This window comes from Electrona antarctica (genome assembly GCF_951216825.1).
Source record: "Electrona antarctica genome assembly, chromosome: 18".
NCBI lineage: Eukaryota > Metazoa > Chordata > Actinopteri > Myctophiformes > Myctophidae > Electrona > Electrona antarctica.
This window is the reverse complement of record NC_136799.1, coordinates 35,307,456-35,552,755: the sequence shown is the minus strand read 5'-3', so window position 1 is coordinate 35,552,755 and position 245,300 is coordinate 35,307,456. Positions and strand designations below refer to the sequence as shown.

The 245,300-nt window shown below is 43.3% G+C and overlaps 12 protein-coding genes and 2 long non-coding RNA genes across 23 annotated transcripts in view; 5 read left to right on the top strand and 9 right to left on the bottom strand.

Annotated features, from left to right (window-relative positions):
- Positions 1-7,632, bottom strand: part of LOC306941983 (fibroblast growth factor receptor-like 1) — a 34,088-nt gene extending 26,456 nt beyond the window's left edge. Inside the window, exons 1-2 of the mRNA XM_079527634.1 lie at positions 7,340-7,632; positions 6,826-6,921 (exon numbers count right to left, since the gene is read on the bottom strand). Coding sequence (XP_079383760.1) covers positions 6,826-6,910 — 85 coding nt within the window. The 5' untranslated portion in view covers positions 6,911-6,921; positions 7,340-7,632. The remainder of the gene's footprint in view (positions 1-6,825; positions 6,922-7,339) is intronic.
- A 1,637-nt stretch (positions 7,633-9,269) lies between these two features.
- Positions 9,270-42,647, bottom strand: zfyve28 (zinc finger, FYVE domain containing 28). Of its 4 annotated transcripts, XR_013792338.1 has the most exons (15): positions 42,167-42,647; positions 26,744-26,884; positions 21,078-21,215; positions 20,671-20,873; positions 20,459-20,548; positions 17,195-17,284; positions 16,986-17,087; positions 15,199-16,800; positions 14,835-14,930; positions 13,139-13,302; positions 12,920-13,036; positions 12,689-12,793; positions 12,115-12,218; positions 10,300-11,656; positions 9,270-10,230 (listed from the first exon to the last, which is right to left on the bottom strand). XR_013792338.1 is itself a non-coding variant. In XM_079528961.1 (14 exons), exons 1-14 carry the CDS (start codon positions 42,200-42,202, stop codon positions 11,525-11,527), a joined length of 3,120 nt encoding a protein of 1,039 aa, XP_079385087.1. In that variant the 5' UTR covers positions 42,203-42,647; the 3' UTR covers positions 9,270-11,524. The 4 variants fall into 4 exon arrangements, 3 of the variants coding, with proteins under 3 accessions (XP_079385087.1, XP_079385088.1, XP_079385089.1); XM_079528961.1 differs by having other exon boundaries at positions 9,270-11,656; XM_079528962.1 differs by having other exon boundaries at positions 9,270-11,656; positions 12,689-12,790.
- Positions 42,648-56,374: 13,727 nt separating this feature from the next.
- On the top strand, positions 56,375-62,013 carry cfap99 (cilia and flagella associated protein 99; the record flags this gene model as incomplete). Its single annotated transcript, XM_079528230.1, has 15 exons — positions 56,375-56,488; positions 56,637-56,781; positions 56,904-56,998; positions 57,129-57,241; positions 57,371-57,554; positions 57,761-57,841; positions 57,957-58,025; positions 58,606-58,692; positions 59,102-59,190; positions 59,368-59,572; positions 59,666-59,807; positions 59,912-60,063; positions 61,029-61,234; positions 61,512-61,704; positions 61,857-62,013. The coding sequence occupies 15 exons, from the start codon at positions 56,375-56,377 to the stop codon at positions 61,959-61,961; spliced, it is 1,980 nt and encodes a 659-aa protein (XP_079384356.1). The 3' UTR covers positions 61,962-62,013.
- Positions 62,014-65,263: 3,250 nt separating this feature from the next.
- LOC306941870 (dual E2 ubiquitin-conjugating enzyme/E3 ubiquitin-protein ligase BIRC6-like) lies at positions 65,264-79,510 on the bottom strand (the record flags this gene model as incomplete). The annotated part of the gene is made up of 1 exon (XM_079527507.1): positions 65,264-79,510. One exon carries the CDS (start codon positions 79,508-79,510, stop codon positions 65,264-65,266), a length of 14,247 nt encoding a protein of 4,748 aa, XP_079383633.1.
- A 4,430-nt stretch (positions 79,511-83,940) lies between these two features.
- Positions 83,941-93,668, top strand: LOC306941727 (uncharacterized protein). Of its 2 annotated transcripts, none has more exons than XM_079527363.1 (9): positions 83,941-84,186; positions 86,158-86,322; positions 87,776-87,914; positions 88,264-88,352; positions 89,031-89,094; positions 90,803-90,891; positions 91,067-91,179; positions 91,306-91,462; positions 92,785-93,668. In XM_079527363.1, the coding sequence occupies exons 1-9, from the start codon at positions 84,141-84,143 to the stop codon at positions 92,937-92,939; spliced, it is 1,017 nt and encodes a 338-aa protein (XP_079383489.1). In that variant the 5' UTR covers positions 83,941-84,140; the 3' UTR covers positions 92,940-93,668. The 2 variants fall into 2 exon arrangements, with proteins under 2 accessions (XP_079383489.1, XP_079383488.1); XM_079527362.1 differs by having other exon boundaries at positions 92,782-93,668.
- A 6,460-nt stretch (positions 93,669-100,128) lies between these two features.
- LOC306942725 lies at positions 100,129-101,090 on the bottom strand. The gene is made up of 2 exons (XR_013792325.1): positions 100,349-101,090; positions 100,129-100,308 (listed from the first exon to the last, which is right to left on the bottom strand). It is a non-coding gene; the product is annotated as an uncharacterized lncRNA (long non-coding RNA).
- A 12-nt stretch (positions 101,091-101,102) lies between these two features.
- reep1 (receptor accessory protein 1) lies at positions 101,103-108,707 on the bottom strand. 4 transcript variants are annotated; one of them, XM_079528754.1, is made up of 8 exons: positions 108,620-108,707; positions 107,076-107,148; positions 106,812-106,888; positions 106,560-106,680; positions 105,897-106,010; positions 105,389-105,545; positions 104,024-104,313; positions 101,103-102,300 (listed from the first exon to the last, which is right to left on the bottom strand). In XM_079528754.1, the coding sequence occupies exons 1-8, from the start codon at positions 108,649-108,651 to the stop codon at positions 102,229-102,231; spliced, it is 936 nt and encodes a 311-aa protein (XP_079384880.1). In that variant the 5' UTR covers positions 108,652-108,707; the 3' UTR covers positions 101,103-102,228. The 4 variants fall into 4 exon arrangements, with proteins under 4 accessions (XP_079384880.1, XP_079384881.1, XP_079384883.1 ...); XM_079528755.1 differs by having other exon boundaries at positions 104,093-104,313; XM_079528757.1 differs by lacking the exon at positions 104,024-104,313.
- Positions 108,708-109,942: 1,235 nt separating this feature from the next.
- On the bottom strand, positions 109,943-116,364 carry chmp3 (charged multivesicular body protein 3). The gene is made up of 6 exons (XM_079527637.1): positions 116,173-116,364; positions 115,619-115,679; positions 114,872-115,051; positions 114,184-114,305; positions 111,508-111,622; positions 109,943-111,074 (listed from the first exon to the last, which is right to left on the bottom strand). The coding sequence occupies exons 1-6, from the start codon at positions 116,215-116,217 to the stop codon at positions 110,938-110,940; spliced, it is 660 nt and encodes a 219-aa protein (XP_079383763.1). The 5' UTR covers positions 116,218-116,364; the 3' UTR covers positions 109,943-110,937.
- Positions 116,365-118,575: 2,211 nt separating this feature from the next.
- Positions 118,576-134,113, top strand: hspa4l (heat shock protein 4 like). The gene is made up of 19 exons (XM_079528304.1): positions 118,576-118,856; positions 120,437-120,494; positions 120,628-120,768; positions 122,134-122,256; positions 122,465-122,564; positions 122,884-123,017; positions 123,190-123,434; positions 123,573-123,649; positions 124,853-125,004; positions 125,714-125,820; positions 125,963-126,096; positions 126,402-126,598; positions 127,454-127,528; positions 128,662-128,805; positions 129,265-129,390; positions 129,697-129,804; positions 130,879-130,998; positions 132,806-132,967; positions 133,057-134,113. Exons 1-19 carry the CDS (start codon positions 118,750-118,752, stop codon positions 133,231-133,233), a joined length of 2,487 nt encoding a protein of 828 aa, XP_079384430.1. The 5' UTR covers positions 118,576-118,749; the 3' UTR covers positions 133,234-134,113.
- On the bottom strand, positions 130,858-132,598 carry LOC306942428. The gene is made up of 3 exons (XR_013792290.1): positions 132,524-132,598; positions 132,203-132,275; positions 130,858-130,985 (listed from the first exon to the last, which is right to left on the bottom strand). It is a non-coding gene; the product is annotated as an uncharacterized lncRNA (long non-coding RNA).
- A 790-nt stretch (positions 134,114-134,903) lies between the features above and the next one.
- Positions 134,904-144,009, top strand: plk4 (polo-like kinase 4). Its single transcript, XM_079527266.1, has 15 exons — positions 134,904-135,117; positions 136,106-136,201; positions 136,646-136,741; positions 138,002-138,116; positions 138,603-139,572; positions 139,665-139,756; positions 140,006-140,331; positions 140,681-140,785; positions 140,879-140,981; positions 141,326-141,475; positions 141,831-142,059; positions 142,143-142,245; positions 142,348-142,485; positions 142,582-142,688; positions 143,622-144,009. The coding sequence occupies exons 1-15, from the start codon at positions 135,088-135,090 to the stop codon at positions 143,734-143,736; spliced, it is 2,775 nt and encodes a 924-aa protein (XP_079383392.1). The 5' UTR covers positions 134,904-135,087; the 3' UTR covers positions 143,737-144,009.
- A 2,531-nt stretch (positions 144,010-146,540) lies between these two features.
- Positions 146,541-198,764, bottom strand: LOC306942493 (inositol-tetrakisphosphate 1-kinase-like). Of its 2 annotated transcripts, XM_079528416.1 has the most exons (12): positions 198,459-198,763; positions 197,641-197,833; positions 191,671-191,695; positions 180,197-180,322; positions 168,559-168,676; positions 156,817-156,915; positions 155,989-156,029; positions 155,328-155,493; positions 153,394-153,432; positions 152,625-152,692; positions 151,572-151,734; positions 146,541-149,643 (listed from the first exon to the last, which is right to left on the bottom strand). In XM_079528416.1, the coding sequence occupies exons 2-12, from the start codon at positions 197,733-197,735 to the stop codon at positions 149,318-149,320; spliced, it is 1,266 nt and encodes a 421-aa protein (XP_079384542.1). In that variant the 5' UTR covers positions 197,736-197,833; positions 198,459-198,763; the 3' UTR covers positions 146,541-149,317. The 2 variants fall into 2 exon arrangements, with proteins under 2 accessions (XP_079384542.1, XP_079384543.1); XM_079528417.1 differs by lacking the exon at positions 153,394-153,432 and having other exon boundaries at positions 198,459-198,764.
- Positions 198,765-200,087: 1,323 nt separating this feature from the next.
- On the top strand, positions 200,088-208,381 carry LOC306942714 (putative E3 ubiquitin-protein ligase UBR7). 2 transcript variants are annotated; one of them, XR_013792324.1, is made up of 12 exons: positions 200,088-200,451; positions 200,653-200,786; positions 201,676-201,736; positions 201,832-201,927; positions 203,247-203,300; positions 203,443-203,548; positions 203,647-203,798; positions 204,312-204,494; positions 205,031-205,187; positions 205,363-205,424; positions 206,311-206,819; positions 207,047-208,381. XR_013792324.1 is itself a non-coding variant. In XM_079528734.1 (11 exons), the coding sequence occupies exons 1-11, from the start codon at positions 200,323-200,325 to the stop codon at positions 206,392-206,394; spliced, it is 1,218 nt and encodes a 405-aa protein (XP_079384860.1). In that variant the 5' UTR covers positions 200,088-200,322; the 3' UTR covers positions 206,395-206,892. The 2 variants fall into 2 exon arrangements, 1 of the variants encoding a protein (XP_079384860.1); XM_079528734.1 differs by lacking the exon at positions 207,047-208,381 and having other exon boundaries at positions 206,311-206,892.
- A 77-nt stretch (positions 208,382-208,458) lies between these two features.
- btbd7 (BTB (POZ) domain containing 7) lies at positions 208,459-240,972 on the bottom strand. Its single transcript, XM_079528733.1, is given in 12 exon segments — positions 208,459-211,429; positions 211,606-211,824; positions 211,826-212,011; positions 212,221-212,399; positions 213,472-213,661; positions 213,928-214,071; positions 214,506-214,666; positions 215,108-215,183; positions 216,134-216,342; positions 229,703-230,827; positions 233,269-233,487; positions 240,422-240,972. Coding segments are annotated over 11 exon segments (3,348 nt in total). The 5' UTR covers positions 233,351-233,487; positions 240,422-240,972; the 3' UTR covers positions 208,459-210,652.
- Between the last annotated feature and the right edge of the window lie 4,328 nt (positions 240,973-245,300).

The following is a 245,300-nucleotide window of genomic DNA, read 5'->3' as shown; positions in this document are numbered from 1 at the left end:
TGCATGGTGCTGAGACACCCGGTGGGAACTGCAGTGCACCTTAAATAAACACTGCCTTGCTTTGAATGTATTTGCCATGGCTTTCTCTGTACTGTAAAAGTGTTGTCTTTGCAGCTATCCTTGATGTAAGAGACATGCAGCAAGAAGAACCAATCTGGATGGAAAGCAATGTGGGAGAGAAAAGAATGAGGGAACGAGCAGAGAGAGAGAGAGAGAGGGGAGCTGAGAGGGTGGGAGCCATGATATCTGCCCTGTCTGCAGACCCCATGTCCACGCATAAATCCACATGTTAAAATGTACAGGATAACAGGCCTGGCTTCTCCTGTTGAGGGGGTTAGAGAGGGGAACCATGAGATTCTCATCATTTCACTCACTAAGTGACTGAGTGAACAGCTGCAGAACACAAAGCGACAGGGGGAATGGTGGTGGGGGGGAGGGGGCTTCACTCCTTGAAAGAAAAAAAGAGAGAGAAAAAAAACTACTACTAGGGGTGGGAGCAGAGAGAAGAAGGAGGCTGAGAAAGAAGGGTTGTGCAAGACAAACACTTCCCACTGTGGAACTGAAATGTTATTGTAAGGTCACTTGTAAGGTTCCAACAGGGCGGCCCCCTTACCCCCACCTATATACAGGCTCTTTTCCAATGGCTAAAGACCCTTCTCTCTGGCCAAGGGTGTAACACAGCAGCCCCTGGCCTTGGCAGCGTCAGACATCACATCAGCAACAACTTGGAAGACCATGGAGTATCTAAAGATTTTTTTTTAGAAATAGACGGGAACCAAATGTTTGAAAACACAGTCAGTTCAGAAAGAATAGGTTGTTCTTTCCTATGCTTGGTCAATTGTGCAAACCGAACAGAGAGGTCAATTATCATTTGAATGGTGACAGGCTGACAGCTCCGTGGCACTTTGTAAGGAGTTCCATGGGTTTTGTGAAGGTTAACGGGGGCAAAAGGAATTCTATTTAACTGAACCTGACTCCATTCTGCCAACAGGAAGAGTGTGTGTGGTCTGTGAAACCACATCCACAGCCAACTGGCCAAACAAACTAACGAGCATTGTATACAGCGAGACCTTCATATTATTCACTCAGTTTTTCCAAAAAATGCTATCGCATCAGAGCATTAACATACAGCTGAAAATACCACGAGACAGACCACGTCCCCGTCCCCCCCCTTGAAATCCCATATGAATGCTAATTGAAGTGTCCATTAAAAGTCAGTCAATGAGGGAGGGTTACTCACAGGGATTATATGACCCTGCTAAAGTAAACACCCGCTGACCTTCATTATGGCTGCTTATCACAGCTCCCCTCCTCTGTGCAACCCTTTCCTTTCTTTCCCCTCCGAGGAGTGAGGTTTGACACATTCCTCTCTCAAAACGTTTCCTCTAACTTTCACAGATTTGGCGAGGTCACTAGGGTGCTGCAGGGAGGTGAGAGATGGGGACCAGTGTGTACCGTTGGCAGTCTGCGGTGGCAACGCCACCACAGACTGCCACAACAATGTACGGTCTCCATCAGGATAACAGAAACTGGGAATATTATTTCCACCTGGCTATAATGGAGATTTAGTTGGGAGAGAATAGCTGCTGGTATACCTCGGAGGTTTTCAAATTGCCTTCTGCTCCTTGGCTTTTCATAGAGCAATTTCACCATGCTTAATAGCGCGCGCGCACGCACGCACGCACGCACACACGCACACACGCACACACGCACACACGCACACACACACACACACACACACACACACACACACACACACGCACACACGCACACACGCACACACACACACACACACACACAATGCGTGCCACAAGCTCATTCCCTCTTAACTTCTTCTCACGCACTTCTAAATGGCATGCCGTCAGTCCCTCGTCCACAGTGTACTCTAATAGACGGCAAATAAGCCCCGTCTACGGGGATGAGGAGTGTTTAAAATTAATTACTGCTGCCATGTCCAACCTGGGGGACCACAGCACATAATAATCCGTCCATTGTTCTCTGCAAATGGACCCAGACTCAGTAAATAGGGGGGGTTATGGAGAGCATGGAAAGGCTGGGTGGGGGTAAAGGTCAGATTATGCCTTGCTTTAACGACAGCACATTAACTTAATTCACTTCCCTCGACTTTACACTGGTAATAAACGAGAGGAAATGCAAAGAGAGGCACGGATAAGAGAGGTTGGTACATGTGTAAGGGGGGGACGGCAGGCAGAACTTGTAGTTTGTCTGGTCATAAATTGGTTTGGGACACTAGCTAGCTACACAAAGCTGCACTCTGAGGTGCTGTATCAAGCAGCCACACAGTAAAGAGTGGAGTTTGTATATCTACAGTAAAATGAATGCACCGCAAGTCGTATATTTGTGTTGTCATTAGTAAAAACCAAATTCAAACATGAAACTGGTTTTCTTATACAACTAAATTCAGCTAAAATATTTAACCACAATAAGCCTTATTTCATACATTGACGTACAAAGATATCACGTGGTGACTTTTCTTTTTCTTAAGGTAAACATGAAGGAATGTTTTGCTAATGGAAATAAAGAAAATAAAGCTTTTTTACTAAATAGGGACGCCAGGTATTGGCAGTAAGTATGAAAGTATTTCAACCCTGGGATGAGTGTTGATTAGAGAGTGTAAAAATAGACACAATATTAATGTGTACCTGTCTTTTTTCTAAGCCTATGCCTCTGTCTTTCTCTCCTCATCTGTCCACTCTCCCCCATCTTCTCTAGATGGACCCATGTGCCAAAACACTACCGTGTTTTACCTTCTTACTGTTCAGACCCTATTTAAAAAATAAGAGGACTTTGGGGTATTTGGTTACTGAGAAACTAGCCTCATTACGTTTAAAGGAAATGGAAAATTGTGTGGGAGCCAAATGGCCTTGTGATTTTAAAGGCCCTTGGCATACAATTTATCTCATAGTACCTTCTTGTTATGGAGCCATGATGTAACTCTGCTATAAAATGTATATTTTCCAAAAGGTTTGCAGAGCAGTTTTGTATGCTCTAAATTTCTCCAGATGGCTCTAAAAGGTGTAGATGAGTACACATGTGCCTAGTGTTAAAACCGTAAAATTGAACTGACTCGTGTTAGTGACAACACAGCGGCTGCGTACGTTAGTCACAGACTAAGCTTTCCTTCCCCCAAATTATTCAGTACTGCTGCAACTGGTAAATGTATGTCTGTTTTGAAGAAAAAAATCTCAATTTGGTTTCAATGACAAAGGATTCAAGAGATTGTATTCATCACATGCTCATACATGTGTAGTGTACAAGTATTGTGATAAAAAAATAATAATACAATGACGTGAGTGAATGTGGTCAATTGTATGTCGTCGTACACACATAGCCCTGGTCAAGAGACACCTTGGGTCTTTCTCGTCTGGCCTGAGTGCAGCTCTGCAAAGCACACAGCAGGTCCATATATCCTGCCCGCTGCATTCCACAGCTAGTGTACCACAGCGCTCCCCGGGTCTGTCACCACATTAGAAGGTCTGCTGGGACACATCACTACGCACCCCCCCAGCTGCTGGTAGCTTGTGGGGTAACAGATGGGGGAGGAAGGGGGCTGGCTTGGAGGAGGCATGGGGTTTCAGCGAGGGTTCTACGTAACAATAGTTATGTCCTGAACAGTGCCGTCGCAACGTATACGCACAATACGCACTGCGCGTAGGGCAACACACCGAGGGGGGGGGGCAACAAAATGTGCCAAAAAGTGCCAAGCCGACCCTCAGTCCCTCATAATGACATTTTTCTCCACAGCTCCGCTGCGTAATAACGAGCGGCCGTGTGTGCTCCTCGCAAACGGCGAAAGTAGCCGATCTGCATGAGGAAACACAGTGCTCTTGTCGGGAGGGGTGCAGCACAAATATCCCACGAGTAGGGCAACCAATGGTCAGCGACGTCCCTGGTCCTGAAACTCAAGTTCTGTGAAAGGTGTGTGAACATGCGCATGTGTGTGTGTGTGTGTGTGTGTGTGCGTGTGCGTGCGTGGGTAGACTTGGATCTGGGTGGACTCAGATCTGATCTGACGAGCAACAGCAGCAGGCTTGAAAACATTAATTCACTCTAACTTATCGTCAACAGAAGAACTTTTGTTGAACTTATTTGATAAATGCTGTAAAATAACACTTACAATGCGTTTTCTACTGTTTCACACATAAGCCAGAAGGGCCACATCATCTTGTATAATTTAATTTGCATTTGTCTAAGATGTCATCATACACTGTTAAATTTTATGGGGACAGTTTTACTGCTGTCTCAACCTCTGCTTCTCCAGGAAAGCACATGTCTCTCATCAGAAACACTGACTGGATTTCAAAAGAATATCAATGCAGAGCTGATACAATTGCATCATAAACACAGACCCCGCTGTATCATCACTTCCTGCCAAAATATTGGCAATATAATACAGACCGACTAATCTAGACATCACTCAAAACCATCTCACACGGGCTGTCGGCCAACTATGTATCTGTCTGTGTTTCAGCTGTTTATCTCAAATCGCTTCCAGAGAGGAAATATGAAAAACATACTGTATACTGCTTCTTTTTTTTGTGCTGCAACCAAGTCAGTGAAGATCCCCACAGATAAATCATCCAGCCGATGAGGCGTGCTCCTTTTTCTCAACACAGATGGACTCCCTGCTTGGTTTTCTCCTCTCCCTGACATCTGTTAATCAGTAAACATACATAATTGCCTGTCTAATCTTATTTAGCCTTCACGTCTTGTTTACTTTTGGTTTATCCGCACTGTGAAGGCTCGGTGACCGTGCTGTGAATGAGCCATTGTGTGCGTCTGCAAGCCCATAGATCTAATCTCCCCCTTTCTAAACCACCGCCGGTCCCCTACCTGCCCCGTTACCAAATGCCCTGATAACAGCATGCAGGTATTGTGCCCATTGGGATGCCTCTTGACTTTGCTGCCATGCTGAGCAAAAATATATAGAAAGAAGTGAGACTGCAGAGCATGTTTTGTTTCCACTGGGAAATTCTCTCTGAATTACAAATTTCTCCCATTAAGCATGCAATTTGTTTTTGAACATATTGCCATGGCTTTTTGCTTATGTCACCGGATTGCCTGAAACATGTTCAAAAGTTAAGAATGGTGGATGACTTGACTTCACACAAAACATCCTGATGATGATAACGAATGATCTGACAGGTCAACTAGCACCACGTGAGTTATCACTGTAATACCAAGTATTTGCTGGCAACAGACATTGCACTGTGACTGGCCAGTGGTCACAACGAGGTCTACACACGCACGCACGCAGGCGCGCGTACACACACACACACACACACACACACACACACACACACACACACACACACACACACACACACACACAGTCTTTTCGTGAGAGACCGTCCCTTAGCCAATCCCAGGAGAGCTGAACTGTAATTCTGTGACTGGTGTTCCTTCACCCTGGGAAGATGGATGTGTTTGTTTGACTTAGCACTAATGAATACACGCACGCACGCACGCACACACACACACACACACACACACACACACACACACACACACACACACACACACACACACACACACACACACACACACACACACACACACACACACACACACACACACACACACACACACACACACACACACACACACACACACACACTGGGAGTATGCATTGGCTTGCCCTCTCTCAGTCTTTCCCCATTGTTGATTTTGGGCTCTATTTATTTATTTCAAGTTGCCTTCTCTTGCTTCTCAGTGTGAAGAAGTTGGATCCAGCTGAGACTTTCTTCAGGTACACAACAAATCACAGCCCTTCAACTACATTTATACTAAAAGTATTATAGGGTTTGGTATAGAGCGTCGCAGTCCCGACAAGCGGCCCGGAAGAGAATTTCCCATTCATTTTCCCCATAGACGTTTCAGAAAGTATTTATTTAAAGACATTTGAGCCTCAGACAAAGCCAACTCGGATGGTGACAACTCATGACAATAAACAATTTATTTTGGGCCGAACAAATAATTAGAGAGAAGAAAAAAAGGGGAGGGTACAAAACACCTTTCTTTCTAATTATTTGATGCGATACGTATCCCAATACTATGCACATCACTAAAAAATGCCACAAGATTAAGCAAAACACTTTTCCCCCCACAAATATTGCCTTTGAGAATGGCAGCGGCTAGCTTTAGTTTCCACTTTTCATGTCCTCTCCGATCACTTCATTCTCCCTCTTGTAGAGGGCTATACTGTACCAAGATGTAGGGTAGGGCTCAGTAACACAAATGCACCACTCAAACCCTTTGTTAATTTGAGTGCCCCAGGTTTCTATACCACGCTCCCTCCTTTTTCCCTCTACACCAAATATCTTGGTCTACTAACTCCCTCACTGTATATGTTTCTTTTCCCTTTTTACCTCCTTTATGATGAATTCCTGTTCTGTCCTTTGTCTATATAGAAGTGTCTATTTGTACGTCTCTAAATGTTTTTGATGAATTGAACATTGTGGACCCTATTGGAAACAAGTGTAATGCTTAATTGGGTCGTCCACTCACAGTTAACAGCCTTTGTATTGAGTTTGTGCTTGAAATGTACTGTAATTCTGCAAACTGTTAATACATTTCTCAATCAATCAATCAAGCTTGTAGATCAGCTATTTTTTAATTTTGCCAAATGTTAGCTCCAGAATAGTGATGCTAGGGTTGTTAATAAAAACAAACAAACAAAACTATCAAACGCAATCAAATACTAATAGTACAGTAGTACAGATACGACAGGGCATAACCAATATGCATAGCAATCACAGCAAAAAATAAAATAAAGAAATAAAATCTCACAAAAATGTATCTCACCTCTTGCACAGTTAGTGAGTAAAACAGCTTCAAAGATGAGCAGCACAATCTTCAGGACTCCCATCCTGATCAAAGGCAACTTCATGTTCTCCAAATCTGAAACACACATGGTCCAATCAACACCCTGTAAATGTAGCTACATAGCAGCAGCATTTTAAAAGTATTATGTGCTCTCATATGATTACATTGTTCATACTAACTTGCATTACATTAATTTACATTAGCCAAGTCATACAATAGCATAAGAAAACTTAAGTGGAAAATGTAGGCTATTACTGAAAGTGGTAGCCTATTTATTCCGTTTGTATCACAGGACAATACTCTATTTTAGTGTACATTAGCTGAATCACTGAAAAACTAAACAGTTAATCTCGTTTATTCAACAAAATGCCAATAGGCTTTACTTGCTGTAAACGACAGTACTCCTAGCCTGTTCTGTGTAGTCACGCAAAGAACTGCAATAGATTTAAATTGCAAGGGGTTTAAAAACAACAACAACATTGTAATACCATACCTGAATATTTAATAATGCAGCTATCACCATATCAACCTCTGCACAGAAATGTGTTTGTGTGAAATCCGCAGAGTGTCCATGAATCAACTGACAGTGGCCGAGACTTCTTCGACCGCGGTGAGGCTGGAATAATAGTAGACGCGCACTGTCTCTCGGTCAAAGAAATAACGGAATTCGGGAGAAATGTCAAACTATCTCCATCTGAAAATATAAAGGAAAACACGCACACATAAAGAGTGCCCGCTAAATCCGTTCCTTAATTGGAATAGAAGTCAGGATCTCAGCAGCAGTCCACTGTGAGTCAACTTCATCCAGTGACTTTTACAGTAACGCACTGCAGAGCGACTTGTCCATCCCAACCCTCAACTTTTGACCAATCAGCTGCCAGACTGGACACATATATCATCATCACGTTAACTCCTTCTCTCTCGCTAAATCCCTCTATGCCCCTGGTTCTCAAAGTGGGGTCCGGGGACCCACAGGGAGTCTGCCTCACCTAAACCGGGAGGGAAACCGGGGGGGAAGGGGGGAAAACAGATCAGGTTTATTAATTACTATTATTAATTTCTTTAAAATCTTCTGTCATCCCTGGCACAAAATATTTTCAAATATAATTTAACCGGAGCGATAGCCCCCCCCCCCCCCCCATAATTAATTTCAGTGGAAGTTGCTCAGTGGCGTGGAGAGAACCCATCGGCAAGTAAAGGAGAAACAGCGCCCGTTAGTCAACGGTCTCGAGAGACTACCTCAGTCACTGGTAAACTATGCGCCCGTGTTTGAATAAATCAGTTTGATTACTATTATTAGCCTACTAGTATGATTTGTTACTCAGCAGACAATAAACCGCATGCAGTTTGTAAGTGCTGCCACCCAGTGGGAAGTGGTACAATCATCCAAATCAGCCACAAGTCAACAGCTGCGTGGGTGGGTCGTGGGTGAGACATGACATATCCATTCCTACCTCTGTCTTGTCTGTAGGTATTTAGATTTCCTCTTCTTGCTCTATTTATGTATTCTAATCTCAGGAGAGTAATTTGCCTGATGGCTTCAGTGCAGCAGAGACATCCACGCTGATCCCTCGCCGACGCCAAATGTCCACCAACAGGGATAATAATGAGCTAATGTATTTCATTGTGTCATTTATTTTCAGCTATTTTTCATCGGTATTTCACATGATGCGGCGACCAGGTCCAGCCAAACGTTACGTTACGTAGGCTTGGAGTCATGTGCATGTGGCCTGCCCTGGAGGATGGTTTGTTGTTGAAGTCCAGTGACTGCTAACCTCACGTCACCCGACTTTAATTTAAAGTGACTGCAGTCGGATACCGGGCGCCCTCTCCTGGCCGGCATGGGCTAACGATTTGAATACAAAGTCAGAGTGGGCAGAGCCTTAGATATGAGAGTGGGCAACTAAGGTCAAAAGACAATTAAGGGCCAGTCTTCACGAGATGACAGCCGTGGAGCTCGTAAAAAAAAGATAAGAAAAAAAAGCCGTGGAGGATGTGATCATAAATGGTTAATGTTGTGCCAAGGTACCCAGTCAGTATGTGTTCCTCCTTCAGCATAATGCATATATGGGTCTATATTATAGGCCTGTCAAATTCTGTACGCTGTCAGGAAGTGGTCCCCTATTGTGTACTGTAAAATGTGTGTGTGTGCTATATGTACGACACTAAACTTTGCAATGAACCTACAGTATAAAGTCAGACAAACAGGTGCAGATACAGCAAATGTTCAATAATGAACTATTAAACTTGTACAATAACTTCAGTGCTCCAGTCTCTTAACCTCTTGAACCCTGAACACACACACACACACACACACACAAGTGATGCTGTGTTGCCGCCGTGCTCAGTTTGAAAGGGCCATTATATTATTACTATCTGCCGTCAGCTGAATCTCTACTATCCTATTTATAAATAAAGTAAAATGTTAAAACTAATAACATACATAATATGAAAAAGATGAGATGTTCTAGCATCACAGCCACAATCAACATTTTTGAAACAGGAAAAAGTTATTTAATATACATAGCATTTAAAACTAGATAACATCATTTCTGTTTTTCAAATATGTTACAGCTCTTGTTATTGAAATGTAATTGCTTTTTTGCTTTACAAAATAAGACCAAGCTCTATAATAGGATATCTTGCCCTTTAATTTCTGCATGATTCCTCTTTTCTTTTTTCCTTCTTTTTTTTGGTACAAAAAAGTAGTTATAGCTTTTATACATGATTTATTTAAATTTAGTTTATTTTAATAAAAGAAAAGATATTTTTTTAACTGTTTATATTATTTTGATGAAAATAAAACTGTTGTAATAGTAGTGGCATGAACTAGACAGTATAATGCCTGAGATTTAGCTTTACATCAGAGTATAATGGACATACTGTAAACCATAACATACATGGCTGGAGTAGAGGTGGAAGATATTTTATAAAATGTTCCTTACCTTGGAAGCAGAGTCAACAATGTAAGATAGTTAGGTGCAAATTAATTGACAGTACAAGTACTGACACTCTGTTCCAGGCTGACAGTACCACTATGACATCTGCACAGGTTTTTGCCTAAGAAACAATAGCTGGCCTTTAGTAATTGTAACTACTATATAAATAGCACGTTTGCCTCTACTAAAATGTGTGGGACTGTTGTAATTAGTAGTTGCTGTATTGCACAATCAGGACAGGGAAATAGGAGAAAAACAGAATTGGCCTGTACCTGAGAAGGCCTCGTTCAAAGCATAGTGCAGGGGTTCTCAACCCGTGGGTCGCGACCCCTCGGGGGGTCGCCAAATTATTTTAGGGGGTCCCCAAATTATTTTCCAAAAAAAAAAAAGATTTATTTTTTAAAAAAAATTCCCCACGATTTTTCAAAAATAGCAGACCTACAAGCTCGTAGCGCGCCCGAGTGGCGCGCTATGAGCTTGTAGATCTGCTATTTTTAAATAGCTAAATTATAACAATGCTTAAAACACCAAAAGGGGTTCCCGCCCAAAATGGTTTAAGGTTATTGTAGCAGTCCATTTATATTGGGGGTCGGGAGGGGGCGGGGCAGGGGTCCCGAGACATTGCCAAAGCATTTCCGGGGGTCCCCGGACAAAAACGTTGAGAACCCCTGGCATAGTGCTGCAGTGCACACATGTGATGCTGATGTCTGTGCAGTGTGGAAAACAAACTCTCCACTAGGTGGCCTCCAAGACCTGCTGACAGTGAGAAGTAATGGAATCACTTTCACCCAGGTGTGTGCAGTGGAGTCACTAGAGAGAGAACTATAAAACATGCCATGGTGCAACAATGGGCACAGCCCATATAATCATTAAAAGGCTATTTTGACAATCTTCTTAGAATCAAGACATCAAATTATACAGTATTACACATTCATTGCCATTAAAAGAGTAAACAAATCATTGCAATATGAAAGCTATATGGGATGTTTTTCCTTTTTTTTGTAATCATTTTTGCTTTGCTGAGACTGATGCAAATTACTTTCCACTTCCCATACATATGGCAACCACAAATATGCAATGACAGAGTGTAGTTATTATAGACAAAATTATCCTTATTTACATGGCTATCGTGACTTACATTCTTTTGAGTAATCAGAGTCCCATGGGAACTCTGGCACAAATGTGGGAAGCCCGCTATCACATAAGAAAACATGTCACAAGGCCTTTTGTATACGCAGAAAGTAAAACAAAACAAATGATCCATCGATGGCCTGCTCTCCCTACTTTGCAGCAGTCATCTGTCGCAGTTTGCAGCACAATGTGTCAGTTCAACATCTTTCATTGCCTGCTACTTCCTTTTATGTACTTCTTCTGTAGGCAGGCAGGCATTTGTGAAACATTTGTGTGTGTGTGTGTGTGCGCGTGCGTGCGTGTGCTTATAGGTTCCCTTTTAAGCAGCAGCATCTCTGAATCAAAAGAAAAGGGCCCAGTTGTAATCTGTGTGCCTGCACATCATGATTTCTTTTGTCTTCCATCCATTACAGCCTTTGTTTTCCGAAGCCTGGCTCAGCAGGGGAAATAAGGACGACCATTAAGGCGTACCCGAGCAGTAGAAGTAGTATTAGTAGGGTTGGGGAGGGCGGGAAAGGTGCTTTGTACACCGCCTTGGATCGATCCGATCCTATGCCTATGAGCTCGCAGAGGCGTATTGTGTGCTTTTCGGTATTCATATCTGGGGGTCAGATGCCAGACTTGTCACTGTAGAACGGCGTGACGTGAAACATGTAGCAATGTGTGCACACCCTGACCGGCTTCACTTGGCCATAGCGGGGGAGGGGAGCCGAATGGGAGGAGCAGCGGGAGCAGAAGATCTGAAATGACACAGTGACAAGCACAGAGTTGATACCATGATACCATGTCATAATGTGTCATCTGTTTCACAATCTATAATACACCAATGTGGCCTTTTATCAACCTTCTACTGTCAATAGAGGAGCAATACAATGTATATTTGTCTTACAGTTGGAGGCCATCGATATTGTCCTTTTCTTTTTGCTGAGGTTTGCGTGATCTGCGCAAAACCCCTTTTGGTGTTTTAAACATTATGTTATAATTTAGCTATTGAAAAATAGCAGATCTACAAGCTCATAGCGCGCCACCGAGTGGCGCGCTACGAGCTTGTAGGTCTGCTATTTTTGAAAAATCGTGAAAATATTTATTTCAGAAAACTGGAGGATTTATGGGTCAAATGATAAGGGACAATATCGGTGGCACCCAACTGTAGGTTGAAATCAGTCATGAGGGTGGTGGAGGAGAGCATGCCGTGTACCTTTCCACAGCTCCTACAGTGGTGCTTCCTGCGGAGGACTGTGAAAGGGGCCTTGCAGGTGATACAGGAGCTACAGGCTTCGTCTGGGACCCAGTCTGGAGGATCTGGGGTCAACAAAGACAACAACAACAGTGAACGTTCCAACCCATATGAACTTCCATCTGTTTGGATACCCCCCACCCACCCAAGCCTGGTTTGTTGGTCAACTGTTAGCTAGCTAGCTATAATGTTCAGTTATTATGGTGATAGGAAACACATCCAAACACTGGAACTGTTGTGGGCTTCAATCTCCAGAGTCCAGAGTCCTACCATGATATGCTAAAGTGGTTGATGATAGCTAATGTGCAAAGCTTATGCCAACTACAGGATAATATTAACCAACCAAAATGTCCAAGGGTTGTTGGCATGTCTCCTATCAACATGAGAGCATTCAAATAAAACTGTCTAGTTAATAGTAGCCAGGTGTCACTGTCTGTCTGGTGGTAAATTGAAGGGAAAGAGTACAGTTCTGACATTTCAACCTATCCCCTGTTTTCTATGTGTGCAGGTGAGTGCAAACAGTAGATTTGCTGACCTTCGAACTGACCCTCCCGGGCCTTGGCTGCCAGCTCAGAGGAGGAAATGGTCTCCTGACACAGAGCACAGTCCTCCAGCACGGCACTGCGCAGGCTAGGAGCTGCTGGATGCCAGTGAAGAAGATAACGTTATATGAGGCCAATGTTAGTCCTCCCCGTAGCCAACAGTCAAACCATTCATAAGAGATGTACTGTATAAGTCACAACAAGGTGACAAATCTGTCCCCCACCTTTCTTCTGCTTGTCATTGTCCCCCTCCTCACACTTGGTTGCCATGACTTCAAACAGCGTCTTGAGGATGCTGCGCAGGTCACTAGCATAGTTGGTCTGCAGCTGGTCGGCCACACCTGTTTGTGACGGGTAGACACAGTGGACATGAGATTCAGAGACAGAAAGAGAGACAACGTGAGCAGGGAAAGGGCGGGCAACTTTTCCTTCTTGTTCTTTACCTGATATACAAACGAAGAGGCGATGGATGAGGTCACTGCTGCTGTGGAAGCGTGAGCGGATCTTGTTCCTAGCGGCCATCTTAGCAGCCTGCAGGGCCAATTGGATTTCTTGATGGTCTAGGTCTTCTGACATTTCTGAGCTGGTGGTTAGACTGCTAACAGGGCTGGAGGGAGGGATGGAGGCCAGGGCCAGAATTAATGAATGTCATGGTGCCATTTGTAAAAGCAAATGATATTTCAAACCACGTAACAGATTTCAATCTCCACGTAAAATATGCCTTAAGAATCACCAAGCAGACACGGAATATGGAATGAAATGAAATGCAGACTCTTGAGACAACATTGCTGCAAAAATATTTCCAATACTCTTCAGAACACAGTTCATTCAGTAGGAATGCCCAGGGCCTAGGCCTATATCACTCCCTAACTTTCAGTTCAGTTATGTAGTAAATTGAGTGGAAAATTTAAGGGAGGAATTGAGACATGAAATTGTCTGCTGTCCTGTACTGTATGTCACACAATCCTCCAGGCCTTTTCCACAGTGTATGACCAGTGGGATGTGCTAACCCGCTAGCATACAGGCCTTTTCCACAGTGTATGACCAGTGGGATGTGCTAACCCGCTAGCATACAGGCCTTTTCCACAGTGTATGACCAGTGGGATGTGCTAACCCGCTAGCATACAGGCCTTTTCCACAGTGTATGACCAGTGGGATGTGCTAACCCGCTAGCATAAAAAAAGCATTCAGCAACAACACAAGTCATAACATTAACAGGACTAATCCAAACACTTCTATTGCCACACGATGCAGCATTGGATGATCATGAAGGATACTTTTGTCAAACAAAGGTTAGAGCACATACTTTCTGCACGTGGCAAACTGTCAAGTTGCTATCCTTCAATACACCTGCTGGCGCACTAGTACACCAATATTAATGTAACTATCCATGTATGTATGCATGGAATCTGTGTGTGTGTGTGTGTGTGTGTGTGTGTTTCAGTCTGACATCAGACGTCATACTTGAATGTGGCTGCTGACTGACAGAGTTCCATGTTAGGACAGGGATGACTCATGGTGACCTCACCATGAGACAGGAGTAAACATACGGTAGTTATGTATGTAATAGCTCTGTAACTTGCAGTGTGTGTCGCTGAGAATCCGAGGGAGTGATTTACATCCACAAATCTCTATCTTTCTGGCTGTGTCCCTTTTATGCCCATATATGAAGATCTCTATGACTGTCTGTCCCTTTTATGCCCGGTATCACTCGGCTTTGCCTCTGTGTTTAATCATCCTGTCAGGCGTTAACAGCTACCGGCATGGCATATATTATCCCTCGCATAATTGCCCTCTATAACTAAAATAAAAAATGCCTTTTCTTCTTTTAAGGGGGACAATGCAAGTAGCTGATGATGCCATTTGTCCATGTGTGGTCCAGCCCTATGGAATGTATGGAATGCATGCATTTGCTAATAAAAAACAACTTAATACTTCCTAAGGTTAATTAGAGCATCAAAACAATATTTTAAATACGTTTTTAATGCATTCCATACATTCCATAGGGCTATTGCAGGTGTTTTTAATTTAATTTTAGTTATAGTTATAGAGGGCATTTATAATGTATTAAGCCAGGCATATAATGCCTATGTAAAGCAATAACATTCATATTCAACATTTCCATGAGTGAGTGGTTACCTGGGAGTGTAAGCACTGCTTGAAAGACTACATGTGGTGACAGACACACTCTCACAGTCACTACTTGACACAGAGCTGAGTGGCGAGTTCCCAAAACTAGAATAAACAAAAAATAAATACAAACTTTAAATAATAATTCAAGCAAAGCAAATATGCAATGGTGAAATAAAAACATGGATTATGGTATGCAAAGTGTTCAAATGAAAAACAAATGCATAAATTATGAAATAAGGTGGGACAAAAACGGAAAACTGATATTTGTATGCAAGACTGTTAGGTAAAAGAGTGCTTTGTGGAAACAGGACGTTCATGACCCATCATCCAAACACAAAAGGAGAGGGGACCCTCTGAAATGACAGCCCACCTTGAGATCTTTCTGACATCTTCCTTGGCGTGCCGTTCTGAATCTATATTTCCTAGCCTGTCTCTTTCCCTGTCCTTGTCCCAGCCTCCACTTGCCGGCTGCCTCCCTGCAGTTCTTAGGAGGTGGTGCTGGTGGCAGGGAGAGGGTCCCTCCTCTCCGCTGGGGCTTCTGTCCACCACAGCCTGCTGTGGCCCCCCAGGCCCCGGGGCCAACCCCAGGCACTTCTCACAGAGCTCTGCCCCCACCTCCTCGTCCAGCAGGGGCTCTGAGGAGCTGCGGGAAGAGCTGGCTTTCATTTGGGAGGAGTCTCCTTTACTGAGAATTTCCTGACTTGGGGGAGGCAGGCGGCAAGCGGATGACTGAATAACAGCACTGGGGGGTGGGACCATACAGTGTTTATCCAATCCCAGGGCAAAGCCCAGCCCCAGCCCCAGCCCGGTTCTCTCAGTGGTGATGCTATCATCATGGCTGTCCTCGCAACTGCCACAGCACACACAGGAGTTGAGCAGGCAGTGAGTGGCTACCAAGGGACCGCATGGCTCAGTCTCCGAGGAAGTGGGCCTTGGCAGCAGCAGCTTGTCCACAGCCAGCTCCGTCAGGCTAGGGGAGCGCGGGTTGAAGATGACTGTAGCAGACAGCTTCATCCCACCCATACGGTGGGCTATGACTTCCGCAGTCTCGGAGGCAGAGCCCTCCAACCCCACCTCCCAGCCATTTGTGTAAGGAAGGGGCTCTGAGCCAGGAGCAGATGTACAAGGGGGGCGTTTGGAGCCAGGGCACTGTGGGTTCAGGCCACGCGGCTGTGGGCACGGGCCGTCTGACCGGGTCTCAGACGGCCAGGCGTTTCTGGACGGGTGAGGCAGGGGGCCTAGCCTGCGCTGCCCAGGCTCGGAAGCTTTGGAGGGAGATGTCCGATAACTGTTGGCCTCTCTTGAGTTCCTGCTTGCATTGTCTCCTGCTGCATCTAAGTCCTCCATGAAGAAGACCCGATCCTCCTCCTCTACGTAGAGTCCAGTCCTGCCCCGGCACCGCAGGAGCCTGCAGGGAGAGGCCTCTGTGCTGGAAGCCCTGCTGGAGCCTCCCGTCTCCCCTCTACGGGGGAGGTGGCCCGGAGAGTGGCCCTGGCTGGGTGGCGACAGCAGGGAGGACATCTCGTCCCCCACACGGTACACCATCCTGTTCAGCTGCTCCAGTTCCTCCTCATCGTACTGCATGGAGCAGGCAAGCTCTGCCTCCTCTGCCTCCTCACACAAAAGGCCCTGTTCCGGCTCCTCCTCCCCGCTCTCCGTCTCAACCTCCTCCCACTCCGTTCCAGCCTCTCCCGACTCCGACTCCTCCTGGCTGGGAGGAACGAACAGAGGCAGGTTATCCTGAGCCTCCTGGTTCTCCGCCTTGGGAGTGCTATTGGTGGGGCTGCAGGATGAGGGGCGTTTGGCAGCCGGTGTTGGTTCCGGGGCCGGCGCCGGTGCTGGTGTGGTGTTTGAGGCAGGTTCCTGGGCTGGTGTGGTGTTTGAGGCAGGTTCATAGTCCCCATCCTGAGAGATACAGAGGCTCCTCTCTAGTGTTGACAACTCATCTTCTGTCAGCGTATGCAGCAGGTCTCTGGAACAACAAAACCAAACACCAGTTCATCAATATAAATGTATAACATTTTGGTCTAAGAGCATTTCAGATTTTTGTTCCCTTTTGCCACAGAATAGTTCTGACACAAGTATGGTATTTAAAAGAACATGTGTAAGAGTAGATTAAACACGTTTTGGCCTCAGTTGTTTACTTGGGTATAGTACCTGATTTTCTTTAGTAAAGTGCGGAATGGCCGGAAGAGCTCAGATATGTCCTCTGATTTTCGATCGAGATTGAGCGGACCTTCCGAAAACACAACCAAACCACTGAAGTGAGAGGAGAAAGATGTTTAAAATTCTGTGAGTGTAAGACAAGGGCGGGAAGGAGAGGAAGAGATGTACATGGAATAATGGAAGGGAGGGGCAACACTTACCCCACAATGGCTAGTCTGGGAATTGTAAACATCAGTGCGGGTTCATAGTCATCGATCATGTCTTGTGTGAGATAGCCCAGCTTCAGAGCTCTGAGACAAAAAGTAAAGAAGAAAAAAATACAAGCAATGAAAAATCATTTCCTCTTAATATTAACTCTAGTAGTTGTTGTAGAACATCCACTCCAACATCTCATCACCAGCACTCAGTTAGCCTTAAGTATATTTTACGTATACACGGATATTACAGAATGAATGGGTCTCTATGGAGAACCATTTACACAACTATGTACATGTGTTGGATTTGTGTGTGCCTCCCGTGACGTCATGAGGCAGCCAAATCTATGGACTTTTTATGTCTGCCTTATTCATGCACCCATGTGATGTCATGATTCATGTGGCTGCCAAGTCTGTGGACTTTTTACGTTTCCTTTAAAGGAGCATTCAGTGATTTGGGAAAAGACCCCAGTCCGCCCTGGTAACAAGATGTGAACATGCACATGCTCTACAGTGGGGGGGGGGGGGGGGGGGGGGGGGACACGAAACAGGCCAACAGCACATGCAACAAGGCCCGCCCCCACTCGATCATGATTGGAGGAAGGCCCCTCTCATACTGATTGGATGAAGGCTGGGCCCAGTAGCCAAAAACAAAAGCTAAGGTTTTTTGGGGACAGGGAGGACTCCTTATATGGTCAGCACACTCTATAGTAGGGAGGATTAAAAAAAGAAAAGAAAAAGGCCTTCTAAATACTGAGTTTAAGATTTATATAGCAGCATCCATTTTTTGTAATTTTTGGATACTGTAATGTACGTACTGTACAGAATCCCAATAAAAAAAGGTCCAGAAGGGTAGGGTTACAAAAAGGGGTTCCCGCCTAAAATGGGTTAAGTGAAATCACTGAATATACCTTTAAGTATTCCCCCCTGTGACATCATGTTTGTGCATGCCCCCAAAAGGACCCCTCACTTCACACAAGTGTGATTTCATTATCATATAATTGCAAAGTGATAATACGACTGACACCTACTGCAGTACTTTTATAATTCATTTTCAATAACAGGCGAGCATTCAGGTAGGGAGGCGCGGGCAATCTGACAGACTTAGTGACAATCCCGTGAAATTGTTGCATTGCTGCTCATCTCATGCACATGATCCAAGCGAGAACGCAGGCACCCAGTGTGAAAAGCCCTTTATACAATTATAAATCCTGCAGTATTCAGTTTGAAGTTGACGTTTGATAGAGTTGAGATCCCATAGCTTGTAGGAACAGGCCATGGGATTGGTTGTGCCATGGTTTGGCTCGTTGGAAGGTTGTAGGGGAAACAATAGACTGATCGCTAAGCCCCACCCCACAATAGCTATTGTCCAATGCCAGCTTAGCAACCGTTGCTAACTTCCATCATGTTAGATAACTCTCCCATTCATACCATCAATAGTAATCTACCACACATATACAATAATTATAATATTATCAAGAATAGGAATACCATAATAATACTATGGTGAAACATTGCTGCTGTGGAATCTGCACTAGTGACTACTGTTGTGATTTAGCTGCATAAGCATATTGATAACCATGACATGTTGATTGTCTATAACTGTATCAGAGCCAGGGACTGACTGTACGTACAATATGATATGAGATGCAAGCGTGTTCCTGCTCATTCTGTTCTGATCATGGTTTCCATAATCTACTAGGGACGTCATAGATCTACTGTCCTACTGTATATATTCCTCTGTGTGTGTAATAAACTTCAGAATGCATGGTAACATATCACTGTTATGTTAGCATGTGTTTTCACAATGGATCTTCACCCACCATCCAAAGGGATTATATGAGACTTCTAGATGACTTAGAGATGGTCGCCCTTAAATATCATTACAACTACTACTACCCAGAGCAGTTGGAGGGGGCATTTTTAAAACCAATTGGGGTGATGGTTATGGGTGTGCGCTGAGATTTTGGTGTGTGTGTGTGTGTGTTAAGCCTGCTTAAAATCAGGCTTAAATAAAAATGTAGTCCAGTCAACCTCCGTTGGCATGCGCAGTACTGCTTCCGTAAGATTGCATTGGGAAAACCAGGCAAACAAATCGTACTGGCTGACAAACAACCGCTTTGTAAGCGGTTGTTTGATGCCTCAGTTAAAATGTTAGGGGCCTATGTTAAGTTTATCAACTGTATCTACCTATCGATACCTTTACTTTTTGAAATAAATACTGCGAAAGGGTTTTAATCCACTACTTGTCGACGGGCTAGACTCCAGTTGAACTGGGTGACCATAGCAACCGTGCTCATTTTTTGCGCACAGACAGACAGACAGACTAACAAAGCCAGTTGTAGGAGTGGTTTACACCATTCAAAAAGTGTTAAATAGTTCAATATTCTGATAGTACTCATTGCCATATGCTATACTATACGTTATGTATATGATATACTATATAAATAGTGATTTATATAGTATAGCAACTTATACAGCATAGTATAGTGAATAAAATTACAAATCGTATAAAAGAAACAAATGTTATACTCCTCACTGATATTGATGAGTTGATATGGTTACTTTGGCATGATCGATGCATCCTGATTCTGAATCACTCATTATATTCATTAGCATGTTTAGAAATACGTCTGCAGTTTAAGCCGTTAATATTTGTTATATTAAATGTGTATTTGTGAGTCAGTTAGAGTTCAACACAACAGAATCGCAGAGCAACGTCCCGCTCATTAAAGTGAGGTTGGGACTGATATTTGTTTTGTTGAAATAATAATGCACATTTTTCCGGTGCATACTACAGGCTTTTGTGAGTGTATTTAAGAAGACATTTTGCAACTCTGGCTCCAAAAATCATTATGTGGAAAATCTTTGATGTTCCAATGAAAGTGAATGAGCAAGTTGTCAAAATCAAGCCAGCGATCAGTCTCAGTTAGCTGATCTACAAGCTCTCAATGCATGACGATGTGACGCATTGTGAGCTTGTAGATTAGCTATTTTCAGTATTTCTCAAATACTTTGCCAATAATGATATGCCTAAAATAGGGAAGCCATGTTAAAAGTGGTTTTCCACTCAGGCATGAAGGAAGCATGAGTTCAAGTCCGTTGCTCTCCCCATGTCCCCCATATATGGGGACTAGGCTGGCGGAGGGTGTGCAGAGCCCAGGATCACATTAGATAATTGACACAGGGGTGAAAAATGGGTTACAAAATCGTGGGATAAAAATGATACGATAAGTGTCTACCTCCCAAAGAGGCTATGGGTGAACTCACCTTTCCACAGTCTCACAGAAGAGCACAATCACTTCTTGCTGGACATAGTATTCTTTGGGAGACTTCACAGGCACCATGGCTGACACATAGCTGGCAGAGGAGGACAGAAGAAAGGATAGAGGGAGGGATGGACGCAGAATGTTACAGTGTATATCAACACCAAATGAAACAAACAATGATAATGGAGATTGATGCTAAGGAGCCTCTCGTACCTGAGCTCAAACTCAGCAAAAAGGCTGTCGAAATGGCACAGCGCGTCCTTCATGCGGTCTGTGTAGAAGTTGAGGTCTCGGAGGGCCTGGTCCCTGGTGATGGTGCGTACCTCCTCCAGGCTACGTGTTAGGTCCTTAGCCAGAGGTCTCATGGCCATGCTCTCTATCTCCCTGTTCATGATGATAGACCCAGCGGCCAAGCACTACACACAAACAAAACAATACGTGGTTTCGTTTGACAAAGTGATTCATTTTGGCAGGGTCATTGACTTGAGACAAAATAATGAGACAGAGTATGCAAGTATGTGCATGTGTGCAATGTACAGTACATGTAAGCGATTGGGCATGATAGGTAGAACTTGTGCAAGGTTGTTTTTCCACAGGCTGATACTGGGGGAATTCAGTACCTCGGCTCCAAACCACAACTGCCCTGCCAGGTTGTCATGACGAATCTCCTCTGGGAACTTTACGCAGAAGTCTCTGTTAGCGCGGTTGCCAGGGATACATTCATCCATGATCTGATTGATAATATTCAGCACATTGTCCTGCAGACATGAGAGAGAGAGACACACACACACACAGACTGACAGTGAACAAAATTGAAAAAACTAGCTGAACAGGGATGAGCTGGGGACACACAAGGCTGATCCTGAAAAAACAAGATTCTCAGCCTTCACTCTGGCCCCACTGTTCTAGGTTCACCTTTTTACTCTCAGTTAAGCGGTGGAATAGATTGCGAATGGACTGAAAACAATGAAAGAAAAGCACAAGCTTGAAAGACTCGCAATACTTTTCTCAGTCAAAGTCGACCTTATTAAATAACAGAAGCTACAAAGACATACCTTCATTGTATGATCTTATCACACAAACTGGTCATTTGCTGGTACAACAGTCATCAAACCAATAGAACAACTTTTCAAGAGAGCCATTAAAGTATTTGATTAAAAAAAATAACTCATACTATCATTGCACCATTTTGGAAAAATATAATCTTTTGAACTTTGACCATTTTATAAATGTCAAAAGTGCCTGTTTTGTCTATAAATGTATAAATGATTTGGCTCCTCCTCCTCTCAAGGAGTTTATACACAGGTAAAATGACAGCGGTTATGATACCAGGTCTGCATCTAGGGGTGACTGTGAGGTCTATGGCAGAAAGTCTACCTTCAGTCAAAATGTTCTTTCCATCAAAGGTTGTCAATACTGGAATGAGCTCCCTGCCACACTGAGGGAGATCCCCACTTTCACAGCTTTTAAAGGACAATTATTGAAACAGTGGTTAAAAACAACCAGCCTTGTGATCACGTATGACTCTCAGTCCACAATAGAGTAGGCCTACCCTAGTAATAGTTTTTATTATTCTTCTCAATTTGTTATTTTCTCTTTTTACTGTGTTTGAAATGTACTATGGATTTGTATGCTATCTTCTCATGTCTTGTTATGTCAATACCGTTTACTGTTTAGTGTTAAATGTCTGGGGAGTGGGGACTACGGATGGAAATTAGCATCGCTGCTAAATTCGAAAAGTGTATTTACGCTATATTTTGATGTAATGTTCATTAATATGCTCTGTCCCGTCCAAATAAACAAATAAAGTAAAGTAAAGTATTGTAAAGCCCATAATTCCAGGGGTGCAAAAATAGTGTGGCACACAGTGAGAGCTAATCAAGAGCTTGCGTGCCGCTGGCGTGTACAACGGCCATAACAATGACTCAGTGAGCCTTTCAGTCAGCCGTGGCTGCACTGCACGCTGTAATCTCAACAGGCACAGCAATGCGTCTTTCTTTGCTCGTCCAGAGGAGCGAGATTAAAAAGGCTTTGAGAGGGAAAGCTTAACCACAGAGTCCGTTATGGCTGCTGTGTGCCGTGCGCGTATTCCGCCCGGTGAGTAGTACCCCAGGACCACCATCTCGGCAACGCCTCGACTCTCTGTTGCCGATGCATAAATCAGCCTTTGCTTGGAGGTGGCTATAGTTACACTCTACAGATATGTTATCCTGGAATAATGACACCGTCTGGCATGGCACCTGCTCCATCCACTAAAAGCAAACTTGGGGTTTATGATCCTTTACTACTGTATCCTTTACGGTATCTTCTTTCAGTCAATACATTTTCCATCGCTAACATGCATACACATAGTACAGTATATACTGTGTCCATAAACAAGTGGATATGTACTGTATACAGTTGGGTGCCACCGATATTGTCCCTTATCATTTGACCCATTTAGGCCTGACCTCAATTTTAAAAAATCCTTCTAAATCCTCCAGTTTTCTATTTCTATTTTCACGATTTTTCAAAAATAGCAGACCTACAAGCTCGTAGCGCGCCACTCGGTGGCGCGCTATGAGCTTGTAGATCTGCTATTTTTCAATAGCTAAATTATAACATAATGTTTAAAACACCAAAAGGGGTTCCCGCCCAAAATGGGTTAACTGTCCTTTTGCGCAGATCACGCAAACCTCAGCAAAAAGAAAAGGACAATATCGATGGCCTCCAACTGTACTGTATATGTGCACACAATGTGTGCACATATACAGCAGGCCATACTGTGGAAGCAGCCATGCCAACATAATGTGAACAGCTTGCCAGTGCAACCCACAGAGCTCCGTGAATAGGAGCTGATAGCACCAGTGGCAGGTTCAAGTGGACAGCTTTGGCGTGAGAGCACTTGTGTTCTATTCTTGGGGACCTTGGGGGTTATGGGGCATCACTGAAGCATGCAGGTAGCATGCTGCTCACATTGTGTTCCAAGACCTCAGGATGCAGGCCGCTGAAAGAGACTCAAGACTGAAAAAAATCAGCTCAGAGTTTACAAGCGCATTGGTTCGCCGATTGTTTGCCACTAAAGTCCTCCAGCGCTAGTCGCTTGAGTGCCGGCCGGATGCACAGAGCTTTTATTTTGGAGCACTTTCACTTTCCGTTCCCCAAAAATCAGGAAGCAAAATCACCCAGTGCTAAATCAGTCTAATGACCTTTATTTCTCTTCAGAAGCGTTAATATTGTAAACGCGAGGCAGCAAAGAATGAGCCTAGAACGTCTGCGTGCTGTTCAAACACAGCAGATGCAGCGTATATTCAGAGAAAAAAGGGTTTAAAGATCGCGTTACTACAGGAAGTGGGCGGCGGGGAAATTCAGAAAGGAAATCCGAAGCAAGCGTTTCCTAGCAACCGGCCGGGCTGCTATTAGAAAATGGATATTAGCAAAACCATTCTGAATCAATATAAACGCCTTAAAGGTATATTCAGTGATTTGACTTAATTCAAATATCACTTATTTTTTCTTTTTTTCTGGATAAACCTCCCTACTATAGAGTGTGCTGACCATATAAGGAGTTCCTCCCTGTCCCCAGTGAGCCCCTGGGGTCAAAAAACCCTAGTTTCAGTTTTGGTGGCGGGTGGCAAAACCTTCATCCAATCAGGATGAGAGGGGCCTTCCTCCAATCATGATCGAGTGGGGGCGGGCCTTGGTGCACATGCTGTTGGCCTGTTGCACTTCCCCCCACTGTAGAGCGTGCATGTGCACATTTTGTTACCGGGGCGGACTGGGTGGTTTTCCAAATCACCCAAATCACTGAATGCTCCTTTAAGACGTATATACACGTCTTAGGCACCGGTGGTTTTATTTGCTAAGACGTAGAAGAATGTATTGTCTGGAGTTTACATAAATCCTACCAGGCCAGGAAAGAAAATCACACCTGTGTGAAGTGAGGGGCGCTAATATATTAAAGTCTAACTCATGTTGCTATGATTAGGTGATGTAATGGTGATGTAAAACAAACGGTGTCAAAACAAACTCTCAAATTCTCTTTATTGTTAATGGCATTTAATGTTTGTGTTAGGGACAAGATGACGTAAATTTTCCCTTCATTGTCAATGGCGTTTTTAACAAACATTAAACCTGTATATAGGAGGGACTAAAAAATATATGCTGTGGGAACAGGAGATGGTGCAACCCACCACCTCCGCACTGTTAATTTTCTGGACCAAGAGGGTGAGATACGGACGGAGCCTGAGCTGGATTGTTGATTCACAAATTGCTGGAAAAACCTTCGCAGTCAGCGAAAAAAGCCCAGAGTTTGCAGAGCACGACATAACGGCAAAACTAACATGCAGCACTTCGCGGTATGGTCATTTGGGGTGATAATGAAGTGAACAAAGGAAAGTAAGCAGAGAGAAAGGGTTGTTTGGGGAGAGAGAAAGGGAGCACAACATTGACAGAGTAGAAGAGACAAGGGATGCTTAGGGAGGAAGAGGAGAGAGAGAGAACTAGAAAACAGTAAGGGTCCAAGTGATGACCTTTTTAATTGACTTGTGTGAACCTCCCTGCCCGCCCCCCTCCACGACCACCCACAGTGTGAGCATCATTCACTCACCATCCCCCATGCTCATCCACATATCACGTAAATTCTAATTGTGAATAGGAATTTAATCAATCTTTGTGTAGGACAAAAATAGCCGATTTGCTTGTCCACATATGACGTAAATTCTCCATTCATTGTCAATGGGAATTTAATTTTTGTGTAAGACGAGAATCTACACTATAGCTGAATTTATATCGGTTTGGCTCTAAACACAAGAGCTCCAAATAACAACAGGGAGGCAAAAAGGTCACCAATAGCTGCTGAATATAGGAGGGGCTAGAGGTTTTCTATCTCAGACAACAAACAATTAATATTGACTGAGGTTTACAAGCACCGGGTATTTTTCATTTCTGAAATATCCAGTTACCTGTATATAGTCACTGTACGTGTACAGTAGTCCTGTACTACAGTTACTTGGAACGATTTGCTTGTAACCTACATAACACACTGGCCGAGTTATCAACGCAAGACAAGTGTTGTTCACTACAGCTTCCAAACAAAGCCCCTCTTATCTCACTTATCAGGGAAACTGCTTGATGAAACAGCTTGGCCAATCAATGTTTAGTAATAGTAAGGCAGTTGCCATGTCACTCCACCCCGCACATATATCAATGTTTAGTAATAGTAAGGCAGTTGCCATGTCACTCATATATCTAAATACTTGCTGCTAAGCTTCCAGGTCAAATCAAGGTTTAATGAGGTGGTTACAGGCATGACTTCAAAACAACAACCATATGAACTCTTCACCCAATTTCATAAATTCAAAGCCAGTGGATAATCACAACTCAACTGCTCCAGTTATAGGAACTATTACTTGGCACAAATAACTAGTTCTGTATTTAATAAGGGTTAAGAGGCATAAACTCACCAATCCAATAATAAAATAGAACATTAGAAGAATGGGTTAGAACTGCATTGACGTCACTTACAAATGTCAACAAGTATAAAACATGTGATGGTTTGAATACGGTTTTTAAATTTAGCTCCAAATAAAACACATTTTCTTACCTTAATCTGAGATTATTATATCCAATAATGAGTGGTAGAGGCGAGAAAAACATACAGAGAGGACCGCAGCTCATAGCATGCGCGCTGGGTCTCTTGCCTTGTTACAGAACTGGGACAAAACAGATCTACACGTCTTTGGTCATTATGAAAGACAGATCTGTAGATTCTTTTTTTAAAACATTGAGCGATCTAAATAAGCTATTTAGCCTAATACTAGGTTATTTCACGTGTACCCCTCGTTATTGGATATAACATCTGATTACGGTAAGAATACAGTAAATCTGGAATTCTCTTGAAGTTAACGACTAGCCTCCTGAAGAGCCACACAAAAACAAAACAAATCACACACGTGTGAAGTGAGGGGCGCTCTTATCACCGTAAATCATCATGACGTAAAATAGACACTATGCCTATTTGCTCATTCATTGTCAATGGGAATGTAATGTTTGACAAAAATAGACACTAAGCCGATTAGCTCAGACACTATACGTAAAATTCTCCATTCATTGTCTCAATGGGAATTTAATGTTTGTGTAAGACGAAAATAGCCGATTTGCTCAGACACATACAGTATGATGTAAAATTCTCCATTCATTGTCAATGGGAATTTAATGTTTGTGTAAGACGAAAATCTACACCAATAGCTGAATATTGCAAAAAAAAAAAAAAAAGGCACATGTGACGTTGGGAGTGTAAACGGACCTGACACGAGCGGAACTGGTTGACCAGCAGGGTGCATCTCTGAGGGTCCTTCCTGCCGTCCAAACTGTCCAGCTCGGTGGCCACCTGGTTCAGCTCTTCATCAGCGTAGTAGAACTGGGCCAAGAGCTGAGGGTCCGTCCTCTGCACAGAGAGAGAGGCAGAGATGTGGAGGAAGAGGTCAGGTCATGGAAAACAGTGCACACAAAACGCACGGGGAGCATAAATCTATACACTACATACATGTTTAATGGGAGTGTTATTCTTCCTTCAACGGAGTATGAAGGAAAGGCGCGGCAGGGGAAGTTTAACCCATTGGTTATTAAACCCCGAGCTGCAGTAAGAACGGAGTTCTCCGTCCTATCAATTAGTAACGCTCGTCGCCCAGGACGGAGATAAAATAAAGAACAGAGATGTATTGATATCAAAACCGATCCACAGGCTGGGAGCGTCTGTTGCATTTGATGTTATTTCCGGTTGGGACATTATCGAAAATGCCCCCCCCCCCCCCCCCCCCATCTCGAAAATCTTAAAACGTGAATAACTCTTGATCTAAATCATTCCGTCCAATTCTAAGCAAATATAATGCGGTCCCGTTAGAATTAATCATACCTCCCGTTGTTGTCAATCGCCTCTGGAGTGTTTTGGCTACATCAAGCTACTTCAGCTATATCCGGGATAGCGCCTGGGTGCGTCGCTAAATGTGCTCCGTTGCTGTAAATCGCTGGGCGCTCTGATTTAATGGTCCTTAAAGGACCACTTCACCACTTTTCAACCTATCTTCATATAATAGGTCCTCACTAATAATCATGAAAAAAATGGCGCAATTCTTTTCTACTCGGTCTGTGTCTCATAGGAGGGCTGTGGGCAGTTCAGAAACCGTCTTCCAGTGACATCATCGATGGGGAATACAAGCTAATAGAAACTGCAGTCTTTCTAGTCCTGAAAAGTTCCAATGCGAAAATGGAAGCCATCGTTCTCACGATAATGAAAATCTAAACATTTTTGCAAAAAAATCTTGTTTAAAAAAGAATCTGCCTAATGATGATGTCACTGGAAGACGGTTTCTAAACTGCCCACAGCCCTCCTATGAGACACAGACTGAGTAGAAAAAAATCGTGCCATTTTATCATGATTATTAGTGAGGACCTATTATATGAAGATAGGTTGAAAAGTGGTGAAGTGGTCCTTTAATACCCCCGGGCGTTTAACGTGTTAAAGGGGTTGTTTTTTGTTATTATTATTATGGGGAAGTATATGTTATTTCCTGTTTGAGTAATATCACTTGATCAAGCATTTTCTAACATTCCAGACTACATACAATAAGTAATGAAAAATAATAAAGTATGCTGCCTGCCTGATATCAGTCAAAATAGAGAGATTGTATCAGGCGCTGTATCGGTATCGGCCGATAGCTTGGGGTGGGGGGGATTGGCGATTCTGACGAGGAGTTGACAGATGGTTAATATCGTGTGAAAGCTCCCTGGAACAGCAGGTGTAATAATTAGAGAGGCTGGCCCTGGTAAAGGATTTGTGTCATATCACACAATTCATTATCTGGCCCCGTCCGGAGCCTGGGCAGAGGCGTTTGTGCTGGACAACCGGCGATCCGACAGACTGGACACCGGGCACTGCACTCCCTGTGGTGGTGTGGTACGTGTGTGTCAAATTTGAAGTCGGTGGAGCGAACGGTTTCAGAGTTAGTGGATTACAGACGTACGTACATACAGAGATACACTTGGTGCACGCACGCACACACGCACGCACGCACACACGCGCACGCGCACACACACACACACACACACACACACACACACACACACACGATGATGGAAATGTTAAGGGTTTTCATAAAAGGCGACCACATGCTGACGTGTCTCATCATCACACAGCGGGCAGGTACCACAGGAGCTCAGCCTCACCAAGGACAGTGTGATGACGCACACTGACACAGACCACGGCGCTAAACAATGTTATTTGCCGTGTGTCTTCTGGAACTGCTTGGTGGACTCAAACTGAACAGAGATACTGAACAAACCACGTCTCAGTAGAAGACCTTTTCCCTGAAGTTAGCTAGCCTCGGTGCCAGCCTTACACATCTGTAAGTTAGCTAGCCTCTGTGCCAGCCTTACACATCTGTAAGTTAGCTAGCCTCGGTGCCAGCCTTACACATCTGCGAGGAGAAAAGCCTGGTCACAACTTAACTTTTTTTCCCGACCAATCACAACACTTTTTTCTGACAGTAACAAAAATGCACATCTCTGCAACGCCCCATCACTCACACACACACACACACACACACACACACACACACACACACACACACACACACACACACACACACACACACACACACACACACACACACACACACACACACACACACACACACACACACACACACACACACACACACACACACACACACACACACACACACACACACACACAAATAAGGTGCATTTTGCATCCCAAAACGCAGTTTATAGTTAAGGGACGCAATAAAACAACGACCTTTGTATCCACGGGATGCACTACTGTACTGTTTTTTATTTTATTCTAGTTTATTTTGCGAGCTTTAGTTATAATAATCATTCTTTTTCTGTATTCTACATGAATATAACCACATTATAACCATATAAAATGAAATGGGAGTTAAATGCTGCAATTTGTAAAAATATGACTCCTAACGTCGTTGAAGTGGGACTCATAAAATGTCCCTGGGACTCATCTAAAAGACCATCCCTGCATCCCGTGACTCATTACATTGAAAACCTTATTTACCCCACCCACCCATCCTAATCAGAGCAGGTTTCGTATCCAAGCCGTATCCTTAACGTTATTTATAAAGGCTACATATGGACACCACATTGACAACAAAGTGGTTGAATGATGAAACAAACACTCATTAATGCGTGCAAACACACTGAGTTGCTGATTTTAAGTGTTGGATTCCAAAATATGTTTATTGTTTACATTGAACAATTCTAGGCCTCCTTGTTTCGTGGAATTAAAATTTTTTAAGAGGCGCTGAAGGTCCATGTACAGTGTACACCTTTCATCTTTGAAACAGGTACACCGTAAAATCCAAGTTACGGTGGGTCCATTCCATTTGTACAGTCTTTGAGGTTACACCAACACTGAGGATTACACAGAGGTGGTGTCCCTGGGAGTTTACGGTCTTAATGTTATCATACGTCCCACAAGGCAAACGTCAATGTCTGCTCAAACACACTCAGATGGAGAGGGCGTGTGCACACCTCATAATTTACCTGTTTTCACACACATTTGTGGTAAGTATACACGTAGGGACACACACACACACACACACACACACACACACACACACACACACACACACACACACACACACACACACACACACACACACACACACACACACACACACACACACACACACACACACACACACACACACACACACACACACACACACACACACACACACACACACACAAGCTAGGTCATTCCGTTATGACCCTGTTTAACTCAAATCCACTGAGCTTCTGTCTTTTACAGTCATACAAATGACAAAAACTGGTTTGTCTTTCTTCTTTTTTTGATAGTTTTGCTAGTTTGGAGAGAGAGAGCGAGAGCGAGAGCGAGAGAGAGAGAGAGGCAAATTAATGCAGGGGGGCCGAGGCCCCAGAGCACAAGAGTGAGAGATGTCAAACCTGTGTGCTGCTATAACTATGCGTCACGTTCTTCGTGTAAAAGATCAATCGATTATGGCATTTTGGATAAACAACACTATAATGTTTGAAATACATTTGGAGGAGGGTAAGACCGAGGAGGCCCCGCCCCCAAACAGCATCGCTAAGAAACATGAACACAAATGCAACGGCGGTAGTAGCATTAGCTACTGTACAGTACGCAAAGATACTGTGAGTGTTTCACACTGATCTCAATTGTTGTTCCTCAACAAGGTCACATACACGTTCCCTCCATCTCTATATATAAATCACCTGTGAAGGATGGGAATACAAAATGCTGCGCCCAGCTGCTTTGGTAATGAGACAAAAAGGACAAGAAAAAACAAAAACAAAGAGGAGATTTGCCGACTACAATATGGAGAACTAGCACAAACTTTAATTTGGGGATTCTGTATAGGTCTATGACAGCATCAATGGTAGTCCTCTGTGAAGACCTCTGTTGGTGAACGGGAATTAAGTGAAGCCCAAAGTTTTTGTTGAGGTATACTTGAACCAATAACAAGGAGCTAAATATAGCCAGAATTATCTGTTGATATTCTTTGGTCCATGTAATGTAACACCACACCCACCAGTAATTTTAGTGTATGTAGTCTCACAAGGTATAAAATAAAAGTTAGATATCAATTAGTACAATAAGACAAATATAATAATATGGCAAATAAATATTTTAGGCAATGTAATCAATCATATAAAAAATAATAAAGTATAGTAATATATATATAAAGCAATGCACTTAAAATATAACTAGGCTAACATTACTCTCACATCAGATTTTAAAACAAGCTATGTACTATGTAATGTAGATGACTCAACAAATACGAGTACACCTCTTTAAGAAATCCTGTCTCAAATCTACTCTTTACAAGAGAATTTGTCTTCACTTTTATCGACAGGTTTTCCATGCACCAATAGACCACCAACTAATTCAGGTCTAATTCAATCAGTAAGATCATTCAATTTAACAATACACAATTATGTGCGAGACGCGAGTGGATACAAGTTTATAACTACGGTCAATATGAATTATGTGAAGGGGCAGAATAAAGGGCCCCTCAAGGACAACAGAGGACTCCACTGTTACTCATAAGGGTGCCGTCAATTCCTTAGCAAAGAGATAGTTACAATGAAAACGTTATGGTTCGTTCTTCAACTAGACTAGAAGATCAATTGTTTCTCTCGCCTTTAAAACAGAACCTGCCAAAACCTATATGACAGTTTATCTCTCTACTGTGACACATCATATTAAATTCAAATTGATTGTTTTATCAGATTGTGCCTTCTGTACATTCCAGTTCTTATCACTTACGTCGACTGTGAGTCTGTGACATCATGTCTTCGGCAAAAAGGAAACTGAGGTGGTCTGGTGGCTCACAGCATGTGTGACACACACACACACACACACACACACACACACACACACACACACACACACACACACACACACACACACACTACAAAAGCTATAAAAGTAAACTGTCCAGACCTAGCGCCTATAAGATACTTCTTCATTTAACTCTGAAAGTACTAAAATGGAACCGTACTGTGCAGTGTGTGGTGGCATTCCTTGTTAGGTTTCTGCAGAATATAGGCCAGCTCCAATGGGAGAAAGAAAGGGGAGTCATTGATATTGCTGCCGCCCTATGGCCTCCCTTTGATGCATTCCACACACACTGGAGGGAACATTCCAGCAGCATTGCATCACGGGTACAATGTAAAGTGTTCATTTCACCCCGACACTGTGTAGAAATGTTACCAAATTGACCCTCATGTACACACTCTGAGTTACACATGGATACATTCACACTCAGGATTTTACCGTGTAAGAAGTCAATTGTAATTTGTACTTGTAGGCAATGTTCTGCATATGGCAACGCAACGGTGGTCAACGTATTGTTTGACGTTGAAGTTAGCGGTCAGAACTTTAAACAGTGGTTTATCAAGTCAAGAACCGAGGTCCCATATGGCACACCTTCAAAGCAAACAGATCCCTGAGTGTTTCAGAAGGCAAACGCCTATCCCCTCCTCCTCCCCATGTGGAAACCTCTCTAAACCCTCGCCTCACGACAGGAACACGGTCGCTCTTGCTGAAGGTTTCGTGCCATTTCTGACACGAGTATGAGATCCTATCTCTCAGTACAATCCCAAAGTGTTACTGTATTTTTAGAAAGGTCTCCTGTGGATAGGTGGTGAAAATTAGCACGTGCTAACACACAGTGTAAACAATGCATCTACAAATTGTACAACTGTGCAACGAGCAATGGGCAGCAGTGGCCTATGGGTTAGAGGAGCGCCCTTGTTGCCGAAAGGTTGCCGGTTCGATTCCCCGGACGGCCGGGCAGGAAAAATCTGGGTCGGGAAGTGATTGGTCATCACTCACCCAAAACCGCTGAAGTGCCTTCGAGCAAGGCACTGAAACCCCAACTGCTCCAGTGGAGCTGCTTAGTGGCCAACAGTATAAGACAGGTTGTACTGGTCAGCTCCCAGGTTTTAGTGTGTCCGTCTGTGCGATGGACCTTCTGCCGTTCCGTGTCAATGTGCTGGTCTTCAACAACTGTTTAGTCATGAGATTGGGATGATCGATTGAGCACAAGTATTATTATATTCATGTTGTTGCTTTATGATATTTGTTACACTTCATTTTTAATATTGTGCTTTTCATGTAAAGCTAGCTTTGTCGTATGTTGTAACTTTGTACTGCTGCTACCATGGAGTGGAAAGGGCTCCGCCGCTCCCCTGTAAAAGAGATCTTGTATCTGAATTGGATACAAGATAATGATAAATAATGGTTTAAATACAAAATATTGTTACTACTAGTGTACTAAATTCGTCTCAACTTAACAATGATCTCGCTGCATCTGGAAATGTATAATCTCAAGTGAGACAGCAAAAAGATATTAAAAAGAAATCCAATAATCAATCAAGTCTTTATTCCTGACTGCACACAGTAGTAAGAGGGCCCTTTAAGATGTTTTCACTTTTTTATCACACCACTATATTTGTTTGAGGACAGTTAAGAGCGCAAACTGCAAACAATAACATCTGGGATGGATTTGACTCCCAAACTCGCAATTTACGTCATCATGACCTGAGGAACAACCACCACCCTGCAAAATGATTCAGCACATTCAGTGCCAGTCCCCTGTGGCCCGGCACTGACGCGTAACCACTACTGCTGTCAGTTGTCGCTGAAGTCCTCTCTTTGAGCTTACTCAAAAATGTTAACCACTGTGGTTGGAGACCTGTCATTTCGGACCATTACGCTCTCATAACCTCACCTTCAGTGAGAAGTGCTCTTAAACCCCCCCTCAGTCACAATCATTGACTATGACAATGACTTGGCGAAACAGCACTGACAATTTCCTTCAGAATAAATGAATGCCAATGCGGTGACTCTGATTCAGGCATGCGGAATGCGGTTGTCATTGAAAAAGTGTTGGGATCATCTTGCCTGTGTGTGTTATCACCTTACTCATCCTCATTGTCTTGGGAAAGCATTCTCCTTGAGCTGGTCCAGGAGCTTGTATTGATACTGGTATTAATGTTGGGCTTCAATCCAATTCAGACAATGAAGGGAGGGGGGGGGGCAACTGGCTAATGCCACATGAACATCCATAGTGTTGATGCCGACACATTGAGCCCACTTAGGGGACTTTATGAGAAACCTTGCCTCTGCCCTCTTTAGTCTATTCCAGACTCATTTCACTGCTTTCTGGCTGCCTGCCAACAATAGCTCTCCCAGAAGCACAGGCGCGCACGCGTGCGTGCGTGCGTGTGTGTGTGTGTGTGTGTGTGTGTGTGTGTGTGTGTGTGTGTGTGTGACTGTGCACGCGTCACTGTCTGCAGGAGTTCACTCTGCTTCAGCCAGTCAGTTGCTGGCAAAATGAGTAGAGGTATTATATACTTCAGGACCTTATTTCTTATTCAAGAATCAGCAGAAACGCCCTTTCAAGCACAAACCAAAGGTTTGGACTGCAAACACAGAAACTTCTACCATAGTAGTACTAGATTAGTCATAAACACCTCCTTGAACAATCATATCAAGTTTAGGCCTGATGGAGGGGAAAGGAACTGGTCGGAAATTCGGAATACCGTGTTCCTTCCACGCGCTACGTCCGGCCGGGGAAACTCCCCCCTGTCAGGTGAAAAGAAGCTGCTTGGACTCCTCATGCATAGAAGGAAGCATGAGGTCAGTCCAATGCCCCCCCAGGTTGGCAGAGGAAGTGTAGCGCCCAGGATTACATTAGATAATTGACACTGGGTGAAAAAATGAGTTACAAAATCGTGGGATAAAAACAAAAAAATATGTTTAGCCCCCCTACACACACACACACGCGCGCGTTGCTGTTGGGAGGAAACCACCCAAATCTACTTTTGAGGTTTTTGATTTTGTTTAAATAAATCAGTGCTATTGAACACTCTTTACGTCTGTGTGTTGGCATATTGGTCGGATTGACTGTGCGGCATAGGTATAAGGGCTGAGTAGTGGCCCGAACTCTAGATATTGAACCTCCATTACATATACGGCAGAATCCCTCTATATGTACAGTATTACTCTGAAGACATTTCAGTCGTGCTGAGTCATTCCTTAAATATTTGGCCTACATCTGGAACTTCTTTCACTAGTATTGCATTGTAAGACATTTGGCCTGTGGTGGCTGACTACAGAGTTCTTGTCAGTAGCCTTTCAAGCACGTAACTCCAATCCTCTTAAACTCATCTCAGTCACATTTTAGCAAGCCCAGAGTTTTCAATGGACCTACTGCATAATGCAAGCACTTTATTGAACTTATCACAGAGTCCCGTGAAGAATGTTTCCGCTGATATGGTTTATTCTTTAGAGGTGGGTGGTTGAATCTGCTCGGTTCCATTTAACTCAACTGCAGACCCCATTCTAGAGGGCATAATAATACCAAAGAATTATATTACTCTCGGGGCGCCCGCAAGCCAAGTGGTCCAGGCGCATGCCACATATACTGTAGGACTGACAGCGCGCCGCCCATTTGGAATGATAGTGTAATAATCTGTGTGCGTTTGTCTCGACTCTAGAGGACTGCTATAATGTTTTTTGATCTGTGTGATGAACTGTGCATGTGCCTGGCACATGGTGCAGCAGGCCTGGACAAGGCAATGTGGAGGATGCTAAGAGGATTCGGGGTCTCTGGTCCCCTGATACTACTGCACCATTTGAGGCCAGGCCATCTCGCTCCTTTTTAGCACCCGTGACCAACAGGACATTATTATGCAAGAAATAAATCCTGTTATACAATCTAGAGTTGGCTGCTAGTTCAGTAGTGACCCCAGATGCGATGCAAATTTTGAATTCGACAAAAAAACACAGTTACAAGAACAGAGAAGACACACTAAAATGACTAAATGATCCCTTTTGCACTTTAACAATAACACTGCCTACTGAAAAACAGAAAAGTTTTAAAAAAAGAGTCAAAAACAAGAAACCTGGCACAAATCTGTTTGTTTTTAGTCAGCAAAATGCGAATGAAACAAATAGGCATAATTATGCAAAGTAATGATCTCTCCCTGCGGTTATGCACTACAACCCCTCTTTACTGTTGCGGAGCACGACTCATGGCTCACAGTTAGCCTGTGTACTCTGTCCACATACAGGTCATTGTTATGGAGAGCAACTGAGGGCAGCCGCTACACAGGCTGTCCCAAATCAGACATAATGACAGTCATGAGCCAGGAGACTGCAAATGTGTGTACGTACGCAAACAGGTCAACAGACACAAAACTGTCTTTATCTACACCAGCTGCAGTGCAGAGCAGATTGTGGTGCTTTCTGCCATGGTTCAACTTCCCACCAAAGAGTAATTCCTCAGGCCTGGGCCGGCCTAACGGTCCAGGCACCTAGGCTGGTAATCCAGCATGTTGCAGGTTCGAGTCCCGATCCCGACGACCTTTGCTGCGTGTCTTCTCTCCCCGTTTCCTGTCAACCTACTGTAAATCTATCAATAAAAGGTAAAGCTCCCAAAAATATCTTTAAAAAAAAAAAGAGTAATTCCTCCGATTTACAGCATTTTATGTTTTTCAAGTTCCTTGAAGATATTGATGATACATGAAGCCCACATCCACAACTCAACTGTTTTTACAGAGCTATATGGAGATGTCTGTATCTGTCTGTCCGTGTCCCTTGACTCCCTTTTATGCCCATATAAGGGGATATCGGTCAGATCTGTTCTGGACCAGATCTATCATCTCCATATGATCCTATAGCAGTATATATGGGCAATTGGGCATATCGGTCAGATAGGTAGTTGTCCAGAATGGCTGATCTGACCAACTTCACGCCAAGCACCGCATACCACGGATCTTCTTTTGATTCTCGAGATACAGACGTGACACTCACACGCAAGCAGAGCTTTGCATTATTTATAGAACGATATCTATTAAGACCAGGTAGAGACAACATTTGTGATCATAATCTGTGTCTGTTTATTGGCCAGTAATGTTGTATATGAATTTGACTTGGTGCACTGCTCTTACAAGCTATATCACAATATTACGAACACCAAAATCCCAGATGATGACTAGTCTCATATAACAACATCAATATTATTTGGATAATAGGCCTATTGCCCAGCTCTGGAGTATCACTATCTATAGTATCACTATTATCTGTCACCCAATTAAGCTAAATCTGCTTGCTAAATTACTCCAATGTGTCACAATTTGGCAAAGCTACCTTAAAGGGGCATTCCACTCATTTTCAACATTTTACTATGTCATTAATATACCATAGAGCTGTTGTGTGGAAATAATAAAAAAGTCCCCCCATGCTGTGTTTCCTAGAACTAGAGGTCTGAAAAAAAATCATTAACATGGTGAAACACATCTTGATGATGTCATCAAGATGTGTTTCACCATGTTAATGTTTTATTATTTCAGCTCTATGGTATATTAATGACATAGTAAAATGTTGAAAATGAGTGGAATGCCCCTTTAAGGAGCCAACCAATGTGCTGTGTCCCTCTCACTGTGAATCTAGTCAGAAGAAACAAAAGAACTCAAACCACTGTGTGAAAGCTGCTACCGAGAAATGTCCTTTCATTTTAGCTCCTGCCAGCTGTAACCAGGGCCAAGAACATATCCCAAATACAGGCCTACTGTTCTCCTAGGCTAGTACTCCTTTCCTCCTTTTCTTTCCGACGGCGAATTATTCCGACGGCGCGTTGGTCAGACGCATTAACTGTGTGCTACGAGTATGACACCTACACTTAAGACAATGGATATCTAGCCGAGGCAGAGTGAAAATTATTTAACAAAAAAGGGTGTTATACACAGGAAAAGTGTGTGTCAATGTAACTCAGAGTGTGAAAAATAAAATTGATCAATAATTCTTTACACATAGTTAAATGGACACTGAGGAATTTACTGGGTAATATGTTTGCCTGGTGAAGAGGATAAGGGGAAACAGAAGGGAAATTAGTAGCATTAACCCAAAAATGTATAAAAAGCAAAAATAGCACATCAATCGCTATTTTCGCTAAAATAGGGCTACGTGGTTTACAGTAACAGTGCCTAATTTTACTGGGGACCCCCTGGAACCTCCTGAAGGACCACAGAGTAAAGAGTACAGATGGTGTTGCTGTGCTGAAGGTTTCATACAGCCTCTTCCAAATGCAATCAAGACCTGTATGATCAAAACACATGTACCTTGACTGCATGCCTTCCAGACGACCAATATTGAAAGGAGCAATAAGTAAAGTATTGTGATCATGGAGGTCACCAATTATTATCAATAAAGATACAACACATGGTAAATCAATACAACCGTCTTCCACAGCTACTCCGCTTGAATCATGGTCTCCCCAACACCTGGGGGGAGCTTCCCAATCCTGCAATGAATTTAAAAACGCCTTCAATTGCCTGGCCTGTCTAGATCTGCACCAGGGGTCAGCTCTCTAAATCCAAGCAGCTGACACCAAATCAATTACCGCACGGCTGTTGGGTAAGCAGAATGGAGACATCCATAAAGAGCTCCTGAAACCAGGCTACATATGCAGGCACGTTGGCCGGCGCTCAGCAGTTTGGCGTTCCACCCGTTTCCCCTCCGCTCTATGCCAACTGTGCAGAAACCACTCTGAGAAGACAAGTCCCTAATTACTTTGGCTGTTCTCTCGCTTCTTCCACTTGCATTTGAGCAATAATCACAAACAAACCAGGCCTGGGCTTGGTGATCAGTGACAAGTGGACAGCATAGCAAAAATGAGAGGTGAGAAGTACAGTATGCATTTTAAAAGACAACAACGAACATCAACATACCCACATGGTAAATCCTTATTAATACTGTTATCCAACGACCTGCACTTAGCAGAGTTGGATTAACATTGGGATTTTGCTGTGTGCACCTAAAACTGTGTGCTATGAGTATGACACCTACACTTAAGACAATGGATATCTAGCCGAGGCAGAGTGAAAATTATTTAACAAAAAAGGGTGTTATACACAGTAAAAGTGTGTGTCAATGTAACTCAGAGTGTGAAAAATAAAATGTATCAATACTTCTTTACACATAGTTAAATGGACACTGAGGAATTTACTGGGTAATATGTTTGCCTGGTGAAGAGGATAAGGGGAAACAGAAGGGAAATTAGTAGCATCAACAGACGGAGGTGAGTGCCCCAGCCTGGTGCTGGTTGTGGGCCTGTCACACTGACAGATGAGGTGGTCTGGCGCTGAAGGTCAGTCCCTGAATGCCTGATAGAGTAATGCCAAGAAAGGAGCAAAGGCTACAGAGGAAATGTAAAGGTTTAGCCTCCTGACATATCTCTCTATCACTCACTCTGCAAGTCTTCCTCTGATAAATTAAAGGTGAAGAGATAGTGGCCATTTTGGTGGCTTGGAAACCTGAGCCAGGTCTCATCTTTGTCCATGTCTAGCAGACTTGTGTGCATTTCTGAACACACTGTGTGCACCCATTGTTTTAGCTTCTTCCATCAAAGGCTTCAAAACAACTGCAAAAGGGGCAGATCATTCATAGCCTACCATAGCTTGGTTCAAACTTAAATTAAAACATATGGGTTCCCCCAAACAGCTGTTCGGGAGGGATAAGTCTAGTACTCAGATGAAAGAAACCAGCTTAACCAGTTTAAAGTGCCTGCAAGGAATCTTAAAACTCTGAACTTACAGAGGTGTGTACAAAATGTGGGTCAGACAACCATTGCCCTACACTACAGTATGTCTTGAGTTGAGTCCCTCCAATAAACAAGGTAGCTCTAACAATTTTTTTCCAGGAGGAGATTTCATAGTTACTGGAGTCAGACAGAAGAGACAGGTACATTATGTCCCTCCATGTTGCACTGAATTCTTCAGAGCACTGGGAAGGGATTGTGTTGCAGTCGGAGAGAAAAATCCTCCTCAGTGACTTATCTAGGGAGTTAAAGAGAAGCTCTGGAAATATCAATAGCCTTGCTCCAGTCAAGGGGAACATGCTGATTCAACACTTTTCTATCTCTAGGAGAACATAGTTCAATAATAAACGACTTAGTTGATGCAAAATGACAGTGCTATGCAGTGTTGAACAATAAATGTCACAATACTGTACGATTGGCCACATGTTGGCCACCTGAGCAAAAACATAACCTACAATACCACTAGAATATAAAATTATAGTGGTATAGTAATTGATGATTTAAAACCCAAAGGCTTAAATTTAATAGTGTTCATTCTTACCAAGGTAGTGATTTGGCAGAAAAAATACTGACGTAATAGCTCAACACTTGAAAGGCAGTGGTCTTCCATTGAATATGACAACACTCTTGTGGGTCACAAGAGTTACCTTAGCACTTAGTGTTTAACCCTAACAATGGACAACAAAAATGCTGTAACAGCAAACATAGTTAAACAGTGAAAAGCATGATGACGCAAGAGTGTTTGTATCATGTGGTAAATGGCAAGGCCATTGTCTATATTCATGGGGGTTTCATTTTATCCGTCATTGACATCACTGCTGTGAGTCAAACCTCAAGTTACTGTCATCCACAAGCTGTCCACAACTGACTGCAAGTGACTTCTAATCATTTACATGTTACAGCTGCATTATATGAATAGGGGATAAATGTGAACACAGCTTTCATATACACTTGGGAAATAAATATTTTTGGAAGATATAGCCACCCTGTTCTTGCTTTGATATAATAGAGATATCATAAATTGATATGTGGAAAAAGAACTGACAGCCTTTTGTTATTAGGGGACAGCACAAAAATGTCTGTCTGAAAGAAAAGTTATATTTTTCCAAAACAAAACACTGCCTGTGGTGATGCAGATTGTAGGGAGCTTTGTAGATATTGGGATGTTTTAAAGTAGACTACAATAATAATTAAGTAATAACATTGTTAGAAAGGTATACATCCAGACCGTGGCATATTTGTAAGCCAACCTGGAGGCAGATCCTGTTCTCAATCATTCTTACCACCTCACCATTAAAAACTGTATAAATAACTTTATTCTACTGTTCTTTACAGTTATATATACACCGGTAGCCAATACGGAAATGATAATATTAATAATGGATTGCATCTTTATAGCACTTTTCTATGCACTACATGCTTACTCAAAGCGCTTTACAATGGTCCATTCATTCATACATTGAGAGGTGAAGCGGCGAACAGTCAATGCCAGCGTCCTCACTTCCCACATTCACACACCAATGGTGGCAACCACAAGCAAGGTAGGGTTCAGTGTCTTGCCCAAGGACACTTCGACATGTGGACAGGAGGAGCCTCGATTCGAACCGCCGACCCACGGATCATTGGACGACCTGCTCTACCTCCTGAACCACAGCTATTGATGATGGCAATACCACCAATAGCTCTCTATCCAAAATCTGTCTGGCGGAATGACTATGTTGAAAATAATAAACCATATGCCCACAGTTCTTTCTTTTAAAACTAGGTTTACCTAAGGAAGCACCTTCACACTGACTCATAAAAAAACAAATAAAAACGCTTGTGTCAAGAACATGGGAAATTGATCATTTAACGAACAAAGAGAACAAGCCCTAATTAAGTATTCTGTATTGTCAGGCATGTTTCGATAAAGAATCAGAGCACATCCACATTACAACTTGTAAACACCATAAAACATGCTGGCTAATACCTCTGACCTTTGTGTGCAGTGCAGTCACATTCATAAGCTTTGTCATGATGAATTAGTTTGCTCTATATTTTCCATTCATAAATTATCATTGCCTTTTTAATATATTTTAAATTATCATTATTGTCTATCATTTACATAATGTAAGTCAAGCCATTCCATGAAGAAGACTGGTTGCGGCTACTTATTGCCATAACTTAAACACCATTTGCAAATGATGATGATAGTCTCCCCTCTAGATTTAACAGACAGCAAATTAGTTAATCCTGCCAAATCACTGCATTGTTGCCATAAATAAAAAATAAATAAAAATTAGTTATTTTCTGAACAGCATCAGCAATCTTAGCCAGCATTAGCAAATGACCATCCATACACATTTGCTATGGTAGTGCATAATGTGGTAGTGTATGTCTTGTCTGCAAGCTACAATGATCACAGCAAATTATATCGACTCGACTGGTTTGCTAGCTGTCTCTCAAAAGATTGTTTTTAATACATCAACTGTGCATTAAAAATGACTGAGGCCGGCGCTGACTTGGAACTATGAAACAGCAGCATTCAGCATACGGTAACTTACCTTGGGCTTGTACAGCCACTTTCGAAAGCGATTCATCGTTACCTCGCCACCTTCCTTTGTCACAGCAACCCCTCCTCTTCTACCTGTACTGTGTTTAGCAGCAATACACTGCTAAGCTAACTAGCGTTGCTGCTGTTGGTGGATACTAAAAACGTTGTCCAAAAACGGTATCACTGGTATAAAAAAAAACAATAATTAAATAATAATAATAATAAAAATGTTTATAACGTTTTATTTCCATCTTCACTGAATCCGAGGATATCTGACTGCTTGTCTGTCTCCCCCAGCCAGCCCGGGCACTTTCTTTCCAAGTCCCCCTCACTGACGATGTGGCACACGCCGAGCACGGACGCTTCTCTCTGGGCTGGCAGTGGCTCTGCTGCTCCGCTCTGAGTCAGTCTGCTATTCTGCTCTACAGTCTCGGCTCGCTCGCTCGCTCCGCTCCGTTCTGCTCGGCTCTGCTCTGCTCTCTAGGCTAGGATATCTGTCTCTGATGACCGTCACGTTGACAACATTCACCTCCCACTTTTACAGAAACACCACGTCACTACACGCTACGTCATAATAATGTTGTTGTGGCGAGCAACCACCAACAAAGGATTTCTTTTTTTAAACTGTAGTTTGTAATTTTCAACATATAGTAGAGATGAAATAAGGTCCAAAAACAAAAAAGTAGGTCACAAAAGCTGGCAATTATACCGTAGGTCCGTAGAGATAGTCCAGATAAAGAAGACGTGTATAGGTGGCAGGCCTATAATACAATAATAAAAAAATAAAAAATACCAAAGGGACAGTATTGGAGTCTGGCCTGCTACACTTTTGAAAAAGGCTAGTGTGTGTGCGTGCGTGTGTGTGCAAGTGTGTGTGTGCGTGCGTGTGTGCGTGCATGTGTACGTAGGCCTATACATATACACTGTATAAATCTATAGGCCTATTTGTGGTTTTGAAATCTAGTATTCCCTTTTTGTACATACATTTCTTAATTTTTTATCGTTTTCTTATGACACATGCTTAAGAAATGCAAACTTACATTTTCTCATGCCAATAAGGCAAGGCATGCATTTTTGCATGTAATAATTATAATGGTTATACTTATACCATTCATAATAATAATTATATTCCTCTACTATACTCTCATGTCTAGGTTTGTGATAGGCCCAGTAGGCTACATCCTCCCCAGTGGAGATGATCTCCCCAGAGTCCCCACCAGCTATAAATTATTTCACCCGTCCCAACCTATAGGCATCATTCAGCTGTTTTTAAATTCAACAAAAGGACCCAGCGGTGCAGAAAGTTCTGCTGCAAAGATGGCACCAGTAGAAAATGGCTGACATACAATGAAGAACGCCATGCATTGTTTTTCTTTGTTTGTATGGCCTTTGCAAAGTCCACTGACAGCAGTATATTTATTAGTGAAATGACACATTTGAGGCATGTGCAGCAGCATGCAGAGGAGCATGGGCAGAGCATGGCAGATGATGGCACATAGGAATTGTACAGAAGCGTATTTCTTACAGGTTCCAAAGCCAATATAAAATGTACTGGGTGGCAGGCAGCCTGCTCACAGAGAGCAGGTACAAAAGAGATGCCAGGTTCTGGAGCGTAGGCCTATAGTGATGGATGTAGTTATATGGCAAGAGGTGGCATATAGCTACAAGCAGACAGAGAATAAGGCAGCATAATACTCTTGAAGACAGCTGTATAGATTATGGAAACTTCATAGAGCTCATTCTTCTTCTCCTGGGAAAATATGATGATATCCTGAATGGGCATCAGGCCTATTTCAGCGGTCAAACTAGAAAAAGTGCCCTTCTGGGCACAGGTCTCCACCAGGAGGATAGGAGTGTGATGTTTGGCAAAATGTGATATAAACATGTTTGTTTGTTTTTTGCAACAATTTTCTTCATTTTGTTGAGGAAATGCAGAGCCAGATCACTCATAGCATCTCTGAGGATAGAATTCTGGATGAGCAGGACATGTGCAGCATTTTGTACAAAACGGGCCACTCCTGAAGACTTTGGAAGGCAATCTTAGCCAATCAGTGTAGAATCTGAAAAATCAAACAGACTCGTCTTGATCACATGACTACAGAGATCATGTATACCGATTTGCATGAGATTTGGATGAAATCTGTGACTAATATAAACAATGTGTTTTGCAGAAATCGGCCTCATGGTGGCGCTATAACCGGCAGATGTGGAGGGATGCAGGGAAAATGTTTTTCCATGGCCTCTAGGGAGTGCGCATAGAAAGTTGTACACAGATCGATGCAGTTATAGGTAAAAACAGGAATTGCCCTGTTATAGCGCCACCATGAGGCTGGTTTGGAAAATAAATTGTGTCATGTCGTCCTCAGCCTAGTGGAAATGTGCGTGTATAATTTCACGGAAATTTGCACACTGTGTTTGTGATTTGTGGCATTTTGTTCGAAACGGACAGCTGCAGTCATTACTCTCGTGGGGGGGAGTCGATGGCCTGATTGACATCACTCTTACCAGCCTGAATTTGGCTTGTGGCGCGATGGAACCCCCTTTGTTCCAAACCAGGTTGTGAAGCCTGGTTGACCCGACCGGCGTCCCTCAGGGCTCTATTCTGGGCCCGCTCCTTTTTTATTATAGGATTCTTTTATGCTGTATGTGTACATGAGTGACACAGTAAACACAGCATGGGCTTCAGCAGGGTGGATGTTGTCACAACAGTCACATCACGTGGTGGATCTAGAATTGTGCCCCCAAGGGCAGGTGGCTGACATCGGCCCATTAAGGAAAAGGTAAATCTAATCAGGAATCTATCCATTCACAGTGCAGCGTGTCACCGCTGGAGGGGTGGGGGCAATGCCATTAAAGCTGCTCCCCTGACCCAAGCAACAGAACAAATGGTTGGATATATGACTCTAAGGTTACTTACCCATAAACAGCTTGATATTCTTTCCTGGACACCGACCGGACACATAAACAGCTTGATATTCCTTCCTGGACACTGACCGGACACAGCGGGGTGCTGAGTTGGTGTGAGTGCTGCTGACTGACGCCTGTCATGTTTCGCTGCATGTGGTGGTGAAAAGTTTTTACATGATATACGTGTCATCGTGTTATTCTTTTATTTATTAGACAGGTGGTGTTGGGGGTGGGTGGCGGAGTGGAGGCAAGAGCCTATCTCATGTTTGTGTACTGTGAGGCGGCTTGACAATACAGCCCCCATCAAGGCCCGCCAAAACACATTTTAGTCGACTAAATCACATGTAGATTTAGTCGACTTATTTAGTAGATTTCATCTTATGATATATTTAGTCGACTAAAACTAGACTAAACACTAAAACATTCCAGGTAAAATGTGAGTGAAACTAAATGAAAACGTTTCAAGAGACTATGACTAAAACTAAAATATAAATTTGCTGCCAAAAACAACACTGCTACAGCATCACACAAAAATCATCAAAAGCGCATGTAGATCTGCTACTTTTGATACTTTAGAATTTGAGCTCTAACATGTTCAACTGTTGAGGTACAGTATATACAGTAAGGGGCAGCTGGTTTGAGCAGAGGATGGATTTGGATTTGAGCGGCAATACCTCCTGTCAAACAGTAGCAGTCCTACCCGACAGGATCTACAGTAAATGATTCAATAGAAGAGCAGGTAGACCAACTATATATAACCACCACTCTAGTATTAGTTATAGTCATAGATCGTACCATACCCATTGGTCAAAATCATGTTTTTTCACCCACACATACAAAAAAAAGTATTGTGAATTGCATGCAGCTTTAAATATCAAGACATTTGAAATTTACAATTTAACCATAATAATAATGACATGCCAAAAATAGGAATGCCAGATTGAAAGAGGTTAAAGTGTCAGTTCTCCATCTGGCCACACAGCTGTATTGTGATAGCTGCTGTTGCATTTAAATATGTAAGTGTGTTAACAATAGAAACTGTGCAAATTATACCAATCATTTTAGTGATTCAAGACGGATTGGAAATTCCACTCTGTTATTCCATTAAAACATACTGTGTGTGTGTGTGTGTGTGTGTGTGTGTGTGCGTGCGTGCGTGCGTGCGTGCGTGCGTGCGTGCGTGCGTGCGTGCGTGCGTGCGTGCGTGCGCGAGTAAGCTATAGTGTGCGTGTGTGTGTGTGTGCGTGTGTTTGCGTGCGTGCACACATGTGTGTGCTTGCATGCATGTGCGTGCATGAGGCCAGAGTCATGACTGAGAACACACATCGGGGTGGGAATGTAATCGGCCTCCATCTCTGTCCAAATGAGCAGTTAGAGCGGACAGCTAAAGTGGTTTTGAAGGTTCACTTTGGAGGCCGAGTGCGATTCAGGTTTGGGGTTAATTGGCCATGATATATGGCGTTCTTTGTTAAAATAGGCTCCTCTCTATGATTTCGGAGGCAAATTACAGCAAACGAGTTATGAAGATCAGTTTTGAAGAGAATTCCTATTGGTATAGAAAATCACTTGGCCTCTAGGGAGTGTGCATGCAACGTTTCACGCAGATCGGTGCAGTTTTAGGTAAAAAATGTGAGATTAGCTGTTCACAGACGGACACACGGACGGACACACGGACGGACGGACGGACGGACGGACGGACACACGGACGGACGGACGGAGTGCAAAACATACTCTCTCCCCATGCCTTCGGCCTGGTGGAGACAATTACATAATGAGTAATGACAGAGAATGAGTATGTCAGAATAGTAAAGAGATGTCATTACAGTGAGTCAGGCTAGGTCAGAGACATTCAGACCTGAGTTGACTCGCTCTGGGCTTTATCTCAGTCCCATGTCTGGGCTGGGCCTAATCTTTAGCATGTGACGGGAGAGCAAAGCCATGTTTGAATTTGAAATTACTTAAAATGCTAAATGTCAAAGTGAAATTTATCTTATCCAGCGACAACCAAATATTCAAAGTCTTGGGTCTGAGAGGCCAAACCTCATCAAATGGTGGTCCGTGGCTCAAATACTGAATAAATAGTGGACCATGAAATGAAAATGGTTGAAAACCTGTAGAAAATATAATCTTGGAGTGACCTTATAGCCAAATTGGTTAGGGGCAGGGCACCTAGGCGCTTACCACATGTGCATAAAATACCTTCTTCAACATGCCCAGGTTCAACACTCTGGGCTGGCCGTACTATTTGTTCCGTCACTGCCCTGCTCTCTGTCCTCTTTTCCTGTTTCTATCTCACCGTCGCTATCAAAATACAGTGGGCATCGGTGGGACGGCACTAAAGTGGTTCTCCTCCTACCTCACCGACCAAACTCCCAAACTCTTCTCCCTTCTGGCTCCAAAACTATGGAATGCACTTCCCATTACAAATCAGAACTGCAGCCTCACTCCCAATCTTGGGACTGGGACTCCGCCGTAGTCTGAAAACCCACCTTTTCAGACTCCATCATGGCCCGTAGCACTTGCCCTAGCCGCTTAGATAAGCACTTTATGTAGACTTATAGCATGTTACATAGACAGCACTAGAATTGCATTTTATGTAGTCATAGCACTTTATAGTATATATGTATACTTTTTATGTATGTGATGTATTGCCATGCTTTTTGTTCTTGCTTAATGTAAATCGCTCTGGATTAAGAGCGTGCCTAAATTGTAATTGTACAGCAAAGAAAATAATGTTTAAAACAATAAGTGCATAATTTTGTGAGTGACGGTAAACACTGAGATGAAAAAGGTCCAACCAACCAGACATCATCAGTTATTGGCCTGGCTGAAGAATTGGACTATACAGACAGGCAAACACACCAACGCACGCACGGTTCTTCAGAGGGAATGCTGATGGAATTTTTCACACACCATAGAGGCAGAAAAGAGCAGCAAACTAGAAAAAGTGCCCTTCTGGGCACAGGTCTCCACCAGGAGGATAGGAGTGTGTGTGTGTGATGTTTGGCAAAATGTTTAGGAGCAATATAAACATGTGAGTGTGTGACGCGGCTTGGCCTGTTGTAGCACCACCATGAGGCTGATTTGAAAACTGTCAAGTGGCATTTCTTCCAAAGCCTAGTGGGAATATGCATGCACAGTTTCACCACAATCGGACGCTGCGTTGAGTAGTTGTGGTGATTTGTACAAAACGGGTACAAAGCGGGCTACTCCTGAAAAGTTTAGAAGCCAATCGTAGCCAATGAGGGTGGATTATGAGAAATCAAACAAACCCGTCTTGATCACATGACTATGAAGAGCATGTGTACCGATTTGCGTGAGATTTGGATAAAATCTGAAGGGGTAATATTAGAAAATGTGTTTTACATAGGTCGGCCTCCTGGTGGCGCTATAAAGAGTAGATGTGAAAAATTCCAGGCAAAGGTTTTTCCTTGGCCTCTAGGGAGTTGGCATACAAAGTTATCCATAGATACGTGCAGTTAGAGGTAAAAACACTTTTCGGCCAGTTATAGCGCCACCATGAGGCTGAGTTGAAAATGTTTATGTGGCATTTCTTCCTCGGCCTAGTGGGAATGTGCGTGCACAATTTCACGGAAATCACACAATGTGTTCATGATTTGCAGCATTTTGTTTGAAACTGAGCACTCCTGCGAACTTTGGAAGCCAATCTTAGCCAATCAGGATGGAGTCTGAGAAATCTGAAAGACCCGTTTCGTTGAATGGCTCTAGAGAGAATGTGTACCAATTTGCGTGATGTTTGGACAAAATCTGTAGGTGTACTGTCCAAAAACTTGTTTTGCACAAAGCGGCCTCCTGGTGGCGCTATAACAGGCCGTTCTGGAAATTTTGGGGCAGAGGTTCATCGTTGGCATCCAGGGAGTGTGTGTGCAAAATTTGGCATCGACCGGGTTAACGGTGCCGGAGATTAGCTGTTCACAGACGGAAGGACGGACGGACACACACACGGACACACACACACACACACACGGACACACGGACGGACGGACGGAGTGCAAAACATACTCTCTCCCCATGCCTTCGGCCTGGTGGAGACAATAAGGCCACACTGCCATAGAAAAGGAGAAGACAGAAAAAAGACCAAAAAAAAGTCTGGTGAGATGGCTCCTAGTGAATCAACGGTAACGGTGGAACACTTCTATTGGGAGCAGAAACGTTTAGCTGGACAGTGCGAGACAGAAAACGTCATCACTGCGACTGGATGAGTGCAGTACATGTCCAGCCCAGGGCAGTGCCAGTGGAGGATGGATCTGGTGAAGAAGAGGATGAAGTTGAAATAATGAACAAAAGCTGCACTTTCTGCAAAGATTGTCCACTGCTGCTACCAGAACCTCAGGTGGTTCAGCTTGCTAATAGATAACATACCATGTAATTTAATTGTCCTTGCATACAAGTTTCTGCTCATGCTGTCCATCAGACAGGTATGTTGTGAACATGCATTTTCAACACTGAAATTCATAAAAGGACATCCTCATGACCCTGGGCAATGCCCTGCCTGGACACAGACACTGTGGTTGCAGAGAAGAGTGCACGTAGAAGTATAATAACCAGTAAGACGCCCTGAGGGCGAGAAGCGACCTCGCCTGGGCACATGGCAGACTGCTGGGCGAGTGCTGGCGCTTTGGCATGGGGAGTCAGATCAACATATGGAATGAATTCTGTACTGGCCATATATGGAGCGTGTCTTGACTGTACAGGGTTTGATGAGGTCAGATCAACATATGGAATGTCAGAACAGGAAGGACGGGTGGGGAAGGATCAACATATGGAATGTCAGAACAGGTCAGCTTCATATATGGAGATCTAAACATACTCCAGGTTTAGGTGATAAGTTATCACCTTTTTAGGTGATACCTTATAACCTAAGAATTAGTCAAGGTCATATCGTGGTATGTGTTATGTTCATTTATTTGATGTGGACATCACAATCACATTGCTCATTGCACAATTTGTATATGCATTGCTTACAGTGTGTTACAGTGGGTGGTGTCCTTAAGCACTGACCCCACCTCCCTCTGGTTCAGATGCGAAACCCCGTTTATGGAGTTGGTACAACGTAGGTTCAGGAGGAAGGCCATGCCTACAAGCTAAGATCGGTGACCTCCCCTGCCACCATGCCATGCTAATTCTATTCCTAGCCTCAGGTATCTAGCTACCTCCTTCCCCACAGCTACAATCAACTCCACCACTTACCTGCCATGACTACCGATGCCAGCTCCACCCTCGCCACTCACCGAGGCCCTGCTGCCATGGCAACTGTCTGGCGCTCTGCCCTATCACCACCCTCGCTCCATTAAAGGGAAGAGTATATATGCCAGCCTGTTCCACTTGTCACTCGTGCACTGTATCTCGTACAACTCGTACCATACAAGCACAACTAACGACTCGCTCGTGCAAAGCAATTCGTTACTCACAATGGATAGTCTCGACCTCCATCCCCCCGACTCCGACGATGATTTCCAGGACCTTCCCGAGACGCCGGCGCCGCCCGTCCAGAGGTTCCTGCCTGTCGGCGTCCTGCTTCGGTCCGCCCCCAGCTTCCTCAGGGCATCGGAGGCAACCCGGCTGGAACCAAGCCCCCCCCGGTACTCGTCTTCTCGCCGCCGCGTCTTCCCCCCTCTCCCTCCGCCTCACCAACGCCGGTCTCACATCGATCCCCCACCTCCACCCCCTCCTCGTCTCGAGTCCCTGACAGCGTCCGCCGCTTCGGCTCCACCTTCCTCCGCCGCGCCAACCAGGCCGACCATCCGCCCATATAATGAGTGGACCATCGCCGGGCTCAGAAGGGCTCTCCTCGAGCGGAACGAGCCTCATTGTAGGAAGGCCAACAAAGGCCAGCTTTTTACTTTGCTAATCCAGTGCTCCACTCCAGCACGACCAGCAACAACAACAGCGGCGCGTCCCGATGACGTCATCCCGGGTCCTTCCACCAGACGACGCGTCACCAGGAGAGAGGTCCCTGCGCTGCCCGTCCATTACTCTCTAGGTGAGCAAACCATCCGCAATAATAATAATAATGATGATACTCACAATACTGCCTATCACATCATCACCGGTCAACACCTCCCACCTGTACCTCCAGGCCGGTCTATCCAAAGCCGCCTCGGACCTCCAGCCACCCAGTTCAGACTACCTTTACCTCCCCCCCAGCATACCTCTCACCCCCCCGTGCCTGCTCCCCCCTCTTTCCCCTCTTTCAACCCCCCCCCCCCCCCTCCCAAGCCTTCCTCGGAAGGCTTACATCCCCGTCTTTGCAGGCTGCACTGTCATCCAACCCCCCTGCACACTTCTCTCACCCCCCCCCCCCAGCTCTCTCCTTCTCCCCCTCAGTCCCCCAGGCCGCTAGCCAGCCCCACGCTCCCAGGGCCACCGACCCGAGCTGGCTAGCACCTCCCCCACCTCTGGGTGCCCAGCTGCCCCAGAGCACCCTTCCCCCCTCCCTCCCCCTCCCTCCCCCCCCCTCCCCCATGTCTCTCCCCCCCCCCTTTTCTCTCTCCTCCGCAGCCGCTGCCGTGATGCCTTCAAACGCACTCGCCCTCAACCCACTGACGTAGAGCTCTACTGCCGGCTCTTCGCCGGCAGTAGAGCTCTCGCCTGCACCATCTGCGGTTGCCCCTCCCACCCCACCACCGAGTGCGTCCTCTCAGCCACCAAACCACCACCCAGACCCGCCTCATCCGCCCCAGCTCACACGCACACGCCGCACTCCCAACCATCCCCCGCAAAAAAGCAAAAAACCAACCGCCCCACCGGCCCGACCACCTTCCCCTCTTCCTCCCAAGCCCTGGACAAACGGGGCCGCAAGATTATGTTTATCGGCTCCCGCATGCTCTGCAATAATTTTAATGATATGGGTTGCAGCATGAACAATTGCAAATTGCTCCACGTTTGCTCCTATTGCGGCGGAGCACACAATCGGCCCAGCTGCCCCCACAACCCCCCCAAAATAGCCAATGCTGGTTCCTCCCCATCACCAACCACATCCCCCACCTAGTCCACCTCCCGGATGATTCCTCGCCATCAGCCCCCCCCCCCCCCCCCCCGCTCGCAGCCTAACACGCCTCAAGGCTACCTCCTCAGCGCTCGGCATCCCCCTCGCCAATTAAAAAACCATGGGGCCTCTGACAAAAATAGAATTCCTGGGCACCAATCTAGACTCAGCCACCTTCCAAGCCTCACTACCCCAGAGAAACTAGACCGCACTTCACTCCTCACCTCCAACTTCCTCGAAATCCCGTCTTGAATTGTACCCCGTTATAGTCGCGGCCTCTTTTTGGGGTCACGATTGGACCAGCCGCCCAGTCCTCATCCACTCAGACAACCAAGCCACTGTCCAAATAATCAATAAAGGTCACTCCACCTCACTACCCCCCCATGGCTCTCCTCAGACGCCTCACACGGATTTCGGTCACCCATAACTTCATAATTCAAGCAGCTAGCCACTGCCATTCATCACGGGTCATGCTTCCATCCACCATCCGAGTCTACATAGCAGGCGCTCTTCCCGCGCCTCTCCTCTCGATCCTCCGTTTACTACAGATACCGGAACCTCAGCCACCAGACGCAGGTTCCTCTACCATCTCCGCCAGATCCCGACCAAGGCCGGATACTCAGCATCCGACTTCCCCGGCCACTCATTCCGGATCGGCGCCGCCTCCACGGCCTCCAGACAAGGTATCACTGACCACACCGCCCAACTCCTAGGGCGCTGGTCATCTCAAGCGTACCACGCTTACTTCCGAACGAGCGTTCAGGACCTCAGAGCCGCTCACGGATCTCCGGTCCAGTAAATGCTCCACGATCGATTCTCGATCTCATCTATCCTTTTGGGGTCTCGGATTGGGGGCGTGTCCTCGTACGATCAGGACGCCCGCTACTCAGACCCCATGCCAAACACCCAGGGTATCCTACCCCCCCTGGAACCCGGCCTTCGTCCACCACCTCCCCCCCCCACAGAGCTTCGCAACGAGCTGGCTCTTCCTTCACCTCCCCCAGGGGCTTAGTCTTCACTATCATCCCTCCCCCTCACCCCCTCCCCCCTCCTGTAACGCCAAATCATCCATGTCTTCCTCACCCCTCGAACCTCCCCCCCCCCCCCCTTTTCACCCGTCACCCAGCCCCTCGGAAACTACCCTTCATCCTCACTCCCCCCCTCCTTCCCCTATTCCCAACCCCTCATCCTCCTCCCTTCCCCCCTCATCCCCACGGACAGTCCAAGGCCATCCTACGCATATCAATATGCACGCATATCTACATGCACCTCATTTCTATCATTCCTTTTCATGTTCCTCCTCTCTTCTAAATAAACGCTAAACTATGTCAAACGATGTTCGATTGAATGTGTGGTCTGTACTAGTGAAATGGAGTTGGTACAACGTAGGTTCAGGAGGAAGGCCATGCCTACAAGCTAAGATCGGTGACCTCCCCTGCCACCATGCCATGCTAATTCTATTCCTAGCCTCAGGTATCTAGCTACCTCCTTCCCCACAGCTACAATCAACTCCACCACTTACCTGCCATGACTACCGATGCCAGCTCCACCCTCGCCACTCACCGAGGCCCTGCTGCCATGGCAACTGTCTGGCGCTCTGCCCTATCACCACCCTCGCTCCATTAAAGGGAAGAGTATATATGCCAGCCTGTTCCACTTGTCACTCGTGCACCGTATCTCGTACCCCTCCCTCCCTCCCTCTTCTTTACTAACTCTCGTTCTCCAGTTTCAGGTTCCAGACGGGGGTCTCGGATTGGGGGCGTGTCCTCGTACGATCAGGACGCCCGCTACTCAGACCCCATGCCAAACACCCAGGGTATCCTACCCCCCCTGGAACCCGGCCTTCGTCCACCACCTCCCCCCCCCACAGAGCTTCGCAACGAGCTGGCTCTTCCTTCACCTCCCCCAGGGGCTTAGTCTTCACTATCATCCCTCCCCCTCACCCCCTCCCCCCTCCTGTAACGCCAAATCATCCATGTCTTCCTCACCCCTCGAACCTCCCCCCCCCCCCTTTTCACCCGTCACCCAGCCCCTCGGAAACTACCCTTCATCCTCACTCCCCCCCTCCTTCCCCTATTCCCAACCCCTCATCCTCCTCCCTTCCCCCCTCATCCCCACGGACAGTCCAAGGCCATCCTACGCATATCAATATGCACGCATATCTACATGCACCTCATTTCTATCATTCCTTTTCATGTTCCTCCTCTCTTCTAAATAAACGCTAAACTATGTCAAACGATGTTCGATTGAATGTGTGGTCTGTACTAGTGAACTAACCCATAGAAAACTACATTGCGGTGATAAGATATCACCTCAAACTGGAATATGAATGCGCCTTAAGGGTTTGAGGTTTGAGGTCAGAGTCAGATGTAGAGTTGCTGGCTGGCTCCATATATGCAGATTTAGGTGATGATCCAGTCTTCTCCATGTATGGTTATCCAAGGTTAGATGAGGTCAGTGTCGTGATCTTCATATATGGAGATGGCCATGGTGGCGTGACGTGTCACGAGGTGTGATGTCATGAGGAGTGACCATATATGGAGGCGTGATGTCACGAGGCGTGACCATATATGAAGGCGTAATGTGACAAGGTTTTCATAGAAAATGCGACCTACAGTTGCAAATCGCAATAATCATAATGATTATTGTTATCATTAACACATGCTCTCCTACTTGTTTGTAATCTTATGAAGCAGGCAGTCAAGGCCATGCAGCATTTTGGATTCAGTGATGAGTATCTGTATTTAAAATGAACTATATCAAGTTGAATATTTGCAAAACAGTTTAGTAGTAGGCAGCAGCCTGACTGTCACCATGTAAAACAGAACCTTAAAGTATACTGCACTCTTGTGGCCAGAGCTACAGAAACAATTCAAATGGCTCCTAGCCTCCTACAACAATCCATACACTCTTGGATAGATTGACACATTTTATTATAGACAGAAGATAATGCAATGCGATAATTTGACTCAATTGTTTCTCTCTCTCTCTCTCTCTCTCTGGAGATGTTCCCCCTCCCTCCTCCTCCTGTTTATGAAGCCTAGTGACTTTAGTATTAAAGGGATATTTCACTTTCAAAAAAGCTTTTGGTCACTTTATCGTCTAGTCTTATGCGAACACCCCAGACAGTTTTTAAGTTGCTCGATTCAGTATGTAGATACCGCCCGGTAGGCCTATTTGATATTAATTTTAGATGCCCCGCCGCCTTCCTATACAAACCCATTATAACTTCAAACTCCATTTTAACCATGATTGATTCATCAAAAACTATATATATATATATAGATAGATAGATAGATAGATAGATAGATAGATAGTGGCAGCGGTGGCCGAACGGATAGCGGCGCGGTCTAGATACCGGAAGGTTCCCAGTTCGAACCAGCCGTCCGACACGTTAAAATTACCACCGCTGAAATGCCCTTGAACAAGGCATCAACCACTACGATGAAATGTGTTCTATGAGCAGGGCCTGGCTGGAAACAAGTTCTTGAGCTTAGCCCAGATACCCTGGGTAAATATAGATTTCATTTCATTTCATTTCATAGATAGATATATATATATAAGAAAACAGTAAATGACTCACGTATTAGAAGGACAGTATCATTCACCAAAAAAAGATGGGTGTTTTTGATGAATCACTCATGCATGGTTACAATGGAGTTTGAAGTTACAATGGACGGGGCAGCTAAAATGAATATCAAATATGAAAATACTGAATCAAGCAACTTAAAAACTGTCTGTGGTGTTCACTAAGACTGAGTAGGCCTAGATGATAAAATTACGTTGTTTTGTTAAGTTGTTTTGAAAGTGAAATGTCCCTCTTAAGTCCAGAACCTTCTGCCTTCTGCTGTAGAGACAATCTTGCTTTCTTTTCCTCTTTCCTGCCAAGAGTCATGGATATCATGAATATATGTGTTCATTCAGATATCTTTAGATGCATGGTCACGTGTGTGTGTGCGCGCGCGTGCGTGTGTGCGTGTGTGTGATGGGGGGTGCATTTCTGTTTACGCGCGTCCGTTACTTAGTAACAGCTCTGACACTGTACATGGCAACAGTCCGAGACAGACATTCAATCAAGTAGCTGTAGCTTGTGTTAGCGATTTTTTGCCAAGACAAGGAGTTGTTATCTCGAAGGAAATCTCCACTGTCTCCACGTGAGTGAGTTTTATTACTTATTATTAACGTATTATCTCGGTTTTTATACGTTATTGTTCTTATTTGATTTTGTAATGTTTTCATTCCTAATGTTTATTGTTGTTAACAACAATAAACATTAGGCCTACAGGTTTTTTGCTGGGCAAAATGGCATCAAATCATGGATCCCTCGTCAGGGAAGCTACTTTGCTGCTTGATAAATTCAGCGTTGGCAAGCAGTGTTTGGATGACTTCTTAGAAGATGCCTCACAGGCCATGAAGGTAGACAAAAATAATAATACCACAAGAACGTGTGTGTGTGTGTGTGTGCGTGCGTGCGCTTGCATGCGTATGGGCGGGGCTTGTGATTGGACACTGAGTGACTGACTGACTAAACCTTTAGAAATGTTGATGTGGTCTTTTATCCTAGAACGTGGAAGCTGAGGATAAGAGGTTCATACTTTACATTGTCTGTGGCTGTGTTGAGTACAAGAAGTTGCTGGATATAGTAATCAATGTCTTCTATGCTGAACATGGGAGGTGCATATTCAGAGCTGATCGTCACCAGTTTGTCAGTAAGTGAAATTTTGCTAGCAATATAATTTGTGATCACACAAATTCTATTTTGTAATTTCTTATGGTTTTCACCCTGAACAACACTGATATCTGCTTGTTTGTGTTGCTACTTGTTCTTCAGTTATCTGTTACCTTGCCATGTTCATGCAAGATGAACTTGGATTTCCACATTTTAGTAACATTATCAAATCTCTGGACATCAAGAAGATGCACACCGTGAGAAACTGAATTTATTCTGTTTTTACTGTTGCATTGCAAAGAAGCCAAAACTGCATGCCATTATGGTATACACTATCCATATCATGATGCATGATCTGCTACTCTGCCACTCTGACTTTGTTTCCAGTTCCTGACTTTCTTCTTCAATGTCACACACCTAACCACATGGATACGAGGAGAGTGGAGTCAGATCTATGATACTGCCTATGTGGAGAGAAACTGGATTGCACCTTTGCTGAGGTAGGTGGTAGACCTACAATGACATTTGAAAAAGGTCTGGGACTCTGGGTAGCGGTGGGTAGAGTAGTATACCACAGAATGGGATGATGTAAATTGAAGCACACGTCAATCATTGTTGTTGTCCATTAGATGGCGCCCTGGGATAGACGTTCTCTTAGATCAACTTGCTGCCAAGATGTCTCGTGGTGGGGCGCAGGTCAAAAAAGATCCCACCAAGAAGACAACAGAGCCGCAGGAGTTCTCTCTCACTAAACCTAAACCTCGCTCTCTCCTTGCACCCGAGGCCATTCCATCACAGGAAAAACACAAACCAGTCAGTTTTGTTTACATTCAAATCATATAGTGTAAAGTCTCACTGGTGATTTTACTGTGTATCTTTCAGATTTTAATTTCTGTTGTCAATAGTTTATAGTTTCACTATAATAGCATACATTCCGAATAAATCAGACTGTTGTTACATTAATTGTATTATATTGTATTGTATTGTGGTACGTGTCATAATGCTTTGTGTTTCTTTAGGTGCCAAATAGCACTTACAGGCTTCCAAAGGAGATAAAAGCTGTAGAGGAGATCAAACAAATAAACCGTCAAAAGGCTGAGGTAGCTATCACTTTTTCTTAACACCATCATTATGACTTTCTCTCAACATTTGACAGAAGTGATTAATTAAAGTGTCATATAAAGAGTTATACATTTCTGCTGTTTTCTTCCCAAGCAAATGCTCTATGAGGTAAATATCAAACAGTTTAAATGCGCCAATCCACAGAAGTCAGAACACACTAAGGTAGGAACTATTCAGATGCTCAATGTAATTACGGTAAATGTTATGAAGCTACTGAAGCTATGAAGCTATGAATAGCTATGTAGTAGCTATGAGTAGCTATGAAGCTATACTACATTTTGGATGTTTTTCATTGCAGCAGATGAAATAAATGTATGAAACAATAAATTCCAATCCAATTATTGTATGTAAGCACACGGCACACATATGGTTCTTAGATTTATTTGATCAAGTGTTTTGTATTTTTCTATATGTACAGGATGATGTATTGTTTGAATCCATATCATATACATTACAAATATTAAATAGAAATATATTCCTGCAACATATAGTATCCAATCCTTTTTTTAAGATGATGTATAGCCCTATAAACATCAGATGTCCATTAGGCTACATTAAGTTTAATGGAAGAATTATTACTGAATAACATTAAGTTTGGTGAACATTATAATTCAATAGTTAGTAAATCATAATACAAACCTGAATATTTATTTGTTTTCTATTACTTTGTAAACAAATGCTGGGAGGTTGTATATATCGCAGTATACTGCATATAGCAATACCTTCCTTTCGTGTGTTGCAGAATGTGATTTCCCAAATTAGGGAAGATTTAGATTCCAAGCTGAAGTTCAATTCAACTCATTCCTCTGGAGCTCCAGCCACTCACAAGGTAGAGGTACATATAATAATTACATTTACTTTCAATATTTCTGTCAATAGGTTGTTTAGACACTAAACAACATATTGTTTTGTTGAGATTGTGAATTCAAATCAGTCCGATGACTCTGATTAGTCCAGGGCTGAGAGTGAGTTTGTACAAATATTGGTAATGTAAATACCAATCATTTATTTATTTCACAGACACCTTAACCTTTAAATTCAATACATTATTTCAGCAGACTTATATCATTGTTTTATTTGATGGCCTTCATGCTGTCCTAGCATTTGGCCTTGCCCCTTAAAAAGTGGCCTTGCCCCTTAAAAAGTGGCCTTGCCCCTTAAAAAGATCAAATTCCAGGCCTGATCACTATTAAATATTATCACCAAATTCTTTTTTCATGTTTCTCTGGATCCTTCAGACAAACACATGGCAGGTGAAGCTTAACAACACAACTATCCTGAGAGAAGGAGCGCTTTATAACCGCAAGGTGGAGGTGGAGCTTCAAAGGTGCAGTAACATCCATGTATCACTCTTTGCGGTCTTTTCACTGGCAGTAACCAATCAGTTCTATACACCAAATTCCGTCAACCAAAAATAAACAATCCATAAGAGTTAACAACGCATTGCAACGTGATGTGTTGTGTGTTTGTAGATCTGAAATGTATTCGTTGTGTGTATTAAAAGAATGGAGCGTCTGGTGGAGGGGGAAGGTGAGCCCTCCTCTTTCTTACGGTGGCAGAAGGAGATGTGTGACAGGGACCTCCAGGAGTCGTTTGCCCAGGTTGAGCGCAGGCGCCTGGAGGGACTCATCAGTCATGAGGAGGCAGCTATGGCCCGAACACGCATTATGGAGCACAACCAAAAGAACGTGCAGCTTAAAAAGGAAGAGGTTTGTCCATGTAAAGTATGATAAGTGATTAATGATGGATTACCACATTGGCACACCTAAATCTCAGCGATCCTTGGGTTTGTTGTCTTGTAGACTGCTCAGTTGATGCAAAGATATGCTCAGAAGCGGTTGCAAGAAGAAAAGGAAATGAGAGACTTGGTGCAAAAAGTGACAGAAGGACACAAGAATTCAAAGGCAGCCAAAGTGAAGTTGCAGGAGTTCAAGCAACGCATAGGTACCTCACCTCACCACACGCAGGACATGATTCATTTGGGTTTGAATTTGTTTATAGCACCCTGATTTGTATTGTATTCTCCTGAACATTTGTCATGGTCACAGTTAAAGAAGTCTCAGAACAAATTCAAGACCTCCTACGCCAGGCCCTGGAGGAAGCGCAGGCAGAGCTAAGCAGAAAGTTTGAGATCATCCATGAGATCCATGCAATGGAATCTGTTCCGTTCATCAGACACAAGTTTCTGGATGACACAGAGGTGAGTGGAGGAAAATAGTATATATCTGCAGTCATAGCTAGAGATGAAGTACTTCTGTGTCACATGGATATGTTAACTACTCTTAAGCCCAAATCACTGTGGTGTCACAATAACAACAACATTAACTTCCGGGTAGACAACTAGCAATGGATAATTGCGGAGAGTTTATAATTATAATGATAATTATAATTAAACATACAGTATGTAATACCAGTAAGACGCCATGAGGTCACGTGCACGCATCCGCCATATATGAAGATCTCTGTATCTGTCAGTCCTTGTCTATTTTATTTTGAAAGCTTGCCTATCGTGACAGGGTTTAACACATGCGCAGTATGACCGTCAGTCCGCTACGCGTCCGCCATACATGTGCAGTGGGCCACCCTCTACTGGGAAAATCTAGAGGCAAAATCTCAGTTTTAATCAAAGTTTAAAGGAACATATTCAAGTTCAAAGCATGAAAGGTAGCCTGTCTGTGTAGGTGCACTCACGTGGCCACACATGTACAGACAAATGCACGTGCATACCAGCCAGGCTGCATTTGGTTCCCATTATGAGCCATTCAATGGAGTGGTGTGAGTGACTACCTGGCTAGTTTCCATAATTATACATACAATTTGTTACCCATTTGTTACACACAGACAGAGCAGTTTGCCTACTGATGCAGTGCTGCTAGCGACAATATGTCCAAAGCAGAGTCAGGACTTATTATTATACTAAAACATTTAAAAATAATTCACGTGTGTGCTTGTTCCTACTGCAACGATTGAACGACTACACTGAACATAGGCGTTGTAGTAGTAAAAGTAAAGGTAAATGTAATGGAGTCTATATAATTTGTTGTATGACAGAGAAAATACCTGATCTACAAGCTCAAAACATGTCTCCAGCAACACAGGAGCTTGTAGATCGGCTATTGTTTTGTTTACCATACCCATATGAGCTTGTTGCTCCCCGTGTCGTAGACAGCAGGCCATGACTTGTTAGGAGAAATGTCCCTGGCTGAGCTGAAAGAGCGGCTGGCAATCCTTAAGGAAGCAGAACGACATGAGCAGCAGAAGAGACACGAGTGGATTCTGGAGGAGAAACACAACAAGGAGCTGCTTCTGTTGGACCAGCTGGATGCCATTGACCTACACAGGAAAGCATTGAGCCATGCTGCAGCACACAGGTCAGTCTCAGAGAAACATCAAGTGAAATAGACCGTCCACTGCATCCAGAGGTTTGCAGTCTTGTAAACGCACACACACACACACACACACACACACACACACACACACACACACACACACACACACACACACACACACACACACACACACACACACACACACACACACACACACACACACACACACACACACACACACACACACACACACGTGACCATGCATCTAAAGATATCTGAACACATATATTCATGACATCAATGACTCTTGTCTTGGCAGGAAAGAGGAAAAGAAAGAAAGATTGTCTCTGCAGCAGAAGGCAGTGGCTGGGGATGAGAGAGTGCAGGCCCTGCAGAAGAAGTTGACTGAGAAACAGCAAGAACGTCAGAGACAAAGGGAGAATGAGAGGAACAAGGTCAAATCCTCTGAGCAGGCAAATGCACATGCTGTCAAAAATTCACAACACAAAAATGTGAGCATCAAAGCACTTTTAAATGTACTGAAAACTGTGTTGTTTTGACTGTAACATATTTAACATATTTAACATATGTTTTACTCATATTTTACATCATTGTCAGTGCTAAACAAATCATCACTTATTATACTTTTCTGTGATGATGCCAGAAAACCCTGGAGAAGCAGTGCTGGGAAGACTTGGAGCAAAGGTTGGAGCATCAAGTCCAGAAAGAATCACCCAACCGACAGACATACTGTAGACTAAAGCAATAAGCCACAAGAGGGGTGAGGTTACCGGGTATTTTATAATGGCTGAGAGGCGTGGTGAGACTGTCTTCAACCCTCTCAGACATTATAAAATACACAGTACCCTCGGACCTCGCGTGGCTTATTCCTTTTTTTTTTTTACAAACATATAGCAATAATAACATCATAAAACTGTTCCTAATTCACAAAACTAGTTACACTTTCCGCGGCCGCCCACCAGAGCGAGCCACACTTCCTTGTTTACCCCATTGATGCCTGAGGCCGAATCTGGGAACGCCTTCTAGGGCCTGACCTAAGGTTTCTGAAAACCTTCAAATTTTGATTAATTCTTTATTAAATAGTTATGTTATGACCTGGAGTGCCCTGAAAGGCGCCTTATAAATAAAATGTATTATTATTATTATTATTATGTTGCTACATGTATAGCAATAGCTGATGAGACACAGAGAGCGCGCCGGCATCAAGGGTAGAACAACGTATAGGTTGCACCAGGCATCAATGGGTTACTCAGCCATGCAGTCCAGCCAGCCGGTAATAGGAGGCGCATGCTGTCTAAACAAGGCCACCCAGAGCCACCCATTCACAGTCATATGAGCGTGGGTGGTGCTTAGACGCCCGCTACTGCTGGCCAAAAACATAGAGATCTCCAAACTCACCCGTTTGTTTCCATAGCCGCTTGTCACTTTTTTAAAATTGCTTGGCTCCTATATACAGCTTTTGGTCCTGAACTCGTGTCACATTTGGCATTGACAATGAAAGGAGAATTGTGATATGTGTCTGAACAAATCAGCTTTTTGTGGCTACACAAACATTAAATGCCATTGACAATGAAAGGAGAATTTACGTCATTGTGGACGAGCAAATCGGCTTTTCTAAACAGTGCAACTGTTTTAATTCAGCTCAGGGCTTATATATATATCACATAAATTCAGTTGTCATCTTACATGATCATGGTGAAAAGATGAGTTTTGTTAAACATTGTATCATGGTTAAAATATAATAACATATGTTGACAAATTAATTCATGAAGAAGTATATTCATTTTTTATTGGATGATGTACGACAACAAGAGTGCCCCTCACTTAAATGGTAAATGGTGCATTTATATAGCGCCTTTATCCAAGGCGCTTTACATAGATGCATTACATTCACCCATTCACACACACATTCATACACCGATGTCGACGGAAATCATGCAAGGCACCAACCACCACATCAGGAGCAATTAGGGGTTCAGTGTCTTGCTTAAGGACACTTCGACACTAACTCTGGGGGAGCCCGGGTTCAAACTGGCAACCATCCAGCCACTCTACCCCTGAGCCACCGCCTCACTTCACACGGGTGTAATTTTATTTTAGCTCTGAATTGTTTGCATCCCGTTTTAGCCCCTACATTACATTTAGAGTAGACAACTCTCAACTTACCGCAAGCGACCTGTGCCCCATGATAGGATGGTCGGGACACCACCTATCCAAAATCTGCCTAGCCAGGGGCACCTACCTGCAGTTACCCAGCCAGGAACTTCCTGTTGGGAATGATTTGGGAATGGACACTGAAAACTGTATTTAAATGAACTATTAAAAAATAATTTTAACGATGATGAGCTTCCTGGAAGAGTGCAAGAATGAACACTGCTTTCACCAGGAGTGCAGTAGCCCTCCTGTTGATTTTATTTTCCTTTTGCTATTAGGCGTAGAGGAGTGGGTAAAGACCATCTCGGCTAGCTATTCAACTGAATGGCTGTTTGTGTCTTGTTTTGTTTTATCTCTTAGTTTGTGTAAGGGACTAAGATGATTTTCTGTACCGCAAAAAACTAAAACTAAAGTCTGGCTGTCACAAAACAGTCATATCTAGGGACCTCAAAACCTACTCTAGCGAGGCCTTTAACCTTGAACTGGAGAATCTGGATTGGTCCAATGAGCTCGGGAGCACACTAGTCGAAGAAGCATGGCTTGGCTTCAAAACCAAATTTACATCAGTAATAAACAACATGGCTCCTTTGAGAACCATCAGGGTCAAAACCCGCTCGGAGACATGGATGAATTCGGACATACTGCCTGCAATGAAAGCCAGAGACAAAAAATGCTCTGAACTTCTTAAATGCAAGTCCAAGCCAGCCAAACGCTTTGACAGTGATCTCCAAACCCAACTGGGCATCCTAAAAACGCAACGAAACAAGCTAAGAAACATTGTAACTACCATGACCAAATCCGCAAAAAGTAACTTTATCAATGATAAAGCAGAGGAAAACAAAAAATCCTCTGGAGCTCTGGAAGCTACTAAAAAAACAACTAGGCTGCGGTCAGAAACTAAAAACCAGGTTTACAAACATAAACATCAAATCAAACGACATCCTCATCACTGACAAGCTTAATGTAGCTAACTACTTAAACATCTTTACAAACATTGCAACAACGCTGGTTAACAAACTGCCCTCCCACCTTCTACCTTCTACAAAAACCTGATTTTAAACTGGCAATGGTAACAACTGAGGAGGTACTTAAGAAACTGAGTGCCCTTCAACCCCACAAGGCCACTGGCCATGACAATATTCCCTCCAAATTTCTCAGAGACTCAGCCATTTCTATAGCTCCAATCATCACCCACATAATAAACCTCTCCATTACACAGGGACAGGTCCCAGAAAATTTAAAACTGGCCTGCACAAGAAAGGGAGCAAATTAGACCACGGCAACTACCGCCCTATTTCTATTCTAAACTCCACCTCAAAAGTAGAAAAAATAGCCTATGAACAGGTTGAAAAGTATCTTGCCACAAAAAAATGTATGTTCTTGTCTGTCTGGGCTGTGGCTAATCTGGTGAATCATTATGCGTCACATTTCTTGTGCACTGAAAATCTCTCATATTTTTCATTTCACAAATGTGTGAATGCTTTTTTCTTTTTGTAAAATCATAATTTCAGATCCACTAAACACTGTTCAGTCTTGCTTATAGTATAGTGAGCCGTGTGAGATTCATATTTGGACATCAATATGATATGGCAGAGAATTGTGCTCCACTGAACATCTTTCTAGTTGTACTTATCCTTTTACAAATTTGATATAATATGGGGTTTACCATACTGTTATTATATATACATTGAACCATTTTTAATAGTGTTATTTATGGTTTTCTTTTAGACCTTTTCTTTTTTTTAAGATTTTTTGGGGGCTTTTTTGCCTTTATTGATAGATCACAGTAGGTTGACAGGAAATGGGGAGAGAAAGGGAGTGACACGCAGCAAAGGTCGTCGGGCTCGCTGTCAAGGGTGCCCGGACCGCTACCCTAGCCTTCCGGGCCAGCTTTATCTAATCTAAATCTATTTCTATTGGTGACACATTTTGCTGGCTGGGGCTTGAGGGGGGGTTGTCAACCGAAATAGAGTGTCCGATACAAAGTTTTTGTTCAGGGCTACCAAATACCTGTGGCTGGCACTGGCTCACCTCTGAAAACTCCTCATCATTAGGCTCCAGACCCTCAGGGCAGCGCAGCTTAAGAAGTTCTTCTCGTAGTTGGGCTGTGTGCTTCTTAAGTGCGGCAGCATGGTGAGACACAGTGTAGCCAAAGGTCTTGTCACTACTGTACTGCTGGATGTCTGCAATCCACTCCTTGCACTGTGCCATGATCTCTGCCCGTTTCAGGTAAAAGTGCTTGTGTATCACCTCTTTGAAACATGGGGAGGGATTAAGAATCTGCTCCAGCATGGCCCATTTGACAGTGGCCTGCCAAATGTTGGCGTCATACTGGCGGCACTGCATGGTGCCGCTGGGGGTACCACGTGTGGCTTCAAAACCTGGTTCATTGAAGAAAGGCTCAGGCACCAAGATCAGAGACTGCAAAGACACCAGTACCTGTAGAAGGCTTGAGGTCTGTGGGTTCCATTGCTCTTCTGGTCTCCCGGACCAAGTGTTGAGGATACTTAAACATACTTTTCCGCTTTCATAAAGATTAGGGTTGAAGCGCACGCTTTGGCGTCCTGTTGTCTCCAAGTTGAACTGTGGAGGGGAGTTGGGATAATCCTGGGGAAAGAACACATCAAACTCAAAGCAGCCGTTGGCGTATGGAGAGTCAGCTGGGCCTGTGATGAGAACCTTCATGATGTCCAACCTTTCATCGTCACATCGGATAAACACACTGGAGGAGGAGGAGAGAGGCAGAGAGGTGGAGAGGGTGACGGCCTCCTGTGCCAGGCGACGGGCACGAGCAGCACTGTTGGCATCACTGGTATTCTTCACCACAGACTTGTATTGGTAGTTGACGTGGAATACCAACTTCTCATCGTCGTCTTCCGATACCATATCAACCATGTTGAACTGGAGCTCCTTCATGGCAGAAACATATTTCTCGGCCAGGGAGCGTAGTTTCAACGGGGTTTTGGGTCGGATCGACACCTTTTCCTGGTTGGCCTGCCGTAGACTGGTGGTGGCAGCGCAAACTATCTCAGCTGTTCTCTGGATGTCTGACACCAGCAGTGTCAAGCCCTCGGGCTCTGCATCTAAAATATCCGTCTTCACCACACCTTTGCTCTTGTCTTTCTTTGACCTAAGGCAGTTGGTGTACATGTCTATGCAGGTCTTCATCTTGGCCAACAGCATGCTTATGGAAGTCTGTCCCTCTGAACACTCCTGTTCTTCCTCCTGCACAGGATCACTGGACAAGGGAAGCAGTAGAGGCACAAGAGCCGAGCAGGTACAGATGGCCCGCAGCAGCTCCAGCAACATCTGATACAGGGGCACGTGGCGAGCCATGTCCATCACAGAGTCATTGCGTAGGTAGGACAACATGACAGGAATGAGGCAGGACTGGTTGAGCACCTCCTGCAGCATCGAAGGCCAGGCCATGCTGCTGTGTGTCCTGTTTTCCCCTATAGGGACATCGCCACCATGGCTACCTGCAAAGTCTGCTGGGTTGAGGTAACTGGCCAGCACCTGAAATAGGCAGATGACATGCTCCTCTTCCAGACGCTGTTTGGTCAGAGACTGCTCTTGGTCCCAAACAGACTCTGTGGACCCAGAATTGAAGCCTGTTCCCTTGGCCCAGTACAGCTTTTGCTCCTCGGTGGTGCCTACCCCATAACCATTGGACACCTGCTCAGAGATGTTGGCTCTTGCATTTGGGACGTTAGGGGTGTGATGGCTGAGGGCCGAGAGGCAAGATACGATGAAATTGATGGCACCGATCTCAAGGGCCTTGTGACGCAGCAGTACACCATCATCTGTGGTAAGGGGAGTGCTTCTTAACAGTTCCTGCAGCACATGGAATGGCAGCGTGGGCAGCACACTGGCTGATGGAGACTTAAAGATGTGATTCCCCTCTCCATCATCTGTGATGCCCAGGACCAGACGCAGCAGGCACTGAGCATGCTTCCTCTCCTTGAGCAATAGTACCTTAGCATAGCCGGGTAGCCGTAGAAAGAGGCCGAAGGCGGCTAGTGAGTGCGAGAATACTGCACTCCCCTGCGGTATGGTATCGGGGTGGACCATGGGAAGCCTCTCTGCAATGAGGGACAGGCCACCCATGCTGGCGAACACCTGCAGTGGTGACTCAATTGGACTGGTAGTCTCCAGCAGGGACTTGTCGATGGCTGTGTCTGGGCAGTCGATCAGTGTCATGGGTTTGTTCTCGGGGCAACTGCTCGGCATGTCACAGTTCTCCACTTTCTCTGTGCATATCTTCAAGGAGTCTGTCTTAGAGAGGCCAGGGTTGGAGATGACCTTGGAGCCCAATTTGACTGTCATGTCAATGGATCGGTAACCCAGTGGCAGCTTGCGGTTGTACAAGAGGGTCAGCAGCTGGGCCAAGGTCATGTCCACTGGGAGAGGATGATCTGGAAGGAGTTTGTGGTAGAGGTGGAAGACGGGCACGCTTATGGTTCTGGCAGTTGGGACAATACCAGACAAAGTGGTCATCTGAGAAACAGACTGCTTCTTCATGACTTGTCCCATCGTAGATGGTGGGCTAGTAAGTGTGGATAGGACATGCTTAGACTGGGACTGTAAACCTGAAGCCACAACACCATTGGAGCCATCTTGGAAACTACTGTGGGCTTTCATGTTTGTTTCTTTTTTACCCTTTTCCCCCATGCTTATCTTCTTTGGTTCTTTCAGTTCATTAATCAGTTTGGCTGTAATGCTTGGGGTGTCTGATACCTGGTCTAGGACCTCTACCAATGTGGTGGAGATGGGCAGATGGAGGGTGCGGTACTTGTGGCCTGCTGCATACATAGGGTGCTGAATCACATGGTTGGTGCAGTTTATGCGTCCTTTGTACAGTGGACAGGGAGACTGGACAAAAACGGTGACTTTCTCGTCCTTCAACATGAGCTGCAAGAAAAGCTTGCGGCTGAAGCCCGAGATGTTGCCAGAAACGGGCACATTCCCTCCCTGGGGCAAAGGTTGGAAGATCTCACACAGCAGCTGTGCCATAAGCCGCTGGTTGTTGGGGTGGCAAGAGATGCACTGCATGAAGAATTCCACAGTGGCGTTCTCCAGAGTGGTCCTCTGCTGAGTGGTGAGTTTGCCAGCCTGGCCTGATGACACCAATGAGTAGCAGGACGCCAGATGTTGAGGCTGGGGTGGTAGCGAGCATGTGGCTCCACCCACACTCATTGCCCGAGTGCAGCTCATACCTTCTCTGGCTGAATTAGTATCCGTGCTGGCACTGGAGTGGCACAGCAGGAAGAGCAAGGCTGTCCACAGTGGGCTTACTTCCGGTCCCCCTAACCAATCTCTCATGGTGTGATTGTTCCCCACTTCTGTCAGGAAGCAAAGCACTGGGATGGCCAGCTCTACAGACAGAAGGGACATGGCCGAGGAAGAGTGGTGATGGTGTTGCTGTTGTTCAACCTGGGAGGTGGCAACTGCGGGCAGACGCAAGTCGGCACTGGCTAGGAGGCCACAGCAGAGCTGGTACAAGCTCTGAACCAGCAGTGAGGGGAAGCCAGAGTCTAATAGCTGCTTAATGGCTCCCGGGGACTGAGAGGTAGCTGCTAGCATCGCCAGTTGTGACTCGGACAAATTAACTGCCGGCCTTGCGTGCTTCGAGTCATCTGCGAGTCCTGCAGAGGCGGCTGCATTGGTGTTGGCATAGTGCTGCTTCTTGCCATCATTTCTCATGGAGAGGTGGTGCTGTTTGGCCTGGCAATGGCTGGTACTGGGTGCCACAATGCCCATCCAAGACATAAGCAGTGAGAAATAATTTGGGTTGATGTGGCACATGGAACACAGGAGGCTATCTAAAGCCTTTTTCATCACCTTGTTGCAGGGCAGTGACATGGACCAATTGTACAGCAGCTCAAAGAGCTCACTATTCAGCAGCACAGGGAGGTCATAGTTGACAGGCAGCTCGTAGCTGTGCCACAAGATGGCCGCAACACAGTGGAGGTGGGAGGGTGATGGCATGAGGAGGCCATACTCCTTTAAAGAGGGAGAGGCTGAACAAGGGCCTGTGTAGCCAATGGGACCACTCCATTTGCGGGCCGCCACCCGTGATGAGTCATGGACCCACTGTAGAAGTGCCTGAAGCCTGACTTTTGTGCCAGTGTCCTGGGTAGTACCAAGCTGGTAAAGAATGTCTATGGTGGTATCTGAGGAGAGACCATCGAGCCGTCCAAACATTAAGGGACTGTTCAGATTAGTAGGGTCAGTCCCGGAAGCAGAACAGTTCCTGAGAAGGATGTCAATAAGCTTGAGCCCAATGGGGGTGGACTGCAGGCCTATCGCAACCATCACCACCTCAATTTTGGATGAGTGCATGCCACAGTAGGGCGACATCAGCAGGGCGGCACAGGTCTGCAGCAAGTTGGTGGTGGGCGCTGCAGCACTAGCCATCATGGCCTTCATGTCACTGACATGAGTCAGACAGTGGTGAAGCAGGTGCAGCCAGCCAATACTGGATTTGGAGACCTGGTCCTCAGAAGGCAGGAAGGGATTGACAGAGGCGGAGGACGTTCTCCCAAACGCAGTCAGTCCCAGGAGTTTGATCTGGGACAGGCCCAGGGTGCTGGTATCACGGGGCCGATGGAGCCTCAGACACACGGCTGAAGCCACCTCTGCCTTCATTAACTGGATCTTGATGTAGGTTAGGCCACTGGTTATAACTGCCGTTGAGAGGGGCAGCATATTAACCCCATCTGCACTAATCTCCACAGAGACAGAGGAAGGGCAGGTGACTAGAGGTTGGATGTGGACCTCCTTCAGCAATATGGCGGCAGGAAGGTGGATGGTGAAGTCAAACCATGTTTCTTCAGGCTGGAAGGTGTAGTACCATGGAGCTGAGTACTGGTAACCACGTTGAAGGAGAGGAGGTGTAGCCTGGAGCAGGACCTCTGCTGGCTGGGCTGTAGAGCTGCTGCAGGTAATGGTGCCTAACGGAGAAAAGTTGTGGAGTCCCTCCGAGTTGTCAGGCTCTGACAGGATCCTGCCTATGGCTTTAAGGCTGTTGTCTGTTGCCTTTCCTGGAGCATAATCCAGGAACTTCATGATGGTGGACACCATGCTGCATGATGTGTTGACAATGGCCCGTGTGCTCGTCACCATGTTTTTACAAATCAACTGGACACCACCCATGTCATGGAAGGTCTTGAGAGCTTCGCTGGTATCTAACACTTGGAGAATTAACCACAGCAGAGGTTCAGACAACAGACAGGTAGACAGAGAACCCTGTCTTCCCATGTAGCCACAGGCCATGTATGTGAGGATGGGCTGCAATGTGACCTGGACTGAGGTGGCCTTCTTGCTGAGGGTGGTGAGGATGGTAAAGAGGCCATCGCCCACAGAGACATCTAGACCACCATGGAAGTTCTCATGTTTGGTCAGCTGGAGACAACTGGCTCCAATGATCATGGCCATGGTACTGCTGCTACACTGGCCGAGAGCTGAAAGCATCTGACTCATTACCTGCTGATTGGCAAGGACCAAGTCAGCCACACCTGCCAGAGGTCCCTGATTGGTAGTGGACCCTCCAGCTACACCTTCTTTGCTGCTGTCAGCTGGACTGTTGACAGCCGGTGGCAACCGCCCGCTTAACTCCCTGTCCCCGGACAGGGGCAGCTGCACCAGCATGGTGACCAGCTTGAGTAGGTTAAACATCAGCTGGTCACGTGTGTTCTCACTGCAGACAGTCTTGGCTTTGCATGGCTCAAAGTTGTTGGTGACAAGGCCTTCAAAGCAGGAGCGGGCGTCTACCGAGCTCTCCAAGCTGCTGAGTGACACCACCTTATCCGAGCACAAAATGTAGTGGTGCACCAAGAAGATGATGGACTCGATAACGGAGGAGATAGTGCTGACTGACACCACCTCGAAGTTCTGCTCCAAGGTGAGCTCCAGCAGCTTGACCTGGGCATCCAGAGGACCCTGGCCTGACTGAAATGGACCCCTCTCATTGTAATCCTGTACAATGCACATCCTGTGTAGGAGCTTCAGCAGGAACTCGCTAAACATCTGCGGGCAGGTGGATGACAGGTTCACCTGTAGGCGGGTGAGGAATTCCTGCATAGCCCGGGTGGCTGTGGGTCCCACCTGGGAGCTGTGTTGGCTCTTTCCATGGGGGTTGCTACCGGAGAGGAAGCTCACTAGGACATGGACCAGTGTGGGGTCGGACACCATCTGTTGAGCTGTGCTTTCAGGACTGTTGCTGGTGGAAAGTGTTGAAAACTGACCACAGGCTGGCATGTTTGTCATGAGGGTGAGTGAGTGCAGAACCAGACACCAGGTCTTCAGGGAAGTGTTGGGATAACAAGCCAGCACGGCAAGGAAGCTGCTGATGGATGCTTGGTTGAGTGGGATGGCGGGCACTCGGCTGGCATTGAACAAGATGTCAGAACCACTCTCTTCATTACCATTGCAGGGGTTGAGGTGAAGGTTCAGCCACAGCTGCAGCAGGGACTCAAACTGCACATGGTGAACTTGAAGCATGGAGAACAGCTTGTTGAAGCAAGAACTCAGAATGGGGATAGAAGAGTCCTGCACCATTATCAGGCTGCTGCCAGGAGAAGCTCCCTTTTGCAGCCCGCTCTGCAGGGAGTCATCTGTCCCATTGGAGGGCTGGGCCACTATGAGTGAGGTTGAACTGAGGGCTTTTAGGATGGAATCAGCCTGCAAATTAGCGATCATTTTGAGTGTCAACTCTGCTTGCTGTTCCAGCCCCACTTCCAGGCGGGAATCCAATGCTTGTGACACAGAGACGAAGGGAACTTGTGTATCAGACTTGGTGCTATCAACCTTTCCTATGACCTTTCCTGGGGGGTATCCCCCGTATCCTGCATACATGTGAGATGGGTGAATAAACTGACTATAGGCTCCGCCCAAGCTGTTAAATGGGTGATAGGCTACGGGATAGCTGGGATAAGTATCATAATCATCATCATCATCATCATCGATGACCTGGTTTTGCGTGAGCAAAGATGATAGAGGTGGAGCATCTGTGATGATATCGGGTGCAGAGGCCTCTTCGATGTGTTCCACCAGGGGAATGGGCGCAGGCTGGGTTAGTGAGTTATCTGAGTCATCTTTGTCATCCGTCTCCATCAGAGTCCCGGACCCTGACGAGGAAGGTTCCCCTATCCCTTCACCTACTGCCCCTTCGTCCATCACATCCAGGGAGCCTGTTGACAACAGCTCACCTGCCAGGATGTCCTGCAGCATGCAGGTGAGTGAGTGTTGGGCCCAGTCTCCTCCCCAGGAGATGTCCACCCGGTTGAAGTCTGTCCCCACCAGGAGGAGCAACAGGCGCTCCAGCTGTTCCTCCGACACCACTTCACACAGGTGGATGGTGGGCTGGGTGGAGTTGGCTATCCTAGCTAGGACCTTGCAGACGAATAGCAGCAGGTCGGTGTGGCATGTGAAGTCCATCGAAAGCAGGAAGAGTGCCAGCTTCTGCACAATGGAAATGCAGTGCTCACGGGCCAGTGTGAAGGGCAGAGGCTCCTGTTTTGGGGCCTCCTTGTCCATCGTGGCCTCCATATGCAGTGTGAAGCGGGGACATTCGGCCATATGCCGCAGACGAATCAGATCTTTAAAGTGCTTCAATGTGGCCTGTTCGAGGTTGGCCTGCTGCTCCACTGGGAATTTATAGGAAGAACCTTTGTTACTCTGGCTCTCAATCTGCTCTGAAGTTTTCTGTTTTGATTCCAGGGTACTGTCCAGGCTACTGTTGCCATTGGTTGATGTGTTGAAGTTAGACTGCAGGCCGTTGTTGATTAAACTCCACTGGTTACCTGTGTAGGTTACTGTTAGGCTACTGTTGCCATTGGTTGATGTGCTGGAGTTCTTAGACTCCAGACTGTTGTTAATGAAACTCCACTGTTTGCCTGTGATGGTCCTGTTTCTGTCCTTCTTTCCAATGGGCTTTTTAGCACCTGCAGTCTCATCATCCACACTGGCCACATAGTCCAACAGTTTGGACACTAGCATCACCACCCAGCTGATCATGGGAATGTCCAGCACACTTTCGGTCCTCTGCTGGGTGGCAGTCAGAGGCTGCTGTAAAGGAAAGAGCAGGCTGTCCAAGAGGCTGAGCTGGCCCTCTAACACACTGCTGTTGCTGAGGGATTTTTGTCCAATGCAGATCAGGAGCCTAAACACCCTGTCTTGGGGAAAGAGGCTCTGCTGTTCAGAGTTGTACAGCTCCTGCAGAATATTGGAGAGGAACTGGCCCCACCAGCGATTTCCACCACACAGCTGCACCAGCAGCAGGCCCGCAGGCAGGCGGATTTGGGGTGTACCACTGATGCATAGGTGCTTGAAGAGCTCCTCGCAGGCCTGAGCATGGAAGGTGCTCTGGAGTACCGAGGGTACCAAGTGGCCATTGTTGGTGTGCATCAGGCTGAGCATCGTGTCCAGCAGGTAGCGGATGATGGTCCTCAACTGTTCGGTGGAAGAATTATGGATCAGCTCCTCCTGTGCCTCTGTGGTGGTCATGGCCCCGGAGCCAGGAAGCGTTTTGCGTCTGGCACCCAGTGACACACGAACCCTCTGGATGGCATGGTGGGCCAGGTTAAGTTGCAGCTTCAACTGGATGCAATCCTGGTAGGCAGAGAAGACACGCTGGTCCTCTTCCATGACCTTAGCCGTTTTGCGCAGGAAATACTGGGCATTGTTGGCACTGTTAAGGGGTGGCACGTTGATATTCTGAAGCAGCGTTTCCAGCCGGTGACACGCTAAGTTATACCTGCACTGGATGTCCTCCTGTTGTTTCCCCATCATGGCCAGGTTTTGGTCCGCATCTGGCTGGCTGGCCACCTCACTCTCTCCTACAAGTGGGTCATGCATCAACTTCAGCTCACTCTCCCATGGAAAGATGTAGGTGTGGCCATAGTAGAAGCCCAACGGGATCTTGACCTGGGCATTAGTTCTGCCAAATTGTGCCTGGGCATTAGTGCTGGCATACTGTCCAATGACAGTAATCTTCATGAATCTGCAGACCGGCGGTGGCAGGAGGTCATGCAGAATGAGGGAGTGGGTGCTGATGTCAGTAGCTACCACCAGTCTGCGAATGTCCACTTCCTCACCTAGCGTCCATATGTCTATAGACAGAGATGCCAGGTCCCCACAGGTGGGGATCAAAGCATCAGTCAACAGCACAGGACGTCCAAAGTCCAGTGTCACAAACCGGCAGAACTGGGATGACAGGTGATCACGCTGGCGTGTGCGTTCAATGATGATGGACTGTTGTGGAGGCTGAAGGAAGTGTGAAGCTCCCAGACCACTCTGTATGGGGTCCGGTTTGGCTTTCTTTTTCTTAGGTGCAACCATATTGAGGCCTGGTGGTTGGTACTCAGGACCGAGGCTGTCCTCAATAAGGTCTAAGGCCTCATCTGGGGGGATGTAGGAGGGCATAGCCGGGAAGCCTTGTGGTGCAGAAGCGATCATGGCAGAGATCATGGCAGAGTGGTTGACATATGTTGGAGGCCAAGAAGGGGTGGTCTTGACCTCCAACTTAGCCTTCTGCTGCTGCTCCAGTTTATGCAGCTGCTGTTGATTCTCCTGCAGCACCTGGAGTTGCTGCTCGGCAGACTCCATGTTATTGGACAGCGACTGAAGCGCTACCTGGGAAGCTGAACTCAGTGCCATCGAAGCCTCACCCACCGTACCCGCAGATATACCGTCCTCTGTGGGTATTACGCCAAATGTGCTCACTGTGGATATGCTGGCATCATCATCATGCTCCACTCGTGTACCATTACTAGCAGAGATACACGTGAAGTGAAGAGGCTCTGCCTCCAGAAGGCCTGTCAAGGCTGTGAAGCTACCCTCAGCTGCTGCACAGCTGCTCACCTTTCTGTTCCCTGAGATGATGTCAGAGAGGTCGATATTATCAGACTGGACTCCAATGTTGCTGTTAAAGACATTCTTACAGGAGGAGCCACTGACCTCCAGGTCAAAAAGCACTGGGTCAAAGGGAGAACTATACAGATCATATCTGGTCTGCAACAACGCCTCTAGTGGAGTGAGGCGGTCCTGCAGCTGGTGGGACACGGCGGTAAGCAGGGAGGCACAGGCTGTGCTGCAGCCTGCCAGGTCCTCCTCCTTAATGTAGTTCAGCAGCACAAAATACCAGAATACTGATCCACCTGTTGCTGCCGCAGGTAAGTAAGGCATATTGTCAAGTAGAGCTTTCAGTAGTCCCATACTGAAACCCTGTTGACTCTGGTCCCCTTGTCCATTGCTAATGCAAAGGGCAAGAAAGCGGGCACATTTGTGAGCTATACTCCGACCGGCCTCAAAGAAGCACACCCGCACAATGTCAGACAGCCTTCTCTGAGTTTTGGCCAGAAAGCCCTCCTTTCCTTCTCTCAGACTGCCAGCCAGCCAGCACAGAATGTCAAGGATGAGGCTCTGGGCATGCTCTGTGCTTGGGCCCTCCTCTGCCTGCTTACACAGCGCATTCATAAGCTTCTCATGGAAGTCTGGGAACTGCAACAGGGCACAGCGCTGGACTCCTTCTTTGGATATGGATGTCTTCTTGAATGACCTGACTGTGATCGACACCTCTTGCAGTACGTCACAGCCATGCAAATTGTCGTTTTTCAGCGTCAGGGTTTCAGCCTTAGATGTTGAGACCTTCTCCATGGAGCCCTGTTCCTTCTGCAGCAGGTTGGAGAGTGAGTGGGACTTGGCGCTGGGCGGGGACATTACAGGCTGCAGAGTCTCCTCCTCCATGCCTTTGTTGCTCACCTCCTTGATATGGACCAGGAAGGACCGATACTTTCCCCCTGCCATTCCTTTAATGAGCTTGGGGCTGGTGAGGCTGAGCATGCCTGCACGTCCAGAGAGATCAAGGCCGCTGGCAAGCCATACTGGACCACACAGGATGTCCTCCTTATGGTCCTCCAAGAATGGGCAGAATCCGGAACCTGTCGTGTTCGTGTCGTCCATGTCTTCTGTGATGTCATGCAGAAAAGATTGTCTGTTCTCCCCATTGGAAGAGAGGGACAGTGGTAATGATATATGTTTATCCATTGCCGTGGTGCTCTGGACTTTAAGCCTGCAGGCTTTATTCTTCAGCAAGGTGACCTGAATATTAGAAATAATGTTGGTGACATTGGCGTTCATAACAAACTTGAAATCCACATGACCCACCATGCAGGCCTTGGGTAGAATCAACTCAAACACGTGCTCATCCCAGCTTGAGCTATCACTCTGGAGCCTCCAGGTGCAGGTGTGCCGATGGTGAAGGTGCTGTGGGCGGGGCATCTGTTTCTGCTGCACCTCCACCCAGCAGGTGGGTACAACGGAAGAGAAGCAGGGTGTCAGTGTCTCGAAGCGTGTCAGCTCCACCAGTGACATCAGGCTCTCCATGCTCAGTTCTTGGTCCACCAGGAGTTCCACTCCAGCTGGAGAGGGCATGGGTCCATCAATGAACATGTCACCATCATCTAGATCATCACACATACCTCCAATTTGAAAGAAATTAAGTTCTCCGCCTTTTGTGCATGCACAAAGGCGGTCGGTCCCAGAACAATAGGTGACGGAGACAAAGGGGTCCGCCTCTTCTGCTGACCCCTCCCTCTTGGGTGCCTCCACCTTAGCCAGGACCAGGAAAGTGGACAGGTCCAGGATCAAAATGTTCCCTGCTTGTGTGGTCATAACTACTTGTCCAAGGCCTGCCACCTCCATTTGCTTGCTCTCGTCTTTGGTGGAATTGGACATGCCAGTGGCTCTAGTTGTGGCTGCAGTCACTGTTCCAGGCCCACCCAATATTGCAGGGCCAATGCCAGTCCCGAAGGTGGTGCTGTATTTGGGGCTGGGTAGAACCTCTGTGGACTTCTCGCTTCCATCTAGCACATCTGGAGGGAGCACTATGAGAGAGGTGATAGCATCATTTGAGTCCTGGATGTGCTTCACCTTCACAGGCTCCTCATCCAAGGTGAGGATATGCTTCGAGTAGTTGAGCTTGTAGAGAACCAGGTAGCCCCCTCCGCTTCCACCACTCGGGGGCCTCTGTTGTTGCTGTTGGTTAGCTTGGGGGGAGATTAAAAGCATCTGGTGAGGGGTGCCACCCAGGTCGTGGTGGAGTTGGTGGGCCTCCACCCCACTGGCCATAAAGTGGATGGAGTCACTTTTAGGCTGGCTGCACAAGTGGCTGAGATTATTGAGAGCCTCTACTTGATTGATGCTGCTGAGGGACTCAATGCTGCATGGCTGTAGGCCCACCAGAAGATGAACTCCATCCCAACAGGGAGTGATTGAGTCCACATACAGATTCTCTTCTTCAATCTGTTTGGGCAGCTTCAGGCATTGTACCAAGGTTGGGCAGGGAGGGGCAGAGGGGGTGCCTGGGAGAGGAAGAGGGGGAGCCATGAGGCCGCCCTGACCCAGTGCAGCCCAATGGCTGTCCATATCGCCATATTCATATTCCCCAAGATTATCAGTTGCATTTGCCAGTTGGTTGTCCGGTTGTTTGGTCTTGATACTGTAGAGCAGCAGCACAGGCAAAGTCCTGCGCATGACCGGTTGGATGGAAGGGCTCAGAGGTAGGGACCGAGCTAAGCTGGGGGAGCCCAGGATGTCTGAAGCTGGGGCAGGAGGCGGTGTTCCTGCCAGTAAGGAGGTTGCTGAGCGGTAGCTGAGCAGCCCTCCAGCCAGCAGGCATGGGGAGGGAATGTTTTGTTTCTCAGAAACCTTATCTTTGATTGTATCTTCCAGCACACTGGCCACTGCCTCCCATTGGAGATTCTCAGGCTTCTGCAGCACACTCAGTGCAGTCACTCCCAGGCTTACCTCCATGGTCTGCTGGGAAGAAGGCTGGTCTGTGATTGCCTCTGACATGGGTCTACTGTCCGGGTACTCCAACTGGTCATCACTGCCTGATTCTAGTTTGGGGAGATCAGACTGGCTCTGCTTGTTGCCACACATCTGCCTCAGGATGGCCGGGTCATACTGGTTGATCTCAAACTTGCAGTGCACCTTCATGACCTTGGACACGTCCCAGATGCAGATGTTGCCCTTCTTGGTGGCGGCTGCCAGGAGGTTGGGGCAGCTGCCGAAGCCATAGCACACGATCTTGTCAGAGCCATCAGGGCTGCTGGGGAACTGGGATGGGCTGGTGGCCATTGTCACTGACAGTGGCACATTTTGCGTATGCTCACCCTTCACAAATGGACAGTTAGGGGAATGACGCCCATGTTCAGACAATGGCTCATCAGTGGGCTCCCACTGGACTAGACACACATTGCATGTGAAACACATCGTTCTGTCATCACCTGGGTAGGAAGACACCTGGTAGAATCCTGCTTGGGCAATGGCATCAGGGTGAGCCCACCTATAGCTTGCATGAGGCCATGACGTGAATGTCTCCCTCCTGTTAGCCTCGCTGTGCATCAATGACTGATCTGCAATATAATTATATGCTGTGCCAACCCCCAGCTCTGGTCTAGCACTGGGCAAGAGGTAGGAGAGCCTGTCCATAATGGACGAGGCCACAGACAAGGCAGCTACATTCTGATTGGTCTTCAGCTCAGTGACAATGGCACCAATGACAGGCTTCAGCATGTTGTGAGGCAGATGGAAGGTCAGCACCACCCACTTGGCTACTTTATGATTGGCTGCTGTCTCGTGCAAAATATTCTTCAGACCTTCTTCGAGTTGGGTGATGAAGAGGTCGTATCCCTGGGTTTTGGACACATCAATCTTCTGACAAGCCACCAACATCTGCTGGGCCGCTGTGATGGGTAGCTCCAGCTGGACCATGTCCTCAGGCTTGGTCACAGGAGCCTGTAGGGCAGTTTCCAGCAACAGGATGCCATTTAGGTCCTTTCTGCACCCGACTGCATAGTCATCCACAAAAAGCACCTTGTCCACTGCAGGCAAGTACTGACACTTGACACGCCCCCCGGTTTTAGCATTTAAAGCTGATGAAGTCTGGAGAATGGCCCCCGACGTGCCGTCAATTACTTTAATGCTGCCACGGCTGGTAACGGCTAGGATAGCATTAAGGGCTGGGTGATAAGAGAGGCTTTGTAGACCCTCCTCATCGCAACACAGGTAACCATCTCTCAGTACGGTCCAGTCTGAGGAGGTGGATGAGCTGGAGCCCAACAAGGTCTTGGCTTCCATTCGTTTTCTACCTCCTTCCCTTCCCTTCCCTTCCCTTGTCCTAGGGATCCCAGTTAACACAGGAAGTAATATTGATCAATCCTAAAGGCTACCTTGATCAGTCTTCTGACACTGCTTCTCTGCCCCGTCACCACAGCTCTTCACTCTTCAGGTTACAAATAATTAATCAAAGATTCCAGGTTTCGGCATTGGACTAGTAACAAACTAGTAAATGTCTTCTTGGTTCTTTAATCTATCTATATATGTCTTTCTTTGACAAATACAAATCATATGCTCATCTTCAAACTTTATATATGCTGATTAGGCTGGTTGGCCTGACATCACACACAACACAGCCAGCATGCCTAACAACACCAATTTACACAGGCACTGTTGCAGTTCGTCCAATGCTAAGAGCCTGTTTTATTTTCCATTTAAATAATAAAAGCAGTTTGTAAGATGTGTTTTGTATGTTCAGCAGCTGACCATGCAGACCTTACATCCTGTAACTAATTACCCTGCATTGTGGAGCAAGTGATTTACTGTATAGTGGCTGCATATGGAGCCAAAGTTTGATCAAACATATGGCGGGAGCAAACTGTCATGAATTAAGGTTGAAAGATAAATGCTGTCTAAATTATTATTTTACAATTCAGGTGAAGTACCTCTTTAATCTTTATGATTAAGACACATTTTATTTAGACAGCCACATAGGACTAAACTGACTAATACTATACATCATAAGTTTAGTCAATATGTGGCTGTCTGCCTAAATAAACCTGTGTGCCGACTGAAATGCCAAAGTGAGAAATCGAACGAATGTAACCCCTCCCCTAACCTCTCGTCACCAGGCTTTCCACTCAGAGCCATAGAGTAAGACAGAGTTACGACATTGAGGGGGCAGAAAACAGTCTGGTCACGTGGTTCATGTACTCACGCAAGCCCATAGCATTCCGCAAACTTCCGGTTGTCCCCATTCAATACTTGTAATACTTACAATAGAAGTCTATGTAGAAGAGCCTGGCCCCATGAAGTTGTAACTCTGTTTTACTCTATGGCTCTGCCTCGGAGGAAAGCCTGGTCTCACTGCATCCAGACAGTGGAGTCACGAAGATGCCAAAAGCCGCTCGTGGAGCGGATTATATCGTTATGTCATGTTGTAGTATTGTTTTGTAGTCATCAGGCAGGAACCATCATCTGGAACTTCCTTTCCCTCAAACCGGAAGAATAACAATAAAAGCTCTTGTAGCCTGCAGCTTTTATTGAGAAAAATCAGTTTGAGGTTCCAGATTGATGGTTCCTGCCTGATGACTACAAAACAATACTACAGCATGACGTAGCGATATCATCCGCTCCAGACCGGATCATATACCCGAAAAGGAATGCTGCCCAGGCTATCCCTCCTCCGACATCAATAGCTGGGCTTTGATTGATTGATTGATTTTGATTGAAGTAAGTACATTTTATTTATAAAGCACCTTTCGAAACAAAGTTACAAGGTGCTGAACAATTGACACAGTATAAACAATAGAAGCAAGTTAAAAACAAGGAACATATCACACAGTTGTGACAATATAATACACTAGTGCAATGAGCAGAACAAAAACATAGGGCTATAAAATGAATCAGGTTACAGGTAAGTGGTACATGGGAGAAATATTTACGGAATAAATGAGTCTTTAGGAGTCTATTAAAACCGTCAACTGACTCAGACTTTTTCAACGCCAGGGCAAGGCATTCCATAGGGTAGGGGCTACCGCCACGAATGCCCGGTCACCCTTTGTTTTAAGCTTGGTCCCGGGTATTTCTAAAAGACCTTTGTTGGAGGACCTGAGAGGTCTAACATTGGTCTTAGGAGGCAGTAGGTCAACGGTATACAGGGACAGCCCATGTAGAGCTTTATAAGTAATTAAAAGTATTTTAAAATCAATTCTGGCTTTAATAGGAAGCCAGTGTAGTGTGGCTAATACTGGAGTTATATGTGCCCTGCGGTTTGTGTTGGTGAGGATTCTGGCTGCGGAGTTTAATTTGAACTAGTTGAAGTCGGGATAGTGATGAACGGCTCAGAGTGGTGTAGAGTGCATTGCAATAGTCCGGATGGGAGTATATGAAAGCGTGCATGATTCATTAACAGATTTCTTTTACTTACTACAGACACCATTATGCATAGCGGGGTTGCATTTCCTTTGTTTTCATCATAGGTGTCTTTCACGCCTCTGAGTGTGACTACTAGTCTTTGTTTGATGATCTCTGAATGGGACCAGAAGGAAAACAACTTGCATAAACACAACAGTTTTTACAAAATCTCATTGCTTATACATCTTTCTTTGAGAGTTACATTAGACAATTCAAAATCTGATCTTTTCTCCCCGATTCCGATCTTTTGAAAATCATGTGATCGGAGCCGATTTCCGATCACCCAATCCGATCGGGACAAACCTACTTATGGTAACCATTAACTAACTACTATTGTTTTAGAAATGCACTGTAATTTAACAGAATTAAAAAAAATCTCTATTTTCTCAATATTGACAATGAAAGGAGAACTTTCATTTAGTTAAAGAGAATACAATTTCGTTCATTATAAATTCACAGGGTTGCCACCCGTCCCTTAAAATACAGAATCATCCCTTATTGGAGAATTAAATGATGCGTCCCTTATTGAACCAATAAGGAACACAGTTTGTTCCTTATTTTCCTAAATAGCCTCTACACGTCAACACTGAATTTAACAATAATGAACAAAACAAAACACAGGAAATATTAAAGTCAGCACAATTGTTCTAGCAGGAGGCACACAGTACCTAAAGTAGCCTAAACCAGTGGTTCCCAAAGTGGGGTCCGGGGACCCCCAGGGGTCTTTGAGGGAGTTCCAGGGGGTCCCCAGCTAAATGATAGTTTGGAACCAAATGGACCCTTATGGGTCTGTAACTCTGAGAGTGTACAAATGGAACCAAATGGACCCTCAGAGTTAAATTAATATTGATTTTACAATATGAATTGGGGGCCCAGAGATAGAAATGCCATTAAATGGGGGTCCGTAGACTAATGCATGTCAAACTGGTACTTGAAATTAAATGGGTTGAGAATCACTGTGTAAAAATCCTCTCTTATGGGGGTTGCTGGCATATATTTTCTAATGGGGGTCCGCGGGCTCCTAGTATAGAGTCCTGTAGCCATTCCAGCCAGGTGGGTTCGGGGAGTGAGGCCAAGTAGTAGCCTGACCAGTTTGTTTTGGGAAGTCTGGAATCTTGTTTTAAGGGCCTTTGAGGTGCTGTGGTACCGTCCAGGAGGTGCATGCATAGTCGAGGAAACCTTGTACGAGGGCTCCTGTTAGGGTCTTCAAGGTGTTTTTGTTGACCAGTGAGGAGATCCTGTATAGGAATCTTGTTCTTTGGTTGACTTTTTTGATTACGTTGGTGGCCATTTTATCACCGGAAAGATTTGACTCCATGATGGAACCTAGGTAGGTAATTTCATCTTTTCGTGTTCTTCATGTTCAGTTCATTTTCAGTTCTTCATGACCCAAACATCCAGTAAGGGCGAAATCCATTTGACATTTGACAAACATCTCCTGAGATCGATTCGGTATGGGACCTTATATTATTTATCATCTTATTTATCCGTGTTTTTACAAGATGTCATGTTAGTAGTATTTCTAATACCTGCCCAATAGCCCACATCTTGGCTGCTGATGTGGGGATAGGTTAGCCTGCTATTTCAGTAGACTATTATAGTTGATTGTTTAATAATGTTGAGTTTTAAAGTCTAATATAAATATAAATCAATATAATTAAATATTGTGCCCATTTAAAGAACCACTCGGATTCACAATCAGAACTCTTTATGTTGTTATGCTCATTTGGAAAACAAAATTCTACTTCAAACGTTGTGGATAGCGTTAACAATAAGTTGAAGGGAAACTTCAACGTATTGCTTCAACTTATTGCTTCAACCTATTGCTTCAACCTATTGCTTCAACTTATTGCTTCAACCTATTGCTTTCAACCTATTGCTTCAACCTATTGCTTCAACGTATTGCTTCAACCTATTGCTTCAACTTATTGCTTCAACCTATTGCTTCAACTTATTGCTTCAACCTATTGCCGGCCTTGCACACGCCTGCGCCGCAAGGCCGTGGCAGGCGTAAAGAGTGTCCCTTATTTCAAGATCTCAAAGGTGGCAACCCTAAATTCACTCAACTTTCTGTGGGTTTTATGAATGTTTAACCAATGAAAATAATTAACAAGAGCTTGTGAGTGACTAACAAATTAACAATAACACAGATTATTTATCCATTCCCCTGAAAAGTAACGTTTAATAGGACATACAAGGTTTCACCCGGCAGCGAGGCAGTTAATGTCAGAGTTAAATATATTTGTCAACCAACTTTGACTGACGACTATAAGGAACACCAGTGCCCCCTACTGGCTGTGCTGTGTAGTCAAATGAATTCTGCTCTCAGTCAGTGCTCTAAGTAAAATCACATGATGTGTATTTTTGTCATATGACATTGATGAGAAGAAGACTGGACAAGAAGCAAGCAATGATTCACACTGGACGGCTTCTGTGAATGAAGGGCAACTTGACCACTTGTCAGGGATGAAATTCTTTACACAAGTTTGGTGATAGCACTTATAACAGCTGGAGCATGGAGTGTTGGGGATTTTTGCCTGCGATAGCCGCTTGTTTGCTAGGTAGGTCTCATTTAACCACATTGACTCTCGCGTCCCTGTTTTAGACATGTAGCTCCTATAGGTGATTAAAACATATTTGATTTAATGGCACAAACAAAATCTTATTTTCGTCGTGCTGTACTATAACGGTATAAAATATAAACCTTCGGATTGTTATTGTATGAATTTAAGTTGGATTAAAGTTAACACTAATGCAGATCAGTTGTCAAGAAGTTGTCAGAAAGGATGTCAAATTGTAGTTGCGAAATCGTGCTGTTTTCTCCCACAATATTGAGTTTGTATATTTGATTGTATGTTTTGTCAGTCATGTAGGCTACAGTAGTCTGTTTTGGAGAAGTCAAGTGACAACTTGACAAGCTTAATTTACAATATGAGTGTGTGGGATGGTTTGGGATCTCCATTTGGTTCCATAAAATCAAGTTCTTCTGACAGTTTAACCATTGTCTAAATCGTTTTGAGGGAGAAAAGTTGCAGCTCACCGCATTTGGAGACAGAACCAGGGAAATCATATGACTTGTTGCATTTCTTGAAGAGGGTGTCTCTTATTCGGCAAAGCAGTTAAGCTCAGGGCTAATGTGATTACTATTACAATATGGTCTTTGTTTTCCTTATGTGTCTGCAAATTATTTCTCCAGATCACACTTTAATAAATAAAGAAATTCATAGATCAAATACGAGATGGGTGATTCAATATGTCATATGTGGGTCTGCAATCATGAGATGTAGCGGAACGAGGAAGTTTTCTCGCCCTTTATAATTTAGTTTTTGTGCTTATAGATTCTGGCTAGCAATAAGGAACTGCAGAACAGAGAACATCCACCTCTGGCTAGGAAAAGATCATATAAATGTAATCTGAGCAAAAAGTCATCTGCCATCTAATCTCTAGGGGAGAGTGGGGTCAAATGAGACGCTTTTCACTATGTTGTCCTTGGCAAGGTGAACAATAATAATAATAATCAGATGCCTGAAGAAGGTCTATGACCGAAAGCTTGCTATGTAGATTTTTTTTAAAGCCTACTGGCAGATGAGCAGTGGCCTTTTAACTGTTTTGTCCTTAAGCAAGGTGAAATGAAATGAGACAGAAGTCAAATGAGATCAACACTTATTTGAGGATGTTCTCTGTCAATTGAAATCATGAGTAGGCTATGCTATCTAATATGGAGGAAAACAAACTATTCCTGTAGATCAACATGCCCCAGGTTAGAGAAGAAGACGTTGATAATCCAAGTCAAGGATCTGAGTGACAATAATACATTTCAAGTATTTTTTTAATTCTTTTTTATTTTACACAAATAATTTACTCAAGTAATTTATCAAACAAATTAATAACACATTTCCCTTTCCCAAATAGTCTTATTTATTTTTTTATCTTGGAGGTAACTTATGAAACCATGTGTTTCATAATTTAGTCATAAGTTCATAAGTGTGTGTGTCAATAAAATGTAACTTTTGTCCAATCTATAACTAAGGTAGAGTATGTTAATACCATATACAGTACAATTGGGGCGGTTGTAATTGGTCTCACTGCACTTCTCCCCTACTACTTGCTTGCGGCTGATTTAAAAAAATATATAATTGTTTGACTTAAAACGTATTTATATACATATTTCGAATTTTATTGTTATCGATATATATTGCTCTGGACAATAATATTTATATTTGACCCATTTTTATTACATCTGTATCAGTAAATTATGCAGCCGATTTTAACCACTTTCAACCTGACGTCCCTATTTTGAAAAGTTTAAAATAATGAACTGTTGAGGACGTTCTAAGAACAAGAATCTCAATGCCTGCACTGTTGCTGTGGCTGCATTGGAACTTCATGTGACATTAAGTAACTTGGACCCTACATGTGACATTAAGTAACTTGGACCCTACATATGACAAGGCTTTCCTTGTATTTCACTTCTCCTCCCTTCCCCATGTAGTGCCAAGTTAGTGTTGAAAAACCATGTTATTCTCTTTCAGGTATAGTAGTAAGCCAGACCACACTCGCTCCTGCTGTGACAGACACCACAGTCGGTGAGTTTGTGACCGCAACTCCCATGATCCTCAGCACCACGGCCCCGGGCTGCTCCGCACTCAACACGTCCACCTGTGAGCCCTGTGCCCCTGGATCCTACTATGACAACGGTGAGTCTAGACAAACCCATGTTGTTAATGCTTAACACCATTAAACCTAGTGGCTCGTGGCTCTATTTTGGGCATCCATCCATCTTCAACCGCTTATCTGTAGTCTGGTCGCGGGGGCAACAGCTCCACCAGAGTGCTCCAGACTTCCGTCTCCAGACAAGGTTAATTAAATAAGGTTAGGAAGCGAAGACCGTACGGTGGACTCCATGTTGCTCCCTGGAAGGAAATGCGCAATGGGCTATATGCAGCCAACACGGAACCATTGCGCATGTTTCTTTCCTTCCAGGGAGCAATATGGAGTCCACCATACGGTCTTCGCTTCCTAACCTTATTTAATTAACCTTGCTCCAGAGCAACATTAGTGACTTCCTCCTGGGGGATCCCGAGACGTTCCAAGGTCAGTGAGTCGATGTGTTTCCTCCAACTGCGCCTTGGTCTGCCCCAGGGTCTCCTCCCAGTGGGACGTGCCTCGAGGACCTCCCTAGGGAGACGCCCGAGAGGCATCCTAACCAGATGCCCAAACCACCTAGGGCCCGTGGCCCTATTTTGGGCATGTTATTATAGGCAAACATATTCAATAATCATCTTGTTCACAGTGAGCATGTAGATCAGCTTGTAAGATGTCTATTTACAGTGACACCACATGACATCGTCCCATCATATGATGAAGTATAAAATAGGGCTTAATAGGGCTATTTAAAACGTTTGCCTCAAGTCTATTAGGCCCCTTACTTTTGCCCCTCTACACCAAAATTAATGTCTTCACCAAAATTAGTTAATCTACAAGCTCATAACACATCGATGTGCTGTGATCGGCTATTTTCACTCCTTTTTGTAAGTCACTACTGTACAATGAAATACAAGGTTAATTAATTAGACTAAAAAAGTAGTAGATTATGAAAAATGTATTAGAACTTAAAAAGAAAAACCTTGCTTCTCAACTATTCAGTTATAAGTCAGTTATTGGTTCTATCAGTTTAAATATATGTTTGTTAATAGCCCAGCATCAGGACTAAAGTGCCATTGTGTGACAGTATAATTCACTTTAGAGCTCCTTGCAGCGGAACTATGTTTCACAAAACAAACTCCTGCTTGTTCTGATCTAGCGATCGATGCGTCGTGAGCTTGTAGATTAACTAATTTTGGTGAAGACATTTGGTATAGAGGGGCAAAAGTAAGGGGCCTAATAGACTCCTGGGGGTCTCCAGTCAACAAAGTATATAGGGTTTAAATGGTTAACGATTGTGTGTTGGCAGCAATGTAATGCAGTTGTTGTCTATTTTTGACCCAAAGAATGCTTTGACCCCATCATTGGAACGGAAAGTAGCCACAGTTGTTGCCTAATATATGGTGTTGGCCTACTATCTAGCTGATCATTTTGTTATCAGCTACTCCAGTCAAACAAACAAGCAAAACCCAAACCACCAAACATGTTCCTCTGGTCCTCCCTCAGACACGTTGCTGTGCTCCTGTTGTCCTGACCCTGGGTTATGTCTATTTCCTGGAGCCTGTCTTGCATGTTCCAGAGGCTTCTATCAGTCTCTGTCTGGACAGCAACAATGCCTGCCCTGCAACAATGGCTTCTACACAGAGTAAGCACCCTTATATCCATCAACCTCCCCTGCACTGAAAAATCTATTCATTTAAATTCAATTCCAAATTCCAATGAACACTCAGTAATTTGCTGTGTGCCCTCAACCTGGCGGCTGGCGCCCCTATTTTGAGCATGGCAGTATAGGCAGATTTACAAACTCACACAACGTACATGTGTTGTGAGCTTGTAGATCTTTGACAATAATGTGTTGCTAATCTGCTATTTTAACTATTTGTGGTATGTAATATGTATAATGGCTTAAGTTGTTAAACATGTGCAGAACATCAAAGATTTCCTTTTGCCCCCTAATGATGACTTGCGGTCTATTTTTCCATGATTACACTTAGTGTCACTGGAAGCCCACTGTGTAAGTCCTGTCCTCCTGGGTCCTTCAGCAATAACACTGGTGCAGACACCTGCATGAGTTGTTCTCCTGGTACGTGTATTCAGCAGTACAGTGGCAAAAACAGTTATCATAGATATTTATTCAATATCTGTAGATGTTTGTTTATATCCGTACTCATAGGCTATGGCAAGAACACTGCATGACATGTAGGCCTACACACACACACACACTGTACTCTTTGTAAAGGTTATCAATCCTTTGAAATGTTGCCTTTAAGTTACAAATACCTTCATGTTGCCTTTTTAACCTCTGATGGCTAGCTGGTGAAATCAATTATTGACTCAATTAGTCATATTTATGGTCAATGAAAAATATGATAATTATTGAATAATTACTGTGATTAGTGATTGATTATGATAATTGAAGTTGCAGTCAGTAGTCACCTTAAGTCATGTTTCATACTTTTGTTCAAAATAACAAAAGCCACCATATAAATTATTATTAATATAAAATATAGCCCGACCAATATCATCTTGGCCATTATTTAGATTTTTACCACATCTGTATCTTCAATTTATGCAGCTGATCTGTCCTGATTTTTAACCCCTTTCAACCTGGTGACCCTACTTTGGGCACGTCATTACTATACATTATAGGTATTGTTTAAGCAATACAGTAAACATGTTTATCAGTTCTCTCTTAGATCGTTTCTGTAGCCTACTTTTTTCCAGGCTAAGTGCTGAATTAAACTGCCTATATTATTTTCAGGTTCCTTCTCCTCTCAACAGAATTCCACATCGTGTCGTCCGTGTCCACAGGGAACATTTTGCAAGTAAGTTGCCCTGAAATGCCACCCTGTGTGGTGTGCTGTGTTGTATGTACTGGGATCCAGAAATCAGTGTGGGAACTTTGATAACCATCTTTGTCTTTTCCCAGTCCCTTGTCTAAAGGTAATTTAACATCAGACAACATCACATGGTTCCATCTCATGGCTCTCTCTCTCTCTCCCCCTCTCACGCACGCACGCACGCACGCACGCACGCACGCACGCACGCACGCACACACGCACGCACGCATGCACGCACAGGGTTACACATATCTTGAGCCAATTGCATGGTCACTGCTTTGATTAATGCCTGAGGCCGAATCTGGGAACGCCTTCTAGGGCCTGACCTAAGGTTTCTAAAAACCTTCAAATTCTGATTAATTCTTTATTAAATAGTTATGTTGCTACATGTATAGCAATAGCTGATTAGACACAGAGAGCGCGCCGGCATCAAAGGTAGAACAACGTATAGGTTGCACCAGGCATCAATAGGTTAAGTCAAAGCATTTAACTGGTTAAACGGTGTCCATACTGAATGGGCCTCATTCATGAAACAAATGTATTTCCTCCTGAAGGTCTTTACACACTGCGATGAATAAATGATTTGAAAGTGAGTCTGCAAATATTTTTGCATGAATAGCATCAAACCCTTCATATATCTAATTCATATAGGTTCATGACTATTCATGAACCTACATCACATTCCGTGCTCAGCCAATCAAATCATCACAAAAGTCATTCCGGCCAATCACTTTTGACAATCACTTTTTATCTTCAATATGTACTTTACTTTGCTCAGCCAATGAAATCATCGCTATGGGGTGATCAGCCAATCACAAGCCAATGTTTGTGTTCACACAAACCAAGAAAGCTGGGCATAGGAGGGGCTAACGCACCTCAAACATTTATTTGCCGGATTGGCGGTGTGACAACGACATAGGTGTGAGCATTGCGTAGTGGCCTGAACCTCTAGTAATAATAGATCGCCATGGGCATAGAAATACAATAGTCATAGTCATAGTCTAGTCTTTCCATCTGATGAACATGAAGCCTGTATAACATGTCCTTTTCCAATGCGGTACAGTGGATAGAATAGTTAGGATGGTTAAATCAATCAGGATCAATGAAGTAGCCTGCTACGTATTCTCCCTCGACTCTCTCTTTTTTGTTTTACCTCAGAAACTGTGCATTGTTTACATAACAATATCTACAGTATTATATTCTATGCTTTACTTTAGTGATCTATTCCCCCAAAAAAATATTTAATTTACACTGAGCAATACTACTACTTAATACTCATCACACAAGGGTGTCACTTGCCAAAAAGAAAATGTCGCATCACGTTGTTAGCTTGTAGATCAGTTTTTCTTTTTTGTAAGTGAGTAAAGCGACACTGTTGCACACTACAATTCACTCTGCATTCTATTTATGGTGTTCAATTATGAAAATGATTCACTCCAATTTATGAACGAATGGCATTCATGAATTTCATCATTTGATACTGCATTAACGCAATATTTCTTTTATCATTACAAATTATGGTTAGTTTTTCTATCTTCACTTTGAGACTACAACAAAACCAACCAACAGCCTCTGATTTGATTTTAATCAGAAAATATTCTTCTGTCAATTGATACGAGTTGTGGCAGCTATGAAATTAGCAGTAGAACTATTTATTTCCACTCATAATACAAAGTGTCTCTCTTGTTAACAGTTCCACGAGTTGTGCCCAGTGTCCGACATGTCCTGTGGGTACAGAGTCTCTACAGGTTGCTGCTAAAGAGTGCACACCTTGTAGGCCAGGTAACTGACACGTTCACCTAAAGATAAACAAATGTATGAAGGTAGGCTTTCAATTTAAGGCATTATGTGATTTTATAATTATGCAGTATCTTACACTTTACTACTATACTTTAAGGGTAGGTCCACACTAATGGAATAGCAGTGGCACTTGATACTCTAATTTGGTTTTGTACAGGCATGCACAAGGCTCCCCACCAGAATATGTGTCAAATCTGCAACAGTGGCTTCTTCCAGGTCCGCTGGGGCCAGGAAAACTGTGACGTCTGCCCTGAGAATCACTACTGCCCTGTGAGTGCTATTTCCTCTAGTGAACATGTCTCATAATGGATCACAATGTTGTCTTGTCGTTAATAAACCCATGTGTCTTAATGTTATTTCCTGTACAAGTTGTTTGATGGATTCTATGCTCATTAGAGTCCAGATGTGAATCCCATCCAGTGCCCCAATGATGCCTTCTGTCCACAAGGCAGCACAGCGCCAGGGTATTGCATGGAGACCTTCTTCCGCAAATCAGGGGAGACTTGTGAATTAGCCCCTGTCACAATTGCTCTTCTGGTCATTGGTGGAGGCGGTAAGTATTTAGGGCTGGAATAATTGTACAAATTGTACTTCAATTAAGTAAATCTTAGAATAGAATAGTAATCTGTTACAATAATATAGGTTTTGAAGGATTGGATATTCCAGTACTTGGTGTAAAATTCAAGTCACAATTCCTTTTATTTATTATTTACTTCCCATCCTGTGGGGGGATTTTGTTTCAGCTTCATTCAGATGATGGCTGCTCAGATGGTCATGATGAGCATCTGGGGGCGATGTTAAGCATCTTGCTCAGGGACACTTCAACATGTATACTGGGTGGGCCAGGGGGCAAACCGGTGAGCTGATTATCAGACTCTACCCACTAAGCTATGGCCTGCACACTTAACTATAATGTTCCTGTATTTCAGAATGTAAAGCCCTCACACTAATCACATTAATGTAATTAATATAGTAGGCTATCACGAGCTTTCATTAAAGGGCTTGCTGTTTGAAGTATGCTTGTTTGGGTTCCCATCTAAAAGATGGCTAGCTTGAAATTGCAAATATCCCCATCCATGTACTTTGAATTATTTTCTTTAGAGCAGTTATTACAGCTCGTGTTAGATGTGTAGAAATGGGTCAAATCTCCCTTAAGATGAAGTTATGTTAAGCCTGCTTTTGCTAATGTTTAATGTCACACATTAGATGTGGTTGTAGTTATCACCCTTTTGGCCATCCAAACACAATAACCACTTCTGTTCACTGCAAGTGTTTCTTAGTGGTACTAGTTTATTATACTCAGAGTGGCCATAGCTGAATGGGTACTATGAGGCCGCCTGGGAAACAGAAGGTCCTTGGTTTGCCCCTTGGAAGGGTAAATGCATAGGACAGTGATTGTGACAGACAAAATACCCAAAGGAGTGGTGGGGACTATTATTATGAAATATCTAAAGATTTTGAGACACATACTGTGCAAAATGTGAAACATCTAATCAAATTAGAATTGTGTAAGACTGTGTTGTCAGTGTCTAGTGATGCCTATACTGTCAATGTTATTCTTTAAAAGAAATCACACCTGTGTGAAGTGAGGGCTAATCATTGTACATCATGATGTAAATTCTCCATTCATTGTCGATGGGAATTTAATCTTTGTAGGACAAAAATAGCCGATTTGCTTGTCCACATATGACGTAAATTCATTGTCAATCGGAATTTAATGTTTGTGTAAGATGAAAATCTACTCTAATAGCTGAATATAGGAGGGGCTAGCGCCCCTCAAAACAACAATGTGATGTGTATTTCAATTGAAGGTCAGATATTTTTGTCAAACAACACCATCATGTATGACTTATTCTTTTCTCTCTTTTCCAGTAGCCATACTATTTGCCATTCTTTTTGGGCTGCGTCGAAAGAGAGATACTGACAGAGAACTTTCTATGGTGCGAGCTCCACTATTACGCAAAGAGCGACCCCAAGGTCGATACTATGGAATACCCTGTGATGCAGAACCTGTTTATGCTGGCTGGTGAAGATAGCTAAAAACTGTTCAAAGATTTTTTTTTTATTGGACCTACGCACATACGTGCCTACGCACGTACGTGCTATCATTTGATCGAGAATAAGAGATGTTTATACTTGTGCCTCAATTGTGGACAGGACTGTTAAGACAATGTTTTAGTAAATGTTTCTTAAGTACCGTATGTTGACAAACCACTAGGCATTTTATGAGCTATATTTGAAAATATTAGTTGCATGTTCCTGTGGTTTTGTTGTTGACTGACACTGTTTAAGCTGTTCCGTCTTGAAAAAGAAAAGAAAAAAAGAAGGAAAAAAAGAAAGAGAAAGAAAGACATTCCACCCACAAACTGGGTTAATGGATTAAGCGAGATACTGGATTCTTGAAGTCAATGTGATCCTGGTGGTATCTTATGAAAAGCACTTTGTACTAATGTATGTCATTGATTTACTTTGCACTCATATCTTGGCAGATTGGTCAGTGCTTTTGTTATGCTTATAGAGTAGTTCCTTTGGTCAAAGTCTTAAATTGTGGTCTGTGCCTCATGCGTAACTTATACTCCGTTGAACGACAAAGTATAAATCAGGCCTTAGGCTTTTTTATGCATTTGATTATGGTACTACTTGTTTTCTATCTATAGTCTAATTGATACTTTTGTCCAATGTGTTTGATCTATGTTATTTAAAAATATGGTATTTGTATGTTTTAAAGAAAGAACAAATAAAAAAAAGATCAACCTGGACCAATCATTAATTTAATCCTGTTTCTTTGCTAATTTCATTAATATATTTCCATTAGTGTGGAGTGGACCTCAGCATATATTTGTCTAATTACAGTACCTGGCTTCAGAACATCCCACTCCACTGACACATGCCTCCTCTATTTGAGCGACCGCTGCACCCGTTTCGATCAAACACGAGGTGGATGCTGGTAAATACTGCAGCATGGTCACGCTGGACCTCCAAAAGGCTTTTGACACCATAAACCACTCCATACTGATTAATAAGCTAAAAGCAATTGGTTTTGATAGCACATCAGTGAGCTGGATGCAATCCTACCTGGAGGGGAGAAAACAGATGGTGGACCATGGAGGTGAACGGAACACTGCAACTTGTTCCTGTTCACGGATGACTCTCCATTGCTGGTCTCAGACAAGGGGTGGCAGTGGCTCAGGGGTAGAGTGACCGGATAGGAACCGTTCCCAGTTCGAACATGGGCTCCCCCAGAGTTTGTGTCGAAGTGTCCTTGAGCAAGACTCTGAACCCCTAATTGCTCCTGATGTGCAGGTTGGTGCCTTGCATGGTTTCCTCTGGCATCGGTGTGTGAATGTGTGTGTGTAAATGCACAATCTCTGTGAAGCGCCTATAAAGACCATTTACAGGAACAAACAGCAGGTTGAAAAGGCCCTCCGCTCTGAACTCGTTAGAATCTGCAACTGGTTTGCTGATAAGAAACTATCCTTACACCAGGGAAAAACTGAATCCATTCTCTTTGGATCAAATAGTAATCTCAGTATTATCACACGAAAAGATGAAATTACCTACCTATGTTCCATCCTGGAGGAAAATCTTTTCAGTGATAAAATGGCCACCAACGTAATCAAAAAAGTCAACCAAAGAACAAGATTCCTGTACAGCAGGGGTGCCCAGACATTTATGACGTGAGATCTACTTTCAAAATGACCAGCTCAACAAGATCTACCCACTGAAAAAATAAGTGTACCATTGCTGAAAATAGTTTAAATATATAATGTACCTGGGGGGGCTTTGGAATAGGGAGGGGAGAAATTATGACAGGCAGTTTCTGCTGTCAAAATATGTCCCCCTCGTATTTAACTTAAACGCCCAATGCATTCTCAATGGCAATAGCACAAACTTTGCCATGCTACTAGTCCTACATACTTACACCTAGAAACCCCATTCAAACCTATTTAGGTTCATCTTACGGTGGACATGTTTGCCTGAAAAGAAATCTTTGAAATGTTTCATAGTTTTAGAAATATATAGTGCAAGGACACTTCGACACCAACTCTGGGGGAGCCCGGGTTCGAACTGGCAACCTTGCAGTTACCATCCAGCCACTCTACCCCCTGAGCCACCGCCGCCCTGTTTTGGTTTGGTTTTACTATAGTTTATGACAGAATGGAGAGAGAAAGCTAAATTAATTGACAAAGTACATTTGGAATTTGTCACCCATCCTACACACCCTATGTACAGGATATCCTCACTGGTCAACAAAAACACCTTGAAGACCCTAACAGGAGCCCTTGACCCTTGTACAAGGTTTCTTCAACTATGCAGCACCTCAAAGGCCCTTAAAACAAGGACATCCCAAAACAAACTGGTCAGGCTACTACTTGGCCTCACTCCCCGAACCCACCTCACCTCTGCCCATTTTGATAGGCTGGAATGACTGGCTAAGGGTTGACGACAGAGTACAACATCTTGCAATGGGTCTGGTCTACAAGATTCGCTACACCACCAAGATACCCATGTATGTACCTGTCTAAATACTTCCTTAATGTTGAACAAAGTCCACACTCACAACACCAGAGGGAGTTCAACAAACCACGTGCAACCCAGAGATTCAAAACACGTACAACAAGGGATTCAATTAATTTCGCTCCTATACCACTAAAATGTAGAACGCCCTACCAACAGCCATTAAGATATGTGAATCCCTTAATTGACTCCTTCAAAACCACTCTCAAAGAGCACCTTAGGACGGCTGCAAATCAAATCTGGCCCCCGTTAATGAAGTCTGAGTTCCCCCCACCCCTTTCTCCCCTACATGTTTTTCCCTTTTCTGATTAATTGGAAATGGTGGACCCTGTTGTAAACAAGTGTAATGCTTAATCATTCATGGTGCCATCCACAGTAACAGTTTTTGTATTGACTTGTGCTTCCGTTTGAAATGTACCCATTCTACATACTGTGAAATAAAAAATTCAATCAATTAAAAATCAAACCTTCAGGTGGTGCTAGCATTTGCCTTCAGAGGTCCAGATGGGAAATGTCGCCCCTTGTGGTGCGAAGTTGGCCAGAAGTCCAGGACGTCACACATAACAAGATAACTAAAAACAAATACAGAAAATTATATAACATTTCTCATCACATCTGTGGGGAAATATTTTTACTCTTTGCTATTGGGGATGAAACTGCAGCTTGTTGTCAACAGGTTTATTGCATTTAAAGATAAATTAGCTTACCTTGTTTTGAAGTAATTGTATCTGTGTACTAGTACTACGAAATGCATTTACAATGCAGGCGGTGGTAATTGGTTCATCTCCATACCATAACATCCATGCTCCACACTGGCCACCAGTGGCAAATTCTGGCAATAAGCGAACGCGTATTGTTTGTCCTTTGAGTCCGTAGCTTAAGGAAACAACATGGCGGCCACCTTGACGAGGAAAGCTCCTGGTGTGTATGATTTCTAATTCTAAACGTTTTCATTCTTCAGAAGTTATGGCTATGACCACGAAAACGTGTTGTTACAAGATGTATTTTATCGATGTACAAATCAATATTAATATCGATGTTGATCTTGATCTAAGGGTATCATGGCATTGGCAGGTTGTGGTGAAAATAACCAGATTCAAAACGGTGTCAGTGTGTTGTGTGTTTTCAACGATACTAAACGTTAAAGCCGTTAATGTAATGTCTACTGCTTATTACAATGTTATCTTGACAAGGAAAGAAGAAATTACCCTTCAGCCTACCTGCCTGGGTTGTATTTTAGTCAGAGAGCGGGCTAGCTCTGGTCCTATCTGGTCCTATGTTTCAGGACCTATAGCCCTGAAACATGTCATGAGCGTCATGTGAACCATGGCTAGCTCTGGTCCGTCCTCTAACTGCCTTCATTGAGGTATGAAGTTGCAACTCTAGATTCATCCCATTATGAAAAAAATCTATTGTTGCAAATTGCGGCTAGGCTCAGGGTAGAGGACGGAGTACAGCAACTTGCAATGCGTCTGGTCTTCAGACTTCAAGGGATCAGTGCCCAATGTACCTGTCAAACCACTCATAGAAAAGTCCTCGAAGCTTGATGCCTGAAATGACCCCACATATAGTTTTATTGCCATGATGATTTGTTGTATATTATTGTATGTCTTTAAATGATTGATTAATTGAATACACTGGACCACACTGGAAACAAGCCTGTAGGACGTTTTGTATTATCCTTTTAGCATTATTGTATAATTCTACCGCTGTACTATTTTGCAAACCGTTAATTAATCAATCAATCAAAAATGTCATGTTGGACAGGTTTGCTGAGGCAGCTCATTGTCGGTGCTGTCGGCGCCAGAGCACCAAAGCTCTGCCTGTTCTCTACAGTCATTCGACCTCCAACTCTGCAGAGATCTACTCCTGTCTGGGCTTCCATGTCTGTTAAACTGTGCCAGCCACCCCAACACAGTCTCTTGCAACGGTAAATACCAACGACGGAGGCGCGCCGTCACGTTTGGCACAGCAACTCGCTTGGTGGTGCCTCTAGGCCAGGGGTGCCCACACATTTATGACGTGAGATCTACTTTCAAAATGACCAGCTCAACAAGATCTACCAACTGAAAAAATAAGTGTACCATTGCTGAAAATAGTTTAAATATATATATATAATGTACCTGGGGGGGCTTTGGAATAGGGAAATTATGACAGCAGTTTCTGCTGTCAAAATATGTCCCCCGTATTTAACTTAAACGCCCAATGCATTCTCAATGGCAATAGCACAAACTTTGGCATGCTACTAGTCCTACATACTTACACCTAGAAACCCCATTCAAACCTATTTAGGTTTAGACATGTTTGCCTGAAAAGAAATCTTTTAAATGTTTCATAGTTTTAGAAATATAGTGCTTTCAAATTTGATAAATTTATAATGGGGCTCAATGGCAGCTCTATGGCATGTCAAAAAATTACTTTCACCTAGAAACTCTATTCACACATTTTATAATTCAGCTTACTGTGGAGACACATGCTGGAACTTTTTACTTTGAAATGATTTGTAGTTTCTGAGTTATTTAACTTAAACGCCCAATGCATTCTCAATGGCAATAGCACAAACTTTGGCATGCTACTAGTCCTACATACTTACACCTATAGAAACCCCATTCAAACCTATTTAGGTTCATCTTACGGTGGACATGTTTGCCTGAAATGGAATCTTTGAAATGTTTCATAGTTTTAGAAATATATAGTGCAAGGACACTTCGACACCAACTCTGGGGGAGCCCGGGTTCGAACTGGCAACCTTGCAGTTACCATCCAGCCACTCTACCCCCTGAGCCACCGCCGCCCTGTTTTGGTTTGGTTTTACTATAGTTTATGACAGAATGGAGAGAGAAAGCTAAATTCATTGACAAAGTACATTTGGAATTTGTCACCCATCCTACACACCCTATAGTATAGGGTGCACAGCCTTTGTGATCTACTGGTAGATCGCGATCTACCTTTTGGGCACCCCTGCTCTAGGCTCTAGGATCTTTTTCATTTCTTGATTTGTGACTTTATCTGATCCAGCACATATAGGTACATAGATGTGCGTGTTCTTTTTGGCTGCTTGTTCAGCCTCCCCTACCACAGAATTGTTAAATGAGGAAGATTAATTATTTTCCTTTCTATTTTGTTGCAGTGTCTCACCACTTATTCCTGGCCTGGTTCAGCAGCCAATCAGAAGCTTGACATATTACAGTGTGAAGAAGGCGAAGAAGAAATCTGTGGAATCTGTAAAGGACAGGTTCCTGAGGTTGCATTGTGGTCTCTGGGTCAGACGCAAGGTACTGAATCCTTTTTGTAATTGTTGCAGTATGTATGTACTGCACAATAAAATCCTGTGTTCAGTTAACTCAGTCTGGTCCGTTTGAACACTGTCAGACATAAATGAAAACTGAGGAGTTTACTGTGTAGACATTTCTAAAGAATACACCACCAGTGGCACTGTGGCAGTCCTAGGCAACAGAACATACTGTAGCTCGCCTATAGAGCGTCGCAGTCCCGCCCCCTACCATGGACCAGGAAATGAAACCCAATGCATTTTTCCCATAGACATTTCATAAAGTATTTATTTAAAGACGGTTACGCCACGGACAAAGCCAACTCGAGTCGTGACAACTCATGACAACACAAACAATATTTTGGACCAAACAAATAATTACAAAGAAGAAAAACAACAAAAAAGTGTTGTAACCTGCCGTTTTTTTCTTCTTTCTAATTATTTGTTCGGCCCAAAAAATTGTGTTTGTTGTCATGATTTGTCACGACTCGAGTTGGCTTTGTCCGCGGCGTAAACGTCTTGAAATAAATACTTTCTGAAATGTCTATGAGGAAAATGAACGGAGAATCATTTCCTGGTCCATGGTAGAGGGCGGGACTGCGACGCTATAGTATTGCAGCCTAATAATTTGACTGTATTATTGCCAGGACAATCACTGGATGACACTGTAATGATACTGATCTTCCTGAAAAATTCTTCTGTGTGAAACATGGCACCCTAGTGGTGATAATGGATGAACTTATATTTGACTGATATTTCCTGTGCATAGGCTGGATACAAAAAGAAATTGTGGAGAAAGCCACCTCCTCGAAGGAGTCGCCTGAGGCAACATGTGTTTTGTAACAAACAACAGAGCAAGCTTTTGGATAAAATGACGACCAGCTTCTGGAAGAGGAGGAACTGGTACCTTGATGATCCATACTTTAAGTACCATAATAGGGTCAACCTCAACTTGTAGATTGTCAATGTGTAGTAGGCCTATTGTGTATTTGTTTGAACATGTAATTAAATAAATAACATTATTTTATATTTCTCATTACACGATGCCATGTTCAGAGCAATATTCAACAACTCTCTTCCTGGTTGACACTTTTGGAATTAATTCACTATTGGCTCATTGAAATCACAGGTTGCCTCACATGATGCTTTGATATGTCTCCAATGGTAAATATTTAAAAAAGAACAAATATTTAAACGCATACACAGTGAGAGTTTGCCTCTATATTTAATGGCTTAATATCAATTCACCAACAAACACGTTTGACTGAGTGTAAAGATCATTTGAAAGCCATAAACTCATGTCATCACATCCTTCTGTCTTATCCACAATCAAGTTAGAAGATTTAAGTATTTTGAGATTCTGGCCTGCCAGAACTTGGGAAAGGGTTATTTCTTCATCATAAAGAAAGTGGCTCATCTTTTGTTATAACATAAGACATGTTCCTTATAGATATATTTAACCAACTGAAAGTAATATTTCCTGTCTTCCAATAAAGCACTATGATGAAAAAAACCTTTTCCAGCAAGGCATCTGATGAGGCCATGAAGAGCTTCACACAAATTCACTTAAGAGAAACATTTTCATACAAATAAACATCATGCAGTGATGACTCTTATTAATCGATACACAAGTATACAAATCTACATGGCCTCAACATGTTCAATGTATACATATTCTCAGTCTTACTTGTTAGTTGTACTAGGAGTTTTCTTAATAGAAGGAAATCACATTTCCAACACAACACTGAAGACACTAATGCAACATTTCAAACCATTACCACAGGTCAGCATTTTCCTGCTTCATGTTTTCACTGTTTACCCATTCATGTAATATTTTGTGTGCATATCAAGTATCTACAACGTCTGCGTGAATGACGTGTAAACAGAACAAGTGTACCTGAGAAGCTTTTGTTTCAAACTTCACTATAAATGATAGTGACTATTTTGCTGTTCCAACTATCTAATTCAACTATCATTTACAGACACAGTGATAACGTGAAAATTGCCACGATTCAGGCCCAGTGAATAACTGAATACAGTGAATAACTGAATACAGTGCTGAATAAACACGATTCAGGCCCAGTGAATAACTGAATACAGTGCTGAATAAACACGATTCAGGCCCAGTGAATAACTGAATACAGTGCTGAATAAACATTTCACAGACAAGTGCATCTCCTCTTGCAATTTCTTTAAAAATAAATCTTTCAATATATTTACTGCCCTGTGTGTAGAATTATAAACCTGCAGACAACTTACTCTTATTTAGAAGAGTAGGGGGAAAGCAACCATGTTAAATAAAACATGCTACATCTTAGGTCCAGGCAATGATTGAAGTCAGGAAATTGCTATTCCGTTGTTAAATTATTGCACTGGACCTTTAAAATTATCCAAAGTGATCTTCTGAATAAGATCAAAGTAATTAGAATCTGAATCTGAATCTGAAAAGAGTTTGTTCCATATGGATTGTCAAAACAGTTTGCTCCACTTTATATTATATCTCCATTTACATTATTATTCTTTATCTGTGATGAATTACTTACTTGCTAGTTGCTACACATAATTATTTCCTTATTATACAGAAAATGGACAAAATGATCTGAAGTTAGATCATCGCTAATTACATTGAACTCGGGATGTGTGATGCTTAATTGTGTGTGTGTGTGTGTGTGTGTGTGTGTGTGTGTGTGTGTGTGTGTGTGCGTGCGTGCGTGCGTGTTACAGTCCCTTTCTTGGTACTGAGGGCAGTAAATGTCATTCTAAACATAGTGCAAAAAGTTTTAGAAAAGAACATAGTTAGTCATACATATGGCCACCAAATGGATATATTTTGTTAAGGTCTCTTGAGGTTTTTATGCAGAGATAAGGAACAGAATATTGTATACTGTATATAGAATATTGTCACTGCTGTCTGACTTTTGTCCTCTTCAGAATATGCTCTTCCTGTAATGAATTGATAAACATATTTTTGAATACCTTGTAGTATTAACAGAGTGGGTTCCATTAGTTCGGGGCTCTCTACAAGCCATGAGAGTAGGGGTTACACAGTCATACCTTGGCTTGTAACACAACAGTGACCATGTCACTGTCAATGCCAGTCACACATTCAGTAACTACATTCTGCTTGACAAAACACCAGTAGGCTAATCAGTAGGGAGACATACATGCAAGTGTCTCCCTAAATATGATGTAAAAAAAAACAAATCAGGAAAATGACAACCACACAAACTGTACATATTGTAAATACAAAACATATTCAAGTAACCCGCAAATTAAATTGAAAAGTCGGCCAGTGTGGAACCCACTCACTGTTGTGTTCTGCCTTGATATCACTAACAGGCTTGTTTTGTTTTTTTAAATCATGTGCCTCAAGTTAAATACTACATATAGAAGGGTCATAATAAGTCACTTTGGTATTACCTTTTCTAAAACAAGGCTGCTTTATACATGTAGCTTTTGGCCATACAGTATTTCTTCCATCTTCTTTTCCTCAGAGCGAAGGCAGCTAAAGATGTCTTGAGGACGCAGTTTCACATGGCTTCATTGTTTGAGCAAAGGGCACTCCTGGATCTTGTGATAGGCCTTAAGACTCTAGGAGGAGGCTAGATAAAAAACAAAATATTATATAATGAAAGAAAGAAAGACAGAAAGAAAGAAAGAAAGAAAGAAAGAAAGAAAGAAAGAAAAAAAGATTTTATTAAGCTAGCGAATAGTCATCACTCATTTGGAAAGGAATCGTTCACTAGTCAGATGATGCTGGTTAATTTATTTTGATGGAGTGCATATTAACATGCCACAAAGTAAGACACTTGATTTTGAAATATAGTCTACCTTTGCTTTCTCCATTCATTATCAATGGGAATTTAATGTTTGTGTAGGACGAAGAACTCAAAAAATCAGACCTGTCTGAACTGTGCGTGTGGTCAACCAACGCTATTGTCGTACTTATTTAGACATACCGGTATATGGGGATTGAGGACGGACATAGTTGGTAGTTGGGAGAGGCTAGCACTACTCAGAAAATAGCTGCAAGCAGCGAAGAGATGGGGTCCAGCCATAAAAGTAATAAAGCAACAAAGAAAAAAGCTATACGCAATGCCTGTCTTCTAATTAGCAGTGAAATACTACTTGATACTCGATACAATGATAACTACAACGATGACTAAATTAGGACTAACAAGTAATGTTATTATGTCATACTCTTCCAAATTAACATTTGGAGACTGGAGATGACTTTTTTGTTATCCCCACAAATCCCCACAAATCAACCATACATTTGCAGTCGATTTTGGATCCAATCAGGTTCTGTGTTCCGGGCCTAGTGTCGTTCACTGACTGGAGACTGGAGATGACGTCAGTGTTTTTGTTACGCTGGTTGGCTGAAGGGGTTGTCTGTCAATGCTGTATAAGTACTCCCACAACCAACCATGCATTAACAGGTTCCAGACTCCACACAAATGAATGGAAATGCGATTTCAAGGGGGAGTGGTTAACCAGGCTACGAAATTCCTTGACTCACTATTTTAACGTCGTAAAGAGTGTATCGAGCAAATCATATAATTGACTCATTGGGAGACCTAAAGGTCAGAGGTCATTTGGGGAATGGCTGTGAGCTTCAGTTCTTGACCCTCTACCATATTTCCGAATTTAGTGGAAAACAACATAGAACTGTGAAAACTGGCGGAACCCGTACAGGTTTGACCCCTAAAAACAACAAGACAAGGAGACTAATAATTATAATATAATATAATAAAGACTAATAAGACTAATACAGACGGGAACTAATAACGCGCAGATTCATGTGGATCCTGACTTCAGGTGGCCAGTCTTTGATGTACTGTAGGTACTGTGACGTCAGTCGTCTCCATATTTGGGCAAGGTTTCAGCCAGATCCAACTGCCATTTGTATTCACGGGTTCACATGTGACCTTATTACTCACTATCAAACATGGAAGTCACTGCAAACATAAAATTTAAATCCAAACCAAAAACACATTCATTTGCACTGATCTATCATTCCACTAAAACCAATGCAGGGTTTAGCATAAAGGCAAGATTTAGCCACAAGGCAGAGATCCTGGGTGCAGTGATAGTGTTGACAATATTCCCAACGCAGCCAATTTGCTCTTACAGTACATCACATGGGTATGACCCCATGTAAGTATGACGCAAGAGCAAAGTGTGTGTGAATAATGGTCAATTGGTCTGTCATGATTCAGTTAGATGCACAACAGTACACATTAGTGAATCAGTGTGTTAATAACCGCTCTCCAGTGGGTCATTAGAACCAAACAGCAGCTGAGCGGCCATATTTACAGGCAGTACCTCAGGAGCCTTCCTCTTAATCAGCATGAGCTGTGGTGAGTTTGATGCTGTCTGCAGCCCTTTTCTCACCTCCTCAGCCTGCTCTGAAGTTGGAGGAGTGGGTGGTGGTGTGGAGGGTGGAGATGGTGTGGAGGGTGGAGAGGACTGGGGTGTCAGAGAGGGTAAAAGGGATGTGCCTGTGCGGATGTCATTCTGGGGCTTGGAAGGCACAAAAGGCTGAGATAGCAGCTCCTTGTTGTCACAACCGCCCAAGCCCAACATCTCATATTCAGTCATGTCAAAATCCTGTCCTGCACCGTGAAAAGGAACGGTGGGGAAGAATAAGTAACAGAGGCTTGCACACAGAAATACAGTCTTTGTCCAACAAGCAGCAACCAAATATTTGACTGTAATTGCTGGAGTACTGCATCTCATTACGTCTGTGGAGGTTTGTATCATAAGGCCCTGATCATTGTTCAGAGAGGTGACTCAGAAGGAACGTAATTGAGTCGATAAAAAAAGGCTTGTGCTCGTGGCATAAACAACCCTAACCCTGTGCCCTTTGTCAGTCGGCTACAGTGTGCAGTACAGTATGTCCACCGAACTGGATTTCCATTATCTACAAGGCACAAAACTAAAAGCAGAAGACATTTGACAATATTTGGCTCTAATAAGCCTATGCTGGTGTCCAAAAATCTAAATATCAGTTACCGGTATGTTGACAACATACTCACCACTTAAATATAAATATTCACTAAATCAGCATTATCCCTCATTAAATAAACAGTTCATTATACCTCCTGCAAATATAGCATAAGCTGTTTTGGCAACAATTATTATTATTGGTACAATATTGTTTTTCTTCAATAAATTAGGTTTACCAGATTAAAACGTAGGATAATGTTTGGAACATGCCTATTATCCAAAGACAGATGTGAAATGACAACTGTGGAAACAATGAGAGCACTTTCAAAGTATGGATAGCATTGCAGACCTGCAGTTTCCAAACAGGAAAGCACATTTAGGGTGAGGGGCACTTCAGGAAAGTGGAGGTACTGAACAATATCTGTAGGATTGGACAAGCTTAAACAGGAAGGCAGAAAAACAGAGTAATATGTGTTCCGCAAAGGAAACAGGCACTGTGTGTCTGCAGTGCAGAGACATTATTTAATGCCCAAGCAAGCAGTTATATTATGCTGGGCATACACCCAAGTTGTTATGGTGTTGTATTTTAATTAACATGCACTATGCCAAATCATTAAAGTAACTTTACTTCTTGATTCCAACTAAATGGAACATAAATAAAATCTGCCTAAATAAAAAAGTATACTTGCACGCTCAACATGAACCCCCAAGTGGATACTTTTTCACTATTCATTGTCTCACCATTGCTGTAGCCCTCTGATTTGCTGCGCATCATGGTTTTGGTCCTGTGCTGTGGTGACTGAGTGTTGACAGAGCCTGGGTTGGGAGGGTCAGACTGGTAGGAAGACAAGTCCTGCATGCTGAAACTTCTCAGTTTGTCTGACAGGACTCCCTGGCCCTGGAGTGGGATTTTAGCAGGCAAAGATATATACTTTACAATACATATTTAATGAAATGTGTAATTATGCTGACATCACAAGGTGCTTTGCTGACACGCAAGCTGTAGAATCTACAGCTAGCTCTACTGACTGACCATTTACGCAGTCATTTGGTTTATGTAATTTACTTTGATCTTGCACTTTGCAAATCGCTCTAAATAATTGTTTGCTAAATGCCAAATTGTAATAACTTAAATTGAAAATTTACAGGAGCAACAAGCCATCTTTAGCGTGTGAAACCCAGAAAAACATCACTTCATTCCAACGTACACCCAGGTCAGTACAAATAAAATATTCACAGTCAGCAGTACCTTTGTTGCGGCCAGGACAGCAGCTGTGGCTGCCACATTGAGCCCTTTCTTCCCAAATTGCACCAGGGTGTCATAGCTTTTGTCCTTCGCTTGTAGGAGATATTCATCAATGTCCTGGCACAAGTAAAACAAAACATAAATTTTCATGTTGCGTCTCTTAACGGAGCCCCAGAAAAGACATCCTCTTTGTGGATTAATTTCCTTTGTTTGTAAACATTGTTTTCACAAGAAAAGTTGACAGACTGACTGAGGACCGAGGTGTATCACAGGTGAATCATTTTAATGTGTTTGTAATCCCTCTTCCAGTCTCAAGGGGCACACTGATATTTAACAAAGAAAAGAAACACCCCCTGAGATCACATCCTGAGTTATCCTGTCTGTTGGGCTCCTAAACCCTGAACTTTCTCTGACGTGTTTCCTGACACAAAAATAAAGTAAAAGGAAAAAAAAGAAACAGGGAATGACATTTCCTATCCTTTCCTCAGCAATTTGTAACGCATCAAGTAAACTGTGAGAGTAAAATTTGTATGAGAAATTAACTTGGATCGAACTTAAGTGATACAAGCATGCATACAAGCTAATCTATGGCCTAACATATAACTCCTTGTCCCTTCAACTAACATCACAGAAGGAAAGGAAAAACAGGATAGACAAAGATTTCACCTTCTCTTTAGAGGAAAGTGTGGGATGAACAAACTTCCTGTATAGCACGCTGGAGCCTTTTGTGTAAGGGGACAGTAACCACACCACAAAGGCTATCTTCAGCTCATAGTAGAAAGGAACCCTGTAATGAACATACACAATCACATTAATTCTAATGAAATTTCCAAATAGCAGCAATAAAGTTATTTTAGATATATAGATTAAAAACAAATCACCCTTTAATAATCAAATAGTTATGTGAAGCACACTTACCAACATAGAAATAGATCTGAAAATGTTTCTACAGTAGTATATAGGGCAAATATAATCCAGTACATCATCCATTTTACCTGAAAATGAACAGTGATGACAGGTAAGAATAACAACAGTAATAAGCCCCATGACTGTGTGTGTGTGTGTGTGTGTGTGTGTGTGTGTGTGTGTGTGTGTGTGTGTGTGTGTGTGTGTGTGTGTGTCATATAGATATACAGATATAGTATATACAATAGATAGCCTACTTAACCGTAGCCTACTTACATATTCTTTCACATCTTTTGTCTTGACAGCTTTGTATGATGAGTATGCAGGATATAATGTGCCGAACACAAGTCTAGAATACAGGAAAATAAGATGTACAGTTGAAAAAGAAATTGTGAATTTGAAAGGTCAAAGAACACAGAAGGAACCATATACTGTATCTCAGTAGGCCTATTAGTAAACAGGGCATCCTCGACAAAAATAGTCCATCAGACCTATGCGTAAAGGTCCAACTTTTACAATATTGAGGACAGGTTGGCTATAATTTACACTAACTTAATAGTAATTTGCTGCCAAACTGTTAGTTTTAACAAAGTAATAAAGTATACCCACACCGAAATAATGCTAAAATGTTTGTATTTCTTAATTTATTTTATTTTATAGGAAACAGCGGTAGATAGACACCACACCTGTGCTGCTGACTACAGTGTCTCCAACAGACAGGACCCTCTACAAGTGCAACAGCTGTGAGTGCGACCTGCTCGAATTACTGACCTACATAACATAACTACACCGTGTTGGCCAAGCCTGCAGATAACTTCCATTATAGAGTTTACATGTGCAGCAAGGTCGCTCAAAATAAGTAAACAGGCCCTAAAATCAACTAGCAATAATAGGATTCAGCTCAACGATACTGAATAACCCAAATATAGCCTAGCCCTAGAGATCGCCATGCCCGCATGCCAGCAGCCTTGCCCAAGGCAAGGCTGCTGCCATGAACTCCAAGACAGCCACTATGTAACAGAATATTATCTAATTCAATTTGATTGACATTCTATTTCGAGGTTTGTGTAGCTATTAGTCTTTTCCGCACTGTCATGGTGTCAATAATGGTTATAGATTGTCGGTCAAACTGGTCAATTCAACGGCGACTGTAAATTCTTGATAAAGTATGTGATCACTTTATGTCTGAATAATACTGTATGTATATGAGTCACGGTTGCATTGTAACTGGAGTAGCTACACGTACGACTGACCCATCTCTTTGTGTTCCCAAATACATATGCACCAAGTACCAACACAAAATAGCTCCACTCACTGCTGTTTCAAAAGCTTCTAATTCGGTCACTTCGCCATTGGAGATTCACCGTTTATGACTGCATGTGCAGACTGTTGTTTCTAATGCTGCTCTGTCTGGCTAGGCCAGGTTGTATTATAAATAATGTAGATGATAATATGGCCAGCCACGTCACCTCTTTGTCTAGAATTGAAAATACATGGAAAACATAGAATATCAAACCACTAACCGTGCGAAGAAATTTAATGAGGCATAGGCCCAGCTAAATGCCGTATACCGTTCAATAATAATGTTGTTACATTCCGATCCTAAAAGGCTCGCAGCGTCTCAAAAGCCGGAGTCACGGTTTATTATGCTTAGAATAAACCCTAAATTGCTTTGCCAATCCAGCAATGGCCCATGCACCTGGCTAATAACGGTTTAAAATCGCGCGATGTCCGCTAAACGCTATTTCTATTTGTTTCAATAAACCTTATCATTGGGAATATGAAGTGAGATAAAAAAATAAAAATAAAACATAACTTACACCACAACTCGAGAGATAATCCACGAGACCATTGCGCTGGGAAGGCGACAGAACGCGCTGTCTGCGGGGAGGAGTCTGTCTTTTGCCAGTTGACAGGCGCATCAGAGCGGTGTCCAGAGCTGGCGCACGCATGCAAGAACGTGATTCGGGTAAACATAGTGCTCACTGCTCCGAACTCTATAGATGGCATTGTTGCGCGCGCTTGTGTGTGTGTGTGCGCGCGCGCGATATTAGGGGGGGGGGGGGGGGGGAGTGTATACAGCTTTATACTATACAAGACTATTTTTTAATAGTAGGCCTATAGTATAAACCAGTAAGACGCCATGAGGGCGAGAAGCGCGCACGTATCCGCCAGGGAGACGGCAGACTGCCAGAAAGCTGGCGCTTTGGCATGGGGGGTCAGAATAGATCAACATATGGAATGAATTCTGTACTGGCCATATATGGAGCGTGTCTTGAGTGTACACGGTACAGGGTTTGATGAGGTCAGATCAACATATGGAATATCAGAACAGGTCAGCACCATATATGGAGATCTAAGGGTTTGAGTCAGATGTAGTTACTGGCCAGCTCCATATATGCAGATCTAGGTGATGATCCAGTCTTCTCCATGTATGGCTATCCAGGGTTAGTGAGGTCATTGCGTGATCTTCATACTACTGTATATGGTATATGGAGCACGTCACGAGGCGTAAGGACTGACAACCATATATGGAGGCGCGTGATGTCACATGGCCTAATGGACTGACAACAAATATATATGGAGGCATGAGCTGACTGACGGACAGGTTTTGCAGGTTTTCATAGTAATCGGTGACCTCCGGTCGCAAAAAAAGAAATATAAAGCCACATAGCTCAGAGTGACAGTGGGGTGGGCCAAAATAGACTACCAGTGAGAAAAGGCCTGTAAGATTCAGTAATCAGTCACATATTGCTCTTAGCAAAGCTGCAGCTCCTTTGTCAGTAGACCTAGCTTTTAACCCCAACCCTACATCCAGTAGGCCAGCCAGATAACAGAGTGGCGATTCGGTTACAGTCAGGTTACAATACAACAAAAGCTACCAAGGGCGGGTTGCTGCTGGTACTAGACCAATCCTTTTGTCTACTTTGATATTTAGGAGGAAGTAAATTTGGAGGTTGTTGGAACTCCACAAAATCACTTCAAGACTGAATTCACAGCCTCAAGCTGATACTATTGCATATTAACTACGATAATAGGTCTACCTGTTAGGCTATAGGCTACATCTGTCATAGCTACTGACTGATCACTTCAGAATGCATTTTAAGTACTTTCACTATGCAGCCAACAGCAACATGAGACAGTTTTCTATTGGTAAACCGATACCTTTGTTCTTAAAAGTTTATTTTCACATTTCTCCCACCCACATATAAAAGTATACACACAATGAACAATTCTACAATACACTGGTTATGTATTAACCATTTTGTTTCCCCAGAATTTCTCTGAAATGTAGGCAAAGAAAATCATTGTGATGATGAGTCAATGTTTAACAGGCTGATCATCATTAAGAGCGGTATGCGTGCATTGTTCTAACAAATGTACTTGTATACACAAAGGACAACATATAATAGATACATTTTGACTGTACAGGAAGAAAAAAAAAAAATCAATCAATACCAATGCAGAAAATTCTGCTCTTCTAGTGTTTCAACAAGTTCATTGTTGGATGAGAATATAAGAACAGATTGTACGTTTGGGTGAGGTTCTAGAATATGATCAATAATTATTATATTATTACCGGCTTTGGGTAAAGACTGCTAAATGGTGGTTCACAATTTAGGTTCACACTACAATATGTTTGAGCACTATAGGCACAAGCAGGCTTTTGATACTTACATAAGATACAACTGTCTTGTATTAGATCCTTTATCTATATTATGGTGGGTGTATACACCACGCTTTGGATAATGTCTTGGCTTTTGTACGGTCACCCGGCACCTATATACAAAAATCTATAATCATTCCGAGATGGCCAAACATTCTAGGGAAAAAAAAACTTTTTTAATGCAAAACTGTCCTATAGTGCAAATTGCAAACCCTTGATTACATGGACAAAATAATAATAAAGATAACATAGCAGAGAGGATGCTAGGGAAACCCAACACCAAAGTTGTCTCTGTCCATTAGCCTACTGGTTGATTAAAATGGCATTGACAGCTAGGATTATGAGAGAAGGATGGGATTCATCTTAAAAGTTCTCTTTTAGCACTTGGAGACAGCTTTCATAATCTACTGTGATGACACAGGCCGATCATCCCCTTATAATCCTAGATTGACAGGAAAGAGGCAGGCAAGTTTAGCTCCTCAGAGCTGCCAATCTGGACTGCATCTCTTCAATGTCCTCTTCTGACTCATCAGAGGCTGCAGCAGCCCCTTGAGGCTCCATTTCAGGCAGGGCATCTGTGACTTTGCTGGGTGCTTTGCCTAGGGCACCTAACAATGAAAGCAGATAGAGATGTTTAGAGAAATACATTGAGGAATAACAAGTTAATTCACAGTTGCAGGCCATTATCCCACTACCGGAATCAGAGAGGCAACGTCGCTGTGTGTGTCAGCTCATCACAGGCTGACCAGCACTCCACCTGCCTCCAAATGTGCAACGGACTCTTCATCACTTCTCCGTCTATGATCTTATTATCCCACCCTCAATGTCTTCACATATTGTACAGTTGATATAAAATGCATTATTCAGGCACATTTCAACCACCTCTTTTGACCATTAGGCCCACTCTATGCAACGTCATCAAACAGCGATGCGCGCACACGCACACACACACACACACACACACACACACACACACACACACGGAGTTCAGCTTTAACACATTTTAACACATCCTTGTGATACATTTAATAATCAGTTTACCTGCTGTGATTTCAAAGAGGATCTTGTCAACCTCTGCCTCCGCCTCCTCTTCCATGTCCTCACCATCTTCCATGCTCTCAAATGTGTCCTCCATCATTTCCTCAATGATGCCAGCCTAGGAGATGAATAGGTACAGCACAAATAACCACACAGCGTACTGTGATGATAATAATAAACTTTATTCATATAGCACCTTTCATGACATGTGCTTTCCATAAAAGAGAAAACAAATATAAATACATAAATATAAATAAATACACAGAAATAGCAAGCAAAAACACAGAGTAACATTAAAACAATTAGCAAAGAACATAAAATGGTAACAAATCAGGCAGAGCAGTGATGAATAAGAACACAGATCTGGGCACAGGTCTCCACCAGGAGGATAGGAGTGTGTGTGATGTTTGGCAAAATGTTTAGGAGTGATATAAACATGTTTGTTAGTTTTTTGCAACAATTTTCTTCATTTTGTTGAGGAAATGCAGAGCCAGATCACTCATAGCATCTCTGAGGATAGAATTCTGGATGAGCAGGACATGTGCAGCATTTTGTACAAAACGGGCCACTCCTGAAAACTTTGGAAGGCAATCTTAGCCAATCAGTGTAGAATCTGAGAAATCAAACAGACTCGTCTTGATCACATGACTACAGAGAACATGTATACCGATTTGCATGAGATTTGCATGAAATCTGTGCGACTAATATAAACAATGTGTTTTGCAGAAATCGGCCTCATGGTGGCGCTATAATCGGCAGATGTGGAGGGATGCAGGGAAAATGTTTTTCCATGGCCTCTAGGGAGTGCGCATACAAAGTTGTACACAGATCGATGCAGTTATAGGTCAAAACAGGAATTGCCCTGTTATAGCACCACCATGAGGCTGGTTTGGAGAAAAAAAATGTGTCATGTCGTCCTCAGCCTAGTGGAAATGTGCGTGTATAATTTCACAGAAATTGCACACTGTGTTTGTGATTTGTGGCATTTTGTTCGAAACGGACCAATCATGTGAGCTTTGGAAGCGAATCTTAGCCAATCAGGAAGGAAGATGGGAAATGGTGCAGATCCGTGTTGATTACATTACATTACATTACATCACATGACTATGGAGATAGTGTATACTGAATTGTGTGATGTATGGATAAAATGTGTACGAGTAATCTACAGAAATATGTTTTGCCTAAATCGGCCTCATGGTGGCGCTATAACAGGCCGTTGAGGAATATTTGGGGCAGAGGTTCGTCGTTGGAATCCAGGGAGTGTGTGTGCAAAGTTAGGCATGGATCGGGCCAACGGTGCCGGAGATTAGCTGGTAACAGACGGACGGAAGGAAGGAAGGACAGACGCACACACACACACGGACGGAGTGCAAAACATACTCTCTCCCCATGCCTTCGGCCTGGTGGAGACAAAAACTAAAAGCAAGAGTGAAGAGGTGGGTCTTGAGCTGTGCTTTAAAGATGTCTAAAGAGGGTGCCTGTCTTCTGTAGTGGGAGTTTATATTTTTAGATGCCATTTTTAGGTACTTCTAGCAGGCCAGCAGTGGAGGACCAGCGGTTAGGGACATATCTAGGCAAGCAGTTATGAAGGTAAGAAGGCGCAAGACCATTGAGGGCTTTATAAACAAGTAAAATAATTTAAAAATCAAAAAACACAGAGAGCCAATGTAGTGAGGCTAAAACTGGAGTAATATCATATATTAGTTTTAGTTAAAACTCTAGCTACCGCATTTTGAACAAGTTGAAGTCTGTCAGTTGTTTTCTTTGGTAGGCCAGAAACAAAAGTGCATTGCCGTAATCAATCAACATTTTTGCATTGTCTAATGACAGTTAGATAGGCTCTAATCCATGCAATGTTTCTAAAATGAAAAAGAGCAGTCTTGGTAGCCTAGCCGGATTAATGTGTATTGAAATTCAATTCAGAATCAATAATAAGCCCCAGGTTCCTTACTGTGGAGTTGCTTTCTACAGTCAGGTTACAGAGTATATTTATTATTGATTCTTTCTGCTGTACAATTTAAAGCCAGTTTGTTTGCGATATAGAAGATATCTCAACAATATTTGATCTTACATTATGGCAAGATAACAATAGAGCATATGCTCATGCATAAAGTGAGTGCATTTTAATACAATTAGATAGTACTTTTCTGTTTGGATGTATGGACCGTCAAGGCCAGAAAGTATTTTTTTGCGACTCAGTTTTTAGGCGTTTCCGCATAACTTTCGGGTATGATGTCGTCACCAGGGCTCCAGACTAACTTTTTCACAGGTAGCACTGGTGCCACCTACCTTTTCAGTTGGTAGTGCCACCACAAATTAGGTAGCACTTTTTCTTTACTCTGCGTCCTATAATATAATATTGGCACTTTGGGTACCAGTGTGTGCAGCCACCTTCTTGTCTCTGGAAGACCACTATTTATTTTATTCTGCCATGGGCCGGCACCACTAGGACCTTGGTGTACATAGTAGTCTTGTGCACAAGGTAACTATACAACCCAAACCTCTACAACAGTTTACTTGTGCTTTAATTTATATTCCACCACGCGAGGTGTCTCTTGCCAAAGAAGAACAGATTTACTCTACACAAGGCATTGATAGCTTGTATATCTGTTCTTCTTGGCAAGGGACACACCATCATAATACCAGTACATAGTATAAATTATAGGCTATATTGCTGACCTTCATCATCTCCTTTGAGAGGTCCCTCATCGTGGCTTGGATCTCTGGGATTTTAACTAGGCTCTGCATGGCTTTCATCACCTCTGTGCTCTGCTGAATTGCCCCAGCTACACGCAGCACAGCTGGAAACACACAAACAGAATTCACTTTTCCAACACCAACAATACACAATATTAAGTTACAAACTGACAACCCGATAGTAGCCTGAGAGGCATACAGTTTTTGGCTCAGTCAGGACCAGATGGTAACTTACGTCATGTTGTAGTCACTGGTTTGTAGTCATCAGGCCGAACAACTGAACCAGTATTACCCAAAATTCCATGTGATCAAGGGCATCATAATTTTAGGGCCTACCCAATAAAAGCCTTGAAGCTTGTAGTTTGTTTGATAGGCCTATATATTTTATTACAACTCGTAGCGACTGGTGACACTAAAAACAAACATGGGGGGACCAAAACTGAACTACCTAACCGAAATAGATTTTACCATCCGGTCTAGACCACATCTAGACCGGATCACACAGGCGATTTAAGAACACAGACCATGTTTTCCTCCAAGGTGGAAAGTCTGGTGACACGAGGTTAACCCAATAGTAGAACAACCAGGCCTTTAACACAAAAAACTACCAGAATAATTAACCCTGAGTGGGAATATAGCAATTCTAGCAGGAATATATTTCATTACTTACAAAGCTGGTTCTTCATGCTGAGGAGTACGGAGTTCATGTGGGCTTTAGAAGCATAGAGCTTGCTGATAGCTCGCCTTGACTGGATCAGCTCCTTAGCTAGAATCACACACACATCCCTCTGTCCCTTCTTAGCTGCATCTTTGATGGATCTCTTGACTTTCTCCTCCTCTCTCTGAATGTCTGAAAAACATTAGATAATATATTGTTGAGTTGTGTCTTTATTATTATTAAATAATTACCTTAAACTACACAATATATTGAAATACATTCATATTTAAAGTGCTGTACGTGTTTTGTTAAAATAAGGTAAGCTTTATATTCCAATAGCAACCATTGTTATTGAGTCTATTTCAGTGGCAGGGGAGTGAGGGGACTCTACAGATCTTTAGTAAAATACAGGTATAACAATTCAAATAAAAATGTCATGCAATCAGGATTGGAACGAGAACTAATAGATGACACTGGATAAACAAGTGAAATGGGAAGTGATTCATAAAAACAAATGAGCAGACAAAATTGGAACTGGAACACAAGCTGCTAAATTAAGTTTTGGGTGTTCTCTCTCCTGATGGGATGAGTACACCAGATAATACTAGAGACCTGTTACTGAACAAACATGTCAGAATCAAACACTATTAGAATGAGCTTTAACTTTATATCAATAAACGTTTTGTTTACAAAACAATATAATTTACAGCACCTTCAATTGATTAAATAATCTGTAAACGACAAATATTGAGATCTCACCTCGAATCTGTCTGTCAATCATTCTCATCTCCTTCCTAATTTTGCCAGACCATTCATTGATCTGAAATGGGACATTTATCGTCTTTATCAACATTGTTTGGGTTGGTAGAGTCATAGAGATAGGTGAAATACTAAAACTTAACCTTAAAATATGTGTAAAATAAGACCATGTAAATGTTTATAGGCTTCTTGGATAAACCACTGCTCAAAAGTGGTTTGTTTACATCCGAGCTAACAGCTGACTCGTGTAAGCAGCCATGCTAGCTAGCTAGCTAGCTGTATACAAAAGCACATTATGGCGTTTTAAACATGTTGGTGACAGTGTAGAAGAGATTCAAAGATTTAACGAAGACAAATATTTGCTGGAGAAAAAACAAACGTTAATAATAATATTTTTAAGTTATTTAATATTATTGTTGTTGTCGTGCTAGCAAGTGCAACAGCTTGGAGAAATCAGACTATGCTAACAGTTACTAGCGACTCCCATGTGTGTTGCGTATCTAACTACAGCTATCTTATTAGCTTAATACTACACAAAATATTTCTCTACTCACCAGATCTTTTGGTGGCTTTTCGTGTGTTCTCCCGAATAGTCCCATTGTAACTTAAGACGTTTAGCTAAACTACTAGTAGCCAGCTACAGCTAGCAAGCTCGATCACCTCACCTGGCACTTCCTGACCACCACTTCCTGTTCTTCTGTTTAGGATCCGGCCCGGTTGGAAACTTGGAATATGATCAAACACACAGTGGAGGAACGCCCCACCAACAGCCATAAAGGAGTGTGAATCCCTACTCTAACCCTAATCACAACAGTGGGTAGCCTACATACAATTAAGGTATAACTAGTTTTAATGTTAAAAAAAAAGTGTGTGTGTGTGTGTGTGTGTGTGTGTGTGTGTGTGTGTGTGTGTGTGTGTGTGTGTGTGTGCGTGCGCGTGTGCGTGTGGTGTATATAAGGGCCACTGTCATTTGAAATCCCTGGCTGATTTGTGATCCCAGTTCATTTTGCCAGCCATTTGGCCTGGGCCTGAGGAGGGTAGTTAGCACCAGTGGAAAGGTCATGGCCATGGGGTTTCTCATATGCAGTGGTGGAAGTACATTTACTTAAGTACTAGGCCTGCTTAAGTACAATTTTGAGGTATTTATACTTTACTTTTCAGTAGGCTACTTTTACAAACTACTCCACTACTCAGATCCAAATATTGTACTTTTACTCCACTACATTTATTTGAAAACTTTAGTTACTAGTTACTTTGAAGATTTTGATTATTATTGCAAAAAACATACTGTGTATATTAACAACTCAGCCCTATATACAATTCGGCCATTTGAAAACAATGCGCCGCAGACCTGCTATTTTCAAAACATTTTTAGGCATTTGAAAATTTTAAATGCGATATTCTGCATAATGAGTACTTTTACTTTGGTACTTTAAGTACATTTTGATTCCAATACTTTTGTACCTCTACTCAAGTAGCCTACATTTTGAATTCGATTTTTACTTGTAACTGAGTATTTCTATATTGCAGTATTGATAATTTTACTTAAGCAAGGCATTTGAATACTTTTTCCACCACTGCTCATTATGGTTAGGCTTCATCCTTGTTCCGTTTCATCCATTGCAGTATGACTGAAGCAAGTTTCATGGCCCATTACATTTGGATGGAATGTGGACATTTTGTCTACAGGAAAGGTCATGGGTTTACAAACAGGTAAATTAAGTAGGGTGCAACTTGTAATCTGTTAGATTTTAAGATATGGTCGTGTAACCTGTGTTAAATTGGATCCAAAGTTGCTTTTACAATGAGCTTTACATTCACCCATTCACATCTGTGCTCGGGACAAGAAAAAGTAGTAGTATATGGCATTGGCAGGCAATCCTATGCCAATTGACCTTTGGACACAACAGCTATCTGGGTGCACCTAGCCCTGGTCCAGTGCTTATAGCGAGAGAGACTCGCTATAAGCACTGTGACTGGACCAGGGCTATAGGGTGCACCATGCACATGCACTGGTTTTCCAAAAATCTATTAAAAAAAGTTCCCTATAGACAGTTTAATACAGGTCTGCTGATGATGACATTACATAGACATGGGATGGACAGTATTTATTTTTTGTTAACGTACTACATTCACAACATAGGCATGCATGCATATAAGAATGGGCAATTTGTCTGATGTTTTCAGTGTTCATAAGATATTTGTTAACTCTTAATTTGTATAATAGCCTACTTTTGCTGCTGCATGACTGAAAGCATCAAACATGAATTTGAGTCCATTACAGTCTCTAATGTTTGAATTACTTACTCGACAATGTCACACTATTTCACTTTTTATGTATGATTGAGTCGTGACACTTTTGAGTCCTTGCCTCTATTGGTCCTGCACGCTGCACCTGTCCCTGACGGCGACACAGGTCCCTTATCGCAATATGATTGGCTACTTGGTTGTCAGGCAACCAGTGACGCAGCAACTACGCTACAGTTACCGTTACCGTTGAGTAGACTGTAGTCACTACATAGAGAATAGAGATGAAAATCGACGGCTTCTCAAAAGATCAAACGAGAAAAGAAACCCATCTTGTTTAAACGACAGGCTTACTGTCGTCGTCATCATCATTTGTAACTAATACGGATGAAGAATGACAGAATGTAGTTCCCAAAGAAAATAATATGCATTTGAAGTTTTGTTGCTGTTGCCTCCCTGACAACCATCTAGCCAATCACACAGCGTAGCCGTCCCTCCGGATATGGGATCTATCTAGCACCGTCCCCATCATCATGATGCCTTCTGCTTCTGCCGTCTGCCTATGCTTCTGCCAGGGGATTCTAGATTCTTCTCTTACGGACTGGTCGTCGCACCAATCAAACAAGGATTTGGGTGCCACATAGCCAATCACAGACGAACGAGGGCGGGTTCACGAAGCATCCTTTAACCATTGCGCATGTTTGTTAGGGCTGCCGGGTCCTGAATCCTCTGGACCTCATCATCGCGTAGTACTGGAGATTAGATTGAATGGGTTTAAAGCGTATCGTCTTACATAACATAGAGTATTGCAGTTAGCACACAGTGAGGTAGCAGTAGTAAAGCACAGTATCATCATCATATTGTTTGGTTCCTGAGGTGGCAGTATGTCCGTGGTAGGCATTGATGTGGGTTTCCAGAACTGTTACATCGCTGTGGCTCGGAGCGGTGGCATTGAAACCGTTGCCAATGAATACAGTGACAGATGCACACCGTAAGTAGAATAATATACTGATTATTACACAATGATGTTGTTGTCATTGACATCCTTTGGCCGTGACTTTGTTACGCGATGTTTGCGACTGGAAGGAACCGCACTCACTGTGACCTGATGTCACGGCATCAGCATTGTAAGGATAATAATAGATGCTGTGTGTGCAGGATGGATTAATTATAGATGTATTAAACGCCACACACACACACCAGACGTGTGCATTCTTTTTTAAACAATAAACGTAGCCCATTAAAAATATATGGTCCCTGGGGTGGAGATCCACACAGTCACTTCAGTTTTATAGAGTTACAGAAATGAATAAATGTAACACTGAGAATGTAACTGTGTACAAGACAAGCAAAAGTAACCAGAGGCATGTACATACAGGCAACTCATGGCAGAAGATGAGAGAGTGATAATAAGACAATAAAATAACATGCCTTCAGAAATGACTTTTCTTTGTTGACGACATTTGCAATTTTGCATACGACTGACAAGGTTAAACATTATTGTAGGCTGCTACCATGACACGCACTATCGCAGTGATGCAGGGCAGGCCCCTAGCACGTGCGCGTGCCGCTGGAGCGCATGTTTTGTGCTGCGCAGTGAGCGTTGAAGTTAGCTTTGACTGTGACAGTCAGTCAGACACATAAAAAATACATTATTTATTTTTAAGGGATGGATCGTCATGGATTATTGGATATAATGTCGGTCAAAGAAAACAAATATTTTTACATGGTGACAGTGCACTGCAGTGGGGCTTGTAATGGATCCATACAAGATAGTTCATTCTCTTGTAATGATCTATTATTAATATACATTATCTAAGCACCTCTCAGCCATAGAACCAGCCTTTAAACCAGGGAAAGGCTACTGTTTATGTATATTGGACTGTTATATTTCTGATTATTTATGTGTCACACAGACAGAATCAAATAAATCTATGACAGTCTTCCATGGCTATACTGTTTATCTTGTTCGTACAATTACTGTTTGATTGTTAAATCTTATATGCTTGTGTTGGCTATTCTTGCACAAAAACACCATCTAAGTGTAAAAATGTAGCTTTTAGTGGTTTAAAACACCTGCAAAGACAATGGTGAACATTGCTGCATGCTTACTGACGTGGAGTTAAGGAAAGGGGATGCAGGGGCTGCAGGAACCTGGAGGCAGCAGGAGTTTTCATTCCCAAATTGGATGGATATGTTTTGGAGGGGAGGTGTGGAACTATAGAGCTGGTGCTGCCAATTGATTAAATGGATCCTCAACACAAGTTCTAGAAAGATTCCCATTTGCCACTGTCAGCATTGCAAAACAATGTTATCAGTGGTGTGCAAAGGATGCGTACAATGAGTGATGAGAAGTGAAGTTGCAAGTGAGGTTTACTTTTGAAGGTGAACTGCTCTGTCACATATACTGACCTAGTTTATAGTCAGACTCCCTTGTGAAATTAGCTAAATATTGGGCAGTCTCACAGCCCACATAGTTTTTGCCTGGCACACCATCTGTTTCCAGAGAGTTCAACTATATCGCAGCTGATATCAGCAGCACTAATACAATATTCCTTTTTTCCTCTGAAGGGCTTGTGTGTCTTTGGCCTCCAAAAACCGTATAATTGGAAATGCAGCTAAGGGTCAGGTAAGACAGCTACAACTATCCATATAATTTATGTAATGAAGGTAACATTCCACACAGAGATCAATGCTGCTGTTGTAAATCAATGTTTAAAAGATGAGATGAGATGATACAGTTGTTCTGGTTGTTGTTCCAGATTATAACAAACTTCAAAAACACAGTTCATGGCTTCAAAAAGTTCCACGCCAGAGCATTCGATGACCCTTATGTCCAGGCAGAAAAACCAAAACTCCCATACAGTTTGCATAAACTGGCCAATGGCACTACTGGAATTAAGGTAAACGCACTGCACAGTTTTCCAGTGCATACATTCTTGTTTATCTTCCACTGCTGTCACTGTTGTTAGCGTGTATCCGTATTGTGATTTATTTTATTGACTTTTTAGGACTTTCATTTAATACTGGAAGTCAATGGTGGTGGATATGGCTTAAATGTTGCCCAAATATGGAGATGACTGATGTCATAGTACTGACATCGTAGATGACGGATAGTCATAGACTGGCCAGATCAGCGTGATCCAGTATGAGAGTGACGACACTAGTGTTCACTCCCATTGGAAGAATGGAATATGGAAGTGCTCATTCTATCTCAATGACATAGTTCCAATGTTTGGAACTATGCACATTGAGATTGAACGAGCGGTGAGATCAAAGCGTGTCGCGACTCTCTTCTACGGCTCTGGGCCAAATGGCATAAGAGATCCACATGGAAGTCAGTTCGTTATTAGGCCCGTCTTGTTTTAACTAGATCAGCTCACCAGCTCAGATCAGTGATCAGAGTAAGTAGGCCTGTCTAGACTCAGCCATAGTTCTCACCACCAAGACTTACGTCATGATGCAGAAACAGCACTGCATGTTCCTGCTGTACATGATGTCATCAAATTGTCAGTCATCTTCATATTGACAACACATCGCAGAGCAGTGACGCGGCGTGTAGACCAGTGCATGCTGCTTACCACAGACAGACATAATTTAGACTTTATTATGGTAGATACTATATAGATTCAAATTCATAGGCAGTGTTTTTGTTTTGTTTTTGTGACTTAAATAAAGGTACAGTAGGGCAACAGATATGGGACAACTTCATATATTGTCTATACTTCGACATATCTAGACAATAATATCAGTTTCTTTTTTATATAATTAAATTATATATGGAATGGAATTGAACAATCGTGACATCACGAGTGAAGGACGTGTTTAGTTGTATATACTGTATTAGAATATTGGCCTATAAATGTACATTTTACATGTCTAGCATTCAAAACTAGCTTTTGTGATGCATCTGCCTGGTACCAATTTCAACTGTTAAATATGAGATTACATTTATATACCGGTAGATTCTATAATAACAAGTTTATATATACTGTCTGTAAGTGTCCCTTAGTTAGTTATAGGGAGCTTGGATGTGTTTACCAGGGTGGATCTTCTTCCACTCCTAACTTCACAGCCTTGAGTATGGGAAATGGATTTAGCTGATATAACATGTTAACATTATTTATGAAAATGACAAATTATAACATCGGTATTGTTTTTCCACATTATTTGAATTTCCAGTGTTTCAAATTATTTGTTTTAGCATTAGTATTTCTACTTCAATGACTAATTGCACTTGAGAAACTTAATCTATTCCTCATTTGCAGGTGCGGTATTTGGATGAGGACAAAGTGTTCACTGTTGAGCAGATAACAGGAATGCTGTTGACCAAGTTAAAAGAGACAGCAGAGAGTGGACTGAAGAAACCAGTGGTGGACTGCGTCATATCTGTGAGTGACACATACATTTCCAAATACAAAGAACCCTATATCATTTATTGTACAGGGAATATGGAAAATAGCAGACATGTGGCATAGAACGAGCTATTAGATTTGCAATTTTGAAAGTTTTTGAAAGAAAAAACACCATCATTTGATTTGTAACCTAAGTAAGTACGGTGTTCAGTGACTGGTATAATATGTTTGGTATATTTTTCAGGTCCCAAGTTTTTACACAGATGCTGAAAGACGATCTGTGTTGGATGCATCACAGATTGCTGGGCTGAACTGTTTACGTCTGATTAACGACACTACTGCAGGTCAGTAACTTTATTTAGAACAAAATGCTTATAGTGACATTTCTGAAATGGCTGCATAGCAGCAGTTTAGAAGGATTATCACCTGCTGTTTGCTAGCTTCAGTAGAAATCTGTCAGTTCATGCAAAGTTGAAGTATTGTCGGGTATTATAACATGCCATTCAAGAGATACAGTACATACTGTTGGTGATTGTTGTACTGCAAGTTGAAACACTAACACACAAAGTAACACTCTGCATTGCTATATAATTAGCATTTGAGGATGATAATTAATTTGTTCCTAGATTCCAATCAGTTTGTGATTTTTATTTGGATTGACAGTGGCTTTGGCATATGGGATCTACAAACAGGACCTCCCTACTCCAGAGGAGAAACCAAGAAACGTGGTTTTTGTGGACATAGGACATTCATCATACCAGGTCTCTGTAACTGCCTTCAACAAAGGCAAACTTAAGGTTGGTACTAGTTATTTCAAATGCACACATTTCCTGACAATAGCATAAGCACAAGCTCCAAGAGATTGTATGTGTTGTGAGCCTGTAGATTGTACATTTTTGGTTAGAAACACCATCATACGACTAAGTATAAATCATGTTTAAAAATCCCAATTGTAATCTGTACCCTCAGGTCCTTGCCACAGCGTTTGACCCATACCTGGGTGGCCGTAATTTTGACGAGGCGCTAGTGGATTACTTCTGTGAGGACTTTAAGGGGCGGTACAAGCTCAACGTGAAGGAGAACCCTAGGGCCATCCTGCGTCTGCACCAGGAGTGTGAAAAGTTGAAGAAGCTAATGAGCGCAAACTCTTCTGACCTGCCTCTGAACATAGAGTGCTTTATGAATGACATTGATGTTTCTGGCAGAATGAATAGGTAAAACAAAAATCCCACCTTAATTTTATTTTGCATCTTAAGCATGGGTAATCTAACATACAGTACATACAGAATATATTATATTTATATTATATTTATATTATATTTTTCTCTTCTTTGTTTTGTTTGTCATTTCAGGACCCAGTTTGAAGACATGTGTGCTCAATATCTATTGAGGGTAGAGTTGCCATTGAAAGCTGTCCTTGAACAGTCAAGTACGTCACAGTGTTTGGTTTATGTTAATCACAACGGGCACTCAAGTGGTGCAGGGGTATAGTTCCTGCCCACCACCTGTAAATTAGATGTTGGAAATGGAATCCTCCGTAGTGCATTCCGCCTGGCTGGGTATTCCAACACAATTGGTTGCGCTTGTAGGAGGGCGGTTGGTCGGTCAGCACGTTCTTCGTCACTGACTGCACTACAGTCTCCTACAGGTTGGTCAAGGGCGTGAAGAACTGTAAGGAATAGGGTGTTACTCCACACTCTCTATGTCCTCGCAGTCATAGACATAAAAAGGTAGACGCCTCTTCCGGCTCTGGGGTGCGTGTCAAAATTGAAGGCACAATTTTCCTGAGATTCCTTGCGAAGCAGAGTGAAAGCTTGTCAAGCTTCCGCGTGCGTAACATAAGTCCCGGAAAAGATGCGCTGTTATTGGCCAGTAGTCAGTTGAGTGACAGCGAGAGACATGGTGGAGTCGCATGAGTGGCGTCACTTGAGTTAGGGTTCGGCATCGTGCCTTCAGTGCTTCCCTATGGCACTTCCGCTTGACCTCCTGCCTTCAATGGAGACACGTCGCTCCAATGAACTGCAGCGGCCAATGAGGCATCTATATTTTTTAATATCTATGCTTGCAGTGACTGTGATTGTGGCAGATGTGAAAGGAAGCAGCAGGTGATTTCATGAGTATCAGAGTATCATGTGGTTTCAGTTTTTTGATTGAATACTTTATTAGTGAGAAATGTAAACAGCACAAGGTACAGCCAGATATTTAGGTTAAAGGACAACACAAAAAAAGTCATGGGGACTTGTTTCCATTGTGGTCCTATGTATTCAATTCATCCACATAACGTAACAATAATACATATCAATTATCAACAAATACAAAACACTAAATGTAAGCAGTGAATGAATCACCTCCTTTCTATGGGGAAATTGTGTTTTCAGGCCTGTTTTGAAAGAAGCCAGTGATCCACATTTTATAGTACCATCCCTAAGGCCAAGTCCGAACTCCGAAGACCAACCAGTAGGGGTCAGGAGTGACAATATTACACAAGTGTGTGTGGAAATCAGAAATGTAATAGCAAACTAAATTGGGAGAAAGGGGGGGAAATTGCCTAAACAAATAATAATAGTAATAATGATTATATAGCCAACATTAACAATACAACAGCGAGTTTTTTTGTTATGTTTTATAACAGAGCTTAGCCGGGATGAGGTCTATGCAGTCGAGGTGGTGGGTGGAGCCACCAGGATCCCAGCCATCAAAGAGAGGATCTCCAAGTTCTTTGGCAAGGACGTCAGCACCACCCTCAATGCTGACGAGGCTGTCGCAAGGGGATGTGCACTTCAGGTACTGTACGCTTGGTACTGTATGACATGCAGACTATTAAATCTGAAATCTATCGTTGTGTTGTAAGGAGGACATGTGAAAATCTGACAACACTTCTCCAATGTGTTATTTGGGTTGAGAGCTGCACTCTCGAGGTGCTGCGAAATCTCAGCCAGCCTCATGTTGAAATAAGCTAAGGCTGGCAGATTTTGCAACGCCTTTGAGAGAGAGCAAGAGAGACATGCAGTAACACATTGGAAAGTGTTATGTCACATTTTTTGCCGACGGACGCCGAATTTCTATTTCACTTCACTGCCTTATTCAGTGTGAAAATGCACCCATTGCAGCTGTTTTCTGAGATGGACATTGCCGAAGAGAGTGATTATTATTTGGTGTAATACTGAATTCAGAGCAACATAGCAACTCAAGAACAACATTGATTATTTACGTCATTGCATTCAAAGGACACCCATTGGCCCGTTTAGAATTCCAACTGAAAAACTCCAACTGGGCGACAGCAACACCAGACCCTGAGATCTCAACATAGATTTTTGGGTCCTCATCACAATAGAATGACATAATTCAGGTTGAAATCAGTGACTTCTTACATTTGTGTGTGTCTATGTTGATATGGTGTGTGTGTGTGTGTGTGTGTGTGTGTGTGTGTGTGTGTGTGTGTGTGTGTGTGTGTGTGTGTGTGTGTGTGTGTGTGTGCATGCAATGTTTGTAGTGTGCAATTTTGTCTCCTGCATTTAAAGTGCGTGAATTCTCCATTACGGATGCGGTTCCGTTTCCCATCACTCTGCGCTGGAAATCACCCACAGAGGATGGAGTCGGGTATGGACGTCTTTCTATCCCTTGATCAAACCATATATCCACAACAATAGTGACTGAAGCACGACATTGCACAAACTTAAAGATACCTGTCCTTTGTGTCTCCACAAGCTGTTGATTCCATTTTGTTGCGTCCCTGTCACAGAGAGTGTGAGGTGTTCAGCAAGAACCATGCAGCTCCCTTTTCCAAAGTTATCACCTTCCACAAGAAGGAAACCTTTGACCTTGAGGCCTTCTACAGCAACCCTCAAGAGCTTCCATACCCAGACCAAAGGATAGGTAAATTAACTGCTGCTACAGCACTTCTGTATAATTCACTTAGACTTTGTTCAGCTCTGCTTCCACAGGGTTTATATATAGCCTCTTGGGGTGCATGTATAATGTGTCTGGCTCCATGTAAAAGCTATACTTTCTGCAGTATCAGATCCCATTTTTGTGTGACTCTCGTGGGACTTTTAGTCTGAAACACCTCAGTGCTTGTCAAAGTGAGATAACTACATAAAGTGTGGATTCACATTTAACAGCGCTTTGATTTATCTTTTCAATAAACCACTCTCTCGCACTTCCTTCCCTCTTTCTCCCAGGCTGCTTCTCTGTTCAGAATGTTGTCCCCCAGCCAGATGGAGACAGTTCAAAAGTGAAAGTTAAAGTGCGTGTTAATGTGCACGGCATCTTCAGTGTATCTAGCGCTGCACTGATTGAGAAGCAAAAAGGTGACGGAGAGGATGTTCAGATGGACATGGAGCCCATGGTGCAGAATGACGGCAGGCCAGAGGACCAGGTCAGCACACCTCTCAACACTTTTCAAAAGAGCTCTAGTGGACAGTGGAGACACAACCACTCTTTCTTACCCTGTACGCTTCATACCCTGTCTGCTCTTCAAACACACCCCCATCCCCTGGCTTATGCATTTTTAATCCATAAGCACCACATCACGTTATCAGTTGGAATCGCAATTCCAATTTCAACTAGAAACATGTTCTGCTTGGAGCACTAGTCTCTGCCAGGTAGCTTATTGTGGACCAGCAAAGTTTGGATTGTGTGTTTTACAAAGAAATTGACTCACGGTGGCACTATAACAGGATGATGTAAAAGATGTAGGTTCTTCCTTGACTTACTGGGATGGGTCCAACCGATTTTGTGCAAAATGGACCCCTCCGCATTAATTCATGAAAAATCAGACAGATCCGTCTTGATCACAATCACATGCTATAGAGATAATGTGTACCGAATACCGATCTGCATGATGTTTGGACAAAAGCTATAAGAGTAATATATATTTTTTAAATGCAAAGATCGGCCTCCTGGTGGTGCGATGTGAAAGACTTGGGACAGAGGTTCTGCTCTGGCCTCCAGGGAGTGAGCGTGCAAAGTTTCAATCTTTCGGTGGCGGGGATTAGCTGCTCAGACAGACGGACACACACATGGACGGACGGACAGAGGCGAAAACATAGTCTCAGCCATGCCTTTGGTCCAATTGTGTATTTCTTCGTCATTTACGCTTATCCATGTTAACAAGAATAATTTGCATCTTAAATAGGTGGTTTGAAATATTACTAAGATTAGTGAGAAGATAAATCAGTTACAATATGTGTGTACTGGGATAAAGTCACTATGGACTTGTATCATATTTCAGAATAAAATGCAGGTGGACCCGGAGGGTCAAAGCCAGCTGGACCAGCAGAATGAAGATGCCAGTTCCAGCAGTAAGGTCAGTTGGTGCAGAATTACATGCACAGTAACATTCTGTTTTAACTCGGAGTTAAATTAACACTCAGGACTTTGCTGTATTAACGGTAAATTAACTGGGAACAGAGAGAGGGAGTGCAAGGAGAAAATATAGGAAAGAAATAAGTTAAAAGACAATGTACATTGTACATTTATACATACAAATGTAAGGGTGCAGTCACATTGAATTTCAATTCTGCCTATGCGGGTGGACTCGGACAATGCTTTTCAATGAGAATGGATACGTTTTTGTTTTTGCGAAATCCTTGAATAGCAACAAACTGCTCCATTCCCATTGAAAAGCATTGGCAGAATCCGCCCGCAGAATTAAAGTTCGGTGTGACGGCACCCTAACACGTATGTACATGAGGTTAGACATAAGGTGCAGGTTAAAAAACATAGCAACAGGTGAGGTACATGAGGTATAGCACGGGAATGGTATAGAAGTCTTATAAAGCCCAAACCACAGCAATGATTCGCCATGCAACTCCTTGCAACCAAACGGTTGTGAGTAGTTGCACGTACAGTACAGTAGTTGCACGTACAGTACAGTAGTTGCGCTCAACCACAGTGATGGCCCGCCATGCATCCAACACGCTTTGAACTGAGCAGATTAGACTTTCCGTTCCAGAGATAATGGCCAAAACATCTTGAAAACTGACACTTTCGCTGATTTTCGATTGAGTTTTGGCCATTATCGCATATTATTTCTTTATTAACACGGGCTAGGAAGGTTGGACGGTGACAAACTAGATACCCGAGTAAAGTTCACTTTGAGCTGCATCCAACCCTACCCTGCTTAGGGCCCCCATATGGACAGGGCTGGGCCTGACTGTGCAACCATTATCCCCAATGGCATTTGCAAGGAGTTGCAATGGTGTGTCGTGCTCTTAACAAAAAAGTTTGTTGCGACTAGTTGCATTGGTGCGGTTAAATAACCAGGTAAGACACATTAAGAACAGATTCTTATTTACAAATGGGGCTTGCCAAAAGGTGTGGCCTTTTGAGGGAGAGGGGGGGGAATTAGGGGCTAAAAGAAAATAATCAGGTTAAAATAAAACAAAAGCACCATAGAATTTAGTATAGGGGGTGAATTGTTTCTGTTTACCAATACAGGAAGGGGCACCAGGAGAGAAGCAGGATGCGACGGCAGGGGGAAGTAAGCCCAAAGTCAAGGTGAAGAGCATCGATCTGCCCATCTTAGCCAACACCATCAGACAACTGGACAGGGGTGTCCTTAATGACTTTATAGAGTATGAGGTGAGTCCCTCTGGTGGTCCAAAGAAATGCAGAGTCATGCCGTTATTGGAATGCCTATCGCTAGGTGACCTGAAAAAAGATGGCTTTATTCAGCTATGCATGTAAAGTCCAACCTGTGTCCGTTTGAATTTTTTACATTATTCACTTTTCAACGCTATACAAAATAATACTGCTCATCTCTACGAGTGGGAATGATGGTAGAGCAGAGGTTAGATTCTGGATGAATGTCAGAAAATGAATCTCTTATTACGGTATGTCAGATGAATACTATACCATACGTTCAGTTACTCAGTGCTACAGTAAAGTACCTCCAAGTGAAGTAAGAACACTAATGTACCAAATAATAAAGTTCACAGAAGAATGTTTTGGATTCAAGTGTTTGAGGACTACATCATCTGGTCAAAATATAATTTGGCTAGTAGTTGATTGATGAAATGTGTGCCGTGTTTGTGTTTTCAGGGTCAGATGATTGTTCAGGACAAACTGGAGAAAGAGCGGAATGATGCTAAAAATGCTGTGGAGGAGTACGTATATGACCTACGGGACAAACTCTGTGGCATCTATGAAAAGTACATCACAGAGGAGGTAATAACATTATTTTTTATTTCATACAAATTCCTCTGTACAGACAGTACTAACAATAAAATAATGATTTCAGATTTACATTTGGGTTTGTATTTACATGCGGTGGTTGGGATTTACGTGTGGCGCAGGGGTAAAGTTCCTGTGAGCGGACATCCCAGTTATACAATATCCTTGTTTTCAACATTCACAACAACCAAATTGTCCCGGTTTTTACCACGATTAAAATAAGGCTAATAATAGTAATACAACGAACAAACACAATTCAGTAAAACTGTTAAAAATCTGTTATTTGGACCTCATTAATAGGACAGTAGCCGACTGACGCTGATGCTGGAGGACACAGAGAACTGGTTGTATGAAGAGGGAGAAGATCAACCCAAACAGGTCTACGTGGAAAAACTGGAAGCACTCAAGGTTGGTCTTTGCTTACTATACTGTAGAACAGGGGTTCTCAACGTTTTTGGCCGGGGACCCCCGAAAATGCTTTGGCAACGTCTCGGGACCCCCGCCCCGCCCCCTCCCGACCCCCAATATAAATTGACTGCTACAATAACCTTAAACCATTTTGGGCGGGAACCCCTTTTGGTGTTTTAAGCATTGTTATAATTTAGCTATTTAAAAATAGCAGATCTACAAGCTCATAGCGCGCCACCGAGTGGCGCGCTACGAGCTTGTAGGTCTGCTATTTTTGAAAAATCGTGATTTTTTTTTCTTTTTTTAAAAAATCTTTTTTTTTTTTTTTTTTTGAAAATAATTTGGGGACCCCCTAAAATAATTTGGCGACCCCCTGAGGGGTCGCGACCCACGGGTTGAGAACCCCTGCTGTAGAAGAATTTCTATGTCAGTTGTCCGAAACTACTGGATTTGCACAAACACTTCTTTACTATCAACACTGGCTTAGTGTTAAGCGGTTCTGTTTCAAAAGCTTATTTTATGGTCTCAAATGACACATTGCACTAGACTAGACCATGAGGTCCAGAACAGGGATTAAGAGACAGATTATAAAATGTAATGGATCAAGAGCATGTCCTAATCTTCTGAATAGCATTCTGATTATTAGTCGAGTGGTGATTGGTGAACTATTGAAACGAGGCCGTCTAACGCCAGGGCTCCACCGGACGCGTTGCGTCTCCGTCAATTTTAATGCACGCGTTAATGTCACGCAACGCGGGCAGTGGAGCCACCCTTCATTGATTAAAAAGGGAACATTCCCTGACGGTGACGGAGACGCGACGCTGACGCGCCCGGTGGAGCCCCGGTGTAACTGTACAGCATGTCTCTATTTGCAATGACTCAATTGTATCACACAGGCACATGAATATATTATTATGTCTTTAACTCAATATCTGATAATGGTTCAATTTGGTGTTTAAAAGGTCAGGTTCGGTGATGACGAGCCATGTAGCTCAACTGTGTGCACCTTTATTCCCCGGTTGCCATTCTTCTCTATATTGAATATCCTTCAGTAAAACTTCTATCATTTTGCAGAGGTTTGGTCAGCCCATTCAGGACCGACACAGGGAGCAGGAGGACAGGCCGAGGGCTTTTGAAGAACTCGGCAAGAAACTGCAACTTTTTATGAAGGCTGTGGAATCCTATAAACAGAAGGTGAACATAGAATATATTGGTGCATATGTATTGATTGATTTTTCACAGGATGCAGAATGGGTACATTTCAAACGAAAGCACAAGTCATAGCTGTACTTTGTTCCCGTTTCATTTCATCTAACTTGATTTTATACTATCTTAGCTTGTAGATCCGCCTTTTTCACTATTTTTGAATTTTTGGAGGGAAACTTTTAATGGGGATGAAAGTGGTTCACACTTACACTAGACCTGAGGCTGATTCTAAAAACGGCTTCTATAAGTTTTCTGAAAATGTTAAAATGTTCATTAAAAAAACTAATATGACACAGATGCTGTCCAGCCTTGAAACAGCTCTAAAAAGGTGAAAACTGTGTTGTACAGCTTCACTGTCAACGACACCAAGGCTGCAATGGGACCACACAAATTATGGTCATTTTTGATGCCGAGTGCACAAACTTGTTTTCTTTTTGGTGGTTTATCTCCTGTGGCCTGTAAACACTGGAAATGTTTCAGGTCACACAATTTACACCTTTAGCAGGGCTACAGTATATTATTATGAAATGACTATGCCACCCTCACAAATAGGAGTGAGGGATCCTACAAACACCTTAACACATTAACCATAGCATTAACCATATACTGTATATGCTGGACAAGGTTAAGGTTTCCCAATTTGGTACGGGTGAATGAACAGCACCAGAGGCTGATGTAACAAAGTGTCAAGTTTATTCAACATGTAGAAAAATATATTCAAGTTAAAATACAGAAGAGGGGTTATTATAGCTGGGAAATCATGATTCTAAAAGTGGGACTGAGCCCAAGGGCAGGTGATATAGGCTGAAGGCTTCAGGGCCTACTGGGTCCTCCAAAGTAAACATACACCGCAAAAAATCAAAGAAATATAAATACGCAAAACCAAACGCAAGTAAAAGTAAATTAAACTAATCACAGCAAACAAAATCCAAACCATGCAATATTAAATAATGGCACAGCCGCCCGCCCAGTATACACCCATGTCCTCTACAACATGGCCTAACAAACGATCTGGTAAAACACAGTCTCAAATACAACATGGCATGGTGGGAAAAACAGTGAAAGGTTGTAGGTTAGGTAGATTAGTTGTCCTCCTACAATAGAGCACATAATACATCAAGTGGATCCCCCTCAATACAAATTCATTACATTATACAAAATATAGCAAAACGACTAAAATACCAAAACATACCCAGTCAATATACTCAAGGCTCGACTGAATACCACACCATGTGGTTAACCCAGGAGGAAAGGACCTGGAGGCTCTGGAAATACAGAGGATAAATTTGGCTTACAATGTTGACTAACATTGTCCCCACTGCCCATGTCAAAATTCCTCATAAAACGCATTCCCCTACCCTTTACCGACTCCGACAGTGTCCCAGCTCTCCCTCATAAAACATCACACCTACCTTACTCTGTAAATGTAATATAAAATGCCTAATTAAAATATATCCATCCCCATATAATCAAAATGAATATAAGCATCAACATTTGTTTCAGGTTTTCTTACCAAGTACTAGGCTGTGTACATACAGTACACCTTATGCCTCCAGGTCCCCACTCCTCAACTAACACTCAAATCAGGCTTCTGGCCAAACATGAGGCCTGAGGCCTCAAACCTTTTATGCACTACCCTTAAAGGGGCAGTGCTACACACCTTTATTGTTTGTATCCTTGAAATGAAATGTGATAGATGTAAAACCATAAATGGGAAGTGTATGTGATGTATTGATGTATTATTAAGGGAATTAGGTCCATGTTAGAGAATTGATCTTTCTTAACTCCCTCCTAGGATGAGCGATACTTGCATCTGAATGCAGAGGAGATGAGCACTGCGGAGAAGTGTATAAATGACTGCATGAATTGGATGAACAGCATGATGAATGCTCAGAATAAACTGACCATCGCTCAGGATCCCATCGTCAAAGTGGCAGAGATCATCTCCAAGATACAAGTATGTGATTGGAATGACAATTTAACATGCAGCTTGTTCTTTCTTTCATTGAGAAAAATGTAATCAGCTGTACACTTTATGCTTACCAGGAGCTGGACGAGGTATGCAATCCTGTGATCAACAGGCCAAAGCCCAAAATAGAGGAGGTGCCTGAAGAAAACGATAAAACCAGCGGGGATCATAACGGCCCGACGGCCCGGCAAGGAGCTGAGGGGAAGGGAGATGCTAAGACGAAGCCTGCTTCAGGAGAGATGGAAGTGGACTGAATTCTGCTTTGTCTGACAACCAAACTCTGCCACCATCACTCCATCGCTGAACATTTAAGCCTTATCTATACTCTATAGTATGAGGGTGTCGCTTGCCAACAAGAATGTGACATGTCGCTAGCTTGTAGATCTGTTCTTTTAGGCAAGCAACACCCTTGCACGATGGAGTATAAATTAAGCTTTAGACTGTAGAAATGTGAATACCTGGGACCATTAATCCATGTTTACCAGCCAGTCAGCAGGGTGTTATGCGAATTTGTTTTCAGTTTCCCCCTGTTGGCCTTTTCCTTTTGAATTTTATTTTATTTCTATTCCACTTACCGTCGTGTGTGAAAATAGTGTGAATCCCTAGGTTTGACTTATCCAATAAATGGCAGAATGATCATGCAATAGACCAAACACTTGTTCTGAAGTAAAACTGATTTCTCTTTAACATACATACTGTAGGTAAGCTTTTGTGTTTGCATCTCCGAAACCTAAGTGTCCATTCTCCGCTGTGAATTCTATCACTTGGCCTTCTAAAGCGACATAACAACAAAGTGCTGTCTACTCTAAGCAATCGCTATGGCTGATTGATTTTGATTGGCTGATTATTAGTATGTATGCATTAATGCATATTATATATATTTGTATTTAATGACTTTGGAATGGTGTCCATGTCTAGAAACTGTAAATACTATTTTAGTAATTTAAAGCAGCTGTAGTTATACTGTAGTATGTATATTTAGAGAACACATTCCTAGTGTTAAAATGGAAATGGCAACGCTTCATACACCAAATCTCAAATAATCATACAGGCTGCTTATTTCCTTCCTGTTTTCGTGCATCTTCCGTAAAGTCATATGGGATTTAAAGATGGCAAATAATAAATACATTTGTCCGTAAGACAAATTTTAAAGTCTGAAATGGTTTGATGTTCTGCTGCTAAAACATGAAATTAAAGACTCGCCCACAAATAAATAGAAAATTTGAAAAAAGCAAATGAATAATATGAAATGGTTAAAAAATGAATTCAAACGTTTCTAGAAGTTTCTAGGGAAATATATATATATGGATATATAAATTATTGGGATAATGTTAAATTGATCGTTATGTAGGCCTAGATCAGCATAAGTTGAAGTTTCAGGATGGAGATCATTTTTCTTCCGTATGTACTGTATGGGTTGGTGTTTAAAACATTGGGAAATTTGGAGGTAATACAAGAATTAAAGGTGCTGTAAGTGTACAGTCATACTGATCTAAACAGTTCTCTCTCTCGCTCTCTCTCTCTCTCTCTCTCTAGCTGTAATTGGAAAGCATAATAATGGAAAGTATGAATATTGTATAAAGTGGACCATGTATTAAAATAAGTAAGGGGCATCATGTGGTTTCAGATTATAGCTTCATTGTTTGGTACATACTGTGTATACCCAAGGGCACGTTCGGAAATAGCGCACTGTGCAATGCAAACTAATAACGACGAGTGCGCTCCCGGTGCGCATTTCCGAACGCACCTCTAGCCTAGGCCTAGATTAGAATATTATGATGGGTAGATCTTTAGTTTACATTCCAGGTCAGTGAGTGGCGGTAGTGCACAGACAGTGCACTCGCATGCTGTTTGTCCAAAAGAAGACTTTCTACATGGGTGGGCGTGGCACATCACATTTGTTGTGATATGACGTAGGCTGTGACGTTGGCAATATTGTAACGGGCGGATATTTTCAAAATGGAAGTAGTTCCAAAGTTTTGGAGGGGAATAAAAGAATATGATTTATTGATTATTTGAGGGTTTCTACAACGAAGATCTATGCACACGCGGTTGGATGATATACATTTACAGAAGCGGACCCGTTGGTTCGACCAACATCGGACAAGATGAGCGTTTCAATCGGCGAAAAAATCGAGGTGGGTGTTAAACGCTAATGCTAATCAGTTAGCATGCGCATAGCAGCCATTATACTACAACTAACAACTACAACAGGGCTAAATTTTTTTTACAAAAACAAAAAATGGTTAAACGTTTTAGGGGCTTTTCATTTTTTGTTATTTTCCTTTTCTATGATGTATTATTAATTATCATCCACCAATTGAAATCTTGAAATCCTAATTTATGATGCATTTGTTACCCCCCCAGAGTGTAGAAATGGAACCAAATGCACTCGTAAGGGTCTGCATTGGCAGATTGCTGACACAATGGCTTATTTAAACTTTAGCTACGCAGTAAGGTAAACCATAGAGTTAGTAAACCCATAGTGTTAGTAATTATTGAATCGCCCTGCGAGGATTGTTTTGCCTGGCTGCAAGCCCCCCAGGGCTGAGGGCTGCATTCGCCCAGACAGACCCGCCCTCTGGAGACTGGCTGCATGCATCACTTCTAGCTGCTTAGAAACGGTCTGTCTGTTGTCCTCATCAGCGGGAATGGAACCGGGATAATTAGAGGTTTGTGGTTGGCCAGATGACAGCGTCAGGTGGAGATGGCTTGTTTGGCAGTTAACGTTATTGTGGGAGTTATTTTTTATAGTCCCTTATGTGTAAGGGTTCGAGCCCACCTCTGTTGAAACGTTAACTTTAGAAGGTGTCTGGTCCTGCCACCACCAACATGTCGCAGACAGTAGGGACTTTGATTGATGAAGTTATTCACTATTTCCTTCATAATAACCTCGGGACTAAAAACACAGTTAGTAATGATGGGGACAACATTCTATCTCATGCAGATGCTCTGAGGATTGAGGTATAGTTCTTTACAGTCCTCTGCTTATTTGCAATGGATCAAAGGAAGCAATGCTGAAATGTAGAAGTTGTCTGTTTCCCATAATCACAATTATTTGTCTATATAAATTTGGTATTTTGGACTTCATAAATGTTAATGTTTTTTTTTCTTTTATTCTCTTAGGATTTTAAGGTCCTCAACTTGCTTGGTAAGGGATCCTTTGCTTGTGTTTACCGGGCAAAATCAGTGAACACTGGTTTGGAAGTTGCAATCAAAACGGTAAGAATACCTTATACAAATTTTATCGTCAATGTATTAATTTCATGGCTTGTATACGTGGTGAAATTCTTGTACTAACCTAAAGCAGAGACTTGATGCTTGCCTTAATATCTACAAAGATTAATTAAGATTAATTTCTGAAATTTTAGTAAGTCTGTAATTTGTTCAATTGCTATAACCATCAAGAGCTGGAGTGCAACTGGTGCTCAGAATGTTGTTGGCATTATTAGATAGACCACAGCTCCCTCCCATGGGGGTCTTGTGGGACTGATTCCCCAAAGATTAGACTACTTGAGAAATTCACATTGTCTTTGTGGGTAAGGGTAACAGACTGACTATCAACCACAGAGCTAAATCAGACACCATGTGATGTCACACAGTACACCATTACCTGTACATAGAGGCAGGTCAGGTGTATAATTACCTCTTTTGTACTTATTGCAGATTGACAAAAAAGCTATGCAGAAATCTGGCATGGTCCAGCGTGTGACTAACGAAGTGGAAATACAGTGTCGATTGAAACACCCATCAATACTGGAGGTAAAGTTGTTTGGACATCATTAATAATGAATTAATAATAATGAACTCCGTTTATTTTATTCATTCAGTCTGTTGTTGACGTTCTGTGCCTTTACCATTAAGATTCGGACATAAATGGCTTCTTTTCTTCCCTTTGTTATTTATTTGCCTGTGAAATGTAGGGATCGACATTATAATGCAACATTATAATTATTTAGCTGGATTATTTAACAGGATTTCTTATAAACTGAGTTATAAATAAAACATGCCAAACAGTTCCTCAATTTTTTTTTTCCCTGTAAAAATAATAATGAATATAAATAAGAAACTAATCAAGCTGGTCTCTTCAATTAATCAGCACCAGCAGGTTGTAAAGCACAAACGTCCCACCCTGGCACCAATAACAGTATATTATATATATCATGTCAGTGGACTACTCCCATTCAACAGCACCAGATGCAGTGAGGAGCACATATGCCTAATTTATGCCTTGTTGCATAGAGCGAGGGAAACTCGACCAAAATAAAATTTTGCCCCGATTTCTGATATTTCAATAAAAATGATGATATTGGTGCAGACTGCCGATTAATCGGCCAACCCGATAACAGATCTCACGTGGCCAGACTGTTGCCTCTTGCAATTTTCAAATGCTTCCGTCATACAGTCTGGAGCACGGAAGCTCTTACCATGAGTAAGTGATAAAGCGGAGGTGAAGCATCCTCACCACTTCCGTTTCGTCTTTATAGTCACATAAATCGAAATCATCTAAGCATTAATATAGCTTGCTGCTTAGCAGAAAAAATAAAATGTAAAGATGTTTTAAAATATATTTTTGTGAACGGAAATACCAGCTTCCTTACTCGGATTTCGGGAGGTTCGGGAGGACTCTATATAGCATTCGAAGATTGTGGAATAGTTGGCGAGACTACATAACAGAGCGCAAAGCGGATATCAGACACGCTGTCAGCCATGCATGGCAGCCAGAACGTGGTCAAAGAGGAGTAGTACTTGGTTTGACAACTTGCATGGTAATTTTATCTTGCCCAGGTCAACAAGTACTTTGCGTTTACCTTTTCTACTCTTTGTCTGTGTATCACTGTGCACTGTACACTGTATTCACATTGATATTACAGGGCCATTGCCTGCGGCCTTGTCTTAAGTTATGTGTCTTGTAAATATACTGTTATATATACTGTTTTTTTTCTTCCTTTATCTGCTTTTGATATTGATCATCATTAATATGTATTGTATTGTAACATGTGGTCTTTTCTCTCCCTGAAGCTTTACAACTACTTTGAAGATAGTAATTATGTATATTTGGTGTTGGAGATGGCGCATAATGGAGAGATGAGCAAGTACCTGAAAGACATGAAGAGGCCTTTTTCTGAGGATGAAGGTCAGTCAGCCTTGGAATTTGACATTAACTTTTTGTTGTTACTAGTTGACTTGACTGTATGTCAACTATTCTTATTGCACATAAACAAAATATGAAGGGGGCACGGTGGCGCAGTTTGTAGCGCTGTCGTCTTATAGCTAGAAGGTCCTTAGTAATGTGCAGCAGTGGCCACCAAAAAACTAAAGGTGATTGACACTTTGCCAGGTGGCGATCCTCCTAATGTGAGTCCTTGTCATCTTACCATACGGAACACAACAAATAAAGCATAAAATTGAATACAATACTGTATCACAACTATATATATATATATACATACAGTATAAACGCAATATTTAGCTAACTGTATACATATATTGTACTACTACTAAACAATAACAATTATAACAATAATAATAACAATTTAATTGATACAATAACTTGTTTGTTCCCTGGTGTAGCCTGCTGCATGTACGGTCCTTTAAGATTTGTTGTGTTTTTGTTCCACAGCAAGGCATTTCATGCTGCAGATAGTGAAAGGTATGCTGTACTTGCATACTCATGGCATTATGCACCGGGATCTGACTCTATCGAACCTTCTCCTGACAAGCAACATGAACATTAAGATCGCTGACTTTGGTTTGGCCACTCAGCTCAAGCTCCCGACTGAAAAACACTTCACCATGTGCGGAACACCCAACTACATCTCCCCAGAGGTGGCTACGCGCAGCGCCCACGGTCTGGAATGTGACGTCTGGTCCCTGGGCTGCATGTTCTATGCTTTCCTGATGGGTCGGCCTCCTTTTGAGAGGGACACGGTCAAAAACACACTTAACAAAGTGGTTCTTGGGGAGTACGATATGCCCAGACACGTGTCTGTAGAAGCTCAGGATCTCATCTACCAGCTCCTACAGAAGATCCCTTCCCATCGGCCCAGTCTGTCTGCACTGCTAGACCACCCCTTCATGACTCATAGCCTGCTGGCCAGGACTAAGGAGCTTAGACTGGAGGATACAGGCTCCATGGACAGTGGCATCGCCACCATCTCCACAGGCTGCACCTCCTCTACCTCAGGCAGCAGCAGCAATCGGCTGCAAAGGAGAACAAAGAACATGATAGGAATCACCCTCCCCAACCGCATGATGCCCCTTCCGGCCGCGCCTCGCCAGCCGAGCAGTGCCTGTTTTGAGGACGGAGATCACTGGCAGCAGCACACAAACAGAGCTCCTCGAGAGGGCAGGACGCAACACATCGGAGAGACCGGACAGCCCCACTCTCGCTACCTCAGGAGGGCTCACTCCTCAGACCGCTCCAGCTCTAAGGAAGCAGGACAGGGGATGGGTTACACCCACCTGGGAAGGTATCGTTCAGAGGAGACTCTCTTCAGCACCGAAAGGCAGGCCTTCTCCATGACTTCCACTCCACACCCTTTTTCTGAGCACGATAGGCTCCCATCACCCCCCATCAAACAAGCCGCTAAGTGAGATGCTGTCCTTTTATTTTTGTAAACATTTCCAAAAGATGACTTTAGTTTTCAGACGTAGTAACTTTTCATGTCTCTTGTGTTTTCAGTTCTGGTTGTTCACTATCCACACAGCCTTTACATCCACCCTGCATTCAGTTCCAAGACTCGAATGGTGCTTCAAACTGGTTCAGTAAAGAAGGTAAAGTCTGTTTTTTTATCTTTAGCTATTTATTCAGTATTAGAGAAATTAAAGCATCATGCCTCTATGCAAACACCTTGAATTATAGCATCATTTAGATTAAATTCAAAGTGCTGCATTGAGCTTTTATTTTGATATACTGTGATTATTATTTTTCTCCTCTTGCACCCCTGCTGCATTTTCTGTCATGCAGATTTCCTTTTTTGCTAGAGTTCAGAATCAGAACCAACATTTCCACCCCTTCCTCAGGTTCTGGCTCGAGGCCCACAGACCACAGTGCTCACAGCAGCAGTGGGAGTTTCCATAGCAACAGCGGGAGTCTCCACAGTGGCAGGGAGCCTCTTGGTGTGCACAACTCCTGGACGGACAAGCCGCCAGGCCAGGGGGCCAATCCTCACCACAACCAGCACCACCCGCACCAATTCCCCCAGCCGCATAACCCTGACTCCTACAGGGAGAATAGTATACCTGTAGCAGAGTTCCAGAAGAAGGAGAAGAAATCTCTTCGAGATGTGATCCCACCGTTGTGTGCCTCCAGACTGAAACCTATCAGACAGAAGACCAAAAATGCAGTGGTAAGATCGAGGGCTGCAACTGTCGACTATTTTTGTAGTGATTATTATTCTATCGATCAGAATAATCGAGAACCATGTTTGTTTTAGCTAATTTCTTAACGATTTTATATACCAATGAATCAACACAAAAACATTCTAAATATATTTTTAAATAATCGACTAAATCCACTTATGGCTTAAGCCCTATTTTATATATTTCTTTGTACAACCGTGTTGTGCGAAAATAGCTGATCTATAAGCTCAAAATGCTTGCGTGTGTTGTGAGCTTGTAGATCGGCTATATTTGCTATTTTTGCCATTGCGTAAAAATCAATTCAGTTTTGTTTAACGGTCTCGTGTTTGTCTTCAGGTGAGCATTGTTGATACAGGTGAAGTGTGCATGGAGCTGTTAAGGGGACAGGGCAGTCAAGAGAGGGTGAAAGAAGTCCTTCGAATTTCCTGCGATGGTTCAATGGTGAGTTTCAGCAACAGCCACACGTTTGTGGGATAGCATCATATATTTATTGCAGATTTGTAATCAACAAGACCCTTTTTATTTATCTTGTAGGTGACAATATACCATCCTAATGATGGAAAGGGGTTTCCTGTGCTGGACAGGCCTCCTGCTCCCCCTGAAGAGATCTTCATTTGCAGCTATGAGGACCTTCCAGGTACAGATGGTTTCATTCTGTAAACAATAATTCTGTTCATTCAATTACCAATCTTTGTGAACTTCTGTTTGTAACTGAGAAACAGATATTACTTAGCCTACTGGCTAGCATAATGACGTTTCTTTCTTTCTTATTTTTTTCAGATTTATTTATTTATTGTTTTAAATTAGCTAGTGGTGTGAACGACAATGAAAGTAATTGTGTAAACATAATATATCATAGCAGCAATAGACTGTTGAAGATGCCTATACTGATGCATCACACCAGACAGTATATCTGTTGATGGAAGATTACAAAAGTAATCCTAATAGTTTATATTTTTGTCTTCGGTTTGTTTCCTCTAGAAAAGTATTGGAAGAAGTACCAGTATGCCTCCAAGTTTTTGCAGCTTGTGAAATCCAAGACTCCCAAAGTGACCCTTTACACCAAGTATGCCAAATGCATGCTGATGGAGAACTCTCCTGATGCAGACCTGGAAGTTTGCTTTTATGATGGTGAGTCACAAGCAGAAGGAGGATGCTGTGACTTTAAAGTGCTGGCACAATTTCTACGGACCAGATAAACCCATATTTGATGTATGTCAGTATTTTCACACAGGGAAATAAATGTACACAATAGCATACCACTACCTTCATGATTTACTTGTTTATTTTACTTATTCCTTTACATTGTTGAAAGATGAAAAAATTTGACTTTTTTTCTTACATGTCAAAATATAAATCGCATCAGGGAAATGGATTGCCTGGTCAGAAGTGTATAATTAACAATATGTTAACAGTGGGACATTACATTTTCTTGCATACTATTCCACAAACATTAAATGACCATCATGGTTGCTCTCTGCAATAGGAGCAAAGATACACAAGACGTCGGAGCTGATCCGAGTGGTTGAGAAGAGTGGGAAGTCGTGCACAGTAAAGGGCGAGGCAGGGTTGAGCGGCCTGAGTCCAGACAGCAGGTCATACGTGGAGCTGTCAGACGAGGCACATGGCATGTGTCTGTCTCTGGAGGTGGCTATCGTCGCAGAAGAGCAGCGGAGTGCCAGAAACACTCCATTTTTCCCCATCACTATTGGCAGGTGAGGAGGAGAATCAATTGATGTCATGACCGTTTCTCCAGTTAATCCTTGATGTGTGGCTCATCTTAGTCATGTGATTGTAGGCGACCTGCCAATGCTGACTCCCCTTGCCGGTCATCGTCGCCATCCCAACCGCCACCTGCTGATGTCGCCTCACCGCCAAAGCCTCCTTCTATCACTCCGTCGGTGAGTGTCCCATAATCCTAACACTGCAGGAAGCATGCATGCGCATATTTAATGATATGCACTGTTTCTGTACATACTATATATTTTATCTTGAATCACCAGATGATCTCCTACGATGGGTCTGATGTCACCTCAGCCAGCCTTAATAAGAAATGCTCTGCAGTGAAGCAGGACTTGGTGTCCAGTGCGGGCAAAGTGGTCAAATCAGTGTTTGTGCCCAACATTGGCTGGGCCTCGCAGGTAAATGATGCCCAGAATACCCTCAAACCCATTATGATCACCCTTAATATTATTTTTGGCATCAAAGTTTTAATGTAAAATGTTTTGTTCATACAGTTGACCAGTGGAGAGGTGTGGGTGCAATTCAATGATGGTTCTCAGCTGGTGGTGCAGTCTGGGGTGTCCTGCATCATCTACACGTCCCCAGAAGGACATACCACCAGGTAACAAAGACAGCAGTCCTCTGGCTTTGCTTCAAAGATTAAAATACTTTGTCACATGCCCATATATGTATTTGAAATGAAATTACGCACATCCCACCACTCCAACATATATAGTGAAGATATAATCTGAGTAAGACAACCAGTAAACAACCATAGTTTATAAACTACAGTGTGTGTAGACTATATACATAGCACCTTCACTGGGGTTCTCTCTCTCTCTCTCTGTTATTGCCACATCTTTGCATCATGCATGGTGGTTGTTTGCTGTTATTTGCCAAATGCAAAATGCAAATGTCTAGTGATCCTAGTGTGGGCCATGTGTTTAAGGAGCCTCCCATTTTTGCACAGAAACATTCCAAAAGTGTGAGAGACTCTTTACTGAGAGCAGACTGCGTTATAGCGTGTGTTCACCACCAAGTGTCACTGTTGCACAGCCTAACACACAGACAGAGACAGGCCAGGGAGTAGGGCTAGTACAGTACAGCACCACTCACTTCAGACAGGTCTGATTTTTGTAATGTCTCTTAAGATCTTTATCTTTTATAGAAAAATCTTAGTCTCTTTATATAGGGGTCTTAGAGATCTGCACAGGGTTAGTTACTTTCTAGTGATAGGGCTAACAAGAGGCTACGAATAGACTTGTAATGTGTAAATCATGTATTGTTTTTATGTGTTCTTGTTGTAAGCGATTCCTCCTGTGGGGAAATGAATTGGCACGTGTATTTATGTAATATTATGAATAATGTGAGAGCTGGTGCACTCGAGCAGTTTTGTGCGTGGCACCCAGGTCCCCTTTATCAGTGACACCAACATGGTGTTCAGGTTCACGCTGAGGAAGGCCTCCGGGCCGAAACTATTGGATATAACGTGAGTGCTGGTATTCTTTTCTATGATTTGCCAAATGCTAACACAGATGTACCCGTCTCCCTACAGGTATAAGGACAATGAGAAGTTTCCAGAGCATGTGAAGGAGAAACTGCACTGTCTCTCCACCATTTTGGGGCTGTTGACCAGTTCAGCAACGCATCACCTCCAACAACCCCACTAACACTTTCTAGTTGCCTGGCAGAGAACCGGAAGTAGCATTATAATTGTTTGTCGTTGTAAATAGTGTTTGTCTTTTTTTACATGTACAGAAGACTAAAATAATGAAAAGATATATTTTATTATGTACTTATTTTGTACAGTTGGTCAATGTAGAAAAGTTATGTCTTCCGTTATTTTTTTACTGTGAGTTTCTGTCTGTCTCTATGAAATGTGAGATGCATAAAAGATGAGGCAATAAACATCTGCAGCCTGCATTGAAAATTGCTGCAATTTGTTCTGCTGTCTTCTCTTAGCACTTGATATTCACAAGTTATCCGCATATTCATTTATTTGTTTTGTAGAATGAAATCATTAAAGGATTTAGTGCATCTTTATGGCTTCAATACAGAGTATTCATAAACAAGGCCAACGATACTCTGACTAAAGCACCAACTGTTATGCAGAACTTTATTAAATATTCAATGCCATTGATTGAATTAACAGTATGCAGAATGGGTACATTTCAAACAAAAGCACAACTCGATACAAAAACGTACTGTGGACGACATCATGATTAAGCATTACACTCGTTTAACAGGGTCCACCATTTTCAATTCATCAGAACATTTAGATACGTACAAATATATATATATACACACACAGTATATCAGGAAGTAAAAGGAAAAAATCACACCCGTGTGAACTGAGTGGTGTAATATAGCCTGTCTGACGTAATGAAATCACACCCGGGTGAACATAGCAACCATGCTCATTTTTTCAGCACTAACAAAGCCAGTTGTAGGAGTGGTTTACACCACTCAAAAACATACAGTAATGGTGTGGGGAGTCAGGACTCAGACTTTACAGGGCCCAGTTTTGAATTGTGGCCATCCGTAGGTGCACTTGAGTGGTTTTGAAGGAATCTGGGTTGCACATGATTTGTTGAACTCCCTCTGGTGTGGGTGTGGACTTCGTTGACATTAAGGAAGTATTTAGACGGGTACATGCTGTACTCTGTCAAAATGGGCAGGGGTGAGGTGGGTTCGGGGAGTGAGGTCAAGTATCTTGATGACATCATCAAGATGTACTTCCTAGAGCAAGACCAAAGAGAAGATTTATGGTAGTGAAGGAGGACATGAAGTTAGTTGGTGTGAGAGAAGAGGAGGCGGAGGACAGGGTGAAATGGAGGCAGATATGATGATCACTGTGCCGACCCCTGAAAGCGGATTTGAGCGGGTGCCCCTGAAGGGAAAAGCCAAAGGGAAAAGAAAACATTTTTGTTGATGCATTTTTTGCCTCTGATACACGGCTTGTCATGACAGGCTGAATGTGTGTGGAGGTCTGTATATTTAGTGTGCATCATTTTATTTAGCTCAACACCTCAGGCCAGGTGAAATTAAAACATAAAATCACACCCGTGTGAAGTGAGGGGCGCTCTTATCATCATACATCATCTCATGAACAACTGAATTTATGTGATTGGTTAGCCGATCCCGTCCCTTCATTGTCAATGGCGTTAATTTGGTGGAAATTTCTCCTTTCATTGTCAATGGCAAATATTGAGACGAGTGGGGACAAGATTTAGCGGACATTTGACCTGAATTCCCCTTTCATTGTTAATGGCAAATATTGAGACGTGTGAGGACAAAAGCTGTAGGCTAGCGCCCCTCAAAAAAAATCACATCTCATCCAGGTTTTTACATATGTTTGTGTTTACACAAACAATCAAAAATGGCCATTCATTTTCAATGGCATTTCATGTTTGTGTTAGGACAATATTTGTGTTTACACACATCCTCAAAGCTGGACATAGGAGGGGCTAGCGCCCCTAAAGAGAGAAAAAAAAAGTGATGATTACTAATGCCCGAATCAGCCATCACCCACTTATTTTCTTATAGTATGTTTGTCCTTTTTGACAGTTGTGTACTTGACTTGTTAGGTAGAGTTCTAGGTTTAAGACTGGTTCACAGGATATTCAACAAAATGAAGTTATGTTAAAGCCTTTAATGTTCTGTTGCACATGCGCATTTTGGTATATGAGCAAGGAGATGGTGAGGCTTCACGTTATGGTCTTTACTAAAAAAAAAAAGAAAGAAACATTGTCATACAATTCAACATTAATGACATCACATTGAACAATTAGGCCCAATACAAACTTAGCACTCAAGGTGTGGGTGGGTAGCTACGGTACCACTAAATACATTAAAGCGAGCAATTTATAACAATTCACCAGATAACATTCACCAAACATCCACTATAGGTTAAAAGGAATATTGCAAATGCATTTTCCTGAATATTAAATAAGTCAACTATGTGCATTGTGTGTCTTTGCATATTACACACCAACTTCTCTATAAAGTTTCAAAGCAAACAGTTGAAATCTAATATTCATCACAATAACCAATAAAATACAGCATACTTCATAATGAGCAATCATGAAACATTGAACTGAACTCACTTCATCCACACATAATGGCTTGATTCTGAGACTCCAGGACAGAGGGTTTCTGCTGCTGTCAAACAAATAACTGATGGGACAGGCACTCAGGCAGTATATAGCAGGCCACTGATTGAGAAGTGAGTGAGGGCAGGTGTGATTAGGGCTAGAGAGGTTGTGAGTGACAGCAGGTGGGTGGATTGTTTGTTTTGACAATGTAGTATTTGTAGTTTTGTACAGCATATTGCTGTTTCTTATTTTGGATTTCCTTGTCTTCGGAATTTAGATGTAGGAAAATGCCACAAACTCATTACAGGTTCCTGTATTCAGTAGTCTGGAAACTTGGAAAGAGCATCACTTGTTTACAATAGATACAAGGGAAACAGAGATGAATTAATAGTCAGATTTATTATTGTTTATTTTGCCCCTGTCGTTTGTCCATGTAATAAAAAAAAAAGTCACACATTGTGGATTTATAATTTTTCCTTACAGAACCGATACAAAACAACACACCTTACGGATGTAGGCCTATGCATATATTATATCCATACACATGACGTGTTCTATAACATATCCCAGTAAACATTCAGGTAGAAGCAGAGAGCACAATGACATCTGGGTTGCAGAAATGACCAAAGGTAGGATTAACCATTTATTTCCCATTTAAGCACAATGAAGAAGACAACATAGGACATACAGTATAGTGATGTACACACTAGATATCAGTCTTTTGATATTATACAGGGACATACTGTACCCTCGTCTTGGTCCCTTTTCCTAGGTGAGGAGAGGGATTTGAAAGGCTCTTCCAACCCTGCTGCTTCAAGGGAGTTGTAGTTAGTCAATCCTGAGTGTTAATTTAATTCAAGATTGAACACTCAGAAGTTAACTCATTTTGCAGTGCAAGCACTTGTCATGTTATGGGAAATACAAATTTCCTAGTTAACATTGTAAGCATTATGCTTTTGTACCAAATGAGGAATGCTCATTTAATTTGTTTATAGACAAAAAATATATATATTACAAAAAAAATCACAGCAGACGCTGCAGCAAAAAAAAAACTGCCGCCGACCCAGATAAATGCGGGTGAAATGGCTGCAACACTATATTATTCACCATCACAAGGCAAGTGGATACGATTAGTCAATTCAGCTTCCCAGCTGACACTTAACGCTGATAGCAGGAAAAAAAACAGCTTGAATGTCCTCTTTGGGACGAGAAAATCAGCAGCAGCAGGGTCAGATGAATCTGTTTACACTGAGTTCACAGCAAATCGCTCAGTGTTAGGTTACCCACGAGAGCATAAACTCAGTTAACCCAACATTGAGGTTTTCTCTGGCAGGTTGGCATTTTGTTCCCACTAGATGCTAGAGGGACAGCAGTATCAACCATATGAGCTCATTGTCCCCAACTCAGGAAGTCATCAGACTGGACCCAGCATTTCACTATTCCTCCCATAAATATCCACCGTTTGTTCAAAACATCACTTGCTTTCTTTTATATATAAAAACATTCCCCCCTCCCCCCCATAAAATCTCAATAAAATAAAGTTGCTCTTAGTAGATGTCAGGACAAAGATATTAACAAAATAGGAGTAAAAAAAGATCTCACAGTGAACATTGGGAGCAAGATTTGGGATTACTCTCCCCCACTCAATCATTTACACATGTGACATGGTAATGGACATGAATACAGCAGCTTGAACAGAATATAGACAAGATAATTAAGCTAGAGGTGAATGCACTGAGGACTATGGCCTGCTTAATAACTGTGGTGGAAAAGTGTGGGTAATTAGATCTGACAAGTGTCAATAAGCCTGAACAAAATCCTAAATCAAGAAATTAAATGAATAAAAAATAAATAAAAAAATAGGGTTCATAATCATTTACTTGAATATACCCCTATATATTTCATTAATTTTAGTGGAATAATTACATTTTCTAACACGACATTAAGGCCTAGAATTACATTTTGAGACATGTGGAAAAAAAACTGTCCTCCATGTTGAGAAAGTTACAAAATACTGACCACTACTGTTTCATCAGGTCATTTTCACTTCATGAATTTTTAAATGCCCAAGTGTTTTGAATCGGTGTGACATAAGAACCAGTGAAGTCATCTGAGGCATAACTCAATAAGCAGTGGAATTCTGAGATCATGGAATTCATTAGATAACTCCCATGTACATAAAACGGAATGTGATTCTTGTCTCTCTGCAGTGGAACTCCTCAAACTCTGATCTAATCGAGGGCACGGGTTTGTTTGTACGAGTGCTAAAAACACCTGCAGCACGTGACACACTCCAAAAAGGCCAACAAAAAAAAAAGGTTAAAAGACACTCAAATATCAACTTGGTCACGTGATCATAGTGATGTCATCTTTTCACAGTTGACAAATGTTCATATCAGCCGTATTTGGGTGTTCGTCATTAACAGCCTTTCTTAAAAAGTCACTTGGATCATGGCACACAGGACAAGTAAACCGCTTTGTATTATGTTGGAACGAACTCAACCCACAGATAACGTGCTTGTCATTTATGTATAGAATCTCAGCCTCCCTATCCAAGCCAGTGGACCACGGCATGGCGTCAGAGTGGCTTCAGACCAGTTGAGGAGTATTCAAGTGTTCAGACAAATCGGTCTCTTCTTCACGTCTCCTCCCTCTTAGCTTGTTGTATAAAAAGGAGTGAGTGGTATTGATCAGACTAAAGACACACATCACTGGCGCGGTCCATTGCATTGTGATTATGCCCGTGTGTGCACGCACGTGGTATGAAGGATGAATAATTGCACAACTAATGGCACATCTATCATCAGAAACTGACATGGCCATTCTCCCTCAACTACCAAATGTGGACCCTTACATTACAGAGAATTCACACAGAGAGAAAAAATACAAAATAAAATCAGCAATTAGGCAAAGTTCCCAAGAGTTCACATTACAGTACTGTAAGTCTTATTAGACAGAACGAAAAATACAAAAAAGGCAAAAAGAGAAGAAGCCAACACCCAGTCACCATCATCGTCAATATCTACAAAGGAAAAGGTTTGCTTTTTTGATTACGGATATATTATTATCATTAATATCATAATTATTATGATTATTCATTAACATCGTCACCATTTTAACCACTTTTGTTCGGGGGTAGGTACAGGGCAGGTGTCGGTCACTGCGACGAAGCCTTTGTAGCTATCGTGGAGACACAGTGTTGCTGGAAGTTGGGGGACATGGCCGAGTTGCAGCCCAGTCTCTGGCGGGGAGCCTTTAGCCCCCCATCGCCCTCCACGATCCAGGGGCTGCTGCTGGCTTCCTTCCCCAGAACGCTGCTGCAGCAGCTCTGGGGAGGGGGGCTGGCGCTGGGTACCGTGGTGCTGGGGGCCACCGCCAGGCCTTTAGGCTGGTCGCTGGTGGGAGGCTCGGGGCTGTGGGTCTGGAGTACACCGATGATGTGGTTCAGTAGGTCGTTGAAGAACTCGGGAACGCCCTCGTAACCTAGGCAGGACACACATTTGAATTATTTTATTTGGATTGCACAAAAGGCGCAGTACATTTAGATCCAAACACTGATCAGAAGAAGGTTGCATTACGTCAAACCAGAACTGCTGCACATGCTTAACACACAGAGGGAAAAAAAAGATAGCACACACTGGATATTGTTGATGTTGGGCAGAAACCTCGTATCTCCAGATTTAAACTTCTAATATTTTTCCCCCTGTAAATGAATGCTCTGCTTCATCATCCTACAGTACACACAAAACATTGTCGCGATGCAACACATTTTGGCAATTCTTTCTACATTTGAAAAAAACTATAAAGTGAAAGTGGTCAAGTCAGTCAGTATAAATATTTAGCCAAATTCACTAGTGCTTTTAGTTGATTTGTAATTCTGTTATTCATGTCGTCACTGTTTTGCCTGATTCACTGCCTTTTTTGCTATTATTTTAATGTTTTATGCTTTTCTTTATTGCTCTGTAAAGCACCTTGAGCTGCATTTCATGTCATAAAAGGTGCTATACAAGTTTATTATACAAATAAAGCAGGGCTTGACATTAACGTTTTGAGGCACTTGTCCTTTGGACAAGTACAAGTACATAAGTCACTTGTCCGAAGCACTAACTTTAAGTTGGTTTTGGTGAATACATAGACATACAATGTTTGTGATCTTACATTTCATGTATTCCAAATACACAGCCATAGATTAATCCTATCCGTGCAGACTAACCTGCTGGCCAGTAGCCGTTTAAAAATAAATAAGTGACGTAGGGTAGTTTTCCCCTTTGAAAGTAAAGGAATACAGAATAACACAAGGTTCGGTTTTCCTGAAATGGAATGGCGGACAACAATATTGGAAAGATTATTACTAGGAAAGCCAGACAATAATGTCAGACAATATTGTTGGCTGCTAGGAGCGTCAATTTACAATTTAGGCATTTAGCAGACGCTCTTAATCCAGAGCGATTTACATTAAGCAAGAACAAAAAAGCATGGGAATACATCACATAAAAAAGCATTTATCATGAAACATGCGTAAGCTAAGAACGTAACAGTGGAATATCTATATAATGAAACTATACATATAAACTATACATATGTACTATGACGTGCTATGACTACATACAATTATAGTGCTGTCTACATAACATGCTATAAGTCTGTATCAAATGCTATCCAAGTCTACAGAAATGCTATCTAAGGGGGTAGGGTCATGCTATGGGCCATGATGAAAAGAAACTTGTTCAATGGACGAGTAAAACTTGACTGCAAAGATTTATTACTTGTCCCGGACAACAGGGCAAGCCTTAATGTTACGCCCTGAATAAAGTTATTATTACTAAATAATACATTCAATCAATTGGGACCCAGATTATTTTGTCCATTTCCTGAAAAGTTAGCATTTTGGACATAGGTTTCCAGTCGACGGCAACGATATCAAAGTACATAGGAGAGGTGGTGGTGGTGGCTTAACACAATGGGCTTCAACTCGCTACGTCTCGGTTACAGGTGGCACCGGAGAGGACTGTAACCTGAGAACCAAGTCACCATAGTAACAAGCAAAGAAGCAAGGGCTTGTTAAAATGCAGTGGTGCAAAGTCACTACTAACTAAGTACATTTACTAAAGTACTGTACTTCAGTACAATTCTGAAGTACTTTTATGTTAAGAGTGCACCTCACTTCACACGGGTGTGATTTTGTGAACGGAGAGACGCAAAGGGTGTTCAATAGCATTGATTTATGAACAACACACACACACACACACACACACACACACACACACACACACACACACACACACACACACACACACACACACACACACACACACACACACACACACACACACACACACACAGTCTGTCTAATAACTCATCAAATGTCAATGAATTACAAGCCACACATGAGGCAGAGTAACCCCACCTACCAGGAAATGCGTTGATGTCAATGACTGCATGCTGGCCCGTCTGGTTGTTGATGATGACATCTATGCCAAACAGGGACACGCCCAGTGACTGCCGTAAACACCTAGACAGCTTTCTGATCACATCATCATTGGGTGGCTGAGACACCCCCTCCACATTCTCCCTCTGTAACAAAGACACAATATCACACATAAAATATGTTACTACAAGGCCAGAGTTATATTAATTATACTTTAAGTTTTAACGGACATTAAGGCGAGACATGGTAGGTGAAATCATAATTTTTCCTTTTTGTTGCTATTTTGCTTCCTAAACATGTTTTCTTCCAAACTAAAGCAAAATAAACATTCAAAACACAGATTTAGATGTTTATTTTAGTAGTTTATTTTAGCCAATGACAGCTCGTTTTGCTGGGTGAAAATCCACCCTCTCAATATTCATGATTGGTTGTCGGTACAAAGGAAGTGACCATATTTGGATCAAACCACAGTCAGCTCGAGGTCCAGACTTTTCCAATGATATATGGCATTATATGTTGTTGCCAAGATTTGGATGAGATATTTTGTCTCAAAATAGTGGCTTCAAATAAAACGTTTTGGAATTTTACAATACAATTATTTAAAGGCCGTTTACTCAAAATGACTTTTCCTCATACCTGGGACAAAGAATCTCCACTTCACCTAAAAACATGCCGAAAATTGGTTTTTTATGCCTGTTGACACTATTTTCTGATTTGTGGAGTGATAATTAGAGATATCTAAAATCCCTTCTGTAATTTTCTTTGTCTCTAATATGTCAACAAAATGAAACAATCATTTTGAACCTGGCTTTATCCGATCTTCAGATTTATCGTCCCGAAATGTATGCAAATTATTAGCGCATATAATGCCTAATTTGCATATTTAAACATTTCAGAAAACTTGTAATACAAAAAATCTTGGTTTTAATATAAGTAATCAAAGTTTCATTGTGATAGCTATTAGTTAACTTTTTTCCCCTATTCACCTACCATGTCTCACCTTAAGCGTTGAACTACGAATGTGTTTTGGACTTACAGACGTCAGGTCTGAGGACGACTCCGGCTTGGAGACATTGTGACTATTGAAGAAAATGACTTTCCTGTCTGAAATGGAAAAAAGATAAAACATAATAAATATGTTGCATTATAATAATCAAGGAGGTTGGTCGCTACAGTTTTTAGAGCCTCCCAAGACTGGATGCCAACAATGACCATTTCTCATCTCAGGCACAAGGGGGCAGCAAAACCTAATATGTAGCTCAACTGATGAATTGTTTATCAATTGAAAAGAAACAAAACAATGAGTCTGAACAGAGTTTGTGGCTGGTTGAATTACTTTGGTTTTGATTGGATGCCGACCACAAACGTGAACCCGAACCCGTGTTATTTGTAACCCATTTAATTTAACACCCATAATACAGCAGAACAGAAAACGTCTGTGTGTGTACAGTATAGCCACTAATGCCCATTTACCAGGGGAGGACAAGCAATTATTATAGACGAATCCACGGAGTGGTGCCCCGTTGGCCAGCTGTATGCAATCAATGCTGCGGTGTCAAGCTGCACTTAATGTGGCACTGCAGTTATGATTGCGCCCAGGGCAGCCCTCCGCGGATTGGTCTACACCTACAATCCCAGACGAACCCAAGACCATCCAGCATTCACATACACTTGTTATCACGCTGTGAGCAATCACATCTTATCCGTGTCCATCACACATACACATATATACTCATTAGCATCACGTGAGCGATGTTCAAACAAGGAAACAGCACACAGCCTAATCCGTACTGAGTGTGACTCACCAGGGCATTTTCTTCCAAACCGAGACAGACTGATGACGGCTGTGACACAATGTAAAGAGAAAAATTGATTGCTTGTTTGTGTGTGTGCTTCGCTAACTATTTGGTAATGATTAACACATTACAGAGCAATAGAGTGAGTGGAGTGGAGGTTCTGGAAGGAAGAAGTTAATTCCACCACTGTCCAAATATATGCCTGAGTGCAGAGTATCGTGTGCTAATGAAGCGTACATCAGGCAGACGGACTACAACTGCCCCTCCAAAAACGCACTTCATCACCCATGGCTGGGCGCACGAGAAGAGCAGCAGAATGGGGACCTTCCATCCATTTACAAAGTAGGCATTTAAAAGCTCATACTACGTCTAAACACATCATTGTCTACTCACAGCTTCAAACGTATAACGTACATACACATAGGCTATTTTGCCATTAATTGCTTCATCTTTAGAGATGACAGTTGCCGTACATTTGTTTGTATTTTGTAGCTAAACGAAGTTATGCAGTTACGGTAATAGTAAGTCAAGAACATTTTAATTTATTTTGTAAATCAATCCTTTCTAGAAGGGACTATTTTTGGCTAGACTTTTCAAATCGATTTGACTTGAACTTCAAATCCCTGTAAGTCGATTGTCAAGTGTGTCCCCGACCAAAACACTTAACCCCCAACTGCTCCCCCGGCGCCGTTTTAATAGTGCCCACTGCTCCTAATAGTTAAGATGTTTTAACCCATTTAGGTCTAACGTCGAAAAAAAGTCTTCTGAAAGAATATATATTCAAAGATTTGTGCCGCATTTTCACGATTTTTCAAAAATAGCAGACCTACAAGCTCGTAGCGAGCCACTCGGTGGCGCGCTATGAGCTTGTAGATCTGCTAAAGTATAACATAAAGCTTAGTTAAAACACCAAAAGGGGTTCCCGGCCAAAATTGCCCACTGCTCCTAATAGTTAAGATGTTTTAATAGTGCCCACTGCTACTAATAGTTAAGATGTTTTAATAGTGCCCACTGCTACTAATAGTTAAGATGGGTAAATGCAGAGAACAAATTTCACATAGACAAAGATACAATTACCCCAACAACTACTAAATTGGGACTAAACTGTTAATTGTATTTATTTGACTGTACCATACTGAACTGAATGGAACATTCACAGCATTGTCTTTCTCTGAGACCAAACAAACCACTGTATGCTTTGGAAAGTGGTTGTAGTATACAGTATGGTGAATTGTAGTCAATAATTATGGTCCTTTACGCTAATGCTCTTAATCAGAGAGTCTTAGAATGAGTGCTACAGACAAAAGTATTACTAATCTCTGAATAGAGAAAATGCTTTTAAAGCTCTTTGCTGACACAAATTAAAACCCGTCTCTGTCTTCAGGCCTCATTCATCTAGCCTCTCCCTAAATGTCCTGGCTACAAAAAGCACGTAGAGCTTAAGCTAAAGAGGACAATATGGAATGCTTGTTCCTCTATGTGCCGACAGGTTGCTACCTGTGTGTACATGATGCTTCGGTATGTAACTGTGTGTTCAGGGGCTTTTGCTATTCTATGGTTCTCAAAGTCTGAGGCATCAGAGGAATGACTCCGTTCTCTTTTCCTTTCACATTACTAGGCAAAGTAGACAGCTCCCGTGACTCTAACCTGGTTTGCATGAGGACCTCTACGGTAGCACATGCAAATGGGGCGGCGTTTTCTGCCAAGCCTCCAGTGGCGTGGCCAAAGACACACTGTACCTGTCTAAAATGACGAAGGGAACCCTGTGCAACATGGACACCGTGTACCAACAGGACTCTACTGCACCCTTTTAGAGGGTGAATAGGTCTATGTAAAGGTTTTATGGGGCTCTTTTATTGGGTAATTCAGAGACGTTGTGCTTCATGTACAACCTGGCCTGTGCGGCTGTGAACACCAGCCCCGGGTCTCCTCTCTTTCCTCACCTGCTGGTCCAGCAGGGAAGTTCTTCAGGGAAGGCCTCTCCACCACGCTGTACGAGTCTCCCACCACAAACACCTTGTAGAGCACCGCATTGTGGTTGATGAAGCTCTGGATCACACAAGGAGGCCTCACATCCTTCAGGTCCTCCTCGCTGAAGATAATGGACATCTGTGGACATGATCATCTGTTAGTCATATTATTATTATTTTATTGTTGCTTTCTAATTGTTTCTGATATTGTGTAATGTTCCTTTATTAATCTGGATTTTATTGTTATTTAATTTGACATATAATGTATGTTGCTTCTATGTCATTGTTGTGTAAACTATTGTAGCAACATTTCAGTATTGCACATCTAAAAGAAACTCAAATTCGCACTCAAATTAACCTCCAAGTGTAAACTTACATTTGATATATTAGAAACGTACTGCATTCAATGCCGTGTGTGTGGTAGAGGGAGGGGGCGACTATTTGTTCAGATTAACAGTAAGGTATTGATTTGAGTTGATACACAAAGACACACCAGGTTCAGTACTTATGTTTGGTTTTCTTGTTTGCAATGCAGTTAAAGTGTAACCCAGTAATGAGACAAGTGTTACTGCTTACACAAAAGGTAACCACAGAGGGTGTGAGTGACCTATGAACCTGAAGCCTGCTGCCTTACCTCGTGGGAGTTGGTTCCGTGGGCCACCCGTGTTTTGCAAACTGAGCGAGGAAGGAGACGAGAAAGAAAACAACAGGTTAGGTAATGAAGTGTATCGTAACAATGCATCGTACAGTGGTGTCGAGTGAGGAACAAGGCAAATCTATAAGCCAACGTGTCGCATTACGATGCGTTGTGAGCTTGTAGATCTGCTGTTTGGCGTACAACACCATCATATGAGGAGGTAATTAAGCTACATTTGGCTTAATTTTGTCCCCGTTGACAAGCAGTCATGAGATGATAAGCAGGGGAACAGAACAGGCCCCACTAAGGCCGTTGTCACACTATCACTGACCACATACAGTTGGAGGCCATCGATATTGTCCTTTCCTTTTTGCTGAGGTTTGCGTGATCTGCACAAAACCCCTTTTGGTGTTTTAAACATTATGTTATAATTTAGCTATTGAAAAATAGCAGATCTACAAGCTCATAGCGCGCCACCGAGTGGCGCGCTACGAGCTTGTAGGTCTGCTATTTTTGAAAAATCGTGAAAATATTTATTTCAGAAAACAGGAGGATTTAGAAGGATTTTTTTAAATTTTTGAGGTCAGGCCTAAACGGGTCAAATGATAAGGGACAATATCGGTGGCACCCAACTGTAACAAAGACGATTTAACCACACCTGACACCAGGGTCTAAATTCCTCAATGGTAGACGACCTCCACACACTGCACATGTACTAGTTATATTATATTAACAAAACAAAACAACATTTTATTAATAAAATATAGGATTTCAGCTTTAACACTCAGGATCTGCTGTGAATTAGATTGGATTCGGGGGACTTACTGAAGGGAAAGCTGAGTCCATGCATCCTGATCTGCTCCATTGTGTCTGGACCACACTCTGTGTTAAGAACCATGAACGGAGGAGAACAAATCCTCTCATCTGTTAAAGACAGTTAAAGAGAACGGGAAAAAGGGGTATTAGAAGGTTCCAGGAGAATCAGACAAAATCACAAGCTAAATTAACTGAAGTAATAAAACGGTCTAATAATGGCATGGCTTCCCTCTGGATCTCACACGTCTGTGACAGCCGTCAGAACTATGTCAGCCATGTCCATATTTAGGCAAAGTATCAGCCTGATCCGACTGCCACTGACTTGCTCTATCAAATGTACTGCAAAACATGTGCCTACGGCAGTGTGCACCAGAAATGGTTCTGATGGGTTTTGCGAGATGGATCCCAGACAAACAGACAGAACCATTTCTAGACTGCTCCACTCCTACAGCAGTGGTTCCCAAACTTTTTCATGTCAAGGACCCTTAAATTGACACCAATTGGCCCACGGACCCCCATAAGAGAAGATTGTTACGGCTCTAGCAGTGATTCTCAACCCGTTTCATCTCAAGGCCCCCCCCCCCAGTATGACATGCATTAGTCTACAGACCCCCATTTAAAGGCATTTTTAGCTCGGAGACCAATTTATATTGTAAAATCAATGTTAATTTAACTCCGAGAGTGTACAAATGGAACCAAATGGACCCGTACGGGTCTATTTGTACACTGACCCATAAGGGTCCATTTGGTTCCAAACTATCATTTAGCTGGGGGCCCCCTGGAACTCCCTCAAGGACCCCTGGGGGTCCCCAGACCCCACTTTGGGAACCACTGTCCTACAGAGCCATGCCTAAAAGGCTGTTTGACCCCATCAGTCACACGCAAATAAATAGGTGGATGGAGGACACAGAAGATAATAAATAGGTGGATGGAGGACACAGAAGATAATAAATAGGTGGATGGAGGACACAGAAGATAATAAATAGGTGGATGGAGGACACAGAAGAATAGGTGGATGGAGGACACAGAAGATAATAAATAGGTGGATGGAGGACACAGAAGATAATAAATAGGTGGATGGAGGACACAGAAGAATAGGTGGATGGAGGACACAGAAGATAATAAATAGGTGGATGGAGGACACAGAAGAATAGGTGGATGGAGGACACAGAAGATAATAAATAGGTGGATGGAGGACACAGAAGATAATAAATAGGTGGATGGAGGACACAGAAGATAATAAATAGGTGGATGGAGGACACAGAAGATAAATAAATAGGTGGATGGAGGACACAGAAGCCCATGTTATATAATAACATAGGTAATAATAAATAGGTGGATGGAGGACACAGAAGAATAAATAAATAGGTGGATGGAGGACACAGAGGACCCATGTTTTCTATGCTGAAAAAATACAATGCCTCCCTTTTCCCTAATGCCCTTATTTTTTAATGCATCATTTTTATTGCCCAGAAAGTTAAAGCTCTCCCATCCCTTGACAAACGATATGAATCAATTATTCCAATCTGAGCCAAAGTCATTAGTCAATCATTATGGTAGTCAGTCAGTGCCTTCTGGTTGTATAAGTGTACATTCTTTTTCCAAACTTTATAACTGTAATGCCCCAACCATCTTACATCATAATCATAAATCACCCTGCCCTCTTCCTGACAAACGGGGGAAAATATTGCTCAAGTAAGTAATAAAGCCTCCCTTTTAATGCAAAAAAATCAAGAACTATTTAGAAGGAAATTTGATACTCCCGCTTTTGAGGCAAAAAAAAAAACGGCTAATCTTATCACACCTGCTGAAATACAGAGACCTGTTTAACCAGTTAAACCCTATATACTGTACTTGTTGTCCGGAGTCCCCCAGGGGTCTATACTTGGTTCCCTCCTTCTATCTACACATAGGTCCACAATGCAACTGGCTGTGGGCTTGTAGATCTAGCTATTTTCTGCAAATGTTTACCGGTACCCATTTTCACCTATTAAATTAAAAAATTAAAAAAAAAAAAAAATTGCGATCGCAGGTGGCATTTACTATGAAATCATGCATTTCCCGTCAGTCAGTCAGTGTATCACTCAAAATCCCCAAACATGGGAAAGCCCCCATACATACACACATATACACTATATATATATATATATATATATATATATATATATATATATATATATATATATATATATATATATATATGGTGCCCAGGTCTCGTGACATCACGTGACATCAGGGATGGAGATCCCATGTCATCAATATTGGCCAGCAACTCTACATCTGACCTCAAACCCTTAGATCTCCATATATGGAGCTGACTTGTTTCCATATGTTCATCACCTCATCAAACCCTGTACACTCAAGACATGCTCCTTATATGGCCAGTACAGAATTCATTCCATGTTGATCTGACCCCCCCCCCATGCCAAAGAGCCAGCACTCGCCCAGCAGTCTGCCGTCGACGAGGCGGATGTGTGCACACGACCTAGCCCTTGGACATCTTACTGGTAAATATACATTTGTGGCCCATGACCCACAAATGGGTCCCGACCCACTGTTTGGGAAACAGTGGTCACTTACTCCTGTCCACTACCCCAAACACTTTCTTTTAACGTCCCTATAAGTACGTGTCTGTCCAAGCACGGAAAGCTGCAACGCGGTAACTCTGTCATTTCTCGACCGTTTCGGACGCAGGAAGGCTCGCCGGGACAGGGCCGCCCCCCTGGGCCTGTTCCTGGGGGTCTGGATGTTCAGAGCACAGTACAGTACAGTTACTATAAATAAATGTATAGTTGCACCGCGCAGTTCACACAGGTGTGATTTTTGCTTTTATCCGAGGCTGGATCAGAGAACAGACAGTGGTGTTCTGAGGGGAAAGGCTTGTTCAAATACATAAGAAACGAGAAGCTGCCAGGCCTGTTGGCTCCTCCCAAAACACGCACAAACAAACAAATGTTGAAATACTGGAATACACACGATACCACGGGAAATCTACCACAAACGAGTCAGACAAGCTCAAGATGTCATTTAGGGTTGTAAAGGTTGTAAACCCCCTGACCAACAAGATACCTGCACTAGTACAAAGCTCAGGAGCTCAGGCGGACAACTCAACCAGACAGGCGACTGTGTTAAGACAACAGTCTGTGCTGAGGGCAAGTGTGTGTATTGTCAGTCAAATGCAAATTAGGTCAAGACACGTTCTGCCTCATGGACAAGATTCACTGCATTGTGTTTTGAGTCATCACATGCTGCACTGTCAGGTCGGTCAAATCACGATGATAAGGCAAAGACTTCCTAAAAGAGGCTCACCTCACAGGAAATAACAGACCAAACATCCTGCAGCTCTATTGCGCCGCATCAGCCCCCATTGTGGCCCTAACGGTATATTAATGTTTGGGTCGTTGCAAATTTCCCTTCTACGGTAGCGGCGACAGAGGGTGATAAGGCAGCTGGTTTGCAATTATCACCACAGGAAATCAGCGAGTGGGCTTTAGGCCAAGCGCTGCTAAATTGCTAATGACAAAAAAAACACAATGGAGACATGCCGGCGTTTGTGTTCTGTGGGCCTCTGTGGTGGCTGGGCCGCTGAGTGCTGAGGTCAGGACAATCTCATATGCCTGTATTTGGCCTCCATTATGTTACTCTAGCTGTGCAACACTGCACTGTCGACTCCAGAGCTTAACTATGGCCTCACAGGCATCTGCATGCCGACCAGGCCATAGTGTCCAGTGTGGGTGCACAGTATACATACACATAATAACGTGATGCTCTGGCCAAGCCCCATTATAAACAGCTGATGCAAGAGGTGTACTGTATGTGTGTAACTGCATGTATAGGTGGGTGTGACTGTGTTGGTGGTTGGGAGGTTGTGGGGATTCCTAGAGAGCACCAGAGGCATATTTGGCAACAACAGGGAAGCTGTTTTTGGTATAGTCAGCGCTGCTGTTGAAAGTTTTAACTGACGCCGTGGACCGTTATGTGTGTGACCACCAGATAATAGTCCTCTAGTGGTGAGCATTAGCAAGGCGGTGCACAATATGTTCAGACACCATTCTCACAAGAAAGTATTGTGCACTACTTTTGCCGGGGAATTTTTCAGAATAAAAGGCGCTGAAGTGCCAAGCAGATGGGCAGATTTTACTTTGAAAAGCCCCGCCTTCTATTTCCCCCCAAAACCGGGACGGTATATTTATTGTAGATTTATTGTAGGTATAATGTTCCAATACTACCTCGCGCTAATAAGTCAGATCTCTCTTTAGAAGCGTTAATAAACAAGATGCTTGGTTAAGTCAGAAATTAGGACAGAACATCGCTGTTCTGATCAAAACCATGGACAGCGCCGTATATTCAGACATAAACAAGGAAGTGAATGGCTGTGCGCGCACGCAAAATGTCCGGAAGTGCTGAGCAAGGCGTTGCCTAGCAGCGGCCGCCGTCACATTTCTTTATTTCAGTTTCAGCGTTTATATCATTAACCCATTTAGGACTGAGGACGATTCTAAAAAATGATCTTCAAATATCTATTCAAGAATTACAAAACATTTATGTTGCTATATACACTGTAGTGTACATATATATTTACTGTACCAAAATGGGTCCCCGTCCTGAAGGGTACGGTTACAAAAAGGGGTTCAGCCTATAATGCCTGCATGGAGCTGTCTCCCCATCCACTACATGGGCAGTCCATAAATTCAACTGCTCATTTACAGTTTATTATGCCACCTGCAGCTCGTTTAATTTGATCCATGATTCTCATCAGAAATGTATGTCTTATAAGGCAGTCTGTCATGGAGTCCCAGTAACATTTTTAAACTATCAATTTCTTAAATTAGCCTTTGATTATATGTACTGGCTCACCATCTAATCATTCTAATGCCTTCGGGGAAAAGAAAATGGCCCGATGCCAAACTTGCTTCCCTGGCTTAAAGTAACCCCCATTCCAAATAGCTTTAAATGTCTGCAAATTGCTGGTATATTTAATAAAAGATTAAAAAATATATATATATGCAAGCACCTGACGAAGAGCGCCGTGCAATAAAACAAATGAAGCATAAGTAAATCATCTTGTCCTGAGTCTTTGGAGTGTGCGGTCCCTTCCTTTCCCTGGGAAAGTTCTCTTTGGCCTGCATTTACACCTTGCCTACCACCTCCCCCACCTGGATGTGCATGTGAAGCTATCTCTCTCATATATAATATATATATATATATATATATATTATATATATAATGCTAAGGACGCTACACGTCCTCAATTAAAACCGCGGGGTGCCTCGGACGTGTATACACGTCTTTAGGTCCTTTTTAACCCAATATGAGCCTTCCCTTGGCTTCAGCCTACACCTTTTCGGTGCCACTTTAACTGTACGTACGTACGGACGGATGAATGGGGCGGGGTACATTTCAATTGTTTAATAATCAATTCAATCGATTAATTGATGCATGGACCACATGCACCTTGTGAGTCATGATGACCCTAGTTTCAATCCCAATCACGTAATGTTTCCCTTCTCTCTGACCTCAGTTTCCCATCTAATAATAATAATAATAATAAAAAAGCCAAGAAATGTATTGTAAGCCTAGCAAGTTGTGGCTCAATGCTTCAGCACTATCAGTGTTGACACACTGCAGCCACTGAGAGTGGGACGCCTGGGCCATCAGTCACCTCTACACTAGGCTTCACACTACAGTTGGGTGCCACCGATATTGTCCCTTATCATTTGACCCATTTAGGCCTGACCTGAAAATTTAAAAAAATCCTTCTAAATCCTAAAGATTTTCACGATTTTTCAAAAATAGCAGACCTACAAGCTCATAGCGCGCCACTCGGTGGCGCGCTATGAGCTTGTAGATCTGCTATTTTTCAATAGCTAAATTATAACAATGTTTAAAACACCAAAAGGGGTTCCCACCCAAAATGGGTTAACTGTCATTTTGCGCAGATCACGCAAAACTTCATCCACTCTGTGAAATCCAAAATGGTCCCTTCCATTAGGGGGCATTTTACACTCAAGAGTTAAATGAATACTGAGGATCTTACCGAGCACAGTATTGTAATTTACAAGGATACAAATACCTGCCTAATGCCATTCGAGTAAAACAAGCCGGAGCGAAATGTCTTCCTGTTACATCATCACCAGTTCCCTAAAGACAGATGGATTTAAAACTCTGTCAAACAATAGCTTTCTAAAGACTTCTAATTCTTGTCAAAAGAAACGTATCAAAACAGTATGGGTTTAAGGATTCATGTAAATGGTATGGGTTTAAGGATTCATGTAAACGGTATGGGTTTAAGGATTCATGTAAATGGTGCATTTATATAAATGGTGCATTTATATAGCGCCTTTATCCAAGGCGCTTTACATAGATTGTGCATTACATTCACCCATTCACACACACATTCATACACTGATGGCAGCGGAAACCATGCAAGGTACCAACCAGCACATCAGGAGCAATTAGGGGTTCAGTGTCTTGCTCAAGGACACTTCGACTCTAACTCTGGGGGAGCCCGGGTTCGAACTGGCGACCTTGCGGTTACCATCCGGAAACTCTACCCCTGAGCCACCGCCGCCCATGTCTACGGAGAGAAGGGAATGGCAGATAAGACACATTTGTCCAAGCTTGCCTCAGTGTCTGTCCATGCTTGGCTCTGGTTGACGTTGATACTTGGGGAAGGGATCAATCTCCGGCCCTGTCTAAACACCACAGTCTGTTGGTAGACCCAGTGGTGCCGAGAATGTTTTACAGGGTTCCTAGAGAGGGCTCTATTCAGCCTTTATTTTTGTATCTCTCCACAAATGTCCCCCTTTTTCATTCTGCTTTTCTTTTTCTTCTTCAAATATGCACAATAAACATACACACACTTTATCTGCAGTTGACTGGCCTGGTGTTGTGGAACGGACTGGATAAAAGGCATCTTCATGAGAGGCTTGGTGGTAGAGAACACCATGGCCCATTGGCACAATGCGACACTAACAGTGACCTGCAGTCCTGCACTGCAACCAAGTTTCAGAAAAGCATGTAGCTGCTTGGGCGGAAGTTTGGGCTATTTAGAGCCCGTTTCCTAGAAACTCCAGCATCCTCTTCTCATGTCATTCCAAGGCACATCAGCAGTGTTTTCAATATTTTAAATTGAACTCCCTGTAAGAAAACCCATAATTCCCAATATGTAAGAACCTTACGCTCCAAGGAGGAAAACAAATGTATAGATTGTTTTCTGAGGTTAGGTGATTGACGTTCATCTGCATCACCTAGGTGATGTTCATCACCTAACTAGTTAGTCAGGGTCACACAGGGCAGCATGACAGTCAAGTACTGTAGGTGCTTTAGCATTGTTTAAGATGAGGCTTATGGAAATAAAATCATAGAACAGTTTTTACTTCTGTAAACCTGTGATGTGACGATAAATCAACGATGGTGTCCCATATCCCAGGAGAAAAGCCTTTATTCAAACTAGGCAACCAATTGTATGTGAGACTCGGGACTTGGATGAGTTTCACGGCTGTCATGGGCTGTTTAATGCGCTGTACCTTTGCTTGACTATCGATGACTTGCAAAGCTGAGAATCTTATTATTGTTTAACTATGGTTAGACCAATAGATTAATGAACTCACAAGGCACCACATGCTTCCCATCCTAATAAAGGAGTCAACACAATCTGGCTATACAAATACGGTAACTTAAGAGTCTTTAGGTCTGATCTCAAGGAATCTGTCTTTATTTATGGGCATCCCCCCCTCTTCCGGGTTTGAAAAGAATACCCTTGTTGGAGAGACAAAGAGAGAGTTAGTGCACTTTCAGACACCTTGACAACTGTTGCCATCTATAAAAACAGTCCAAGATATCGGAGCTTGTGTATAAACAGAAACCAGTAGATTCCATCACCTTATCTAAACAGCTACCTTGCTCTGTTTCACAGAGGAAACACAAAACCAAGTTGGACAACGGCGCAGCACCGCATAGTTCCAGGGAGAGAGCGGAACTATGAATCACGCATGGAGCAGCTATGTCCAGAACTAATCCATTAGGGTTAGCCATAGCCCTGTCTGACTGTTCACTATTAAACAGACCATTAAGGTTGACTTAATTCTCCGTCTTATGTTTAGATTCATTTAAACAATCCAGAGAATTGCTAAATTCACCAGAGCCGAGGCTCCGTTACATCATGAAACCAGAGCGAGAGAGAGAGAGGTTTGTTTTTGCTGAAAAAGTGCACAAGCACATCTCGAGTGCTTCCTTCCATTGAGTGCTATTCTGAGCCTCTTTCAGGCTGCTGAGCATGGCTGGCTCTCTTTGGCTTTTAGTGCTGGGTTGCCTTGGCAGCTGGGGCTACTCCAGCTCTCTGTGAGCTCTGCTGATAAGCAGGAGGAAGTGGCTGTGCCAGACAGAGTAGTGTGCTGTGTGGACTTTCCACCCTCTCGTGCTTGCCCCCCCTCTATGCCAGTGGTTTTCAACCCATTTCATATCAAGGTCCATTATTTATTCTGCATTTGAGCCACGGAGGACCACCACGGAGGACCACCATTTGATGAGATTTAGTCTCTCGGATCCAACACTTATATATTACAATATTTTGTTGCCGTTGGATAAGGTTTTGTCCACATAGGAGAGATGACAGGCAATCGTTGATCAAAATAACAATTCTTCCAAAAGTGTGTAGACTTCTTGTAAGCAAAGTTACTATATTTACCCAGGGTATCTGGGCTAAGCTCAAGAACTTGTTTCCAGCCAGGCCCTGCTCATAGAACATTTCATAGTGGTTCAATGCCTTGCTCAAGGGCACTTCAGCGGTGGTAATTTTAATGTGTCGGACCGCTGATTCGAACTGGCGACCTTCCGGTATCAAGACCGCTCCGCAATCCGTTCGGCCAACGCTGCCACATTAAGTGTAAATTAAGTAATGCAGAAGTTTAACAATAATGTAACTCTCGAGAGCGTAAAATGAAACCAAATGGACCTGGTTTAATTTTACACTCTTAGTTAAAGATCTATAAGGGTCCATTTGGTTACCAATTCTCCATCATTTAGCAACCTCTGGTTGAAAACCTGTGCTCAATGGCTACCACCCCTTGCTTCACCATGAACTGTAAGTCTCGCTTCTGAAAGATTGCCAGAGCTTTTTTGTTGATAAAAAAAAAAAAAACACGCTAAAACCTTAATCCCGGGTCACACACCATTTTCCCCTCCTCTCCACTGGTGGTGAAGTGATCTTGGATTATATAGGCTTTAGGCGTGGGCGGTATCAAGGTATTACATTATACCAGAGTATTTAGAAATCAAGAAGGTATGATTTTCAACAATACAGACACACCTAGATGTGGAATCATGAACATATTGCCCGATAACTTTATTCCAACTACAAATAAAATAAGTTTGTTGGCCACATGATTAAATTCAACTGCTAGTCTGTCACCACTACCCTGCACATCATGGTTGGCTGAACGTACATGATGCCCCTTCATTCTTCTAGTTGAACAAGGTGGACCCTCTTGTAAACAATGCTTAATTGGGTCGTCCACTCACAGTTAACAGTCTTTGTATTGAGTTTGTGCTTGAAATGTACTGCAATTCTGCAAACTGTTAATAAATATTTCAATCAATCAAACCAGCCTGAAATGTCAGTGACAGCTCGAGCTGAAACCCAGGCCACTTTGAACCCAATCTGGGGCACAAAAAAAAAGCAAAATTAAGATTTTTTTTGTTTTGCCTCTAACTCATTTTGTGTGTAAACCACATACTCGGTTGGGCTCCGCCGCTTTCTTAGTCCACTTCCACTCGGGAGCTTCTGTGTTCATTCCTACTAACAATATCATTACATGTTCATGGCAGCAGTATGGCAAAATCTGTTTTGAGAGATTACTTTGGCAAGTTGAAAATATTTAATAACATTTAAAAAAAAATAATAATAATAAAAGCAATATGATGTGGTGCAAGCTTGTAGAGCGGGTAATTTGGTTAGGGGGCTTAGTGGTTAAGTTTAAGCTCAGAGTGTGCTTCTTTTAAATGCAACAAGCAAGCTACTTTCCTCTTTAAACCACAAACACAGTCACACACATAGGAATGCAGCTTATGGTCTCTTACATAACTTTCATCATCTGTTTGGATTAAAAAAATAATAAAATGTGCAGTTCTATTTTAAGAAATTACTGACTGTCATTGTGAAACAGCTCTGATCACACCACACACACACACACACACACACACACACACACACACACACACACACACACACACACACACACACACACACACACACACACACACACACACACACACACACACACACACACACACACACACACACACACACACACACACACACACACACACACACACACACACACACACACACACACACACACAGTGAAGTAATAATTCCAGGGTTTACACTCCCTGCCATGTACGGCGGTAAATGAATAGCGGAATGAGTCACAGGTGTGTTTAGAGTGCGTGGGGGGGGGGGGGGGGGGGAGGAGAGGAGACGTGCTCCCGTTGCTAACGTCCTGTCATCATTCCACGGCTTCGCTTCCAGGGAAAATGACACTAGCCAGTGTGTAGCGAGTTTATGGGTCCAGTGACAGGGATAGGTGCTGCTGGGCCAGCTATGTGACGCCTCCGCAACCCTCCCAGTCTAACTTATGAGGTTCTGATCCATCAGTGGGAAGACTGCTGTAGCCGGGAGGCAGGTTCACTCAGGGTTCAGACAGTGGGAAGAGTCACAGAGTTATTATCCTAGACCTGTGCCCCGTGGCCAGAATAAAACATCTGGCTCGGAAGCATCCGATAAAAATCATTCACGTCAAACGGGACAGTCCTCTCTCTCTCCGTCTCCTCTGAGGGCTCTAAGGAAAAGACCCTAGAAATCCCTAGACACCGAGCAACGACCCCTTCTCTCCTCTGGAAGACGGCAAAAATAATTTGAATGTACTGTACGTACAAAGTCCAATCTGTGGAAGAGGGTACTCTTTCATTACAGTTTGGCCAACTCCTTCCACTGATAGTACATGGGAGAGAGGAGGGAATGAAGTTCAGCCAATAGAGTACATCTATCTACAAATGCACCAAGTCTCTGTGTGTACGTACGTGTGTACGTCTGTAATCTGCATAACTCGGCCCAGGCATCACAATGGTACATCTACATAGACTCCATATTTGGGCATGCCTGACAAAGAAGACCATATATGGGCATAAAAGGGACAGACATAATAACTGGGTGGGGAATGCATTTCCAATCTTCTTATCTATACGTCTGTACGTCCACATAATTCGAGAACCGTTCGCCCCACCGACTTGACACACGTGTTCCATGTCGAGTCCGTCGGACCGCCGGTTGTCCAGAACCAGCACAAATGCCTCTGCCCAGGATCTGGACAGGACCCAAATTAGCCAATTGATCACACCTGATCACCCATAGATCTCCATATATGGAGCTGGACTGTTCTGACATCACAATGATGTACTGACATCTGCATAGACTCCATATTTGGGCATGCCTGACAAAGAACTCCATATATGGGCATAAAAGGGACACAGTTGGTGGGGCATGCATTTCCAAGTAGGCCAGTGCCCGTTGGGCTCTAGTTATAATAATCTGACAGTAGATGGTGATGGGAGAGACGAGGGAACCATGTGCAGCCAATGGCTACAGATTTGCAACTGTGACGTGGGTAGAACACGCCATGCATCTAACCCCCGTCTGCCGAGGGATTCTAGGAAGTGGCCTTGTCCGTACGGACGGCACATAAACGTTACCTTGCATGCAGTGCTCTATCCTGTGCACGAGCTGGTAGGACTTGCAGCGATCCAGCAGGGTCCGGATGGCTGGAAGAGGATCCAGAACAATGGTCTCGGGGTGGGCATCAATGTAGTCCTGAAATAGACAAGCGCACACACACGACAGATTAGGTGTAAAGCATACGGACTGAAGAGGAACACTGCAAATATAAACACGGAGCAGAAAGAGAGGTCAACATGGCTCAGTGTGTGTAGTGTGTGTGAGAGTGTGAGTGAGACTGTAAGTGTGTGTGAGACTGTGTGTGTGTGTGTGTGTGTGTGTGTGTGTGTGTGTGTGTGTGTTTAGTAACAGAGCCAACGGCTCTATGTAGGTTACGTCACTATCCCTGCATGGCCGGCTGTTAGGTCAGCGTGAGGTTTGCAGTTTTTACGTAATCACGCCTTTCATTCACTCGTCTTTCTCTCCACCACCCTCCTCAGTCCTCATACCACATTTCTCTCTTCGGGGTGAAAATCTCTGCCAGCCTTTCCTTTTTTTGTAACGTACACTCACACGCACACATAAACACTGTCTGTCGTCAGGTGGTGAAGGCTGCCTCTCCTCACACCACCGCACATCTCAGCACTGTGTGAAACACCGGTGTCGACACCGTCCTCCAACACTGGTTTGATGTAGCGCTGCTGTATGTTTTATTTCAAGCATCACGTACAACATGACGTAGCAGAAAGAATATGTACAGGCACTCGCACAGGCTGAGCGGTTATGCAACACAAAACAGGCTGCCGTCAAATAATAAACCCAAACTAATCTTCGGGTAGCTTACAAGAACATGCTGTGGGTTTGCAATCTCTTCGAAATGTGCTGAAAACAGAGAGAAGACAGTTGGACTCCTCCGTGGGGAACTGAGCGCTGACAGCAGGTGTTTGGAAGGAACGGAGGCAGATGTTTGCCAAGGAGGGTCAACCGTTTCCTCGTTATTTTGGAGGATTACTTCCAAGTCTGCTTCCCAAGACAGAGTTAAAGTGGAAACATGACACGCCAGAAAAGAAAAGAGACAGAAAGCATGATAATCTGCATATGACTAAAACACTACAGTACATTTTATTCAGTAACTCACTGTAACAGTAAATAGTCAGTGTGTGTGTATACAGTTGGGTGCCACCGATATTGTCCCTTATCATTTGACCCATTTAGGCCTGACCTCAACATTTAAAAAAAATCCTTCTAAATCCTCCAGTTTTCTGAAATAAATATTTTCACGATCTTTCAAAAATAGCAGACCTACAAGCTCGTAGCGCGCCACTCGGTGGCGCGCTATGAGCTTGTAGATCTGCTATTTTTCAATAGCTAAATTATAACATGTTTAAAACACCAAAAGGGGTTTTGCGCAGATCACGCAAACCTCAGCAAAAAGAAAATGACAATATCGATGGCCTCCAACTGTATATGTGCAAAATGACTTTTTTCACACAATTAACAGCCATAAATCTGAGCAGTCCTCTGTGTGTCTCCGAAATGTAGCTATAGTTGTGCCGAAGTGTTTTCTCCAGTGATGTCACTCACTCACTGAATGGTCTAAAATCCATAAATGTGAGAATTACAACCCTTGGGGGTGCCTGGTGGCTCAGGCAATTAGTGCACAGACCATATGCTCTGTGTGAGCCACGAGGACCCAAGATTGTATCCAACTGCCATCTTATCTCTCTGGCCTTTGTTTACTGCCTCTCTACACTATCTGAAGATCAAAACCAAAGAAAGTAACTAACAAAAAAACCCTATTTAACCCAACTGACCCTGTATAAAACACAACACAAACATAACACAGCTGTTAGCTCCCTAAAGCCCTAACCACACCAAAGGGTCAGGTTGGGACAAAACGGTTTTTAAGGTAGACCACACCAATGCAACTCAATGAGTTGTATTGGTGTGGTCTACCTTAAAAACAGTTTTGTCCCAACCCGACCCTTTGGTGTGGTTAGGGCTTAAGACAACAGAAATCTTTATTTGAATCCATTGTTTCAGTTTTCGATAAAAAGCTTATTTAGAAGACGATGACCTAATGTGTACCTGTTCTGACACTATGGCAAAGCAGCCAATCAGGTTATATTAAAGTCTACTCGTGAATCAATTCACTATGGGTTATGTCCATTCTTGGACGTAAGACAGAAGAAATCTATACACTCACGTTCTAATGATATTAGAACGGGCTTTTACGTCATGACGCAGCGCACGTCCCTCCCCCGAGGGCATAAATACCTGCGCTGTCGTCTAGGCGTCATTCGTTTCTTCTTCTGCGTAAGACAACAAGCTAAACCACTGCTACTGAAGCCAACTTTCTTTACATATCTCATCAGGACGAGTGACACAGTTGCTCGGTACCACGAGGTGGAAATTGGAATCCTTAGTAAGTGCAAAGCTACACTCACAAAAGAAAAAGAAACTTTTGCTGTTTTTGTTACCGTGTTGGCCTCAGACGCTCCGGTTTGAAAGAACAACTCAGCTCTAGAGATACAGGTGGCGGAGCTAAGAGCAGCTTACCTGATAGCTAAACGCTAGCGTGTTTGTAACAAGCTAACGGTTAGCTCCCCTGTCGAGGAGTCAGAGGCCCACAGAAAAACACCTTGCCGTGAACTAAGAGTTCCGCAAGCAGAGAATGGAAGGGAAGACGGCGAAGTCCAAGGCGATGGCCCGTCGAGACCGGAGTGGAGCCGTTTCCCTGCCGCAAAAGTACTGCAGCGTGGCGGACTGTGGCAATAAAATGCACATGCGTTTACTGCCTGGGGTTAAAGCACGCCGAAGAGGCCCTGACCGTGCCAAACCAGTGCCTGAAGTGTGCCGCCATACAACGGTTCATGCTGTTCAGACGCCAGAGGCGGGCTCGTAAATTCTTCCTTTCCCCAGTCAACGAACCTTTCGAAAAACGAAGGTGACGAAGATGAGGAGGAAGAATACGCGGTGCGCGAACCTAGCGAAGGTCTCCCACCACAACAGGAATGGCCGAGCCACATGGTGGACGAAGACGGCGCCCGCCCGAATGCTTCGGACAGCCGGGACGTTTATGCACGCCTGGGTGCTAGGCCTCGTGCTAACCAGCCCCCAAGCCAGCTGCCTCCTCGGTGCCAGCAGTCACCTTCACGAGGAGGAAGAGGATCTCTTCGATTTTGGCCTCAACGACCAGCATTACAGAGAGGAGGAGCAGGCTCCAGAAGCCCCCCATCTGGGCGATGAAGCCGTGGCTGTGCTAATGGAGATCGCACAAGGACTCCCACTCGCTCAGGCGGCTCCAATGGCGGTCGCTGGTGCTCCGCCAGCGATGGCGCCCGTCGGAGTACCCCCCGTTGCCGCCGCTCCGCCCGCTCTGCTTCCCCGAGACGAAACGGAGCTGCTAGCTATTTACATGATGGCGGCGCTCAGGTGCGGACGAGAGTGGCCACGACCAGCACCGGCTAACCCGGCACAAACCCTGCGGTGGCAAGGCGTCGCTCCGGCCGCTGCCAGACTGCCGGACAGACACCTCCTGCCTTTGGCGGAGGGCGTCAAATAATTCCTCACTTTGACGTGGGACCGTCCAAATGCCACCGACCCCCCCGCGACAGAAGCCTTTTCCCGGTAGAGACCGAGACACCTGAGGCTGCGGGGCTAGCAGGCTTCCCCGATATTGATCGCCTGCTGGCGGGGTACCTGATAAACCCAACACGGCCCCAGTATGGGCCTATTGGAAAAGCCCCCACCTTCCCAGACCAGAAGGACAAGGCTGCCTCGGCCTCACTCAGGCGCATCTACGGACATCTCATAGCCGTAGCTAGGGCTCTGAATGCCGAGGCCCTCCTACAGGGCTCCCTCACCGTACTACTGGAGATGGCAGGAGATGCCCCCACGGCGGCACAGCTGGCGGAGGTGAGGCGCCTGAATGACGAGGCAAAACTCCTGACTAGGTCAGCCACGGGGTCCCTGGGTTGAGCCATGACGCTGTGCTTTATGCAAGAACGCTTCAGGTGGGCGGACATTTACCCGGTGACCGGAACGCTCCGCGTCACCCTGCTAGATCGGCGCGTCGCTGCGGAGGGAAACGCCGCGCCAACAGACCTGTTTCAAGGGGCACTGGCGGAGCTCATCACCGCTGGCGAGAATAGCAGGAGGAATGCCGAGGGACTGCGGCACCTACAGGAGCCAGCCAGGCAGGCTGCACCGTCGTACCGTCCACCGACGGTGGGCCACGCCCGCCCACCGACTGACAGAGGCAGGATGCCGTATAGGCCCCGTGCAGAGAGAGGACAGGCTCGGGCTCAGCCTGTCGACAGAGCGGCAGCTGGCCGCGCTCGCAGCCAGCCACAGGAATACGTCCCCCAGAGGGCTCCTCGTGGAAGAGGCGCTTTCCGCGGACGGGGACGCGGGCGCGCTAGATAGCCTGAGTGGACTTATCCCGTGCCCAAGGGTTCGAGCCCGGTTCCGACCGTAGAGGCCACGGGCCCCACGTCGGAACCAGTGGCGAAGAGGAAGAGATTCACACACCCCGCAGAGAGCGGGAAATTGACATTCCTCCAAATGTTGTTTGCTACATGCTACTGTGTTAAATGCTGCTGTAATAAAGAAAGCCATTACCGCACGCAAAATGTTTTTTACAAATGCAAATATTTGTTTAATAAAGCGCTTGATCACATCAATGCCTCATACTTTAAAAAAACAAAACACAATAAAAAGACAACATCGAACCCGTATGGGCATTATGAGCCCACCGCAGAAAGAGCCGCTAGGCCTCTTGACAGCGGTGGGACAGTACTTCAGCCCTGTGGCAAAGAAAAAGCTCGCCACAGGCTGGGCTCCTCACGGTCGCAATTCCTCCCCGCCGGCTCGATTAGGCGGGGGGGAGCTCCTAACACCGCGACCGTTACGTCCCCAGGCCACTAGGGAGTGCTATCGCTCCACTAGTAATGAAGCCCATGCTAGAGAATCCTCTGGCACGGTGCTTTCAACAGTGGAAGCTATGTGGCGCGTCCCCGTGAGTTTTACGCACGGTAAAGACGGGGTACAAACTACAATTTGCACGACCACCACCCACGTTCGGGAAGATAATTCTCTCTCAAGTGGGGGGGCAGGCAGCGGAAGTACTTCGGGCAGAAATCCTCGAATTACTAGCCAAGAGAGCTGTCAGAGAGGTGCCTTTAGACCAACAAAACAACGGTTTCTACAGCCGCTATTTTCTGGTCAAAAAAGAAGGGGGGGGGGGCTACGACCGATCCTAGATCTGAGGGCTCTCAACAAATGCCTCAAAATTTTCAAATTCAAAATGCTGACAGCAACGACTCTACTGCGTTCTCTGCGCCAGGGCGACTGGTACACCAGTATCGATCTCAAAGACGCCTATTTCCATGTCCCGATCTATCCACCGCACAGGAAATTCCTGCGCTTTGGATTCGAAGGGAAGATATACGAATATATGGTTCTCCCCTTCGGGATGTCATTATCCCCCAGGGTATTCGTGAAATGCACTCAGGCGGCGCTGGCTCCCTTGTGTCACCAAGGGACCCGCATTATGTCCTACATAGACGATCTCCTGCTGTGCGCGAGCTCGCCAGCAGAGGCGCAGTTTCACACGAAACTTGTAGTGGATCAGTTAAACGCCCTGGGTTTTACTATAAATCGTGCAAAGAGCACGATGACGCCTACCCAATCGATAGACCACATAGGCATAACGTTGGACTCCCTCTCATTCTCGGCCAGTCTGAGCCAGGAGAGAGTAGAATCGTTTCTCAAATGTGTGACACTTTTCAAAATGGGGCACAAGGTCCCGTTCAGCGTGTGTCTACGAATGGCAGGGCTCATGGCGTCTGCCATTTCGCTGGTACATCTAGGCAGGCTACATATGAGACCGTTTCAAGAATGGATGCGGTCTCTACGTATTCCTACCAGCCACCGACATCAGAAAGTCAGAGTGACGGTGGGGTGTGTGCAGGCACTCAAATGGTGGGAAAACAGAGCCACACTTACGGAGGGCGTCCCTATGGGGATTGTCACCTCCAGGAAGGTGGTTACCACGGATGCCAGTATGTCGGGGTGGGGGGCCACTCTCGACGGCATGGCGACCAGGGGGGTGTGGGGCGATGCTCTGAGGCGCGCCCACATCAACTATCTAGAACTGATGGCAGTATTTTTAGCACTGCACCAGTTCGAACCGTTTATTCGTGGCCGCCACGTCCTAGTGAGGACGGACAACGCCACTACGATGTGTTACATCAACAAACAGGGCGGACTCAAGTCCAGGACTCTACATTTACTAGCCCACAGGCTGATCACGTGGTGCGACATGCACCTCCTTTCGATCAGAGCCTGTCACGTCCCGGGGCTCCTGAATACAGGAGCAGACCTCCTATCCAGGGGCCAGCTCCGCTATGCGGATTGGTCTCTCCACCCAGAGGTGGCCACGCAGTTATGGGACAGGTTTGGCATGGCCAAAGTGGACCTGTTTGCATCAGAGGAGAACACGAAGTGCCACCTGTTCTTCTCCATCAAGGGGAGCTCGTCACTGGGACTGGATGCTCTGGCTCACGAATGGCCGCGGGGTCTGCTTTATGCCTTCCCTCCGCTGTCATTAATACGACCCACCTTGGACAGAGTGAGGACTCAAGGCCTAGAGGTGGTCCTCATAGCTCCGGCCTGGGGGTCATGGAGGTCAGAGATAGCCTCCCTCCTGTACGACCAGGCGTGGCAGCTCCCGTTGCGGAAGGACCTGCTCATGCAAGCAGGTTACGAGATTTTCCACCCTTGCCCTCAGACCCTGGATCTATGGGCCTGGCCCGTCAAAGGATCAATTTGGGTGCTGAGGGCTTGCCCCCGAACGTGATAGCCACTATTCAGGGGGCTAGGGCTCAGTCCACTAGGAGGCAGTACGACGTTGCATGGAAAGTTTTTGAGCGATGGTGTACGGATAGGCCGGGCCAGGAATTACCTTTCCAGGCCTCAGTGAGAACGGTTCTGACGTTCCTGCAGAGCATGCTGGATGACGGGAAGTCACAATCATCTATCAAAGTCAATCTGGCTGCTGTATCAGCGTGTCATATTGGCATGGGGGATAAGGCTCTGAGTGAACACCCACTCATACGACAATACATGAGGGGGGTTCGGAAGGCCCGCCCAGTTACTCGGTCCCTGGTTCCTCCTTGGGACCTATCTTTAGTACTGGACGCCCTGACAAAGGCACCATTTGAGCCACTGGAATCAGTAGAATGGAAATTCTTAACGTTAAAAACCGTCCTCCTATTAGCTCTCACTACGGCTAAAAGAGTTAGCAATCTACAGGCGCTCTCAGTGAGTCCTGATTGCACTGTCTTTAGTGAGGATAGAATGCGGGTCACGGTGAAACCAAACCCGGCCTTCATACCCAAGAATTCCAACCTGGCCAGTGTTCCAGTGGACCTACGGTCATTCCATCCGCCCCCATTTAGGATGGAGGAGGACAGGAGGTTACATTGTCTATGCCCGGTGCGAGCCCTGCGTGTGTACATGGACAGGGTGGCTCTCTTCAGGAAGGGCAACCAGCTGTTTGGGGCCTGGGGCGCTAGCGCAAAGGGAAAACCGGTCACCAAGGTGCGGTTGTCCCAATGGATTGTGGAGGCCATACAGTTGGCCTATTCCACGGCTGGGGTGGTGCCTCCAGTGGGGTTGAGGGCACACTCCACTAGAGGTATCTCGGCATCCTGGGCACTCTACAAGGGTATCTCGATACAGGATGTCTGCACGGCAGCGAGTTGGTCCTCGCCGTCGACCTTTGCCAGGTTCTATAACCTGGACGTTACTGAACCAACTGTGGCACATGCGGTTCTGCAGGTTGCCTCCCGCTGAAGTATGCCCCTTAAGGATGTTTATATATAAATGAAGGTGGTGAGCATATAGTATATGTGGACATATAGATATGTGCATTTTGGATGCATGAATGGATAAACAGTCAACCTAACTCTATATACCGGGAAGGCCGTACGTATATTGATGGCTAGGATGGGACTTAGGCCGACACTCACAGGACGATAGGGACTGTTAGTGGCTAGGCCTCGGGGCACGTAAGGTGACATGGTTCATCAGCTCCTTATATAGGAACAGGGACCATTTTGACCGGAGGTCTTTTTGGTCCCACCTCTTATAGGTCATTAGGTCGGTGACCTTTTGACCTAAAAAATTGGTGTCTCGTAAGGGTTGTGCCCGTCACGCCTGTGACGTCACAGCTTGGAGGGGCACGTGAGGACGGGTGCGTTCTTCAGTGATTTGAAGGGAGTTTATTAGGTCTCCCATAGTGAATTGATTCACGAGTAGACTTTAATATAACTGGAGGTTATGCAATAACCATGGTTATATAAAGGATATGAGTGAATCAATTCACCAAAATACCCTTCTAGCTTGTTAACGGCAGAAGGAGAAAGTATTACCGAATGACGCCTAGACGACAGCGCAGGTATTTATGCCCTCGGGGGAGGGACGTGCGCTGCGTCATGACGTAAAAGCCCGTTCTAATATCATTAGAACGTGAGTGTATAGATTTCTTCTGTCTTACGTCCAAGAATGGACATAACCCATAGTGAATTGATTCACTCATATCCTTTATATAACCATGGTTATTGCATAACCTCCAGTTACTTGATGTTATCAGTGCTGTGTGTGTGTGTGTGTGTGAGAGAGAGAGAGGGTGTCTCTCTCTCCACTCATGTCATATGAGGTGTTGGGTGTGTAAGACGGGTCAATGTTCACCTTTAATCTGCCTGAGAGGTAGTCTCGCATAGCCAGGAGATTGGGGATCTCCTAAATGGTCGCTAAACAAAACTACTGCTCTGAAAACAAATCATGCCACCGTCCGTCCTAATGTATTTATCCGTGTTTTAATTAATTTGCTATTTCTGTACGCTACCATTGTACTGTAAAGTATAATACAGAGCTTCAGTGAGGGATATTTCACTTTTAAAAAAACGTTGTCATTTTATCGTCTACTCAGGCTTATATGAACACCCCAGACAGTATTTAAGTTGCTTGATTCAGTATTTAGATATTTGATATTCATTTTCGCTGCCCCGCCCCCTTCCTATACAAAACCATTGTAGCTTCAAACTCTATTTTAAAGGGGAATACCACTCATTTTCAACATTTTACTATGTCATTAATACACCTTAGAGCTGTTGTGTGGAAATAATAAAAAGGTTCTGTGTTTAAATTCTGTGTTGCATAGAACTGGAGGTCTGAAAAAAAATCATTAACAAGGTGAAGTACATCTTGATGATGTCATCATGATGTACTTCACCATGTTAATGATTTTCAAGCAGCAAAGAAACTACAATGAATGGATTCCTATGGGGTGCACGCTCATCCGTCCCCACTCCCCATACTGGGAAGGACGCAGACGTTGCCTAGCCAACGGGACCAGGCTACAGGTTGGTGCTCAGCGTCAGCCGGTTGGTTTTGATATAAAGCTTTATCACCGCTATATCGCTGCCTTGGCACGCAGCGGGGAATCTATCACGGCGATATTGCGCCTATGTGGCACTAAGCGTGTTAAAATGAATATCAAATATCTTTTTTTAAAGATATATTTTGGGCTTTTTCTGCCTTTATTGGTTAGTGTACAGTATGCTGACAGGAAATGGGGAGAGAGATGGGGGGGGGTAACATGCGGCAAAGGTCGTCGGGATCGGGAGTCGAACCCGCAACACGTCGTCAGGCTGGCTTAGCAGCCTAGGAGCCCGGACCACTACACTAGCTCAAGTTAATAGCCACCAGGATATAATCACTATTGTCAGCAACAGAATGTGGAGGGGTGTTGTCCATTGGGGTTTTTCTTTTTTGACTGCTAGTTGTTTTGTTTTGTTTGTTTTTCTTGTCTTTCTTTTGTGTAAGTCATGTGTATTTTGTATGCTTTATTGTAAAATCATTAAAAAACTTTGATGACAAAAAAAGAAGAAGTTAATAGCCACCAGGAAAAGAAAACAAACAAATCAAGCTTAAGCGATATGCCTCTCCAGGTCATCTCCCTTCTCATTCGCTACGAGCCATCTCATCCACGCCCTCATTCCCACAGTGCAATTCAGGCGGCCTTCTTTTTCTTTTTATATAATTTTTTTATCCCACGATTTTGTAACCCCTTTTTCACCCCTGTGTCAATTATCTAATGTGATCCTGGGCTCTACACACCCTCCGTCAACCTAGTCGCCATATATGGGGGACATGGGGAGAGCAACGGACTCATGCTTCCTTCATGCCTGAGTGTCCAAGTTGCTCCTTTACACCTGACAGGGGGAGTTTCCCTGGTTGGACGTAGCGCGTGGAAGGAACACGTTATTCCAACCAGTTCCTTTCCCCTCCATCAGGCACCCCGGCTGGCCAGGGGGAGGCAGTTTAGAGACCAGGATTACTGCATGTTTTTTGTGAGGGTACCTACCCTAGGGGATACGGGGAGAACATGCAAACTCCACACAGAAAGGCCCTTTCGCCAACCCCGCCTCGGGTATGGGCACTGATGACGCGGAGGAGGAAACACGCCACCAGCACCCACAGTGTCCCGAGCGGGAATCGAACCCAGGACCTTCTAGCTGTGAGGCGACAGCACTACCAACTGTGCCACCCAGGTGGCCTTCTTAAGCACCCTCAGCTCAATCATTCTTCATGCTGAGCTGTCAAAGCAGCTCTTGCGGCATCTACGTGAAAATTCCCCCACGGGGTTACGGGATATTATTGTATTGTTTGCGATTGTGTAGATCAATTGTGTTGAATCATGCGTTGATGTGTTATTACTGTGTATTGTTGTTCATGGATTATTGTATCTTTGGCTCTGCTCTGGGGGGGGGTCGTTGATATCAGAGCTGTGTCTTGGTGCACATATAATTGGATATATCATATCAGACCTGTGTCTCGGTATGCAGATTATCTGATATCACATGAGCAGAGCCACACCGCCATACTAACATGCAATAGCTTTGCAATAAATGGTTTATGGTCAATCTGAGCTGAAGTGTCTCAATGAACAATCAAAATATTATATAGTATATATTGAATACCCTTTGAATTTACACTATGGGGAAAAGTCCTAGTCAACTTCAGAATATATATTTTCATGGTAAATGCTAAATGGTGCATTTAATTGGAGGCCATCGATATTGTCCTTTTCTTTTTGCTGAGGTTTGCGTGATCTGCGCAAAAGGACAGTTTGGTGTTTTAAACATTATGTTATAATTTAGCTATCGAAAAATAGCAGATCTACAAGCTCATAGCGCGCCACCGAGTGGCGCGCTACGAGCTTGTAGGTCTGCTATTTTTGAAAAATCGTGAAAATATTTATTTCAGAAAACTGGAGGATTTAGAAGGATTTTTAAAAATGTTGAGGTCAGGCCTAAATGGGTCAAATGATAAGGGACAATATCGGTGGCACCCAACTGTATACAAGGTGCTTTAAAATAGAATGCATTGCATCCAATCCAGTCACACACATTCATACGCCGACGGCGGTGAAAACCATGCAAGGCACCAAACTGCACATCGGGAGAAATGAGGGGTTCAGCGTCTTGCTCAAGGACACTTCAACACCAACTCTAGTCAACTTCAGAATATATATTCTTATTTACGGTACTTTGTAGGTTTGATTTTGGCTTTCAAGAAGGGTGTACCAGATGAGCAGAGGCCTACCTGTACTCTCTGCACCAGCAGGACAGACTGCGAGTCATTCTGGTCGGCCTCCAGGATGAGGTCCGTCAGCTTGTGGATGATGACGTCCAGCGGTCCCTGGTCCTCCAGAGGCTGGCTGAGATCCAGCTGGAGATGCAGCCAGAAAACCAGGGTTACACAACAACACGGACACATTCTATTGTATTAATTTATGTACTTTTTCCATCCAAAACCTCTCATGCTGCTAGGAGACAAGCCCAAAACCTTGTACACATACTGTCAGCTGTTGTTGGCTGGTTAAGATTATATTTTAGTTAGCTACAAGATAATGTAGAGTCGGGAGAGAGAAGCCCACACGATAATGTCTCCCATTATCGCTTTTCTCTCACCATAGTATTGCTTGACAATATAAATGACTAATATTAACTATCTAATAATCATTTTAAAAACATGTATTTGTTATCCATGAATCAGAACAGACAAACCTGGCATTCATATTTTCCACACACACACACACACACACACACACACACACACACACACACACACACACACACACACACACACACACACACACACACACACACACACACACACACACACACACACACACACACACACACACACACACACACACACACACACACACACACACACACACACACACACACACACACACACACACACGACAGAGTATATTAGTGCTTGTCATTTTGTAAAGAAAGAGGACAAAGACCAACTTTCATAGTTCATACAAAATGTGATAGTTCTTTCTGTAAATGACTTAATGCCACCCCCATCCCCCACCCCCATGAGCCATCACAAGTTGCCTTGTGGCTCATAATTAGCAAACTCAGAAGTGCCAGTTCCCAGACTGGCACTTAGTAGGAAGGAGAATTGCCAGGCTTTAGATGCACAATGGCTCCTGTTCTGTTCTGCTGGGGTCCATGCAAGGCCCAAATCACAAGGAGACCCTATTGTGATGCTGGCTGAATGTGTCCAGTCAGTGGGATGAGAGGGGGCGGGGGGGGGGGGGGGGGGATGAGTGAGAGAATGTTTAACGTTTCAAATCACAAAGTGTGGTTGTGACTGTTTCTAATATATTTTCTGGCAAACCTAGAAGGTCCAAACTGTATATACTGCAAGGCAGTGGAGGAGTGAATAATGAGAGAAAGTGTGTGTGTGTGTGTGTGTGTGTGTGTGTGTGCGTGCGTGTGTGTAGCCGTCAATGGGCTTGCCTCCAGCAGAGTGGCCGTGCATTTCTTAATCGAAGAAAAGGCCGGGCTAAAGCAGGGCTATTTTAAGACAGCCAGAAATCAGCAAAAGAAAAAAAATGACCACACTACAGAAAAACTGCTGCGATATGGCTGGGGTCTGGGGAAGCCCTGTTTCTCTCACTAATTATGCTTGAACTGTGAAAACAAATCCCAACATAGCAATACAAGATGTCACTGCATTACACAAGATTGGTTGTGGGAGATGTAGTTACAAACATTTATCCATACAATTGCCTAGTCAGTGCACAGTCAGTAGTGTGCATTTGATTCCAGGTAGACTGTTACGTAATGCAGCTGTACACCCATTCCTTACCCACACCCACACACAGCTAATCAGCAAATGGGGATCTGCCTAACAAAATATAATGCCGTCAGTTAGCCCGTCTACAAACACAGGTGGAATTCAGGGAGGACCCCATAGTCCTTTGTTTTGCCCAGACGCTATGCAAACTCAGAACAAATACACCTTAACCACACAGATGTGGATCAATGGATGGCTAAGACAAGAGCACGACATGAAACTACAGTGTGCGCTTTATGGCTTTAGGAGGTGGTCAGAGCAACAGTCAATGTGCATTAGTTAATCATTCTGAGAGGTGTGTGATGGATGGATTACCAATTATTGTACCCTTGGTCATGCCCTGAAAAGTAAATTGTACAGGGTTGGTAAGCCTGTTAAATATCAATCAACTTTAATGTCAAGTTCTTTATCAAGAAAGATTCCAACTGGTGAGCATGCAACATCCAACTGCAGTTTCCACACAGGCCAGTTGAGAAGGTCAGATGACATTAAGCATCGAGTAAAGGTGTCAGTCTTATCTAGAATCTGACATGCTTTGAGGGTTTGAGCCTCTATTACACATGATTGACCAACCTGTACGGCATACGCACAAAGATGAGAACACATCTTCAATCCATTTAGACCGCAGCCACTTAGGATCCATCATTACTGCCTCTGTCTTTACTTTCTACGCTATGGAAACACATCCTCTAGTCTACTTCTTACTTGCAGTCTCTCCAACTCCATTCCTATCACCTGTAGCGACATGCCTTAAAACTTGTTCACAACCACCACGACCACATGCAAATATGCAGCACAAAAATGTAAACAAACAATGTAATAACGAAGTATTGAAAAGATAAAGGGCCCAACTCTAGTTAACCTCCTGCAGCCTACACCCACATCAAGCATGCCATTTGCACAGCAGTGTATGGACTCTGATGTGAAAGGCCCTTTGGTTTAAAAAGGTTAGAATAACACAGTAAACGTTTCAAGTGAGTCACAGCGTCCAGCTGTCAGGGCACAGAGATATGCTGGATGATGAAGAACACACATTGCCATGACCATAATAGTACAGAGTTTAAAAGTCAACAGCCATAAACATCTCTTGTCATATGTGGAGTCGCTGTAATATAGGCACTGCTGTGACCACCAATGGAGACCGGCCCATTCTACAGCAGCAGCATGAGGGGTAAGGGCCAGGGGACACGGCGGGACATGCACTGGTTGGTAGTAGATGACTAGATTGGGCTTCGACCATATAGCACCTAAGTCTGACGTCAATATCGGTAGAGGGCGCAAATCCATGGGTTCGTGTACTTTTTATTTGCATTGTAATCCCCATCCCCATAGGGGGATTTTGGATCGCCTCATATAATAACCGTTTGAAAAATAAACATGTCAGTCCGGCCGTTTCACTCATATGGATATGAAGAATCAACTGACTGAGAGAAAACGCTATTGTTACTGCTACTGAATTAGTTATATTTTCGCTAGAAACAGACTGTATAATATATGAGTGACTGACTGTCGCAAACGATACAGAGACACCTCCCTGACAATAACGCCGAGACAGCTTGTTTATTTTTGGACCACAATGCTTATAGAGCGTCGCAGTCCCGCCTCCTACCCTGGACCAGGAAATTCTCATAGACATTTCTTAAAGTATTTATTTAAAGACGGTTACGCCGCGGACAAAGCCAACTCGAGTCGTGACAACTCATGACAACACAAACAATATTTTGGACCAAACAAATAATTAGAAAGAAGAAAAAAACGGCAGGTTACAACACTTTTTGTTGTTTTTCTTCTTTGTAACACTTCGGTGCTCTATAGAATGGCAACAGTCCCTGGTTTTCGTACTGTGTGTGGCCCTGTGAGGTAGAGTGGGGATGGCAGGGGACTTGACCTTGCTCCACTGAAGACGTGGGCTTTTAATGTCTCACACACACACACACACACACACACGCACACACACACACACACACACGGGTAAAATCCCATTACAAAGGACACATGCGGTTGGACGCTGCGCTGTTCCCGTGCACAGACCATGTGACCTCGCTCTTAAGTTTGTCCAAAAAGGCCGATGGTAAAGTCACAGATGCTGCGCTAAAGTCCAAAAGCAGAAATGTCAGCCGACGTCTGTGGTCGTTCCTCTGGGACAGTGAGCTAGCGGCGGGCCTTGGGAGTGATGAACGGCACTGAAAACAAACTGGGTCCTAGAGGGAGCGACGAGGTCAAGGGCGACATATTTTCGGCTTTCCATGTTGTTTCATGGAGGGATCGTGCCGTTCCCCAGGGAAATCTAAGATAGTTTTGATCTACAGAACCCATACAAGTGCACATCAGTTCTGTAATACAATTGTGTAATATGTGTACAATTGTAAAGGGACACAAAGACTAACCCGGCTGTGCTATTGGCCTTATGCAAAAGTCGTGCGAGGGTTGAAAGTCCTCATCTCTATCATCTATGCAAGGTTTTGCTACATGCAATGGATGAACACTACAAAGCTTGTAAATCGATCCATTTATATTTGCACCAATTTGATAATGTGTGTTACACAATTTAACTCAAGACTGAACTCTTCCTGTTGGAAAGCCAGTCAAGACTAGACTCTGTGAGCAGACAGCCACATGATGAATGATTTATTTTGGATGACGATGTGGCACTTGACACCCTGGTGTAAAAGGTAAAAGAAATATGTGCCTAAGCCAAATTGTGGCTGCTGGCCACAATTCACATAAGGAGCAGAAGGAAAGAAGCCTCAAGGTGAATTCCCAGCTACACCCTGTGTGCAGAGTCAAATTGGGAGCCAATTAGGCTCACGACCTCCCTGGAGCCCATTAAGTAATTAGACTTGTCTCAATGCTGAATCACTCTCCGTTTCAGTGGAAGAACAGGCTGCTAAAAAGGAATTTGCCTCTCAGCTTTCAAAAGTGAACATACACTTCACTCAGACAATATGACAGGTAGACGTCGCTACTACTTTATCAATGCTCCAAGTCTTGATGGTGAAATAGGTTTGAAATAGGTTTTCACGTGAAGCAAAACAAGCGCTCCCTTTGCACATCTCGGCCAATCACAGCAACTGAGACTGGAAGATTTTGTTGGGAACAACGTACACATAGAAGGCAAGCCAAAGTTCATGTGGCAGAAGATTGGGGGGGATTCCTACTGTGGCAAGTCTTTGATCTGATCATGTATAAGCAAGGACTGCCTCAACTCCATGTTGTAGGGGTATTAACTGGGTTAAGGTTATGGCTAATCACAATGTTTCTCCTGCAAAGATCCCTCAATACCAGAGGTTGTTTATTTTTATGACTTGGGTACAAATGTGCAATTTGAATGAAGCAGGGCAGACAAGGCGGCACGTGGTGACATGATTCCACCCGAGATGGAACACTATTCATGTATTGTAATAAAATATTGACAAGGCAAGCAACCCTTCCTTATTATGCCTGAGTCAGTATTGGTAAACACACGTAATGGCTTTGTTATGGTGATTGCTTGTAGACCCCTGTCTTAAGAAATGTCTCCATCATCTCTGTTCAGATTGCTGTTAAAGGTTAAGCCATGTAGCTGAGGTTTGTGGTCTTAAGACCCAATTTAAATTAAGATAAGAAATTCAAAATATCTGTGCTTCATTAGGGAACAGTGGAATACTACAGAATGTGTTCTTAAGAGGCTCTTATCAAATGTTGGTCTCCACAAATTCAATCAGTGGGCAAGATCCAGTAACCTTCCGGAAATTTGGATTCCCGAACACTTGGCATACAACAATAATAACTCAATAACATTTCTTACACAGTCCATTCAAAACAATGGCCATCTGCCCTGATGGGCTTCACTTGCTTTGAGGGCACATTGGCTTGCTCCAGCCTAAGCCTGGTGGGTTAATCTCATCAGCTCTGTGACAGACAGACTAATAATATAAGGAGTACATGGAGGATGGCTCTCATGAGCTCAGGGCAAATGAGTCAGTATTGATGAGGGTGTGCGGCTGTGCCAATCTTTTAGGAGAGGGAGTTAGAACAGAGTGCATATATAGTAGTAGGTGACTGAGATAATGACATCAGAAAACAAGAGTGTAACCAGTGGTTCTCAAATGATGTGCCAAGCCACAATGGGGTGCCTTGGAGTTTTATAACAATTATTATTGCAATATATACAACTATATCACCAGTTATGAATTAGGCCAAAATAGCTCATCTACAAGCTCACAACACGTTGCAAAACACACTGTAGATGTAGGCTATTTTCGTTATGAATATAGGTGTGCCTTGGGAACTCATTAAAAGTTTGAAAACCAGTGATGGAGACTAAAGGCAGTGTTCTGTATGAAACTTAACCCCTTTAGACCTGAGGCTGATTCTAAAAACCTTACCTAATGTTTCTGATTCTTATTAAGTAAAAACATTACACCCGTGTGAAGTGAGGGGTGCTCTTATCTCTCATTCCGGCCAATCACAATTTGCGTTCTCACCTTCGTCAATGTTTGTGTTTACACAAACACTCAAAATTGTCCATTCATTGTCAATGGCATTTAATGTTTGTGTTGGGACAAAAAAAATGGTTACATAGCCTACACCAAAAGCTGGACATAGGAGGGGCTATCGCCCCTCCAAATTTATAATGATGTTGCTACATGTATAGCAAAGTGGTGCTCTTATCATCACATTCCGTGCTCAGCCAATCAAATCATCACAAATCTCATTCCGCCCAATCACTTTTGGCATCTTCACTTTTCTGCCCTCACTTTTATCTTCAATATGTACTTCAATCATCAGCCAATGTTTGTGTTCCCACAAACCCTCAAAGCTGGGCATAGATGGGGATAGCGGCCCCCCAACAACTAGTGAGACACAGAGGTAGCTCCCGGATTGAAACGACTAGGTTGCAACAGGTCTAAAAAATGGGTTAATTTAAAGAACATACTTCTTGACTTTCTTTGTGCATACATGCAGATAGTTTCCCACACTTAATGGAAATATAAATGAGCTCCCAAAGGTTGCCAGATTTAGCCATGATATGCTCAAAATAGGATGATGTCATTAGCTAGTGCCGAGCCCTCCAGAGGTTACAAATCTATCTATATATGACACAGTACTCTGTTCCAATATGGTCCAGTGAGTGCAATAAAAATACAAATAAATCACATTCACTAAATAAATCTTTCATTTAAAAGAGGGTGTCCCAACATTAACAAACCCACATTATTATAACCTTTACAAAATGACCGCCTTGGATGTAAACAGAATCAAACAGAATCAAGCTCATAGCACTCCACCGAGTGGCGCGCTACGAGCTTGTAGGTCTGCTATCTTTGAAAAATCGTGAAAATGCGTCACAAATCTTTGAATATATATATTCTTTCAGAGCGAACGTGTTTTTATTTCGATGTCAGGCCTAAATGGGTTAACTCCTTCAAGTGTACATAAATGACACCGAAAGGATTTTGTACATCCTCAAAGTTAAATGAACAAAGGTTGAGTTGCTATCTCCAAGGCTGCCATGTCTATCATCAGACCACAAGGACAAAAGTGAAGGTTCAGTGACTGACTGGGTCGGACTGGATAAATGATCCGGACAAAATATTCCAACAACAATCCTTCCTATAGGTTAGGTCAAGGTTTGCTGTTTCATAACATGAACCCCCCCCAAAACAAACAACTAGGCGGCATATACTGTATCTTACTCACTATTTCAGGGTCATATAAAGCACTGAAGTCTGACGAAATGTACGCATCCTATCTGGGTCACATTATTTCCCCCCGTTCTGAATTCCCATAGACATGGTAAATATTGTCATCATATAAGAACTGTGTTTCAAAAATAAACAAATTGTTCCGGCGGCTTGACTCATATGGATTGGATATGAAGCATTAACTGATGGTGAGAAATGTACTAATTTTACCGCCGCCAAATTAATTAAATTTTTGCCAGAAACGGAGACTGTATCAAGTATGAGTGGCTGAATTCTGCCTTTAAGAACGTTTCATGAATCTGACTCGACTTCTTTAGGAAGACATTTAAGAAAACTTACAAAGTCATTGGTGAATGAGGCCCACTATTGCCGGGACAGTTTGTTTAATGTTGTACCACAATTCTTATATGGGACGATTCTAAGATGTTATTTTCCATAGAGAAAATACTTCCATGGCCCAGAGGATGAGTGAGTGACGTCAGGACTTCAGTACTGCAAGTCCCATAATATTTTCCTTTAACCACTAAAGCCCGAGCCTATATATTTCATTGTACAAAGGATAGCAAAAATAGCTCATCTACAATCCCACAACATGCTGCATTGTGTTTGTGACATGTCGCATTGTGGAGCTTGTACATAGACTATTTGATTTGAAAATTGTTGAGATGTTTTAGCCAGGTTGAAAGTGATTAATATAATAGGTGGTGGTGACAAGCTTTATGCTTAGCATAAAGCCTTGCCCAATGCCTAACAATGGCAACATTTACAATGGATGCCACTGTCTTCCCCGTGAGATGCGTTGTCTGTGACACTGCAGCCACTGACTAGCTCATCTGATTTCACAAGCACAACAGGAAAAAAAACCTTGTGAAACCTGCAGGCGTCTGTCATTTGCAGTGACAGCCCAGCGAAAGACAATGGGTATCCCTGGACCTCTTGAGATCTTGGCGCTGACACAAAGGATACACTGAAAAAAATCCTGAGTGTTCATTTAACACTGGGACCTTATTTCTTTCAATGAAGGGCACTGAATTGTGGCACAGCAATGCACCGAACGCTCAGAATGTACAAACTACCAAAGAGTATTCTAGCGCTCTCAGTGCGTAGTTTAGCTCCCGCCCATTTTATTTCACCCTGGCGTCCCTATTTTGCCATTATACGTACAAATGTTCAGTATTCCAAAATGTTCTAAATGCCATTTAAAATGGCAGATCTACACGTGTCTATCAGGATACGTGAGCTTGTAGATCAGCTATTTTCGCTATTACACAACAAAGTACTGTACTGTATATAGGCTTAGGTGTTAATATTGCTTGCACCCAACACAACTCTGGTGGTTGATGGTGTATCTAAAAGACAAGGCCGCACACTCGTAGCCACGATGCAGGATTTAAACCAAGGTTTCGACCTGGAAAGGTCTTCTTCAGGTCTTCACTCCCTGAACACCTTTCCTTAGTTTAAATAAATCCTGCATTGTGGCTACGAGTGTGCGGCCTTTTCTTAACTTTGACTTATTTACCAAGGTCAGCAGCAGCACCTCATCAATACTGGTGTGTGCCCTTCTCCTGTTTGTTTGTGGGGTAGTCATCCTTAACTCGTGGGTGTGACCGTGTTTGTACATCATACATTATATCCACAGGCTAACATGCACTGTATATACCATAGGACGTCTTTTAAAATTACTGTTAGTCTTATCCATGCTTTACGAGCTGCTTCACAATTAAAATGCCTCTCGGGATGGAAAGAAGAAACCAGAGACTTTTTAAATGTCTCCTCTAATTCTTTCATCTTGAGCTCTGTTCTAAAGATATCTTTAGAACAGAGCTCAGGGAACAGTCCCAAAGTAAGCAGGGCTTTGTTTCTCAGCGCCGAAGCCTTCTCCTGGGAGCCGGACCAGTAGATCCTTACCCATGGCCAGTGTGGTATCCAGAACTTGAACGCAATATGATGTCACTGCCAGCCACTGTGAAAACTGAACAGATTCGCAGAGCATATTTCCTGAACTCACTCATGGTCCTATTTTTGAGGGGCGCTCATCAAAAGTGTTTCCCCGTTTAATGGACGGGAGGCAAAATCTTCTGACGCTAATAACTCTAAATCTAAATCAATGATTCCAATTCTAACCAAGGATTGTGTTTTTGACGGCCCATCGCGGTCCCGACGCTAGTAGCGTTAGAAGTAATCATGCCTCGGGTGGTCAGCGATCCTCCCGCGGGTGTTTTGGTTAGATGCTATGCTATCTGCACAATTAAGATAGAGTCCTGTGTCACCTTGAATGGGCTCTGAAGCTGCAAATAGCTGGGCTTTTTGTAGTAAATCGGTGTGATTTACTGGCTCCAACGGACCCTGGGCTCGCAAGTGTTAACAAGGTATCCGTAAATAACCTATGACATGTCTTGTCCATTTGTCTGCATCAATTATTTTTTACAAAGGTCATGGTCGTTATAAAAATGATGTCTGTTCATGCCTCGTCTACTCAACTCTCATAGATTCCAGTGGATTCTGTCAACGTCCGGTCCAAGGCTTTGTCACACTTCGGCTCCCCATCTATGCCATTAGACTGGCCCCATGAAGTGAACGGATATGTCGTAACTCTGTCGTAATTCATTGGCCAAGTTAAGACTGATGTATGATGATAAGAGTGGCCCTCACTTCACACGAGTGTGATGTTTTCTATCTACACCAAATCGAAAATAACCTACAATAATCTACAAGCTCACACAATGCAATGTGTTGTGAGCTTGTAGATGTGCTATTTTTGTCCCAGAATAGGAAGGGCACAGGTGTTCGCCAAGCCAGGTTGCTTACCCATGGCCCGCAAACTTTGGAAGGCAGTCTTAGCCAGTTGTAATGGGATCTGAAAAAACTGACTCCTAGATCTTGATCACATGACCCAAGAGATAATGTGTACCGATTTATGTGAGTTTTGTACAAAAGTAGTAGCAAACGGTGCGTTTTGAAGAAAACACAGTATGGCAGAAAATGTAATGTGCACAAATGGAGCCTATAAGTTGCGTCCTGATCCAAGGAATCCACACATGTGTTGTCTCATGGTGGAGCTATAACAGGCTGAGATTTGAAAAGCAATTGGGTGGAGATACTTTCTTTGCCTACTGGGAGTGCTTGTAGCATGTCATGCAAAACAGGCCAATTGTAATCAATTAGAATAGAATTAAAAAGAAATTTAGAATTACAGATACATCTTGATCACATGACTACAGAGAACAAAACTCGGTAGGAGAAGTAGAAAAGTGTAAATGGCGTGGGAAATGGGCGCTATAACAGGCAGATGTGACAAATTGCTGCTGCTCACAGAGGGACAGGAGTGAAAACATCTCAGCCACACCTTCGGCCTGGCGAAGACAATAAATGAAATGAATGAGTTGGAGGAAGGCGTGTGTGTGTGTGTGCTCAACAGTGGAGAAACCAGTACTTGTTACACTCGTTTTCCTTCTGGTTCTTCATTTTAAATCAGCCCAGTGAATTAAGCCCACATGTTGCCCAGCCTCAAGCTTTTACTGGTGATACGAACACAAATGGACTTCATACATACTAAAAGGTCTATGACACGGTTTCCCAAACAGTGGGTCGGGACCAATTTGTAGTGGCCGCGAGTAAATAAAATCTCCTTTTTTCCGTTCCCTACATTTAAAAAATATATTTAAAAAAAAGATTAACCAAAAAAGCACAACTTATCATTTAACAACTTCAGACATTTTTCAAAAGTATTTAAAGAATAAAATCTACAAGCTCACAACGTGTTACGCGTCATGTCTATCTGCTCTATGATATGTTAGATGTAGATAAACTGCTTCTACAGGATTCCACAAGGTGCCATTCACACCTCACATGCTATGAATGCCTCTATGCATGCATTATGTAACCATTGCTGTAATCTTGTATATTTACAAACACAATCAATGGCTACTGGGTTTACAATACATAAGCTAAGCTACACGTAGCAAGGGTTTGGGTTAAACCACAAGAATAGCACATTAACATAATATATTATCGGATTGTGATCTGCTGTGATAGGAGGATATCAAATGGAACACAACCACCCGTATTTCTGCATCGAGTGATCTTGGTACATAGAACTTGATTTGTTGGAGATTCTGACTTTCAATTGTACATTTAGTTTTGATTGTATTGTTCCACTTTTTGCATTGCCAATGTAAATGTATGTTTTCTCATGCCAATAAAGCCCATTGAATTGAATTGTCAACTCACCTGAACAACTTCAATTCCTCTTTTCCTGAAAAAGACAAAAACAAAATAAATTGTTTTAATAAACTCATTGTATCCAAACAAAAAAACATGACGTCAATGATATTGAGAGTAGGACAACCCTTTTCTGCTAAAGAATACCTAATTATGTCAAAAATGCATGTACGTTTCTCTTGGCAAAATGGCACATTTTCACATGAAATCACATGGAAAACTGTACATAGTACATATGTTAGCAGGTGATCCAAAAATAAAACTATTATTTGAGAGATGGGAGATCAGAGTAACATTAACATATGACCATTACAGTTGAAATCCAAGATTCATGTCCAGTGTCAGCCACTGGCTTTAGCTCCCAGAGACGGCGTCGAAATTCTAAGCTTTGAATAAAAATCGGTTGCTTGGCAACCAGCAGATAATGATTCCTACTAACTACAGTTAACCATTTAAACCTTCTATACTTGTAAAACGGGTTGCTTGCAACGGTACTTGGTACGCTCCTTTTTTTCACTCTACACCAAATCTCTTTGCCAAAAATAGACGATCTACAAGCTCCGTTATGTTTGGTCAATGTTCCCCCCAGAATATGGATGCTGGGGTTCAAGTGTTAAGTCCTCAGGTGTTTGAGTAACAGTCTCCAAGCTACCAATGAAATGCATCACTACACAGACCACAACCGGAGATGTTATGCCTCATTTTTATACGCCAATGGTACTTGCCAACAAGAACTGACCTTCAAGCAGTTGCAATTAGCTTCAAGATTTGTTCTTCTCGGCAAGGGACACCATTGTGCAACAGAGTATAAAATAGATGTCTGCAATATCTCTGATCTTCTGCTGCTCCTTTCTGTACAAATAAATGTCCACTCGCAGCTTTCGATTGTACAAACGAATGCCTTGACGGCAACTTTTGCAGTGCACATAAGCATATCGGTGTACTGTACTATCAGGGGATAGGGGCCATTATGTAAAAAATATTTAGTTCAAGTGCAGCGCTTCTGCATAGTTTTTCTTTTTTGTGAGGCCTGTCAAGAAAGAGGGAGAGAGAAATTGGACATGTTTAAACCTGCTGGCTGTCAGGGAGCCATTAAGAGAGACCCGAGTGAAACGTGTTAGAACACAAACTTTAACCACTCAAGACCTACAGTATATACTGCCAGGGTTAAAGTGGTTACGAGAGCAATTCTTGCTGGGCAAGGGCCGTCAAATGTTATCTGTAACATCGACCCACTATATGGCCTCTGCCACACAAACAGAACAACCAAAACAATCAGCACTATACCAAAACACAGAAGAAGAAAAACCTGCTGCAAGGCAAAGGCAGCACATCTCTTATCGGTGGGGGATTCACAACAGGGACGACAACAAAAAAAAAGAAAACCACAAAAACACCATCACACAGCCCGTCCCAGTTGTTATGAGGTCACAGTCCCATGGTAACAGCAAAGCAGCCATTCAGTGCTTCACAACAATGTGGATATTTAATACTGCAGCTGGCCCGTTTCATGTGCTGTGAATGGGGCCTTTGGTTTCATCCCCTCTCTGATATATGGGATTGTCTGCTGTGCCATATTGTAGTACAGGTCAACACTATCAAAGTGATGGAGAGAAGACTCAACAGACAAGCAGCCCAGGGGCAGACTTTTTGTTTGGGCTCCTCACACAAGAACACGGAGATCTGTGTCAGCCTTGGTCTTGTGTGATTATGTCCATATTTGTCTGCTGGTATACTTTTTTATCACATTATGCTATTGTAATGCCTCAATTTCCCTTCGGAGATAATAAAGTACATCTCGTCTCAGGCTAAACGAGACAAGATACTGCAAATTACAATGTGGGACTTGAAATAAAAAAAACAGTGACAGTTAGTAATGACATACAGTATATCATGGTATGAACTTAAGCACTGGTAAGTATGGGAACTGCCATTATGGTACTGTATAGATATTTCACATAGCACAGAGTATTTTGAGAGCATTCATTGTGCAGTAGCAGTATACAATCAAATCTGAAGTGTTAATTTAACTTGACTCTTATGTATCTCATAAACAGTCATTTAAAAAAGGTACACAACTTGTCGTGATCATCCTTAAAGTAGTTGTATATGAAGCTACTTAAACTTGGTGACCACTGGGAGAAAATATGTGACCAGATTTGACTGAGAGACTGCCATCGCGCAAATTACAGCTTTTCACCAGAGGAGAAAAACTTTTTTTAATTAATTTTTTTCCAAAATGAGTTTATAGCACAGGCCAGACTCTTCACATACTAGAGCATGTCTGAAATAAGTGTAGCTAGGTGTAATGTTAGAGACCACAGAAGTGAACCTTTCAAGCCTGTTTTCTCAACTCGCTGTTTTCTGCTAGACATAACTCTATGAGCCATATCTCCAAAACTGGTGGGCCAAACTGAACAACCAATGTCAATTTGAAGCTATGATTCCCTGCTTTCATATGACATGAAAAAACGAAAATTCAAAAAAATCCAATGGCAGTCCCTCAGTCAAATTTAGTCACATATAATAATGCTGTAGTTCTATAGTGTGTCTGCCTCAGTGATTCAGTAAGTATTGTAGCTTCTGACTGAGAGAGAAGAGACCTTTGCAGTTTTGCCCTGATGGGAGAAAGTGACAGCATTTCCAAAGCAACACCCAGTGATGCTGAAGGCAGTACATTCCCCAATAAGATTCAGATAATAAAAAATAAAAACACAATTGTCACGGTAGATAACCAGAGCGACCACATTATCACAAAGTCCCCAGTTTGATTCTGGCTGGAGACCTGTGATGCATGTCTAGTAGTCCTTATTTTCCGGGCTCTCTACTAATCTAAATTAAATATTATTACTACTATACTAATCTAAATTAAATATTACTATTACTACTACTACTAATAACTCAACTTAACCTAACGCTTGTGGACACTTTGTCCACAACCAAATCGTCTTAGACATACAGTAGTGTGTGAGTAGGCTCTCAACACTCAAAGGACAGTAGCAGTATGCAAAAGTAAACAAATGCAAGATATATCCTAATATCCAGGAAGCCTCCGAGTGTGCTTATGAATGGACAAACATAAAACCTGGTGTGCCCGAGACTCTGCTGCACACTTCCTCAGACTAGCAGAGATCTCCATGTGTCCAGTTGTACAGGAACAGGCAGATCATACCACACAGAAGAACTCAGAATGTCAGATTCACCATATGCTGAGAGTGAGAGGTTTATGTGTCTAATATCAACATGATGATTTTTTGCTTTATTTAGTAGCCAGTGAATAGGGATAGTGGGCAAACAGAGTATGCTTTGTCTGTATATGAACATAAGCTCAATTGGTTCAAGAGTACTAATGAAGCCATCCTTGTTAATGTCACTAGAGACTAGACTGTAAAAAGTCCAATTGTTTTTCTCGCCTGAGGTTTAACAAAGGAGCTGACACTAATCCACAATAGCAGCCGTGGAGAGGTCCAAGTTTACAGTATAATACCAATGTCTCAACCGAAGTGTAGCAGAGAGATACCTCGGCTCTCTATACAGGGCCTTGTGTCTCCTAGAGAGACAGACAACAGGCCTTCTAAAGCAAAGCATGTCTATATATGGGAGCCATATATAGTAAGATGATGTTAACGTTTAGTTCCATTTTTGTCTTCCTCTTAAACAGGACTGTTTGTTAACATAGTATATGATATGGGGAAATATGTTTGAAAAGGAGAACTACAGTAGGAGTGAAAAAGAGAAATACAAGTGAAAGATGGATTTCATGAGAAAGAGATGGATCATGAATTTGGTTCAGATTTCAGAGCCTGCAACTTGCATGCTCTGTGTGTCCATTTTCCATGTAAAATAACATTTGTTATTACAGTGGAAAACACCAAATCATAATACTCCACTAGTCCACTTCAATCCTCTCTGGTATATTCCATTCGGTTTCCAGAAACGGGACTGATTTGGATGGTGGTGTGAGATTAAAAATGTTATGTGGACTGTGGATTACAATGTGATAATCTGTGCTGCTGGCTCAATCAGGTTGTGTGAGTAAACAACTCTACTGGAAAGGCGACTGTCCTTCACTAAACCCTAATTACCTATACTTTGTTGCATGGAAATCTGTTATTAAGGCCATAACAGCTAAGTCTTAACACTTGCTGACAAACACCCAACCCACAAGGTAATTGAAAGTTAAACTCATAAATGTTTATTTAATTTGTATTAGTTTTATTATTGTGCTTAACAGTGACTGCATTATAAGATGATCCGTTTCACATTGACACAATAGGGGAGATATTGGATAAGAAGGTTGTGTTCTCTTGCTTTGGTGGAGTCTCTTCTCAATCTTTGATACACTGCCTTTTGTCAACTGGTCATGTCACGTATAGTTCACTTCTCTCACAGTCAGTCTGCCAAGGAAATTCATGGCCCACTTTACAACACACCTTACATAACACTTCACTCCACTTGAGACAGATACTGTAGCCCACAACAAGGCAGGCTAACAATCTGACTACACTCACTGTATCTCCCCGTCTGTGCCGTGGAGAAATCATGTATAAGAAGAATGTTAACACCGAAACACACATTTGATTAGTTTGTTGCAACTGTATGCTTTTGGACATATTTCCAAAAATAAAACTCTTCCAAATCTATAAACATTAAGAGCCAAGGCTGGCCTCCCGAGGTCTTCAAGAAGCTCTAGAGGTCACTGAACTGAACACAGGTTTGTCTATGGGCAGTTATTGAGTACACGAGGACAGGACACCAATGGAAGCAAGACGAAAGGCCTGTCCATGCAAAGTGCAAACTGTTAATAAAGTATTCAATCAATTAGTCAAAACTGCAACTGTACAAAAAGTGATTTAGGGGCTTGGATATATATATATATATACTATGCAATAATTAGTGTCATTCATGGTACAGCGGAGAACAGTCGTTGCGGGGATCCTTTGGCATACAATTTCAGGCATATGCCCTTTAAACATTGTGCTACTCAAAACTGTCACTAATATTTGAAATTGTCTGTAACAGGACATAGCCCATTGATTGATTATATTACAATGCTACCATGACAAGGACACTGGTCCTGTGTCCTTATCTTTGGCACCATGTATAAACCAGGAGAGACTGATTAACTTAAAGTAGATAACTAATGTGTAATACATTCTTGAACAACTAACCAAGGATTATTAATTTGAATTTTGAATACAGGGCCTTTGTCCCTTGATGTGTAAACATGGACATACAAAATAATGCCTTTTTACACAGACAAGGAAATGGTATAGAGCAGCACAGGCAGCAGCCTCACCAACACTGCTTTAATGGAAAGCTCAAATGTCAAAGATACATGAGAGAGAACAGAGTAGACAGCAGGGGAGCATTCTCTAATGAGAAAGTTGTAAATGGGAAAGACCCTTCTCTGATGTAGGGAGGGGAAGATGGTATTCAAATGGCATAATAAATCATCATTACCAACAGTAACTAGGCCGACAGTAGACACATTGTGAAATGTTAATCTTTAGGCTTTTGAAGAACCCATATCCTGTATGACAAAGCATTACTTTATCATGTGAAAACAATTCTTACTATTGATGCACGATATAAAATCGGTAGCATATCGAAAATCGATATGCAGAAGATCGAAATCAAAATAATCATAATAATTATTTTCACTGATATTGATGACGCAATAATAATGTGACTGTCAATGGCTCTGTCGCTTTTGTTTTGTGTATTTCTGGGCAGCATAATTATAATCCGTACAATATCGGAATCGGTCAGAATCGGTATCGGCAGATATGACCCTGCAAATAATCGGATATCGGTCATAATTTCATAATCGTGCACCCCTAATTCTTACAACATCGGGATTCATTATAATCATTACTTATTTGAAGCATGTGTCCCTGTTCGCTACACTTGAGAGAACCTGACACATACTATGCATGGAATGAATCATATTTATATATTTTTTTATATGTACACTACCTGCACAAATCAGCAAAGGCCTGAAAATTCAGCTTCTTCATCTTCTTCTCGCTGAGCCAATATCCGACTCTCCGTCCTTTCAGGAAGGTCTGCATCTCCACTTTGGCTGCTTCTCCTCAATCTAGAGATGATGTGACTTAGCAGTGAACCTGGACAGTTGAAAACAGGAAACCGTGGCCTCACACAGAGCAGCCTACCAGAGCACAGAGCAGGGAGGGAAAAAACACAAGTTCACGACTTGTAATGTGAGAGCTCATCCTACAGCAAAAACAGTTAGTTTAACTCTGAGAGTATAGAAGTAATGTGACCATAAATGCCCCCATGGTGTAAAAACGGTCCCTTGGGTCAATATATTTATAATTATTTTACATTTTCACTGTAACTCAGGATCCTAAAGCTCTGCGGGTCTGAATTGTACTAGCCATAGCCATACTTGCAAAACAGCACACTGTCAATAGTATTCCCTTTACCAGCAGCCTGTCGCCAACTGCCTACAAATATAAATTAGTGGTAGACAGTATTTATTACCTATGCCCCCTTTTACCTAAGCGTACATTGCTAACATTAGCTGGCTAGCTAAGTTAGCAAACTGCACAGCTAACCAATGGTATGCATTGCAAAGGAGTAAGCTACCTTGCTAACAATGCTCCCCAAAGATGGGTGAACACAGATATGACATTTCTGAATAACGAACAGATTATCTGGCTATTAACGCTTCAAGTCTAGTCAACTAACACGCGAACACAACTGTATGCATTTAAAAAATACAAGTGGCAATGAAGAGATCTAAGAGCTGTGTGGCTCAAGAAGAAGCTAACCTGGTAGTTCTTGGTTGTTTTTAATAGCACCAGTTCCTTGTGAAATGTGTTGCTAGCTCGGGTGGTTTCCCATTCTCCGTTCAGTCGGTGTTGTCACTGAAGTTTCCAGGCACAGGACAGATGACAGAGATGATTCTGACGTCCTCTCTCAACCTCGAAACTGAACGAACTGAATGCTCACTCACAGTGCTGCTGCTGCCTCTCTCTGCCTGCACACACCCTGATATCACACCGCTCTCTCTCTCTCTGACTGACTGACTGTCACACTGACTGCAGCCCATTCCCATCCCCGACATACGGGGCGCTATAATCACGATTTAGATCCGAGACAGATTAAAGGTCAGTGAATGATACTATTAGTATTGATTGATTGATTGATTGATTGATTGATTGATTGATTGATTGACATTTTTATTTCATACTGTGAAATCATCATATTATAAAGAAAGTAAAAAAGGGAAAAACATGTACAGTATGGCTATGGGGAAAGTGTTAGCCTACTAACTATTGATTGATTGATTTAAATATTTATTAACAGTTTGCAGAATTACAGTACATTTCAAGCACAAACTCAATACAAAGGCTGTTAACTGTGAGTGGACGACCCAATTAAGCCTTACACTTGTTTACAAGAGGGTCCACAAACAAAAACAAATTAAACTGGCTCCCTAAAATAAAATAATGTTTTTATTCTCTCACTGCTGCCTTCTCAGTCGTACATCTCAAAGATCCAATTTTGTACACCATTTGATATTTTCTATTTTTATTTTATTTGAAATCTCTGGAATCTACACTGTGAAATCCAAATAGGATGACTAAAACAGACTAACTACAAATGTTTGTTTGTTTGATTGATTGAAGTATTTATTAACAGACTAGAGAATTACACTTGTTTACAATAGAGTACACCATCATGCACCATGTTCAATTCACATTTAGAGACGTACAAAGACTATCACTATTCTAATAGCCCACTCTTGTAAAATGACTTGGTAAACTGGACCTGATCGAGTTGATTCTGTACTGTTAATACGCATTTTTTTTAATCTTACACGAAATTTCTTCACTAAAATAGCCGATCTACAAGCTCAATGACGCTTTGCGTTGTGAGTGTTGTGAACTTGTGACTAAAAGTTGTGACCCATTGTTGTGAGCTTTTATGTCTGGCTATAGCCTATTTTTGGCTAATGTTTGCTATTTTGTGAATAATACGTTTGGTACAAGGACGCCATCTTCTGGAGAATAAAATAACTGGAAATGTATAGAGTAGGCCCGATTACCAAAACAAAGCAACATGATGTCTTTAGATCGACTGAGCTCTTGGTAAAATGCCTCTATGCATTATCCACTAGTGGTAGGCTACTTTGCAACTGTAGCTGACTGTAGCTGCAGCCTGCAGATGAGTAAGCCTGGGACCGAGCTGGTTAGTTTATTTGGCATCTTTGGAAAAATATGGGAGTAGCAAATAGTATAGTTTCCACGTGCAAACCAAACTCTTCAGTGCATGTGAATGATGTACCTAACCCTAATTTAATGTTTAAAACGATTCGGATTGTTGCAATCAGATGATGATTGATGACATGCCGTGCCGGCTGAACACAACAGAATAATAAGGATTAAGGACTCCGACCCCCGACTGCCTGTCTGTCTGTAGGACCCACCACCCATAACTCTATGCACACACCCAGTCTATGCACCCACCCACCAGAGTATCGCCACTTCCTCCACGTGGCTAGTATTCCCGCGAATCCCGCCCGGAACTTGCCGGAAGAGACGTTTGTCAATATTGTTGTTGTGTGTATGTGCTGCTGGCTGTGTTCTTTATTTCTGTGGTGGTGTGTCTACTCACAAAACCAGAACTAGAATGGCGGTTAATAAAGATGACTCTGCCATATTGCTCGACGATGCTCCTCTGGACCAAGATGAAGACGAGATCGCACACGCTTTGTGTGTGTTGGCTGGAAGTGACCCTGAACAGTGTTCTTACCCCCAGGTAAAATGGAAAACGGCGGTCATGCAGACTAGACATGCACATATATTTGCTTCAGATTTATTTTCGTCTTACACAATACCTTTGAACCAGGTCTAATATAGACATACCGTAATGTCAATGTCCTCTTGTAAAGACAGCGTAAATGGATTGGTTTGTTTTATTTAACTTGTTTGTGTTGTTGTGGTGTTATAATAAATGCAGGGCTATGTGAAGAGACAAGCTGTGTTTGCCTGCAGCACTTGCACGCCCCGTGATGCAGAACCTGCAGGGCTTTGTCTTGCCTGCACCAATAAATGCCATGAAGGACACGATATCGTTGAATTATATACCAAAAGGTAGATCTATTTACAGGAATGTACTGTAGTTTATTTTCTTTCTCAACCTTTTTAAGGACCCCAACTTTTATGCACATTAGGCACAGATACGTATAACAAGATTTGCATCTCTTGCCCGACTCTGGGACCCTAATCTGGTCAACAATTTTGTCCAGAATTCCTTTACTATTCATCTACAGTGTATAGATAACAGTAAAAGTCAGATAAAAATAAAAAAAACATTATTGTATATTCTCTCTCTATAGAGAACATGCAACATGCAAGAATTCCTTTACTATTCATCTACAGTGTATAGATAACAGTAAAAGTCAGATAAAAATAAAAAAAACATTATTGTATATTCTCTCTCTATAGAGAACATGCAAGATTTTTTTTTTTTTTTAGTTTTATTTATTTGTACGTAATAATGGTAGGTAGGGTGACCAGATGTCCCTCTTTGCGTGGGAAAGTCCCTCATTTCCAAGACTTTTCAGGCGTCCCACAAATTGAGACCCTGTCCCACATTGTGACTGATGACAGGTAATTGCATCAGTGTTCAAATGTCCTAATAGTTAGTCCCCTAACAGCTGGCCTTCTGTTGTAAAGCTCTCTCATTGTCTCTTCCTGCAAGTGAGATGGGGGGACAGGGGTCCCCCCCATCTCACTTGTCCCACACAAGAGATACTTCTGTCCCTCAAATGAACAGTTGGGATCTGGTCACCCTAAATAATGGTGAAGAATACTATCAATCAATCATTTAGCTGGTAAGTGACACCCAGTGACATCCAGGGTGTCAGTGGACCACACATTGAAAACCACTGTACTACATTACACTGATAACTGTCAAATCAAGGACAATGTGGTGTTTTGTCTTTTAACCTTTGTCACAATTTGCTAATTTCTTCTACAGAAATTTCCGCTGTGATTGTGGGAATGGCAAGTTTGGAGATTTCCATTGTCAACTGATTCCTGTGAGTCTTTAGATTAGCCCTGTCTCTAAAACATTGCATAATGCCAGTTGCCACAAGATTATGTTGTTATTCCTTATCTATTTTTGTTCTCACAGGCCAAGGACAGCCAAAACGCCAAAAATATTTATAACCACAACTTCCATGGAATGTATTGCTCATGTGACCGTCCATACCCAGACACTGATGATCAGGTATTTACCTAATTTATTTTCTATGTGTCCGGGTAGCTCAGTCGGTAGAGCTCTCACCTTTGGTGTTCATGGGTTCGATCCCGGGCACCGCCAACTCAGCGTATGAGTAACACAGCTTGGTGCAACAAGTCGTGCGGGAAGTACTGGGAGCTGGTGGTAGGTGTGGCGCTCCACCTCAGCAACCCATCTCCCAGGGGTCTAGCACATTGTAACGGGGATAGACTCCCGCGTGTTACCGGCTGATACCGACAATAAGCCACTCCCGACCTACTTCTTCTTCTTTTCCATAACGTCAGTGCAGCACAATTAATCGAAAGTGCTCTATAATCATTATTTGACATTTCATGTGATCATGAAACTTTGCAATTAATTAAAGTTTATTTGGTCAGCTGTTGCACCTCGTCCTCATCTCCAACCACAAGTTAATGAATACAAGAATGTTCGCCCCAAAACATGCTCGCCCTGGGTCACATCTGACGACTTCAGAACGGTCGCCACCATGTATTCATAAACATACCGGTTACTGTCAGTAATTTCAGCATCTCCATTCTCCACATCGTCATCCATGGTCTCAGAGGCACAATACAATCAGAGGGTTTCCCAACTTTTCTGTTACCAAAGACTGACCAGCTGACAGTACCAAAACACAGAAGTTGACTGGCAGACAGTCAATGACTGGCTGCTATTTATATATTATTATATCGCAAGACAAATTTCAGTGTGAACTGACAAAGTACTATATCATATCATATATATCAATGTTATATCATTGACCTAAATGGCGTTATATCAACAAAGATAGGGCGATTTAAAAAAAGGTTATGTCTATCAGAAATGACTGGTGGAAAACTTTAGTTAAACTTGCAAAGTGACGCATTACTTTATTAGATTAGTTTCAATTTATTGTCACTGCACAGAGTATACAAATACTTTGCCAATGAAATGAAGAGTGGCGTCTAGCCAGAATTGCAATACAGTAATGCAGTAATGAGAATAAATACTGAAGAATGTACAGTATGTACATTTATCTGGGTTACATCTTCTGATCTGAAGATTCACGGCCGGGAATCTGATTTCCCGGCTGGCGGCCGCCTTCTTGGTAGTACATGTCCTGCAGACTGGAACCGATTGGGAACGAACCCCTGCTGTATATTGTACTCAAGTACAATGAGCAACAATGAGCATTAAGAAAATGCTAGAAGAAAGATACAATCTTTACCAATTATACAATTTTAAGAAAAGTAATCAAGTTCATTGTCATTTGGACATACAAGGTTTTCGTCTGACAGCGATTCTTTTTTGTGTGTGTTTCCTGCTAGGTGAATGATGAGATGATTCAGTGTGTCATCTGTGAGGATTGGTTTCACACCAGGGTAAGTGGTGAGCCAGCATTGTAAATGAGGAAGGCGTCTGTTTTACTGAACATATGGAACGCCTTCATTTTAACAACCGCCAGCATAAAACGTCCACTCCCCTCACTGTAGTTTTCATCCCTGTGTGCGTTATATTTGACAGCACCTGGGCTGTGCGGTGGTGGACTCTGAGGAACTGCAGGAGATGGTGTGTGAGACCTGCATGAACAAGGCCCCCTTCCTGTGGACCTACGCTGCTCACATTGCAGGTGACCTATTTTCCTGGCACAGCCAGGCGAAGATGAAGCCAGCCTTTTAGATGCCTTTTAGAATGCAAATTTCACTTTTCCTCCTCTTCCACATTAAGTACCACCAGTGGTCAAAGTCAGCCAGTGCGAGGACGAGGACGAGGACGAGGTCGAGGTGGAAGACGGGGAGAAGGAAGTAAAACAGTGTGACTCTTGCAAGATTGGGGCTGAAGCGTCCTCCACCAGCTGTGGCTGTCAAAAGCAGGAAAAGGTGAGCAAACGATAATGATTGATGAGACCAGATGATTGTGATTGTCTGTGCACATTATAGTATACCTTTCTTTTGTAACTGCTTATGTGTTGAATAATGTCCTTGCTGGGTTATCGGGAGTGTAACCAGCCTGCCACTAGATGGTGCTGGAGAGCAGTGAGAGGTGTAGACCCAGAGGGCTGACATCTCCAGTTACTTTTTGTGCCTTCCTCCTCTCTGGATAATGAGGAGAAATGATCCATGGGGCTCAGCTTCCCCTACTCTGGGGATGGCATTTGGCCCAGCTTCACAGGACCGCTTACTGTAAACAAGAGTGATGCCATCAGCGCATCCTCTTGCGGCGTCACTCGTCGTTAAAAGATGGCCATGATGCTGATCTCTGATCTCGCTACTTTGTTTAACGAAGGCCGGGTAATCATGCTTGGCCTTCTGGTACTCTTCTTGCCTATATAAAGAACAAAAACACAGCTGTTGTCTTTGACTCAGACCTCACTGTTGTTGTTCATGCCTCAGGAGCCCGCAAACAGGAGTTCCTGTTGCAAACGGACTCACCAGGAAATGGCAGGCGCTTCTGTGAAGTCTGGAGCATGCAGACTGCCAGAACTAGAAGACCTGGGTTTGGAGAGAGCCAGGGAGGGAGCTGTGTTTTGGCCTTACGAATGGCGTTCCAAACTCTGCACCTGTGTCAGCTGCAAGGTGGGTCTGAATAGCACTGAATGCCTCTTTTCTCAAATTAGACTATGGGTGACTTTGCTTTCAATGTAATCCCAGTTTATGTAAAACGGCATTCACAATCTGCATTCAAAGATTTCCCTAGAAGCTTTGCCATTGGTCAATTTGCCTGTCTACTTCCTGATTGGTTAGTCATTTCGACCAGGTTTCTTTTCGACCAATGACAAAGCATCTAGGAACATCTTTGAATGCAGATTGTGGCCCCAAAATGTGCCAGAGACTACAATTGTTTTGGGAGCATTTTACTCATTGCTGGCTGTCTGAATACCCCCCCAAAAAAAGTCATTAAAATGTTGTAATAATATTGCTTATAGCAGCTTTAAGCCCTATTTGAAGAAAATATCTAACGCTGAGGATTCAGAATGGAGGGTTTTTTTTGTTGCTAATTTTCCAGTAATGAGTTGGGCGGAACTCTCCTTTAATGTTTGGAGGAAATAAAAAAATAAAAAATCAGCACAAGTCAGCACAGTTGACATTCTGTGTTCTGTATTGATGCTTAGAGAGCCTATGTTAAGGCAGAAGTGCAGTTTCTTCTTGATGAATCAGACACCATTCTGGCCTATGAGAACAAAGGCAGGACAGAGCCGTTCGGCGAAGACCCGCTGATGTCCTTCCTGAACTCAATGGACCGTGTACAACAGCTGGAGATGATTTACTGTGAGTATATGGGGACCAGTCGCATCTAATTCGTATTAGAGTGGAAGCTGAAGGCAGTGCACGATGGGAATGACATGGCATTGAGGCAGATATTTTAAATGATGCTTATTTAAATGGATGTAATGATGCAGAGGTTATTGGTCTAGACTTGAATAAAAGAGTTTTCCCCCCTTAGATTACAATGACCTGAAAACCGAGATGAGAGCATTCTTACAGCAGCTTGCTGTCGAAGGAAAGGTAAGAAAATACTGTTCTTAGCCCTGAAGAGAGAGAGAGAGAGTGTGTGTGTGTGTGTGTGTGTGTGTGTGTGTGTGTGTGTGTGTGTGTGTGTGTGTGTGTGTGTGTGTGTGTGTGTGTGTGTGTGTGTGTGTGTGTGTGTGTGTGTGTGTGTGTGTGTGTGTGTGTGTGTGTGTGTGTGTGTGTGTGTGTGTGTGTGTACACAGTATGGCCCTCATTTATCAATGCAATGTAGAAACCATCTTAAAGTTTAGCCAAGGAATCCGCATATGCCCACGTGAGATTTATCAAATGGGTGTACCCCAGGGGTTCTCAACGTTTTTGGCTGGGGACCCCCGGAAATGCTTTGGCCATGTCTCGCGACCCCCACCCTTCCCCCCTTCTCCACCCCAATACAAACTGACTGCAAAAATATCCATAATAATTGAGAAAATTGATCATAATTGAATACTGAAATCAGATCATTAAGGAAAGTTTATGCATGTACTATGTAAACTCTTTTTAATATAATTTGGCGACCCACGGGTTGAGAACTCCTGAATTAGAGCATAGGATTTGTCCGCTGTTGATAAATGTGACGCAGTCTCACCCCACCTGTTTTTCAACATGAAGCAGCAGAATACGTCAGAAGAGGAACTTCTCAGACATGTGAAGTTGCCCCACCAATCATCTCCGTGGATTCGCACAGTTACACAGCACACATTCCGATCATATGCGTGGGAATGACACATGCTATTTGCATACACAGGGCACAGACGCTTCAGAAAAGATGTCCGACTGGTGTTGTGAAGACTATGCCTGAATATGGACATGGAATATTAGACTATTAGGTTTCTTATTGAGCTCTTTTCACTGTGATATTCAACCTGTTTTCTCTCTTTGTCAGGAGCTAACGGTTCAAGCCGTACAGCAGTTCTTTGAAGAGCTGCGGTCGAGGAAAAGACGTCTAACAAATGCAGGCTACCAGTAAAAAGGTGTCACGGATTCTTCCACTACTGACTGCTGTCATCCTGCTTGTTTCATGATCCCTAAAGACAAAGACTGAATGTAAAACCGGTCACCTTATCTGCTGAATGAATTGCTGATGTGAAATTTGCTGCTAGCAACATTGTTCTAAAGTTCCAAGATTCCTAGTGTTGTGAATTTGAGACCCAGCTGCTTACTCAACATTTTTTTGTGTCCAGTATTTTTAATTGAGGCCCTAATCATTCATAATGGAAAGCTTGTTGCACACAAAGATGATACTTTTGACAAACTTTTTTTTTAATGGGTTAAAGTGGGTTTTCTAGATTTAGTTTATTTTGTGAAATGGTTTAGTTGTAGTTATGTGGAATGCCTTAATTTTATCAGGGATAAGATCCAAAGGTCAGAAATGTTTTTTAGTCAAATATGATAGTTTCAGTTATCTTTTGTTGTAAAGTCTTGTTTGTAATGTAGGTAATTAAAACTGTTTTTATTTTATGAACTATAATAACCTTGTCGGGAGTTTGCAATTTACACAGGTGACAAATGGGGAAAAAACATTTCTTAGTAAGGTGTTGGGCCACCAGCAGTTTCAGTGTGCCTTGGCATGGATTGTACAACGCATCTGTCAAATCTCCCTTAGATGTTCTATGGTTGAGATCTGGTGACTGCGAAGGCCAAATACTTTTCAAACCATTGAGTGATGCTTCGTTCCCTGTGTCCCTTGTCATCCTGGAAGAAACTACTCCCATCAGGATATACAAGTGTTTTATTTTAGCATAAAGGTGATCACCCAGAAGTTAGAACAACTTTCTATTGATTTAGTGTGACCCTGGGGGCAAATAAACCCAAACCATGCCATAAATGCTTCCCACAGCATAACCTAAACCAAGCCACTCGGTGAAGGAATCAAGCATTCAGGCCTGTATTGGGTGCATGTATCAAAAGTGTGTATGACGAGTACTCCACTTGGAGAATATGGCAAAAGGATGATTCATCTGACATTACTTTTTTCCTGCCTACTGTCTGCAACCCTATGTAGTTGGCAATGGACTGTTCTCAATTTCTGACCCCATTTGCTGATGTCTTTCCCATAGATAGAAATGCAGTCACTTTGTCACAGTTGTATGGTGTCCTGGGATACATGAGAATATTCAGTGGACATAAAAGCTATTGTCAATTCAGAAACATGTTCCTGTGAATACATGTGTAGTGTAACCTTTTTGATCACGCCAAATTTTGTTTCGCATTTTGATAAATACAAACCCTTCATTTTGATCAAGTGATGTGAAAGATCTGATAAAACTAATTGTGCATTTCTAAAGGACAAAAACAACTGTATTCAAAGCAATATAATTCCATAATATCAAACCAGTTTATTTTGAGGATTCTGAAGTTTACCACTGTTATGCACCTTTTGAGGCAACAGTAGAAAAATAGATTCAGTGAAACTAAATGCAACTTAGTACATCAATCTACAAAAGTGTTTTTATGATACCATACAAGTACAACGTACCTGCTATAAATTCAACACAAGCAATCACACATTTCAGATGGTTCAGTTTCAAAGGTGCTAAATAATAAAACTATGTACACAAAACTAGCTACATGAGTTTTCAAAGACCTATTTGATGCAGGCTGGTAAGCTGGTAGAAAAGGCTTGCATAGACATCAAAGTCACTTCTCCAATAAAAGCCCAGCCGCAGGCGGGGGAAGGCACTGACTTCTACAGCAAAGAGCAGAACGAGGACTTTTTTTATTCAATGGAACACTGTCCTGGAAAATAAAACAACTACTCAACATGAACATGGGGAGGAATCGGGAGTTTTGCATTTTTTCCCCATGAAGCAAGCTTAAGATGGAAAAATGATTTTTCTGCCCGGCAACTTCATAACTGCAAAGCAGGGAGCAAATTATCTTCAGATCCTCTACACACATTCCTGTTACTTCAAAAGCAAAGAAACTTCGATGGGGGGGGGGGGGGGGGGGGATAAAAGGACATCTAAACACCTACAATTTTGAACAAGTTGCCCTAAATGCATAATATTTAAGAACAAGACAGATATTAAAATAGATTCTGAGACAATCTTTATGATTCATACCACACATTCTTTGTAAAATTTCATGACAGACAGAAGTACACAGTGTTGTCCAATACAGTACAAACACAAACCTTCAACAACCACTCATGTGTGATAATAAAAAAAAATCATTAACAATTCATTAAAATGGGATGGAACTCAATCAGTTATATACAATGTCCACGATAGACTGGGGTGGAGATATGACTGGCTAATGCTCAGACAGGAATCGCCAACCCGTTCTTCAGTCTAAGAATCCTTTTGTTCAATTTCTATTTGATCTTTTCCCTTCAGCTAAGAGATGGGTTGCCCCTACAGTGCAATGTTGCTCGTGTGTCATAAGTTGTATAATTCAAAGAAAAGCTGAATGGATGTTAATGGGCTTTCATGTTTGCACTTGCATGTTTCTGTTTCCCAAACTCTGAATGTGCAGGTCCACGATCCTCCAGGAGGTGGCAGAATGGAGGCTATAGTTATACTTGGTATAAGGTGGTAAAGTGAGTGTCATGCCACTCCATTGCAGAAGAACTGTGAAGCCACTGGTGCACAATACAGTCACGTAAGCGATTAACAGGGGTAGTAACGATGACATCATACTTGATTCATAATAAAAGGTTACTTAAACTGAATATTCCAAACGTGTATTAAGGCTTTATATTTGATCATTTGATGCTATCGAATGAATGGGGTTCTAGCATGTTGACCACCTCTGTGGTCAATCCTAATCATCTCAGAGCCTAGAGCTGATATGTACATACAGACCTGACTAAGGATGGGAGTGTACAGTACTGAGATTGTTTAAACACCTGTGTATAAGAAACCAGTCCTCGCACGCACGCGCACACACACACGCACACACACACACCAGTTTGGCTAAAAGACCAACAAACCCCCACTGCCCCATTTGACTACTGTATGGTCAGTTGCCATGGCACCCTAAACCCTAATTCATAAAGTATCGCTCAATGCGTTGCATCTTTCTGTTACTTTCGTGTTTCGTCAACAGACACAGCAAAGTGTCAATTAGGCTTCATATTTGTACTGTCTCAGTAACCAACCTGCCCACAACCCTCCCCTCAGACCTCCTCTTGCATTCGAGCCAGAGTCTCCTCTGCAGAGGCTGTGCTAGTTAGCACTGGACACAATTATAAACCAGAAGGACAATGGCAGCATTGCCGACCTACTTCCTGTCTGATCCACTTTCCGCCTTGGGTGACCTAGCCTCAGCCCATTACTCATCAGGCACTCCAGAACTTGGACCTGGAAAGGGGGAAACTAGTCCGGTGAGTTGCTATAGGAATGCTACAGGAAGAAGAATGGAAAGTAGAAAATCAAGGGAGGAAGGAATACAGCCTGACATGTTTGCACATGATTTTATCACAATGATATCTCTGTCCCGGACCGTGTGCTGTTGTTCACTTGATAAAAATCGAGATTCATATCCAGCCCTCCTCCCCCATTCTATGCAGGGGAGAGAGGGAGTCCATATTTTTTAGTCTTGATTAAAAAATATCAGTTCCATTTTTGAGCTATTGCTTTTAACCTATTCTACTTGTAATTAGCATGGCACAGATCTAACCATTCTGTCGTTACAAAGAAACTCAGCCAGGAAACCAATCTTCCTTCCACCCCAATCCAACTCAAGTCTTTCTCTAAACCAGCAGAACTTATGGTGGGCATAAAGAGATCAATTGCATCCATTGAAAACCAGCAGAACTTATGGTGGGCATAAAGAAATCAATTGCATCCATTGATTGTTGACCTACAGCTCTCAGTCTTTCTACACTTTCTCTGATGGATAGCACTGTGTGACAGAGGTAGGACAAAGGGACAGACTATAAATAGCAACTATCGACCATCCCTTTTCCCTCACTTTCTCACTTTCTCACTTTCTCACACACACACACACACACACACACACACACACACACACACACACACACACACACACACACACACACACACACACACACACACACACACACACACACACACACACACACACACACACACACACACACACACACACACACACACACACACACACACACACACACACACACACACACACACACACACACACACACACACACACACACACACACACACACTTTGCCATCCACTTGCCATCCTATCTTCTCATTTTCCCTTTTCATAACTCAACCCCACGGTCCTCCACTGGGGTTAAAGTGCAGATTTCTTGTAAGGGTAGTCAGGTTTGTTTGGTGACCTGCGGTCTCTGGCAGCCTCTTCACTGACACTATGAGGCTGATGGAGGGGCCCTGAGCCTGATGATTCCCCGGCTACAATAACCATGTCCTCTGGGTCTTCTCTGGAGCCCGAGTGCCTCTCCTCATACCCATCCATGTTTCCACTGGGGGATCGCAAATGGCCGAGGCCATGTGTCAGGTCTGTCTCGTTGGATCGGCCCCTTGGGATATGTCCTATCCTGGGCTGGGCCCCGGAGGGGCTCGCGAGAGCCCCATCCTGCCTCTGAGAAGCTAGACCCAGAACATCCAGCCGCAAGGGATCTGGGGCAGTGCGTCCTGGGGCGTGGCCCTGGGGCTGGGATTCCGAAAGGTATGAGGATGGGAAAGAACTGGTGCCCTTACAGCTGTGGCTGTAGAGGTCTGGTCCTGCAAAGGACGGCAGGGGATGAGAGGAGGTTGGGGTCGCAGGTCGACAAGAGAAGTCATATAGGTCAGGGAACTCAGCCTGGGCCTCCAGCTTGGGTTCAGGAGCATGTCTCTTACAGGAGTGGCCGTGTCCAGGACCAAGGTTGTGACTGAGACGTGTGGACGGGCAGGGGCCATGGGGCAGGTGGTGTGGGCCCGAGGGGCCCATAGGGCTGTGAGGACCTTCCCGGTCCATCTCTGCCATGTGCTGCTCCCTCAAGGTCATGACTGAGACACCCAGTGCAATGTCAGGCATGAACTCCCTCATCACCGGCTCCATGCTCATCTGGACCAGGAGACACAAACACAATTCATGACTCAACTACACAATTCATGACTCAACTTAACAATTCGGCTGCACATGATGATCCCAGTGCAAATGTCTGCAGTTGCACTCGAGTAAACAGGAAAGCAATACAAGGACACTGCACAGCTAGTGCGTGCACACTCTCTCTCACTCACCGCCTGCTGGTCAGACATCAAGGCTCGGCCCATAGCCTGGGGGATGGTGCAGTCTGGGGGCTGGGGCCTGGGCACAGAGGAGTAGTCCGAGCCACCATGCTTGACGGCCGCATGGCGTTGGATAACGGTGCGGTTACAGGGGTAGGAGAAGGAGCGGGTGGGCGTGGGCATAGGCACGCGGGGTCGCCATGCCCCCTTCAGCTGGGCGTGGCCGGGATTTGTGGGGGGGGTGGTAGGGGGGAGGCGGAGGAGGTAGAGGAGGATGAAAACCCGGCAGCCCTTCCAGCTCTGTGAACATGCTGTCCATGGCTGGGCTGCTGTTTACCCGACAACGACCCACCTGGCGCAGAGCCAGGATCGGGCTCTCGTCTCCAAAACGCTCATCTGGGAAGAACTTGTACGGGTTCTGAAGAAGAAAGAAAGAAAAAAAAAGACGGTTAACTACATTGTTAGATCTTATATTTCCCAGGCTAGGACAGAGATTTTGTGACACTGGAAAAAAAAGTCTACATTCTCCCTGGGAATGAGGTCTGCGTTTGCTGTGGTACCAGCCCTGTTATTATCCTAGGCCTAGTCCTCTCCTCTACCCTGGGGACATCTAAGCTCCCTGCCCACCTGCAGTAGCTCCGTGGCTCCGTCTGCGAGACCAAACTCCCGCAGCACGCGCAGCTGGAGCTCATAACTGACGGTGGCTCCCTCGCCACAGTTGAGTGCGTAGGACCTCTGCACCTGTTCGGTATGTCTCAGCTCCTGAAGCCTCCGGATCATGTCCTTCACCATAGATAGCCGTGGCACTGAAGAAGAAAAACAAAAACACACAAACACGCACAGACATACACACACAATTCCGTCAGTAGGACACCTTTGTAGAGATAAAACCAATAATATTGCATTGTATTCGGCAGAGTAGCTCTCCCATGATGCTCCAGAACAATCTGCATAAACATCTCTCTCAACGTCTCTGAGATACGCCTCAAGATACGCAATTATGTGGGCTCCAAAATAGACATACAGTATGAACCCCTCATGGGGCAGAACTTAAAAGATACACATTCAAATAACATGATAGAGTATAAAAAAAACACATTGAATGATATACTGGCATAGTGAAGACCTATATCACCTTCCTACTGGTGGAGAGATTGACCCCTGATTGCTGATGGCAAGCTATGCTGGGAATGTAACAGTGCCTATCTACCAAGATGTGTTTGTGAGTGCAGCTTATGTTTTTAATTAATTAAAAATGTGTAATCTTTTAGAAATGGCAGCATGCTGAACGACGTTTTCTTCTGGGTGCCCAGAGTTTAAATAGTTTAAACTCTGGGCGTTTGGAAGCGTTTTTAGCAGAGCACCTTGAGTTCTCAGCTGGGACAAAAAGCTTTGGTGTGCACGTGGCCAAACAGTGAGTGTTGTTCTGTTTTTTTTATTATTATTTTATTTAAAGTAGCCAATTAAGTTTGACATAATTGTGTAAAACATAATGTGTCAGTCTGTTTAAAAGGATGTCTAGCTGGGGATGCACACAGATTAGACACACCAACGGACCGGCCATGCGGTCGAACATGTGCTGCTCCGTGCTTGCGGTTAGGTTAGGGTTTGAGGTAGGTTGTCGGTCTAACGACAGTCGGACCAATAGTATGTCTAAACTAAAGCCTGTACCCGTCTAGTTGAACAATTAGGATTATGGCCCTATCTGATTGGAAAGTGGGACAAATTCGACACCCGTGTGTGCCTGAACTGCCACGATGCTCCATTATTGGCAGTCCATCGCTAGCGAAGATGACGCAGCATGTTTGCAGTAGTGACCAAGATAAGAAAAGCCAACAGTGGCTTTGTCATTTGCAACTTGATACGTGATCCTCTTACCTGGAATTTCATTGGCTACCACCGAGGGAGCTGTGGACTGGCTGCCGGCCATTTGCTGGTGGTTGATCATATGACAGCACTGTGGCACGGCATTGTTGACCATGTAGAGGGTGTCAGGAACATTAGACATGCGCACCAGTCGCAGGCGCACCAGGTCTGTCTGCTCCACCATCATCTCATCCAGCACAGACTGGGGACAGCGAGAGATATGCCATGACTGATGTGGAGTGGTGAAGCTCTGAATTCAAGAGCACTAAATGGGGTGTGAAAGCTAGCTCCACTGCACCTAATGAGTCTTTTCTCGGTTAAAGTATGAACTCGTGAATATTTATGTTGGTGGGTTGGCATATGGCAGGCAAGGAGAGAAGTCGACTATTATTGAACAATCCCGGCACTTCTGAACTATGAACATGAACTAAAAAGGTTGTCAAGGTTCTATATGGGACAGATTAATACCTTAGCCTCTTCCACGTAGGGAGAGAACAGACGGGGGCGCACGTAGATGCCAGCGTTCTTCTGCCTCAACCAGGCGTTGGCTTTGCCCCCCTCAGCTGTGGGCAGCATGTCTGAAGGTGGGGTGCTAATCAGACCTCTCTTAAGCTGTTGACAGAAGGCACACACGTCAATGCTCAGTTTAAAACAAAAAAAGGATGCTGGCAATGACACATGTACATACAGGCACTAATGCAGCATTCAAGACCACTTGGAACATTTATGACACCCAGAAATTGCTTTCAGCGGGGGGGGGGGGGGGGGGGGGGGGGGGACATGGATAACCACAGGAAATTATACAAGCACAGTATGTGTTGAAATAGGTAAACAAACACTTTCATTATATTCAATTCTACCCACTGAAGATGACATGCTTAGGTCAGGGACACCGTAGCTCTGAAATCATGTGCGATTTTATGATGTAAAATTCAGAGTCGGATGACCGGTTCCATTCGTTTTTCACAAGTCCGTTTCACAACTTTTCTTTTTACGGTTCCGGTATCTTGAATGCAGCACAAGTAAAGGCAGTCAGAACTACTAACCGCATCCGAGAGGACATCACTGTTGGCAGGTAATATGTGCTCAGTCCTGATAAAGGGAAGCAGGGGAGAAAGGATCTCCTTCAGTTCCTCCACATCCAGGTCTCTCCTCTTCACCCCCCGTTTGTTCACACTGTGGGCAGTGCCGCTCAGCAGGTTGGGCTCTGGGTGAACAAAGGTGGCGACAACATCCATGAGCACCAGCGGTTTCTCGTACAGCGCACTTAACCACGACTAGCCTTTTTTTTTCAATCTGTTAAATTGACCCTTCGTTGTACCACCACCTAGGGCCAGTGCTTTTCTCACTGTCCTTTCAAGTTCAAGGAACTATGAAGGACAAGTGTTCTAGGTGTAATTGTTTAGCTTTAACACTGTCTGCAACACACCTCTTAAAAACATACACCAAAAAGGTTGCTAATGGTGTACACAGCACATAAAGATGCAGACACCATCAATGTGCTTCTTAGTGTCTTCATTTTCGGGGTAAAGTTAGGCTCCTTTTATAGTGCTTGTAAGTGTATTTTGGAGGCTCTGGTAAGTGGGTAATTTTCTCAGAGCCATTAGGGGTGCTGCTCAGAGGGTAATTATAGTGTGTATTATCTTACCCCTGTCTGCCATCCTCTTAATAAGCTGCTGCTCGCCCCACTTAACAACGTACTTCAGAATGTCCTGCTCACTCGCCTGTGAATGAGACCAAGGTAGAGCGATAAAAAAGAGAGAGATGTGAGATAGAGGGGAGGAGGAAGAGAGGGACAGGAAAGGGAGCAATAATTTATTAGGACAAGGTTAGATATTGTGATGAGGTACAAAAGTAGAAGTGGTTGAATGACAATAGGGGCGAGAGAAAGGATGAGGTTAGTTCAGGACAGGTCAGTCCACAGTAGCACCAAAGCCCGATTGGGGTGTTTTGTTTGTCTGGTTGTATTACGCTTCGACACTTCACCTCAACCATCATGTATGATGCCTGAGGAGCTCCACGGAGTAGATGAGAGCTCAGCTTCCATTAGGCTCTTGGTTTGAAGGCAATCTCCCTCAGGGAAATGTTCTCACAACTGGAGACTCCAAGTGGCTATGTCTGTGTATGTGACTGCTTCTTATGCAGCTACTGCATGTGCTTCGCATTTTCACAAAGTCATCACATCAAACTAACTGGGCTCCTGCAGACTTGCACGAGAACACAGAGCTGAAAAGTTCACACACAACTACAGCTGGGCAATGGGACGTAAATGGTTTAGCCCACTGTAGATTGGCGTGTTTTTTTTAAACTAGCTTGATAACACAATTCAAATATTTTGTCTCCATGTTTGTATATTCCCCAATTAGAAATCAGACTTCCGAATAACGGCCAAGCTACACCAGGCTTTTCTCGCGTGTTTACCCTAAACGCGCGACCCGCCCGTGCGTTTTTTAAAATAGGACTGGACCTAAATTCAACGCACACGTTTAGGGTAAACGCGCACGTTTTGTGCGCGAAAAGCCTGGTGTAGCTTGGCCGTAAGACATAACACAGGCTAAAGGAAAAGCAAAGGCGAGTGAAAACAGGAGGAGATGATTTTGGCTTATTATTTTCTCCAGCAACATTCAAAGACACAAAAAAGGTGACGTGGGTTGGGTTTAGTAGACAGTCATACCTGTAGGTAGTCCGACTGGATGGCGCTCTGCAGGTGCTCCTTGCTAAGCTCATAGAGAACATCGGAGGAGACCACCTGGCTGAACTCTTCACATAGGAAATGCGTGGCCTGCCGGTGGACCCACTTTGAGCCATAGGGCTGGGAGCTCCACTTTAGGATGGGTACAAGAGAGTCGATGGACAGGCTCTCCACGATAATGTCCTCACAGCCTGGGCGGAGGGAAGCGGTCAGTCAAACAATCGAACAACACTGTTTACTCATACAGTATATTTCAGACTTCCCCAGAATACACATGCCACTGCTGCCTTAAACCCATTTAGGCCTGACCTCAAAATTTTAAAAAAATCTTCTAAATCCTCTGAAATTCAGTTTTCTGAAATAAATATTTTCACGATTTTTCAAAAATAGCAGACCTACAAGCTCATAGCGCGCCACTCGGTGGCGCGCTATGAGCTTGTAGATCTGCTATTTTTCAATAGCTAAATTATAACATAATGTTTAACACCAAAAGGGGTTCCCGCCCAAAATGGGTTAACCCTGTAAACTCCAGCGATGCTTTTTAGCAACATTTTTATTTAAATTAATTACTTAATTATTTGTTTCTGTTCTTTTTTCACCTAAACCTCCTCATTGATGTTCATTGTTTAGTCTTGCAATGCCATTTGCAATGGCATTTATAATTCTAAAATAGATACAGCAAAGTGATTCAACAAACTCAAAAGTAGCCATCATATAGCAACAGTTATTCAAAACTACCAACTACCTCCGGTAGTTTTGACTCCATTAGCCTCCACACTCTGCTTTTGGCCTTTTTTTTTTTAAATCAGAGCACATACCAGAACAGCAGGCAGTGGTTTAACTCTGTAACACAGCAGCCCACAGAAATGCCTTTGATACCTTCATGTGTTTCAGTCTTAAGCTACCTCCCCTCCACCACACTAAATAAACACAGCAGCGAGAGGAAATGCCCCCCCTGCTCAAAACGTGCATGTGATGTGTGTACACACATTGAAAATATACGTCTGCAAAACTCCAAAATCCTTAAAAAAAAAAAAAAAAGGCACTGGAGGCTTATGAATTATGTACCTGCTTCTCTCTACGCAAAGTGATGACATCAAACTATTTGGACAGAATCACACTCAGGGGGGATTCACACTATGGTCCCAGGTGCGCACTCGGGACCACTTGGCAGATGTTTTGGTAGTGTGAACTGTGAACGATGCGTACCGTTCCCGGGAGCGGATCGCCCAACCGTACCCGGGATCGCAATCAATCAAGTCTCGGATACGGATTGCTGCAATGTGAAAGTCAGCCGTACTAAAAGGAGGAAGTGGACTATAATCATAATTTATATATTTTTATAATGACACATTATTTTACCTGGGTTGTACTTCTGGTAGTTCTACTTGAATGTTGACAAAGAATGATTGATAATCCACTAGTGTTTGAGTAGCATGAGCCTTAGAAAAAAGAAAAAAAAAGAAAACCCACATGCGATCCAGCTATACTCCAGCACCTGGCTAAGATATGTATGCACTTGCCACTTAATTTAGCAGAGAATATCTCAACTGTTCTTGGCTAATATGACTGCTGCGAACAACTTAGGAACTGTGAGAAAGTCTCTATCCGGGGCGAAATACCCGGAAATTACCACACCCTTTTTTTAAATGGCCGCTACTTCAAACATGGCTCTATCTTCTAAACTGTTTGTGCGACAGATTTCCTGAGGTGCTCAAAATGTTCAGAATGCTCATGTTTGAATACTCAATAGACCATATGCACACGGCGGTCATCTTTCCACAAGTTAATGGCAGTGTGGAAACTAGCCACAATTTGCCATTGACCGCCCATACATGCAAGCAGACAAATTCCTGTCTAATTGTATTAAATTACGTCAAACTCACCAACATTGCAGCTGTACGAAAAGCTTGAATGATCCTCTTTCTATCTGCAAAGTGTTTGTTTCATAAAAATGCACCGTAGAAATTCCTTGCAGGTGATTTTTTTCCTAAGTGTTGGAGTTTGGAAGCGCTCTCTTTCAGCAAAGCAACATCCTGCTGCCTCCTGCATTATGTGCCAAATCAAAGCAGGTGGTACGCAGGGCCGTTGAGTGATTATCCAACGAGCGCTTCCAAACTCCAACACTTAGAAAGAAATCACCTGCAAGGAATTTCTTGACATAAAGTAACTCATAACATGTCTACCGTGGATTTTTATGAAACAAACACTTTGCAGATAGAAAGAGGATAATTAAAGCTTTTCGTACAGCTGCAATGTTAGTGAGTTTGCCGTAATTTAATACAATTAGACAGGACTTTGTCTGTTCTGATGTATGGGCGGTCAATGGCAAATTGTGGCTGGTTTCCACCCTGCCATTAACTTATGGAAAGATGACCACTGTGTGCATATGGTCTATTGAGTATTCAAACATGAGTATTCTGAACATTTTGAGCATCTCAGAACATCTGTAGCTCCACCGGTTTAGAAGATAGAGGCATGTTTTAAGTGGCGGTTATTTTAAAAAGGCTGTGGTCATTGCCAGGTATTTTGCCCCGGGTAGAGAATTTCTCACAGTTGTTCACGGGGGTCGTATTAGCCAAGAATAGTTGAGATATTCTCTGCTAAATGAAGTGCATACATATCTTAGCCAGGTCCTAGAATACTAGGACAAACATACCAAGGCTTAGTAAGTGACGTTACCGTCATACAGATGAGACAACGTTACATTGCGCTGTTTAAGACCATAAGCGCACTTTTTATTTGCTCTAAACTTGAAAGTGACTCTTTTTCTGTGACATGACATTTTCTGTCTCTCAAAGCCCCATAGTCCACAGCGCCCCTCTGAGACACATAAGTTGAATGAAGTGTACCCGGGTGCGCTGTTGAATCTCGGCCAATGTGAATCATGGCCAGCGGGGACCAGGCAACCGTAATCTGGAACGGTTTGAATTGAATCAAACGGACTCAGTCCGTCTCAGTGTAAATCCCCTATTAGACTATCATGCACTTTAGTGGAGGAGCTTTGGGAGATTTTGCGCTAATTCGTCGAAAAGCGCCAAATTTTGCACAGATATAGCCCGAGCCGGCGACCTTTGGGGTCACCCCAGCGGCCAAATCCACATGGCCACCATTAACATCTCTATAATCATCATGTCTCTGTATGTACGTGTGTGTGTATACGTCTGTAATCCACATAACTCGAGAACCGTTCGCCCCACTGACTTCAAAAACACCCACACAGGGCGTGCAGTCACCATATCACTGTTTTTTTTCATTGGCACGTTTAACTGTCAAGGTTTCGGCACAGAAGAAACCCTAAATACAAAGGGAAGACATCATGGCACATAATAACCACACCAAGGGGTCTAATGAAGTACTGTCCCCTTAAACACATGAAAAACTGGAAAAACTCTCGGCACTCGGCATTTTTTGCCTTATTTGGCTGTTAATGGTGGCCATATGGATTTGGCCGCTGTGGCGACCCCAAAAGTCGCTGGCTGGGGCGCCCTAGCTAAATCGTTAGAGCATGCCCTGGGCTATATCTGTGCAAAATGCTTTTAGACGAATTAGCACGAAATATCCCTAGGCTCTTCTTCTACTACTTAATAAGTGCTGGCTATTCTCACTTCAAAAAGAGGAAAGGCTTTACAATTCCCTCTTGTTTTCCAGCCTTTTATGATCAAGAACTTGAAAAAAGGTAATTGCCCATGTATGGAAACAAAGTCCACCTGAGCATGAAGTTCAGTCAATATTACAAACACAGGTGTGCCCACTCTCCACTCTCCAGGCCCTGAACACAGGTGTGCCCACTATCCACTCTCCACTCTCCAGGCCCTGTCAACTCTTAACTGGGTGTGAGATGCCAGTAGCCACGGTCCTAAGGGACCCTTATCTTCAAGCAGGAGATCTGAGCTGCCTTTTCTGCAAATCACTTTGAACAGGCACTCTGGGAAATTAGATGCTGGGCTCTAGTGATGACTCTAGAAAGCCTTAGTTCCCACTTGAATTCAAAACTTCCAATACAACCAATCAACCCCAACTCACACGTTTGAGTGTAAACTTGGTAAATGGTGCATTTATATAGCGCCTTTATCCAAGGCGCTTTACATAGATTGTGCATTACATTCACCCATTCACACACACACATTCATACACCGATTGCAGCGGAAGCCATGCAAGGTACCAACCAGCACATCGGGAGCAATTTGGGGTTCAGTGTCTTGCCCAAGGACACTTCGACATGTAGACAGGAGGAGCCGGGATTCGAACCGCCGACCCATGGATCATTGGACGACCTGCTCTACCTCTTGAGCCACAGTCGCCCCCACTTGCCGTTTACAAAATGCTGTACCCCCTCCAACTGTATATACTTTCCCCATTTTCAACAGTTTTGGCAATGTAAACACTAAACAATGAAACATGTGTTTTCTCATGCCAATAAAGCTCCTTTGAATTGAATTGCTCCTTTTTATTTTCAATAATAGTCACATATGTGAATGCAAAGTGGACCCCTGCTGTGTTTTAAATGCATGGCCCCTGTGTTGTCCCATTTTTTCGTCTTTTTAATCTCCTATTAACCAACTGGAAGAGGAGATTCATTGCATTCCATACATCTGCTCCTCCCTTTCCTTTTCCTCTCCCTCATACCCTCTTTCACTCACTCCACCTTTGCGTCAGACACACATCTAGTAGTTCTCACACACTCAAAGGGGACCAGTGGCACATGAATGCTCCCGATTACCCCATTAGCATTTACAGCACCACCGAGTCTTTTTAAAACGCAGCACTTTTATTATGAGCCGAGGTTAGAAGCAGCGTTATATCTAATACAGGGGCACCCCCAATACCCCCCCCCCCCCCCCCCATTCAGTCCGGTGAACCGGTCCCCATTGTGGTGCATGTAAAGTTGTCGAGGTACCCTCCTCCCCATGAAGTCGACACCCAAGACCTGGTTACCACATATAATATCTCTGGTCCATAGCCCCAATGCCCTTTGCTGCCGTTGCATCAAGGCTATGCCACTCTTTGCTTCCTGCCCTCGCATGAAATGCAGACTAGCCTCTCCTCTGTAGCGAAAATATAAAAAGAACGTTTTACCTACTCACCAATACAAAGGCGGTTTGTGTAATTAGAAAGCCTACTTTCCTTAGTGGATGCACTTGTTTTTCCACCGGAAGAAAAATACTTTTAGTTACTCCACTGTGTCCTCTACCGATATTACCAAGAGAAAAATCACCCAGGCGAGCCGCCCGCGTCCGAAACGGTTGAGAAATGACAGTTACCGTGTAGGGGTCCCTCTACTGTACCCTCTACTGTACTGTACTGTCACTGTACTGACCCACAGGAACGCACCCAGGGTGCCGGCCCGATTCCGGCGAGCCGCCCCGCGTCTGAAACGGTCGAGAAATGACAGAGTTACCGTGTGGGGGTCCCTCTACTGTGCTGTACTGTACTGACCCACAGGGTGCCGGCCCGATTCCGGCGAGCCGCCCCACGTCCGAAACGGTTGAGAAATGACAGAGTTACCGACGGCGGTCCCTCTACTGTACCCTCTACTGCAGGGGTTCTCAACCCGTGGGTCGCGACCCCTCAGGGGGTCCCCACATTATTTTGGGGGGTCCCCAAATTATTAAAAATAAATAAATATTTCTTGCAACTGAATGTCTGGAAAATGGAACTGAAGAGTTTACATATAGTACACATAGTACATGCATACACCTTCTTTAATGATTATATCTGGTTTCAGTATTCATTTATGGTGTATTGTCTCTATTATTCTCCCACACGGTAACTCTGTCATTTCTCAACCGTTTCGGACGCAGGGTGGCTCGCCGGAATCGGGCCGGCACCCTGGGTGTGTTCCTGTGGGTCTGGAACTTCCGCCGCTCTAATTAAGGCATTAGAGCTATGGACCAGAGCTAGTTACCACACTGCACTGCGCACTGCACTGCACTGCAGTGCACCCCCCGTGCATCCGCCTCTCATTTCTTCTGCCCCTTTTCCCATACGGTTGTCACGTTTTTCTTTTACTTTATACCTGATGTAAACAAGTCTTAGTGCTTTTTCTGGTTTTATCCTCGTAGCACTTTTTGTATTGACCCATTTACAATTTTTTGTGAAATGTAGGCTATATAATTGTACAATCCTATGCGGTAGTAGGGTATATTAATGTCTGTAGTTATGAATGCTGTAGTTATATGTACATAGTCTACTTTATCCACGGGATTCAGCGTTTTAGCCAAAGCGATAATTTAAGCATTATAACAATATAATTTAAAAATGTATAGATCTCTCTTCAACAAATGGGAGCCAGCGGCAGGCTTTTTCCCATTGCAGTCCTTTCCTTTTCATAATTCAGTGTTTTAGGCAAAGTGATGCAGGCGGCAGGCCTAATTATTATATTATGTTCATTCCATACCAAAACTGTCGCGTACACGTGAGTGTGTGTGTGTGTGTGATTCTGATCAGTCATCTCTGCGTGTGTTTGTTGACACTACACACACGCAGAAGAACTGGGAGGCGGAGGCGCGAGGGGTGCCCTGCCCGGAGCAGTGTGGTAACCAGGTCTTCGCCACTCAAGACATCCGCGACACGAATACAAAACACTGGGTCTGTGTTAAACGTATTCGTGTAGGGAAACTAAAAAGGCTTGTAAATGGTGACGTGCAGTTATTAGTAGCCTACCTAACCTTAATGGGTCCGTGAAATTTGTTGCAAGACCTGATTGGTTCCAAGATTTATTTTTAATAATAATTCATTCATATTAATGAATAATATTTAATGACGAACTGGGAGGGACCCAGAAATTGTTACCGAGATCCGAGTAGAACCATCAGAAATGTCAAATGTCATAAATGCCAGGTGCACAAAATTATCTCCAACAATGACAGATGGCCTAATTCTGTCACCACATCTGTCAAAATGTAGCCTACAAATATACACATGCTTTTATTCCGGTCAATAAAAAACAAATACATTAATTGAAATAAATCACATTTACATCTAAATGTGAATATTAAATGATGAGAAGCACAATGTTGTGCATGGATGATTAGATATCTGTAGCCTAATAGCAATTGCACTTAAAATAGCACTTTGAGATTCTGTGGTGCATTATAAATTTGCATTATAAAGTGCATTATAAATAAAATCCATTATTATTACTTAAAATAATTACTTTTCCAATTATGGTCCGTATCCAGAGAGCTGTAATTTCCAACATTACAAATAACACGTCCATATTGTAGTTAAACACAGAGGTCCATTTGGTTACATAATTTGGAGCCATCATCCTGATGTCACTGCCTGACCACTCCCACCTTGTGGCCACGCCCACATTAACCCATTTTGGGCGGGAACACCTTTTGGTGTTAGCATTATGTTATGCTTTAGCTATTGAAAAATAGCAGATCTACAAGCTCATACGAGCTTGTAGGTCTGCTATTTTTGAAAAATCGACATAGAAACATAGCTTTTTCAGATAACTGTCAGGATGTAGAAGACATTTTTAGAATCTGATCTCAGGTGAAAATGGGTTAAGCACCCCCCCGCCCCCCCATACAAATGTCCAGGCAGGCTCCACTGATCTAATAGTAAAGCCCTTCCTTCCCAGGTGTGCCCCCCCCCTGCTCTCTCCAGGCGGTATACACCGCATCCACTGGAGCCTTGCCGAACGACTGAATATCAACACGTTTGCAGAAATCCATCCTGCCATAGCGCATGGCTATCTCAGGAGGAATTAGGAAATGCTTGCAGTTTTGTCTCGCTGCTGTTATTTGGAGCTCTTAGTGTTTGAGCCAGACCGAGATATTAGTCAAAACGGATATATCGGTCATTATTTTACTTTTTGGAAGGGCGACGCGCTAGCCACTCCTATGCCCAGCTTTGTGTTTGTGTGAATTTTAGCGATGATTTGATTGGCTGAGCACCCCATAGCGATGATTTGATTGGCTGAGCAAAGTACATATTGAGGATAAAAAGTGAGAGCAGAAAAGTGAAGATGCCAACTGTGATTGGCTGGAAAGACAGAAAAGTGACAATGAAGCAATAGACAATTAGAGCAATTCAGCTATAGTGTAGATTCTCGTCAATTCAGCTATAGTGTAGATTCTCGTCTTTCAAACATTAAATTCCCATTGACAATGAATGGAGAATGTATGATAAGAAAAGTGTTCTCAAATACAAACTTTCTAATCAAATGTAAACTTTTCAAAGTTTTTTTGACAAAATATCGGACTTCAGTAATCAGCGGTCTAGGACCCTCCAAAATCGGGATCAGACCGGAATATCCGCCAGTGGTCGGACTCTCCTTTTGCGTTTACAGAACACACGGTTTGCCAAAGCCACTTGGAGCATCGGCTGCATTGGGGGACGGGTGTAAACAGCATTTCTGAATGTGAAACATGTCTGATTACTCAAGGACACAAGCTTTTATTCTACACAGACTCAGTAGTGCTCAGTCCAAACACATGAATAAGAAAAGCCAAAAGCACAGGAAGGGGGGAGGGGGGGGGGGGGGGGGGAGAAGCAAAAAGAAGAAAGCGCCTGATGTCTCAGGCCACATTCCAAGTGAGCAGAAGAAAGTTGATGTTCTGTCCAGGAACAAAAGGAACTCATTCTTTGGAAATTAAATGTTGTCTTGAGTCTAGCTCAAAGTAGGCAAACAGTACTGCCTTGCCTTCCTCTGAAATTATTGTAAAAGGGTACTGAAGGCGGGGTGTGTGTGTGTGTGTGTGTGTGTGTGTGTGTGTGTGTTGTTCCGAGTGTCTCACACACACACACACACACACACACACACACACACCCCCCCGTGGTGTACTTGAAAAATTAATAAGGCTTTTAATATCGGTTAGTGTTTGAACGTAGAGGCTTCTCGAGTGTCCTGAGACCTCGTAAGGAGGAACGACTTTCAGCTGTCAGATCTGCCTGCTCCTAACCAAAGGCCACTGAGGGCCAAAAAACAACTCTTTGCTGTGTCCCAGTTCCATAATATAATACAAACTAAATCTGACTGTTTTGAGTAATGCAGTGCATTCACACTGGAAAAATAAATAAATAATACAGTATATACTTAATTACTTGCTTGTATGTATGCTCAAAAAATCCCTGGATTTTGAGTGCAGGGTTGATGGACACTATTGGCAGTTAATTAAGTCAAAGCTCTGCAATGTTCATCATTTCCTGCTAGAGAAAAGGGGCAATATGTGAATATCTTGCATGTTAACCGCCACGGTTTTATAGATGATATAGCACATACTGAATACTGTATAGTAGTATTAGTACATAGTTTGGAACTGGGACACATCACTTTACACATAGTCTCTTGAGACAGACTGTTGACTCCGTCAAATTCAAGGAAAAGAGGGCGCTGTATTTCCTGTATCGTTTGACGATGGGTTCTCAGATTGCTTTACGCACAGATAGACAGAAAGTAGGGCGAGTGCATTGTGATAGATGAGAAGTCTCCTCCGCATAATAAAGCCCCTGACATAAGCCTCTCTGTCGCCTCCTGTGATAATTCAACAGCCATGACAGCCACTGAGAGATGGGGTCACACAAGGCTGTCACATGGAAATCAAATCACAGCTCCGCTCCAAGCTCATTTGACACTTGGGCGAGCACGATATTTCCAGTCCAATATGATCATGTTTATGCACAAGTTCAACCTAGTTATGTTGTGTTCTTTTTCAGGTTTTTTTTATGCGCACAAGTTCAAGCTAGTTATTTTTGGGGGTTTTGTTTGTTTGTTTCCACAGTAAAAAAAATTGAGAAAGAAATGGCTCCTACAGGTCAATCCTTAAACTCTCAGAGTTATTGTAACACTACAGATTTGACCGTTCAGCAAAAGGAGAGGAGACAGGGGGAGAGTGAAAGAACCAGAACGGGCAATAACATGGAGCACCAGCATGGACAAAGATTGGGGACCTCGATAGTGTGACACTGGTTCACAACCTCAGACATCCCACCACATTCCACATGGAGGTTTCATGGGAACTGATTAGAGGCGAGCTGTGCAGCTCTGTGAGAGAGGGAAGCGAGAGGATAAAAATACACTGGAGTGGGGTCTCGCTGAGGGGGTGTGGTTTGTGGATGACAGGAATCGCCTGCTTTCATACCCATTGATGCCTGAGGCCGAATCTGGAAACGCCTTCTAGGGCCTGACCTAAGGTTTCTAAAAACCTTCAAATTCGGATTAATAATTTTTTAAATAGTTATGTTGCTACATGTATAGCAATAGCTGATGAGACGCAGGGAGCGCGCCGGCATCAAGGGTAGAACAACGTATACGTTGCATCAGGCATCAATGGGTTAAGCTGCAAGAGTGACCCCGAGAGTGCCACTAGATTTAGGGAGAGGGTGGTGGTTTCTAACCAAGCTGTGCATTGTGTGCATAGTCTGTGTGCATGTGTGTGTGTGTGTGTGTGTGTGTGTGTGTGTGTGCACAAATTCAGTGCTGATCATATTGATCAGTTCATAATGGGGCAAGCATCTCTGTGCTCTTGAACATCAATAGTTGTGCAACTTGTGCTAGAGGTGTTCTGATTGATCGATCGGCCACCGATCGGTGATCGGCCGATTTTCACTCCAAAGACAAGATCGGTGATCGGCAATTTACCTGATCTGGAGAAACCGATCTTTTGTACCATTTAAGTGGTATAAAACAAAAGGCAATCAGATATATAGTAATATTGTTTTGAATCTTTGTGACAGGCCTAAACATTCTCCCCTTCCGCGCCACACACACACACACACACACACACACACACAGGAACAGGTTTGACCTGGGTTTTGACAATTTTGGCAATATTACAATTTTCCCCTTATGCACAAGATCGGTATCGGTCGATCTTGAGAAAAACAATCGGTGATTGGGATCGGTCCCAAAAAACCTGATCGGAGCACCCGTAAGTTGTGCTGTAGTCAAACCCAGAGATAGCAAAGGTTTTAAAACAACGCGATTTTATGAATACATAAATTCCATGTTTATCGCCACCCCTGTATCCCTGCACCTTCCTATCCGAGTAGGATACATGTCATTATCTGGTGTGCATGACATGTCAGTTAATCCTCATAGCTGTGTGACAGAGTGTAGGCACAGGATGTGATAAGAGACCCCTCTGAGATTCATGTAGCAGTCAGAGCACATGCATGAACCACAAAAAAATATTCTCTGGTACATTTGCCTGTATGTCAAGCAGGTTAACTAATATTCTAAAGGTTATTGTCTCCACCAGGCCGAAGGCATTGGGGAGAGAGTATGTTTTGCACTCCGTCCGTGTGTCCGTCCGTCCGTTACCAGCTAATCTCCGGCACCGTTAACCCGGTCGATGCCAAATTTTGCACACACACTCCCTGGATGCCAATGATGAACCGCTGCCTGAAAATTTCCAGAAGGCCTGTTATAGCGCCACCAGGAGGTCGACTTTTGAAAAACAACGTTTTTGACATTACTCCTCCAGATTCTGTCCAAAAATCATTACACACTATCTCTATAGTCATGTGTTCAAGCCGGATCTGTCCGATATTTCATATTCCATCCTAATTGGCTAACAAGTTTGCAGGATTGGCCCGTTTTGAACAAAAAGCCTCAAATCATGAACGCAGCGTGCAATTTCCGTTAAATCTTTCACAGACTTTCCTGCTAGGCTGAGGAATATATCCCACCCTTTTCACATTGGCCTGTTATAGCGCCACCAGCAGATGGATTTTTGCAACACACATTTTTGGAACAAAATGCCTCAAATCATGAACGCAGCGTGCAATTACGTGAAATCTTTCACGGACTTTCCTACTAGGCTGTGCACACAAGCGGTGTGCCAGTGCGCATGCGTCGTCAAAACGTTTGGTGCGCGGTAGATCAAAGGCATGGAGGCGCATTTGTGCACCAACTGCTGAGAGACAGGGATTTAGACTTTAGAGAATGCCGACAGGCACTCAAAAGGAACTCAAATGAGATGTTAATGTCCTGTAAGTAGACTTAGAAATAAAACTAGTGTCGACTAATCAATACAAGTGGCTCTTGAGGCAGTTTCTGCACAGGAAGTCCGTTTCACTTGTAAACAAGCTACGATAGATGAGCTGTCAAAGTGCTGGTCGCTAAACCACGTTAGCGACCATATTTACAATATGAAAACTGTCACTTAGACAATAGACAATGTAGGTTACACACACATATACAATGAGTAATTCATTATATGTGTTGGACGTTTGTGGTTGTGCTAATGATAAACGGACAGCTGCTGCCCGTCGGACCTTACTGCTGCTTAACGACGACACTGTCTGTGACTAGGTGTACTAAGTGTAGCTTTGCATCTGTTGCATCTGCCTGTGTGAAAGCAGCATAACGTTGTGGCAGGATACAAACGTCTGTACCAACCCCCCCCCCGCGCACCAAACTACATGTCAGAGCAGGTGCTCTTTTGAGTACTAGCCCAAAATAATAGTGTGCACCCCTGAATATATCCCACCCTTTTCACATTGGCCTGTTATAGCATTGGATTTTTGCAAAAACATTTTTGGAACAAAATGCCTCAAATCATCCAATTGCCATCCAAGGCGTAAGAAGAAATGCCACCCTTTTCACATTGGCCTATTATAGCGTCACCACTGCCACCAGGAGGCCACAACCTGAGCTGCCCTGGTGGAGACCTGTGCCCCAAGGGGCACTTTATCTAGTTCTGATTGATTTGATATTCAGATTGTATAGACAATTTTTAGTTGAATCTATGATGGTGCAAAATTTATCTCAAGCATGCACCAGAAGCTACATGGGTTTCAAACATATCTTTGGTGGAGTTTGATAGGCTAATTCCTGACTGTAACCTTTGCTGTCCTCCTAGGGGTCATTCTTCAAGCCCTGCGGTGACAGCCGCCATATCAACATAATGATGGATAGATCACTGATGAAGTCTTGACAGGAGCTGCGTGTATCAATATAAGCTGTCTGCCGCTGGAGACATGGACAAACCCTCCTGCCTATATCAATCTATTACTGGCAGCCACTGCTGTGACACCCATCACAATCAGCCATGCTGTTTCCATTTACACCAGCCTGGTCTGCAGACATATATGTCAAGATACAATTTGCACAATCCACTTTTATGAGATGGGAGGACATCAAGGGAATGGGTCAACTCAACAAAATAGAATATGAACCTTATGGGGGGAGACAGGATACTTGCCAGGCCATGCTATAGCCCATAATGTGTTTAGAGAAAAAGTGAGGCCTTTATGTGAGGCCATCCATCCAACTCACATTGTTGGGTTGAAATCACGGAGCAGCAGTTAACATGACAGCCTGATTTTACATTTGTGATTCAGTCATTCAGGCATTTATCCACATTATCAAGACTGGTTTAGAGGATTTAATGCAATGCAGCATTCTGCCTCGCAGCTGAAACCGTCCTAGAATTCAGCCCCAATACAGCAGACAGATTACCAAAGGATGCTGAGATTAACTCAAACTGAACCCTGAGGCTGTAATGTGCACCAAGAGTGTCACTGATAGGCTGTGTGTGTGTGTGTGTGTGTGTGTGTGTGTGTGTGTGTGTGTGTGTGTGTGTGTCTTACCCTGAGCCAGCATGCTGAACTCCAGGAAGAGAGCTATGTGGTAGAGTTCCATAGCCTCCTCTGTGCGTGTGCTGGCTCCTCGTCCCCCCGCCACCAGGGCTTGCACCTCCCCCAGGCTGCCTGCGGACGGGCTGCCCCGCAGCACCAGCCCCAGTTCCACCGCGTCCGTGTACATGCAATGCAGGATAACACGGACATACTTCCGCGGGATGATGGACTCATCCAGTACGATTCGCGTGGGTGTCTGCAGCGTGCGCTCTGTCATCTCCTCCCCTGTGCGGATGCGTCTCTGCAGGAGGTTCCTGAAGAAAGGCGAGCGTGCCGAAAGCACAGCCTTGTGGGCCCTCAGATCCTCGTCCAGACAACTCGGCCCCACGTTGCCTCCTGGCGCCCCGGCTCCTCCTCCGTTACAGCTCTCCGCCATCTCGGAGTCCGAGGAGAAGCTGAGTAGAGCATCGTAGTAACACATGTAGTCAAACAGCCCCCTCATATCTGCCTCCAGGGAGTTGGGCGTTCCAAACTCCTCACTCAGCTGCACCAACACATCCACATTCTGCAGCCTGGCATCCTCTGCCCCGCCCACACCAAACTCCCCGGTGTACAAGTAGTGAAGTAGGGCAGAGAACATGGGGACGTCAATGCCCGCCGTCTCAATGTCCATGAGGACCTCCGCTCCATAACCCGGGGAGGAAGACAGCAGCGTCTTGAAAAAGGGGCAGCGTGCCGCCAAGACGGCACGGTGGGCAGGGAAGCACGTGTCCTGGAAGATGAGGTCTACGTCGGTGCAGTACTTGTGCTGGTAGAGGGCAGCAAGGTTCCGCTGCAGGCTGGGCGCCTCGGCCCGCGCCAGGCTGGCCTGGAAGCTCAGCTCCTTGAGGGACGCCGTGCCCTCGTATTCCTCCACCAGGGCGTTGGCGTCGCGGACGTCCCACCCCGACAAGAGTTCACGCATCTGGCGGGCATGGTCGGCCGAGCGGCTGGACTTCCTCCGTTTGATGAACCTCCTCTTGAGAGTGGCCAGGCCGAGGCTCTTCTTCTTCCTGTCCGTGGGACGCTCATGGCTGTGTTCCAAGCTGTAGAGCTTCGACTCCCAGCCATAGCCATGCTGAGAGTAGGAAGAGGTCCCTGCAACACATATACACAAGTAAAAGGTTAGCTTTGGGTTGTGTTTGGACAAAGAGCTTTACATATTGTGATTATTGTCTACACCAGACATATGTGGCATGTTTTCATAATTGTCCAGCTGCGTTTCTTAAAAACTAGTTTGACCCTAGGCTTGAGTCCTCATTCTTGGAGGAACACAGAAAAACAGCGAATCTAATAGGATTGTGACGTGACGTAAAGCAGACCAAGTACATCACCAACCCCAGTCAACTAAGTAGTAGTTTTCCAAGTATAGAACATTTAAGTGGCTAATGTTGAATTTAATAATGTTAACACATCTTCACACTGACTGGTGTTTAGTCTGCAGGGCTGACTGGTAGAAACCCAATCTGTCTCTACCACTCTGTGGTGTGACCAGCTAAGCCAGGGCAAACACACACTCTACCCTGACCCAGCTACCAAAGCAATGGGATCCATTTCAACAGAAAATTCAAGACATCTCCTTATTTCCTTTTTTGCTAAAACATCAGCAAACTCAAAAGTCAATTAGGTCATATAAAACTTTGACCTGCTTTGTGCCACTCAATGTACTTGAGTCCATTCACCACTAGCCAAAGTCAATTATACTCACTAGTTATAGACAGTCATTGTTGGCATGAGAGGAGGGACTCTTACGTCAGAGGAAGCCTCTCACTCTCTCTTTCTCTGTCTCTGTCACCATGACCCACATAATAATCATTCTAATACTGTACTGTGACTCCAGCCTGGGACAGCAAACCTCAAAACTCTCAGAGACTGCAATTTATTTTTCCTACCTTAAATTTCAAGCCTGGGGAAAAACATCAGAATAATTGATTCAACGTCAAACAGTAAACACGTAAACAGTCATTGATTAAAACCCAATTATGCCTCTAAAGCAGGAACATCCACATTTCTTGGGGGAGTTGTGACTCAGGAGGTCGAGTGGTCATCCGAGAGGTTCCTGGTTCGAAACTGATGGGGTGGTTTTGGATGGCAGCCGCCACCATCAGTGTGTGAATAGGTGAATATAATACAGTGTAAAGCAATGGATAAAGGTGCTATAGAAATGCAGACGATTTTCTTTTGCACAGAGGGCCACAGGCCAGGTTTTAACATGGGCAGTGGGCCATGTGCCAAAAGGATTCTAGTGGACATCTGTTGTATGCCTCGTAAATTACATTACAATCGGCAAGCTATCACAAACAACAATTCAAAACACATCCTTTGTGATAAATGTATAAGAACTAAGAATGTGGTCAAATTGGTGATAAAGGTTATAAAGTATATAATACATTTTATCAAAAGATCAGAATACTTTATCTCATTCATCAATGGTTGTTATACCTAGCCGTTTGCAGCTGAGGCACATAATCTACGGTACAACTGAAAGAGCCGTCTGTGAAGCAATCTTTTCACATGCATGCATGCTCCTCTAGCACTGCAGTCGGGCCAATAACAAAGTACCCGATTCTAACAAGCAGCACATGGACACAAAGACACAGCACTAGTATCATGACTCGACTCGACTTAATTACTTGCCAGCCCAACAACTTGTTAGCACCCTTTATCACAATCTCATCAACAGTTACTGTACAATGCAAAGAAAAACAAGGCCTATGGGCAAACATGAGCCTATGGCAACAAGATCAGCACACTCTGATTTCGTTTTACACGACTGTTACATGCTGATTGCATTTACTGTAGTTATCTACAAACACACCTGGTTGCAATTTAATTCAGTACTATAGGGGTTGCTCATGCAGTTAGTGCACATACTGTAGTGCTGCTTGTGAGTCGCGTCTTGCGAGTACCCAAGTTCGACCCTTCTCCTTGACCCGTTTCTCCACATTCTGCCATAGAGAAAATTATTGCCACGCCAAAATCTCAGTAATATAGGTGTAGCCAATAGTGGCTCTGTGGGAAATTCATTGATCATTATAGGAAGTATTTGCTAATAATGAACTACAGCCAGAGTTTGGAAAGACATTCTCTAAAACGTCTTAACACCATTAGAACAAACATACAGGCATCAGGGAGGCACTCAGAAATGGCCATCAATAACACCTCCATTGGGAATTAATGAAAGAGATTGATGGATACGACTTTGGATTGGGAATAATGGTACAGGCAGTTTGACGATGGTTGAGCAGTTCCCTGTGAGAAGCGCCAGAGAAAATAAAAATCTAATAGAATACAGCTTGAACATTTCCAGTCAAGCAAATCAGTCACACATGATTTTCGTTCCAGAAGTGATAGGCAGGCTGGGGAAAAAATAATGTCTGACTGACAGTGATGCGTGTAAAGCGAGCATCCATCGATCACGCGCTAATTGAAAATGCATTCATAAAAAAAGAACTTTATGGCCATCCAAGTTGACTTTGAAACGTCATCTCAAGTCAATGATTCAAACCACAGCATATTGTGTTAATACAACGACCTACCTATGAATGTCTGCTGTGCCTGTGAATTTCCCCCTATACGAGGAGAGCATGAGTGCGGATAGCTTGATCCATTGGCACCCATCCTCAGTTCTCTTCACTTGCTGTTTGGGGGTCCCCCCTCCTGCCGAGTCATTCTGTCCAGTCCTCAGCAGTCTGCGCAGTGGCTCAGGCTCTGCTCCTCTGAAGCCTCTTCAGAGCCCCAAGCCCAGCCTGCCATACCTGGGAGAAAGAAGATTAAAGAGGGAGGGGAAAGACAGAAAGGAAGTAGTTTAAGTTCGAGTGCTTGAATTCTGAATGTGGAGTAACGTCCCTCTGAGGATTACAATATGAGATATGACATAGTTTTGTTTGTTCTTTTTGGGGTTGGGTCAATGATTACTGGGAATGTTGCCGATGGTAAAACGAGTGAAATGTAACGTATCACCATCTTTCACATCGTTTTCAGCCGCATTGATTTCCACTGGAACATGAATCAAAGTTCCTTGATCCCCCCCCCCCCCCCCTCCTAAAATGCAATAGATTTTGCTCTCCGTCTTTCTTTTTTTATGTGACACTGCTCATCAGGAGGAAGACCGTCTGTCTCTGTTCAGCCTCCAAACACCACTCCACGGTGTCTTAAGTTAACAGAGACTTCCTCTGCCTGGCCCTCAGGAAATACTGACTGGCAGGCAACAACAAATGTAACGCAGATGTACGGTGAGCTGAGCAGGAAGGCACAACCTAGCACCACCCACTCTACATAACTCCTAGTCCACCTCCCACACATCTCTCTTTACAGATCAAGCTCTGGCTTGACCCTGAAACACGCTCTACTAAACCTGCTCAAACCTGACTGAGATGTTGCTCGTTTGACAGAAAAGTTTCACGCTTTTCAGACATGATTCATTGATCACCTGCGTGTGTGTGTGTGTGTGTGTGTGTGTGTGTGTGTGTAAAGATCGGTTTACCTCGCTTAACCAGATTAGTGGACACGATTTGTCATTCTGTGAAGCAAAAACAAAGCTATTTCACCCAAACCTTAATCCCTAACATCTAAACAGTCACGACACATACACAGCCCCTCTCGTCTCTCTACTACTGGGAGGCCAGACTGAGAGCAGGGGTGTGATGGGAGATCTGCTTTATCTCAAACTGCAAGTTTCTTTTCTGCCCACCACCATGCTAATAAATCACAATGTCTGCCCCCATAGAGCCACACTGACTGCAACCTCCCAAGGGCTCTATGGAAAAACCACAGCCAAACACCACACGCACGCACACGCCAAGCTTCACAGGGAATTCATTTGGACAAAATTGGAGATTAAATTTGAATATGTAGGATAGAGAAGCAACCCCTTGAGATGTGTCGTCTTGTTTACAAAGGCATGGGGGGTGAAAAACAATGCAACCACCACATCAGTTGAACACAAACACACTGGGAACTGGTTCTCTGCTACACAGAAGAACCAGAGCTAAAAACACACATTCAACTGTTATGTCTGAAGCAAATTGAACTTCAGCTGCAGTGCAGGATGCAGAAAGAATAATGTTCAATAAGAGGCGTCCAACATTATCTTGTAACATAATCTCTCCGATCATGCTGAATAATTCCAGCCGCTTCTGTGAGTTAAAACTCTGTGTGTGGCTGTTCTGAGTTCAGCGCAAGAACAGAGGAGGGCAATGCCACAGACGGGAAGGGCAGAGGCCAGCCTGGCTGGAGTATGCGTCTCTAATGAGAGCTGACAGGAGAAAGACTCACTCCCTACCCCCACAGATCTGCACCCTCCTTGCGTGCACACAACTAGAGAGACACACAGCAAAAGAGACAGAGACGAACACATATAGAGTCAAGAGATGCTACCGTCAAAACGCACACCTTGCCTTTACTTGGGAGGATCATTGTATTTAAATCAGCCACTTACAGAGGTAGAACAGACCGACCTCCCGCCTCCCACAGCACATTACCATACAAAAACGATTGGCAGAGGAACAGAGAGGACTGATGTATTATTCAAATGACAGTCGAGTCACTTTATCAATCATTTATATGGATTTCTTCATCACAGCTAGAAAAAAGGGAATAGGAAGGCATCTGGGAATCTTTCTGTTCACACTGCCTCAAATTCAGCCCTCCAGTTCCAGTGCAGATCGTATCAGAACTTCACTGCTGCCCATCGCCCCATGCCATCACTCAGCTACATAAACACACATGACCAAACATTTGCATGAGGGTGACAGTGGCGATGGTGATGAACTAACAACGGCTTGATAAAGTTAAAAGTTAAACAGATGCAAAGAAATATTTGGACAACAAGAAATACCCAAGTCATACAAAACATTGTTGGTGTCAAACTGTTTGATTAGGCTAGAGTCTAGTAGACTAATCTAGAACCCTCCCTCTCCATCTTGAACGGGGGGGGGGGGGGGGGGGGGGGGGATTTCTGACAGTATTTTTCAATATCCCCACTATGGATCCTTCTCAATTATGACTTCTAGATCTAGACTATTTAAAATTGCCTATTCTTAGAGCTTCCCCTGACCCAAGGAAAATCCCATGAATGAGTTGACGAAGAAATAAACAACCTTTCACTTTTATTTTATTTTTATAGCCTCTAATGTTTTCGCTGTCACCATGCCAGTATCACAGCAGAACATTCTTGAATCCCACAATGCTTTGTCCTAAAATTAGACAGTGACATTTAATTAAAGTGTCTCTCACAAATACAAGGCTTTAGTTTTTACCTTTGCTTTCTGCTACACTAAATCCATCAGGGACTTTCTGCTACACTAAATACTCCATCAGGGAATTTCGGTATCAGCTTATATCTCATTTGTGGCACATTTGTTTATACTTTTACCTTCATAAAAGGGAAGAAAATAATTTCTAAAGAACTGCAGAGGACTTATGAAATACTTTTGGTAATAATAATCTACTCAATCCACGCCACAGTCTGTTCCACATACACAATGCACTACCTGGAAACATCTCATTTGTAAACATTTCTGCAGTCAGATAAACTGAAGTGACCAGTAGGAAGGCACAGTCTGTCATTTACTTGCTTTGCCAACCAAGGGTTGAAATAATACTGGCTGGGTAATCATAGACTGTACAACTCTGGATATTTGATACAATCATAAGCGTTGCTAAAAGGTCATAATGAGCAATGCGGTAGGGATCAGAAACCAGGACATTTAAACACTGACTGACCTCTGTGGGATTGATGTGTGTGTGCACCGTCTCTGCAGCAAGTTGCACAAGAGGAATATAGGCCATGAAGTACCGAAACAAAATGGAATAAATTAAACCCTCTCAAATAATAATGTCATGTCACAATTTTCTCTAAAAGATTCAACTCTAGGGCAAAATAAGACCGCTTTTATCTCTGCAATGCTCTTGCCAATCAGACCAATCAGTCCAACAGTGCATCCGGTTGTTGAACTGATTACAGGCTCTGTCAGGACAACGACAGGAAACTATCAGAATGGACTGGAAAACATCAACACTAAAACGACAGAGGAAACACAAGTGTGAATGTCACCAGATGACTCATGACAGTGAGCCTCTGGATTAACCCGTGTCAATGAGCACAGTGAACCATGGCATTACCAGCCAGAACCACAGCATCCCTAGATTTTTGGCAAATGTTCGTTTTTTTCTTTTTCCAAAAATAGCAGACCAGCTATTTCCTCTATTAATGGTACAGCAAATATTATGCTTAAGAAATTGTTCTTGAAGGGTAGGGCTGTAACGATTACACATTTAAGTTGACAATTAATTGTCACACAAATAAACAATTTAAATGTGTTTTTGGCATTGAAAATCGGAAAACACTACAAATATAATTTACAATTCTGTTTACCTATTAGGTTTTGTTAAAAAAAAGTAATAAAAAGGCACACTGGGCAGATATGACAAGTAACTGAAATATTTCAAGACATGTTTTTAAATACATTTTATACTAGCAGAAATAGCAGATCTTACAAGCTTACAACGAAGCTTGTAGATCTGCCATTTCTATTTTTTTATGTATGAACATTTTTCAACATGGACACGATTATGACAAAATAATCGCGATAACCTCAAATAATTGCGATTAGACAATTATGTAATAATTGTGACAACCCTACTTAAAGGGCAAGATTTTGTTTTACCATAATCCTATCTTTCTATTGTGAGGAGGACATGTCAATCTGGCATATAATATACTGTAATACTTCACAATGCATTCTGGGTGCTGGAAAATCGCAGCTAGGCTGGTACGTAAACGTGTTGTTTTACATTTTCAGTGCCTTTTGAGAGTGAGCACTCAACACTATCAGAATGATTATCACACGTTTTCTTTGCAATAGGATTCAGGTTAAAATCGAATCATGCATCTCAGGATCCACATGGGAATGGCATGGACTTCATGTTGCCATCCTGTGACCTCAGCCATCTATGTGTCATAGATTCTATGACATGTGACGTACAGTATGTATTACTCAAATGCAAAGGTTACTTTCAGCCCAATAAGGGCACCATTGACTTCCATTATCAAATTAAATAAGTTATTTCAAAAGTCTAATCTGCAAAATAGCCCTTTAAAGTTGAGCATCATTCTGACAACACTGAAAACAAGTGCATGTCAATTATACCAAATATCTACAGAACCGGTACATTTGTTTATTGCAACTGATGATGCTTAAAAAAAATGTAGGTCCACAAATAAAAAGGTAATATAGTGCTTTAAAATGATTCCTAGTGCATCATGACCTTTGGGTCTATGACGTACATCAATACAGACAAGAATGAACGAGAAGGCTCTCAGTCAACTTGCCACGGGAAATTAACAGGGGCATCAATCATCTGGTAACCAAGCATTGACTACTCCATTCCTTTCGAGAATGGAGAAACTTATATCTAATCATTGTTATAGTAAAGGGCGTATCTCTGTGATATATGACATGCTGGTTTCCAATTCATCTGAAAGCTCTAATGATAGATTAAGGGCTTGGAAGGAAGATGTACAAGATGATATATCCTTGGTCGACTGGGGTGCCATATGTGCAAAAGTACACAGACAAACTGCAAATACTAGATTAAGATTGCTACAATATAACTGGTTGATGCGCACTTATATATATATATATATAACACCAGCTAAATTACACCAGTTCAATGAAAATATTCCAGACACCTGTGTAAAATGTGAGCAGTCAAAGGGCACACTTTTTCACTGTATGTGGGAATGCAGAGATTGTGGCATTTTGGAGCGAGATCTTACAGATACTTTATAGAATGCTAGATGTAAGGATACCATTGGATCCAAAACTCTGCATATTGGGATTGTACCCGGTAACCCTGGTCATACCAAGGAATAAACACATTCTCATAGATATGTCACTACTCCAAGCAAAGCGCACAATTGCGCTAACATGGAAACACACTCAGAGACCACGAGCGAGCCAATGGCTCAGGGAAATGAGCAGCTGTTGTGCTATGGAAAGGATAACTTATATTTTGAAGAAAAAAAGTGTAATGTATGATGAAGTCTGGGGACCCTTCACCCAACTCTTAACGAATATTGATGTGTTGAATATGCTTCGTAATGATAATGGAAATGCCTCATAATACTGTAGTGATCTTAAACTATGTTTATATACTGACTTCTGCAAAATGTTTTGTTTTTGTTGCTGTCATTTTGTTTTGTTTTGTCTTTTGTTTTTGTCTCTTGGTCTGCTGTATTGATCCTCTCCGCTCCTATATTTCAGCATCACCATGTTGTGTACATGTATGAAAAACGAAAAAACCAACAAACATAGTTAAAATGGCCTCAATTTTGACCAGAGTGCACAGCAGCACATACACACTCTCTTAATGACTATACATACAAACACAGCCAGAAGGTCCACCTCCAAATGGAATAAATGTGTTCTCGGAACACAGTGATGAGAGCTGTTTTAAGTGAACTCTAGTCTAATGCGTCTTGTTACGTTCTCTATCCAGTTGGCCAGTGTAAACAGCATTCAGGCCAAAGTCCAGCGCAAACAACTACTGCAACAAGACAAGTACTTGTGACGAGCACACAGCCCTTGTGTCATTCTAGAACTCTTTGACTATGCGACTGCAATAATTGCATGTGATTATGTAGCCCTGGAGCACTGACATTATGCAAATTCTCAACCTGATGAAAAATGAATGTTCATAAAGTCCAACCAAAACACCTATTCACCCAAAGCCATTAAAGACAGGCAGGCAATAATGGGCGTACCTGTTAAATGGGGTGCTTGGTTTGCAGAATCCTGAGCCTTTACACAATTTCATTGAGATTACCAAAGGATTAACACTGCATATGGCTCCTCGCCATTACAATGATGAAACCTGAAGACAAAATGTACATCGTCTAAAAAACAATCTAACTTAATAGCTTAAAAAAACACTTAAATCATGGGCAATACAGCTCATCTCTATCACTTATCTAAAGTAGCTGAATAATATGCAGTCGTAAAGCACGGTAGGCTACTTCCAAGTACGACCAAGTGTTATAAACAGCCAGGAGGAGTATTATGTAGTCCCTCTGCATTGCAATGGCATTGAATGTTTTGAATGTAGCAATTGAATCTCGATACATACGGGGGATTTGTCATCTCACAGACTTGTGTTACCATAGCATGAACCATCAACAACTATTTGACACGTACAGTGGCAATAACCAGCAACATGTAAGCTAATATTGAACCACTACACAAAAATATACAATCATGCACAGAGCCCACTGGGAAGGAACGGGTCCTATCATGTGCTGAATGCAGCTTTTATAAAAATCAATGATGTGCAAAGGCTTTGTTGGTAGCCTACCATCCAGCACGGAGCTATTGTTGCTTTAGGCTTCTTGTAGGCTGTCGTTGCACAGCGGAAACCCTATCAAAAGTGATTATCAGAACAAATACGTGGGATGTTTGCTTTATAGCCTGAAAATATGCAAGGAGTAGCCCACATATTTTGTTACAGCCCAGCCACACGAAAAAATATCCACCCAGAGCCCTGTAATTAGTAGCATATCCTAATAGCCCTGGCTAAAAGGTAGGCTATGTGTTGTGTTGTGTCGCTGTGACTTAATTCACCCCAACGAAGAAGATTCACTTCAAGTGACATTAAACACAACTGTTGGAAGCGTATTTGGACATTATTTACCACAAACTCAAGAGCGATCGACCCATTATTCTTCTGCTTTAGCCCTCGTAGCTTCCGTAGTTGTGACCCAGTACAGCAGCCGACTCAAGTTCTCCCTGGCTGGGAGGAAAAAAAATGCAGCTCAACACCTTCTTTTTCCAACTCCAATCATTACGCACGGATCGACGTCAGCGTCCACGGTCCGTTCCCGATCTGTTAGGATTCCCACTTACATCGACTTTTCGACACATTTGCGGTGTTTTCTGCGACAATTTAAACTAAAGCGTTTTTGTTCTCCTCGGTTCGGTTAGGTATTTCCCCCATAGCAGCACAACGCCTGGTTGGTTGGGTGGTTGTTATGGCCTCCTATCCCAGCACTGTATGCTGACTGGCCAAGATAGGCCCGACAAGCACAGTGATGTGGTAATAACACATTTGCGAGCGCCCTCTAGCTGTGCGTATTACACTCGGATCCAATTGCAGTCTTGCACACGATTTGTGTGTATAAAATAATCATTCACGTTTTCATACACACAAGCAACAAAATCACAACGTGGTTCTCTCTAGTCCCTTTTTCGGAATGTGTGACGTGACCCCACACAAGGCATAGGCATTCCTTAAACTACTACTGTGACCTAGCACTGCCACCTATTGGCGGGTGGTGGAAACCATGGATGTGAACAGTGATACAATACTTAATATTAGATTTTCTTTTACAGGCATGACATTAACTTTTCAGGTAGAATTAACCAGGTATGATCTTAGAGTATATATCTAAGGGTATGATGCCATAGCCAAGCACAATCCATGTAGGTACTACATTCCTCCCCTGCAAAATAAATGTTGTCCACAACATAAACGTGCATTCCCTGTATGACAGCTGCCAAACCTCCATGTCCTTAAATCACAATCATTGTGCATTCTAATAAAGCACTGCAAAGCAAAGCAAAGCAAGTGCTGTTTATATTGTGTACTATATAGGTAAAGGTGCTGACTGCTGTGTAGCTGTTCTCAATTTCTCATGTTCAATTTAAAGGAAACAGCTATGCATTAAAAAAACTTCCATTTTTAGACAGACGTCCGACTATTGCTCAGTGCATGGGTAAAATGTGTACACTCAAAGGGACCTTTCACCTTTGGTTCATCATGGAACCCCCCCTCGGTCCGTTGAGGACAAGTGGTTACGTCACGTGTAAAGTGTTGAGTAGCATTTGTCTTGTATTCAAATGTCCTCACTCATTTTGCACTCATATGCTGTGTCACTGTGCATGTGTATTGTGTACCATTAATGTGTACCACAATAAATCTTTCTCAATATACCAGACAAATTTAACCTTAGCTGTTCCTATGTTTAAGTGCTGTGATTGACGAGTCTCATCTGTTACAAACACTCAAAAACATTTTATTGGCACAACTGAGGCACTGCTACAACTAACTACAGTGCACATTGTATATGTATTAACAGTTTGCAGAATTACAGTACATTTCAAGCACAAACTCAATACAAAGGCTGTTAACTGTGAGTGGACGACCCAATTAAGCATTACACTTGTTTACAATAGGGTCCACCATGTTCAATTCATCAAAACATTTAGAGACGTACAAATAGACACTTCTATATAGACAGAGAACAGAACAGGAATTCATCATAATGGAGGTAAAAAGGGAAAAGGAACATATACAGTGAGGGAAAAAAGGGGGGGCGGTGGGGGGGGATTCAGATTTTACGGGGGCCAGTTTCGAATTGCAGCCATCCCTAGGTGCCCTTTGAGAGCGGTTTTGAAGGAGTCAAGGGATTCGCATGTCTTAATGACTGTTGGTAGGGCGTTCCACATTTTGGTGGCATAGGAGCGAAAATAATTTAGTCCCTTGTTTGTGCCGAATCTGGGTTGTACATGGTCCGTTGCACTCCCTCTGGTGTTGTGGGTGTGGACTTCGTTAACATTAAGGAAGTATTTCTAGACAGGTACATGGGTATCTTGGTGGAGTATCGAATCTTGTGGACCAGACCCATTGCAAGATGCTGTACTCTGTCGTCGACCCTAAGCCATTCCAGTCTGTCAAAGTGGGCAGGGGTGAGGTGGGTTCGGGGGGTGAGTAGGAGCCTGACCAGTTGGTTTTGGGAAGTCTGGAGCCTAGTTTTAAGGGCCTTTGAGGTGCTGTGGTACCTGGAGGTGCATGCATAGTCAAAGAAGCCTTGTACGAGGGCTCCTGTTAAGGTCTTCAAGGTGTTTTTGTTGACCAGTGAGGAGATCCTGTAAAGGAATCTTGTTCTTTGGTTGACTTTTTTGATTACGTTGGTGGCCATTTTATCACCGAAAAGATTAGCCTCCAGGATGGAACCTAGGTAGGTAATTTCATCTTTACGTGTGATAACATTGTCACCCACTCTAACCAAGAAGCCATTTGCCTTGCTGAGATTACTATTAGATCCAAAGAGAATGGATTCAGTTTTTCCCAGGTGTAAAGATAGTTTGTTATCAGCGAGCCAGGTGCAGATTCTACTGAGTTCAGAGCTGAGGGCATTTTCAACCTGCAGTTTGTCCCTGTCCGAGACCAGCAGTGCCGAGTCATCTGCGAACAGGAACAAGTTGCAGTCACAAGCTGAAGTCATGTCGTTTACATATATTAGGAACAGTAGAGGCCCTAGTATGCTTCCTTGTGGAACGCCACAGCTCACTGGGAGGGGGGGGGGACAGTGTTCCGTTCACTTCCACCATCTGTTCTCTCCCCTCCAGGTAGGATTGCATCCAGCTCACTGATGTGCTATCGAAACCAATTAACATGTAACCCACATGTGAAATTAGGGTAGGCCTATACAATATATGAAATAAATATATATGAGCAGTTCATTAAAATGCATAAATTAAGTAATCCATAACAGCAAAATTGATAAATAAGGGTTAAAATGGAAATGGTTTCATGTTTAGAATCAGCAGTAAAACTGTACATGTGCAAAAACAACAACACCCCTTTAAGGGACAGGCAGGTGAGGACCGTGAGGTGACTTCCCCTTTAATGACACAGAGGCTGCCATACTGAAGCTGCAGAGTGGAGAGAGAGAAGCAGACAGAACGTCAGAACAAAGTTGCTAAACTGATTTCAAAGAGAAAACCAGTGATAACGTCTGTTAAAGTGTTTAGTCAGACTTGGACTTGGGAGCACAACCTGCTCGGATTGTTTTGTGTTTGTACAGTGTTTTGGTGAGTTAAAAACAATTAATTGATTCATTGCGCTAAATGTTGTGATTGAACCTTTACATGGAAACGTTTTGTATTTTAATTATTTCATCACTTAAGAGTATATTGTGTATGTTTCTGATGGCAAAATGTTGATTTGTTAATGATAAAAGATGAGTGCAATTAAAGCAGCTGAGCTGGGCAGCCAGCTGCTGGCAGTAATACTCGGCATCAATTTGGGTCTAGTTGTGTACAATGCAGCTAGTGCTAATTGACCCACAGTACCTGAAGCAATTGAGTTGAGTAATATATATATATATATTTTTAAACATTATGTTTATTGATTTTTCTTTACAACATAGTATTTTCAAAGCAATTATTCACATATTTTTCCCCCCACAACCACATGACAGCACAAATACTAAACAAAATCTTCAAAGAAACATCAGGAAATGTCCATAAATACAAAGCAAATTAACAAAAAAAGAAAATAATAAAAATAAAACATTACATACAGTTAAACAAACAAATGCACAATGTCCCATCACAGTTCCTTACCCCCACCCTACAGTAGTCCCTTTCGGAACCCTCGGTTAGCTTTTCTGAAGTTTGGACGTCGCTAGCCCTAGGGTCCCTGATCGGTTATTAAGCCCTCCATGGGATGCAGATGTACATACCCTCCGTTTACGGAGAGCGGCGAGCCGCTTGAGTGTTGGTGAGATGTTTCAAAGATGCATAACACGGCTATAGGAGACAACGGAAACGTGTACCAAATCGCATTAAACGCTGATGCCATTAAGTAACCTTTTTTGAAGTTTTGGCTTCTCTGAAATTCTCTCTTCCTCACTTCCTTATTGACTTTCCATTGTAGAGGCGACTGGCTAGCTGCACGTCCTAGTTACTGCCTCTGATTGGCCGACCGCGTGCATGCAGGATGTTTATAATGCTGTTGTGTCGTCACGTGGGAGGCGGGACATGGGAAGTGAGGAAGAGAGAATTTCAGAGAAGCCAAAACTTCAAAAAAAATCACACCCGTGTGAAGTAAGTGGTGCAACTCCGTGTGGGGGTCCCCGGGGGGAGGGGGGGGATTCCAGGCCCACAGGAACGCACCCAGGGTGCCGGCCCGATTCGGTTGAGAAATGACAGAGTTACCGTGTGGGGGTCCCTCTACTGTACCCTCCACTGTACTGTACTGTACTGTAATGGCACACCCGAAATCACCATATATACAGTTAATATGTGCGTGTGTGTTTGTGTGTCCTATAGCCGTGTTATGCATCTTTGAAATATCTCACCAACACTCAAGCGGCTTGCCGCTCTCCGTGAACGGAGGGTATGTACATCTGCATACCATGGAGGGCTTAATAACCGATCAGGGACCCTAGGGCTAGCGACGTCCAAACTTCAGAAAAGCTAACCGAGGGTTCCGAAAGGGGCTAACCCTACAGCTGACTTGAGTTGAGTAATTTAGTGATTTATTTTCTTTATGACCTGTACAGGTCAGGTTTTTTGTCACAACAATGATATGTTGGAGATCCTCAAGATGGCGAGCTAGGAGCCCACGAACACTGATTCAAAGAACCATCCTACAGTGCAAGGGTCCACTTTGCAGTGACAGACGGTACCACTGAGTAACTCACTGCCAGAGCGGTAGGAGTGTTGGAGATTGAATTATTTCTTTCTATTTTATTTTTGGATTGAATTGAGTCAAGGCACATCTA

Bases quoted from the DNA above. Each gene is read 5' to 3' on its own strand.
- hspa4l (XM_079528304.1), top strand. From the start codon at position 118,750: ATGTCCGTGGTAGGCATTGATGTGGGTTTCCAGAACTGTTACATCGCT. The intron at 122,257-122,464 runs GTGAGTGACACA...TATATTTTTCAG, and splicing joins TGGTGGACTGCGTCATATCT to GTCCCAAGTTTTTACACAGA. The intron at 125,821-125,962 runs GTATGGACGTCT...TCCCTGTCACAG, and splicing joins CCCACAGAGGATGGAGTCGG to AGAGTGTGAGGTGTTCAGCA.
- reep1 (XM_079528754.1), bottom strand. From the start codon at position 108,651: ATGGTCTCGTGGATTATCTCTCGAGTTGTGGT. The intron at 104,314-105,388 runs GTGAGACAATGA...TTCACGGTGCAG, and splicing joins ATCAGAGGGCTACAGCAATG to GACAGGATTTTGACATGACT. The intron at 102,301-104,023 runs GTACTGCCTGTA...TTTTTTATCTAG, and splicing joins TTAAGAGGAAGGCTCCTGAG to CCTCCTCCTAGAGTCTTAAG.
- plk4 (XM_079527266.1), top strand. From the start codon at position 135,088: ATGAGCGTTTCAATCGGCGAAAAAATCGAG. The intron at 139,573-139,664 runs GTGAGATGCTGT...TTGTGTTTTCAG, and splicing joins CCCATCAAACAAGCCGCTAA to TTCTGGTTGTTCACTATCCA. The intron at 142,689-143,621 runs GTAACAAAGACA...GTCTCCCTACAG, and splicing joins CCAGAAGGACATACCACCAG to GTATAAGGACAATGAGAAGT.
- chmp3 (XM_079527637.1), bottom strand. From the start codon at position 116,217: ATGGGACTATTCGGGAGAACACACGAAAAGCCACCAAAAGATCTG. The intron at 115,052-115,618 runs GTGAGATCTCAA...AATGTTTTTCAG, and splicing joins GATTGACAGACAGATTCGAG to ACATTCAGAGAGAGGAGGAG. The intron at 111,623-114,183 runs GTCAGCAATATA...TTCATCTCCTAG, and splicing joins TCTCAAAGGAGATGATGAAG to GCTGGCATCATTGAGGAAAT.
- zfyve28 (XM_079528961.1), bottom strand. From the start codon at position 42,202: ATGAATCGCTTTCGAAAGTGGCTGTACAAGCCCAAG. The intron at 16,801-16,985 runs GTACTATACCCA...TTGTTGTTCCAG, and splicing joins ACTTTACTAAAGAAAATCAG to AGACCTGCTGCATACGCTGA. The intron at 12,794-12,919 runs GTGGGGGACAGA...ACTGGCATCCAG, and splicing joins CAATGACAAGCAGAAGAAAG to CAGCTCCTAGCCTGCGCAGT.
- LOC306941727 (XM_079527362.1), top strand. From the start codon at position 84,141: ATGGAGTGTTGGGGATTTTTGCCTGCGATAGCCGCTTGTTTGCTAG. The intron at 89,095-90,802 runs GTAAGTTGCCCT...TCTTGTTAACAG, and splicing joins CCACAGGGAACATTTTGCAA to TTCCACGAGTTGTGCCCAGT. The intron at 91,463-92,781 runs GTAAGTATTTAG...TCTCTTTTCCAG, and splicing joins TCTGGTCATTGGTGGAGGCG to TAGCCATACTATTTGCCATT.
- LOC306942493 (XM_079528416.1), bottom strand. From the start codon at position 197,735: ATGCAGACCTTCCTGAAAGGACGGAGAGTCGGATATTGGCTCAGCGAG. The intron at 191,696-197,640 runs GTAGTGTACATA...TGTCTTTTTCAG, and splicing joins GCCTTTGCTGATTTGTGCAG to GAAAAGAGGAATTGAAGTTG. The intron at 155,494-155,988 runs GTAAGGCAGCAG...TCATGTCCACAG, and splicing joins ACGGAACCAACTCCCACGAG to ATGTCCATTATCTTCAGCGA.
- LOC306942714 (XM_079528734.1), top strand. From the start codon at position 200,323: ATGGCGGTTAATAAAGATGACTCTGCCATATTGCTCGACGATGCTCCT. The intron at 201,928-203,246 runs GTATTTACCTAA...GTTTCCTGCTAG, and splicing joins ACCCAGACACTGATGATCAG to GTGAATGATGAGATGATTCA. The intron at 203,301-203,442 runs GTAAGTGGTGAG...TATATTTGACAG, and splicing joins AGGATTGGTTTCACACCAGG to CACCTGGGCTGTGCGGTGGT.